Below are 255483 nucleotides of genomic sequence, written 5' to 3'. Positions count from 1 at the left end.
GGCACATCCCACCGCGGGCGGGACTCCTCTCTACGTGCTGCACGACTCGAGGGGGCTGTTCGCCCGGGGCAAACGGGACGCGACCCTGTGTGGGGCAGCGCTTCCATGACCCGTTCCAGTCCCCGAACCCACTGGCTTGTGCTTCTGCCTCCGGCACTGACCGCTGCAACAACCGGCTGCAGCCGTACGGGGACAGCGTGCGAGCGAAGCACGCGCTTCCACTTGGACGCGGGCAGCCAAACGCAGGGCTGCTGAGCATCATTCCGTCAGCCTGCTGTAAACGGGGTCCCTGCGGGACAGTCCGTTTTAGGTGCACCAATTGGAAATTACTTTCTTCCAAAATGTTTTTCATGCTCCCTGCAGCATCCAGCAGCCAAATTAATTCGGCTTATTTGCAATTGGTCTCTAATTTGGTTACAGTTAAAATTGAATGTCGTTTCAGTTAGATTTCTCGTCCTTGGACTTAGGATTATACACATGTGAGTAATTATTTCCACTCACATATCTGCTGCTTACTGGAGAGAACTGAAGAAATGTGCACTGAAGGGAAACAAAGAGGTTCCAGTGGTGTAAGATTACGTGAAATTTGATTTCATTGTGTATTTTACGTCTCTGATTACACACAGACACATAAACGCTTCCAAGCTTTCCACACACACACACACACACACTGCACCAATGGAATAATTACTCCAATCTTTCTTTACATTTATTAGATGCTTTTCCCCAAACCGACTTACAATGAGCACCTTGGAGCATTTCGCTGATACCCGTTCACCGAGGGTAATTTACGCTTGGTGAATAATGTGTGGGCTGGTAACACCGCATAGAGTTCACTGGAAGTCGCTTCGGGGAAAAGCGTCTGATAAATAAATAAACGTAAACTATCTGCACACGCCTCTTCTCGCTGTGCGGACTATGAGGGATTAGATGCTGAATGATCTGCTAAATACATTATTGTGCCTTTATGATATGAATCCAGAAGAATGATTCCTAACCATCCCTTTTCAACTACTCCATAATCCTACCATAGTAGTTAGTGTAAAATTGTGTTTAGCGCTTGTTTCACAAATTATTTCCTTCAGGTGATAGTTCTCACCGTCACACCAGGTGATTCTTCCATAAAAACAGTGTACATTCCAGATTGCACACATTTTTCCACATCATTGTCTTGTTTTTAATAAAAATACCTAGGAATGGACGTCCCTACTTGCAAGAGGGACAGTTGGTGGAGTAGAGGATACAGCTGTTGCATTTGGCTCCAGTGGTTACAGGTTCAAATCCCACCTCTGGCTGTAGTACCCTTGAACAAGGTACTTACCCTAAACTAGTGCAGTAAAAATTACCCAGCTCTAGGAATGGGTCAAGAATGCTTCTGTAAGCTGCTTTGGAGAAAAGCATCAGATAAATGTAAACTGGGACAGTTTCTATATGAAGTTTAAAGGGGAAAATGGAGACAAGAAGTAGAAACCCTGTGAACCTGACATTGCAGTATGTGACAAAGCTGATCTTCTGTAACTTTCTCCCAACTTGTAGAGGAGCAGGGGCTCAATTGCCCGGCGCAGGGTGATGCAGGAAGGAAATGAACCAAGTCAACGCAGTGGTGATGTCACGAGCAAGAGCAAGAGAGGTGGAATGAGCATCCCCTCAGCTCTTTAACGTCCTCGCAGGAAGCCGAGAGGGGAAGCTCGCCAAATTATGAAAAATTATAGCTGTCAGAGATAATAAGAAGTTGTCACAGTGTAGTAGGCGAATAACCAGGTTTTTATCCTCTATTAGCGGCGTCTGCTTTGAGGGGGGATGTTCGACACCCTGTGTTCCCAAATTAGATGAGGGCATTAACTCTGAGACTGGGAGATGGGGACTTATTGATAGAAGAAGCAGATATTAAATTAATTGGCAGAGTATAAACTCTGAAAGGGCAAGCAGGATTTGGCTTTGTTCTCCGACAAAGAAGGCTGGCAGAACTCGTACCACCAACTTGGGAGGATGTCAGACTGTCACAGTCGACGATGAGGGAGTCACTTTCGGCGTCGCGCCGTTATTTTCAGCCCCGGCCATCTGCACGGTAGCACAGGTACGATGGCGCTCAACGCGCTGCACGTGTCGAAAGAGTCGAGGGAAACAGTGACCGGGTTACCGGGTTACCGCGTTACCTCCGAACGCCCCTTGGGGTTCGTGTTTCTCCCTGTTCCCTAGGAGGGAAACGTCTTCTCTGTAGTGTCTCGGTGCTACACCAGTCAATGAGAGAAGTGAGAAAGGTGAAGGAACGGACCACAGGCACATTCGAGGAGGGAGGGAGGGAGGGCGAGGAAAGGGAGGTGTCCCAGCCCAAGCCGGGAAGGGCGTGGAGGCTGGCGCTCTGTGCAGCGGAGGCAGAAGGAGAAGCCGCATTAATGTTTAACAGAAACTCTCCCTGGCAGCAGCAGCATATGTTACCAGCTAATTGTGGTGCAGTTTCCTCCCCTGCTGTTTATTCATTCGTTCATTTGTTTATTTTACGCATGCATTGTTGTGTGGTTCCAACCCCTAAACGCAGGGAGTAAAAGTAGGAAAAGTAACCAACGATGAAAGGGAAGCCATGGATGTCTAGGATGAGCCTTGTGTTTGTGCTGCAGTACAGTATAGTTTAGTACAGTACAGTGGAGTGCAGTACGGTATAGCGCAGCGTGTTCCTCCTAGCAGAAATTAGCACCACATTTCACTTGTTCAGCGTGGACCGGAAGAGCAGGCAGGAAGGGCTCAACACAGCGAGCAGCTGCATCAGTATGAAAGATCCTGACTGAAGCGAAGAGCCCTCAGATCGGAGCCGACGGGAGCGTGTAAGGAGCGCGTCACGGTCGTACGGAGGGACCGTTACGAAGGCCTCGTCCTTCCGCCGCACGCGCCCACCGAGGGGAGGCCCCATCTGTCAGGGAGCGAGGGACGGAGGAACGCGCGGAAGGAGGCCCTCGTACCGCGGCGAGGGAGGCGGCGAGGGGGCCCGTGACCCGCCGACCCCGGAGCAGGAGGCGTGGCGGAAGCCAGCGGACGCACAGCGGTCGCTCGGCGGAGGCCCCCCCCCCATTCTTATCAATAATAGATGATTCAGCGGCTCACGCAGCCAAGCCTGCTTGCCAGACACACACACGCCGGCAGATGGAAAAGTAAACGCCGTTACGAAGGAGACATATGCAGAGCCGCCATGAGCCCCACGTGCAGGACGGACGCGTCCAAATGTCTGCGCGTCGCGAAACTGCAAATCCGAACGTGTCGATGTGCGTTTGTGGTTTTTCCCGCAGCTATTCGTGCAAAACGCACAAAAAGGACATAACCATAACGGAAGCAGGTGGGAAACAACGCAAAGGAGCACTTTGAGCTCCGATTCGCCCATCGATTCATTCGAAAGAAAGACGTTTCCGACGCCACATAGGAAAGAAACTTGTACACGACACATCAACGTATCACAACCATTCAGACCGTTCTGTTCTTTCAACATAGATAGAGCGTATTTGGTGCAAACATAGCGCGTTTACTCCAAGTTTTTGAAGTTATACATATATACTTTAGTTATACTTCACTAACCTCACAGGGTAACTGAGCGATGAAGAAGAAAACTGGAACAGTACCAGTAGAACTTGAACTAGGGACTGTGACATGAAGACACTACAGAACCAGGAAAAACTAGACAAATGAAGAAATATAGGAATTTTGTTTTTCCATTTTCTTATTGCGTATAAGGAGTTTGTTTCGAGACTGGCAGGAGAAGAGGCGAATTGCGTAGAGAAGAGCTTATAAAGTGAGACGACTTCCATTGCGAGACGGTTTTCATCTCTCTTTATGTCTCTGCAAACATCAGTACATGTGGAAACTGTGGATACCTGTTGCCCACACACACACACACACACACACACACACACACACACACACACACACACACATGCAATGTGAAGCAGTCGTGTAGAGTGCGTCACGGGATCTTGTAATTAATAAGGCCGAGTTGTGTTTGCATTGGGCTTCTCACTGTGACTAATAGTTCTGCACATATACAGTGTTCATTCGTTGAATAAGTTCATGACCGTTTTAGAGGATGTTTGTGCCTTTGAGTCAATGAAAACTTTTGGAGACCACTTACTGTACCGGAGGAGCCTCCACACTCTTCTGTCTTCTACTTGTGTCCTTGAGTCCCTCCATCAGGTTACTGGTCACCATCTTCCTCCTCCAGCTTTTCCAAGAACATTTACCAAAAATGACATCACTCATTTGTTGCTTAACTTTCATCCAGTCTGAGTGACTCTATTTAACCCCTTCAGAAATTCCCTGCAGCAACTGGGCTTCAGCTGGTATCTGTACCATCTGGACCATGAGAACCAGATCTGTGAACAAGAGTCGCTGGTTAATGGCAGCGAAGAGCTGATGAAGAACGACAAACTTCAACCGCTTTATTGGGCTGTGAACTGAGCGGGTTACTTGCATTAATGACACGGATCGCAGGTGGTGCCGCTGGTGATGCCTGCTGTGATGCTGGTGAACCTCAGGGCTTTTCACCCCCCGGGTCGTCACCGTAGCCTTCAGTCCGGTCGAATTCATTTCCTCAAGTGCAACTAACCGCTGCTCCGTGTACCTTTAGGCGGCGTTTGAGCAGCTTCGTTGGACAGTAGAGTGACTGCGAATCCCTCAGCAGCATGAAAACTAAAACTAATGTGTAATTTGTTATAAAGGAATACGATCCGGAAAAGCATTTGTGTACAAGCATCGTATTGTCTAAAACAAAGTAATATTGGGAGAGTGGATGACAATAATGATGTATAAAACATATCAATTGATGACGATGTTGCCGATAATGGTTACGGCAGTAATAAGAAAGGGCAACTAGTTAGCGATTTTTATCTGTCCATCTATTAACTATTATTTTAACACCGGTCTCTATGTGACTGTTACAAACTGTGCCGAAGGATTTTTTGCAGTTTTTTACTGCTCTTTGTGAGCCAGATCACTCATTGGCCTAACTGTGGCTTTCATGCTTTCCTACTCTTTTCGTATTAAAAACGTACACATACTTTGTGGGGTGAGAAACACACCCCCACCCCACCCCACCCCACCCCCCGCCACCACTCCATTGCTCAGATCTTGTTTTTGTGAGATGTCAACTCAGAAGATCAGCACTGATCTATCTATCTATCTTCCATCTATTTATCCATCCATTTCTCAGAAGTTCTGCTCCACTCAGTGAGAAAACTAAGACCATCCATCAGTTGTCGGAGACACTGATGCGCTCTCCGGGTACTTGGGAAGGAGTGGGGCTCTGCGTTGGATAGACCCTCCTATGGGCAGGGCTCTAGTGGGTTGTGATCCCAGAGCACCTCAGAACACCTTGGCAGAACTTTGCTTCACCTGACTCCTCTTTCCCTGCTGTGCTGGAGCTGTAAGCTCTGACACAGGAAGCCCCTCAGTCTCTTCTGTTTCTTTTGGCCTGTTGAAACATCTAGTAGGTTCACGAGTTCTCTCCCTGAATTGTCCTGCTGAACATCATATCCTGGATTCTGACTGACAGAAGCTGACAGAAGAACCAGGACCTCGTCATGGCCTGCAGCCCTGCTGAAAAAGTTTGCTGGAGGAAGAGGACAGGATGTCTGGAAACATGCTCAGATTTGAAGGGAAATCTTGGAGGGAAGAGACAACATCCTGAACATCAAGAACTTGTTAACCTGTCAGTCTCAGAAGACGCTCTACCGAGACCCGTATCATTTCTTTCCATTTTCTCAATTACCTGCGTGCAAAATTGAGAACAAAAATCTCAGCGAATAGCCATGAACAGATTTCCAGTAAAATCATTGCTTTCGGATTTCGTGGAACTGGATTGTTTCCGCTGGTTTGCTCAGTGAGATCATTGTCCCATTTTCAGTGGAAAATGTGACAACAAACAACGGATGTGACGTCGACGAGGAAATTCCGTAACGTTGCCGGTAAGCGAGGAGTCCAGGCAAAGCCAGGCCATCGCCACCTGAAGTAGGAGGTGAAAGGAGGCTTTTGCCAGTACTGTCTCTCTTTTGCTCTTGGGGGAGCGACCTGTTGGGCAAGGTCACCAAGGTCGATAAGGACACCTTTACTTAGAGTCTCTAGCCATCACCTGACGCACGAACCAGAAGTCAGGGTCACGTACAGGGAGCAGGAGAGGCGGCGGTCGGCGGTGACGCCTGCAGCAAAGGTCCTGCGAAGATGATGACGTCCAAAGTGGATGGACACAAGCGTAATTCAACAGGTCGAGAGAGACGCGCAGCGGCGGCACCTGCTCTGCAGAGCTGCTGACCAGGCCTTATCGCCTGCGGACGTCTCAGTCCGTGGCTAAAAAACAGTCTCGTTTACTGAGTCGCGGTGCAAAAATAAATAAATGTGTTAATATTGCGGGAAGGCTGGCGTGTGAGTGTTCTTGCTGTTTGGTTTTGCAGTGATGATGCCATTCATCACACGGTGACAGCTGCATGCTGGGAACCAGCGACTGCTCCAGCACACATCCCGCCATATCAGCTCTTTGTGGGAATGTGCACAAGACTGGCAACTTGCAACTGTGACACACACACACACACACACACACACATATATTCAGGTTCACCTACAGCAATAGAGCGAAAGCATCACACAGGTAAGAGCGGAAAATAATGTCGGCAAAATGTTACACTTGTGCCCTTCGTTATACATCACCCCTTCCCACCTGTGTGTGTGTGTGTGTGTGTGTGTGTGTGTGTCTGTTTTCCTGCAAAAGGTGCAGTTTGTGATTTATGCTTTTGAGAGCAGCAAGATGCGACTTGACATTTTCCTGCTGTGGTGTAGCCCACTTCTTGCTCCATGCTTCATTTCATGGCATTCCCCATGCGAGGCCCGGCCCAATAAAAATAGCCCAGGCTGTTTAAAATATATAAAGTGTAAATTAACTCGCATCGGATGCCCTTTTCCAACCTCTCCAGACACAAATGCGTGTTTCAGAGAGATGTCTGGTGGCTTCCTTCACACGGGTGAAAACATTTCTCCTTGGAAACCAGTCGTTCTGCCGTGAGGCGGTCCGTGCGGCTGAGTCGGCCGGGAGCCCTCGTCCACGTCGCCGCGCTCGGGACGGTAGGCTCCCAGCGCTCTCGAAGCCTCGCCTCCGACACTACGAGAAGGCCCGAGCGTTCCCGCAACGGTACCTTCGCTTCGTCTCCCCGCCTGTCGGACTCGGCGCCGAGCTGCCGGAAAGAGTCGCTGCCGGGAACCACGGCCTTCGGAACGACCGCTACCCCGTCGGCTCCCCCGGAAGACCGGGGTCATCGTTCGCCGCAGGCGCGCCGCCGGGTTTTTGAAGAGCTGTCGTCACATTTATTGTGCTTCAAACAAATTGTGTGAAATTCTGCTCTGTCGTGATCTTCGCCACGATGACTCCAATTGTGCATCATTTACTGCGGTGCCAGTGACACGGGCGTAGTTTTCGGCATCGATAAGGTGCGCAGTACCCGTTCGATCGCGCGGCGCAACTCCTGTCGCGTCTCTGTCCTTCACCGTTTCGCAGGGCATTTGTTCAGAAAGCCGGATCGGCTGCGCGTCCGCGTTAACTCAAGACACCATCATTCGGCGCGACCGACAGAAACTCTTTCTGCGTTTGAAGAAGTGGACTTATAGCGTGGGAATATTCCATGAACAGGTGAGGAAAAGCTGAGATGCAGACGTTGATGCGTATCGCGCGAGACGCAAGTACCGTGCGGCATCCAGGAGGCCGATGACGCTCGACGATTGTCTGGGAAAGGTTACAGTTCACGTATTTTTAAAATTACTTCCGTACGTAACGATCGATCGATGCTTGGCTCGGGTGGCCTGTAGGTCACGAGCGAAAACATAAGCGCCGCTTTACCTGCTAGCTCCGTGCCGGAGGCACGGCGCCGTCCGCGCCAGGCGTCATGGCCGGCGGCGCATTACGGGCCAGCGGATGCATAGTGGCGCGCGGCGTCTCTGGTCCACGCGCGGCCTGTCGCGCCACGGGCCCCTCGGCGCCGACAGCCATCGATCGGGTCACACGGAGCAGAGTCCCTGTCATGTAGGCAAAGCTCTCCCAGGTCGACAAGATTAATGACACAAACAGGTGGCTCCTCTGGAGGAATCCGCACGAGGCGTCCGTTTGATTCTCATCGACGCGGAGATCTTTGATATCGATCGCCATTTTATTTATTTATTTCTTGCGCATCCTCCGCACGTATTACGGATAGCTATTGATTGGACAACATTCAGCATGCGCTGTGTTTCTCATACTTCTGTGTAAAAAAAATCACAGCGCAGACTGCAAACTTTTCCGGCAATCAAAGGACCGGGAGCAAGTCGCTCTTGGTTACGCCGACGGTTCGCTTCAGATTTCTGCTCTTGTCCAGTTTCCCCGGAGCCAAAGTGTCGGCGTCACCGCGAACAGCTTGGGGCGACACGACGGAGGCGAAGGGGAGCGAGAGGAGCCACCGGTTTCTCTAAGAGTCTCAAAATATAAAGAGATTCTTATGAACGGGCCAAAAATTCATACATGGCGCAGTAAAGGAAAGACCACATTTGTTTCGTGGCCTCTGTGCCGTGGTGTCCGCCTGAAGGGAGCCGCTCTAGACGGAGCGAAGAATGTGTGACGCTCACAGCGAACGCGAGAAAGAGGCGCCATTGACTTTCCGCACCGACACTCGTCACACGCGTTTCAAAAGCCGCATATTTTCAGGTTCAGCAGCAGCAGCGCGGATTTCACGGGACACGACGTTCTCTCTCATTTCATTCAGTTAACGCTAAAAGTGCGGGAGGATTTGCGTCCCGAGTCGCAAAACCGTAGTGTACAATTTGCTTAATTTTTCGAACCAAAAACAAAGATTTGGGACTCGCAGCCGGACTCCTCGTGATAAGTTCGGATACGATAATCAAACGAGTCTTTTCCCGACCGGGATCTGAAGGGACGTTAGCTAAATGAGGTGAAAAACAGTTAAAACTGACACATAACGTGCGTCTTTGGAACGAGACCGGAAGCAGCTCCTGTAACTAACAGAGCACCGCAGAGCGAAATGAGACACAAACTGCCGCCGCAACAGGAGCAGGAGCTCTAGATGGGGCTTCGGGAGACGAGCAGAGGCGGCTTTCGGAAGAGATGTTCCTCAACGGCGAGCAAGGCCACGAGCGACGCAGCCGAGCGTGAGACGCAGTTCCAGCAATACAGCGGTAGCCGGGATGTGAACCTACAACCCGTGAAGTGAGAGGCAGCAGCTGCAACCACTAAGCGGCGCGGTGCCGCCGGTCCAGCTTGGCGCTAATTATTGTGTCCCAAGTGTCGGAAGAGGTTTTCTCGTACCTTTCCAGCAGCAGTGCGACGCGCACGCACTAACCCTAACCGTAACCGTAACCGTAACCCTAGCGCTAACCGCAACCCCGACGAGCCCAAGTAGCGGCTTCGGAATTCGCTGCCTAGCAAGTTGGGAAGAGGAAATTATTAGACAGGGTTCCATCACTGTAAAACTCACATCCAGACACCCATTATTTATCATTAGGCTTCACAGAGAAATTTCCTAGAGTTTTTTTAATCATGCCTGTAGGTAGCGCACAGCGGTGCTTTTATTTTTACTACGGTACGGCAGACGCAGAGGGGGAAAATAGCTGTGGGAAGCAGTCCAAGGTCCCGGTGGACGTCTTTTTAGTGGCTACAACATTTTTAATTGGCCCATATCTTCCACTGTCTCTTTTTTAACAATATAAGCGGTGGCCCCTCTCACACGGAACCCTTTGTGTTTCCTTCTGCTTTGTTTTCCAACTTTTCCGTGGCATGTGGGAGCGTGCCGGACGCAACACAGGAAGAGCGCCGCCTCTTAGGTGTGCGAATCGCAGTCGCTCCTCTGCCGTGATTCTGTGAAACTAATTAGGGGCGAAGCTCATTTCACTTGCTTGCAAGAGTCAATCGGAGCCGGAGCCGAAGCCGAGGTCAGGAAAGCGGAGCGCCGCACGGCTCTTCCCTGGGGCTCAGGTCACGAGGCCGTGCGGCGTCACTCCGCTCACAGGGACGCACAACCGACAGCGGAGGGACAGCGGAGGGACAGCGGTTCGGAGTTCGGGCTCCGAAGGCTGGGAGATTTCGGCTCGGCGTGGAGGAAGAGCCAGACGCGGACCAGAGCGGAAACAAAAGGGAATTATGGCACAGCCTGCCGGGCTGACGTGTCAGATTAAGCATCGGCTTCCGCACGCGCCGGATGAACAGCTCGCTGCCGTGGCATTTCGCAGTTAAGCAGCTCAGAGCAGCAAGTTTCTGTGACGTCGCTTCTGTTGCACTACATTGCAAGCACAAGACTTAGCGTGAAAGCCCCTCGCCGCACCTTAATCCTCCTTCCCCTTTTGCGGTGTCGGCCTTTTTCTGGCGGCACTTCCCACCCATTTGCATGAGCGGGGCACTCCAAACCCTTCCCTGATCCATCTCCGGCTTAAGCACAACTGGCTCTCCCCCCCTAAACGCACCTCTCTCCCCAGCAGTTAGCAGAGCTAGTCGCAGCGCTTGTGGGCTCAGGCGGTGCCAGATTTGACCGAGCGCAAGCAGACGGCTCACCGCTGAGCAGTAGGAAGCCACCCTGTAAATGCTTCCCTGCGCAGAGATGTGGCTGCACCACATCAGAAGCGGAGGAAAGCAGGAGCACATTTATGACCTCCTTTTGTTGCTTTAAGACGTGCTTCGTGTCTGAAAACGGCCCTCTGCGACTTTCCGAGAGACCAGGCCACGCAGGAGCAGCGTGGCTGGAGGGGTCTCACCGATGGGCCTGCGACGCACTGCTGCTCTCCAGGTGGTGCAGCAGCGGTCGGCACGTAAAAAGGGGCCAGGAATGTAAACGGCCCCCGTCGGGCGTGACGTCGCGCGAATCGTGTTCGGGTTTCTATTGCTTTCCCACAGCCACCAAAGAGAAGGAAAGAGAACAAAGAGGAAACTCATTATGGTGTTTGGGAAAGCAGTGAGCGTCATTAGATGTTGAGAGCAGGGAAAATACACAAGTGAAATGGGACACAAAGTCACATGTTCAGAGGGGCAGGACCCTTTTTCTCTTTGTTTGCCAGCTGCCTCACAGAGAAAGGGCCATTATCTGGTGCCCAGGGGAACCTCCGAGACAGAGACGCTCAGCGATACTGGACTCAGGTGAAGAAAGGCCCGAGAGTTCAGTTCCACCCGTCTCGTCACCCAAATGACGCGAGAGAGCCAGCAAACATGACCGGCCGTCCTTTCGGGTGTTCAAACGCTTCACGCCGTCGGGAGCCGTCTCGAAGCACGAGTACAGAAGGACTTGGCGTCACGGTGCGGCAGCAGCACATTCAAGTGCAGATAAAATCCAGGCAGCTTATCAATCTCAGGTGTGTAACGACAGCCAACTGGATGAGGAAACGATGGCATAATTTGTCCTGACAGTTCCACTGCAAGGAGGTTAAATGACATTGATCTAGGTGAGCCTCATATTTCATCCAGGAGAACAATATTTTTAATTTACATTGATCCGCCATCATGGATAATATTCCGAGTGGCAAAGAGAGCGAGGGGAGACACTACACCTGGCCCACATGTCAAGGTCGCACCTTCTCATTTCATTTCTTTCTTCTCATTAGTCTTAATCACATTCAATGTTTTTTTAATGAAAATAATGCAAATCTGTGTTTTTAATTCTATTGATCAAATAGCCTTCAACGCAATCGCCTTTTCATTAAAAATAATCTATCATTAATTAAGCGGTTTGACTCTTTTACATACAGCGGCGGAGGAAAGCGGGCCGTCGGTGGCACATCAAACAGCGCCTTTCTATCTCATTGAAGCGCAGAGCTGCTCCTCCTGGTGCGTCGCAGGGAGACTCTTTGCCTCCTCCGTTTCCCTCCTCCAAAAAGACGCACGAGGAGAGAAGTTACCACACGTGAACAGTGTTACACCAGGGTGTCCGTTTCCCCCTCTTAGTGGCGAGAAAAATTCCAGTTAAAACGAGGCCCCATCATGTTACATCTTGAATGAGGCTCATAAGCCTCCAGAAAGGTGCGAGGAGCACGAAAAGCGCGAGGGACAAGTGTTCCCGAGTTCACGCACAACGTTCCCGACCTGCAGCCTGTCTGCTACCCACAGAAGACGGCAACAAAAGAGCTCTGCGTTTCAACATTTTATTACTAAAAACAAATCTACCAAGAAGTCCTGAAGATGTTTTGTGTGTCCATGTCTCATGTGCAAGGCTTTCATATGTGGTAAAATGTAATCATTTAAAACAAGATTAACATCATTGACAGCTGCCTGATTGTGATCACGATGATGATGATGATGATGATGATGAAACTGAAAAACTGTCGAAAAATATTATATTTGAATCGGCAACTTTAACCTGTAAGTGTCATTAAACCAGTGTCATATCTATTAGCATGCTTGCATCAGATGTGCATTAGGATATCTTAGTTTAATCTTTTCTCACTAAAAATGTATCCACTTTATTACGACATCAGAATAGCAGATGCTAAAGCATTTTTTACATGTCTTTATAAACAAGGGTAAAACAGAAAGGGGTTATTGTAATACTGTATTTTTAGCAAGAACATTTCAACAAAGATTTTCAAACTGAATACAGTACAACAGAGAAACCATTACTAGGGGTCTATATGATACCGTCAACATTTCATCCTTCACCTCCAGACTGAGCTTTGATTAAAATACACAGAAAACAAACAAACCAAATAGACATCCTAATGAGCCGCTCCACAGCGATGTACAAGAAAGGAGGGCACATTATCGTGTCAGTCAACTAACGGTAGGATAACGTCTTTTTTTCTACATCACTATTTTCCAAAAATGTGAAAAGAGAAGAAAACAGGACATAAACCCTTTCCTCAGGAATTCTTCAACTTTAGTCCCTTTACTTACTGAAGAAAGAACTAGAATAGACACCGGTCTAAAGAAAAGCACATTTCCTTTTTGTTTTGCTGTTTCTGCCTTTTTTTTCTTTCTTTTTTTGTTACACTGTCCATTTCTGTTCTCCTCTGGGACGTGAGGCCTTCAGGCTGTACGAAGACACAGTGCCATGTAAGCCTTGCAGATCTATTGTGCTGTTCAGAAACAGTTGGAGTGTTTTCAGAAAAAAGAAATGGACAGAAAAACAGCAATAATAATAATAATAATAATAACAATAATAATAATAATTAATAACAACAATAATGATAACAAAAATAAACAACGGAAAAACACTTGAGCTCACTGAGAAGGAGGAGAACGAGAGAGGAGTAGGATTCTGTATGTGCTTCACAGGGAATTCAGAGAAATCCAGAGAACTTCCGTTCATTTTTAAAAGGTCCTTTTTTGACAAACAAACAATTAAGAAAAAAACAAGTTAAAAGAAATTAAGTCAAACATCTTTACAAGTTGTCATAGCAACATGATGGAGTACCAGTGAGGGACACTAGGTGTATGCTCTCCGGTGGAGTGAGCGTTTCCCCCGTCCTCCCCCTGAAGGTGGGTTCTAGGTGAAGGCATTGCGAACCGTCACCCCCCTCCAGCTCCCAGCCGGGGAGCCTGTTAGCAGGGCGAGACCACCGTCCGGCCCTGGACACCCCGCTGTCCAGCTTGCAAGAGGGCTGGAGGACATGAGAACCCCCTTCAGTACATTATGGGTGGCTTGATGTAGGGTCTGTTTTCTGTGGAGGAAACACAAACACACATACACACACACACACACACACACACACACACACACACAAGGCAAAGGGGGCGTTAATGCAACATTATACTACAGACACCCATATCCCTCAGCCCTGCCCTGTGTGGGTATGTAATACAGCACATTTTCATGAGCAATGTGTCACAGGGCACCATAGAGCACTTTATGCAGACAAAAAAGAGGAAACATTGAGGATCACATGAGGAAGGGAGAAAGGAAAATGAATCCATGACCCCTTGTCTCGAGAAGCTGCTGATATATGCATGCACATGTAAATGTATGTGTGTGTGGGTCTGTGAACAGAACACGTTAACACTTTTCCTTGCAATGCAGTGGTCAGACAAGCACTAGTGCTGTGAACATAATTCATAATCCATATAGTGCAGCAGTGCTGTTGGCAAGGTCGTGTCACTAGAAGCACGATGTCTCATAACAGCTACAGTCCAGGTCTTGAAACGACCTGCATAATGAAAACAGGTAAATCACAAAGTACTTAAAGCACTGCTTTCAACTCACTTTCAGGTCTAAAAAAACAACACATAAATTTCTTAACAATGCTGAGGGTGGTTCCGTTCCCCGAGACGTAAAACTCAACTCCTGACATATCAAAAATATTTCTCTTCATAATACATGTATCGCAACTACACAGACAAGCACCGGATTCTGCGACTATTTTAATGAAATTTGCATCGGACATAATATGGGTGATTTATCATTTAGTATTAGCTGTCACCAAATGGGGAGAGATAAAAGCAAAACAGCTGGAGACCAAAGTAAAGGGGAGCTGCAGTAGAATGTTAATCCGAACACTGTGTGCTCACTTCATTAGGAACAGGAAACAGCTAATTAGGAAGTAAGTGTTTTGTATTTTTGATAGGTTTGTGTTTGAGTTCTGAACAGATGAGCTAATATGTATTCAGGATGTAAACAAGTATAGCAATCAGAGAGAAAGAGAGCAGGGAGTCCAGGGTCCCCAGAGGAATGCAGCCTGAGCCTGGGAACTGCGCGCGCGCGTGTGCGTGTGTGTGCGTGTGTGTGCGTGTGTGTGTGTAAAAAATGAACATGGGGAAGCTTGCATTCATTTTAGAGGGTAATTACACGCTTCTCTATGTGTGTGTGCGCAAGTGACAGTATGTGTAGTAAAACTATGTCCAAATATGGACACGGTCCTGCTTGTTCGCCCAGATCTCCCATCATCCTGATAAACGGCACACACAGGTTTTGTCAGCTGCACACCCAGCAGCCTCCCCCCCACCTCCGCCCAGTGCTCTCAGTGTTGTGAGGAGCGCTGTCACTGCTGGGAAATGACAGTGTACCGCTGTTGTGCACAGCAGGGAGTCTTCTTGCATCTCTGGGGCACTTTGGAAGCAGCAGAGAAATATATGGCCATAAATTGCTTTGCGGACGGCGTGCTCTCCAATCTGGACCATCTCACAGTCCCTAAATCCGTGTAATACACACACCGGGCCTAATCTGACACTTAAGCAAATTGTTGGCCTTCATTCGGGGACGGGTCACAGTCACGGTGAAGGATGAATGGGCGTCGCACCAGTATGGGCTGATAAGGAGCGAAGGGGGCCCAACGCTGCGCATTCCTTTCCAAGCCTTTTAAGACTCGTACCGTTACCGAACAATCCACCTTATCCTCCTGCGAAGGTTCAGAACTCGAGGTGATTTCCGCCTCACACTCGTACAAATGACATGACGTGAAAGTGACACAGCAAGGAAGCTGGAAAGACCTGCGAACTCACGATGGAACGGAGCAGGGAGAAGACCCCGCCCGGGTGGCTCTCGTACCGTGGGCCTGAGTCTGAGACGAGGAGGAGCACTCGCGTTCGGACAGGCGGTCCGTGTCGAGAATTCTCCATAAGCATGAGTAATAATTCATCGGCAATAAGTGAGGACGGGCAAAGTGTTTGTGTAGCAGTTTGACTCAGACGTTCGCTGATCTGCTAGGGATTACAGAAGGAATATGATACGATGGGACCGGTAACGGAGAGCCTGCTGACACACTCTCCTTGGGGGCAAATGTTCACACAGCAAGACACACAGGAGCGGTGAGAAAGAGGCAACTGATGCAGGGGGTCCAGGAGAACCGAAGCACCGCGGGCAAAACAGACCCACCATGTTTGTAAAGGCAAAGCCAAAGCCTTGCAGGAGACACGAGCACATATTTTAGTGCCTGGAGTCGAGCTGTGGGGGCATGTGCTGCACCCTGAACATGGAGGATTATTTACCCGTGTTGGTGTCGCCGTGTCTCACTGTGGTCCTGAAACTTTATATAAGTCTATATGTCTACGGAGAGCTGCTCTTTTGACGGCACTCTGAGCGTCCCATCCAAACAGGCTGCTTGTACAGAATATTTACGGAAAGACAATAAAAGACAATAATTAGCAGTACTTATCAAATATTTAGCACATTCCACAAAGGGCTGTGTCACAAGGGAGGAGCTGCCAGCCCTGCTCTTCCTCCACAGTGACTCCGAGCTCGAGAGCATCATGGCTCAGAGCTCATTCCTCGCCATCCCGGCCGGTTTCATCCCTGAGACGTGCACACAGGGCGTGCGAGCCAGAGCCCCGATGAGGCCGAGACGAAACACGCAAAGAGCCTGCGAGTGGTTAAGGGACGCTGAGGCGAACGCTGTCAAGACGGCAGGCTGTTTCGGCTCTTTCCCCCGCTGGAGGAGGCAGCCCAACACCGGCATTATCCATATTTAATATGATTCTGGCCCTCTGGCCCCATTATTTCCTGCATATACTGCAAACTGTTAAGTTACAAGAGACCTGGGACCACTGTAAACCTTCACCTTGCTTCTCAACACTTGCGGTTTATATTTTGTGACCAATTAGTGAGCTACAAACTTTTGGAAATTAATGGCACCCCAGAGTCTCATTTTGTGCGTGAGAGTGTGTGTACAGTGTGTGTTTGGTGCTAAGGTGGGTCATATGGGTTTTTGCCTGCTTTGCGAGTGCATAATTAGCTCCGGCAACAGTTCCAGCAGTGCTGCGGTACGAGCGGCACCAGACCACAGCAGAATCCTGACAGTAAATATACAAGCGCGCGGAGCGCAGTAAACGTATGAAAAGGTTCGTTTATCAAATATTCTCACGCAGCCCTTGAGCACACTTAACACCCCACCCCCCAGCCCACCATTTCTCCAACGCGCCGTGTCTCCTCGCGCACCTCTCGATCGCCCCCATCTCCTCTTCCCTCAGTCCCTTTCCCCCTTCTCTCCATCCGCTTCTAAAATCATGTCATCTTCCTTTGTATTCAGCAGTTTCTGTTGCCTCCACTCATCTTGATTAATTAAAATAAAACACGGGTCGGCGTAATGGGCGAGCAGGGGGAACCTGAGAAAGCGTAAAAAGCTTTTACCTCCGCCAGCAGAGTCACGGCGTGCCCCGGCAAGGGCAATCAAACCTAATGAAATCAGTTGTCAGTGCTAAGCTTGCAAAACTGTGAAGTCCGACTTGGGAGTAAAGAGAGGTGTAATTAGATTTCTCTTAGTGTAACAGATAACTGCAGTGGGCCCAGAAAAGCGCTCTCCGTGTCCAGCTGCGCTGCACGTCCACTTGTAGGCGCTCCGGCTGGCCCAGCTCACCGGCACCCATCACCGAGGTCTTCGGCGCGTTCAGTGTGAGCAGACGGTTAAAGCACTGGGCAGCAGGCTGTCCCATCGAGACACCGGCCTGTCATCTCGGCCCTTGTGGAACGGAGCTCTTTGGACACATACTGCTTACAGGTGATGTAATGAAAGGTAATACTGCATGAGAAGTGAGCAAGGATGGCCAAAGTCAGACAGGAGAATCTCAGTGCTTGAAAAATCACTTTATCCTGATGATTTATCAAAAAATGACGAATGTGCTAATTTATGGGGTGCGGTGGCGCAGTGGCACAGTGGGTTGGACCACAGTCCTGCTCTCCGGTGGGTCTGGGGGTTCGAGTCCCGCTTGGGGTGCCTTGTGATGGTCTGGCGTCCCGTCCTGGGTGTGTCCCCTTCCCCCTCCGGCCTTGCGCCCTGTGTTACCGGGTAGGCTCCGGTCCCCCGCGACCCCGTATGGGACAAGCGGTTCTGAAAATGTGTGTGTGTGTGCTAATTTATCACTAAATATTTTGCTAAAAACATGACGCCGAACATTTCCAGTGAGGCTCAAATCCTGCTCAGTCACTATGTTTTTTTTTTTCTTTCTTTCTTTTTTCTACCCTCGTATTACCCTAAACCGCTGTAGTTAGTTTCATGGTAACCGCTGTTTATTCATATGAACTTTGAGCGGCGGGCGGTGCTTTGCCAGAGCCTCACTTTCTGTGGCTATATCTGTGCGACTGCACGCTGCAACAACACCATGTAACGAAAGCATGGAAAAAGGTGAGGCGTCACCCCGAAAGGTCAAAGGCGCTCTCGCAGCGCTGCATGTACACGGCCATTACCCAAGTGTCCCGTGAAGAACACCGGCAATCAGCTGTGAGAGAAGCACAAAGGGCAGGGAAGCTGAGGATCTCACAGAGCCAAAACGGCCAACAAGGGAAGAAGAGAGAGCAGAGGGGCTTCATGTCTGCTGCGTGTCCTTCTACTTCATGTGGGCTTCATGTTGACCTTCTTTTTATTGCAATAAGATGTAATAGAAAATTTAATGCAACACACCCAAAAGCTTAAGGAGTGACATTGAACAACCAAACTGAGAATGAAAACGCCTAAGTCAGACAGTAGTACGAAAGGCTGAGTGATGGGAGCAAACCATGGTAAAAAAAATGAAGTGTGTCTCAATGCTTGGGTTATGGGTTGTGTGGATGAGCTAAAATGAGCTAAAATGAAGTAAAATAAACTGAATATTCCCACCCACATGTAACACTTGGTAACCCATGCTTGAGCACAGACTCAGGAAAAACAGACATTTACTCTTCTGCTTGATCACAGTGGAATAAGATCTACTGTGGAGTGACTCTAATTCCAGTTTTCAATGCATTAGTAATAGCTGCCATTTATCAAACCGCCTCTTTCCTTTTCGCTGTGGTGCCAAACACGGCTCCAAAAGAGCAACGGCGAGAAGGACCCAAGCACTATGAGGCGGCAATCTAGTTTCGTGGCTGGAGCTCTTCCACGTGAGGCGAAGGCGGAGCAGAGCTGTCTGGAGGAAACCTCTCTGGTGAACTTCAGCACTGATCTCATGGGACTCTGCTGGAGGGCACAGTATTTGGGCTGCTGTGACAGGACTGCTGTTCTCACCCACGTGGGCAACATATGCGTGACCCTTGTTCCGTTCACGGCACTCTCGCTCCAGCCCCAGCCACTAAGCTTCCCTGTTGTCCTCACACAACTCTGACAACACTCCTAAGGAGCCCAAAAAAAAGGATGAAAGGCAAAAGGGAAAGTGGCAAAACATGTAGGAGCTCATTGTAGACATACATTGTCTCCACAAACACCTGTTTGATGACGAGAGCTAATGTTTACCAAAAATGTGCAACATCTTCATTATGTTAGAAGTTTTTGAAAAGAGACATATCTTCGAAAAATTCATAACTAACATTTGTAAAACGAGGAGCCGGTGCACTTGTAGTGAAAATGCTGATGGATTCCTGGAGTGACAGGGGTTCAGTCAAAAATAACCCGGAATGTACACAACCATTAATATCATCACTCCAGTCTTTACAAAGAAGGAGCTACAGGGGTGCGGTTTGAAACAGCAACACTGACACTGCGGGGCTACACTAGCTGCCAGTCGGGAGCAGTCTGTGTCTTTTGAACAGTCTGTTAAAGAGCAATAAACCACCAAATGCAATAAGAATGTGCACACACAGCTTAACACAGACTGCATAACACACGCTATGTCACATTAACTACGATGGTGTCCGTTTCCAGCATCCTCAGTCTGTACACACAGCGTTTTGTGTGTTCATTTCTTGGGCTGGGATACACAACGGGGCAGATTGCCCTTGGGGTTTGTACTGTCCACGATGTTTTACCAGTCCGAATGTGGAGCACTTGTGCACAGAAAACTCGGGACACAGAATCCTTGTACTGTACTGTGGGACCACTTCTTGAAGTCAACATAATGGAATGATAATTGATAACTAAATGTCCGTCTGAACAGTGTCTGTACAACAAGGGATATATTAAGTATACTGTGTGCTTTCTGGCCTTTTCAAATGTTTACCTTATATTGTGAATTTGTTTTAAAAAAGATTCAGACAAATATTTCTCATCTATGAGAAAATATAACTGCGGCTCAAAAGTAGCAACCAAGGCCGTGTAGGAACCCTTGCTGTTGCTACTTCAGGTGGAAGAGCAACAGACTACAGCAGGTGACTCAGAGAGGAGAGAGCTGGGCCTGAGAAGCTGGGCAAGCGCAGAGGGTGTCGGGGAGTTGGGGGTTGAGGTACCACAGAGATCAGTGGAGGTGCCTGAGAAATGAGGGCCTAGCTCACCTTGTACAGCTGAGTTCTCCTGCTGGTTTCCATTGTGTTCTGCTTCCACCTCTGGTATCACAGCCTCTGCAGGTGAGCAAACAGAGCTGTGAATAAAGTCACTGGACGACAGCATAATGTAAACTGGCACCAAGACACCTGAGAAAGGGTTAAAATGCGTGAAACGCATAGACTGAAGCATGCTGACTAGTACCATGGTACATCACTGGAGTGTCACTCATGGTGTGATAGAGTAGCTTGTGTCAGATCGCTGAACAGCCTAATGGGAAAACACGATCGTTCGATACGTTTCATTTCGATAAGCGTGTTTTAACACTTAGATGTATTAATGACTGGTTGCTGGGTACATATTAAAGCTTTATACATGACGTTAAAGTACAGCGTGCACTGTAATGATATTTTACGGAACAGCAGTTAGTTATGTCTCTGTGAACTGTAATGGGATTTGTCTGCCTTCTCATGTAGAAACGTCTCAGCAATTCACATGGCAATCTATTAGCAGACTTTATTGGTTCATCAGCAGTACTGCAGTAACGTTACATGAAAGGAAACAAAACGTATTTCCTCAATACATTCCTGTCTAATCAGCCTTGGAAATAATTGCCCACCCTCCACAAATGGTTGCAGATGTGCTCTGTGCTCTTGATATGCTTTATGGTTTTTTTTTTTTTTTTTTTAAAACTTACGTTGGAATATTCAAAAACAAAGGGAGAACTGAGCTGCTATTAAAATTATTTGTGACTTTAATGGCTGCATTTACAAAGCAGTCTGATGAGTATCTGTGTGTATTTCCTGTTGGCGACTCGTGTAAATGTTCCAGCTGCTGGAACAGTACCGGCAGCAACAAAAAGAGCCACAACACCAAAAACGACGTGAGGGACAAGAAGGTGGAAGAGCAAAAAAAGAGGGGTGGGAGCAGGGAGTGGGGAGCTGACAGAGAGCAAGAGGAGGACTGCCCACCATTGAGGCTCATTCGGAGGTTCTCTGGGGAAGTGGCCTGTTTGAGCGCCTGCTCCACCTGCTCCCGCCGCTTGGACTCGAACTCCAGCGCCTCTTGCAGTTTTCTCTTGGCCTTCTTCTCCTTCTTCAGCCGCTTCTGGATGGTGGCTGCATGAGCGGGGTGAGAAAAGACGGTCCTGCTCAGGGTCTCCATCACCTCCTCTGAAGTCCTATGTGATCTTGGAGCTCCTCATCAGCAGTGTTCGCAGGAGGCTCTGCGCACCCCTGGCTCATCTGCTAATCGATGATCAAACCCATGGTGGGGGTGGGGGTGGGGGTGGGGGGTTGGGGCGGTGACAGAAGGGAGTCCTCACACGGCTTCCCCACCCCCCGGCTGCTGTTCCAGCTCCCGCTAAAGCCCCCCCAGCCGGTAGCTGTGTGGCGCGCGCCACAGCACACAGTTCACAGCAATTAGCAGCCGCGCGTCCCGCCGAAGAGGAACCGCTGCATCCGCGGCGGCACTTAGCTCCACGTCGCTCCCCCATCGCCCAGCACGCACACATAACATCTCTAATTACAAGCGTTTTATTCGCTAAATTATTACTTTCCTCCCTCTTTATTAAAAATAAATTTGAATAACATGCAATGCGATAACAGGCATGGCTAATAAATTATTAAAGTGGCTGTACATATTGTCGAAGTTGCTACTGAGGCGGCTAATTGCCTTAATTTCTTGGCTTGGGATAAAGAAGCAGACTTAATTTTAAAAACCGACACTGATGTAGCCCAGCCAAGAAGCAATGAGATTTTTGTGCACGATTTATTTGCTTATTTATTTATTTACTGCAACGTTTGCTACCCCGAGTGCAGTGAATAATGAGAGGCGCATGCTGATGAATGTAATGCGAGAGGAAACGGCTGTTTGCCACATCAGGTCTGTGAGCCGGCAGCCCGCCGGCCATGCTCTCTGTCTGCGGCTGAGCTTACGTTCTCCTGCTGCCGAAGTCAGGACCGCGTTGGTCTACTGGTCTGGGGAGGAGCACAGACACACACGCGCATGTACGCACACGGACACGCACACACTGGCCTTACCTCGGCTGTGAAGCTCAGAGGTCAGCTGCCGCTCCAGGCTCTCTCTCATCTCTCTCTCTCTGTACAGCTCCATCTTGAGCTCCTTCTTCTCCTGCTGCACTTGCTTCTCCTGCACTCGGGCATTATCCACAGCCACCTTCAGCAGGCCCTGCGGGCCCCAGGGGTGGACAGATACCCCCAGTATTTACTTCACTGCCAGCCGGAAGCTCTCCATAAGGGCTTCGAGAGGAGCAGCTGTTCTGACTCCGCACACTACATGGGAAACGTTTCTTCGGCTCCGAGTCACTATGACTTTGGGATGCGGCTCCTGATTACAGGAGAGCATCTGGCTACAGGCGGCTTCATGAGCACCTTTTCTTTGGAAGGTACATGGCTCTGGCAGGCGGGGTTACCTGGATGTTGGTAAGCAGCGTCTCCACAGAGGAAAGACCATCAGCGAAGAGGAAGGGGGCAGGGAAGCCAGGGGGCAGGGCCTGTCCCCCCAGGGGCAGTTTGTCAAATCCTGGCTTCATCACGGGGAGGGTCAGCTGGGCCTCATCTGCAGGAGACAGGGGGGAGAAGAAGCCTGGGGTTAGCCCTGCTTTCAGACTGCTACTGCATCATCTAGTTCCAGGGCTCAGTTTCTTGCAGTTTATTTCCCTCCATTTTTGGAGCAGCCTACAAAATGTGCTGCATCGATAGAAAAACATGGCATGGCTGCCCAGGTGGAAAAGTCAAAGCCATAAGTCTAGCCCCCACATAAAACACACCTGGAAAACTGGATCAACTCCATGCAGGGGAGAGCTGAAGATAAATGGGAGAAAACGAAAGCGCGTGTTTACGCCTTTGTGTAACGTGGGTCCTGATGACGGTTGGCCCGTCGCTAACCCGCACAATGCGGTTCGTTGCATTCGAACACGGCATAACAGAACAGGGCACACCGGTGGAGTGAAGCATCAAATGAGGAAGAGCATCATATTTTACCCTCCCACGGCCAACCTCCCCCTCGCCGTGCACTGCCCCCCCCTACCCACAGAGCACAGACAGGCCCCAGTCCCGGGGAAAATAGATAGAAGTGAAAGACTGGTGCAGGCCATGATTCATCGGGATAATCTGGCCTGTGAGATGACACCAGCCATCCCAGCTTCCCGGGGCAAGACAAATAGGACAGCCAGGGTGGGAATTGTGATGACAGTGTATCACAGGTCACATCGATTTCCCGCTGCACTCGCGGGCCGGCCAGATAACCCCGCACTCCATTCGGCCCATTGTTCATATTCCACCTGTCCCACAAGCAATAAATTTTCCCCTGTACTGGAAAGGGCATTAAAGTAAAGAGAGGAGAAGGAAAAAAAGAAGAATTCCACCCCACCCCCTCAACGCCTGACAGTCTGTGATTAAGTTTTTCGTACCGACTGAAAGTGGTTCGCAGATCAAGGTCACACAGATATAGTGTAAAGTGGAGAGAGCGGGGAGTGGAGGTAAGGAACAAAGAAAGCGACGGAGGGGAGAGGTGTGAGGTGAACGTGTCGGATTTACACGTACAAATGAAGGGAAGGAGCCGCAGAGCATAAACAGTCTGGAATTAGCGCGAGCGTGTTTATCGGCGGCGACACACCACCTGTTTATCTACGGAGGCGGGAGCGCGAGGCAGCCCCGGCCCCACCCTGCCCTCTGTCCCCCCCGTCCGCCTTGTGCCGGCAGCGCCCCAATGACTGATTAACACTTCACCTGCACATCCGCCCTGCGCCCGACGAAGGACAGTGCGGCTCTCGAAGGGGGGCGGGGGTCGGCCTTAAAAGCCTCGGTACGCGCCCCGCCTCCTGCTACCCTCTCTTCACCTAATTGCTACTCCCTTTTAAACGACAGATTTATCTTGCTGCTGCTGGTGATAGCACACAGTTCAATTCATTTTCTCTCTCAGCCAAAGAGGGGGGAAAAATGGCCTATGACATTTACAAAGTGCCCTGGTTCTGTCTCGCTCGGGGTAATGTGCGCAAGTAATGATACACGTTGCGCGAAGCGTCTGTGTCTGTCGGCCGACGGGCCGTGCAGAACACACACGACCACTGTGCGTAACACCGATGCTAAAGACTCTGAGACACACTAGCTACGAACCCCTCACACACAGCACTTCTCAATACACACTCCACAGACATTAATTTGACTGCCAAGCATGTGTGGTCTCTTATACGAAGGGTTTCTCACCTCTCCAGCTAAACTCATAAAGAGTTCAGCATATGTTTCCTTCATGGGTCCTCTGAGTGCCTACATGACCAAGAGGCTTAAAAGTGCCCCCCTCAACACCCCCCAACCGTCCACCTAGTACACAAAGAGAGCAAACAGATAAATAAATAAACAAACAAATGAAGGGGAAGTGCTGTTTCCTTTTAACCCGGCGCATGACTCAATAAATTATTCAGCCATCAGACCTTTTATTTTCTTCTCCTAAAAATAAAGACAATAAAATGTTTCTGCAAAAAAAGTTGTGTGTTTCAACAAAAGGAAAGCTATTTTAGAGGGGTATTAAATCCATCAACTCCCCGAGCAAAGTTCTCAGCTACAAGAAGAAAAGGGAGAAGAGAAAGAGAAGAGGGACAATGTGGACACACAAAGGAGACCCTCTCTGCTATCTGGGAGTGAAATAATTGCCTGGGAACTTCGTCTGGGATTCTTTGTCCCTCACGGAGCAGAAATGCCCAATATGTGCAGCCACAGGTGTGGGAAACATCCCTCCTCCAAGCACGCACGCACGCACGCACGCACGCCTTTTTCACGTGAGTGTCCCCCAGGATTTGTTTCCCTGACCAATGAAGCTCTGGTCTGGTCCCTCCGATCCCCCTCTGTCTCCTTCCCATGATGACTCCCGGCTATTCCTGCCTCTGGCCCCATTTTCCTTCACCGGGGGGTCCGAGAACAGTGCCGCCTCCCCATGTGTACGTGGGGCCTCGTGACAACTCAGTGGAAACGAAGAGTGTGAAGAGCGGGCTGTCAGCACACACACACAGCCTGTTGTCCAAACCAGGGAAGACCAACGTTGGTCCTTGAGGAGCCTCAACTGCTGACCTCCACTGACATGACTACTTGGAGGGTAAGGCACCTCACCTGATACTTCAGCAGGTGTAAGACACACATTGTTTGATGGACTGTAGCCCCCCTGCCAGCCCCGCTGGGTCACTTCAGTTTGTTCTTCCTTCACAGAGGCAGGAGTGGCACTCAGTATTCTACCAGCATGTGCTGTTCTCATTTGAAAGTACTCTTCACGGGTCCAGCTTTAACTGGAGGTGGATCTTCATGGGCCCATATGGGCGAACAGATGCTGAAGTAAAAAGCCGGTGGAAAAACAACATCTACAGAGCATCTCCGGCAATAACCGTGCTATTTACTCCAGCAGATTTTATAGCACCTTTTCCCCAATGGTTTTTTCTCTTGCCTGTTATTTTTTGCATGTGTTGAGGGGATGTCTGCTGAATATTCAAAGCCATCTAATTAGGGGGTGATTTACTGCAGTCTAGGCGATGCCGTGCTGCTGTCAGGGTTGTGGCAATGGAGGCGCTGAGCTCTGCTGGGGAGATGCCGTGTGCTACACTGACTTATGATCAAGGTAATAAAATAATTATAATGATGACCATAATAAACATGAAAACAACAACAAACTTATTCATTAGGGTCCACATTTTTCAGTGTAATGAGTCATACATGGAACTTTTAGGCATAGTGTCATGTAATATAAGGCTCTGATACCGAGCGCAAAGCTGCAAGGATGAAAACGTCTGTGTTGTGGTTGTTCCACTGATAAACCGTGACCCTTATGCTGTCGCTCGCTTTCTCTCTCTCTCTCTCTCACACACACACACACACACACACACACACACACACACACACACACACACACACACAGAATGCCTCATTCACCCTGCTGTATTCCCCATTGCACATGTGGATAGGAGTCTCTCCAGCTCCTGCTGAGCACGCAGCCGCCTTCGGCGGACTGATCACCGCGCTGTCTCCGGCAATCAGTGCCCCCCCCAGCGGCGCTTACATGTGTCAGTAACCCAGAATAAGTCACCTGCTGCACAAGAAGACATATCTGTGGCCTCACAGCGATATCTCAACAGCAGCACCTCTTCTAAGGGGAGGAGGGGTGTGTGGGTGTGTGTGTGTGTGTGTGTGTGTGTGTGTGTGTGTGTGTGTGTAAAAGGTGGGGGGCCACATCCCTTCCCTGCCAGCTATCTATTTATTCCCAATAAGACAGCAAGTTTTGACAACAGGCACCCTGGGAACTGCAAAGCTTTGGGAACTAAATATCTGCCTGATATTTATAGTACTCTCAGAAAAATAATAATGTTAAAGAGGACTACGAAAGTGACTATGGGTCCTCCAGGGGAGCCTCTGACAGACACCTGCTCCTGTCTACTAGATCTCCTTGGCGCCGACTGGAAAAGCATACATCACTATGAAGCACACGTACAGTAGCTGGATACAGACCAGTCCCTTTGGCTCTTGAGCTCTGTGGCTGGGCTGGAGCGCGTCCCAGCTCTGCAGGTGTACGAGAGTGTATCCCCTCTCGGAGTGACTCCACAGCCCTACCTGCTCCTCCAAGCAACGTGGACATCCGGGATGCTCTGTACGTTTGAAGAAAAGCTGTCCATACAGCCCACGAGAAGAGCTCTCAGCGTCAGCTCTCAAACCGTCTCATTTCTGAGCGACTTCTTCCGGAATCTGTTCTCTGTGCAAATTTGGCCACTTGGAACCTTTGGAAGCTCATTTGCTTTACTGTTATCAGCCCCTTCTTTCCTTCCCTGACTGCATACTGTGACTCCTTTCGGTTTCAAACGCTGTAGCGAGCAGTGAGGAGAACAGCCCAGGAACGTCATATATCGTTGTCACCATCAATACAGGTGAAGACTTAATCTAGGCTCCTTTTTATAGGAGAAAGGATTTGAAGGGATTAGATGAAATGGCAAACCTAAACAAATGTAAAAACACACTGGATTTTTAATAGAATAAATCAGCATATTTGAAGGGCACCTGAGTTACCATAAGAAAGAGAACATGCTAACTAGAGGTGACAAAAACGGCAGCATGCTCATAGTTTCCTTCAATGGTCGGGATGTTTTAACAAAGCAACACTTTTATACCCTCAGGAGGAACAAACACAAGCAGAAGTGCCTCTCCTGCCAGATGCAAAGAAACGGGCCAGGTCTGTTACCACCTCCTCCACAAATCCATATCCCTTTACTTCCACGCATTCTCTTCCAGATATAGTGCTGATGAATGAATCTACCACACTATTTTAATTCCTGAGGTCAATGTTCATTTCCTGAGACAGATTTCAAAGCTGGATCCCACCACACCACGACTGGCTGTGCAGACAGATATAACTGTGGGCTGAACAAGGTGCCCTTCGGCACCCCACACCTCAATAAAGAGCACACACGGAGCTCCAGGTGCCCCAGGCCAACCTATTAATTTGCTCCACTACTTCAAATGGGGTTGAATGCTGCACATTAGTTGGGCCCCAAAGAAGGCCTCGCACAACTGGGCCGGATTCAAGGCAGACTGGACATACATTAAAACCAGGTTCAGAGCTTAAAAATGTGGCGTTAACTTAATGAGTATAACCATCTCAAGCACAAATCACAAATGGTAGTTATTTTCAGAAGATGAAAGAATGACAATAAAAGTAAAACCAAAATCAGAGGAGGAAAGGAGAGGCAGGGTTCCATTTATTATATTTAACTGCTATATGTGGAAGTGCTTAAATATGAAATTGCTCAAGCATTTAAGGTAGAAAATTGAAAACAATTTAAAGGGGCACTAAGTCCTGTCTGTCTATCTGTGTGTGTGTGTGTGTGTGTGTGTGTGTCTATGACGGCAGGTGGGGTACAATCGTTGTGATTTGCAGTGTAAATAGAGAAAACATGCAGCCGCTGCGCAGAGCGCTGAGAGGACGTGCCGAGAGCTGCCTTAATGCCGAAGCAGCAGAACGGTGCAGCGGACACAAATACCTGCGACAGACAGGGCACCGCTGCAGAAGCAGGTGGAACAGCAACTTGGGACTGGAACTAACAAGCACAGAAAATGACAGAAATTTGGAAGAGCATACAGTGGAGAAAATCCCAGAGAAAATACTGAAAAAAGGGCAGCATAAATCTTTTCCCTTCTTAGCATACAGTAAACTTAATGCATCAGTATGTTAAAAAATGGAACACGTCAGAATGAAATGGATGCGTTTCAATATAACCAATATAAACCACTGAAATGTAAATATTTATGAGGCCAATGAAGGACAATGAAGTGGACTGACTGTCCCTTCAGTTCTGACAGGTTACACTTTGCCTTCAGGTTAATGTGTGAGACATCCTTCGCATAACTGCTACATAACACCGGTAAAAAGTGTAACTGCACCTGCTGGAAACAAGTGATTTTTTTTATATCCAACAATAAATAAAGAGGTTTGAGCAGGAAATCAGCCTCTATGTCTTTCTTGCTCTTCTACAGTCACACCGAGAGATGCAGAACATTTGCTTTCAGTCCAGTTCATCCCATAGAAGTACTGAGCAGGAGCACTCAAAGTTTCCATGGGTAAAAGAAGCGAAGAGAGAGACAAATACATGACATTTATTCACTGAGCTGATGCTTTTCTCCAAAGCAACTGACAACTATTTACCCATTTGTACAGCTGGGTAATTTTACTGCAGCAATTTAGGGTAAGTACCTTGCTCAAGGGCACCACAGCTGGAGGGGGATTCAAACCTGAAGCCTTTGGGTCCAAAGGCAGCAGCTACATTACCAGCTGTACACAGACAGACAGACAGAGAGACAGACAGATACTGTATATATACACACAGTACATACATGCCCCTCGATTTACAATTTCTCGACTTAACAATGGTGCGTTAGCGATAGACGATCGGTACAAACCGTACTTCGAATTCTGAAATTTTTCCTGGGCAAGCGATATGTGGTACGATACTCTCTTGTGATGTTGGGCAGCCGGGCAGCGACAGCGATCCGCATCTCCCAGCCTGCCACGCGGCGGCTAGCGTATACAACCGATAATCTACAGTGTTCTGTGTTTCTAGCATTTTTTTGGATACCCCCTGTATCTACGTTGTGTTTTGTGCATCCATCATGTCTATGAAACGCCCAGATGTGTCTCCTGCTACTGGTGAGAAGAAGAAGAGAAAGGCAATTACTCTTGAGAGAAACTCTAATTAGTATGTTTATACCTATAGTATTTATTATTATATTGTAATATCTTCTGTTTTTTACTTTGTTTATTGTTTCTTGTTTAGTAATTACTGTACTGTCTTGTGCCGTTTTGCACACGTCTTGCACACGTGCACTTCATGTAGTCCTGTGTAAGTAGCTTTGTGTTGTTTTATGTAGCACCATGGTCCTGGAGGAACATTCTTTCCTTTCACTGTATACTGTACCAGCTATATATGGCTAAAATGACAATAAAGCCACTTTGACAAAGGTGACAAGCCCGTAATGGCCACTGCATGTGAACTTGGACTTTCACAATCGGCCATCATAAGGATGACAACCAACGATGTTCGGTAGGTTAGGTGTGTTAAATGCATTTTTGATTTACGATATTTTCAACTTACGATGGGTTTATCGGAATGTAACTCCATCATAAGTCGGGGACCACCTGTACAAACAAATATACATACAAACAACATTGATTGTTGAAGAAAAAGCGACAGCCTCAGTGACGGAAACACACAACAAGTAGCGACAGACACAACACTGGAATAACAGGAAGAACAAATAAAAGCATTCAGTGACAGTAGGTACTTGTGGACTTTTCTCTAACTCCATGTGGTTCCAGTTAAGATGGGTGAGGTCTATATTAATTAATAACTGATGAAATAAATGAATAAATAAAAAAAGAAGAGAGGCAACAAAGCATGTTTTTTAATTAGAGTCAATTTCAGCATGTTGCTTTGCCTGCTTGACACCCCAACCTCTGAAGCTGATGAATATTCGGGGAGATGAAATGAACTTTAATGAGTTTTTCCCCAATTAGCCTTTGAACAGTGATATGTAGAATATTAAGTATGCGCTTTACTAGGTCAGAACTTTCCCACTTAACCTGAGTGGAGGCATGGTGCAGAGCCCCAGGTAGCATCTCCTGCTCCACTGGCTCATGGCTCGGCCCACTACACTGCCTAAAGAACATACTCCATTTGCTTAGCAGACTGTCATCTATTTACACACCAGAGTCCCTTCTAAGAATACAAAAAATTTCTGTTCGAACCTGGACCTGCCATCTTTTAATTTTTTCAATACATGTACAATTTGATCATTTGTCTCGCTGAATTTCAGAGCTTTTACCATTACCTACAACACTCTTCACGTTTGTCTGGTTTCGGATCACTGCTGAGAATATCCTATTTTCCATTTGCCCAAGACACCATTTCCACGCTCAGCATAAAATATATACATGTCATTATGCTTCATAACAAGGGGTAAAATGAAGGTTCTACCAAGTGGAGGTTCTTCTGCTACTCTGCTGCAGCAGTGTGTTTTACTGCCAATGGGTGCCGTCAGCCAGCCCAGCGGGCGCTGAGCTCTACTTCTTGGCACTGCCGGCCACATGTCACCATTCATGTCCTCTCTCGGCCAGGACACCAAGTGAGCCCAGTGATGGCCAGGGGCCAGTGGCAGGGGAACTGGGTGGAGAACCCATCTAGGATGAGGTCTTGAACACCATGCGAACCTATCTGTTCACTACCGCACTTCCCCTTGCAGGTGGGGTGCGGGTGGGGGTTGGGGGACGAACACCAGGCCCACTTCATCTTGACACCTGCCTTTCTGAGACAAGACGCACTACGGTTTGCTAATGACTTTGTCCTGGATTTCCCGCCGACTCCAGCCCCTTCAGTCCTCTCTCCCCGGCTGTGTCCTTCGGCTAATACGCTTTCCGATGCGGAATGCAAAGCCATAGGAACACTGCGCTGATTCTGGGTGCGGCAGACTTAGAAAGGCAAAGCGTTGTGCGAGAGCAGCGCAACCTGCCAAAAGGGCCCGGCTGCCTACGAGGGCCGCTCTAAAGCTGCAGGGCAGAGCTGAGAGCTCCAGTTTAATTAAACCATCACAAACTCGCTTAGAACAGCAATCAGTTTAATGATCAAAAAGGGCTTTCAAAGCCGTGTGGATTTGTCCTTTTCCGCGGATTCATGGGAGCATTTCTCATAAACAAACAAGCCTTGATTTGCACACGGATGGAGGATGGAGTCCTTTAAAAAAACCCAGGCTCACATCGCATATCTGCTCCTTCATTTTCTCTGTGTGCTAAGAATAACTGTGGTCCCTCGCCAAAAAAGTTAAGAAGCTATCAGTTCTGAAACCTGGCCAAGCACTTGCAGTTAAAGTACAGATTCCTGGCTTGGAACAAGAAGAAAAAAATGGGAAAGAAAAACAAACCTCTATCTTTCCTTTTTTTTCGGAAATGGCTCTTTGCATTTGTTTTGACTGATTTACCAGCTCGCTTATCTCAAAGGCCGAAGCAATGCTGCACATTTCTATCAGAAATCATTACAGACCATTTCAAATCATTTCCGCACAGCTAATTTCATAATGGCAGAAGGAAACATTGATTGTAACCAGATGCCTCATATCTGCTTTATGGAAACTGGCCACAGCAATTAGAGTAAGAAGCCTGAGTGGCTTGACTTTCCGCATTTCACTGAGACTCCCTTCTTGCGCCCGGGAAGCCTTCTGTGCACGTGTCCAAAGCGTTGTCCATCGTCACAGGGGACAACACAGGGGCTAATAGCGATCCGTCGGGCCTGGAGCAAAGAATGCCAAGTATGTTCACTGACCCTTCGTACTGCACTGTGTTATGAGACCCACAATCCATGTAGTCTCCATCACATGTGTCAGACTTTTCAACAAATGAAAACACATACAGGATGAACTAAATAATGGCTCCAGCCAGTAACACTCTTCTTTCAGGTCCTTGCTGCTTAACAAAGTGCAGTGCTAATATCAAAGTGCTGTTGTTCCATGGACAACACTAAGGGCCAGGGCGAATAGAGCCCTACAGCAGGTAGAGTGGTAGGTGCAGTACTGTGATGTCAATGCATTATTCAGCAGAGACAGCTTGTTTCCATAACGCACATTGCGTGGAAAAAGGAGGACGGTACGCCGGCTGCACAATACTGCTGTTTACATTAACACGTGCGCAGCCCAGTCTTTATTTATCCATAACAGCTGCACTGTTGCTTCCTGTGTGCCCGCAGTGTCACCAGTCTGCTAGGGGGTGGTGCCATTCCCACTTCCAGTTGGAGGAAAGGCAAGAAACTCAGGCTGTGGCTGCCATGGCAACGTGGACCTTCAAATAACGTGGCATGTCTGGCCAAAGCAGCCTTTGAGTCTGCTTCTTTCGACCATCGATCTTCTGTGCCAAAGTCACAATCTTACCTGTTTATACAGTCTTCCATTTTACTTGAAGCAACAGAGCTGAAATGTTTTGCTAAGGGGTACAATGGTGGTGCTTCTCCATCATGTGAGCTGTCAACCATCTGCTGCCCTGCTTGTCAACAACCACAGCTCAGACTTCCTGCTGGGGAATCATGTAGTCCACAGGTTCCCATCTATGGGAACAAGCCCAGTCATTTTTCACATGGATGCCACCACCATCCAGCACTTCCTTCTGAGCTTATCCTGCCAATGAGTTACTCTGCCTCAATGAGGTACACTCTGCTTCTTCACTGAGTTACTCTACCTAACTAAGACAATGCACCTCTTTGAGCTATTCTTCTTTAATAAGGGACTTTACCTCAGTGTGTTCCCCCCGTTGTACCCCAGTAAGGTACTCTCCCTTGCTGGGGTGCTCCACCTCAAACTCCAGCTCAAGATGATACTCAGCCTCAATCAGCTACTCCACTGTATGTCAAAGAGTAACTCTACTCAACCTCACTGAACCACCGTACCCAAGCAAAAAAAACAGTGTGGTCCGACTGCTAGAAAACCCTGCTGCCATCCCTCTCTGAAGAAGAGCCATGTTCAGGACAGTGATCTCCAATGTATGTATTTGGGCAGCGGAGGTGGGGAACGGGAGCATCCTTGAGAATCTGAGAGAGTCTCTTGCACAAAGCTGAAGAGACGTGGAATGAGGCTCAAACGAGACTTTGCTTGAAACCACAAAAAGGACAAGAAGTATGAAAGAAACAGAAATCATGTCCTGCAGTTAGCTCACAAGAGGGCATTCTTTACCAGCTTGTCTAATACCATGACACACAATATCATTTCCTTGAGTACAAAGGACACAGAGAGAGCAGATCGAGGAACAGAGCTGAAATACTTTTATTTTACATTAGGTGCCTGTTTGGTAACATGAATATTTCATTATCTCATAAAACCTTTTCTTTTTCCAAGCACTATCTCAAATGACTGCCCCTCTGTGGAAATACAGCCCTTCTGTGCACAATTGGCGGAATTAACAGAAGATGTGCAACTCAGCCCTTCAGCGTGGAATTGATAGGAAGCTTTGTGCTGATACCTTTCTGCGAGGAGGTTTTGTTTCCCGTTGCGCTGCCTGGAAAGGGGGCCGTCAGCCGGAGAGCCAGAGAGTCAGTGAGTGCTCTCCCAAATGGTTCACATATGAGTGAACCTGAAACCATCCGGAGCGAGGAGATTAAAGGCGCGGGTCCCCCTTCCCCCGCAGGCCCCCCATCGCCAGGATCCAGTGCGCATGGGCCACAGTGGAAAGGGGGGACCTTGCCTCCAGCAACGTACCGCGCACCACTTACTGACCAGCAGGCTGTGATTTATAGACTGGGAAAGTTGGGTTCATTCAATGGACTCCTGCACAAAAGGTGCTCCTTGCCAGAGGGGGCCCATTCATCACTATGTACCGATGTGTCACATTGTTTATCATACAGACTCAGTCTTCCGTGCACTCTCAGACCTGTCCCAGTAAACAAACCAGGCGCAATCATTATTAAAAGATTGAACCCTTTGTTTCAGCAAAGTCCAGGTAGCTTTTGGCTCTGCTGTGCAGATAGTCAAATTGATTGATTTCATTGTAGATGTATTATTTATTTTTATGAAGAGAAATTTCATTAGCAATAGCTTAGGGTTGTAGTGCAAGTCTTGGGAAGCTCCGGGTAGGTGGGGGAGTCAATAAGGGCTGCGTCCGTGTCGCTTTGATTCAGACAACAGATCTATTGGGACCTTTTGCAGTGGAGGCGACTGAGTCAAAGTGGACCGATGGAAAACAGACATGGCACACACCAAGAGCAGAAGCTCTGTCCTCCAGCGCACACAACACATCCAGCTCAGGTACGCAAACCTCATCAGCCAAGCGCTGCACCCACAGCTCCCGCAATCTGCTTACCTAATTGTCTTTCTGGGGACTCCAGAATCTAGGTCATTAAATGATCGGTGGGCATCGCTGGCATCATTAGGGAGAGTGCGCCTTACATGCCGTCGAGGGGTGTGCATTCATGTGCCATGCGCTCGCTCTCTCTCCCCCTTGTCTTTCTTGTCCGGTTTGCCCCGCTAATGTGCGTCCGGAGTGTGGGTATGCCATGAATGCCAAGGTGCGTGCTTACGTGTGTGGATGTCCGTGTCAGCCCATGCTTGTGTGTGTTTATACAAAGAGAGCCAGTGTGCAAAGAGCAAGCAAGCAAGATTGCGAGAGCGAGTTTGAATACGTCCCCCCCCTCCCGCCTGTCCGGCTTTCTTTTCAGAGCCCCACTGTCAGTGACCTACATCCACAGCTATTTGATGAAGCCAGCCTTTCTTTCTGCGCCCTTTGGAAAAACCAGAGTCCTGCTTTCCCCTAAATAAGAACAACAGAATGCTGCAGAAAAGGGGGTGGGGGAGTGGGAGTCTTGCAGTGGATTATTTTCCCCACGCATTAATAAAATATGGTAGCAGACCAGGTGCACATTGAATCTCTTTAAAAGTGCCTGGGGGCATCTTTGCTTTGCCTTGTCCCGACAGCGTGTGCTGTACATTAACCCGCCGCCTGCCTCCTCCTTGGCCTGCAGTGGCAGAGCCGACATTCCCGTGAAGAAAGAGCTCAATAAAGAGGCATTTTCATTAGAGAAACACACAACCGCTGACAGACAGTGCATACGGTGCACACGGTGCACACAGCGCACAGAGCGCACAGAGCGCACAGAGCGCACACAGCGCATACGGTACCCTTGCTGATTGGAGCACAGCAGAGTAGCTCAGGGACAACAGCTGGAGCCGCACAGAGCTGGAGGCAACAATGTCCATCCAGGGAGGGATTTAGAGAGGCAGAGATACACAGAAACAGAGGAGCGCAGAGACAGGGATGTGGAGACAGAAAGGCTCAGATGCAGGGTGACAGAGACTCGCACACCACAGTAGAGGAAAAGAGGCAAGACGATCCAGAGATAGAGGCAGGAGGCGAGGAAGACGCCAAAGAAGAGTGGCACAGAGGCAGGGAGACGGGGAGGCCATGTCAGTGGGGGGGGCACAGACACTGTCCTGCAGCTGAGAGCGGTCTTTGCCTCACTGCAAGCTTCATAAATAAGCACTTCATAGATGTTCAATTAAGTCACTAATTAAGTCATTAATTAAGATGGACCGTCCGTGACGCTGACGGAGAGTCAATGAGGATGCAGTCTAATGAGACGAATTAGGGGTGTAAATTTCCATAATGAGCAGTTTTGGATTTTGCGGGGAAACATCCTATCGATTATGTATCGCATTTCCTCTAGAATGCAATGGCACATTAATGGTATCGCTCATTTAGTTGATATCGGCTCTCCTCGAGATACATTTCCGCGGTCTCCTCGAACACATGCACACTGAACATCGTCAGCACACATTTGGCCTCTACATGTGCACACGCGTCAAAAACCTCACACAAGGAATTTCTCTGTGTCAGACGCACCCAGACACCAGCTGGTCCTTCTCCAAAACTTTCGCTCTCACACAGCACAGCACAGCACATGTAAGTGTGGGCCGGCAAACTCCCGATCCCGCAGGAGAAGGAGTTGAGTCCAGATCACAGCGCACCTCCCCCCTCGCCTCCTGCTGCCCACCTGGGCCGCTCTCCAGCCTAATTCTCCCCGACAGTGATGGATGGGCAAGGGTTACTGCGTCGCGCTCCCTAATAATGGGAACTTGTTGCATAAAAAGGAGCGCAGAGTCGAGGGCCACTGGTAAACACTCTGATTCAGATTAATGGTGTGGCTCTGAAGACACTTCTCCACATTACAGCAATGACTGTGACCGCTGTCAGTGGCATGCTGCTGGTGAGGGACTGCTGTGGCGGGCAGGGCGTTCCACACCCTGAGGGCAGCATGTCTTTAACCACCTTCTTAAGCCCACACTTGCTTCCTTCTCTCCCGTGTGCAGCTTGACCCTCACTTTGACCCAAATAGGACTCCCCACTTTGTGTTAGCTGTAACTGGTACAACTTCAAGGCTCAGTTTGTACTGTCATGTTTGAGTGTGAGCACCATTTTGCCCTTGGTCTCATTTTCTATGGTTTTGTGGTAGGGTTAATGCCCATCGTAACAGCAGCAGCAGCACATGAAGATTTTTCGCTTAACCTTCTGTGCGCCCTCACTCGTTCAGCTTAACAAGCTCTCCCAGCACAAGAGAGCCATGGGCTTAGTGCGAGCGCCTAGGTGGGCAAAATGTGTAACAGTGTGCCATTCGTACTGGTCCAAATGCGTTGCATCATTTACACACTATGGTTTACTGAAACCGGTAATGTGCTCCAGTGGAAGTTTATAAGACCACAAGTGAACTCTGACCTCCTGTAATTCTCCCTTGTTCATTATTTTTGCACCGAACAATGCTACTCTCACAAACCTCGGTGACACACTCAGTGTGTATGTCGTGTATGTCATTGTATTATGGCATACTGTCATATGGCACTGGTGGCGTTCCACCCAAAACCAGGACGCATACAATTAAAGATGGCAATGTCCCAGTGAAATACCTTTTTCCTTCAACATCTTCTTCATGTTGAGTCCAGCCTCTCGATCCCCAAGCTCTCCATCAGGAGGGTTCAGAACTGCAGAGACAAAGAGCTGAATCAAGCAACGGGTCCAAGGGACACACAGGCAAACTGTTAGCGCACCACACAGCCAAAGAGAAACATTCTAATGAGTAACTTCAATGTACATAGGCACTCTTATTGCTCTTCTTTGCACGAGTAATTTGCGAGTCACCAAACAAAGCGTAGAATTACGGCCAGGGGAAGGATGAGGGCAAAGATGATAGGATACAGATGCCTCGAGGGGGAAGAAGGGCATCATCTCACCCAGGCGGTCTGGGGTTTGTTGATGTGGTGCTGGTGAGCTTGAGGCGCTGCTGCTGGGGTGCGAGGAGGGCTGGGACCCAGGGCGTGGGGGCTCCTCCAAGGATGGTGCAGGGGAGGGGCTATCCTGGACACACTCCTGAGAAGGTGGGGAGACCCAGAGAACCATCAGCCTACATAATACTATGCCAAAAGCCTGAAATCAGGGCACATAGCTCATATTTGACTCATAACTGGCTCTGCTCCGTTTTTCTGTCCACGACTCATTCACATGTTCTGAAACTGCTGCAAATCGGTACGTGTGGATTAGGTAACAAAAAGGGAAAATGAATTCGGACAATAAATACACACAAATGTGCTGAATGATGCTCTAACAGTGTTATTTCCTTAATTTGGAAAAAAGAGTCCCAGAAATAGCCATGGCAGCCCCAGAGTCCTAAAGAATTGTTCTGTAGGCCCGGGTGAGACAAGTCAAGGTGGTGCCGGCCCTGCTGACACGGTGGTGCCCCCCCCCTTCCCACCCCACTGCTGCTTTCTGCTCGGATGTCTTTGCAGGGTAGAGCAAACAGGACAAGGCAGGAGGAAGGGAGAGGGAGATGCTGGGAGTGTACACAGTACCAGACGCTGCACCCCCTCTGCCATCTGCGGACCGGGTGTCACTGTTTAAATAGAGCAGATCTGTGCCACGCAGCCCAGTGCGCTCGCTAAAAATACCCCCCCCAACATTCATGCGCGATCTCTAAAAATACCCCGACATTTGTCAAAGCTGCGCAGGGGTTGTGCAGACAATCAGGTGCTGGACTTGAACGCAGGCTGATTCAAGGTAAACGCCTTTGCTAGGGTGGGGCAGCAGGGCAGCAGTGGAGCAGTGGCTGTGAAAACTGAAGCAGTAATGCAAATCAGAGAGGGAAGTGGCGGGCAAAGCAGCGTATTTGTCACGCTGTATTGAGCGGAATGCTGCTCCGCTTCCCTGAGATAGCTCGTTGCGAGCCGGCAGTCAATCATCAACCCCCCCCCACAGAACCCCCACCCCACGAATGTGAATGGGAAGTGAGAGCGAGCACACTGCTTGTGGATTCCGCCCCAGGCACACACTCATGTGCATTGTGCACTAAGCTGCTCCCTGTAACGTACACCTCCCATCTCAATCTGCCTGCACTCCCTTCGTGAAGTTTACCCAGAATTCTCTTGCTGGGAGCCAATTGGGAAGAATTAAGGAACATCAGTGAAGAAATATTTGGCGGGAGAGACGTGGCTCTTCATGTCATCGCGGTTGCGTGTCCCTACAGAAATTCCACGCGGACGGTGTACTAATGTAGAAATAAGCCCTCTGGAGTAATAGCTGGGTACACATTGAAAGAACCCCTGAGTGCTTCACACTCCACGAAGGAGGCAGCAATCAGACATGATTTCTGCTAATGACAAAGCTCTCTGCAAAGTGTGTGCTCAACAGCAGCTGGTTTCCAGAGGTAGGGAACACACAGTGTAGATACAGGCCTGCACCAGTACAAAAAAGAAATAAGGCCTTTTGTGTACAGTCATGCGCTTCGGTTGCCTCTCTGGAACAGGAAGAAGGTCCTGGATAACAAGCTGTTTGCTGGTTAGCACACAGCAGACAATGGCTACAGTGTGTGGTGCTGTCTGGCGGCAAGCCCGCTGTCTTACCTTGATGACGGAGGCTCCAGCTCGGGACAGGGGGCTGTGCATCTGAGCAGCAGCGGCCATGTTTGCAATCGTGTTCAGGTGGTTCATCTGGTTCATTGCCATGGCAACTGATGCAGGAGGGAGACTAACAGGAAGGAGGGGGTGGGGCATCATCATAAATGGGAGGTCCAGCCCTGCAGAGAGATTCCAGCTGGCTTTTAATGTTCCATTTCATTGCCACTAACATGTAAACATCATATATCACTTTACATACTGGAAGACTGTACACATCGCTGGAAAGAGGTGGACTATATCTGAGATGAACCTGCTGGTGCTGACACCCTCAATGCCCCTGCCCCGAAACACTGGCTCTGGCTCTTCCTTTCCTGGGAGGGGCAGTGTCACTGGTGGCTGCAGCTACTGACTCTGCTACGGTTCTTCTCGTACCCTGAACTCCTAGTCCCGCCTTACCCACAAACTACGAGGATCTACTAGGGATGGGGCAAATGTCACCATGAGACGACCAAGGAATGGAGATGGTCAGCGGGGGGCAGATGATGACTGGGTAAGGGAGCAGGGCAGTGCGTGGGGGTGCAGTGCTTTGGCGCTGAGTGAGGAGGAGCTCACTGGACTCACGGCTGGCCAGCAGGTGGTTCTGCTGCAGCGAGCTCAGGTGGGCACCGGACAAGCCGTGCTGGCCCGACAGGCCGCCGTGGCTCAAGCCGTGCTGGGCGGTGCCGGAGGGGGGGGACTGCAGCTTCTCCTTATCCCAGGAGGATTCGCTGCCACCTAGGGACACAGGGAGACACAGAGGCTCGTGTTGGCTGAGAGAGAGACAGAGAGCACGGGGCATTGCGGGAGGGCGGCTCTGCCCCACAGCCCATCAGAAATGCCGCAGTGCCAAGCAAGGGCAGCGCGTGGCAGCGCTACAGTGATGGTGCCAAGGGAGGCCGAGAGAGCGGTGCAGGGCAGCTCTGTAAGGCGCAGTGCCAAGCAAAGGCAACACAAGGCCGCACAGGTTAGCGTGGGAGGAGAACTCCACCCCATAGCATATCTGAATGCTACAGCGCTGGTTGACCGCAGCACAGGGCAGAACAGGGCAGCCCTACAGGGTGCAGTGCCCACCCACAGTGGCACAGCAGGCTGCCGCAGTTACCACCAGCCAGCCTGTGTCAGCAGCACAGCACTACAGCAATATGCGGCAGCCAGTCCGCCGAGCTGGGAATGCATGGGTTAATCTCTAAGCCCATTTCAGTCAATAAGGCTCAGGGTTGAGTGTCTCATACATAAATAAATCAATAAAATGAAATGCAATGAAAGCCCTGTTGTGAGGGGCCATAAAAAGAGTTAAGCAGAATCGCAAGGAAAAAACAGAGGAATCAAAATCATTGTATAATTCTGCTTAATAAGCAACTGAAGTCCTTTGAGTGAAATAACAGATGGTGTTTTTGCAACAGATTGCTGTGAGTGATTCTTTTAATAATAATGTGAATTAAATTCTTCCTCTGTAGGATCCCACCATTACATCGGGGAGCAATTTCAATGAGACAAAAAAACAGAGTTAAACTAATGGCTGAATGGAACACCTGAGGCCTGCCTGCGCTGCTGCGTGCACCATGCGACAGAACGGGTCGGGGTTCGAGGCTGCTGAGAGCCAGATCTGGGCCTGGGTCGGGGGGGGGGGACACAGAGCTCTGAGATGCTTCCGAGTTTAAGTCATCGAGAGTTATGATCGGAACACATCAGGAGTCGCCGCACAAGCTCCAGGGTGACATGAGGAAGGGAAGAAAATGAGAGCGAGGAGTGAAGACACTCTGACACGAACATGTGGGCCTCTCTGTCGCTGAGCGCTGCAACACCACTGTGTAGTTACTCAGAGTCTACTGCAGGCTGGGGGTGGAGGTTCCACCATAATGTCACTGCGCCAACCCCCCCCGCTCCAGAGCGAACGCCACTGTTTGAGGGGTAACTTGGGCTAAATGGGAGCCCTGAGCAAACAGTACAGCTAAACCTGTAAAATACCATGATCTGTGTGTGCGCTCTCATGCTAAAGTGCACTTTATGAGTGTCATTTTGCGACGCGAATGCAAAGCTCAAAGCTGCAAACTTATTTTAGGGTTTCCTTCCACTGAAGGTGAACAGAAGAGAACAGAAATGAGCTCATTATTTATGCTCTTAGTCCACGTTCAGCTGAGACGTGATTTCATTTCCTCTTTGCATTTCTACACTTACGGTACAAACTCTCTGGCATTCCCTCCCAGGTGGCGAGAGAACACCCTACTCCTTACCCCCAGGTAAAAGGTGTCAACGGGAGTGAGGCACGCAACCTGGCCTGGGCAGGAGGGTGGACACTCGTGGTGTGAGGTCAGCGCTCAGCTCTCAGCTGCAGGTCGGGTCACTTTGTTTTTATGGAGCTGCCGTCACTCCGCCGGTTTCGCCGCAGGAAGCGACATCGCAGCGACTGGGAGAGCGACAAAGCCAGCACGGGAGGAGAGCTGCAAACTGAATAGAGTCTCGGTGGTCTTTTCTCGGGGTGCAAAAAGAGGTACTGAAGTACAAAACTGGAGGTAAAGCGAGGAGGCACGCGGCGGTAGGAAGAAAGGAGCCATGAACGCTGGGCACGAGGGCCGGCAGAAAGGCACTCCCGGCCCTGGCGCTACAGCGTTACTTGCCCAGCTGCTTCTGAGCTCTTCTTAAAGCAGCATTTAAGAGTGTGTGAAGTGGCCCGCAAAAAAGAAAGAAGCATCTTTTCAGGGTTTTAATACACCGACAGTCCAATAATTCAACTGTTTGACCTCCGTCGCCGGATCCCGTGCGTGCAGCAGCAGTAAATCAGGGGGAGTGGAGTGTTAAAAACTCCAGCGCCGGTGCTGATGGCCCATTTGGGTCTTTTCCAGCAGCTCCGCCAGCGCCCGCTGCCAACGTAATTAGCCCGCGACTCCGCCAGTGTGGAGAGAGTGAGCTGCCATTAATACAGCGATTCCCCGACCTGTCCATCCGTCAGTCATGCTTTCAAAATGTGTCCATCACGGCTCCCCCCCTTAACCACACACTGACAGACCTGGTTAACAAGCTTCTTTAAAGACCCAGACCTAATTACAGCACAGACTCGAGTCCATGTCACAGGCCCCGCCATGCGCCCACCCACCCGTCCCCCCGCTCCCCCACGCTCCGTACACCTCACTTTCATCTCAGGCGACCTTTTTCTAGTGGAGGGAGCAGCTGAGTGCTAACAATCTGGGGTATTAATCCAAATGTACTTACATAAGACAAGGTTGGGCTGCAAACCCGTAATTGTGCCCCAAAGATACGTTTGTGCGTCTTCGTTATTGCGGCACTGAACGCAAGCGCATCTGTGAAAGCTCACTGTAGCAGCAACAGCAATGCTGGGACTGGTGCTTCTCAAAGCAATAACTTAGTAACGCACATGTCACGTGAGGAAGCAGAAGATGAAGCAGCGTTAAGTGCGCCTCCGGAAGAACCTCGGTGCATCGCGTGCTGTTCCCCTTCTGAAGGCCACCTTCCACAGCACGGATCCCCGGGTCGCGTCCCACAAAAAATGCTCGTCACAGTTCGAGTCCACGAAAGCGCACCGTCGCTCCCAGTGACATTTGCCGAGCCGCTGCCCTATAAGGACAACCAACGCAGATGCGCTACAGTAACGCACACACTCCTCCGGACTGACAGGGGGTTATTGATAAGGGTCCTTTCAACGAACTAACGCGCTCCATGCTGATGATCGGTGTGGCTCCGTTCGCTCCACCGCATATTTCATTGTGATCGATAGCCAGCTGTTCATCCGTCCCCCATCTATAGCACCCTGACCAGCTCTGCCGCACCCCCAGCCTCACCCCTCAATGGCCTAGGCCTTGTATGCTATTGATTTGTATCTACAGAGACATCAGGGGTAGGAGGTCAACATTTACCTGTCAATACTGCAAAACCACCAAATAAGTATGGATGATGCCAGTAAGCCAAAGGCAACAAGTGGGACGGTAAATTTTAGCACTGGAAATTTTGTTCTTATGACTGCTGGTGAAGGTGAGCTAATATAATTTCTTCTTCTTATTATTATTATTATTATTATTATTATTATTATTATTATTAGCAGCAGTAGTATTACTGCTGTATTATTATTGCTGTAAACACTATTGCTTCTGCTGTTGCTCAGCAGGTGCCACATGAGCTATTACTACAGCAACTAAAACCATGCCAAATATTTAAAGTTCCCCCCACTTAGAAAGGCAGACATTTTACATAAGTAATGTAGAATAATTATTATTACTTTATTTAGCTAATGCTGTTGCCCAAGGTGAATCTTTAGAACATCAGATAAGTGCCTTTATAATGATTTACCCATTTATACAGCAGGGTATTTTTACTGCATCAATCCAGGGTATTTAGCTCGATCAAGGGTACTAGAACAGAAAAGGATTCCTTCAGATTACAAAGGAAAAGCACTAACAGCTGCACCACCAGCCGAATAACTGACTTGTACAAAGGTTAAACAGCAAGGATCCTCACGGAGCTTGAATGAGTAACCTTCTGGATACAAGATGAGGACCTTAAACGCAGTACAGTTACTTGACAAGACAAGAGGAAGAATTTCATCAGAGGCAATATGTAGTACAGCAGTTAAGGCTCTCGGCTGGCGAGCCTGAGGTCCGGGGTTCAATTGTACTACTGCTGTGGTACTCGGTGGAAACAGTACGAAGACCGGGTCGTACCAACGGTATGTTTTAGCACCTCATTGCTATAATTTCCTAACAGTGTAAAAAAGGTGTAAGTTGAAGAAGAAAAGTCACGTCATCGAATGTGTGCTGCCTTAAAAAGGGAAAATGGATCTTCATGACCTAAAGTGTCTCTCATGTTCCTCTGCAGTTGGACAGAGTTTGGAGGATCCCGCTGAACACACTGTCTGGGACCACAAGGGAATGCTGTTGTACGGCTCTGCTACGCACACACTCGCACAGATTAAAGTCCTCCTGAGTCATAAGCGCAGGTGATCATGGCTGAGCTCACATTAGCGTGTGGGGAAATAGTCCTAAACTGTTTAGTTGCACTTGTTTACGGAAAGGGGCGCACCGAGCGCAGACAGACAGGATGCTACCCACGCATGTTCAGTTCGAGAGCAACAAGGCCGTGTCAGTGCTGCACTCTGAAGACCTCAGCATTCGCTCATTCAAAAGTCTTTCCAATTGTATTTGCGGTCGGCTTGCACTCTGAGTGAGTAGGGTGATGAAGCACAGATATGGAGAGTGGACAGCGATCCTTCTCCTTTGAACTGGAGAGACACGTCACCTTCCTTATTTAAAGTGCCGTCAGAGCAACACAGATACAGACTGTTCTGGCAGCAGCAGTGCACATGAGCCGTTCATTGCAAAGCGGTACTCCTCACGAAGCTCGCAGCCGTTCTGTGTATGCAGGCGCTACGTGCGTGTGTGTGCGTGTGTGTGTGTGTGTGTGTGTGTGTGTGTGTGTGTTTCTTGTACTTGGAGCCATTAGTGTGACACAGGCTTTGAGGATGACCATCCATGCCCCTGGTTTTATCACAACACATTTGCGATGGAAACATTTGAAAGGGAGCCCACAGTGAAAGACACGCACACATACAGTACAAGTGTGCGCACACGCACACGCGCACGCACGCGCACACACACACACACACACACACACACACACACACACACCAAGGTATCGGGGAGCGTGCTGACAGCTTGTGGCGGGCGGCGGGCGGCACACTGGCGCTGTGTTTGTCATATTTCTTGTGGGCCTCGCCATCTGCCAGGGTGGCATTTTCATGGCTGTTTACCCTGACTCCCGCCAAGGAATCATCTGCCACCGCATAATGCCGCCCGCAAAAAAACGGGGATTAAGTTGGTAATGCAACTGAGACTATTGCTAATTTGGTGTAATTGGGAAGAAATGAAGATAAATGAGGGCGAGGAAGGCGAGGCAATCAGTGCAGCAGGCAGTACAGCTGTGCTTTTGGCCAAACTCCCCGCGGCCCCTGCGCTCAACAAGGTACATGCAAATTCACACTAATGACAAATATGGTAGCCACAGTTTCCCGTGTCAGCCTCGTACACTCTTACTTTTTTCTGTTTATTTAACCTCCATTACCTGGCCTCTAAGAAAAAAAAAGACAAAATATGAGATGAAAATAAAAAAGACCACACTGCCTTGCTGGTGTCTGAAAAGCCAACCCTTCATCACAGACATAAGTGAGTTCGTACGATTAACGCTACGGACCTCTCTGGGACGCTGTTCACGCTTCCTCGTGGATCACCGTGCCATGCCACGGTAAGGGTTTGTGCGGACGAGGTGCGCCGCTATTCTCTCGGACGGCCGACATCTGTTCCCGGGCGCTCCTCTCCTTGCTGAAGGTTAGCCGATGATGGAGGGTGACTGCGAATGGCAGCGTCTTTTTAGGCTTCTGCGGGGCGTCTCCCATGCCCCCGTGTCCTCCCGAGCTGTGCCAGACACCCCTCCGGCCCCCGGCTCCCCGTCTGCCAACTCCACGCAGATGTACCCCCTCCCCCACCTCCATCCCCACCAAACCCCCCAAGGAGGCTGCTCTCTGGAGCTTCTGCACAACTGCTATTTATCAGCCCGAGTCTCCTTGGTGACAAGACATCTGGATGTGTCTTCATGTGCTGCTGGCCACTGACTTGGGGCAGCTCCGCTTCGATACATGTACATCGTCCGTCAAACAAATTGATTGGAGGAGGAGGAAGGTTGCGCGAAGAAAGCAAACACTCGTTTTGGGTGCCTCTTTGTCTTTGTGTGAGGAGCAGCAGCAGAACGCAGCAGTTATCCATAATTAACACTGTCTCCGTGAGCTCAGCTGGCGAAGGGGGTGGGGTGGGCTCCAAAACGCACCGCTTCGGCCCTCAAACCGGCGTTTACCTACAGAATTCATCGTAATCCTTAACAAGCATTCGTGTCCAGCTGAAGAGGTTTATTCTCAGCAGCGCTAAATCGCATTAGGTTCAGCGTGCAGCGGAACTCCGTCTCTCTGGGAGGAGAAGCAACCGTGAGCAGGGAGAAAACATGGAGACATATGTCTTTACATATTTATGAAACGACCTCGGATTAAAAAGAAGGAGGGAGCGGGGGGATCGTGGAAAACTCCATTTACATGCAATAATAAAAAGTAATGAAAAATATAAATGGTCAGTCATTAATTCGCTCCCAGAACAATGCGAGTACAATCCACGAGAGGCACTTGCAAAGGTGTTTGAATTGAAAGAGAAAACGATTAAAGAGATCTCTTAATGAAGTGTTAATTGCTGTGAGTAAATAGATGAAAGTTGGAGGTAGGAAAGCCCCTGACAGAGCGAGAATTAATCTCTCGGAGAAGACGCTGTTCTCCGGCGCAAATATCAGAATAAATGTACGGCTGTAAACACGCCTTCTCCAAAAAGTGCAGCTGCTGCCGGAGGCAGAGTGGAGCACGCAGCTTGTACGCCGTCCTGCAGTTGGGCCCGGACCAGGACACGCATTGTGGGATTGGGATTGTACCGTGGCGTTGTGGGATTGTGGCACTGTGGCAATGCTCAAGCTCTTCCTACATCTCGTCCACCAGCACACGCCTACTTTGCATCTAATATGAAAATAAAAACGTAGATATGTAAAGTGTACCTCAAAGTACTTTTTACCATGTTTGTCCAAATGAAAGCTCATTAAGAAGCTTCTCGGAGACGAGGTCAAAAGATGCAGTTTAATTGTGGAACAATTTTGTTCATAAATGTCTAGACAACTAGAGGAAAACACAAGTTAATTTTTTCTATGAAGTGCACTTGTTCCTTCTTCATTTTCTCCCCCGCCACTTGTCTCTCTTCTCACCCTGGACTCTTTTACAGTTACATCCTTACTTCTGTATTTTCCTGTTAGTTTTTCTTTAGTTTTTTATTTAGCACTCTCACTCAAAACTGGGGTATCAATTACACAGATTTGCAATTTATAGAATGCAAACAGCGAGGGAAAATACAGCTGAGTTACTGCGCAGTGGGCTTTACTCTGAGGAGCCCTAGGTGTCCGACAGCACGGCCTTTGTCCACTCGCGTCTCTCTTACATTTGCATAAACCTAACCCACTTGTCCTGTGTAGTTTCTTAGTGCTGCACATCACATGTAAATATTTTCAGTATTATTTAAAATGCCTGTGCATATTCTGTATATTCTGTAATTGTGTATATATTATATATTGCCAGACTCTGAGCTGTGTGCTGCACTGTCCTGTGTCTGCACTTGTTGTGTACCAGATGTCCTGTGTGGCACGGAGGTCCGAAAATAAGTGACATTTCGTTCCCCTGTACCTATGTGTATTTCAATGGCCAAGAGGAATGACAGTAAAGTTGACTTTAAAGTTTGACCCTTCTTTGAGAGGAGAGCAGAAGAAGAGAGACGCAGAGATGAGATCCTGGAGATGAAGGTCGTGTCGCATGCTGCGGGGCTACAGTGCAAATCGCAAATCATCACTCGGCTCTTAGGTCGTCATAATGTGTCTGAGCACTCAGAGCTGAGCCAAGGAGCTTCTCCTGGACATAAGGACGCGCAACGGTTAAGGACACAGATGTTACCCAAAAACCGTTGGCTCAAGTCCCGGGACGAGCTGCAGTGCCTTTGAACAATGCATTTAATTTGAATCGCTTCAATAAAAACATCAAGCTGGATAAATGTGTGAAATGTTATGTTGTTTTCTGGCGAGAAAAGTAAACAACTGATGTTGACCCATCGAAATGCAGCTTTGGAAATATATATATCAATTCCAAAAAGAAAATGTGCTATTGCCCTGAACTGTGTTTTTAATCTGCCTCATAAGTGGAAACTGTTTTTTTATCGATCGTATCAGACGAGCTGGAGACACAGGGGGCGTCTGCTGTGGGACAGAGAGAGAGACTCGCAGGGACAGGGCTATGAAAGAGCACTCGTTCCACATATGCAGAGCCACACTGCGCCGCACCGCACCAGACTGCAGCGAGGGCCAACACACAGCGACTTCCCCAGGCCTCGTGACACACGACAGAAGGGCCCGGGGGGCAGAGGCCTCCCGTTAGCCGGGGGCAAATAAAGGCTGATGTTGACCTGCGCAGATTTGCGGGACCTGAGGAAGGCGGCATGGTTAAACACGGCGTTCAACGAGCCCAGTCTCAGCCTCAGCCGCCACGTGTAAACAAGGAGCACTACAAGGCAGAGGGTCACAGGGGCACAGGGGCACAGGGGCACAGGGGCACAGGGCCACGGGGTAGAGGGCGGGCTGCACCACCGAGCCACTCAGAGCAAAGAAAGTAACACTGAGCATACAGGTCACATGATGCCCAGCTCTCTCACCATGGACAGTGGAACTATGTGCTACACTAATTTTAATCAGAAATTAAAATGAATTATTTTTCCCCCAGCAACTGGTACCTGTTTGAGAGCACACTGGTTGATGTACATCACACCTTCAATTCTTTCTATCAGCTGTGTTGTTGTTGTTCCTATAACACAACAAGCTCTCTCAGTTAACAGACTGTTTCAGGCATCTGACATCCTTATGTAAGTGACCGAAGTTTGGAAAATATCAATTTAAATACCACGAGCTGACGCATGCTATCTGTAGAAAAACTAGAGTATTGCATTCATTTATGTGCACCATGTTGACGAAAGAGCACAGAAGTATTACATTAACATGATAATTAAATGCCTGAATACATTAACAACAATAACAACAACAATGGTAATAATGCCCAAAAGGGTATTCGGGTAATCATTTCCAATGGGAATTTTATTTAATGTACATTTACATAACATCATCTCTCACTGTTAACTACAGTGCGCAGTATGTCAAAAAGGGCTTAACTGCATTGTGGAATAAATGGAAATTAAAATATAGTATAATATAAAACAAGACAACTGACAGGCTCTTAGATCATTTTGTGCTATTTTTAATAACAATTACATTTACTGTTGAAAAAAGTAAAGGCGGTAAGTAAGTGAAAGAAATAAAACCAGTGTAGTAGACACAAATACAATTAATTTTCTCTGACAGCGTAGCTTATTGCTAGTAAGTATACACACAAAATGAGGGTAACGCTCATTAAGTGGCGCCTCAAAAGAAGCAGTTACCAAGTGGCCTGAGGATCACAATGACACCATGGTAACGCGTGTTTGTCGCCCTTCAGGGCACCGAACCGTAGAAAATGCAATTACCAATAGTCAATAATTCAGACATGTCTATTCAGTCAAAGTTAAGGGAGTGGGAACAAGGCCACCTGAGAGGGTAAGTTGGCCTTTATTGTTGCATTGGAACCGCACCCCTGAACCCCCGAGGAGTGCTGGGGTAACACTCAGAAAAGGTAGGAAGGCACACAGCCTCATCATAAGGAGCGACACGTTCCGAGCGACAGGAAGAATCCGAATTTGTCTGACATGCGTTTTACTAGGAATCTCTGCCGAGAGACGTGATGTCAGACAGCGGGAGCTGAGCGACAGGGGAGATGAGAGGCGCCGCGAACGTGCATATTTACACACTTCAGACAAAACACTCCTGAAAGATTTGCTTCAAAGGAGCATGTGAAAGCTGATCCTCTTGCTCGGCCTCCCTCGGCTCCGCCGCTCGCACCCGCCTCCTCCAGCCTTTCCGTGGCCAGGAGACGGTGCCGGTGCCACGCGTCTCACCAGCGCCCGGCCCCGAGTGCGTCCGGCTGGCTGCCCCGCGCAACGCCTCCTCCCACGACCCACGGCCGCTCACCCATGCCTTTCACCTCAGCACAGACATGCAGCATACATCAGAGCGCTCGCTTCCTTTTGAGCGGCTCACGATGGGCGCGCCTTTGATAGCCACTAGTATTAAGAGAGAAGAACGAGGGGAGAAATAAGTCTCTTTGATTACCCCCCCGTGTTTACATATCAATGAAGTTGAGCAAATACAGGAGCCCAACAATTCTCGATTAGTCTCTCACAAGTGAATAAAGCCCTGTTTCTGTACATAACACGGATGTGCAGACGAGCAAAGAAACACACATAAACACACACACATGCATTAACATTCTTGCTGGCGCTAATAATCCCTACTAAGTACACTGAACCCCGGGTGCTTGGTTGAGGCCGCCGTCAGGGTTCGCTATGCATTGAGTGTTTATCCTCTGCTGGCTGGCTAATTTGGTATTTAGAAATGAAAGTGTCTTTACAGGTTTTCATTAGACATCATTTTGAGGCTCATTTAAAATCAATCCCCCCTCTGCCGCTCTCGCGCACCCGCTTGTCAGACGGATGAAAAATGACGGGGAGCGCGGGGCCTCCGATGGCCCTCGTCCGTTGCACTACCCTGATCTGTTCATACAGTATCATCTGGTACAAAGTGTGGGCAATTCCCACATCTAATTACAAACAGGAATTCGGGGTCATTAAACAAAATACATTTCCATTAGCTGGACTGCAGGCTCAAACTAAATACCAGGGCCTCTCACTTTTTGTACTCCCTGTGTCCCCACTGCTCTGCTCAGCCGTTCCCACAAGCTGCTCACAGACAAGATCTCTCTTGCTGTCTCCCTAACACACACACACACACACACACACACACAGACACACACACACACAGACACATAGGAGAAGAACAGCATTAGATTAATTACCCCGTCGTCCTGCTATGTTTGAAGATGCGTGATAAGGTATTCAGGGAGGCGGTTTCCACATTGACCCGGTGCCGCTGCAAGGACCCGCCGCTTCAATACCGACACGTTCTGCTCAAGGTCGGCACACGGCACCCTGCGAGCTGAGAGCACTTTGGAAGGGTGCGGTCTCCTTGACCCCGGAGAGGCAGCAAGGTGCAGTACGAAGAAAGGAACCTAAGATGCAGCGACAAACACTTCTCTCCCGTTCCTCAGTTCCATGTGACCACAGAGAGGACAAATAATGAGTTAAAAACTGCAGGATCGACATTTAGATGTCACAGAGAGGGCAAGTTCACTGTCCCTGTCCTCCCTCGTACCCTTATTCACTCACTGCCAGTGAGGTCCACAAGCACACAGAGCCCGTAATGATCATTTCCGGTGTGAACGGCCCCCTGGGGCTCTGTGTTCTCCACACAAAGTGACCCGGCCTTCTCTGTTTACTTCCTTGAATGATTAATGCACAATGTGCCGCATATTTGGCTGATATCTTTCCTTCCGACTTTCCCTAAACACATTAATGGCAAGCGAAGGTTTCGGCCTTGGCTGCAGGAAATTCGAGTTTTGCCACGCCACTGAGAGCTGACGTCAAAGAGTGGAAAAGACGTGGAGAGGTGAGGAAGCTCACCTTGTGGCGGGGTGCTCATTTGAGCTTGAACCCTAAGCACAGCCCTTGCTTCTTGTGAAGGAAGAGCTGCTCCTTTCAGTTAGTGGCCTCCTTCCGACGCCAGTACATAAACCAGGGTTTCACTCGCAGAGCTCCCTGAGAGTCAAGTCACAGCTCAGGATCTTAGTACCCGACATACATTGTGGTCAAAGCCTTTCAGACAATGTCTGCATCTGTGTGTAGCTTTGCATTTGTGTGTGTGACGCGTGTACGTGTGTATGTGTGTCAGGCTGCTTTGATATGAGTAGTCACCACACAGCACCTGTCCCCTGGATATTTATGATTTATGGTTCATTAACTCTTGATGCCTGAAAGTCAGGAAATGCTTCAATGGGAAGACCAAGCAATGAAGAAACATCTGAGATGTGAGGACATGGAGGAGACTGGAAGAGACAGTGCTGAGGGGACGCATCTCCCACAACCTGGATGTTAGTCTCACCTGGCTGTTCCATGGGTCTCCACATGGGGTGCTACTGAGCCCACATCTAGATCCTGAGGTACAGAGTGCAGAGCGCAGACACCAAGGTGATGTAAGGAAGGCTGTGGCCTCAAAGCACAGACCTATGCACATGCACACATGCTCAAGGGTACCATCTTTTGTTCAATCCCAAAACAGTTAAAGCCTTAAGGCTGTGGACACCCCACAAAAATACTTTACTTGTCAGAACTGTTTACACCTCCCAGGTTCTCTAGGACTCTTCACTTGACTACACTCAGTCCTCGTATAAATATAACAGTATAAAGGGATCCCGCACAACAAAAATGGCCAAATATGTGTCTTTTTCCATTCAACTAACGTGTCATTCACTGCACACTTATCTGTTCCTTTTATTTCTGCAACAAGTATTTCACTCATTGCCAACTATGTCTTTCAGTGTACAAAGCACACGGACACGACGGTTCCTCCACAACAAAACCATCTATTAAATATATTTCCCTGCTTCCTATTACACCCTTGTGCACTGGGGACATTGTGGCATGGCAGGTAAAACTGGTGCCTCACAGCTCCTAAGCTGCTGGGTGGGTGTGGGGTTTGAGTCCAGCCCAGGGTGTGGGGAGTTTGGACTGCCTCCGACAACCTTCCAAGTGGTTGCTTCAAGTTGGACTTGATGGCCTATCCATCCACCATCACCTTACAGTCTCATTCAACCACATCCCCTGACTATGGAAAACAAAGAACACTTTCAATACTACTATTATTAAATCATTTATCTGACACTTTTTCCAAAGCAAGTAATAATGTTTAGTTGACAAGTGCAATAATTTACCCATGCATACAGCAAAGCAACTTTCGCTGTCTGGATTCCTGGTCGCTTCCTTGCACAAAGGTAACACAGCAGGAGTGGTGATGAAACGTACCTCAGTAACGCTACACAGCGCCTTTAAGGGGACAGTAAGTAATCTTGTTTATTTCTTTATTTGATAAACATATAAGAAGCAAACTGTCATGTCTCATGGTTCCTGGATAGATTCTGGGTCTCTGTGACCCAGCAGTAGACAGGCAGTTACTGATAAACACACACATTTTCAGAACCGCTTGTCCCATATGGGGTCACGGGGAACCGGAGGCCTACCCGGTGACACAGGGCGTAAGGCCGGAGGGGGAGGGGACATACCCAGGACGGGACGCCAGTCCATCGCAAGGCACCCCAAGCAGGACTCGAACCCCAGACCCACCGGAAAGCAGGACTGTGGCCCAACCCACTGCGCCACTGCACCCCCCCTGCAGTTACTGATAATGAATTAATAAAATTAACATTAAAACACCAGCTAAAAATAATATTTTTTCTTAGAAATGGTGGTGTTATTGCCATGTGTAGAAATACCTTTTATTTTGGTATGTGAAAATATATTGTAATGTAAATGTAATGGTATGTTAATTTACAGTGACATATTTTCAGTGCAGGAACTGATTATTTTTTTCCATAAGAAACAAAGGTAATTTGACCCCTCAGAATGGCAATTCTTCTACCAGGGTTATTTCACAGAACACGTTAACACTGTGATGTAAGAAACAGATGTACAGTAACCCTTTCACTGCAGAATGCTCACACATACATAGCGCCCCAGTTCTGAATTGGCTTCTAATGAATATCATTTGCATGTGGCACAGTGGCACAACAGGTAGTGCGGCTGCCTCACAGTTTGAGGGCCGTGATTTCAGACGGAGCCTCGAATCCTGCCAAGGTGTTGTGGTCCTACACTGGATGAGTGGTTGATGAAAATGAGGAAACATATAGTGGAATTTTTATCTGAGATCAGAAATGACCCCTTTACTTCTTGTAATACAATATTGTCCTAATTTGAGTCACTGTAAGAGAAACAGTTCTCAGCACGTACCAGAGTTGTTTAAGTGTTTCGAAGCATCAGTGGTTCATAGTGCAGCAGCCAGCACATTTGACGGATTAGTGACAGAAGTAGAACGGGACTGTACAAAGAGCATCTTCCGACCCTCAGCTGACTAACAGGTGCAGAGCAGTGACAGCGAAAGCCGATACCACCGCCAGCCCACAGGCCACTACAGGGCCTACCTCACACGCAACAGTGTCAATATTTTGCAAAAACACAGTGCTTCTTGGTATCGGGTGGCTGGCACCTATTGGTCAGGGGTGGTGGTTGCTGTGGAGAGGGCCACTGTCTCCTGTTTCAGAGACAGTGGAGAAGGGGGGGGGCTGTGCAAGCAGAATGGGATGGGCATGGATCTGTTACACCTTTCATTGTGTGCGGCATGGCAGCAGGTGGGACTCAGCCTCTCGCTGACTCAGGCACTGAGGCAGAAAGCTATAGAGCCCCAAAGGCATTGTGGGTAAACCTGGTCACCCACAAACTACAACAGCCTCGCCTATCCTGTCCACGACAACATTAAACACAACTTAACAGGCAGAGGCAGCTTGTGGCGTAGTGCTTAGAGCTGCTGCCTTTGGACCTGAAGGTCACAGGTGTGAATCCCAACTCCAGCTGTAGCTCCCTTGAGCAAGGTACTTAGCCTAAATTGCTCCAGTAAAATTACCCAGCTGTATCAATGGGTAAATATTTGTAAGTCACTATGGAGAAAAATGTCAGCTACATGAAAAAATGTGAGTTTCACGGCTCTGCGTGTAAATATATTTATTCATTTTTCAGACGCTTTTCTGCAAAGCTTGGGGGACGCGGGTGCCTTGTGACGGACTGGCGTCCCGTGCTGGGTGTGTCCCCTCCCCCTCCAGCCCTACGCACTGTGCTGCCGGGTTGGGCTCCGGCTCACCATGATCCCACTTGGGACAAGTGGCTTCAGACAGTGTGTGTGTGTGCTTTCTCTCCAAAGCAACGAACATCTCAGAGAAATACAATGAGTTTGTTACATTAGGAGAAAGAGGCATAGTTGCACACGCGTGATTCTTTAGTAAACCTAATTTGTTTCTTTCCTCTTTATGCACCGATATTCATCGCACGACTAGCTGCATAAAACTCAGGATAGACGAATCCTGATCACCTTCCGACATTTGTTTTTATTTTAAAGGTACACAAATATTTACATACAATACAGGGGTACTGGCTGTGTAAAGGTTTATCTAGGCACAATCATAAAGTTATGGTGCATGAACATTTACACCTTAGATGAGCTTGAGAGATGATGAGCAAAGTGAGTCTGGAAAAGGTGAGTTTTCAGACCCTTCTTGAATGTGGACAGAGTTTCAGCAGTTCTGAGTGAGAGGGGGAGGTCGTTCCACCACACCACAGCCAGAACTGAGAACCTCCGCGCTTTACCTTTCATGCATGAGACCACCAAGTGGGCAGATGTGGAAGAGCGTAGCAGTCTGGTTGGGGTGTAGCAGTTGATCAAGTCTGGTATATAGCTAGGAGCAGTCCTATCAATGCTTTTGTAGGCAATAACCAGGGTCTTAAATTTGATCCAGGCAGCTATAGGAGGCCAAATACTGTCACAAAACAATAATGTTTCTGTCTTAAAATTCCTTCTTTGTTATATAAAGGCTGTATATTTTTTCTGTAATCCCAAATCACAATTAATGGCAAGGTAAACAAGGAAAAAAATTTACTGGTTACTAGAGATGTGTTTTGTAATTTCGTGGTTCAGCACACAAGCGCTTAGCCAGTAGGTTCACTGTGTCCACTTATCACGGCGTCAAACAATGACAGAAGGTGCTTGTAAAACGAGACGTGTGCTACTGCAGGACTGGACTTTCACTTGCTGTCCTTTTAATTCCTTCCACAGGCTGGTGTTGTGCTAAACTGCAAAGTCAATCATCAGTGAAAGGCCTGTGTGGGAAAAGACTGCAATTCAAACGTGTTTTTGGATGGAGAGGGGCAGCCAAGCAATGCCTACGGGAACATGTGAGAAAGCAAAAAAACATGCAATTACACACATCCACATACTAATACATTATGTCCCATGTATGTTTGTGTAGAGAGCTCCTGGGCACAGTGGAAAGCCCTGCTGAACACTGAATCTGTGGGGAGGGTTAGCCAGTTAGGCCTAGCCTGTTAGGACTTTAACAACTCAGTGTCAGGAGACAGCTCAGCGATAGACCTTCGGCGCACAGCCTGGTAATTCCCATCATTCCCGGCTCTCTGAACCAGGGCTCTTCGCGTGGCGGCCTATTAGTGAGCCATTAGGGCCTGCTAGCCCCCGTGTCAGGGAGGATTTGTCTTCCACTAAAGACGCGGCTTAGCAAGCAGTGTGTGCGGAACACAACGCCTCGGCAAGCGGGAGCAAGGCCATTGTGGAGGGGTATGGAAGGGTGCTCAGTGGTATTGCTTTCTCTTGCTCACGGTAAGGTGAACCCAGCAAACTATGGATACGCAGCAGCTGCCCTAATGTAGAAAATTTACACTAAATAAGAGTGGCACCTGTCCTCTGACGGGAACAGCTCCGGTGGTGGGGGGGTGGGGGGTGGGGGCAGAAAAGTGCTGAGCGTGTGGTAGTCAGGGATCGGCAGTGGGCGCCTGCACCAGGGAAAAAAAAAAAAGAGGTTACACAACAGAGCGGTGAGCCCACGCTCTCCAGCAGCACCTGTTTCTGCTAACTCGGCAATCACAGGCCTGACAGATTCCTGAGTCTCTTTAAATAATGCATGGAATTTCTCTTTTAACTTGTCAGTGGAAAAGAGAAATATATCAGTTCTTCTCTGATGTCATTTGTGACGGTGATTTTCCCTGACAGTACTCCATTAGAGCAATGAGCTTTTTTCGCTTGGCTATTCTTCTATTGCCACTTGTACAAAAAACACATGCTCCCAGCTTTTTCCTGTTAACGTGGTTTCGGAAGCATTTATATTTAAAGGCATCGTTTGAGCGGGAGCTCTGCACCTCACCTGCATCCGCTTCTTTTTCCCTCCCGTTTCGGAAGGCCGACCAATCGAGCGCGAAGGTTCGTTCAAAGGACGTGGCACGCAGAGACGCCATGGAACTTGAGCGCTGTACTTTGCGAGACTTTGGCAACTAAAAACGGGATAAGCCAAATTGCCTGGTGGCCGATTGTGGGGCAACAGCTAAAATGATCAAGCACTTGTCAGCTCTCTGTAATGAGCCTCCAAAGCACCGGCTAGAGATGCTTTCGAAGTGTGTGAAGTTCCCTGGAAGGGGGCGGGGACACTGTTTGAGGAAGAATGGAAAAAGGGAGATTGAAATCAAGCCTATCTCTGCCGACTGTTCTCTGCAGATAGCTGCGGGTTTGAGCCCGATCCGCACGGAGGGGGAAAACGCAGATTAGATGCCCTTTGATGTTTTCCAAAGCAGCTTGCCATCAGAGAGGGAGGGACCAACAAACCGCCCCGGGAGCCTCAAAGAGAAAGGGAAAGAACAGAAGAAGAAAAGAGAACAGGAGAGGGAAGGAGACAAGCAGAAGTTGGGCTTTGCAGCTGTCGTCTGGGGATCAGTGTCTTGGCTGCGGAAGAGAGGGAGCAAGGGTTAAAGTTGGCGCGGAAATCTTCTGAGGCCGTTTGATTAACTTAGAGAGGACTCGGTAGATTGCGTTCCAGGACCTTCCCCCAATAAAGCCTGGAAGGCCCACTAAAAGCCTGTTCCTTTCTTGTCTTTGAGCAGTTGGAAGTCTTAAGCAAGTGGCCGTTTCTGAGATGAAGAAGCGTGCGCTTGCACCGTGCACACGATCACAACGCCACGCGCTCATGGTTCTCCGCAGTCCCCGTTCTTCGAGGGCCTTGAAGAACATTCTGGGCGAGAATGCCCTGAAACATAATTTTTTTAAAAAAAGTGTTTTTTCTGCTTGTTACAAGGCTTTGGCCAACCACTGCAGAGACAGTGCCATCCCTGCTCTGTCCAAGAACATAACTTCTGCAGCATAAATCGGCACACCATTAAAACTGTGCCATAGGCTCATGGAACACAATGAGCAACAACACTTAATTCCCTCTTCCATAATGCTGTGGAAGAGGGAATTAAGTTGGTCTGGTTTTACCACCAACTCAATCTCTGCACTGCTGGTTTAATGCTACATCCACCAGGACCTTCAGCCTCAGTCTTAGCAGGACACCCCCGCTACTCAGCTTATTGGCCCCATCCGATGAAGACGGTTCGGGCATTTCCAACAGATACTTATATTCGCTCCAACTCTCTCTGAACCATGGGGCTGTTGCTCCAAACATACCGTTCCGACAATCAATACATAGTTGATAATGTCAATGAAGAGGAAGCACAGAAATCTGATATGGAAAATATGGAGCAGAAAGAAAAGACAGGGAATTGGTACACTAATGCTTGGGACCTGAGCCTAAATGGGGGAGGGACAAATTTGTGTTCGCTCGTGAATTATGACACTCCATGCTCTCTGTCCACTGATCAACTCAAAAAGCTCTGAAAATAGCATCTCCCTCATCATCATTACCTTTATAACGGTCATTATCATTAGTCTTATTAAAGCAAATTCCTACTGAGTGTCTCAGTGTCAGCAACAGTACATTAGAAGCTCGCTAATAGAGTACGAGACCCTGCTACCTCATCCAAGTGCACATCCTTACATTCTCTCTCCTTCTCATTGCCTTCTGCTGTGCCTTTCCACACCCCCCATCTATCACCTTGCACTGTTAGAAAGGATTAACTCATTTTTCTATCAACACCACGATGCCCAGCGGACTCAGTATTTAACATATCTGTTACACCAAGGCTCGCTCTCCAAGATCTCTGCAAGAAGTCAACTGGTTTCCCCTAAAGGAGAGATCTGCCTTAACACCACTTGTCTGTATGTTAACATATGCCCAGCTAGGTACACATCTCCTCTACTGCCTGTCCATCAATCCTTTTTACGCATCGTCTTTGTTTCCCTTTCATTCCAAATTACACAGACTGTTAAATATTCAGTGTCACGCGGCCCTGGGAGTGGCCCGCTGTTTTTCACAAGGACAGTTAAAGAGCAGGGGCCACGTTTGTGGCATGGCCCTGCTCTCCCAGCACCCAGCGTCATGCACTTCCTCACATCGCAATCTAAATGCACAGTCAGGCTGCAGCCATTAAGGATGCTATTAGCCCCAATAAAACATATCTGAAGCAAAGGGACACACGGCCAGAACCAATTACCTGGGCTCACTGTGTGTGCTCGGTGATGGAGGGAGACAAGGCCCCCGTGATTTATAAGCAAGCAATCCCCTGTTCCTAAATAAACTTCCCCCTGATTTGTGGTTCTGTGAGCAGCACTTCCCCAACAGAAGGGCCACGCACCATGTGCTTGACACCGGGCAAAGCTGCACCTGAAGTTTACAGAGAACACAGTGGAGATGCACCTGCTCTTCTGCTGGCAATTCCATCTGGATCCCACAACTAAATAATGCAACATGAAATGAGCTCATTTCAGTGTTTCTATATGAATCAGCATGGGAATGGGAGCCACTGATATTTAAAGCGCAAAGGATGGTCGGACTGATACTTTGGCTTCTGTATATAAATATAGTAGGTATCGAAACTAAACACAATGACAGTGTTTGTGTTTTCAGTTGAGTTTTGGACTAGGATTAAACGGACAGTAGGGGTCATCATGTGGGACTGAGTCCACCACCAAAAGACTGGTTCTAAAAAGAGCTAAATAAATAGGGAAAAATTCAATGAGAAAAAAAAAGTTTCTGCATAGTAAGGATGTCTGCTTAACAAGTGAACTAAGCAAGGGCAGAATAAGGAATTCCGTTAAGTAAGCATATACATCTGTAATCCTGTGAAAAATGTGTAAAGCTCCTTTTGTTTCATTATGTTTAGCGTGTTAACTATAGAAAATAAGTGGCTCCAGTTTACAGCTCTTCACTAAGCAGAAACGTATCGAATATCTGTAAAAATATAGGCTGATATGAGAATGTCATGTTGTAGTTCTGTAAGTCTCAGTATACAGTGCTACCTTAAGTAGATGGCAGTTGCAGCAGTGTGTAGCAGTAATTTAAGTGTACAGTGCTGTATCTGCGTGCCCGTTGTGTGTGTTTGTGTGTGTCTGTGTAGCGCTGACCTGCGTTGGAGTTGAGGTCCTCGTTCTCAGATTCTGTGCCATTCTGGCTGCCTGTGCCATGAAGATTGTTCATGGCCATCAGCTTCATCTTCTGCAGCTTCATAGCTTCTGCCATTGCCGCAGCGGTGAGCCCTGGAGAGGAAACGGACACATTAGGATGTGAACACATACAGATATTTCCGCACATACATGCATGCGTATGTGTAAACGCACTATTCTGCTAATATTAAATATATTGTGTAAGAATTCTTCCTTTTCTATCCAGGAGAAAGAAGGGTTCAACTCCACTTTCAGAAAAAAAAAAGCTGATTTAGAGCAACAGCCAGAAATCCAAGTCAGCCACATCCTCTTCTTTTTTGGTTACAACAGCTGAGCTGTACTGCAGAACAGGAGCTGCGGACCACTCACGTAGCGTCATTACAAAAGCATTTCTAGTAGCGGCGGCCGCTAAGAACCAAGTAATGTTCTCCTCCAACACAAAGTTGGCCTTCTTCTCATCAGAGACCTTTTCCAGCACTTGTTCTTTAGAGAGGACACAGGGGACAGGAAAAAGTGGATGATGGGTCGAGTCACGGAAACCCTCCTTCTTGAGCGATCAAACTGGCATGACCTCCCCGCCCCCCCGCGGCCCAATCTCTGAAGCAAAGGGGGTTGCTGTTGCCATGTAGGTACTTAGCACAACAATGTCAGGGGCTCTCCCAGGAGGACCGCGCCTCACAGGCTCCCGTTGTACCTTCAGCTCTTTGAGCGCCCCAGAGCCGGAAGCCATCATCACTCCGCCCAATTAAGCCAATAATTAATTCAATTAAACAGCAGAGAGCTACATTAAGTAATTCATTAAGTGGCGGTGGCTGCGCCTCAACGTGCTACTCTGGAATGTAGTGATCTAAATTTTTAGCAAATCGGGACAAAAAGGCATCATTTACTGATGTCCCTGGTTGAGTTGTGCTGTTTCACCTGTGCTGTTCTAACGTAGGATGGAAATGACCTCCAGTGGAATTTACAATTTGGAGCAAAAAACAAGACTTCCTTCATCCTATTTATTGGTAAAAATGTAAGGGCACAACAGTTGTTAAGGCTTACTTCTGTGTTTTATGACATTTACGTCTACTTGCCTGTGAAAACCAACACCAAAGGCAGAGACGTAAGAAGAGTGTCATACTCACAGCTCATTTTCTCCATGACAGAAGACAAAGCAAAGCACATAAACCTGCAAATTATTCTAACTTCAGAAAATAAAGAGTGAGCACGAGGAGGCGAAAGGGGTGGCAAGGACACGGCTGGGGAGGGAAACAATTGAAATACCCAACCCCCCCACGCCCCCGGCCCCAACAAAACAGCATCCTTCTATTTTCACGCATCCAAGACCCTTCGACTGAGCGTGCCCGAGGAAACAGGCAAAATGTTTTCAATAGCTACATTTAAACAAAACGTCACAATGATTGATTCATTTTATTATGAGTTAATTTTGTAGCCTAATCCCACAGACTGTCAAGAGCACAGCTGTTGCTGCTTTGAGGGAAACACAAGCCTCTTATTGAACAGCGAATTAGCTGTCGACGTGCGGCCAAAGAAAAGGGGGGAACAAAAACATGTACAATAACGTCAGCACAACTGCCAAGAAGATTTTGCAAATCTATTTGTACAAGAAGACTGTCTGGGGGATCTTTTATGAGGACTGGGGTTTGAAATTCATTTGATGAGGACATCTGAAGTTTTGCAACACATCTTACATGTACATTTGTGCACAAAGTGATCTAAACTAAAAACTGAAGGAGGTGGAACAAATCATACACAACGCTGATAACTGAGTAAATCGTAACTTTCAAAACGATAAATCACTGTAGTTTTACACTATGATTTTGTGTCAAGAAATATTTATCAATAATGACAAGAAATATTTAAGACCTTTCCATGTTGCCAGACCTTAAGTACATGGTTTTAATAAAGAAATGTTTTAAAAATAAAAAAGGAAGAGTTTCTGCCTTAGAAAGAAAGGAAAACATAGGGACAGATAATATTTTCCCAACCCTGCCTTGCCCTTACTGTACATTTTTGGTGGATAAACAGAGGATTGAGCTCCAAAGCTCTGGTGCAACAAAATCATAAATAGAGGATTGGGGTCAAATCTCTGGTGAAAGAAAAACTGTTCTTTTTATAAAGTTACTAAACATTACCAACTCAAACCCATTAGTCACCACGGCTATTTTAGAACTAGGTTAGGTCCTATCAGAAACATATCGGATTAAACGCAGTGCTGCTTTCTCCCGTTCACATGGACTTTCTCTGTACACTCATCCCCATATCGGGGAGTGTGAGCGCATTCGGGAAAAGCCAACGCTATGTGTCAACGAGGAAGGTTCTTGGAGGCACGGAGCTCTTGTTCTTCCACAACGCAATCATTGGCCACATTCCTGCCACTGAGATCTGCACCTCTGAGCCAGAGAGCCCAGTGAGACAGCGCCAGATTCCTGAGTCCAGTGGACCAGCAACCGGGCTTAGCGGTCAGCGACTGACTCCGGCCTCAACAGGAATGGACAGTCCGAAAAGTTAAAAAAAAAAAAAACACAGAGCACCACAATGGAGGCATTGTTTATACGGCAATTTTTTTCCCCCCTTTTTGTAATATTAAAGGTGCTCTCTCCAAAAACGGGGGGCAAGATCAAAAAAGTAACAGTAATTGATGTTTGACTAAAGTCGTGACCCAGGGAAATGGGAAGGAGCACATGAAAGAGACGGCGTTTTTTCAGGAGCGGACAAATAGATTGCTTATTGTTTGCCTTTCATATAACACGTCAGATGTGGAGAACTCACGGGAGGAGTTTGGGGGGAGCCGCTTTATGGCTCAACGCTCAGAGGCGAAGACAGAGCAGCCCGGCAGCTCTGCAAAGAAGAGCCATTCGTGGCAATTTTACCACCCATTTTGACTGAAACAAGGGAATCTCGGCGCCAATTCCTACCCTGCCGGACAGAAGGCGGCGAACACAGCGACCATTGCTCCAAATTCCTCCACCGCTCCACTGTTCCCAATACGCCCAGTGCTCTTTCTCATATCCTGCTTGACCCAACATCCATTTTATTAAAAAAAAGGACACATTGTGACACTAATTTTAAAACAAACTAAAACAGGATCCTGTTTCTTTTGATCTTTTTTCATATTCCGTGGCTTATTTTGATTCACCAATTTATTGATTTTAATTAAAATACCAACTGCAACAACAAGGCAGATGGACAACGTCCAACACAAGATCACAAGTGCAGAGAACGTGACTATTATATAATGTATCTTCAGATTGTTTTCATTGCCACGGAGTTTCAGGCTCCTGCTTTTTTGGCTTCAAACGAAACAACATATGAGGGCTTTTTATGCCGAGAAAAGGAGATAACTGTGTGACACGTTTGTTTCCCCAATGGTGAATTTACACTGCAGCAGCACAAACAAACACACTCTCGTTCTGGGTGAACAATTCCTGTTTTAAAAGTATTCCTACCAGCGCAGTTCCCACTCAGGATGGAGCCTCTACTTGCAAATGTGACTTCAAAGCAAAACTATCAAAAGTGTCCATAAGTTCTTCAGCACTGTATTTACCTAAAGTGCACGTGTAAACATTTAGCTTTTCGGAAACACGGTACATTCAAAGTTCTGACAGTACAGGTTACCTACAGATAGAGCAAAGAAATAAGTGAAACTGTAAATTGTCCACAGAGCCTCTGTCAGTGGCAGTGACACACCTAGTGCTCCTGTTTTGGAAACGGAACAGGCTGTTGAGACAGACAGACACACCAGACCCTCACCAGCAAAATGCTTTTGTCTGCTTTTGCCCACAATTTGAAATACTGCGTTTAAAAATCAGTAAATACATAAACACTCAGACCAAAAAGCAGCTAAGCCAAGGCCTCTGTGTCTTGGCTGCGGTCCTGTGGGCCATGTGAGCTCTCATTCCTCACACTTCACACATTTACACTCTCCAAAGCCCTCACTGCAAGCATGTCTATTGTCCTCACTGGTGTCCATTAAATTTTCTTTTCCTAAACAAACCAGTGCGCACAGAAGCTCGTCGGATGTGTTTGCAAGTACGGAAAATGGGTTACGTGTGAGAACAAGCCTGGCAAGATCATGTTTTCAAAAAAAGGATCACCCATGCAATTTTCAGTTCTCTACCGGATGCATTATCATATTTTACATTTCTCCCTTTCTGGAGACAGAACAACTCCTTTTCTTCACATAGACAGAGTGTCCTAGCAAAGTATCACATTTGTACGTCAAAGTGGGGACGAGAAGAAGAAATATTACTTTCCTATTCTACATTTTCAAGTAAACTGAGATTGCGGGAAAGACAAAAAAGGAGGCGAGGGCTTGGGGGGGCAACACTGTATTCGATTCGCCTTTGGAATTTCCGAACAGCAGAAAGAGGACGAAATGAGCGGACAACAAAGCGAGATAGCTGCGAGGTGTAATCAAATCTCTGGCACTCACAGCGGCACAGAGAAATGGAGAAATAGGACAAGATGGTAGTGACTAATAAAGTGGGAAGTGTGGTGGCTCACTGGTTCGCGCAGCAATTAGGAACGACGCAACGTGACACAGTTCTCGCAACACAACCTTGTAAGGCCTCATGCCGAGAGAGTTAGGCCAAGACCGTTGCTCTTCCTCGAAGGCGCAGTGTCTGTGCCGACTGCCCTGGAAAGACCCTGCAAAACAGGCAGGAATGAAGTGAAAAGCACAGAGCCGTCCGGAGTTACATGCCACTAAGGGATGATCCAATGGCATTTTAAGCTTCATTTACCTTGAGACAGCGCGCTGTATTTCATAATGACCAATTTAGCATGGATTAAGTGTTAACTGGTGCTCTATATACTGGGTGATAAAAAGATGGTGGCGTTAATCCTGAGTCTGTGCAACTTCTGCACAAATAAAAAAAATATACCCAAATCTGTTGCACCTTTTTGAACAAATTCACTGCTTCTGCAAGAATTTCGGTCTGCCTTCTGGAAGCCATGCCGCCTTAAACAAGGCTGTGAAGGCTCTAATTAGTCTTAATTAAGTCAGATATTAATTTCAAAGTATGTCCTTATTAGAGCACAGAGAGCAGAGGAAGGCGGTAGGAAGGCGGTGGAAACGTGGCATTCCGGTGAAGGCGGGCCGTGCACAGGGACCAGAGGCATGGACCTCACCCATCTGGAGGTGGCTCTGGCAACGTGCTTAGACTTCAGCTACACAAATGTAGGCACACAATAAACTGAAAGTGGGACAGGAAACAGAATAATAAAGATGAAGGAACGCTATGAGAACTCTAGGGGACACAACAACGTTGTGGAGTAGGCCCTGGGTTCAAAACTCGGGCCTCGTGTTCTGGGGATTCACATTCCTAAAGACATCAGGGACCTGCTGTGCTGTCACTCTGCAATGAGAGGTTTCCTTTTGCAGCTCAAAAAATATACTGTAACACTTGCAGTTCATAAGCAGTTGAGCCAAGGCTCTCCCCCCGACCGAAGCTCAGACAAATAACTCGTCTAGCCGTTTCATTGGACTTGATTTCTTTCTCATAATAAATTTAAGGAGCAATTTCAATTAATCATATTCCTCAGTTTTACACCAAATATTACTCAAAGTGGAACACTTATTAATCTAACCACCTGTAATACTATAACTGTGAGTCCATAATCTCTGATTGTTTTATCAATGCAATTAGCAGGAGGATCGATCCATCGCCAGGAGAGACATCGACATGGGACTTTTTACAGTTTGCTGAACCCTAGATGCGACTTGGCAATGTGACGGTGTGAAAAGGCCCACAATCCGCCTATCTGGTTGAATAAAGGAGGCTTTCCTCTCTAAGGAGGCTGACAAATAGGGCCCGCTGGCTGCGAAGTCATGGTTTTTCCTTTCTCTACTACAGAAGTGGGGAGGGGAGCCACCACAAGTGTGGCGTCTCCAGAGATGGGCGCTAAAGTTTCGTTTTAGCACCCACGACCGGGCTCTGTCACCACAACATGCTCAGCAGCCACCCTTAAATAATTCACCCGATTATGTGCCTGTCTGCTGCAGTCTGATTCGAGGAAGCCTTGGATTCCACTCCACAGAAAGGGAGCGTTTTACCAGACCGGATACAGTGGCATCAGCAAGGCAGAGGAGGCAAAGCTTCCCTCCAAAAGTAGCCTTACCGGGATACACAATAACGGAGCTTTACAGCCGACAGGTCAACCATTGAAACTCTCTTTACTGTCTGCGTTCAGCCCCGACAGTTATGGATCGCACCAAATGCGTCGTCAAGAGAGGCTGTGGGACGCGTCCCATAATTAGCAGACGCAGCAGTAGCTTGTGGTTTTATATTACATTGAGGTAAAATTACACCGCAATGAGAGGAGATTACTTTTATCAAACAGGGAATAAGCTGTTAATTAACTTCCTGCAGCAGCAGTTGCATTCTGTTTTTTTTTTTTTTTTTCCTTTTTCTGTAGCCCACAACAGCTATTACTCCCCTGCTCTGGCCACAACTGTATGTCAAGTGTTTCAATGCGAACAACACTGCTTCCATGCATTTTGCTCTTATTGAGGAGAGGGTGACATGACGGGTTAAGGAAAGAGCAACTCAGCAAAGGGCTCCACACTGATTCCATCACAGAGAGATTTTTCATTTTCCATTTGGTCCTGTTTACTCCTATCCGTGTGAGACTTTAATTAGCGTGTGGGTGTTGTGATCTGGACATATCACCAGCGGTCGCCCTGGCGGAGCAGTGGAGTGGGTGGCAGAGATGGATCAGATTAATAGCCTCCTGTGGAAAGCCCAAGCAATGAAGCTCCAACTTGAGGGCATGAGAATGTGGGAGAAATGGAAAGGGAACGCACCAAAAGTAAAGGGGGTGGTCACAGGGGCAGTGAGAAAAGAATACTTGTTTGAAGTCACTGCGACCATGTAGATGAGAGACGCTCCACACAGGTCTTACACATCTTCAGGAGTGATGTGAGAGCACATGTGCAGAAAGAGCATGAGTGGAGTGCAGCCCACTTCCCCCAAAGAGTGAAACCACACAGCTATACTAGTGTGCATCAAAGCCCCCAAGTGACTAGGTCGCCCAGCCTCCCTCTGCGGACGCCGCGCAGCATCTGACCTACGAGCAGCACTGATTTCAAGGCATCTCTTTAACCCCAAGAACTTGTTAATGTTTCATGGAGGGAGTCACTGGAGCCTGGGCTCGTTGAGTCAGAATATCCTCGACTTAGCAGAAATAAATGGGCCAAGTGTTCAAAGTGTAACAAGGGTATGTTCAGTGGGCAGAAAGTGAGTGGAGTGCACTTTTTCCTCTTGTTCCCCCGCACCACCCGCCCTCGTCCCTTTGTCTCTTTCTTGGTCCCTTGTTGTTTTTTAATTAACTCAGCGACATTTTTTGCCCTGTAACTCAAAGTTTTAGCTGCAGGGCATGGGTACATTACAGCATAACAAAAGAAGTACAACAAACATAAAGATATTAGTGGATGACACTTTTTTTTTTACAGAACTGCTACAGAATAAGTGTTAATCAGTAGAGCTGTGTAGTAAATTCTCAACATCGATGAAAAATAAAAATATGTATGAAACTCAGTTTTTTTGTTTTGTGAAATGCCTTTATGAAGCTAAATCTGCATTTCCTTTTCAATGTAGGATGTACGCGGGGTGCGGTGGCGCAGTGGGTTGGACCGCAGTCCTGCTCTCCCGTGGGTCTGGGGTTCGAGTCCCGCTTGGGGTGCCTTGCGACGGACTGGCGTCCCGTCCTGGGTGTGTCCCCTCCCCCTCCGGCCTTACGCCCTGTGTTACCGGGTAGGCTCCGGTTCCCCGTGACCCCGTATGGGACAAGCGGTTCTGAAAATGTGTGTGTGTGTGTGTGTGTGTAGGATGTACTGTATTTACATCCTTCCTAAAGAAAAATCCTTTACTTGTTAAAACTCAAAAATGTAAAAATTATATATATATATATATATATATATATATTCTGACACGTCAGAGCCCTTCAGCAGACCGGATACTCGCATTACATCATTTCAGGGTCAGTCACTAGCTTCATTGTTATGGCCAAAGGGAATGTGAGGTATACATAGGTGTTGTACTGTTTTGGTGAGCATTTCAAGGGCAACACACTCTCAGTAACAAAGGCATTTAATTTTTTTGTCTCTGCTCCACTTACAAGAGGAAGCCATGCATGAACATGGGTCCCAAAAGAGCTTGAGGTCTCCTCTTGTCTATAGTGTGCCTCCCAGTGTGTCTTCTCACCTGGGTTACTTTACAAAGCACCGGGCTGCTGGAAACAGGGGTCATGTGACAGTCAGATTAACCTTTGAGGGGTAATGTATGGGGAGAGAGGTGTTTCACTTTCTGCCGTTAACGTATTCCCACCTACAGCCCGTCCATGCTCTGGCGGTGTCAGATATTTATAGAAAGGACTATTGAATCCATTTTCCAAAGAATCCCTTGCAAGAAGGAAGATCCCCGGGGTGGCAGGAAAAGAGGGAGCAGCGGGAGGAGGAGGCGGAAGGGGGCGGGAGCACAGTGTCACGGCGGCGGAGATTTATCGGTGGGTAAAACGTGTCATTTACACGAGGAGTCACAGGAGAAGGGCACGAGTGGGCTAATAACACAGTGGCATGCCATGATTACCCTCTTCATGAGCACCGTTTGTTGAGAGGAGTTGGCCCAATACTTGTCAGGATGCTCAAATCCTGACTGGGGTGATGAGGGAGTGATTGGTGGTGTGTGTGTGTGTGTGTGTGTGTGTGTGTGTGTGTGTGTGTGTGTGTGTGTGTGTGTGTGTGTGTGTGGGCAGCAGGGCTCAGTGCCCGTGTAAAAGCACCTGTGGGACTACATAAGTTGGATAAAGGGAATATGCTCAACCCTGCCAAGCATCTTAATGCTATCTTACTTTCAGTCTGCTCCCTTGTTTTCTCTACAGCATTTTAGTTTTTCCCTCTCATCCAGTTTTTTTCCAAGACAAACATGAAAAAGAGAAGTGTTTTTTCCTTGAATTCGAGGAAGTTGTTCTGTTATTACTGAGCAAATAATACCTATTAAAAATGCATTACATTGACAAACAATTAAGTAATGAAGTTTTTAAAAAGCGCTAAGCTGTTACGGATTCTCGGGCATTGTTTTTCTTTCATCATGCTACTGTTTGTATCCCTTAAATAAAGCGAACTCTTAGCCAGAGCTGAATTTAGCTGGCATCTTGCTCCCCAGGCTCACTGTAATCGACCCTTCTTATTAATGCCATTAATTACAGGAGAACAAAGGTTTTTTACCTCCTTGCTGCTTCAAAGGCCATCCATGGTGCGCGGATCATTAAAATGGACCACCCAATACTCCGCCGGGACTCCCGGTGTTTACTCCAGCTAGACCACAAGCAACGAACCCAACTTTATTGTTAACCTTGAGCTTTGTCTCTGATTTGCATTCCACTGAGCTTCACCCTTTCATTCGACCTTCTTTTTTACCGACTTGCTTCCACTGGGTGAGAAAATAAAGGGGAGGGCTGCTTTGTTTTCTTAGGCCCATCGGAGGGCTTTCCAGAAGGTTCTGTACCTGAGGCTAACTGGCTGAAAACCACACAGGCTACGAGATGACAAAAGGCAGAAAACAAGGAGCCCCGGTATTTGTGTAATACTCTGCATTTTTACATAGTGCACTGAGTGTTCATTATTAATTTTGAGTTCATTAATTAAAAGCCTAATTCTGGGTGTTGTGCAACACCTGTGAGAAAGGCAAATGCAAACATTCTCAAACTCTTTTTCTCATGCAGAAAATTAAGATAAAAATTAATTCATACCAATTCAGTTCTTCAGTTGGTTTGTACTTTCAGTGGCTCACACGCAATACACAGATAAAATACCAAAATATTTATTTATTTGTACACAGAGAAACACCCTTGTGGAAAAAGAAAGTATGTAAGTGCTTTTCCCGTTTAGACTCAAAGTAAGCCACCTGATACCAGGCTAGTCTGTCCAAATGGTTTTACCATGATTGATGAGCACAGCAGCTAGACCCTCAACCCTGCCAGTCGCTCTTCCCCCTGAAAATTCACATCTACAGAGGATACAGAGTGAAGAGGTGGGGGTTTTGGGGGGGCAGAAGCATTCTCTGTAAAAACAGAGGCACGCAGGAGCCGAAGCAATAGTGACAGGCGCACTGGCTGCAACTTGCTGCCCGGATTAGCTCCAATAGCCATAATAAATGAAACAGAGAATAAAATAAAAACAATTTTACACTGACTGAAGGCTTGACTTATAGGAAGTGGCAGCTCTGCTGGCCCCAGGCACCGAATTAGTTTTGCCACTCGATAATTTGACTGATTCACTTGAGTGGCCCGAAGAGGACATTTTCTGCCTGATTTCAATGTAATCAAGTCACCTGCTCTGTGATTGCTGGGCCAAGATAGCCGTGGAGATTCGGAGAGCAGCACAGGGATGGGAAGGATGGTGCAGCTCAGTGGCATGGCCACGGAGGACTCGCCCAGCTGCGCACTTCAACAGTTCGCCCTGTTAACTCTTCACACGCGCCCCTGCTAGAAATCTAAGACTGACCTTTAGATTTTACTTCATGCTTTACATTACGCATAGTACTGCAAAGCATAAGTAAAGCCTAGGAGGAGCTGCTGAGACACTGACGTGGTCAGTCATGCCCACTCCTTCAACCAGCACTGCAGTTGTGTGGGCTTCTACGTCTGCACACTAGGTACACTCTCTGCACTGTTTCTTTGTACAACATGGCTCTGCGGATCATTGTTCTGCTTTTGTGAAAGTGAGACACATCCAGAGTAACTGACTGCTCCCCACTAAAATCACACGTATGCACACAGAAACACACACACAAACACACAAAATGAATTATATTTTTATATTATAAAGAGAAGGGGGGGGTACGGTGGCGCAGTGGCGCAGTGGCACAGTGGGTTGGACCAGGTCCTCCTCTCTGGTGGGTCTGGGGTTCGAGTCTCGCTTGGGGTGCCTTACGGCGGACTGTCGTCCCGTCCTGGGTGTGTCCCCTCCGGCCTTACGCCCTGTGTTGCCGGGTAGGCTCCGGTTCCCCGCGACCCCGTATGGGACAGGCGGTTCAGAAAATGTGTGTGTGTGTGTGTGTGTGTATTATAAAGAGAGAGAGATAACAGATGGTATGTTTAAGCCCATGAACTTGTAACCTGGAGGTTGCAGCTTCAAGCCACTCTCCTTGTTATTGCTGTAGCACTCTTGAGCAAGGTACTTGCACTTAACTGTTCTTGTAAAATGTAAAGATGTGTAACTGTCAAACACTGCAAGTCTTTTTAGATAAAAATGTCAGTTTAGTAACAAATTAATAATGTTTTGCATTTGTGTATTTCTAACTAGGTTCCTCCTACTGAGCAGCCTACAAACAAACCAACATTGCATGGCTTTACCCCGATGTGATGGAGGACAATGTGGTTTCCTCTACTGCAGGGATGGGGTTGGACAGGAGAGGAGGGTGGATCTTCCGCTGAGCCAGGCCAGGAATCTGTCATAGCCACTGAAGAAGGGGGGACAGGGTGTGGACAAGGGCTGCTGATGTCTGCGTACTGCAGCTGAAGGGTAACCTTTGCTTAACCTTTCGCATGTTGAAAGCGCATTTCTACACAGGCTTATTAATTTGGACAAGGTCACCTTTTTTCATTTTAATACCAGATTAGCAGAGCTGGATCGTGAACTTTGATGTAGAAAATGTGCAGATGAGGGCAACTCTCCAGAATGCCTTGTAAAAATTAGCAAGACTTTTATTGATGTGCTATTGACATTTTTTTGCAGGAGGAGAAATGTCAACGTGTGCTGTGCAGGGTAACCAGCAGAGTAAGCATTAAAATCCCAATTTACATATTGTACTGTCGAAATTAATAACAGACATTGCAAGATACACAAATCTTTTTTCCCCCTTGGATTAAAGTCAACAGCTAGTGGAACAGAGTGAAGTTGTGCACTCCAGTAAAACAGGCCCTGCCTGTACCACAAATCAGTTATATCCTTCCCTCAGACACATCACTCTTGTCCCTTCAAATGGACTCAGTCTTCATTTGTGGTCAATACATGGCTAAACCACAACTGGGGTGTTTATCCAAAGTGTGCCATCAACTGCACCCTGAATGGTCCACCCTGTAGGATCAACGTTAGTCACGGACTGGAGGCTGCCTCTGCCTGGCTCCCACTCCCCAGGCTGCAGCTTTCTGCTTTCTGCGTCAGTGATGCTGAATGGGGTCCATCTCGCTTGTTGTGTACGACAAGGCCTAATCCGCCCGGTGACAGGGAATGTTCCTTAATCCCAGGCCCCTGGAGGCCGGCACAGGGCCCGAGACACCGGAGTGGGGGGCATGGGAGGGTGGATTTAGCAGCATTAATCCCGCCCCCACGCCCGCGATACACAGCACGGATGCCCTGATTTAGAAAGTGTTTTAGAAGGCGTTTCCTTTAAGAGGTTTTGCACACTTTTGCGGCTTCAATATGTCGCCTGCAGGGGTACTCACGCTTTCCTGAACGTGAGTCACTGACTTCAAACTGTCACTCATTTCCCATCTCTAATTAAGTCGCTAATTATAGTATTAATACTGCCAACCAAAGAGCTGTGATAAAGAGGACACGTCCACAACAGACAGACAAACAGACCAATGGCTAGATAATATCGAATAGCACACACCAGAATCCTTTAAAGCAGATGTCATACAAGCTCACAAGACCAACTCCATGTGGTGAGACAACACAAGGCCAGGCCTGTTACGCTGTTTGAGGTGGATAACTTATCACCTGCCAGCCCTGTCACTGTGGTCTGCATTCACCACATCCTTCCAGAAGAATAGAGTATCGCAGTTCACTCAGGCCACACTGGCTATTCACTACAACAGGTCCCTGTCTTAACCACGTTCTTCCTCCAAATGAACACAAATAGACCAGTTTGCAATATGGTGCATGCATGGTATGTAGAGAAGGCAATGAGTCATAGAAGAATTAAGAAACAATTTCTAGAACATGTTTTGCATCACTTCTTGGAGCAAAAAGTTATCGTTAGCACTGTGGTTCAGGAGGAAAGCAAGTAACGGCTCTTACAAGTTATGGGTTTGTAATCTGAAACCTCAAACAAAAGGAGGAGCTCTGCTCTAGGTCTCTGGGGTCAGTTTATAATTTGAGTTGTTGACGTTAAAGTCAGGTGTCTAAATGCTGGGCCCAAGCCAGGATACAAAAGGAGGCGTGCTGGGTGTAGGGTTAGCACCCTCACCCCAAAAAACTCATCTTGCTACAGATATACCAGCAAAAGGAATACCAAAGACCTCAAACCCGTACACAAGATAAAAGTTTTTGACAAACTACTGTTGGTGGCCTATACCCTAACCAGGGAGACAGGCAGTTGGCTATTAATGTGCAAAACTGGACATGCTGTCAGTTTAACAACTATACAAAAATGTCTCAGCTGATCTGACAGAGTACAGATACAAAAAAAAAAACAATGTTTGATTCTTCATATTTCACCTGCTCATCTTCTCTGCCCTGATGATGAACATTGGACAAGTGAAAGCACAGCGGAGGGAAATAAGAACTTCCTGTTGCTTGGCTTGCAGCACTTTCCACAACAGGGCTCTTATTACTGTAATGTCTTTGTTTTACAGTTTCAGACCCATTAATGAAGCCCATTCTCCTAGCTCCTGAGAGTGCGTTTGAAGACAGGCATACCGCTTGTAAGACAAATTAAAAGCCCCCCCACCCCCCTTTTCCAGTCCTTCATTAAATGTGGATTGGGGGCCACCCACCTGCATGCGCGTGTTTAATTTAGGGCTCTGCTGGCGTGACTGCGCATCCCAGCACCGAGCTCTTTATCAGGACGATTTACAGCCAGCCGCCTACTGAATACAGCCGACGCCCGAGACCCAAAACCAGGGTTACTCCCGGTCCCATGGGCTGCTGGAGCCTTGGGATATGGATCTCTAGGTGACTCAGTACACTGGTCTAAAAATAGCATCGTCTTAATTTTCATGACGACACTGACGGTGTGCTTTGAGCTACATTTGGTGATATTTCCAAAAATTACTGCTTCATTACAGCTTTCTCCCCTAAAATTAATATTTTAATTACAACAACTGTGGTGTCACTTCATAGAATTGTTCTATTTTATTAATTCCCAGGAACAAACATGTTTGTTTTATAGCTACTCTAATGAAATGTTCAGCAATAATGTCAACCAATAATTTATTCAACTTTATTGCACATGCCACTTCCCCCTCCTCTGCATCAGCAGGACCATGAAGGCAAAAAAAATCTACTCCCATCATTCCCAGCACCCCACTCAAGTGGACCCTAGCTACCCCTCAGAAGCTGAATTGTAGTTTTTGCAGAGAAAAAAACTGATGATCTCTGACAGGGACCTCTATTATTAGTTACAATTCACAGTATACTTCCACAAACCGCAACTGAATAATAATAATAATAATAATAATAATAATAATAATAATAATAATAATAATTTATTATTATCACTGTCATCATCATCATCACACAATTTCCCCTTTAGCTCTATCTGACAAATGATCTTGAACTTAAATTTGTGTATTCTGGAAATGCAGAGAAATGCCAACCATGTAGAAACTTCACAGAAATGCATCTTCCATATCACAGATCTAGAAAACACTTGGTGCCAAGCAGGCTGCTGGAGTCGAGATGGATAGAACTGAAATTTGTCAAATAATCTTTCCTTCTCATGTGGGAATGTATTTTATCAACATCAAAAAAAGAAGCAAACATATGCATTTTGTTTATAATCAGGTTAATACCTGATTATACATAATAAAACACTAAATAAATAATAAAACATTAACATGTTGTTTTAGATAACATGTTAAACAGACTTTAAAATACACATAAAGCAAAATTGCAACTTTTTAACTTCAGTTTCTTAGGATTTTATTATTCTGTATTCAGATTTTTTTAATTGTTATAATTAAGTTTATAAATGTTATAAAATAAATTACTTCATAAGCTTTAAGTTGGACAAATGCGATTCCAAAGCTATCACAGGTTTACACAAATTTTTTTTTTTTTTTACCTCTTTCTCTTGATATCTATATTCTTGGCAGCACTTAGTTCTGCTGCTCTCTCCATAATGCCGTCCTTCATTAGCATGCAGGACAGCTATGCTGGCCCATATGTCACTAAACAGATCCCCATGTTTTATTTATTCAAAGTTATTTTACCCAACAACCCCTCCCCTTCAGATAAGCATGTGAGTCAGGAACAGAGACAGGGCATGGAGTGTGGCAGAGTCACATACAAGCTTCTGTCCTGGGAAATTTCACATGGGTAATATACATGAGTGCTGAAGGATTCCTAAAGGCAGAAAAAAGAAAGGAATGGATTTTAGTGTAAAATATTTAAGACAACGTGTTTAGCCCATAGGATGCTGTTCACTAATACAGGCCATTCCTACTGGCTCCATCTCGTTATTGACTTCTTCAGCTGACAGTTCTCCTACAGGTTTTCATCTAGCCTATTTTCCATCTCCTAAGCAAATTCAAAAGAAAGGCTCCTTTTTGCATTAACAACATGAAGCGACTTGCCAAAAAAAGCCATCAAGGAGGCGCCCATGAGCTTCCGGGGAATGGCAGTCGGAGGCAGAAGGCAAGCAGAAACAGCAGTTAAAAACAATTTGTCAGAGCGAATCGTGGTGGACAGGGGTGGGACACTCCTTCTGGGTGTGCGAGGTGTGGGGGGAGAGGGATGGGGGGCTGTGAGCAGATGGAGCACTGCTCCCATTGGGACATGTCATTCATCAAAGTCACCAGGAAGAGCCCAGCTTGTATTCTCCAGCAGAGAGCAAGAGAGAGAGAGAGAGAGAGAGAGAGAGAGAGAGAGAGAGAGAGAGAGAGAGAGAGAGAGAGAGAGAGAGAAGCACAAGTGTGTAAAAGAGATGGCTCGATGGATGCAAGGCATGGTAGGAGCAGTAGCATGTCGGTTCAGTTTGGCAACACCAAGCACATCTCATTAGCCTCATCATGCTAATGCAGAAGATACTATGCAGTCACTCAGGAAAAGTCAGGGCCAAAAAAAGAAGGAGAAAACAACCTCTCTGACTGGTTAGAAGCAGAGGTCCTGTCATGTGGCCCCTAGTGATCAATCCATTACTGGCAGGTTTCAGACTACTGCAGCAAATGGGGATCCCAGTCTATCCAAAACTCTGAAGGCTCAAAGAAAGGCGAAGAAGTTGAAAGACAAAAAAAAAAGGATAACACACAGCTTTCCAGATGGCACACACATTTTTTGTGAAGAAATGCACAAGCACATATCCTTCTGAGGACAGCACAGTTTCAGCCTTGACTCACTCTGCCGAGACTAAAGGAAGTCCTACAGGTTAAGGTTAAGGTCAGAGGTCATCCGAGTAAAGCATGGCCTGCATCCCTGGGCCCCCCAATTCCTCCTTTCCTGAATCTCTTTGTCTCTTGCTCTAACTCTCTGGCTCTCGCTCCCTCACACTGTGACCTAGATTGATTCACATTACTGTACCCCTTCCACTGACAGCGAGCAAGGAGGAAGAGTGAACCACTGTTCTACACGACAACAGAGTAGGAGCCGAATTCTAATTCCAACAGTTTAGCTCCCTCCCTGCAGCGCGGCAGCTTATGATGTTTCCTGTCAACAGCGATCCAGTAGACAAAAGGCCAAAACAAAACAGACAACAAGTTAAGTTTGGCTTTTTGCTTTGCTTGTTTTCTTCCTTGTTATGCTCTGCCTCCGAACATGAGAGCAGAGACATTGACAAGAAAACAATTCCCCTGTGAATTCTGTGCACTTCTTCAAGAGAAGATCACGATGCACTGTAAAACGAACATCCACCTGAGGTTTGGAGGACTGTTGCTCTATACAAACAAACCATTACCACATTTTTCGGACACCGTTTACATGATCCCAAAGGCTTTGGTTAACAATGTAAAAAAAGATGAAGTGCAACAAAACCTTAATTGTAGTGAGACTTACTGTGCATCTTGGATGAAATGTACCTTGATAATGAACCCGTCATTCTAAGAAAGACTGCAGAAATATCCTTTGATACCCAACATGTATGGCAGAATTAAACAAATGTGTATTTTCTACCAACAAAAAATGCAATTATAAAATCACCCTCAATGTTTTAAAGTGTACATTCCAAATTATATTTTGAGACAGCAAAATTTCTTCTATGATCACATTTTGAGTGTTCCCCTTTCCTCCCAGATGCTTCAGCTGAACTGGTGACCAACTTGTCCTTAGTGTGCATATGCGAGTGAATGAGTATGTGTGATTACCCTATGATGGACAGGGTCTCCTGTCTAGGATGTACCCAGTCTGAAACCTATGCTTCTGGGATAGGCTCCAAATGCCATGAGACTCTCCATTAAGGCAAGCAATTATTGATGGTAAATGAATGTATTAACCATGATCAGCTTTATCCTAATTTTACACACAGACTTTTTTATTCATACATTTTACTTGCAATGCTCTTCTTCAAATCGTGTTCTACTTTCAACTTGTTTCTAAATGTGCTCCTTACTGGATAGCTTTCCAGCCCTGGGCAAGATGCACTGATTTGTACTAATTGGTGCTTTTTATTTTCTCCAAGCATTTCTGTTTCATATGGACTGTAACTTTGTATAATCAGCCACTCCAGATAACAACAATCTACTAGGACCATAGAACATTTCACTCAAGTATAGAAGTAAAGAGCAAACTTAGCTGTAGGAGGCTCAAAGCCTGGACATTACAGCTATTGTAATTATAAAGGTTTTACCTCCAGAAATGAATCACTGATCTTTTCTTACCTCTACTGAGATACATGCGTGATACACAAAGCTCCTGAATCAAGAGACAAATACCTCTCACAGAGAGAGTGACATAGTGAACTCAAGATAGGTGAAACCCAGCAACTATATTTATTTAGCATCTGATGTAGCACAGTGTTTGATCCCTGATAAAGATTCACCAACTCATCACAAAAACAGAAAATCTATTTACAATTTGCCAACGTCAGTGCTTACTCCTGACTTTCAAATATGCAACAATTCAAATGTGTTTCTATTACAAAAAACCTGACATGATTCTAATAGCCTTCTAAGCAGCAGAATAATGCATTACAAAACTGCTGACTAAAAAAATTACTGTTACTTTTATTACATTTCTTTTATTGCATTCATGATTAAAACCACTGATATTTTTTGATATTTTTTGCAGTTGATATTATCATAAATACAACTATGGACAAGTGCAGAAAGATGTTCAGGATGAGTACACCACATAATCTTAAATGGACAGTTGGAACAATTAACAGTGAATGTAAAGAATGAAATGAACGCTTAAAAAAAGATACACTAAGCATTAGGCCATAGAAATAAAATTAAGTTATCTGAAATCTGATCAGTGCTAACATTAACTTGTGGCTCAGGCTACACATCTGCAAAAATCAATTTCGTTTATCAGCGAGCATGAGGACAAAATTGCTTCAACCTTTGTCAATTTCAAAGGAAAAATAAGTAAATAAAAACATAAAAATATGTTTCACAAGACAATACCTCCAGTAATGGCAGACTCAAAGACATGAAATGTTTCAGTCTGCCTGCGTCTGACACCCCCCTCCTCCCTACCCCACACACACACACACACACACACACACACACACACACACAAAATCTAAGTGCCGTAACAAGAGCTCAGTATCATTCGTGAAAGCTTGGTTCCCCACCACAGAATACTGGACCTTCAGACAGGTAAATGCATGTTGTGATTATAAGGGAGATAAAACAAAGTATGTGTGCGTGAGGCAAAAAGTGCGTATCGGAAAGAGAGCCACAGAAATTCAATAGTGTAACCTCTGTCTAAGGAGCGGGAGCGGCTGCTGAAGGACAAGCTGAGCCAAATCAATAGCCGATCTGCAGAAGGCAGAGGAAGCAGAGCGGGGCAGGGGTTGGGGGACAGAAGGCTGGGGGGAACAGAGGGACACGCAGAGGGAAAATACCGGATGGTGGACAGGCTCACCTCCGAAGAGTATAAAATATAGCAACGGGGGGCAGGCCTGTGAGTTTATAAAATATTTATATGTAATGCCGCCAGGTTGTTCAGCTGTAGGGGGATCATTACTGGTGTGTCTGTTCGGATGGTCACAGCACACAATGACAAGGCTTGAGGGTGTGAGCACTCACCAGGAGTGGGGGCTTACCTGTAGGGGACAGCAGGCCTGGAGACAGCAGGCCATGCACACTGTGGGGCAGAAGGCGAGAGCTCTCCTGCATAGCCACGCCCAGGGAACGCTTCGGAGGACGGCCTGGCCTAGAGCTTCAAAGAAAGAAGGAAGGGGGGAGAGAGAGAAACCATCAGACCTCTGTACCCCATTTAAATGCCACCATTATTAATCCCACTAACCACAATAATAATAACAGTATTATACTTACACAAGGCTACAAGAGAAATTCAGTCATCACTTTAAGACAGACAGAGATTCACAGGGAAGAATTTGCACAAAGTCACTACACCAGGTTCACTACGGTCCCACCACAGACTTAAACCCCGAGGGCTCCTGAACAGCCCACTGATCCCATTTCAGTATGGCACCTCCTCCTTCTCTACCTCCCTCAGCCAAAGAGAGCGGCTGTCGTGGTCAGTGCGGTGTCCCTGTGTGTATGTGCGGTGCATATTTAAATTGCCTTTACCAATGAGGAGTGCACCTCAAAAAAGAAAAAAAGAGACATTTTAATTATGAAAAATACACTTTTAGCAGGTATATCAGTTAATGCAAGAACCTATTAATACTGTCTCCAATGGGTGGATGGCTGTGTAAAATGTCATATACTGTAAATGCTTAAAGAGGTGACATGTGGACTTCACTGCTCATCTTCCTCCAAGGGAGGGGGCCAAGCTCACTGCGACAGACTCACAGACAATAACTGTTCAAATAAGAGCGAAAGCTCATCTCTCTGTACTGTACTCACGCACTGGGTTTGATAGCGATCAAGCCAAGACATAGTCTGGAGCGTGCACACGTCTTACTTCTACAGGTCATCTCTGATAAAACCCAGTGACACGCAGGCATATTGTACATAATGCTATTTAATCCAACTGAAAAATTCCTCCCTGGTGAACAGGAAGCCAGAGAAAAGCATTCAACTTAGTTCAAGATAGTGAAAACCCTCCACCCACTTCACATCACCTCCAGCAAGGCCCCCCACCACCAGCCTGCCAAGGCAATCCCCTTACCAAGGGCAGAGAGATGGGAACCTTTCCTCACAGAACACAGAGACGAACATATGACAGGTTGAATTAAACAGACCGGACGAAAGGGCCAGGGAGAGGAAGAAAGAAAGTGCTTGAGTAGGAAAATGCTAATTTCACCACTGTATATCATTAGACCAAGTCCAGGGCCACTAACTAGAGAAGCAATGTTTTTTTCCATTAATGTTGCAATGACAACAAACAAAAAAACAAGACCGCAGTAAAGAAAAGAAAAAAAAAAAAAAGGAAGCCTACAAATAAATGAGGGGGGAAACGTATATGTAGGAACAAAACATCTCGGTCTTCAAAAATGTAGTTGGACGTGACATAAAAAAGAGCCATCGAATGCTCGGGGCGGGGGGGGTGGGGGTACTTGGCTGGCCTCAGCCTTTATTTTCCTGGATAAAAAGACACACAGCGGAACTGAACAGAGAACAGAGTGAGCACGAGGAAAAAAATAAAAACCTGGCCGGACAAATGGGACACTCTTATCTGTGTTCCAAACAGAATGTTGCCATCAGAACAAAGCTGATTTTGCTGTATAACCTCGCTCTGACACACACACACACACACACACACACACACACACACACACACACAAGTGCCTGCAACAGGAGAAACAAACACCAAAGTAAAGCAGTTGATCTTGATTTTACTTTTTTCCTTTATTCACTCTGGTCTCCTGCCAGCCTATTCTTCTGTTATTATGGCTCACCTGCACTGTAAGCCACAGTAGCCGTGGACTATGTTTTGCTCAATGTTTTGCACACTAGAGATTATGCACAAACAAAATTGACTGATCACAGCTTCAATAAAGGAAAAAATCTTTTTTCTTAAAATCTTGCTTCTTCTTTGAAACCCCTTCCAATTAATTTACCCAACCCTTTGTCTACCTGAACATGCTATCTAAAATACACACGTTTTGACGCTGATGCTGTGAAAGTACGTTTTATAGCATGGCTTTATTTCAGCTAAACTGTGAAAATTATTCTCATTCTGTTGCTGTTCTTTTACGCACCCCGATTCTGTCCGAAGCCGATAGTGGATTCTTTCTTCTGCTTGGGAGTTTCAATCCACTTTCATTTCACCTTTCTAGCTCGCATTCCTACATCCTTTGCAAACCCTACCAAGGGCACTGAGGCGGGAACCTTCCCTCTCAGGACGGAGACAAACCTGTGACCTGTGGATGAATGAAACAGGCCGTATGAAAGGGCCACGGGGGGAAGGGGGGCTTCTTCAGAACGTGTCAAAAAGAATTGTTTAAAATCTTATTTCTACATATTTATGAACTGGAGTGGAGGCATATCGGATTGGGATGAATCTCACAAAAAAAAAAAAAAAGAGAGAAAAATTGGTAACTAAGCGATATGAAGGCATTATCACACTTACAGAAGAGTGAAGAGCAAGTCTAGTTTCGTTATTTTTGTACTTTAGTACATTTCAAAACGTCAGATGATGTTGCTTAAAATATCAATTAGTAATTTCATACATTTAATTTTTGTTAAAAAAAGTACACAGTAATAATGTACACACACTGACTGAGTGATAAAAATCAACATCGGTTAAGACGGAACTCGAAACTTTTATTTGCTTTAAAATCCTAAGAGAGTAAGTTTCAATTATATAACACGTATAATAATAAGTAGATATTTTACCCGTCGTGTCTTTTCGACGTTAACCGACCGTTTTTCGGTTAGTTCTTCTCTCGCACTCACAGGCGGCGCGCGACAAGCGGGTAATTACCAGAAAGTTCCGACCGCTAAGCGTTCGTTTCCGGGAGAAACGGCGCCTCATAAAGGCGGGCGGCGAGTGGCGAGTGGCGGGAACAGGGAGCAGGGAGCAGGGAGCAGTGGTGGGGAGAAAGAGGAATCTCGGGGGCCGCAGGGAAGGCGCAGCCTCCCTGGAAGGAAAGAGCCTCGGGCGGGAGCTGAATGACTCAATGAGGCGGACGGAGGGGACCTCCTCTGTAGCCTTAACCAGACATTTCCTCAGCCGACACGACGGACGAAGGGAGGGAGGAGGGGAAGAGTGTATTTTCCTCTCAACTGTGCTGTTGCAACTTACTGGGCTTTTTGCTTTCCGGGAACGAAGCACCGACGCGAGTCCCTGTCCCCTCGTCCCCTTGTCCCCTTTCCCAACCGCGAGAGTCCCCGGGAGCGCGAGAGGGGGGAGTCGCGCGGGCCGCTCGAGCTCCGACCTTTCTTCCCGCCACGAGGTGATTGTGCGCGAGCCCATCGGTGTCCTCCCCGCGGAGTCATAAACGTGTTTTCTTGTTCTTTTGTTCCACTCGGCCCGCCATTGTTGGGGCCCCAAGGAGCCTTTTCCTCGCTCGCGACAGGTGCTTCCCTTCTGCTTCATTTCCAGGGAAAAAGAGCCAAAAAAAAGGAGAAAAATACCGCAGACTGCGAGCAAACGGCGAAGCCGCAGCCCGGGATCGAAACAATTCTCGAAATGTAATTGTTACACGATTGTTGGGCTGCGCGCGGTCTGAAACTGGGCGACTGACACTGACTGACAGAGCAGGACTCAACTCGGTTCGTCACCGTCACTCTCTCATTTCAGCTCGCTTCGCTGTTCCGTTAGACGATGGATGTCTGAAATTTTGAGGTAATTTTATAATTAAAAAAAAAGCGTTTCTTTCCGCGAGATTGATTCCTGCTCTTATTGTAGTTCCTCTTAAACCGAACTGAGTTTTTAGCGAAAGAAATGAACAATAAATGTAAAAAGCGAGCAATGAATCCAATTGTGAGCCTAGGCTTAGACTAACTAGTTGTCCGAAAAGCGGAAGAGCAGTGAAGCGTTTTTTTTTATCGATAAGTAGTCCTGTAATTACTTTACCGCACTTGTAACAAATGTGCGTTCATTAATAATTTAACGACTTGGCAAAACTCATTACCATCAAAAAGAAGCATCTAGATTAATTTCCAATCAGATGCCGACACTCGTATTAAAATTCGTATTATTTCCCAAATCCCACATACAGTGAGTGAGTTGCATTACCATTATTCTGCTCTCGCTCTTAAGATTCATGTATTGTATTTACTGTATTTGTGCCGTGCTCCAGCCTAGGAGGACTTTTCCGCATGTCACCCAGCTGATGATGGGCACGACGCCCCTCGCTGAGCTCTGTTTACATAGATGTCCAGGCCCACATGCTAAGCTCTTCCATGACCAGCTCATAATAGCAATGACAGAAAGGGGAGGGGTCCGCGTGCCCCCTTCGTCTGCCTCGGCATCCCCATGGGCGCAGCGAACAGATGGTCGCGTAAAGTCATTCACACGTTTCCTCACGTTCCGCTCAACAGAAAGAAAAACCTTGTCAATGCACACGTCCACACTAATCGCTCCCCCAAGTCCCTGGTGGGGCCGCACTTTCTGCTGCAGACAACTTAAACTGGGTTACTAAGCACTTTCTATTCCCTATGAATTTCATAAATGTGCCCTTGTCATTTTTCAAAGAGTCATACGAAACGCTCGTTCCGAGGCAGCACCCGGCGATCCTGCCGGAACGAGGCTCCGCCCCCGAGTTCCGAGTGCTCCGCCCCGCTCCGTCAGCGGCAGCGGAGGGTCCGAGCAAACCCCTCTCTGGCGTCTCGCTAACTTTCTTCCTCCTACGCACGAGAACCACGGGAAGAGTTGCGGTGCCCGGAAGGTTCGCTGAAGTTTTCACCGGGGTCGAGAGGGGTGGTGCATCGAGGCAGCAAAAATCTGATCTAAAAAATTTTAATGGGAAATTGTTTAAACAACAACAAAGACGATAGCAGCCAAAAAAAAAAACTGTACAAGTCAGGGTGCCTTTGAAGATATTTAATTAAAATCTAATCCTGCATTCTTAAAGGCTCACATAAATTAAGCTGTCATTCAGGAGATTTATGCATTCACATTTGCATATTGCATACAATTCATCAATTACTCATGTTTGAAAGGCTTGCGTTTCCCAGGGAGTGCGGCTGCCAGTGTGCCAGCAGAGAGGGAAAGAAGGAGGGAGACAGACTGAGAGAGAGAGAAGGAGAGGGTGAGAGAGAGAGAGCAGAGCGAGAGAGAGGGTTCGCATTTGCCACCGATGCCCAGGAGAAGCCAGTCTCCATATGTCCACGCTCACAGCCCAACCCAGTTCCATTCTCCATGGACACTGACACTCACGATTTCCAGCATCTCCGACTGCAGTCTGCATCACGCTGTTTTTAAAAAAAAAAAAAAAAAAACCCACACGGCCCCCGCCGCACTCCGCAGCCGCACTCCGGGCCATCTACAGGCCCGTACTTCTGAGGCAGGTGGTTTCAGATGGCACGCCACCAGCAGGGCGATGAAGAGGGAGCAGCATTGGGAACGGGTGCGAGGACTGGGTGCTACATAAACAAGCCTCTCTTGACTTGTGAGCCCAGAGAAGTGAAGCGCACAGAACGGGACACACGCACCCTGCTTTTTCCCACGTGCATCATTTGTACCGCGCTGGATGAGACAAATGACCAGACGGCTAATGTTTCACTGAGCTCGGGATCACCGAAGGCCACCCGACAAGGGGGACGCACGGTTCGGAAGGGAATATCGCCGACTTAAGGCCGACAGACGGCAAGAGGTTTGGCCTTTGAGCGGCAGTTACACACTGACTCAAAGCAAAGGAGGAAAAAAAACAAGATCCCACCACAGGCTAGGAGGAATCTATTGACTATTTGCAGAGTGCAGTCGGATAATAAAAGGTTTGTAAACATGTTTATTTGTCTGATTAGTTAGGCTCGCACTCAAAGCCCTCCCCGATGTGAAGCTGATGGGTTTGGGGCTGTGTGCTGCCACACACACACACACACACACAGACGTACGCAGAGTTAGCCTTAGGACGCTGTATCGATCACCCCCAGGGGGGACTGCGCACACATGAAGAAATCGGGCTGCAATCCTGACTCGTGGGGCGACTCGACGCTGCTTATTTTCATTACTTTTATTTGGCTCCTCCACACAGGGGGTGGGGTGGGGGGGCCGCTGAGTGGGGCGCCGCACACCCGCGTCCATAAAAGCTTGTAATTGCCATTTTCTACGCAAATCAATACCTACAATGTAAGGATTTGAAGGAAGTGAGCTACTAATAAAGGCTCAATTGAGGAAAAGTAATTGGGAACACTGGGTGAGAAAATGAACGGAGAGCGTCACACGAGCCGGGGGGGTGAGGACAGACTGCCGCAAAACAATCTCTCCGCTTTATAAGCTATTAAAGGCAGAATATTAGACAGTGCGCCGCACGGGTGGCACTGCAAGCGGCTCTTCAAACATGTGCGGCTGTGCGATGCGTCCTTTCATGAATAAATCACATCGACCTTGGCCAACGTGGCCGCCCTCCCTCTCGCTCCCTCCTTCTTAGAGCCTCCAAGAAGTAAAAAAAACCGAGAGCAAAGTAAAACAAAGTAAGTTAAGCAAATTCAGAAGTGGCATGTCAGTTCGATGCGTTTCCCTTCCGCTGGTGGGACAGAGAGCTGCTGTAAATGAAGCAGGAATGGGGGGGGCACAGGAAACAGGCCCAGCAACTTACCTTTTACCGCAGGGGGGCCTGTACCTTATTATTATTATAAATGTTTATTCATTTTGCTTTGCTGTGACAACTGAGCCAGTTCCTGTGTCAAAGGGGTAACTCAGAACTCCAACACTGTGCTTCTTTTTACCCAGGAGGCTGTCTGGGACATGTACGGGGCGGGGTGGGCTGGGCTCTCACGGCAGAAACCAGGTGGAACAGCAGCTGAAGACCAAATTTTTCTTTTCTACTGCTGTACCATCCAACAAGGTACGGTAAGGGACAGGGTTAGGACCATCGAGCTACAGGGTTAGGACCATCGAGCTGAAGTGAACTTTTGGTGGCCACACGAGCAGTTTTCACGGTGGTGGTAGGGGTGGTAGGTTTGCATCTTATCCTGGTGCGCGTGTGGGGGTCCAACAGTTGTTCCCCACACGCGCACCAGGATAAGATGCAAACTCCACACACGCAAAGCCAGAGCTGCTGAGCAGCAGCACTACCCGCTGCGCCACTGTACTGCAGTCCAATCAAAAGCTACTTTCCTTGCTGTTGGGTAAAAAACACACAATGGTGCTAAGAAGGTAAGTAACACTAACGTGGCGATGGAGTGGATGGAGTTCCCTCCTGCAGCCACGCTCTTTCACGATCTCTATTCATTAGAACATGTTTTCGGGCACTTATGTCAAGTGGCGAGGAGGCAGGAACGGACAGGTCTGCGGAGGAGTAACGTAAGCAAAGAGCGTAATGAAGAAAAGGTCCACCTATTAGCGGCCGTGGGATGCGGGAAGAAGCGGGGTGCCCGGCGCTCCGACGTCCGCTCCACGACACGGCTGTCGGACTACGGGAGTTGCTCTGCTCCTCCGCGTTCCACTGGTCAAGGCCACAAAGGTGAAGGTGAGAACCGCCCAGGGATTAGCTGTGTTTAAGCCCCGTCCCTTCGACTACTGCTCCTGCTCCGCATGTTAAAAGCAATTAAATATCACAAGGATTACGCAGCCCCCCCCCTCCTGCCCCCTCCTCGCGCCAGTCCGACACTTTCAAAATTGGAAGGTGCTGAAAAGTAGCGTGTCGCCGTACCACCACGGTACGTGGCTACTATACCAAACCCCCCCCAGTGGCCCTGCCTACTGTACAGGGCCAGTGGCGTGAGAACCGAGACGAAAAGTGGGCCACCGGCCGACACGTCGTCCCCAAACGTGCAGGCGGGACCGCCTCACCCCCCCGCGCCAGCTCACACTGTGCCCTGCGATTACTCACAAGCTCTGCTCCTCTCATCAGTATTTATCATGTGGATGGGAGGAGAATGAGATATCATTTCTTACATATATTTATTTATTCCACACACCGATCACTCCTCCTCCTTCCTCCTCCTCCTCCTCCTCACTCCAGCGGCAGACATTAGCACCGCATCTCCTCTCCTCCAGCCACTGATGAAGTGTGTGTCTGCGGCAGGGCTCAGGCGGTCCGCAGTGAGCCATTTCCCCACGATGGCACCGGAGAGAAAGAGTGTTTACAGTAACAGAAACTCATCAGCGCTGCTTCGCCTCCCCTTCGAAGGCTCACAAGAGCGCAGCACAATGCGGCCCATATAACGCGCTCCCCTTTACAACGGCTGTTTTGTTCCCTTTTATTAACAGAAAGAATCCCGAATCCCTATTTGGTTTTATTAAAAAGGGGGGTGGGGTGGGGTGGGTGAGGGCAGGGGGAGGAGTATCCATATTACAAAAAAAAAAAAAAAAAAAAAAAAACATCTATTGCTGGGACCAGAGGTGGGAGGAGAGGAGCAACTTTCTTATTTTTCTGAGCGCCCCTCGCAAGTGCGATCGACTCGCGTGCCCCCCCCGACACACACACACACACACACACACAGCCTCACTTTTAGTCTAAGTAGCCCTCACACTCATCGTTTTCCTGCAGCTCCGCAATGGCACTTCGGAGCCTCTGACGGTATTGAATAAATGTCACAAGTCCTTCCCCCGGCGGTCCGGTCGGCCGGCGACTAGGGGTGGTGCTGGGGGTGTGTGATGCGGGGGCTGCTCCCCCATCCCCGTTTGCTGGATTTGTTTGTGGCCCATTATCTTTTTCCATTAATCAGGCCTGTGGCCTGGGATTCATTTTCAGATTACACACATTTTCCTTTTGATCCGTTCACAACCTTGTTGAGAAAACCGCACGAGGGGGTGAGAGACGGGGGTGAGAGACGGGGGGGGGGGGGGGGGGGGGGGCAGGGGGCGCTACCGCAGGAAGACCTTGTTCCTGCCCAGATGCCCAGACACCTGACACACAGGGCTCAGCATTGATTTAATGTAGAAAATGCCCAATTCTGCATTTGGGGAACGCAAAGGGAACTGTGCACAGTGACCACAAGATCAAGTGGGAGGGCCAGTGTGTGTGTGTGTGTGTGTGTGTGTGTGGGTGAGAACCATCCCCCCCATCCATTATCAGCTAACAATCATTTACATTTCCAGATGTTTTACTGGATCGGTGCAGTGTTACAGGTGAAACGATGTGTTTTTAATGAGCGTCCCTGTGTTGTCGCCCCCCCCACCACCGCTCTCTTCTCACACTGAACTTTATCACACATCTTCCACGGATCACCAGGCTGCCGCAGCGTCACAGGATGCCAGAACCCGTCAGATATGGTCCTCCATGGTTATTGTATATAATAAATAGAGAGCCTGATAACGGCGTCTGTTTTTGGCTTCGCTGGGAACGGGGAGGGCTGGCTGGCTTTTCGGCACGGTCCCCAGCCCCCCCGCCCACCGCGGGCCTCGGACCCAGCTGAGCCGGACCTCCGCCTGGCCATCTGTCCGCTCCGCGCTACCCGCGTTGCGGCGCCACAGGGTGGGCCGAAGGGTCTCCGGCGCGACGCGTATCGGGACACCCGGCCCTGGAAGCAGGGGGCGGGGCTTCATTCGTGAGCGGCTATAAAGCAACGGGAGAGTTTTCCAGAAAAGCCGGCAGCACGCACCTGTACACAGAACTAAGGGCCTTTCCTTAGGAAAACGCACCGTGGCGTCGGACGCAAGAGCGCAACGCGTTTGGCGCGGGAACGGTCCAGGCTCGCCGCGTCATCCGTGTTTAAGAGGAACGGGAAAGGAGCAAAGGGGAGCGGCTCGAGCTTTCGCAACAGCCCGAAACGTCCCCGGTCGCATTCTCCCCTCCGACTCCCCATTGCCCAAGTCCCCGTCGTACACCGCTTTTCGCCCCATCGCCGCGTTCACAGCAGCAGGCGACTCGGCCGACGGCCGCGAGAGAGAGGAGCAAGGACTTCGGTCAAGGGGGGGTTCCGCTCGGGCCCAGAGAAAAGGCCAAAAGGGGCCAAAGCCGCCGCTGTCCAGCAAGAGACGCGCTCTTCCCGCATCGTCTTCCTTCCAGCAGCCGTCGCCTTTGTGTTCCACTTAACGAATCCCCGACATAAATGCATTATTTAACGGCGTTCTCGGTGCCATATGGTGCCCAGACTCCGTCTCTTTCCTGACTCTGCCATAGCCGGTGCGACACAGGCACACGCGCGCGCACGCACACACACGCACAGAGTTTTACTGCACTTTCTGCTGCCACATATGTGATGTTTGACATTAAGAAAAAAAATGCAGCTTTAAATGAAGCCTTTAAACCGCTGTCTTATCAAAATACAGGCTTCCCGAGGGGCGCCGAGCCTCATTTTAGAACGAGCGTAGCTCTGATGTTTTGCTTCTCGGAATGAAACAGCTCACTTTGCCAGCGACGCCGCCAGCGACCACATTCTCCTACTCGCGATGTATCGCCCCGCGCCGTCCGAGCGCCCCGCTGCCGCATCTCTTGCGGATGCGCCTACGACACGCTCGGCTGCCGAGTGCCGGCGGCGCACAAACGGCCTCGGGCTCGAACGTTGCCGGTGCAAAAACACGGGCGGACCGCGCGCCCCGGCCTTTCCTCGGGCTCTCCGCGCCCGGGAGGCGGAGCGACGAAGCGCGGCGATCGGGGCGCCGGGGCGCTTCCAGCCAACTGGCTTCTTCTTGAGCCGAGCGGAAACGCGCCGAACGCGCCTCGCGCCGCGGAGACGCGTCAGGGTACGCGCCGGCTCTTCGCTTCCCTCCCCTCCCCGGCGTATCTCTCCGCGTTGTACGCTTCGCACCCCCAGCCCCAGCCCCAGCCCCAGCCCCCCCCGTCCCGCTCAGGGCAGCGCGGCCCTCCGCGTTCAGCGCAGCCGCATCCGGCGCAGCCCGGGCAGGCGAGGCGTCCAGGTGTCTCCGCGCAAGGCCTCTCCGGCGCTGCGGCTAAATCGCGGCCCGCCCGACTCCCTCGACGTCTCCCGACCGCCTCCGACCCCATCTCCTCCCGAGGCTCCCGCTTTAGATCCCTCTCAATTAAATTAGATCTGCTTCCCAGAAGCCTGCCACTCAGGGAGCAAAGCTGACAGCAATCCGCTTTCTCCCCTCCTTCTCCTCGCCCGCACGTCCCCTCCTCCTCCGCCTTTGTTGGGGCCGCGCTTCAAGTGGAAGGGGATTCTATGTGACACGCAAGATTGCGAGTTCGCCTTCAGACAATGGCGAGAGCTGGCACGCAGCTGTGGGATTAAATTCCCTGACATTATCAACCTGTCTGACTAACTGTTCAGAAGGCGGCGGAACAGGATTCTACTAATGGCAACAAACCCCGGTTCTCAGCATCTCCGAGAGGATTACTGTCACTCGGCACCGGGGGGACGACTTTCTTTTATTTATTTCATATTCTCTGCCGTAATCTGTTTAAAAACAGAATCGGAGGGAAAATGTCATGGGAACATATAAACACGGAAGACCAGCAGCTCTTGTACCTACAAACAGCCTCCGACTTAAAGGCAGTATTTTTCTTAGAGCCCGGCTGCGTCCGAACCGCCGGGTCTCTTCGTTCTGTTTTGTTTTGCTCTCATTTTTTTCCGATTTTCTTTTTTCTAACATGGGATTATAATAAATAAGAGGAGTCTCGAGTTCCCATGAGAAAATATTTCCGGACCTCTTAGTGCGTTTGCTGGAAAAATTTCACAGTTCTTGGATGAGCTGCTCATTTTAAGAGCCATTAAGCAACTGAGGAAAAGGGGGGGAAGGACCCCGCAAAAAAAACGGCATAGACCCCCTCCCACTCCCCCCCCCCACCGCGATGAAGGAAAGAAACAGCAGCTCGAGATCGCGCTACATTTGCGGAGCCCCCAAGGTGACAGTTTGTAAAAGATCACGAGAGAGCTTTGATCTTCGGAGCGGAGCGGGGCGGGGCGGGACGGGGCGGGGGCGGCTCAGCCGTCTTACGCCTCACCTACGAAACCTCGGGGCTCGGCGTCCAGCCCCCCCCCCACCGTCGACACGACAGGAGGCAGAGAGTAAAGGAGTCGGCGCAAACAGGAAACGTTCCCCCGTCGAGGGGCTTTTCCTTCGGCTCCCGGCTTCCCATCGGGGCGACGAAGCCGTAATGAATTCACCAGATTACCACGGGATTATGGGAGGGATATGCGATGCGGCGCAGCGCGCTGGGCCTCCAGGTGGCTCCGCGGGGCAGGATTAGAGCTGTTTACAAGGCCGGGGTCGAAGGTCAAGACGGAGCCGCTCCGCCGACACGTCGACGTCCGCGATCGTCACGCTAAATATTCCCGCGCCGCCGCGTCGGCCCTCGTGCCACAAACGGCGCGCCGTTAAGCGATGGCTAAATAACAGAATTAATCCCCCACCTTGTGGTTGGAATTTAAATGCTTTTCGGAGGTTCCAGGGTCACACTGAGCCGATACCGTTTCAAACAAATTGCAGTGGCCATGAATTGATTAAATGCTTTTGATTCCTCTAACAGCTTCCATGCGTCCACTGGAGAAGCAGTGCTGGGGGGGGGGACTCGTGTCAAAGGGCCGACTACCCCCCCCCCAGGTAGCGGTCGTCCTCTGTGGAGGTCGTCGAAACAGCGTTTTGCATTGAAAGGAATCCGAAAGGCCAATCAATAATGTCTCGAGCAGAAAACGCGGGGAACGAAACCTTTGTCACGTCTTACGTGAGCACATGGGGTTGGGGGGGGCGGGATGCCCAGCGCCGGTGGCGGAAATTGGGGGGCCAGAGGGCAGGGGGCAGAGAGCTTGGCGCAGCCCGCAGAGGACAGTGGCTTATGCTGATCTGATCCCAGTGTCCCGCCCCCCCTCCCCACCGGGACGCCAACACAAACAGCAGCCCCACACCCCCACACCCCCACACCCCCCACGGGCCCCTTCCATTTCACGAGGGTAACCAAGGAGGGCCGACATGGCGGGTCGTCACGGAAAACGCTCATGAATTCATAATGCGGACACCGTTCAGCGCTGCGGTGCGACGCCACATCGCTGGGAGGCCACGGTCCGGCGAGGGACCGCTAGGCTCGGGGCAGCCAGGGAGGGGATTTGCGTCCCCGAGATCTGTCCCTAACCCCAACCCCAACCCCAACCCCACCCACCCAACTGCTAATTTTGACTTTGTTTTCCTTCTATTGCTCATTTGCTACGACGATGGTGCGAAACACAAAACGCGCTTCAGACGCCCCTCGTGGCCACAGTGCCCGAACACGGCACCACCACACCGCGCTCACCTACAGGGTCAGGCACCCCGATGCCCCGTGTGACTGCGCTGTGCCCCCCCCCCCCGCCAATATTCCCTCCACAATTATAATGATCATGTACAAGGGACACACGCTGTGGTGACCTCACATTCATTCATCCAGCTGACACTTCTCTCCAAAGCAGCTTACAGTGATTTACCCTTTTACACAGCTGGGTAGTTTCTGCTGGACCAGTTTAGGGAGGGGACTTTGCCCAAGAGCCCTTTAGCAGTAAGTGGGATTCGAACCGGTGACCTTCAGCGCTAAAGACAGTAGCAGTAGCACCAACGCTACCAGCTGGGCTTTGCCACCATATCTGGAGACAGATGGCACCGTGGTAAATGTTGAGTCATTCTCACAGCTGTTTGGCGAAAGGGTTCGAAGGTTCAAAAGGTTCAAAAGGTTCTCTGGGCACAAGCGACACTCTTAATGGCAACGTGTAACACTCACCGAGAGTCACTTTCACACTGCCACCCCGAGGCAACCGCCGCTCTTAATCGGAACCACTGACTCAGCGGAGTGAAGGAGAGGAGCCCTCCCCACCCCGGAGACCTCACACACACAGAAACACTTCCAGCACCTGGCCCTTCGGTGCCCCCAGCCCACTCCGAGAGTGCAGACGGACTCCCTCGCTGAGGGTAGGAGCTTTAGTGTACCATGGGTGCGAGGACTGTGACACACACACACACACACACACACACACACACTGCATGTGCGTGCTTCATGAGTGTCATGTGACAGCGCTGGCGTGATGTCATGGCCTGATCCGAGGGGAATACCCCCAGCGATTGATTTTGTTCCTCTTGAATGCTGGGAAAAGGCAGCGTGTTTGGGCACCGCAAACACAGAGGGAAATATGATGATTAAACGAAACGATAAAATCATCACTGTTCGCCGCGCAGCAGTCGGAGCCTCACGGTAGAATCACCCCGATAAACGAGAGGCTCCCTTTCACACTCGGAGCATCAGTTCACGTCCACATGAATATTTCATTTCCTTGTCCAGGTGGAAACAATGACCGAACCCCGCGGCACCCCCCCAAACCTCCCCCCCCCCCCCCCGGACGGATACTGTGCAGAGAGCACAAAAAGAACAGTAACGCAAAACAACACAAAGCGCGCCAGTTGAGCACAAGTCCAATGAAAAAAATACTCTGATTAACATCATTTCTGGGGTCTGTGTGTGTGTGTGTGTGTGTGTGTGTGTGTGTGTGTTTCTTCAGCACAATCACGCTGGGAGGCTGTGAGAGAACAAGCCAGTTTGCTTTGATGGTGAATTCGCAGACCTTCCTGCTGAGCCGTACTTATTGATCCACTGTACGTGCTCCCCCCCCCCCACCCCCCACACACACACAAACACACACACACAACTGAGTGGCTTCGGAAGGCAAGGGTTGGGGGGGGGGGGGTCATACACACTTGGAGATACAGTCATCCTTTGCGCTGATGAAGGTCACTGAGCTGAGTGGCCTCTTCATCCCCAGAGACGTACAGATGAGAACCTTCAGTCAGCAACGGTGCAGGACGGCTTCTCACACACACACACACACAAAGCACCATGAGTCGTAACCCTTCCTCCTCTCCCACCTCAGACCCCTTCTCTAATTTGGCAAATGGGGGGGTGTGAGAATGTAGCACCGTTTCATACAGAGGCGTTCCCAGTTCGCTCCAGGGTGTGTCCAATCACACACACACACACACACACACACACACACACACACACACACACACACAGAACCAGGGGGTCCTGTGAGGGTCTGGGGGAGTCAGTCACTGGGGCTGCGACCCGACACAGGGGGTCGGTAAAGATGTGGGTGCTCAATTAATAGCTTTGTGTCACAGTTATGAAATCATAACTCGCACCTGTGCTGGACGCTGTACACTCACACACTCACACACACACACACACACACACAGTTATTTGCACGTGTCGGGAGTGTGAGAAAGGAGCTGGAGGGGGGGGCAGGTGTGGCAGCGGGAGCAGCTGCAGGATTGGGGGTCCCTGGGGGACGAGGCTTCGGCTTTCGCAGACAGCAAACACTTGCAGGTGCAATAACCCCCCCCCCCCCCCACACACACACACACACACACACACACACACACACACACACACACACACACACACACACACACACACGCGCACAGGAAACGCCCCTCGGCTCCTCATCGCTGTCAGCTGCCGGTCAGACAGCCGTCGAGGTTAAACATGTGGGGTCACGCTGCCACCGCCCCCCCACCCCCGTAGAAATCACACAGAGACAGAGGATCCGAGATCACGGAGGGGGGGAGAGGGACCCGAGATCCCCCAGCCCTGAACCGCACCGCACCGCACCGCACCGCACCGCACCGCACCGCACCCTCGCGCGCGACTCCACAGCCTCTTCTAAAGCAACAGGTGCTGTTTGGGAGCCTCGACGAAAGCAGTGAATTTTTTAATGGCTCCATTAAATATTAAAGCGGACGACGCCGGGGGGGGGGGGTTGGGGTGCAGGGTTAACAGGGGTGACGTTGGCAACGCCGATGCCGTGTTTTTCCACACACACCACAGCGAACGCGCCGGGAGTTCCGGCGTTCGTTCCCCTGCGTCGCCGAGCGGAGCCTCAAACGCAGACGTGTTCCGGGGGGAATTGCTCCGAGGTCCTCGACGTCTCGCAGCATCGTGGCGCTCGGGGAAAAATGGAGTAACAGGGTGGAAACAAAGTAACAGAGTAAAGGGCGAAACGCGGAAAACCACGGTGCACTTTACTTTTCGTTAGTAATAAAAAGGAACGAAGGGCCGTAAACCGCATGTCTGCACACTTCTATATATTAAGGGCTCTGAATTTTATGCACTTCACAAGTAAAAAATTAATTTGACAACTGCCTTTCCCTGCGTCGGCTCCCCCAGAGCGCGCACGCACACACACGCGCGCACGCACACACACACTCCCATATTTAGAGAGCAGCCCACATGGTGAGAAGAGGCCTATTTTTACACAGGCACCAGAGGCCTCTTTAATCACAGCGCCATTGTTACCCCGGGCTCAGCGGGGGCCACGGGGGCCCCCAGCCGCGGTGATCCCGCCAGGAAGACCCACAGCTCTGATCCGTGTGTGCCGCGCAGACAGGAATGCCGACAGCTAGAGCCACCCCGGCAAACAGGCGGAAATGGAGCGTTAACCGCTTCCCCTATCATTGCAAGATCATCGCTTCCGTCGTCATCATTTTATCTTCGTGATCATTTTCCTTTAGAACTTCGTTCGGAATCAGTTTACGGAGAGAAAACAATAAATAATGCATAAACACATTTTGTAATTTCCCCCTGAAAGTGCAACTTCCTTTGGGAAGAATGAAGTTTTCACTTTGTCAGGGTACACCTGCGGAGCCCCTCGTGGGACTGGAACCAACAACCGCCTGGAATCAAGTGCCTGGTTTCTCGCATCCACACTGCCGTCGCCCCCCCCAGGAAGGTACAGTAGGGTGAAGACGCAGCGCACCGTTACGTGTGTGTGTGTGGGGAGGGGGGGGGGGCGGTACCAAAAATCCCCCCGACACAAAGTGCTTATTTAACAAAATGTATTTCATTAATAAATAAATCAAACGCACAAAAGGCGCCTGACACATCCATGCAGCCTTCGAGTCATTAATATTCCAGATAGTGCTAATGTTGGCTTTAAAAATCATTAATAAATCTTTTTCATTTGCAAAGCAACAGATCTTGTTAGCCCCCCCCCCGCCCCCACCACCCCCTCGCCTGTCTGTCAAGGGCTTCCTTTAATGTCCGTCCGAGCTGTCAGGAAGCGAGAGGCAGCGCGCAGCAGGCAAGGGTCCATTTCAAGAGGAACAAAAGGGGGAGAGTCAGCGAGGGGGGGGCACCCAAGGTCAGGACTCCGGGAGAGGAGCCGCACCCGGGTCCGCGGCGCCGGCCTGCGAGCGAGGTGGCGAAACCTCTCGACCTTCTCCGCGTTTCCTTAACGAAACTTAAACATGACGGCATGCTCACGCGCTGCTTAAGGGTGTGCGTCCTCTCAGCGCCCATCAGTGTGTGTGCAGGTGGCAGGTTCTCCCCGCATCAGCGTGGGTTTTCCCTGGGAGCTCTGGTTTCCTCCCGCAGTCCACAGCCATGCAGTTCGGGTGAACTGGTGACGCTAAATTGCCCAAGCTGCGGGAACAGGTGAGTGCGAGTGTGTGTGGAGGGGGGCTACCCTGTGATGGACTGGGTAGTGTTTGCACCCAATGTTTCCGGGAAAGGCTCTGGCTCACCGTGACCCTGGTCAGGAAAAGCAGTTGTCCACACTGGATGTATGGACAGGTGAGTCTATCGATCCAACACCAATAACTGATCATCTTGTCCGTTGGGGTCCAAAGGCACCCCTGACGCAAAGGGTGTGAAGTTAAGGTACATCCTACGTGGACATCGGTGTGTCGCAGGACAATCGCACACATGCACTCACACACTACGGGCAATTAAGAGCCGCCAGGTCAGCTGAGGCACGTGTCTTTGGGGTGTGGGGGGAAACAGGAGCAACTGGAGGGAACCCTCATGAACATAGGGACAGCATGTTTTAATTTCTGGACGCCACTGCCTTGGACCAGTGCACTCCCGTGGTCTGAGCGTGCGCTGAGGACGGGATGGGCACCTGTGCGTCCACACCCCCCCCACCCCCTCCATTTGCTGTGTCTTTTGTATTTGAGCCCTGCTCCGAGTCAATAAACGCACCTCACTGAAAGCCCTGTTATCTCTGCACATATTGATCTGGTTTCCTGATGGCATTATTGAAATATTCTGTCCATGGGGCTGCGCCGCGTCCCGGAATCCTTGAACCGCAAAGTGCGCCGCGCGTGCAGCTCAAACGTGCTTTTCGTTCCCCTTTCCAAGGTGGCTTTTCCATCACATAAACACATCTGTGCTTCTTTTAAAACACGTACATTATTCTGCTCGGGCGGCACGGCAGCCTGGGTGGTAGGGGAAGATGTGGGCTCGATCCCTGCTCTGTGTGTGTGTGGGTTTTCTTTGGGTGCTCTGGTTTCCTCCCACAGTCCAGGCACATGCTGTTCAGGTTCCCCCATAGTGTGTGAGTGACAGAGAGAGTGTGTGTGTGTTCCACTGATGTGTGGATGAGTGACCCAGTGTAAGTAGTGTATCTAGAAGTGTAAGTCACCGCGGTGAATGAGGGGTGTGGGCTCATAGTAACACTACACAGAGTTCACTGGAAGTCGCTTTGGAGAAAAGCGTCTGATAAATAAATAAATGTAAAAAGGTTCTGCTGGGGAGGAGATGTAGCCAACCGGTGTGACCGGAACCCTCCTGCTCCTTGGCTCCGCGGCTTTACCCCGGTATTGGGCCCATGGAGCTCGACACGCCGCATGGAAACATTTCTTGTCTCGCCGTACAGGCTGTGCTAACAGCCCCCTGAGGCCGCTTTACCAGCCTGTCACCCCACCCCAGCACAGGAGCCGCACCCCCCCACCGCCGCCGCCGCCACCTCCCCTTTCCTCGCGCCGGCAGCCCAATCGATGGCGAGATCTGTAGTTAACGCTGCACTGTGATGCAAATGATGCGGAATTGATCGGCGTAAGCTGCTGCTGTCACAGCAAGGGCACTCCCGCATTGCCGAGCTCCCCCTTCCTCTCTTTCCTTTCCTTTCCTTTCCTTTCCTTTCCGCTCCTCTATCTCTATTCCTACTTCCTCTCCTCTATTTCTTCTCCTTTCCCCTCTATTTCCTCTATTTCTATTTCCTCTACTCTATTTCCTCTGCTTTTTCCCCTCATCTACTTCCTCTCCTCTATTTCTAATTTGTCTCCTCTCTTTCCTCTCCTGCTCTTATTTCCTCTCCTGCTCACCACACAGAGGAGACTGGGAATCCAATCAATGGCCCGACAACTTGGGGGGGGGGGTGGAGGACAGGGAAAATTGCAGGTTCAGCATAATGGGGCCTCTGTGGCGCGGACACCGAACGCCCCCCCCCCCGCCGAGGCGCAGGGACGGAGCAGGGAAGTGAGGCGTCGCCCGATCCCCGGATTCCCGACTCATTAGGACACGCAGAGTCGCCGCGACCGTGCAGTTTCGCAGCAATTAGCGCGCTCCATCTCGTCCTTCTCCGCCAACGAAGGCAGATGAGCGAGGGACCGACGTCCGTCCGCAGAGACGCCGCTCGCCGCTGCTCAGGACAGGTTCCCGAAAATCCGCGTTTGCGTTCAAAGACCTTCGAAAGTTTGAAACTCGGGCCGCAAAGTCCCTCCGCATCTTTCCGCCGGCAGGGAAACGTTCGCGTCCTTCTCCGCTCCTCACCTCTGGGTTCGCGACCCATTTGGCCCAACGAGAACGATCGATGGGGGGAAACTGGGGGAAGTCGGGACGAGGGAGCTCCTTGTGCCTCGGTGGACTCGTGTCTGATGGTGAGTGGCCAGCGCGCGCGCGCACGCGCACACACACACACACACACACACACACACACACACACACACACACACACACACACACACACACACGCCACCCCCTCCTCACCCCTGTGGAAAACAAACATGACCCACAGCGGCACTGGAAGTCAAACCATAAAACTCTACCGCCTGTTTCCGTTTACAGTTTTCGTCACCATTTTACCCCGTTTGTGTGAAATATTTACTCCGCTGCCACATTTACAGTGTAGTTTCATTGCCATAAAGCTGTTCCATAGTAAAGTGCACCCCCACCCCCAACCTCCACCCTCTCCTTACTCTCACACTCCGACCAGGAAGCGATTTGCAGCTTTTAAATACAATTTTGGTTTTTTCCCTTTTTTAAAGTCTTTTTTGGTGGTGGGGGAGGTGGGGGGGTTCTCTGGAACAGTAAGACCCAAGATGCCCTTTTCTCTCCAAACATGTTCTGCTCCTGACCCCCCACCCCCTGGTCACCTGCGACGGAGGAGGCCCAAGCAATTCAATTACCATTCGTCACATAAACGGGCGAATTTTACCGTTGCGACGGTTTATGGTAATGAGCTCTTTCCCGCGACAGGCCGCACTGACACTTACCGGGGTGTAATGTCACCCCACTTAAAGTCTATGTAAACAACATTATCGCCAGCGCTCTGAGCAAGCTGCAAGGTCGGGGTGGGCACACACTTGAGGGGGGGTAGGCGAGACAGCCGGCATGCGGGGGGTTAGGGTGCCTGGGATGTGACGAGTTCCCGGCCCGTTCTACGCGTTCTTCGCTTTGTTTGGTCCGCACGTGCGAGCGTGCGTATATCCAGGGCTAGGCAACCCGTCTCCCACGTTCCTCTTCCGACTTTTACGTTTATTTATTGAGCAGATTGGGTTAAACTACCGTTATTTGCCAAAAAGTACCACTGTATGTAATCCAGTCGTTTACCCTTTTATGGAGCAGGTCATTTTTACTGGTGTAACTCATGTGGTTACAGCTGCTGCTTTTGAACTCGAAGGACACAGGTCCCGCTTTAGCAGCCGTGATCAAAGTACTTACCCTGATTTGATACGGTAAAATAAAGTCCCGAGTGGTAAAAAGGGCAAACCACTAAGTACCTTCACACTGTGAGCGAACGAGTGTGAGACGCAAAGAGAGCAGCTTTGAGCACCAGGCCACCTGACATCAGCAGCCCCCCCGGCCCCATGTCACTACTGACTCCGAGGACATTGTGCAACTCGGTGGCGCTCAGCATTTCCCCGAAAAACCGTTTCCTGCGTCTCCAGAAGCTCCCGTGCGACACAATGACAGCGTGTGAGGAAGCGGCCTCAGCCTCGGTGCTCGGGACGGGGAGCGGCACAACGCGCCTCCCATTAAACGTCACTAATTTAACAAATCCTTCGAAGTCGTTGACGGGAGGTACGACAAGCGCGGCGCTTCATTGTGTCGTTATGGCAGAGGCGGCGGCGGCGGCAGGAGACGGAGCGATTCGGACGGGAAGGGCGATGGAGGCCCCGGGACGGGTGACGAAAGGCAGACGGAAGCAAGACGAGAACGACGTCGGGCGAAGAAGCGCTCGTCTCGCACGGCGGCCCACTGTTGGGGTGCGACGTGCTCCAAGGGGAAAGGAGGGAGCGCGTGGCAGACCTGCTTTTCCTCGCCAAACGGGGGTCCCACCACGCGGCGGGAGGTGAATGCTGGAGGACCGAATGCCGGATCAAATCCCCCCCCAGGATCCACCGCATTACTGCGTTCGTCACTCTCTTACTATATTATAGGCGGCGCTCCAAGAGTTAAGTCCCTTCCTCTGGGGCGCTAAGGCAGCGGTGGGACTCGAACCAACAACCTGTAGCTTGCAAGTCCGCGCGCTCGGCCTCGCGGCAGGTCGAGAACTTTCGAACCCTTTTGTTTCGGCATCTTTCCCCAGGCAGGCCGGGTTCCCCCCCCCCCCCCCACCCACACCAACCACAGCAGCTTGAGAAGACCTCCCCTGCAGGGCCCCGGGGCTTGGGGACGAGCGCGGACACACGCGCACACACCAGTCCTCCGCTGCGCCCAGACCAAACACGGAGGCGGCACGTGGAGAAAGGCTCCTGGGGGCCCCGGTCCCACCTTCCCCGGGCGTCGTGCGCCGGCCGCTCCTCGCCGGACTCTCGTTCCGCTGCAGGAAACGCAAGGGGGGGGTCGGGGTCTGGGGGCGCGGGGGCTACCGAAGGAGTGCGGCGCCGAGGGAAAACAATCGATATATGAAAAGAAAACAAAGCGTAGGAGAGGGATTGTGTCACACACTGTTGTGCTTTTGCATAAAGCAATTAAAACAGTGTGTTTTTGTTGAACAAAAAAAAAGAAATAGAAGAAACGGGGGTGGGGGGGACATGCGATGGCTGCACAATCCAAACATTGATCGGCTCCGTGTTTTTCTTGCAAATCCTGCTTTCGGGGAGATTTCACTTTAATTGATTCCCTTTTAAACAAATACCGCGCTGGAATGCCAGTAATGAAGAGGTCGCACCGGGGTCACGGGCGCCTCCCGCACTTCGGGACCGCGACCGAGGACGGGACCCTCTGCTCCCGGGACGGGCTGGCAGGGGGGGCTCCCTCCGCCGGCGCTTCCCTTCGCTCTTCACGCGTCCATCACGCGTCCATCACGCACACGCGCGCCGCATCCGCTCTCGTGCCGCGACTTTTTACTGCGGTGCGACATATCTTGCCTGCGCGGTTCATCCCCTCTGGCCCTGCCAGCGCCCTCAGCAGACATCCTTTTTTCCTTTATTAAACTCATATAGCGTCTCCATTTCCTTCGCACCCCCACCCTGCACCCCAGGTCTCACCCTTTATTAGCGGCTCTTTAACCGTCACTCGTGTTTTTATCACCGCACCGTGTTTTACACGTGGGGGCCGAGTAAAGTCAGCAGCCGGGGTGAGTTCGCCGCAGTGCCTCTACGTCCCCCTGCTCTGCCCTGCCCTCTTCCTCCGTGTGTGTGTGTGTGTGTGTGTGTGTGTGTGTGAGACATATGGGTGTAAGTGCGCGCGCACACAGAATATCATGGCAGGGCTCTGATTTACACATAGATAGCCAGTCATCTCTGATCTCCGCACATGTTGGAGAGGGGGTGTGGGGGTGTGCAGGGGGCATCTCGCTTCACACCCACTCCTTTCAGCCCCTCGTCGAACGCAAAGCAGAGTCCCTGGCTTGGACGCGTGGAGCAGGACAGCAGGGCACTGACCCCGTCGCAGCGCCACCCACCCCCCGGGCTAGAAGTTGTCGGCGGAGGGACGCGGGGCGGGGCGGAGCGGGGCGGGGTGGGGCGGGGGGAGATGGTCGAGCAGGAGGGAGAGGAGGAGGAGCCCCCCGAGGCCAGGGAGGCCTGTGAGATCATCGTGCGTGTGACGCAGCGGCGGGAGGCGGAGGGGAGGGGAGGGGAGGGGAGGGACAAGCGGGAGGCGGGCAGGTTAACAGGGACAAAACGGTGTTTGTGTACAGGGCATCTCTTCAATAATTCAGGGCAGCAGGGCGTTCGTTCGTTCGCCGCCTCTTCGCCGTCCGCAGATAGACGCTTCACGCCACTCATTCATCATCTCGGGCGCGACCCTCTCATTGAGCCTCCCGTTAACAAGCGCCTTCATTTGCCCATATTTACTCAGCGCTCCTCGGCCAGGCGATGAAAAGCTCTTTGATTGTGCCGACGCCCCCCCCCCACCCCAACCCGACCCGCTCGCGTTCTGTGTGGGCGAGCTCCCCGCCCCCGAAAGCGATACGCCGCCGTTTATTATTCATGTTTGTGCTGCAGAGCCACGCCGGCACCTCCGCGGACAGGATGACCGCACGCAAGAAGCTCTCGGTTATTCCCTCCTCCCCCTGGACTGTGTTCCAGCGAAGGGACACGCGGTCAGCGGTCGCACAGTGCCGGTAACGGGGAACCGCCGCCATTAATACATTTGCGTTCATTTATTCATTTACTCCGACTTACAGAGTTAACGTACCAATAAAGACTGACCCCTTCGTACGGTAACTTTTACTGGAGCAATTCGGGCTGAGTACCTTACTCGAGGGCACTACAGCAGGGGACGGGATACAAATGCGGGTCCTTCCGCTGGAAGGCCGCAGCACCGACCGCTACGCCACCTGCTGCCCCTGTGCTGCAGGTACAGAAGTTTGGAACAGGAATGTGGCACCGCACGAGGCCTTGCGGTTCAGTCTGCGGAACCCTTGAGCGAGGGACTTAACCCGAACCGCTCCGGTGAAATAACGGCAGGCAAAAGACTGAAGTGCCAGGTGATGGAATTGTAACAATATTATTCATATATAGTAACAATAATTAATATTGTTGTTGTTCCTGAACCCTTGGTGTTTTATCACAGCTCCCCCTGACGTCAGCGAGGGGTCGCCGCATCGCCCTCAATCGTGCCGTACAGGAAGGGGTGGGGGTACGCCGATGCCCTGGCGCTCCCTACACCTCCCCCTGTGAGGGGCACGTTGGCCCGGCTGCCCACTACTGAGTGCTTGCGTACGTGAGACGAGATGGAGAGAAACAGGAGCCTTGTTGGGGGGGGGGAACCAAAAAAGAGACACAAGAGTCCCTTTCATTAGCCCACCTCATTGCATTAACCAGATGGTTACAGCACCCTGGAAGGAGAAAGACTAAATAAATAAATAAATAAATAAATAAATAAATAAATAAATAAATGAAAGAGAAGTAACACTGTTTTGAAAAGTTGGCCAGAGGGGTTTGAAAAATGGACGAACAAAAGAGCACAACAGCTGGAGCATGAAATGCGAACGGGGGAGTGGGAAGGAGAGGAGAGAGAAGAGAGGGCTTCCCTGCTCATTGTCTTCATTGTCTGAGTCCGGGGAGCGCGGCGCGGGAGGGAGGGAGGGAGGGAGGGACGGACGGACGGAGGGAGCGACGGGGACAGAGGCGTTTCGCACCGAGGCGCGTGATGCCGGCCAAGGGTTCGATTACAGGTATCCGACCGTCTGGAGGTAAACGGTCGACGCCTGGGGCGGGATGGGGGCCAGGGGTCTCGACACCACTAGCTGAGCTCCGCCTGTCCTTCCGGTTCCGTCGTGCCCCCCCGCAAGCCCGGCCCTCGCTGCTCGACTGATTCGGAGCCGGATTCGTGGCCTGGGAAGCGTGAGCCGGCGCTCCGGCCACGACTCGGCGAGCGAGTGACCGCGGAGGTCAACGTCGGCGGGGCAGGACGGGGACGACTTCCTCCCGAGGTCACGTCACGGAGGAGCCGGTCGCGTTCGCGTGCGGACAGGGACGCCGGGAGCGTCGGACACGTCCCTCTTGGATGGACCTCGGCGCTCCGGCCGGACGACGTTCTCGGGAACATCTTTTCGGAGCAAAAATCGCCGTTTTAATTTATGGATCTTCGCGTGACAAGTAGAGAACTTCTCAAAAAGAGTCCTGATTTTTCAGTAGCCGGAGGGACTATAAACATGAAAAGTGAATTATTAAATTTTACAGCTCATTACTCAAACAAAAGGAAATATATACTGGTGGGAACAGGATTAGCGGCGAAATGAATCCAATGATATATTGTGCCGGAATTATCTGGCCAGTTTATCTGGATGGTGTGATAAGTAAATACCATCACTGGAGAAGCCCCGGGGAGGTGGAATCAAAATCTCAGCCTGATTAGCATAATCTCCCGTCTCTTCGAGAACCGCCTCCTCTCTTGGAGTGTTCCGGAACAAAGTGGGCGAGCGAGCGAAAGCCGTGCCACAAACACGGGGAGACGTCAAACAGCACCTTTAAGCAGGGCGCGAAGCCTGCCCGTGACCCTCGGAAGGAAGTGCCAAGTGAGCGTTTGAGGGAAAACGCGGCAAACGCGTGACGGCAGGACTTTGGCGAGAGGGGAAAGTGCTGAAGGCCTCGTGCTGCGAACCCCCCGCATCAGCGCCGACCGCTGCGTGGAAAGTAGCGGAAAGGCCCGGAAAGGACACGAAACACGTCCCTCGGTACTTGCGTGCGTTTCTCTAAAAGCCCCTTTTTCCGTTCACCGTTTTTTTTCACCGGCGAACGCAGAGCTGCCGCTTGACTCTTTTTCCTGGATGTCAGAATTTAACGCGAAGCTGAATGGAGCGAAACGGACGAAACGGGAATAGAAACAACAGCTATTAACGTTCGTATTTGTGGTTTCGTTCACTCGTTCTTCCGTCAATTTCCCAGGCCGCTCTGCGGAGGATGCGGTTCACCGGGAGCGTTTTTTCTTCAGAAACAGGTTTATACGCGAGCTCGGAGCGTGACGACGCCAGCGACGCGGCACGATGGGAAACCGGACGGGTCCGGAGCCGAGTCAAAGGCCGGGCTGCTGGACAAGCGGAACGAACGACGCTCCTGCGCTCGTTCCTCCTTCGGAAGGGAAGCGTCGAGGAGAGGTCCGGAAGGGTCCGGAAGGGTCCGGAAAGGCCCGGAAAGGCCCGGAAAGGCCCGGAAAGGTTCGCGCTCACTTTAGCCGGGGGAAGAGAACGAGTCATAAAGGTACGGAGAGAAAAGAGGGCAGAGGCAAGAGAAAAAGAGCGTGAATTTCCGGAGCCGGACTCAATCAGAGCAGAGAGACAGATTAGCGAATCGATTCGGGCGCCTTGTTTACCCAAGAACGGTGAAATTTCCCTTCTCCAGCTCCACTCGCTTATCTCTATTATTCCAGTTTGTTTTTAACAAACAACGGACTCGTAATAAGCGCCGCGCTCTGCTTACTTAACGTTTTCGAATAAACGCCCATAAAACATTTAATTTCAGACTTTTTAACTGTGCGTAATAAATATTTTCAGATAATAACCGAAGGTGAAGTTGCCTTTATGGCGCCATAAATTAGCTCCCGGTTTTATCAGCATATTCGCAAGCTGTTTAACTAGCACACAGATGTCATAATAACGTCCTGAAGAATAACCTTGTTGTTCCAGCCATCGCCGTGAACTTGTATCGCCAAGGGAGCCTTTAACCGTTTCGCGAGCGTCCGCCTCTCGGACGGGGCCGATTTCTCGAGGCCTAACCTCCGCCGTCACACCGCTCCGGCCGAACGACCGCACGCCACACCGGAGAGGTTTTCGGAGAAGGGCGAAGAGCGCGGATTGTTCCGGCCGCCGTCCGTCGGAGAAAAGCTTAATAAAGAGTTAAAGGGTCCATTATTATTGGCAAGATCCGCAATAGGGGCGCGGGGGGGAGGGGGGGCTGAAAGCCCTTGCTTTTTGAGGACTTCATTTGTGTAGAAGCAGTCCTGTCATAATTAAAGATAAATCCTACATTTGAATGGAGTGCACTTAGAGTAATCCCCTGGAAAGAGTACAAATGGCGCCGTGTTCTTGGCCGCCTTTGTGTCGCTCGCGGTGCCCGGGGGCCGCGGCTTCGCGCTCCATTGTGAGCGCCGGCCGCCTCAAAGGAAGCGGGCCGTGTTTGCGGGGGCAGCGGAGTCCCGTGCTTTTCGCTTCTCTCCGAGATTCCATCCCGCACCCCCCAGCCGCCGCCTCTAAACAGCCCCCGTAAACACGCTATTTATAAACCGCCCCAAAGGTAGCGTCCCTCGGCAACTTCCCGAATGTCTCAGCTACCGGGAGCATCGAAGGCGCTTGTGTTAGGCGGCGTGTCGCCGACACTTGACACTTTGTGCCGTTCGTATTTCGAACAGCGTTTTAGTCACGGCTTCACGCAGCGTATTTAACGCCGTCGATGCCGGGGAGTTCGCAACGCCGAGCGGAGCCTCGCATCACGGCACGGCACGGCACGCACGAGCTCGGACGGGGAAGACGCGGGTTCCTCTGGGCTCAAAGTGGCCACGAAGCGCACCGCTGCAGCGGGAGAAGCGGCGCGCAAACGGAAGGAGCCGAGTTTGTCTCGGACGAGCGAACGAGAGACCCTGGGCGCAGCGGCCGCCCTTCCGGAACCTGCCGGCTCGGGTCGGGGACGAGACGCGAAAGCGAAACGGCAGCAGCGAGAAGGGGTAGCTGCAAAGACGCCAAGGATCGGCGCCCAGAGAAAACGTGAAAATCTCTCGGCTTCTGCGAGCGGAGCGCACAAGTAACGGGTGGAACGGGGGAACGGAAGGGGTGGGAAATATTTCGTCGGTTTGCTGAGGACGACGCGGTTGGGGGGACGGAACGGCAGGGCTTCGCGGCGGAGGCGGTCGGCCGAGGCCCCTCGCAGGCCGTCGCTCGGCTTCGACTCCCCGGGTCTCTTCCCGGACACCTGCCTCCGCGACCGAAAGCCCGGCCGTAAAAAGGGGCCCCTCCCGCAGCGCTGCCGACGGGACCCCGCTGGAGCACGAGCTCCCGGGACAAATTTTATTGCGCAGAGGAGATGCGGCGTGACGGAGGCTGTCGACACGTCGAGGAGAAGACGCGCGCGCACTAGCGAGCCCTACAAGGTGTTCCTCGGCTCGAACGGAAGCCAGTGGCGAAATTCGCTTTGGTCGCAAAGCTGAAACGTGATCAGATCGACGCCCCCGCCGAATTCGGCTCCAATTTATTAGCGCAGATAGAGGCAGCGCTCTCCCCCCCGTCCGGCCCTCGCCGGGGCGGCCGCGGCAAAGCCCAACAGGTCTGCCGCTCTGAATAAACTCCTCTCCGGCGCGTAGGCAAGGTCAACATTTTTTGAACATTATTTGATTAATGCTGAGAGCTGCAGTGTGTTTAGACAGGGTCGCGACCCCTGGGCATCCATTTAATCAAATCTCTCCCCTGTCGCTCCCAGAGGATCCGCGGTGAGGGAAGAAAGACGAATACAAAAAGGCCCACCCCCGCCCCCCCCGGTCCCCCGGTCCCGGTACCACCAGAACCGCCAGCGCCACCTCTCCCTCCTCCTCGGTGGGCTCGGCTCAGGGACGGCGCTGCGAGTCTTCATATCTCTCGTTGTTTACACACTGTTAAGTAATTATTTCGCAGCGCGACCCCCCCCGCACGCCCCCGCAGCCCGGCTGCCAGGGGACGAATGACCTCCTCGGAGACCAGAAGCCCTTATTCAGCTGGATATAATTTAGTCCCTTTTCCTCCCCCCCCTCCCCTTCACCGCTGCAAAACTGACGCTTCAGCTTAAAGATTTTTTTCCACCTCTTTGTGAATATTTAAGTGCGAAGGGAACACATGCTAATGATGCCTGTTAATGATATGCTTATTTTTCATAGGTGCGGTGTCCGGACTTTTTTTCAGCTCCTCTTGTTTTTTTTTCTTTTAGCCCCAGACTGCCGATGTCATCATGTTTTAAAGAAACTGTGCAATATCAACATTTTCCCCCTTCTTTCTCCCGTTAGTCGTTGTGGTTTTTTTTTTTCTCACTCCTAGAACAAGCCAATTACCCCGTTGGCCCAAACCAATTACTCTGTATTTGTTCAGGAGTTTTCAATAACAGCAACCCCCCTCCCCCCGGCGATGGCGGGAGTCCCGGTCGGGGGGGGGGGGTGGGGGTGGGCAGCCGTGGTTCCGGGGAGTAGAGGAAGGTTAAAAACTGTAACAGCTTCCAACAGCTTCACATATCCAATGGCTTGAAGGGAGTCTCTCTCACCGCTGAACCCCCCCCCCCCCCCCAGCCCAACATCCCAAAAACGAAATGGTCAGAGATGAAACATCATTCAGGTATGAGGGCAGCAGGGGTGTGAGGCCACGCCTCTCTGGGGTACGTTGCACCTGCAGTGCACGGGGCTGCCTGTGCTCTCTGGCCCGAATCCCCAGCAGGGAACGATGGGCTCCGGGTTACGATTCATTCGGCGGAGCAGTTATTTAGGACGGTTTCCCCGGCGCCGCGCGCTTCGCAGACACCACAGAAGCCAGCTAACGTTACGTGACATGCGTAGCAGGGAATGCGAGCGTGGAAGGAGCGACGCCGAGCAGCGCGCTACGGTTCTGGTCGCAATCCGGCCGCATTTCCCGTCGGGTGGCGAACGTTAATCATTTTTTCCAAGAGATGGCGCGTCGGCACGGCCTCCACAGAAAGACAGGATGGGACGTTTAATTAAGTTTTAAAACACGTTGAGGAAAAACAGGATGTTTTCGAACGCGGCATTGTTAGGGGAAAGAAAGAGCATTGTTTTCGCGCCGATTGTCCGCCCCGAGCGCCCGACACGCGGCCGAGGTGCACTTCAAACTCGCCCGAAGAGCGACGTCCCTCTTTCCCGCGATCGATCCGGAGCGGGTCCACGAGAGGATCCCCGCCGTCCTCGCTCGCGCCGTCCTCGCGCCGCACTCGCCGGTCGCCGCGTACGCTTCGTCGTGTCACTTATCGCATACGGGGACGGCCCTGCGTTCGCAATTAAGGGGGACCGCCGTGCGGCAACGCGGGTTCTCCGGCTTCCTCGTGCGTCTTTCCTCACGACACCTCCCACGATCCCGTTTGCCGTTCAGCCGTTCTGAGCGAAGCGCGGAAGGACCGACTTCGGAAAGTCTGGGCATTTAGCACTTTTTGTCCACCAAAGTCCCAAGGGGGATGAAGAGGAGCGAGTGGCCCTTTCGACCTGCATTCCGTGGCTCCCGGGTCACACGGTGGGGGTGGGGGGTCTCAGAGACAACACAAGTAAGAGCAGCAGCCAGTTGAAGAGAAATATATAAATGACACATTCGGTGATTAACAAGGTCAACGTTACAACTCGGAAATGGCGTTTCTCTTACAGCGTTTTCTCGCTTTCCTTTTTCTTCTTTCTCTTTTCAACGAAGCGCTCGTCGAAGCTGCAGACAGACGCCAGCGATGTCGCGGCGCCGCTTCATTTCGTTGAGTGTAATTAATTTAGCTCGGTTGTAGACAGACAGACAGCGCCGTCTATCCGACCTCCATCATCACGTGCCAATAGGGGAGCGAAAAGCCAAATAAATCACTGGTGTCAGGTCCTCCCACTTACTTTAATTAAAAGCACACTGCGCCGCCGAAACACCATCGCTGTGTAAACTGTGACAAATTCTTTAGGGTATTTCAAGCTGAGCATCGCGGAGGACAGTGGTGCGGTGTGTGTGTGTCAGTGTGTGTGTGGGGACCCTAATGCAGGGTGGCTGAGCTAACACTACACACGCTGTAAGAGAGAGGCAAGAAACTCATCTTTAGAGCACAGAACACCCCCACATCCCCCCTTGGCCTGCGTTTCGGGGGAGAAAGTGCTGTTCTCTCAACTCGGTGCGTGTGACTGTGACAGGAAGGGCGACCACGCTAAGCGCATCAGGGACACGCTCCCTAGGCGGCTTCACCCAAACGCCCATCTGTCTAAAGGCAAGAGAGAAGACCGACGGCTCGAGCGGTTGAGTCCGACGGTTCGCCGGTCGCCGCCGAGCTTGGTGTTTTCGGCGGGCGCCGCGTGTACCTTTCGACGTGACGGTTTCAACCTGAGTTTCTGGGACCTCGTTTCTTTGGACGGGGTCAAGCAGCCAGAATAGGGATGTGGATGCGGATGCCGCCTACTAGCCGACGTAGCGCAACGGAGCTTTAGCGGGGCCTGTGGATCCAACGCAACCAGAGCCTCAAAAAGGTCAACGGGTCAAAGCCAAGGTCAGGCGCAAACTAAGCAAAAAAAAAAAAAAAAAAATCACAAATGTCTGTCATTTAGGTGACGGTAAAAAACGTACTTTATATTTATCCTCTCGCTACGTGCCGGCGATGTTACCGTGACGGGTGACGATACGTTCACGGCAAAAATGCAAAGTGAGCCATGAACTGAACACGACTGCAGTTTCCCTCTACTCATTACAGCCAAAGAGAAAGGCCGTATGTCGAAGCGCTGGGGTTCGACCCAAAGGACTAATAGAGTAAAAGTGTAGCACGGGTTATATCGCATTCATTCGATAAAGGGACACGGAAATATAACCCCAAATAACGGCAATATAGGGGAGGATTCCCAGTGGCCGGGACCACGCTGGGGCCACTGAGTCGGCGCCGTCGGACCCGCACGGGAAACGGTGACGCGGCCACTTACCTGGAGGGAGCAGCGAGCGACACGCAGCAAGGAAAAGAGGGATCCGCACATGAAAGAGACCAGAAAGAGAGCAAAGTGTTAAAAGCGCCCAAAGTGCTTCTTCCCACTGGCGTCTTTCAAGTCCGCTTTCGCAAAACACGAGGCAGGACGCATCCTGCGCAGGAGCCACGGACCGAGGGCGCTCCTTCACGCTACCACGCGGCACAGACTATTACCGGTCGAGCGAGCGGTTCGCCAAATGGCGCATCTCTGGACCGCAGGAGGAAACGTCAGATGCGGAAACGTGACGAAGACGCGGGGAAAGAGAGAGCCGGGGCCAGGAACGACGAGGGCCACGCAGCACGTGCTCCGCCGCCTCATCACCTCACCGTAGAACCCAGGGCTACCGAATAATGCGGCGGAACACGAGAGGGAGCTCGCGGCGCGGCGCTCCGGACCGCAGCGATACCATCAGCACCAGATCAATGAAACTGTTCGGCACCCGCCGCGTCCTTGACCGTACTTGTTCGCCTCTTCCGTTAACTCCGCTCTAGAGCGCATCTGGGAACGCGCGCTGCTCGAACGCTGCGAGTCGCGACCGCGGCCGCGACGCGGCTCCTCGCCCCGACGACACGGTGAGAGGAGCGCGGTCGCCGCGGTCCGGGTGAGAGGCGGCCGAGAGACGGGCTAACGGCCCGGACGGAGAGAACGCCGAGCGGGAGCGTCGGGAGTACAGCAGGAGGGCGGGTCAGCGCGGCGCAGATCTAGTCATCCGGAGGGTCCCCAAGCGCCACGGTTCGCCTCCCCGCTCCCTGTCTGCGCCCCCCCCCCGGGCAGCCCCCAAACCTGCGCCGCGTTCTCCCGCCTCCTCGGTCTCCCGCTCTCCCGGAAGCCCCTCCGCACGCGGCTAAAACCCCTCATTACAGCAGCGGGTGGTGTCAAGTCACACAACAAACCCTTCGCCGAGGCCCCGGAGCGGCTCCGAACGGGTCTGGGGAGCCGCCGCGTTTCCCGCGTTTCCAGCGCTCTGCGCGAAATGAATATCATAACTTTTCCAGAGTTGTGACAATCCTGTTGCCTAACAACAAGGTTTAAACAGACACCATCCAATTATGTGTCAGAATTAGAGAAAAATAATAGCACTCATCAGTTTGAAGCGACTGTGGACGGAAGGAGCAGAATAATGATAAAACGAAGTAAAAACAACGTCTGTCGTGAAAGACGCTTGACAAGAAAGGCGGGAAGCCGCTCGAGCTGTCAGTGGGCCGTGGCGGTTATTTTGCCGCGTTATTCTAATTTAGCGTTCAGGGGAACAATGCGGAGACGGCTGAGGTGTCATTACCGAGTAAACCCACACTCTCCGACTGTGGTCCCGCGGAAGGGGGCGGAGCCACGAGCTGCCACTCACCCGCAGCACACACTCATGACTGCATTATGTTATAATTAAACAGTCTGACAAACTTTAAAAACATGCTGACAGCCACTCTCCCATTGTGACTGACAAGATGGTCAGTGCGCATGTTTCCCTCCCTCCATGTTCCATGATTTTTGAAAGCTGTGATTAAGGCTGAAGTGACAAAATAACTAAGACGCACAAAAAAGATTTTGTCTTAAAGCTGGTTCTTGCTATCTCATGCGTAGTTGATGATTCCTTTGTTCAAAGCAAGTATTGTGCTGTTCCGAATTTTTTCCTTTAATAAAAAAGCTGTATTAACCTGCGACTGAGATTTAAAAGCATACTAATAATAATAATAATAATAATAATAATCATAATAGTACAGCACTGAGTGGCATATTTGCACTAAATGGACCGTGATTTGAGTTTGCCAGCACACAGCATTCCATCCCTCATCCGTGAACTTCTGTTGACGCGAAACAAAACGTTGATATTCAATAATACTAACAACAGGAAAGAAACACGCTGTCCAGCAGCTCCGAACTCCCGAAATAAAAGTTCTAAAAATACCGCCTAATTACTTTTCCACATGATGGGATGTACAATAGAAAACGGTCCCAACTCCGGCAGAAGTGGGGCGGAATTCGACGGAGATTTTCAAGGCAAATATCACCTCTGTGACGAGGAGCAGGAGCCGAGCTCTTCGCTTTGCTCCACGTTCTCTTCATTTCATTAGTTAATTCATCGGTTCATCTCGACTTTCCGGCCTCGCTCTTTACGCCGAGTTCCGGAGCTATTCGTCCGGACTCGGACAGACCCCGTACGTTTCCGAGGCCTCCGTCCTCGTAGCCCCTCCGGCCCCCTCCCCTTTCACCCTCCCCCGACCCATCTGCGGCCCGTGGCCCCGGGGCCCGTCGCCCGTCGCTCGGCCGACCCCTCGCACGGGTCCCGGAGCGGCGCCGAGGAGGGCAAGACTCCATTACAGCTGACAAAAGACCCAGAGCTCTACCTCCGGATTCGCTCCATTATTTATCCCGCTTAATCACTGCACTCTGATCCGGGCGGCAGGATAACGGACGACGGAACACTAGAATATTCACAGCGCCTTAAGATGCTGCCTTCATTTAGCGGTCGGCCCGTGCGAGAGCCTGGCGCCGCTCCTCTGCGCTCGTCACGCTCGTTTTGGTGTTCGCTCGCTCTTTTTCCGCCTTTCTTGGCTCGGCCGTAAGTTGGCCGACTACCCGGACTTCGCCCGTCACGATGGCGAACCCCTCCGCGACATCGGGGAAACGTCTGCTTTCCGCTGCCGCCGCGGTGGCGACGTCACGAGCGGCGACAGAGCCGTACGGGGCGAAAGACACAAGTAAATGAACGGGTTCGCACCGATGAGGAGCGTATTTAAGAGCGGAGCGGGTGGTCGGCCCGGCGCTCCCTTTGCGGGGATTATTGCTTCGTCTCGTGCTGCGGCTCAAGCTGGCGGCCAGGGAGGTGTGCGTGGAAGGGGTGGCCGGCGCCGGCCTCCGCTCAAGGAAGAAAGGAAGAAAGGAAGGTAGGAAGGAAGGAAATGTGCCCGCGAAGGAGGAGCAGCATCAGAGAACAAGTGGCACCTTTTCCCTCCTTCCATCCCTCCTTCGCTTTTCCCACCCAGACGCACCGGGTTAGTGGAGCAGCGGCGCCAATTACCTGCACCTGAATTAGAAATGAGGGAAGTGCGGGAAGAGAGAGATAAATGTTGGAGAAGATGGAGCGGCGGGGAGGGAGAGAGAGGGAGAGAGTGAAAAACAGGGGGAGATGGAGAGAGATGGGAGACAGAGAAAGAGAGATGGAGGGAGGGAGAGAGAGATGGAGAGAGAGAGATGGAGAGAGAGAGATGGAGAGAGAGAGAGAGTTAGTGCTGCTTTCCCAAAGGTGAACTCTATCTATATGGAGAAAGGAGGGAGGACGGCAGTAATAAAGAACGCAGGGCTGACAGGGAAGGTCTGGGCGCAGGTGTTAAATCAGGCGGGGCGGAGGGCCGCCGTATGCAGCTGCTGATTTATGGCACTCTCGAACCCGTGTGTTTTAAACCTGACCTTGCGTACACACTAACCCTGACCCCCCGCCCCCCCCCACCCACCCAACCACCAGGCCATTTGAATACCTGCTTCTCATGATTCTCATGAGAGGAAGGACCCCCGTCCTCCTCCTCTATGGCGACGATGGTTTCATTTTAGCCAAGAGTTGCACTTGGAAACAGTGAGTCGCGGGCGTCTGAAACTTTGACGAAACCGAAGTTCCTCCTGGCCACGGGTCACGGTGGCCGGCGTGGCGTCTCCCCCGCGGCCACAGTACAGCCTGAGGCCTGCAGATATGTGTGGGTGCAAATCGGCTCAGACACGCCGCCCACCTTTGCCACGGGCCCTGTTGCTTCAGCCACCCTTGCGTAAGCATGAGGGCAACCGGCCCCGGACCCCACCCCCACTCGGAGCTGTCACTCGCTTGGCGCTGCTCTGCGCGATCGAAGCAGCGCGTGTGACTCGGGTACAAGTGTGAGGAAGCACAGCGCTCCTATAAAGCACCCGCCTGAAAAGCGTGGGACCCTCAGGGTGGTCCGCACGAACGGGCGCTGTGTGCTGCGGGTACCTCGCGGGGGAGGGGGGCTTCGTCGATGCAAATCCTCCGGCAATGAGTCGTACCCGCGACGGGGGTGTCGCCGTGCCCAGGCTGCGTTAAAACTCCGGCTTCCACGTGAGCAGGGACCAAGGTGAGGGCATCATCAACTGAGTAGCTCATGATTAACCAGAAGACGGGCTCTTTTCCTGAAGAGTCCATCACATCGGCGTTTAAAGAGTTACTGAGGCGTTGTGGGCTCCGACGGAATCGGAATTCGCAAGTGTTATTTTCCCTCTTTGATATTCTCTGCCTTTCCATCAAACTGCTTGGGCGCCCAAGATTAATTGGTTGCCATCCTTCAAGTCACATGCCAAGCGGGGGCTTGTGGGAGGACGCCGAGCGGCGGCGGAGGTATGTCACGATGTCACGAAACTGTAAATCTGTCCACCGGGGCTCCCCCGGAAGTCCTCTTCGGACACCAGTTTCGTCAGCGTCCCAAAATCCAACTTGGGAACTTATTTTTCGAGCGCTTGACGAAAGAGAGAAGTCGTGGTACGAGGAGCGTTACCGATGAGGGCCATCGGGGGCCTGGTGCCCGTCGCCCGGGGGACACTTCCGTCTCGGGTTGGACTCTCGAACATTTGTCAGACGATGACGACGACGGGTTTGTCGACGAGAGTCTAGCGTGGCGCCCGGCGCATCGACACACGTTTGCCTGTACAAAGTGTAGCAACGAGGGAAGTTTCCCTTGAGCGCCAACGGGAATATCGTGAATTCATGAACTCGATCTCATTTGTTTAACTCCTCCAAAAGTCAGCGCTGTCTGCTTTATTTCAATCTACTCGTCCGTCCTCGGCATCTTCATCCCATACGAGTCACCGCACGTCAGCCCATGTGTTTGCTGGACGCTCGCACAAAATTACACGTTTGTGCGTTAATTTAGCATCATTAGCACGTTAGCTTCATCGGTAGGAGTCGCGTTCAGGCGTCAAAGCGCCGCAAAAAGTGTCAAAGTGTCACAGAGGCCTGAACTGCGAGCGAATAAGGATGCCGTGATAAATAAAGTAAATTATTAACCGGTTCATCGGTTAAGCGGGAGGCTGAAAGCGCCATCGCAAGCCTTAATGTCCGCGTGGACGGATGGCGGGGACGTGGGGGCTAACGGCCCCCATTACCTTGCTCTCCTTCCTCCCAGTGCCTCCATCAGTCCTTGTCACCGAACCGGCGGTCACTGTCGCCGCTCACACGCGCGTCTCTTTTTTTTTACCACGCTTAATTCAGGCGGCGGCCGAGCGGCAACAGCTGTGTCGCCCTAATGATGCCGTCGGAGCGCAACTTTACTGCCTAATAAGTAAAGCGCATTATTTACCTCCCGCAGGACGAGTGGCGGCGCTGCACCTTCCCTCGTCCGCGCGCACACACACACACGCGCGCACACACACACACACACACACACACACACACACACTCCACCCCCCACTCCCACCCCCTTCCTCGCTCCCACTCCTTCCCCTCTCCCTATTTTCATTTGGTTTCCGAGCAGTGACATATTGATGTCACCAATAATAAATCATTCCAATTTGTTCCTTCTCTGCCAACAAGGGCTTTAATCTTCATTTACGACTTACAAAAGTCCGTTTGGCGGAAGTGTCTGATAAAATACTCAATTACCATTTTTTTTCTCCCCGGCTGCACAATCCAATTGTTGTCCTGATAAAAACGCTCCAGCATCCCAAGATAAAGTGTGAATAATTCCCCAGGAACAAATGTCAAAGAGGTGTGCTGTGAGTGGGGATCTGGCCTCGTGCGAGCAGTCATTACTCTGTAAGGGGACAGTGACGGAGAGACTGCGGACCCCCAGCCCGACGCGCGCGCACGTGCAACTTTATTCCGGATTGTGCCGTGCGACGGCGTCAACGAGCTCTGGAGATGCGGACGCAAAGGGCCGCGGGCGGGTTCGAGAGCAGTCTGGGACCAGGAAGCTGACTTACGCCGCACGGCCAACGCAGGACTTTGGACGGGACGCCGGTTGAGGACCGAGAGGTTTGGAGAAGGCCCGGTCGCGCGACGCCGTGCCTGGACTCGCCGTGCAGACGCGCACCGAGGACACGCGCGAGATGATCGTTGAGCGACCGCCGACGTGTCCACGTGAGACAGCCGCAAAAAGTGTCAAAGAGTCGCAGAGGCCTGAACTGCGAGTGACGTTCGCAGGGTTCCAGAGCGCCCTCGGCGGCGTCTACGCCCCCGAACGATAGATGCGCACCTGGCCTCCCCCTCGGCCTGCGCTCTACAGCATAACGAAGAACGAGGATGCGCTCGCATGAGCTACACGTGTTAACAGTCCAGGCGCCATGGAAGCCCTCCTGTAGCTCCGCCGCTACTGGCGCTAATTAACATTTTCACCAATAGCGCTTCATGTCGTGACGCCGCCTTTTCGTAATTAGCCTCAAAGTCACTTCCGCGTGTCCTCTTTATGCACTTATTTCCTGGAGCGACGAGGCGACGTGCACGCATGCGCCGGCACCGTTAGCGCTCGCACCGCCGCCATTAGCGCTTCCTCGTTTTTCTGGGCCCCGTCGCCCGGAGCCGCCGAGCGCCCGCCGATATAGGACCCGAGGCGGCCGGAAGGACGGGATCCCGCACGGCGGAGCGCCCGGAGAAGCGCTGCTCGGCGAGCTCGTGTCGGGGCCCGGGTGCCGCACTGAAAAATTAAACCAATTAGGGGCGCCGTTCGGAGCCGTTCGCCTCAAATTCCTCTCCAATTGAGCGCACCGCTAGGAAAGGGAGAAAGACAGAGGAGAGAGAGATGAAACAGACAGGAGGGAGGGAGGGAGGGAGGGAGAGAGAGAGAGGGAGGGAGGGATGGGGGAGAGAGAGTGCTTCAGTAAACTACTTCATTCTGTCATGCTTGGTGAAGAGGAGAAGAAAAAAGGAGGGAAAAACAGTGCGCCTGAGAGGGGGATTAAAAGCAATCTATATCCACATAAATCATTGATTAAATGAATCATGAAATTAATATGTAAATTGTGTGTTTAACCTCTATTTATACACCACTGTCTGTCATCGTAGCGTAAATCTCAAACTAATTGCAATTTCTCCGCGCGCCGCAAAACTACCCCGAGACGCGAGGAGCGAGGGGAGCAGTGGATGCCGAAGGAGGGGGTGGGGGGGGGAAAGTGTGGTAAAACTCTTGACATATTTATTAACTAAATGTTCAACTACATCAACTCAGTCATTAACAGCCATTGTAGGGAGAGCAGAGGGAAAGTGATAGCGACGTGCCGTTTCAGCAGTTTTAATGCAACAGGGAGATAAGAGCCTCGTGCGTGCGCGTGTGTGTGTGTGTGTGTGTGTGTGTGTGTGTGCGTGCGCGTGCGTGCGTGCGGAGAAGGTTCTGCACCACAGGTCGGCCTGCTCGGGCCCACACGCACGCGCACATACACGCGGCGGTTAAGGGACCCGGCCTGTTTCCCATTAACCTGAGAGGGGATGGAGCCCAGCACACTGAAAGAATTAGCGCGCTTCCTTAATCCGGCGCTTTCCGAGGGTCGCGTCGCTCCATTTCGTTAAAAGCTGGCACCGCGCGGACTCCCGGACGCGGGCTCGAGGGTCCGCTGCCGGGACTCCCTCTCGGAGCGCTGCCTTTATCCTCCGTCAGCCCAACTGCGTCTGACTTGACGCTCGTCAAGTGTTTCTCAAAAGCTTTCGAGCGCGACCCTTCAGAGACAGTCAAAAGCAGGACGCGAATTCCTCCCTGAGAGCATCGCCCCCACTTTGACCTTTTGCCCGTGGACACATTCCTGTCCTCTGGCGAATCACACGAGAAGCGGCGAGAATTTCACCGTCGCGTGAGTCCCACGGCATTTTAATTGGCTGCTGCTGCTGCCGCTGCTGCTGCTGCTGCACCTGTGCTTCATGCGAGGCTTTTCGGAATATTTGCCGCAGCCCAAACGTCTTCATTGTGTCGCCGGGCTCACCGAACGCCTTCCTCGACAACAATGCGAGGGAAAGAGGGAAGGACACAGATAAGAGGAATGGCTCCGGGAGGAGGAGACGAGGGCTCCGTGTGCGTGGGCTGCTGCAGGAGCCAATATGAGGGACATAAAGCTGGCTGTCCCTGGCGTGGCAGGCTTTGATTAGGGCACGGAGGGAGAAAGGCAGAGGCTCCGCTCTCCAGCCCCGGATGACATAAACCGCGGGCCGGGCGGCAGAGAGGGCCTGATTTACGGCCCAGTGAAAAGCCTTCGCAGCCGGAGTGATCTTTCAATAAAAACAGGCCCATCCATTACCCAGCAGCCCCGCGCTCGGGGCCGCGGTGAGGCCAAGCCGGACATCTGTCAGGAGCCTCCGCCGTCCCCTCCCGCTCGCCAGCATCCCCCCACCCCCACCCGCTGCAATCCGGGACCGCCATGGCAGCTGCCGGGCGGAGCTTCGACACCGAGTCGCAATCCCAGCGCGGGTTTGCTTACGCAGCCCAAACGGCCTCCGTAGCCCAACTTTCCCAGCGCTGCTGCAGGGCGACATGCACCGCGCCGGTCGCCGGTGCTGCAGAACCGAGCCTCCGAGGTGCCGTATGCAAGGCCGTGCAAAAGAGGACACGGGATGCACGGTGCCACGAAAGTTTCCAAGACTCGTCGCTGTGTACAACGTCTCATGACCGCAAATGGACTCTCGCTCACATGAGGGAGTTTTACCGCACCGCACAGCGCGGCCCAGCTACTGACACATGAACGTACAGTGTCTCCTTCTCACCGTATCTGCCGTCTACTGCAGTACAGCATCTGCAGAGCACATTCAAGGTTACCGATGAACCTAGAGATAAACATGCACGTATCGCAACACACACACACACACACACACACACACACCACACACACACACACACACACACAAGTTGTACAGTAAGTCAAAGAGAGAATGAAAAGAAGGTAATAAGGACAAAACAATGGGTTCAATGAATAAATACTTCAATAAGAAACAGAGTCATCGACAAGAAATTGCCATTTTGGAGCCGCTAAGAGACTGAGCTCCAGCTCCTTTATAAAGGAGTTTTCATGGCTGGAAGAGCAGCGCGGTGCTGAGAGCCGCTGCCTTGCAAACCAAAGGTTCCCCGTTGAAATGGCCCTCCTGCCGCTGCAGCCCTGATCGAGGTGCGAACACTTCCTGAGCTCGAGCTGCTGCCTTTGCATCCAAAGGTTGCTGCTTTGAATCCCACCTCCAGCTGTAGTGCCCTTGAGCATGGTACTTACTCTAAATTACTCCAGTAAAATTACATGGGTAAATAATCGTAGGTACTGTAGCACTGCAAGATAAATAAAAGAGCTCAAACAGCATGTTGTATCCTTCACAGCACACAGGGTGCTCCATGGGGGTACTCAACTTTACCCTGTTGCCATCACCTTAGAGGAAGCGGAACTTTATGACCCCACAAGCAAACACACGCGCACACACACACAAATTCATGTTCAACAGGTCGGAAATAAGACTGGAAAGCAGAAGAGACCCAGGAACACAGGAGAACATTGTGTGCCCCCCACCCACCGCCTACCCTCTGTGATATGGTATCTGAGGCAGAATCGTAGCTGAAGGAGATTATTGTCGTCGTCGCTTCAAAGGAAAGCAATAAAGCGTTCTGCATGCTCTCCTTCTTGTTTCCCTAATTCACTTCATTTCATTTTAACTACCCGGAACAATTTGGTGAGACATTACCCTGTAATGAAACCTCACGGAGCCTGATTGTTTTCATAAGAGGGAGACAGGCCCCCCTTTCCCCTTCCCCCGACCTCTCAGCCGAACCCACAACCCCCCACCCCACCCCAAAAAAACCCTTCAGTGAGATAAAAGAAACAGGCTGCTCCGGTTACAGTGAAAGCCCTGCGTCGTGGACGAGAGCGGCCTTTCTGAGTGGGGGGGTGAGGGGGTGGGGGTGCCCACCACAAACATGGGACCCGCCCCCTGCCCTCGCACCGCACTCACAGCTGGCACACTGAAGCGGTCACATAACGGCAAATCGGTGGGACGGATGCGTGCCCCCCCCCCCGACCCCGCACTCCAACAACACGGCCCATAATGGACGCAAAGTGCTCCGTCACAGCCAAGTGGGCTCTGTTAAGTGAACTCGGGAGAGAGTTCAAGCAACTCTGAGTGGAGTTCCTTCGAACGCACCGAGCCAGTGCAGCTACCTTGACCAGGAACACAATAAAAACCTCTCGTCCAAACACGCTACTCCCCGGCGAACAGCTCCAAATTGTGCCACATGTACAGTGGGAACAGCACAAGACAGTTTTCTCCACACCTGAGGCTCCTCTCTGTTTTCTCCATCGGCGGCGACAGCGGGAAGCGTCTGTCAACTACAAGCGCCTTTTTCTCACAGCGCCCTGCTTTCTGGAATCATACACACCCTGTGGACGCCGCATATGGACAGCAGGTGGCGCACCGGCTAGAGCTGCTGCCTTTTGCACCGAAAGCACCCAGGTTCATACCCCACCTCTTACTCTGAATGGATACAGAAAAAAGTAGAGAGCTCTATCACTGGGTAAACTCCTGAAGGCGGCTCAATGCTGTCATTCTACAGCCACACTTTCCAAACCTGGCTTGGTGTTGGTCAGACTCATCGGGAGTGTGAGACTCCGCATGAGCAGGATTATGGAGCTTTTGGGTGCGTGCGCATGTATGTTCCACGTTTTGTGTGTGCGTGTGGAATGCGTGAGCGTCAGGAACATGCACACATGCCTACATCAAAGTTTGCGGAATGTGGAATGCGAGTGAGGTATGAGTTTGTGCAGACGCCGCACGCTCGTAAACTGCACGGCAGCTTCTCTTGGGGGTTGTTCTGGGAGTGCCAGAATGCTGCCCTCCGATTGGCCACAACCCAGACTGCCAGTCCCCCGACCCAACACCAGCACCCACTCCTACGCCATCCTCCAGTTCACCGAAACAAGACCCGGGCTATGGCCATATATTCAAATGCAGGCAATAAAAGCGGAAGGTTACCTACCACCTGTTCTGAATGTAATGGCCACATTTCCATTATACCTGCATTTACATCCAAGAGGAGGGAAACGGCCAAACGGCGAGAGGCATTAATTCGCTGCGTTTATTCATTTAGCAGATGCTTTTCTGCAAAGTGATGAACAATAATTATTAAGTAGAATTCAGCTGACGTCTTTGTTCAAGGTAACTCAGCAGTTAACATCCTAAAGTCACTCTCCCACCTACAGAACAACACAACAGAGTATAACACACACACACACTAACAGCAATTTAGAGTCACCGGTTCACCTGAAACACGTCTTTGCAGCGAGGGAGGACACTAAAGTGAATTCGGGGAGAACACACAAAGTCAGTGGGGACTGAACCCATGTCCAAACGCATGGCGCAGATAGGAAAACACTCCCAAGCGGACAGAGAAATGAAACAATACGTACGACCTATCAATCGGTTAGCTTTGCATTGTGACAAAGACACTCTCCCTTCTTGTGCGTTTGTGTGTGTGGGGCACGGCAGTGCTGGGGACGTGAGAGCAGGGGCAAAACATAAAACAGAACTGAAAACGTATCCCGGCGCTCCGCGCGCAAAGCGAGGTCCGCAAAGCCGACAAAAGACTCTTGTGTTAAGCAGCGCCGTCTGCGTCCGACTGATCAGTCGTGGTGAAGTGGAGCGGTAAATCACCTCATTCCCAACCTGATCAGAAATCATCCCCACCCCCAACCAAAAAAAGAAAGAACATGAAAGAAAGAGGCTGCTGTGCGATGCAGCCCTGCAGGTCCCCCATCTGCGGCCTTCTATGATTTCTGAAGTCAGTCTCGGGCGCCGCACATATTATTTGTGTCCTTGGATTCACGCAGATTTATCTCCCTGATAAGTCTTTACAGCAGCTCTCCGTGATCCCGCTGACGGGCCGGCGTCCCGCTCTCTCCGTCCACATTCGCCCCGCTTCGTTCGCCCGGCGCCTGCCTTTTGTACTTTGGGCTGCGCACAAGCGGGCGATTCCGCTGCACAAGCTGCACAAGGATCAGCAGAACCTTTCAGCGGTATTAATTTTAATAAACAACTACCTCCTCCTTAAAAAGATTTGCATTTTTTTGTCACAGTGCTGACTTGTTTTCTTTTTTAATTAGACAGAAATAACTTGCTTGAAAGTACAACATCATCATCGTCGTCATCATCATCATCATCATCATCATCTTCCAAATTCTGGCCATAAATCCGGGGCCCGGGGCGCTCATGATGGCAAACAACGCAGCGGCGGCTCCACTGCAGCACAACGAGGCTGCGAGCACAAGAGAAACAGTAAATGTGGTGCAAGCGGCCAGGAGCGGAAGCAGGGAGACGAGAGGCTGCCGCCTCGCCGCCAAACACAGGCCTGTTCCTCGAAAGGAGCTCTTAGCACGCTGTTAGACGGGCTTCGCGCGCCGCTCTCTAAAAGGCACCGCAAATCTCACGGGTCCCGTATTACTGCGGCACGTGGCCTCAAATGAGGCACGCCAAAATGAAATGTTGAGTTCGAGCCCCCGCCCCCGATTTGGCCCAGTCTGTGAGGGTGCGCTGGGGAGGGAAGGCTGCTCTTTAACGCTTCGATTAAATAACAGAGGTCTTCGGGGTGTCGAGCGGCGTGTTACGGTACGCCTTCCGCGGGGGGGTGAGTGAGGTGAGAAGGGAGACGTCTCAGCCTGATGGTGCACGGAGTCATCTGGTGTGTGGTAGACAGGTGTGTGTATGTCAGACGAGCGCGCACAAACACGCACGCACACACGCACACATCGCACATGCATTGAACGCATACCTCACCTTCACAAAAAATGTGTGCAAACAAAACTTGTAAACACGCGCTGGCAGGCACACAACAAACCCCCCACGAGAGCCAAACAAGCGGCATCTCACGCACACGCAGGCGCGCGCTCGCACGCACAGCACACTGCGAAAGCCCTCCGTATGTTGGCTGTCTGTGCGATCCCCCGCTCTCCCTGTCCGAGGCACTCGCCTGTGTGTTACGGAGCAATTAGCTGTATCACAGGCTCGGATGGCTGTGGTTCCTGGCGTTACACCAAAGGGTTCAAAGGGTGCGAGTGCTCTGCAGACCTGGGGCACGACTGCACTTAAACGCGCCGCGGTGCCACGTAAACGCAAAGACGCACCTACACACGCGGCCACGCGGAGGGACCCAGCGGCAGAAAAGAAACACACAGATGGGAGATGGAGCGACCAGGCCAAGGTCACCTGTGCGAGCCTCGCGAGGGGAACTTAGAAGGGCAGTGACACCCCAGGCCACGCTAAATCACTGGTCGGTACAAATAAATTCCCGGGCAGTAATTAAAAGCAGGCTGGCCTGGACCCGTGTTATCAACTCATCAAGTTCATTGCTCATCTAGAATAACAGGTCCACATCTGCAGTCATTACAGGCAGCTGGATAAATCAATCCGGAGCGCAAGGCTTCGAGCCTCCTCTTCGCCGGCTGCCGTTTAAAAAGCCGCCCGACGTATTTATTTCCCAGTGGCACCTCTGACATTCTATTTACTGTAGGCAAATGGAAACTCACACACTACCTTGTAATGGCCTCACTGAACAGGGAGTGGGGGGGAGGAGCACATTGTGAGATAGTCCTTTAAGACGGATGTTCCCAGTAAAAAGCGAGCGTTATGACCCTCCTATAAGCCGGCCATTTTTCTCCCCTAAACACTGCTTTAAATAAGATTGGAATGAATAAAAAATGAATTGGAGCCAACGTGACGTCGCTCCGTATTGGATGCCAAGGGGTCCCTGATGAGAAGTGGTGCATGGTCTGTGCTGTGTCGGGTTCGAGGACGTGGAGCTGTGGAATAAAGCAGAAGCGGGAGGGAGCAACATGCATTGGCTCATTCACAGACACTGACACCTTCAGACCGGTCCGAGGAACCCAGGTGCAAAGCTTCCGAAAGAGGCCGCAGGACTGGGTCACCGTAACACCAGTCCACCTTGGCCAGGAGATTTATATTTATTCATTTAGCTGATGCTTTTCTCAAAAGCAGCTTACAATGTTAAGGTTACAATTATTTACCCATTTATTCAGCTGGGTAATTTTACTGGAGCAATTGAGAGTAAGTACCTTGCTCAAGGGTAATACTGCCAAAGGTGAAGCTCCAACCTGTGACCTTTGGGTCCAAGGGCAGTTGCTCTAACCACTACGATACCAGCTGTCCCTGAGATAAAGTCTGAAAGGAAACAAGGATCACTGCTCAACTCTTTTTTTATGGTGATTGAAAAGGCAGGATTTGGACAGTCTTGTTCACCCTTTCTCTTAGCTTTCGCTTTGATATTATCACTGATTAACTTAAACATTTCACTGATTAACCAAAACGTTTATAAGAAAATTAAGAGAGCTCATGAGCTGGGTACAGATTGAGGAGCTGGCCTGTACCAGGGTACACCGTGTTAGCGGTGACGTCCCCACCAATTGCCCTGTCACAAACAGAGCAAAACGAATGGTTTAAACGCACGCGTCAGCGAGACCTCAGGCAGCGCAAACAGCCCCGGTGGCAGGGCTCCGCTTTGAAACGTGCTTCCGGAACCCTGGGCATGTTTCCACTCAGGCCGTGCAGCGGGGTAATTGGGCCCAGCTTCCCGGGAAGAGCGAGTAATCCCTCAAACATCCCGTCAAGAAGCCGGGGCCGACCATGATGTCATAGGACGAAGAGGCCGACCGCCCCCACCCGCCTCCAGCCGCCCCCCGTTATCCAACCCAGATCCAGAGAGGTGCGTGCGGGCTCTGCGGGCGAGAACCGCGCCGATGCCGACCGGCCACCTGTAGCCCCGCGGCGTCGGGCCCGGAGCGGCACGCTGCCGAAACGCGGAGGGAGCCGCATCGCGGACGCCTGTTTGTTTGTGGTGTAAGCAGCAGCGGCCCGCGAAAAACAAACATCCAACGTGAGCGTCACACAGAAAGGGCAGGAGAGGTGACACAGCTGACGGGCAGCAGTGTGAGGCGTCGCCATGGAAAAAGCAGGTGTTTGGGGAGAAAAGAGCACAGGGGAGCAAGTGTGCCGCCTCTGTTTTCGGCAAATTCCTTCCCTCTCACACACACACAAGTACCTTCCAACCCCCCTTCCCCTCCAACCCTTTTCCCTTAAGGTCAGGCGTCACCATCACTGTCACAATCCTTCATCGTCACCCAGCGCTGTTGCTGTTTTTAACCTGCAAACAAAGTGAAGCACAGTGACACCTCGTTAGAGCGAAACGGAAGAAAATGCGGCGTCTCGAGCGCCGTTTACGTTGAGGCGGGTATCTGGCGCGAGGTGACAACTCCTTCTTGTCCTCGAGCCGCTCTCGCGGGCTATAGTTACCGCGCGCCCGGCGCCTCGCGCCGCCCCCGTCGCTCGCGCTGATCAAAATCGCTGCGGATGAAAGCGCGAGATCGGCGGCGACGATCTGAAGGTGATGCGGTCGCCCGAGACCCGGGTAGCAGAGTATGGGAGGTAAAATCGTGGTGGTTGGGGGGGGGGGGGGGGGGGGGGGAGATTATTGGTTCCAGATGTCAGAGATTCACGAGACAACTGTAAATACTGATCCTCCGAGAGAGAGGAGGAGCGCGTCGCTTCTTCTTGCATCTCGTCTGGATCCTTTCTTTTTTTCTTCCTTTTTTTTTTACCTCACTGACTGAATTCCAAGACTTTTCGTCGTTCCTCTCGTGCGATTCTAGCCGCCAGTTGTTGTTTTAACCCCTCGCCAACAGTCCAGTGACACAGCGCCGATGCGTGGGCTGCCACCGGCGTGGGGGGGTTGCGCCCACTTGCTAAACGCATCATAAAATATTAAGGGAAAAAAACTGAGGCGAAGCCAGTTAGCGCTTCCTCGCTCGCGCGCTTCGAGTGTTTCGCCCTCATCGCGTCCGACACCTCCGTGTCAGGCAGATATTTTGAGCCATAAATGCAATTTGTCAAAACTGGAAAATTAAAGATTAAGGGTCTCATTTAACAAGCTTGTGAAACGCTAAACAAAATTATATTAATGATCTTTTAGGCTAATCTCACTACAAACGCCGCGCGCGCGCACAAAGGGGGGAGAAACACCAGCTCTTCCGGTACAAACTACTTTGGCGATTTTAATGTCACTTTCAATTTTCTGCTCCCTGCTTCCCACATACCCCCATCCAAAAACAACCATTTAAAACATCACTCCTAATTAGATGATTAGTGCTTGGAAGGGCAGGAGATAAGTAATTTGCATAATTCAATCATAAAAGTTAGAGATACATATTTCTATGTTCGTTTGTACAATTATCTCGGCTGTCCTGGGGGCTGTGATATTAATGTGATTAAACAATACTTCTGCACAGAGCCCAGTGTCCTCTATTAAAGCAGTGCTAGAGGCAAACCAAAAATTAATTTTAGGAGACAATCAATTTTATTCTACATGACTGTAATAAATATAGCCCGGCTGCAGATGTGTCATTAAGCTGAGGGAGAAGATTTTCCCAAAGTCAAAATGACACCAGTGGCTCTGGTTTTTTTTTTTTTTCCTTTCTTACTTTAGGTGGAAAAGGTGGGGGGAGGAGGGAGGTAATTTTTTATCTTTTTGAAATGCTTGACAGGTTTCCTCCATCTGGCAGATCCACCCCATGCCCCCCCCCCCGTTCCCAACACACTCAACATGCATGCACACAAACACACACACATACACACATTTTTCCTGTCCCTTGTTTATACACTCTCATACAAACTGATGGGACACACTTTTCTTCCTTATCTGGGCCCAAGCAGACTCTGTGCCATTAGCTCTCCTTATATGCACAGATGCCCGCATTATGCACCATTTTTATATGTTGCCTTTACTTTGAAGCTTAGAGTCACGTCAAAGGCCAAAAAAAATCATGGCAACTTCTGCTGGAAAGTGTGGGCAGACGGGACTCGTCCGCAGGGCCCCGTGTCTCGACTGTCGCACATTTCCATCTCTAATTGACTACATGTGTCTTTGTTTTGCCTCTAATTCATCGGTTACGCATGGGGCCAGTTATTAAAAAGGCTGTGGCTCAGAGCAGACCGGAGATTAATGAGAGATCGCACGGTCACAGGTTGTTTCATAAGACCTCGGCCCCAGTAAACACACACATACACTCGTTCACACAAAAAGACACAAACACACACACACACACACACACACACACACACACACACACACACACACACACAGAGGCAAACAAGCCACATTTCAGAGCTCACTATCCCCAGCAAGCTATAAAAATATCAAAGTATTGCAACCTTTGCTTCTGCAGTGGAACACCATAAATCTGCAAGGGGCAGAGGTCACTAATGTAGGAATGTTCACTCAATCAACTTAAAAACAAATGGCAAAATCTTCGTTCGATTCATTCCAGTCGGCCAGTTAAATGTTTTCAAATCAGGCGACATTCAATACTATTAAAAAAAAAACTAAATGTAAAAATAAGCCTGTTTCCACATATACTGGCACATCAGTACTACTCAGTCGTTATGCAAATGTGACAGTGAATTATCTGTCAATTATTTGTCACCTACATCTTTCAATCAATTATTTACTTCATAAAATGTCTCTTTTACGTTCTTCAAAGGAACACCTCAGTGCAGTACACTTAATAATTTAATACTTAGCTATTTCACATTGGTGTCTATGGTAATTATATTTACATTGTAATTCCATTATAATAGCGCATACTTGGCATTTCCTTAATGTTCATGGTAAAAACAACTTTTGTGTCTTTTTCAATAAATAATATTCAAATATAAAGCGATGTAAATAATTTTAAATGCTTTGGATCAGCTATAATTCATTTTACTAGATTGATCTGTTGGGTGTATTCACCAGGTCACAGCCTTCCTTCTTCAAGTTCTGCAGTGGGAGGAGGCTGTCCCTTTGCTTCGAACCCCTGACAGAAGCATCACCTCGTGTGGTTTTTGGAGCAAACCCAGCATCCAACAGCGGTCTGGTCTGCAGCAGGTGGGCAGACCCCCTCGTGTTAAAGGAACTCTGCACGTACATGCAGACAGCTGTGCACACCCTTTCTGAAATGTCATCTAAACGACATAGACAAAAAAACACACACTTTTACGTATTTAATGAGACTGGAGGCAAAGGGGTGCAAAGTACCCGGAACCTGACCGCAGCCCAGTGCTGAGGGCTTCCAGCCCTTGAGTGGCCCTGCAATTAATTTATTATTTAGAACCAAAAACAGGTGGAGGAGAGCGTCTGCGCAGACGCGAGCTCGCAACACCTACAATAATACACATGCATTATTCATCCTTGACATTAAAGAGCGGTGGCTGTACGTTACTGGTGAGGCAAAGGCAGCGGAAGAGGCCACGATGCGTCCCTCCTCCCGGGAGAAGGCGCCCCGGGCAAAGCCACAGGCATCGAACCGTCCATATGGGCTGGATCGAGTGGTCGGCGACACACGTGCACGTGCATTTCACGCACACGCTGAGGAGGCGGCACGCAGCCTTGTGCCTGAATGTCCTTGCTGGGGATGGCAGGAGCCCCTTTCTGCCTACCCTTTACTGAAGCACCTCTGCCTTAGAGCCCAGTTTCTGCCCCCATGTCCATCCCCACTCTTTATCCCCTTCCTGGGTCGGTGCCGTTTGGAGCTCGTGCTTAAGAGACCCCCGGCAGGGGCCGTGCTTGGCTGTCGGTGTGGGAACCACAGCAACGCATTAGAGCTCAGCCTACATCTCATGCTGGGTTGAGTCCTGCTTCAAAACAAAGTGATATAAAGCCAACTGAAATTATTCATGGTGACGTGATGTTTTTCAATAATTAATACTTTGTAAATGCTATTCATGTTATCATCAGCAAACTTGAAAACACTGCATGCACTGCAGCATTTTGTCTTATTTTAGTAAAAACATGTCAAGAAACCTGGAAGGTCAAAACAGTGTACAGGCCCAAAAGAACACGGAAATGTTATTATCATGTTATCATGTTAAGTTTTGGCCATAACTTTCATAAGCAAACGTCAGAACATCCAGAATGACATTAAGATAAACAGGTTTCTTGTGTTTTAAAGATTTTGCTCAATTAAATAAACCCCCCCCCCCCCCCCCCAAAAAAAAAGGCATTAAAATGAAGCGGTGTAGAAATATGCAGTTTGGACACCTAATCTCTTAAATGCAGACTTTCTCTCCAAATGCTCATTATAGGAGGTTAGTTCGCTGCTCCGGGCAATGAACGGAATTATGCCACACTGTTTAAATTAATGACTAAAAAAAGCAAAAGTAGTAAAAAAGAAAAGTCTAATTTCTCCTGGCTTTCTAATAAGTAATAGGTTTACATTAGTTAATGATTAAGGTTCATTTTTCTTCAACCAAGAAACTAACACCCGTGGATGAAAAGCTTCTCAGTTTAAGTACTGGCGTAACAACAGTGTGCCTTTCGTCTGAAATAAAACGGACCCCCTCCTGTTATTGATCCATATTAGTTGAAATATAAAAAGCCCTGTTGGCAAAGCCTCGATAACAAGTACCGCCCCGTGTCTCCTGCGTTGTTCACTTGGAGCAAAAATAGTTAAAACTGCTAATCCAATACACCTTTGAAAAAAAGAAAGAAACACAGGCCCATAAACACAGGAGTGGAAAAACAGCACAGATGTTCATCTCTAATGCAATTTCCATTCAATTTCCTAAGTGCAGTCCCCAAGTGCAAACTAGTTTAACGTTATGTTTAGCTTGCAAATTCTTTTAATAAATAATGAATGCAATAAAAACCCGGAGATCAATTGCGAGCTGAGAAATCATAAAAGGAGCCCTTTGTGCCGGCTCTGTTTGCTGATTCGGACACTTTCCCCCTCATTCAAATTGCTCGTGTCAGTTTTAAAGATTATGTTGAAATGTTTTGATGACTTTCCTGATATCTCCTGCTGCCGGTGACTTTATCCCGCTCCAGCGGCCGGCCCTAATAAAGGCAAATGCATTCGGTTTCCTTCCCTCCCCTCTCGCTCTCTTCACCAAATTAAAGGGGGGCTGGGGGGGTGCCTGTTCACACACATTAGTTATAACCATCTGGTGGTGGGGCGGCGGGTGATGTTTTAAATCGGACTATAAAGCAGCGGACTGACGGGAACATGGGCAGGTTAGCTGTAAAGCACAGAGGCCGAGGAGCAAATTCAATTCTCCCTGTAGCCCCCGTCGCCACGGCGATTTAATGACTCGGCTGTTGTTCCAATCTTTCCGAAGTTAACCGTACAGTAAAACCTTCCACAGTTCAGGTCCATTATTAACCGTTTAGCTTCTCATCCGAAATAAGGCACTGAAAGAATGGCGCCCCGGTGCCTCGCAGTCTCTTCCTCTTTCCCTCACTCGTTTCCCTATGAGAGCACATGACTGTGACAGATTGATTCAGCACAACATGAGACACCGATTTTTGCAACCTGGGATTCTGCAGGTGAAGGTGTGTGTATGAGGTGGGAAGAGGAGGAGGAAGTAGTGGTGGTGGTGGTGGTGTTTGGGAGGGAGCGGTGAGTGGGTGGATGGGGGGGTGCTCTAAAAGGTTAATTACTGAATCCTGCCCAAACTGGCCATCTGGACCTAAGCAAACACAAGCAGTGTCTCCATCTCTCTTTCTCAGACTCCTCCGCTTCCTTCCCTCACCCTGGCTGCCCACGGCACTCCTCCACGCCCAGCCACCTCACCGTGGCACAATGAAGAAGATCCTCTCCAACTGGGCTTGACCCACAGGCTGTCCACATCTGTACATGTGTGCACGTATCACTTATGGCCGTTGATCTGAGAATGACAAGATGCCACGGACACAGGCATGCAGGCTCATTTAGGATGACCTTGCAAGAGGCACGTCTGGATTTCTGTGCAACGCCAGTGGTTTGCAGAGCTCACAGCACATGTCCAAAATGTGTCCATAGTGTCTCACACCGCAAAACTGTGTCACCGACACACTGAACACACACCCAGGCAGGAAAACAAGAGTCACCTTATCTTGGTTACATTAACCTCACATACATGTCTCAGATAGGATTCAGTGGTGCCAAATAATTTGTTTCTGCTAGCATTTGCGTTTTTATTTGAAAATTCTCACTGGAGTACAAATATGTCAGAGACTAAAATTAATATGAATCTAAATTGGTTAAAATAACCTTTCTGTATTTGAGGCAATTAATTGTGATGAGGAATGTATTTACTGTAGGATCTTCAATATACAGTAGAATAATAGTAAATGTAGGAAATAATGAAAAAGAATCATTGAGAATAAATGTGCACTTTTCCTGTTTAACATGAACTGTTCAGCATTAAGTAATACTAAAATGTCTTTAAATGACTTAAAATGTCTTAAAGTAATGCATCCGTTACCAACACTGCTAAGCACCTCAAGTGTCGTGTTGAACAAAATTAATAAGATAAGAACTTGATATAATCGGTTTCCACAATTACATGGCACATTGAGCATGCATTTTAAATGGAAAAAAACAAAGCGAGACGTTTAGATCTTTATATCACACATACTGCTGTAGAATAAGAAAATATGTCGCTTCAGGGTAATTTCAATACATATTGTTCCTCTTAGAAACACAGGCAAAGGCATCAGTCATGTCCCTTTACATAAACTGCGATTACATTTGTACCTGGTAGTCTTCAAAGCAACTGAATGCACTTTTAAAGTTATTTTTGTAATGCTTTGTGAATTGTTCAGTCCTGTGTTTGTAGTCTCTTTCCAAGTCTGTGACTGCTGTTAACACTGAGACTTGGTTTCACACTCTTTTTGGCTATAATTGTAATATACTCGACCTGCAGCGGTGACAAAATGCAGCAAACTGCTTCATGTAGCTGTCTCTGGATTCTTGAGGAGTTTACATACATTTCTGCAAGCAATGTACCTCTGCTAAACACAGTTTTCATTAAGAGTGCCATCAAACACTTAAATAAAAAATAACTAACTAATAATCGGATTCGAATGCATAGTTGAATAAGAGCAACGTTTACGGCAGTTCTGCTGTTAACTTTAAAAATAATATCCTGCATCTAAGGTGTTTCACTTTACTGTTGCCGTACGGTTGTTCAGGGGTGACGACGACGACGACGACGATAATGACGACGAAGATGATGACAATAATCATGACGATTATCCCTACAGGCTTTGCTTTGGATCGGGAAGCTGCTGCGGCTCCCGCGGCCCCTCAAATGTGTCCCAAAAAGTGCACATTTTATTGTTGCCGATGCCGGGACCTTTTCTTTATTGTCGTCTTCCTTTGGAGCGCATTGAATCATTGTCACGGTGGGACAATTGAGCACCAACTGCAGAGCCCGAGGCAGCCGAGGGGTCCGGGGCCTCTTTAGGTCCCCCGTCCCATTGACAGGGCCGGCGGAGCGCGCGACAAGCGGCGCATCTGTCACGATAACAAGCCAAGAATAACACGGAGACATCAGAACGGAGGAAAAAAAACAAAAAAAAAACAAAAAAACAAGGGGATCCGTCCGGAATGATTCATTCAGATGTGTCTCGTGGATTTATTAAAGGCGCGCCAACATCTGCGGGCGCGCGGGGCCGCGGCGCGAGAGCCTCATGCAAGATCAATTCTAATTGGAGAAGAAGAGAAGGAAGCAAAGGAAGAAAAGTGGAGCGAGATGAATCAAAACAGGAATTTGCATGCGGACACCCAGGTCGGCTGTGTTTGCTGAAAACGTGCCCTTTTCCGACGGGCTCCGCACGCTGCACTTTTAAAGAAAACGTGAGTGCGGCTCCAAAGTTTCTCAAAACAAAACAACGGGAATTGAAAGAGCGAGCGCGCGCGCCGAAAAATACCTTGACCTTACAGCCTTTTCCACACGCTGTCCGTTGTGTGACACAGACGTTATTATAATATGTGACGCATCATATTAATAATAGTCTGTTTAAAGCCCGACACCGGGCAACAAGGCCGGCGAGACACAGACAGACAGACAGACAGAGTCAGACAGCACGAAACTTTCTTCAAGAACCTTCTTTCATTTCTGCGCTGCGAATAGAATAAGGCCGAAAACGTGTCGCGGCAATTGCAAGAGACAGGCATTACAAAAATGTCAATTTAATTTCATTGTGTGCGGCGCGCACGTTGCGGGACAATGGGCCCCCCCGCAGACTTCCTACGGACGCACCTCACTGTTCTTAATTACATGTGAGAGGGGGCCGCTGCGCTCGTTCCCACTCAGATCCGCACCGAAGTGTGACACACACACACACACACACACACACACACACTCTCGAAGAGCACTTTCCCAACCACCTTTTTTAACTAAAAACCGGCTTATACGTAACACTTTTGGTAGCGCCTGCGCGTCTGTTTTGTTTATACATGACAATAAATTTAATTAAATCAACATTTCATTTTTTAGGAGTCACAAGTATATCGCCAACAACACTGATTGAACTGAAACTGTAAATACGCTGAAATATAAATGTGTAAGGAACATGCTTTTGCACGTTTAATCTTTCTAGAAACATACATGTGAGAGTAAAGTGTAAACATCTTGTTGATTTTACAGTGATAACCTACTGGGTGTTAATAATATCATATCAATTCATGACAATTATCTGAAATGCCTGGTGAAAAAATTACAGACATCATGTTATTATTAATGACCCGGACCGATTATGTAAAAGAGCACTAGTAGGTAATTGATACAAGATTAACATTATTCAGTAAATACAGGGTTTAACAATAATTTAAAGCCGTTACACTTTGCTCCGAGCTCCTGGACGTGGTTTATTTATAATTATACTGATCCTTAAATTATGTATCCTTTCTGCAGTTACAGAACGACACAAAAACATTTAAAAAAAATATAGCCTCCGAAACACACCGACTGTGCGAAGGAAGGCATCATCAAATGAGGGTAAAAATAAAGAAAAGGAGCGGAGGAAAAGTTTTGTCGAGGAGGAGAAGTGACTGTGGGGTCAGTGCGGTTCACAGCTGTGTTCCTTGTGCTCCGAAATGCCGCAAATGTGCGCGATTTGCGCTCTTCTCTTAGCTGCAGAAATTAAATGTATAAGGACTCGTGAGGGGACCGTTAAGATCCGGCTGTGTAACGCATTAATAATTAAACTGCACACACACACACAGTGACACACAGACTCAGACACACACACACACACACACACACACACAAACGCGTGGGCTGAAGGTTCGCAATGACAAAAGTTAGTTAGTTGGGAAAGTTTCGCGCGCGGTCACAGCCGCCTATGTGACCGGACGGCCGCCGTTTGGGACCTTTGTTTTGTTACCCCGCGGCGCAGGAGACACGGCCACGCGTGACAAGGGGGACAAAGAGGGGCGAAGCGCTGGGCTCGTGCCAGCGCCGAACAAGTGTGTGTGCGTGCGTGTGTGTGTGTGTGCGCGTGTGCGTGTGCGTGTGTCCGCGCGCGCGAGCGAGCCTCTAACCTGGCGTTGGTGCAGTCGTTGTAAAGCGCCTCGAAGTCCTTGCGGGTGATGAGCTTGCAGCGGTTCACGCCGGGCTGGATGGCCCCGAGCCCCCGCAGGATCCGGACCTGCTCCACGGTGCACACCACCGGAGATATATCCAGGCGCTTCAGCTTGGTGTACACGGTGTGCAGCCCCCCCACCAGGTGCTTGAGGAAGAGATCGAAGACCTGCGGCAGGCAGATGAGCTCCTGTCCGTCCACGTTGAACGAGGCCACCTTGACCCCGTGCACCTCCACCATCTTGCACTCGTTATTGACGCCGGTGCCGGTGCCGTTGCCGTTGCCGTTGCCCCCGCCGCCTCCGCCGCTGCTGATGAACGTGTTCATCATGCTGCTGGTGAGCCTCGGGGACTCGGCGGGGCTCGTGTACAGGGGATCGGAGCGAAAGAGCCCCCCGGACCCCGGAGTGGAGGTAGGGGAGAGCACCGGGGGAGTTGCTGATACGGCCATAGTCACTTTAGTTTTTTTTTTTTTTTTTTCTTTCTTTCTTTCTTTTTTTCTGTTTGTTTGTTTGCTTGTTTTTTCCCTTTCTCCTTTCCTTCCTCTACTTCGCTCTCTCTCTCCCGGTTGCGCCGTTCACTCTCTCCTCTCTCCTCTCTCCTCTTTCACTCTCTCCTGCTTTTTCTCATGCAGCCGCGCTCGCGCCGAGTAGTAGGCAATGGGCTACTACCGCACTCGCAAGTGTGGTGGCGAAACTGAGAAGCGCTGCATTCAGCGGCTCCGTCGGCCAGCCCACGCCGAGCACGAGTGGCACCTCTTCCACCCAATGAGCGACGCCGTGACGCCAAGCCTGGCACCCTATTGGAGGCGCGGGGGAAGCAGATGGGTTTCCTAGTGGTGGAGGGCGGGCCTTAGCGCTGACAGCTGGACGTCTCACTGAGCGAGAACTTTGAGGACTTTAAACGCGTAATCGTTTTCAGAGCGGCTCCTCTATACCTTTGTCTGCATTTCCAAGGCCATACGCATGTTTGATCTTTTTAGATGCCCTTATTTTCAAGTAAGAAACAGCACTGCTGACAAGAATTGTACAGATATAGTGAAAAAGAAATTCATTTACGGGAAAAATATCATTAGCGAGTGCATTTCGTGTTTACTGTATAAACTGCCTTTATTCGGGGTTAAAGTCATAAATCTTTTCATTGTGTGTGTTTGGCCATGCTTAAAACTACACAGCGCGAAGTCCGCTATTCACTTGTCCCCGTTTGATTAACGAGTCTTTTTTTCTCTCTCCGGCTTTTTCTCTTCACCTCCGTCACACTGAAACTCGTGGGCACTTTGGATCGCAGAGTCTGTATGTGTGTGTGTGTGTGTGTGCGCGCGATACCTTCGTGCGGCAGGACTGCGCGACGGTGTCGCCGAAATGCAGCTCCGCGCCTCCCTTTTATTCCTCTTTACTTGTGTTTTTGTAACGCCGCGCGGGAGATCAAATAAAAGAATAAACCAAAACAATAAAACACACACGTGATCAGTGATTCTCTCAGTCTCACGGGCTTTTCAGAACAACAACTTCCAAAGCGGGGAAACACACATAAAAGTCGTCTTTCTGCCACAGTGAAAATCTCATCTAATTTGATGGTATAACACAATGTTACATTTATTGACATTTATTCCCATTTACATTTCTTTGAAGTCCAGAGCCCGATTTTCCACTACTGTATTAGTTGGAAGCGAAAGGCCAGTGGGCCCTGATTCCATGACCCTGGCCAGCGTTTGCTCTGGACCAACATCAGCAGCAAATGACGAGAGATGTGTTTCTTCTCTACATTCTTAGTCAATTGTGCGATTTCACACAGTTTTGTTTCCTGAGAAATGATAACATGCTCCAAGTAATCACTGAATAATAAGCAAATATATTTTCAGAAAGGCTTTCGTCATTAAAAGTTGAGGCCAAAGCTCGGCTGTATGACATCGGAGAAAAGCGAGCGGCCAGATGGACCTACAGCAGCCGCATTTCTCCTGTCACCATAGTAAAGGGATGCTGCTCCTTGTAGATTTTCAGAATATCTGCGCTTGTCACATGAAACACAGCACTCGCTGATGTTTTATTCAGGCCGCACAAAGGTTGACGGTGAATCGGCTCTCGTGTGCATCATGTAACAGATTTGATGTAAATAAACAGCATACATTTTGTGTTGTGGCACTTAAAAGTCACACCAAGCTTTAAAAAAAAGCTAAAGTTTCCAGTTCTGTTTGGTTTATTTCCAAGTCCGCAAGAATCGGACACTCAAAACATCATATAAGACATATTAAGAGAAGGCTTTTTCCTCCTTAACATTGCATTATTATTATTATTATTATTATTTGAAGGACACGGGGGGGGGAGGAGGGCTAACACACAGGGCAGTATATTACAGTGCAGCTCACATATGTGAAGGTATTGTGTAAACACACAGCAGCTGTGAAAGCTGGCAGCCTTCAGTCATGTACTCGGCACTTACAGCGCAAACAACAATACAGCGGTAATAAACTGTAAGAACTGGGAGAAAAAGACGTACGCAACCAGGTTCCTGCTACTGACTGTTGCTCTTTCCCCTCCTCCCCCCCCCCTTCTGTCGCCAAGTGCTGCTGTGCTGTGAAGAAGACATCATGTCCATTGACAAGTGGTACATTTTTAATGTCTGCACATCGCAGCACTTGGCTGCCGGGCCGGTACGTAAGGAGGGATGTTCTCGGAAATGTCTTCCCAGAGACCTGGAGGGACGGGAGAGCGGTGTGTGTTTGTGCTGTTTATGTATCCCGAGTGTGTGTGGCAGAGATCTGCAATTTCACAGCACCCCCGCCGCCCCAAACCAAAGCTGATTCTTGGCACAGCGAACCTGCCGTCGCTCCTCGCTTAATTCCGCGTGTATGGAGAAGTAACGTGCATCGCGTTCGCTGCGGCCTCGCGGGGCCCTGCTGTGAGGAAGGCACCTCGCAGGCGCTCCCCTGGTGGCAGGAGGCCTCCACCGCAAACTCGTTCGGCCGCATTGTGCTGAACGGGAGCTTGAGCGCGAATTCATCCATGATGAAAATGTGAGGCACGTTGGAGAGCGAGCGCCTGACCAAATTCTCCTGCTGCCTAAGTTTGTCTTACATGGGCGCTGTTGCACCAGCGACCGTGGCAGTGCTTTGAAGTGTGTTGAGTCAGCAAAATGTCAAGTAGCAGCGTGTCCTCCGATGTTGTATTTCAAAATGCGTTTCTCTTCTTTCCTTCGCCCACTCTTGGCTAAATGTGACCGCTGCCATTGAAAACACTTCAGGTTGCCTAAAAAAGGCATAAAACATTGATGTGGGAATAACAGTTAACCTTTGAGCTCTATCTTTTTAGGGCAGATTAATATTGTAATGAGCGCTTAAATGCCATGCAAATTTCTGCTAGTTGCCCGACTAAATTAAAAGGTTGGTGGCAGTCTGAAAATTAGATACATATTTTACCGCGCTTTCAATTGTGCCTGCTCCATGATTCTGCACACTGTTGCCCCTTCATCTTTTATTTAATCGTAACGATGGCCTGCTTAGCATACCTTGCCTGCCAGCGCACCGCCACCCCCCGCCACCCCCCGCCACCCCTACCCCATCAGCAGCAAGACAGCGCTCTTTCCATATGAGAGCCGACAACCCATTCCTCACGGACTAAATGCAGATAACGACGCTCTGCTGTCTCCTTCGCGGTGCGCGGTACAGGAACACATGCACTCTGGCGCTTGGGCACGCGGGCATCCGTTTCCTCCGCTGCACAAACGGTGTGAACCCCTAGACCGAGAGAACGAGTCCCGTTCCGCTGGTCGTGTTTCCGAGCTCAAAAAGGCTCGCAGGAAAAATGAACAAGTCTGATCTCTTTCCCGTACCCGTTTCAGCTCTGCGGACGTGAAACACTTTTTCGTTCACTTTGCTCGGGCAAAAGGTCCCGCATCGCTTGAAGACGTGGTTAAGGAACCGGACAGAAGCCTGATGGCTGATGGTCCCCGAAGGGGTCTTGCTGTAAATTTCTTGAGCGCAGAGCTCCACTGAACATTTCCAGCTGTTTAAAGTTGTCACTTTGGATAAAAGCATTGCCTCCACAACATAGTAACCTGCAAATATCCTAAAGCTGGGCAACTAAATGCTGAGTGACGGAAATCTGTTTTGTTTTGTTTTTCTTAATGGGGATCTACCAAGAATGTCAATTTTTGCTTTTCATCCACATGATGGGATCTTTAAATAAGTGAAATAAAAAGCACAAAGCATCCACTGCAGTCATCTTCCAGTGGAACGATATCAGAGGAAACCCGGAAGGTTGTTAGACTTCTGCGATGCACACGCCGCACGTGCGTGACAGTAGTGAAATGAGCAGCCGGCAGAAACAGAGCGCAGTAAAGAGAGCAGCGTTACATGCGTTCGGAGAGGAGTAAGTTTTGAAAGCTCAGGGACAACATAAACTCCGAACTGATTTAACGCTATTGATTTTAATGAGCTGCTTGTCACATTACCCTATGTGGCAAAAATAATATGGGTTCGTTTCCCAAAACTGTCATAAGTTCCCTCACTTCCTAATGCGCTGCAATCATTGTAGTGCTACAGTTTGTTGGGAAAACGGACCCCAGAATTGTTTCTTGTACAGAAGAAGTATGCAGAGTTTATTACGATCGCATATTTCACTCTGACAGTAAGACCTGAAATCTTTCTTTGTGTTTTTGTGTTTCCATGTGTGTCCAGAAGGCTTGTGGTGAAATATTCTGTATTCCAAAGGCTCTTGTTTTGTGCTACAGAAAAAAAATGTAGAATGTTATTTCTTCTGACAAAAATGATAAAAATAATTGTGTCATTAAAAGCCTGTTTAGCCTTTATTCTCTAGAGGAATATTTGAAGAGAAAAATATTTTTCTTGCTTTGGAAAGATGATTCTGTTAAACACTGGTGTGTGTGTGCGTGTGTGTGTGTGTGTGTGTGTGAGAGAGAGAGAGAGAGAGAGAGAGAGAGAGAGAGAGAGAATGAGAGAGTGTTTTGACAAGGTGAATCAATATTATTCAATGACCACAATGGCTGACCACCCAGTTTCAAATTATCCAGCTGCAAATCTCAGTGCAGGTCAGGTCACCTCTATGAAAAGTCACTTGCATTTAGTTACAACTAATGTTTTCTGAGCATTTGTAAGTTAAAATTGATGCTAATAACACTGTTATATATTGTACACACGTGTATGCAATAAATCAAGTGCAAACTGGTTTCCCGTTCCCCAAGTGCAAGCAGAAAGATGTTTTTATGTTTTGTGCAGAAACTTTGATCAGCTTTGTGAAATATTTAAAACGTACAATATTTCTTCACGGAGTCCCTGACACTCACAGTTTTAACAGAAGGGAACAGAAGTAAATGGTGTCTGGAAACTACAGCATCTCTCATCACACGAGGTTTGACTGTGACTCTTCAATAAAAGGCCAGTCTTAATTTCCGAGATACAAGAATTTAGCTGCAGGAATCTGACAATCGTTCAATCAATCGTTTCATTAACACCGGTTCTGGAGCTGTCGTTCCCAGTAAGTAGCAGTTTGCCATCATCGGAGATCTGGGCGTGCAGCAGTGTGGCGCTTTTGCACGCGGCGCTCCTGCAGCAGGCAAAGTCACACAAATAAAGGCGCTTAGATGCTCTCGGTCACAGACGGGGGCTCCTCTCCTGTCCGTTGCAATGGCTCAGTCTTGATATCCTAATAGCGCGGTGACCTGCAACGGGCCGGCGTGTGGCACCGCTCCGCTCATGCCTTAATCACACTTGAATGGAGCTCCGCTTGAACGTGGATGAAGACGTACTTTGAACGGTAGGAACAAGGCTCTGTCCTTCCCTCCGTATTGCAGTCTGGTTAATAAGATTCAATGAAGTGCAACGAGAGAGAGAGAGAGAGAGAGAGAGAGAAGGAGAGAGGGAGAGAGAAGGAGAGAACGAGACAGTCTCATCTCCATTTTGCATTATTAGTTCTTCTCTTCAGAGTAATTGTAATGTAAAATATTGCAGTAAGGCCAGATGCAAAATACCTTCTCCCCTCCATGTAATGAAATCTTTTTATTAATGTGTGCATAACACAAATCAATAACAATAATAAATTACCGGTGATTGTAATTGAATGTTTTCCTAATTTTATTGTCAGTCATGATAAATATTCATTCCCATTACAGGGTTTTAAATTAATTACGGTCCACCATCTTTTGCAAGATGAAATGTTACATATATATCAGGAGTGAAGTAATGCATTTGGGCCTGCCGTGTGCCAAAAAGGTGATGGACTCTCGGTTAAAGTAAAATATCTCCCCTAAATTGTACTTAAAAGAAGGGCAAGCTTCTCGTTTCAGTGTGTGCGCAGTGCTTAAGTCTTAAGAAGGTCCACCTCGCTGATTTAATGCTGCATTTTAATGAGGGCTGCTGCCAAAGACGGGTCCGTGGCACCGCTGAAATGAGCGGCAATCTCTCCAGGAAAACCTGGAGCAGGCGAAGCAGACTACATGTGTTACTCTGAAGCTGGAGGGAGGGCAAGGGCCTCCGGGGTGTTAAAGGTACACAAGATGCACTCTGCTGATTTATTAATTGCTCATCGCTGCTTTACAGTCCCTCCCAAACATTCCTGCCACGAGACAAAGGCGGAGAACTGAGCAGTGAGTCTCCGGTACCGGCTGCAAAGGGTGGTGGGGAGAGACAAGCAGTGAGGCATTCCCTCAAAATGAAATCCTCCGTAGGTCCCGCAAGTTGCAAAGCACCCCGAGACCCAAAGTATCTGGTGCGTCCCGGGTTCCGCAGTCCTTCGGAACGCAGAAGCCTGAAAGGCCAGACAAAAACACAAACTCCAGTCTGCACTTATATGAGACTTTCACATGTGCGATTTAACAAAACTCCACTGATGGCACAAAGAGTCAGAAATATCCAAAGCGCAGCTCCGTTTCCTCCTCCAAAGGGTCCACTTGTCCAGCTGGTAGTTATTCAGTGATGGTGCTTAACAAGTCCAGGAAAATAATTATCATCTTCAGCGAATCGGTTCAGCTACAATTGCCAGTTCAGAGAGCCACGGAGATCTGAGAGTCGAGCTCCCACACTTTACTCCCTACACTGAATGGGTGTTTGGTGGAAACTTGCAGATCGCTGATTAACTTCATCTGCTGCAACATCTCTTGGAGAAGAAGAAGAAGAAGAAGAAGAAGAGGAGAAGAGGGAGAACAGGAGGAAGAATGGCCTCAAATCCTCTTTGCTTTTCCCAGCGGAGCACGGGCACAATGCGGTAAACAGCGATTCTCTCTGAAGAACACAGGGCCACGAGTGAAGGCTATGTCTCCACCGCGCTCCTCAGAAGCAAAGATCAAAGGCAGCTGCTTTACAGAGGAGCGCGGTAAAGGTATAGGTACTTGGAAGATAAAGAATACTTGATATTTTCAGACGGAAACGCAGAACTCGGGCGCCAGTGCTCTTTATACGAGAGCCAGGAAAGGACTTCAGAACGTTTCAGGCAGTGGCACAGGATGAATGTGAACACGATTTGAATCTCCACTGTTTTTTCCTTAATTTTCCTTGGATTAAAAAAAAAATGTGTCCTCTGGAGAATAAGACAGCGACTCTGCGTCACCTCTTCTTCTGCAGAGCTTTAGACACTCTCTCGTGATAAAAGCTGAATTGCTCTAGGTATGGGTTTGGGGGGGAGAAAAAAAAACACTTGTTATTAACCATCTGTTCCTTTCGCTGTTGTTTAAAGTGCACGCGAGATTGAAGTTGTTTTATTTGAAACCGATTCTTTGCTCAAATGAATAAACACCTGTCCGTTGAGTTTCCTGCCGTCTTTCGTGACAGGGTTACCGCAGAGGTAACTGTCAGTGTAAATTCAACAGTCCTTGAGTTGTTTACCGTGCTTTTCAAACTGTCTTGTGCTGAGTGCTCTGGCGCGATCGTTTGGTTTGGCGAGCAGCGCTTTCTGTGCCAGGATTCACAAACGGCGAAACATTCACAGAGCACGTGAACGGGAGCAAACGAGAACGCAGTAACCGAAGGAAATGAGCGCAAGTAAATGTAAACGAGAGCGACATCACGAGGGCCAGCGAGCGCCGGGCGCCTTCGTCACATCAGCCGAGCTTCTCTCCTCTTCTTCCTCGCCCGCGCCGCTCTCTTGGCCTGCGTGCGTATATGCCGTGTCATTACCCGCTCGTCTGTTTGCCTCTGTTTGACAGTGGCTCCGCGAGCCGGACACTCAAGCGCAGTAGGCACGGCATCTGTCCGCTACCGTGAAATATTGTCATTTAAAAAAAGAAGAAAAAAGGCACTTCCATGCACCATGTCAGGGTTAATAAATAGATCCCGCACCTACAGCAATCAGCCTAACAAAATGCCTTGTACCGGGCTTCTGAGGTCATCACAGTGATCTCTCGAGTAGCTCCTACAGCCTTAGGGCCAAGTGCGTCGAAAGAGACAATTCACTCCGGGGATGCACTTTTTTTTCTTTTATTATGACATGATGTAAATAGGTCTGCAAAACGGTCACGGGGAGCTATTACTTAATGTGTTCTTACTTTGCATTAAGCAGAACTCTGCTGTATTCAGCACCCGTCAAATCACTGCGAATTTAGAGCAAACATGCGCAGAATGTGCCTCGATAGCAGTTCCCCCTTTAATTATGTTAAGCAACATTTCTTATTCCAGCGGCTTTCATGTTTAAACAAGGCGGGGGCACAAACAATTTAAACCGCGGCCCACGGGGGGGGGGGGGGGGGGGGGGGGGGGGGACGCGGACAGGACGAAGAGGCGACTCTTGAATAGCAGGAGGCCGAGCGGCGCCTTTCAAAAGCCTGCTGCCCTTGAGCGGCTCGAGCTGCACTCGAGAGCGCGCGCGCCATTCACGTGCCACTTGTGGCTTGAAAGGGCCGCCCTCGCCAACAATGCGGCGCTGCGATCAAAATACGCCGCGCGCTCCCGGCCGCCGCCCCTCGCGCTCTCAGCGCGTAACCACGCGCGCAATTAGCGGAGCGCGCGCGAGCCGAGGAACGGCGCTCGAGCGCTCGGTGGGGAACGAGGGAAAAAGCGCACTTTTTTTTTTTTTCCACGAGAACCGAGAGCTGCAGGTTTCGAAGCAGGTCGCGCTCGCCTCGCGCTCGCTGGAAAAAAAAAATGTTCGTCATCGGGGTAAAAGCGGGCGTTTCGGACCGCAGTCGGAGCGGCTTCGTTCAAAGGCTACTGGCACTTTTAGTGTCACCATGTAACATGTTACCATGTTTCCACTTTTCCTTCGTCACTAATTCCTTGTTTCTCGGACCACATCAATGATGTCCACGCGCCTGGTGACTCGCGGACGAAAATGTTCAGTAAAGAGGACGATCATGATTTATGACTCTCGGTGCAATAAAACAACTCTTCAGGAAGAATTACTGAAGTACAACAAGAAAGTGACCACACTAGGCGGTGTCATTTATTTTTTAAAAAGCTTCATTCAGATTCTTGGCCTCCGAAGGAAATGAACGGCGGGCGACTATAATTCCTACATGTAGCCACTGTTATACATACATACTGTATATTTTTCTACAAAGTGCGCTCTTCGAAATACATGATCTTGAGCTGCTCCCTCCTCATAAATTACATTGCTTTTGGAAAATAGCTTTGCTAATGAGCGAAGAGGGACAACAGAAGAAACGTTTTGCAACCTAAATTAAAATGTGTCATTTAATGTATAAGGAAATCCGTTGTTTCCACTATATTACAAATTTCCAGTATCTGAGTGCAGAAGGTTCACACCAAGGCCAACGCTACTGTTGTAAATCCATGATTTTTCTCTCATTCTTTCTTTGAGATGCAGGCGACTAAAATCTTCCCACAACACACAGCAATACACAATGAAGAGCAGAGTAAAATACATGTCATATAAGAACCCAATATGGTCATTGTGTGGACCGCCATTTAAATCTGGAAATTAAAAGTAGTCAGTTTAATTATAATTATGCATACTCCTGTATGTGTTTCCAATCTCTTTATCCATATGTTTCACTTAAAATCAAATACATCACTAAAAGTATTACAATACTCTTAGCCCCCTTACCTTGGGACTAGTTGGACAGGGATGATATTGAAGCATAATAAATCATGGATGTGATCCATGAAACAGATTTTCAAAATAAAGCAAAGAAAAAGTTATCCCAGTAATTAAAATTCCCTACTGCTTCCCATGTGTGCTGCTTCTACTATACAGCATATGGCTACATATTCAGCATATCTGCATAAAAATAATCCTCTAAATATCCCTTCAAATATACCTTCCTAAAGGCATTTTAATAAATGTGTCTGACAGTTATTCATCTACCCATGAACGCATAACCTTCCTTACGGATGCAGCTATAGTGGGATGTTAGTAATTGCAGCTCAAATAACACGTCAGCTGTATAAACCCCGAAACGACTCCTGCGCTCTTCGGTTTGTATGAAAAATGCAGAAGGACTTTTTCAACGAGACACTTCGCAGTTCTAAGTGCGAGAGTCTGCGGGCCGAAGCCTCGGTGCCACCAGCCGGACACGCGTGCGCTCCTGACCGCCGACAGGGGGCGCTGCTGCGCGCGTCTGTCGGCACAGGTGTGGCGCGTTTGTTTGGCCGCGCCAGAGAACGAACTTCTCTGAACGCGTCTCACTTGCGCTCTTCGTTTCGCAGCCTCTCCTTGTATTTTATTGTTCTGCCCGCGTACGAGCACTTCATACAGCTGGAGACACCACTTGCCTCCTGTCAGCCTGTACTTCTTTCGTTCCTTTGGCAGCGAGAATTAAAATATTGTACATTTTTGAAAATAATGACAACGCCAGTTTCATTTTTGTTTTTCATATTTGCATAAAATCAAATGTTACGCTTAAGCACAAGTAATAGGAAAAGTATGTGTTAGCATAAATATAAACACAATGCGCAATAGTTCTGGTATTGTGTATGTCATAGAATAAAAGTATTTATTGCCAGCCAACTTACTTAATATAACTATGACTGTTACATTACTCTCTTCATCTTGGTCATTTTCATCTCCAGTAATGTGCATTTTGTCATGCTGTAATGAGTGTCCTTCACTGGAACATTGTTCACTGCTTTGCGTCACCCTTCTGAGAAATAAATTGAATTTTGACATTCAAGGCGTGATCACAAGAGAACAACTTGCAATTGGATATAACAATTAATTTATACATGTAATAAGTATACGAACATTGTAGACATATTAAATATGTTTTTCAAAATAATTCCTTTTATAATGCTGCAGACATATCTTCTTTGTCACAGAGAACTCCCCTGAGGGAGACTGCAGCTTGAGCGAGTGATGGAAAGAGATATTACTGGAGTTACAAAAGTAATTTGACCTCCTTGGCTAAGAGTCTGGGAGTGACAATTGACTCAAGTCTATCTTTTTCTCAGCACATCGAAGCCACAACCCCGACCTGCAGATACATCCTGCATAACATCCGCAGGATCCGTCCTTACCTCACTACTGACTCCGCCCAACTACTTGTCCAGGACATGGTGACATCCCTTCTGGATACTGCAGCTCTCTCCTGTCTGGCCTTCCCGCTACTGCCATCAAACCTCTGCAGCTTCTACAAAATGCTGCTGCACGAGTTGTGTTTGATTTGCCAAAGTGTTCCCATGTATCTCCTCTTCTCATTTCTCTGTACTGGCTTCCTATAGCTGCCCGAATCAAATTCAGGACCCTGGTTATTGTCTACAAATGCATCAATAGAATTGCTCCTAGCTATTTACAGGACTTGATCAACCGCTACACCCCAGCCAGGCCCCTTCGCTCGTCTACTTCTGCTCGCTTGGTGGTACCTCGCACGAAAAGTAAAGCACGCAGGTTCTCGGTTCTGGCTCCTTTGTGGTGGAACGACCTTCCCCTGTCACTCAGAACTGCGGAAACTCTGTCTGTTTTCAAGAAGGGTCTGAAAACTCACCTTTTCCAACCCACTTCGCCCAAGATCTCTCCAGCTCACGTACGGTGCAAATGTTCATGCACCGTAACTTCATGAGCACCCCCAGATAAAGCCTTTATTCAGCCACTACTCCAGCATTGTATTTGCTTGCTTGTGCATCTTATAATATTAAAAAAAAATGGTAGGCGGGCATCAGGATTTGTCTATTCTGTGTCTTATGCACCTACTTGAACGATGAACCTCGGTGCAGCAAGTGGTAGGGAACAAACTAGGTTTACTTGAGACTTACATGTCTGCAGCCATGTCTCTTTCTCTAAATGTAATGCATAAATTGTACTTTTGCTGAGATGTATGTCGCTGTGGACAAAAGTGTCTGCTAAAAGAATAAATGTAAATGTAAATGTAAGCATGTGGTCCACATTCCTCAAAATCCTAATGTGAAGGCATCAGGTGTGGTTTGTGGGAACACTGGTACAAAGCAGCTGCACTTCTGAGCACCGCAAAGGTGTTCTGTGCTCTAACAGACGGTTCTTTCTCAGCTCCTTTATGAACATATATGTTCATCTGCACTCTTTAGAATGCCTCGTTCCAGCAGGATCCCCATTGCAAGGTACATGTTTCTTTGTTACATTTAATGGGTTTAGCGATATGCTAAGATCCTTTGTGATTTTATCACTCCTTTCACTCTGTACTAATTCCCTGTTATACAGCTGAATTGTCACAGGGGGGTTTTACAGTGAGCACAAAGGTGACCATCCTCTGTGGGCTTCCCAGTCACAAGACCTGACTAACACCAACCCCAATTAATATTACATTTACGTATTAAATATTCAAACATAACATTCAAAGAGAAAAGACAAACATAAAACGCGGTTCTCGTTTCAGTAATGACTAGAAAAGGACTCACCGCTTGTAATACTCTGCAGCTGAACACATCATAGAACAATATCAGACATTTGTTTTCAAAGACATCCCTTCAACAGCACTTTGTCATTCCTGTATGAATATAGATGCATTGTCTCTCCAGCCAATAGTGTGATCAGCTACATAGATTTTCCTGTTTGGCAAATTAAGCGCTGGTGACAGGTGCCAGAGTGACATAGATGGAGAGTTCTATTTGCAGGTAAGGAGAAAGCAGCACTGCTGTGACTTAGTTTCCAGTGTATTTCTTCAGCAGCAACTGTGTTCTCGACAATAAGGCAAGACTAACATTTAGCATTGGAAACTATGTGCTTGCAACCTTGGCAAAAAATGCTCTTATTCACAGCAAATAGCACCATTAGGGAAAAACGGTGCTGCTTGAAAGAATGTGAACCCCTTGTGTCCCTTAGTTTTACCAAAAAATGGTTATTCAATGAGAATCAGTGTTTCTCACGTGACATAATATGTGTGTAATGACCAATTCCATATGTTGCTTTAGAGGAAATTGTGTGTGTAGTAGAAATATGCAAGTAGTGCAGATGTAAAAATGTGTTAAAGCAGGTAGATAATAGAACTGCATTTGGTAATCATAGTGATTTATTCATTTTATAAGTTTATTTTAATGGTTTAAACAAGAGTAACGACACTCTCTACATGGCTCACATACTTTCAAGCAGCACTGTACATAGAAAGGGCTTCAAGTTTTTAATGTTATTTTTATTGCCGCGGGGGCGTGGTGGCACAGCGGGCTTAGCTGGCACCTGCTTTATGGTGGATCTGAGGTTCGAGTCCTGCTTGGGGTGCCTTGCGGCGGACTGGCATCCCATCCTGGGTGTGTCCCCTTCCCCCTTGCGCCCTGTGTTGCCAGGTTGGGCTCTGGCTTGCCGCGACCCTGCTCGGGACAAGCAGTTGTAGACTTTGTGTGTGTGTGTATTATTGCAGCTAACCTTTCATTTGAATCTATGTAGGAAAATAAGTTGCTGAAGGTCAAGGGTTTTGCAGTAGGACCTGGACTCTCAACTAACAACTTTGAGGTCAGAAATCTATGCCCTTAACCACTATGATAGTCCCTCTTCCCTTTATTTAATATGTACCCAATTAATTTCTAAATGGGTTTCCTCCAGTTGCTCCAGTTTGCTCCAACATTGCAAAGACATCCATTTCAGGTAAACTGCCCATAGTGAGTGAGTGTGTGTGTATGTGTGGTGTGTGGTGTGTGTGTGTGTGTGTGTGTGTGTGTGTGATTGCCCCACAATGGACCAATGTCCCATCCAGGATATACTGTGGCTCACACACACCGTATGCTACTGGAGTGGTCTCCGCACCACCGTGACCACGGCACTGGACAAGCAGGCGTTGATGATGGATGGATGGATGGATGTTTATAGAAGAAATATTATAGTTGCATTTTTTTTTTAGCTTCTCAAGCAAATTCAGTGCTGTTGCTTATAAGTTACTAAGGTAGCTCACGTGTTATGGGACAGAAAGTAAGCAGTTGTGACAGTATCATTCACAAAATAGAGAGTTTTTACCACAGGCCGCAACTTTCATATTTATGGATGGTTGTGTCAACTGAGAAATGGGTTTCTTAAAAAAAAAGAAACACATGTAAACAGATGTAAATTATTTACATCTAGTAGTAGTAGTCTAGAGTAGTGGCACAACAGCGTATTTCCATGTAAATTTCAAGCAGCATAGTAGTTAGTGGTTAAAAACATGATGGTCCAAGCTCAAAGTCTTTAGTGCCGCTGCAGGCAGTAGTACTGTTGAGTGAGAAATACTGTACTTACCCTGAATTGTTCCGCTAAAATAGTGACACGACCAGAGCTAAACAGCCTACAGGCCGGCGTTAGTCTGTAGGACGGCTATAATAAATAGTAACGGGGAAATAAATGAATAAAATAGCTACTAACTAAGGATAATGAATAAGAAACAAATGAATTAATAATAGAAAAAAGTTTTGACTATTACAGCATTGACATTAAGCAAAAACATATATTATATCTGCTGTACTGAACATCTGTATCGGGTACAAAAGACAGCAAAAGTAGAAAATGTAGCAACGTTCGCTTTGCACTCGTCTACGCAGAGCGACGTCTCGAGCGCAGCGCAGTCCTCCAATGAGCGCCGTGCTCACGCGCGTCGCCTGGTTACGGTCACGTGACGCCACTTAGATTCCAAGATGGCTGCCGACAACCTACCCACCGAGTTCGATGTTGTGATACTGGGGACAGGTAAGAAAACTCTAACAATGCTGATAAAAAGCGCGCGTTAGCCTAGGTACAGTTCGGTGCTTTTCAAGAGCCTCTTACAGCCCCGGCAAGCGAGCGCGACGGACGGACGGAGGGAGAGAGGTCTCCAGCTTTACTACACAGACTGAGGCGTTTCCTTCCACACTTGAAAAAATGTTGAAGCTGCTGCGTCTCGTCGTGGAAGAACTACTAGTGACTGCAGTGTGAGGGAACCGTTTTTACCGTGGTATTCACGGTATTCACAGTGTGTCACAGCAGCATGCATCTACACTACAGCTCGCTGCTAAACCCAGGCTGTCCGCCGTGTGACAGACACTCACAGTGCTAACTAGGCTAGCGGCTAGCTAATCTAATGGCTCTTCTTTGCCTTCTTCTTCTCCTTCTTCTCCTCCTCACACTCAGAGGCGAGGAGGTCTGAGGCGCTGCTCCTCTTCTTACTGCCTCAGTTTTGTTCGCCTTGGCCCAGGAAACTCTGGCGCACACATGATTGGCTCTAAAGCGTGTCTGTGACACACTAGACTAGACTAGTCGGACTAGTCTAGATGAAGCAGAGTGTTGTGAGCGCACACACACACGCAGCCAGCTGCCATGCTGTCCATTCATTGTGTCCATACTGTCCATTGTGTCCATAGTAGCCATTGAGACTAGTCTAGACACAGGAGAGGAGTGTCGGTGCCCGAGTCACTCCGTGACCCACCCACGCACAGCCGTGGTGGCGTGGCCCCGAGGGCCAAGGCCGTGTCCTGCACGGAGACGCCGGCCCTTGACAGCGCAGCACCTTCTCCACGAAATATACAGGACGAATTGCAACGGTGCTCCGAGTTTCCCCCAAGTTCTGCGCTTGGCCTTTCCTGCAGTGTTTTGCATTTGCTTTCATCCCAGACTTGTCTCAGAGCAACGGAAACTCAAGTTTTATACCTGCTTTTGCCTGTCATAATTTAATTGCACTTGTCCTTATTCTGTCTCTAGTTTGGGTCTTGTTTTTACCCTGGGATCTGGTAGCACCTCTTGTCCCCTTTCATCCTGGGATCAATAACCCTCTTGTCAATCATTCAGTCACATGCTGTCAAGTGTTTTGCAAGGCGGGCTCAATGTGTCAGAATATCTGATGAGCAATCTGTTATCGTCAGGATTAACGATGAACAACATTTGTCATGAGTCGGTACTAAAGAAACGCATCGCGAAGGTGTGGTTCATCAACCAAGTGTTAGAATTATGATGCAACATTGAAGTATAAAGGGTATTTTTCATCTGTAAGCACAAAATGTCGGTTTTTCTGTATTCCCTTTTTAGACATGTACACAAGTTATGCGGCAAGAGCCTGAAGTTGCTCTGAGAGGCCACTCTCTCAAGGTACCTGCAGTAATTCTGTGTCGTGTACAGAGTAAATACAGTGACCTTGTATAGATTTAATCGTGATAGTAATTTGGAATAATTTAAGAATCCTGTTGATTTTATGTTCACCTCACATATGGTGCATCTGCAGTAGTATCTCATCTGAATTAGAGTGGTGAACAAAGTCCACCTAAAACAGCTTGCACACACACACACACACACACACACACACACACACATTGACTGAAACCGCTTGTCCCTAGTGGGGTCACAGCAAACCAGAGCCTAACCCAGCAACACAGGGCTCAAGGCTGGAGGGGGAGGGGACACACCCAGGATGGGATTCCAGTCCATCACAAGGCACCCCAAGCGGGACTCGAACCCCACTGTGCCACCGCACCCCCCATAAAACAGCTTGCTTTAAAATCTTTTCTCTTCTTTTTTAAAGCAAGTTTTTCCAGTGTCAGAAAGCTTTTACCAGTAACGCCTTCTTCAACATGTTTTTGCTGAAGGGCAAAATAATTACTCTGAAAGTCAACAGGAAACAATAAAACTGATCACGCAAGCAGCTTTCCCCCATTGGACACGTTGAGATGCTGTATAGTAAGCGCTACAACTTGCTCTTCATCTGAAAAAGGCGTTGATTTTTTTTTTTTTTCTTTTTTTTTTCCCCATACACACTGCAGATTAATTAAAAAAGGTTTCACATTATGGAAATGAAAATGAACCGTGGAGGGTTTGCCCATGCCAAATTTTTTAGCAGATGATGATGCTGTGGCATGTGGAAGCAGCAGTTCTGGGAGAGCTTTGGGTTCAAGGTGACTATAATCTGGCCTGGTTCTTAGCAGAGGAAAGGAGGCCAGCTGGAGATGGGCCTTCTCCCCAGTGCTGTGCTTCACTCTTCAAAAGGATAGGGGCAGGGTGGGCTGTGTGCGAGTTGGGGGGTGGTGGTGGTGGTTACGTTATTGCCTTTGCTATAAGGGACGTTTCCCATTGTGATTGATAGCGCACAAAAGAGCAGGTCTGTGTGCCACTTCTGCTTCCTCTCATGCAAAAGCTCTATTATCAGCTGGTCCCCCGGCTGTGGGTGACACGCCTGCATGGGCCGCCTGCTTTATTTCTGTCCAGGCCTCTATTTCTATGTCAAGGTTTGTCAAACATGAGTGCATCGCAGGTTCCCAGCCTTCTCCTGTATGCCAGGCTATACGTGCAAAAGGAATTGCAGACAGGGAACAGTTGTTTATGAATATTGTGAGCCTTAATGGCATCTTCCTTCCATCTGTTGGGCCGTGACCTGTGTTAGGGAGGAGGGGGCAGGATGGTCGCGCCCTGTCAAACCCCATCCGGACACCCCTGGACGCTCACCGGGGGGTGGGTGGCGAGGGTGTCTGCTGTGGGACCTCGGATCCATATGACTAATTTTGATGGCATCTGTAGGTGGTCAGGCGCAGAGATATTTGAAAGTTATTTAAAGGGCTCCGTCAACCATTTGGATGATGCCTCTGATGTTACTAAGTACGACTAATATCCTTTGCTTTATTACGGATGCCATTTATTCAGCAGAGTGACAAAGGTCCAAATAAAAGGGAACAGTCAGTCTGTTACTTGAAGTTTGTGTGTGGTGTGAAAATGCAGAATGTTAATGCCTTTCCCATCACTATTGTTTGTAAAAGGAAAACAGGGCTAGATAGCTTATGAAACAAAATAGCGATTAAAAAAGCTCTTTCTTTGAAATATGGTTAACCTTTCTTGTGTTCATGCTCAATAGTTTGATCTCAATAAACTATGATTTTGTTAAAATTTTACTGATAGCATTTCTTCATTTCAGTCATTATGTTGTCAAATAAGTATTTTTCCCTCTGTGTTCCCTAACTATTTTAATAACTGAACATGAAAATCCCTTTCCACTGACTTTGGTAAATGAGCCGATATTTTTAGGAACTAGTTTCAAGATGACTGAATGTGTCAGGTTTGAGTATTTGTGCATGATTGGAAACTTGAGTCCCAAAATCAGTAGTACTGCACAGAGATGCACTCTCCATCATGTACAAAGCTGGCATCTATCATTACCCCAGTGATTGTCAGATCACTAATAGAAGCATTACGGGCGTTCAGCTGGCAAAGTGTCAGCCCTGTCAGAGGAGTTGGGGAAAACAGCCTTGTGTCAAATCTCATTTTTCTCTTCATCTGGGACAATGCTGTGAAGAAGTGAGCACAGGGAAATTGACAGACTGCATTTTGACTATGATTCACTGCACACACACAGCATATTTTCTTGTGCTAATAAAGGCAGTGATATTCGGGCTTTGAATGACTTGGACTAATTGTGCAATTCATTCAGAACATATTGTGCGTGGTTTATTAGTTACATTGGTCCTGCAATCATGGTTATCAGGCACTTTTTTTTCGAGGCTGTTTGCTCAGGTGAGAGGCTTACACCAGACCCACTTACCACTGGATCTTGCACTGACAATTCAGGTTAGGTACCTTTCCTGAGGGCACAACGGCACAACCACGCTTTTTTCTAATTATGCATATCTTACTAAGGCACTGCTGGGTAACATCTGTCCTATGTTTTTATGTTCCATTATTTTCAATGAGTAGGAAATGTTTGCCTATCTCAGTATTGATTTCTATTTGCATGTGAAGATCATGAATTGTGGAAAAAAGTTTGGTATTGTCAAAATGTCGTCACCTATGTTTTTGGGGAACTGTACGTTACCGTGAAGACAGGTACACGATCCAGCATGAAGTACTGAAGGTGAGGCAGTGTTCTGCAGGAATAGGGTGTTTTGCCCTCATGAAGGATTCCACCAACTCCTGCTTGTTATATAGAAGCCAAAGACTCTACGGAGAGTGTTCTGTTGCAACAAGTTCTGACCACTGGGAAGACACAAGATTGGCAGATTTTCCTGCCTGCTCCTCTGACACACCCTGAAACATTCTGAAACACCCTGCCATATTGTGAGATGATGGAACAGAAAGGAAAGGCTGCATCACTAAGGATGGAAGCATATTGCTGTGCACTAAGGTTGCCTATTACTGGAGCTGAGCTGACCCATGTCAGGAAGATGTGCACCAGCTTATTACTGAACCACAAGAATCTTTTACAGTTGGAACTACGACATGTTTCTTATGTTCAGCTGATGTGCAAAATCAGGTACTTATTATGGGACATTGACAGGTAGCAACACAGCTTTCTGAAAGCGTCTCTTCTCTCCAAGTATGAAGCAACACCTCTGTTTGCTCCTACCTAACAGGACCTTCTGTTAAGATATTAGCTTGGGGAAGGGAGGGGAGATGCTAAAAGTGTGAGATTCTCTTGTGTGACATGAGAGGTGTCACTAAAGTACCTGTCAAACACACACCTGTAGTTACCTCTTTAAAGCCACAGAGGTTACATTTCAGAGTTATTCTTGCTTTCAATGGACTCAGTGCACCGGCTGCTATTATATACTCAGTGAGAGATTGGAGGAGCATATTTGCATATTTAACACATGAATTGCATGTGTGTGGCAGCACTGCACTCTGTATACATCTTGTATGGCTCGTGTCCCTGGAGGTTTCGGTGCCTAGTGTCCATGTACAGCTCTGCGTGCTCCTGGTGGCACATGGACAAGCAGGAAATGCTGCACACAGGTTGATCGTACGCAGGGCACAACTGCCCAGCTTTATGGCCCCTGGGCCATAGCAAGTGAGTCCTCTATTGCTTTTGCCCTGGAGACATTTGCCCCTGCAGCCTCAGCTGGTTAAGCGCTGGTGTTGGGGGAGCTCCTCAGAGCAACTGTGGGGGAGTCAAGGCTTCTCCTACTGTCACTGGAAATCAATTGGCCTTCTGACCCGGCCTCCAGGAAGGCTCGTCAGGGACACACCCGAATGGAATAATAATATAGGGGGACATGGCTGAAGTGACAGGTTATCCGCTCAGTGCTGTGTGTTTTATTAAGACTTCCTTTAATGCTGCTTTATGGGACCCTGGCATGCTAAATCTGCCCGCAATCCTGTATTTATGGGAGCGCCTTTGATTTATGACCCACTTTTAATTACCTATTGAAATGCATCCCTCCAGCTCTGGTGGTGCACCATGCTAATACGACAGGAAAGGAGCATCCCTTTGGAAGGGCCCAGGGACACAGCGGGTATGAGCACACCATCCCTCACCGCACATGCCTCTGGTGTTCATGGCTGGCCAGCGCTATGCGCTCGCTCGCTCGCTCCCCCTCTTCACTTGCTACGGCCCATAGTGTGACGAGAGATCAGCGTGGTGTCTTGCACCCAGGCCAGGATTCGTTCAGCCAGGCAACGTCAGATGGGACACCTCAGACCGTAGTTTATGGCGAGTACAGCTGAGGCATGGGTCACCGCTGCCGACAAACAGGACTTTCAGGAGCGTCCTTGTAGAGATGAGCGGCTGGTTTCGAAGGCTGTGCCGTGCTTATCTGTAGGGTAGTGTGGCCCACAGTCGAGGGAAGGCGGTTCTGTGTCTCTCCCACAAGAAGCTGGATGAGTAGTGGATCCGGAGCTCTTTTCTGGGTCCCCTGCTCGTACTCACGGGGGTAACTGTAGTCCAAGTGCTGACGTGTGACCAGCAGCTGTACTGACACTCAGTCGTGATATTGTGGGAAGCCCCGCTCATCACCCCATGAAGGATTTGTTAAGTGTCCTTGCTCTGTGAGTACGTCAGCTCCGTCAGTCTGTACTCTCCATGGTGGTTTTGTTGACAAAAGGTTCGATAGACTGTTTCTTTTCTTCTACCAGAGAGATATCAAACGGTAAACGGCTACAATCAGGTGTCCTGGCCTTCGTTCTGTGTGAAATGAGGACCGTTTGTGTTTTATCGGGATGCTTGTTTCGGCATAGCGAGCGAATTCATTACCAAGGGGCCACCTAAGCGTTAAATCGACGGGGACGAATGATGAGTTGCAATCGGTGCATTTTCAACGGGGTAAAGACTACAATGTTATGCCTCTGTCACCCTGCAGGCATTACCGTGCTGATGATGTGAGATGCGATACTAGCGCCGGGGGGAAATGACAGCCATTATCGGAGAATTACCGCAACGAGCACTGTGTCCTAACGCGAGCTGTGACGGTTGAGGTGGAGAGTGGGAAGAGGGTGGCAGTGGTTGGCGGAGGAGGTGGGTGATAGGGGCGGAATTGATGCGGTCCCAGGACAGTGGTGACTGAGATGTCCAATTAGCCCACCTCATCCCAGCTCTGTACCTCACTGGCTTTAAAAGTGCAGCAATAAAAGCCATGACATCTTACAGGGCTGTTTCTGCTATTGTGTTAATGCAACTATCCATCTCCAGGGCTGTTGGATTAAATGGATTCCATTAGCAATTATTGGATTATGGAGCACCGTCGATGGCCCTCTTGGTTCACGGTTCTGGTATCAGTGCAGGAGCAGATGCACTGAGCAGCTCCTCAGCTATGGACCATGGACCATGGCTGGAACCCTTTTCCTGCTAATTAAATCTCAGTATTTGCATAAATTTTAATGACTCTGTGACCTCTGTCACTGAATTTCATTGTATTTGTGTGTTTCTGTGCGCAAAAACATTTTATCTCCCTCTGTGCCCTGGTTCCTGGTCCCTCTGCAAGCTAAACATCCTCTCTCTCGGACTGCTATGTGATGAGGTCATCGCTTTGATAAAGAGAGGAGATTGCAGTCCTTTATGTGTCCTTCAGTGTAGAACAACAACCATCCGCTGTGAGGAATCCATGGCGGCACTTTTGGAAAAGCAGCTAAAGAGAGCCGGAGAGCGGCAAGCAGGTTAGCGAGAAGTAGCTGTACTCTCTGAAGGCAAGGGACACGTTCCTGTTCCTCGGATGGTTCAGTGTCAAGTCTGCGTGCCTTTTTAGACTCCATGTACTCTTGGGGTTTCTCTTAGTTCTCCCCTCAGTCATGAGCCCTGTTGAAATAAAGGGTAGCTTCACGGCTCTACGTTGGGCATATGCCCCGTGACCGACCAGCCACCAATGACTGTTGACCTAAGGAAGGGCTACATGTGTGGCACTGGAGTGTCTTGCCTTGCCCTGTCTGTGCCCTGCTGAAGCCCTCTGTGTGTGTGTGTGTATATGTGTGTGTTTTTTCCCTTTCATGCCGTCCAAGCGCTACTGGCTTGGCTATAAATAACGTGCAAAATGACTTTCAAGGTAGAGAGATAGAATCCATTTTGGAATGCTCTCTGAAATGAAGAGTGATTTATGATTTCATACAATTCCTGCTGAAAGCATTTTGGGCTTTGCTCGGTCATCAAAGTCCTGCCTGCCCAATCTATTATTTATCGCGGAGCATGTCTGTTCGGCACCAGAGCTTTATGGCAGGTAATGTTTGTCTTTAGCAAACATGATGTGGAAAAATCAATACCAGATACGATAAATGGCATTAAAAGATGGCGGGCGGGGGTTATTTACCCTTTTTAAAAACATCTTCAGAATTGTCCGGGAAGAGAAATACAACCGACCGTTGTTTCCACTGGGGAATGGATTGAGACGGAGCTGAGTTGCAGGCGGTCAATTATTAATTAAAGTTTTTCCAGCATCGTCCCAAAGCTGGGAGGTGAAAGCGGGTTCTGTCAGCAGCTTGTGTTTCCACCCAGCGGCGCCGCTCGTGACCACTCGGCCCTCGGTGGTCTTGGCTCGCAGGCTGGCGCATGTCAAAGCGTTGGCATCTCTGCTACTGAATGGCTCCTCCCACTGAACCGTGAGCGCGCTCAGTTGCTCTCTCTTTAACATTATTGTCGTCATTGCATGTACGTCATTTAGTTTTCAGACCTTTTTATTCACAGCAGCTTTCTGTGCTCCTGGTTTTTATTCCGAACCTGTTTGTTGGAGCTGAATATTTTACTGCATTCCGACTACTACCTTTGCCAAGGGTGCACTGCCAGAGCCCCTTGACTCGAACCTGCGACCTTTTAGCCCCAGATCAGGCTGCTACAGTACTACACTTGCCTACGTACAGCAGGGGATTGCCTTGCTTACCTTGGGAGATGTCATGCCTTTAATGGCAGGAGGAGGATGAAGCTGTGACACCTGTGTGGGAATAAATCACTTTTCCATTGTGCATCTGAGATGGGACTCTGCAAGGCCGGGAGAAGAGGAAGAGGGATGGAGACAGACACTGGGACTTAATGGTGTTGTTTTCAATGCCACCTCTGTTACAGAGCCATTCAATCTCTCTCTCTCACCAGCGCACGCGCACGCACGCGCACACACACACACACGCACACTCACACATTCACGTGCGCTCCCAAACACACACACACAGGCACACACAGCTGGTTTGTGTCCTCCTTTCTGTGTTAGATATGTAAATTGAGCTGGATCTCAGTGCCCAGCACTGCTGATATTCTGCTTCACCTTGGCTATGGTTTCTACTGCAAGTCCCAACTCTAAGATTTCAGCATTTTTATTTAAAGTTCAGGTGGAGGAGAAGGAGAGGCGAAATGGAAGGATCAAGGCAGATGAAATAACATTTCTATCTCCTGCGCATCAGCTTGTGAAGCAGCTATTGATTCCCTCCTTCTGCCGGTTCCTGCCTATTCAACTGCCAGCTCCGATCTCCCTCCACAAAAGCCTAAGTGTTTTCTTTCCGGACGTTTCACTCCCAGCTTTAATGAAAGGAGCAATTTAAGTCCCAAAGAAATCATTGCCATCTGATTGTGCAAACGTAATAAAAAGAGCAGGAGATTGCAGGAGACGGGGGGCACTGGTCACAAATCAAACGCAAAGCATTTTTCAAATTGAATTTGCCGTCTCATTCAGACGAGCGCCGACCCGGGAACGCTCTCAATGGCTTCCCCTCCTGCACTGACAATGGCTCCTGTCTCTGTCCATCGCAGGCCTCTCCGAGTCTGTCATTGCCGCTGCCTGCGCCCGCGTGGGACAGAGGGTCCTGCATGTTGACAGGTATGAGCCAGCAGGCGTAGGAGACGAGTCCAGCGTGTGGCACTCTGAGCCTCAGCTCTTCGCAGGTGGTCCAGAAAGTACCTGTACCTATAATTGCTGTGTCGTCTTTGCAGTATTTGAGTACTTTTCTGATTATATAGTTAACTTTTTCCTATCAGGATCCGTCAGTTAATTCTGTTTTTCTAATCATAAGCACATCAGTAAAATGTAAGATCTGTTTATGACCTGTGATTGCGCAGAAATGAAATTTTAGACTCACTTGGATTCTATGGTGGGTCTAGAAAATTCCCGGGCAGCCCGGATTATTCATCGAAAAGAGTGCCAGAGGCGAAGCTCCTATCAATAGAAGGCAACAGCTGATGATTAGAACAAGCCTGTTGTTCCTGCAGGAGAAGCTACTATGCAGCAAATTGGGCCAGTTTCACGTTCAATGGGCTCCTGTCCTGGATTGACGATAACAAAGTATGTACTTACTTTACCTTACTTTTTATTACACCTGTAAACTCATTCAGTTCCTATAGATGAAACTGGTCAGCCTTTAGAATGATAACCTGTACTGTGCATGAAAGTGTGTTTCCTCCAATCCATCAGTGTTTCCAGCCACATGTGTAAATCGTGTCTACACAAAAGCAGGGAGGTCAGAGCCCCGAGGAGGTGCTGGACTGGAGCGGGAAGGTGGAGAGTGGAGAGGACATCCTGCCGCTGAGCACTATGGACACATCCATTTCCAACCTCGAGGTGTTCTGCTACACCAGGTAATGAAGTGGTTAAGGCTCAGCTGGCAGAGGGTGACAAAATCTGGATGGACAGCTACATGCACCTCTTACAACTGGATAAATCTGATAAATTTACTTCAGGTGTTCTTTAGGCATAGGTAACAGGTATCATTTCTTGGTATAATTATATTTAAGGTCATACTCATGAATTAAATTTGACTTTTCTCTCTAAATCATTTGTTCTAAGCAAAATTGAATTCATAGTGAAGTCATTTTATTGTTAACAGCTAGCTTCTTTGTGTTTTTTCCCTGTTAGTTGAAATGCCTTTAATTGCTATTTGTCTCATTATTCAAATTCAGTCGACTGCTGTGAACAAGATTTGAGACAGTTATCCAGACACTCACTGAACCGTGTCACAGCTGTGTTTCCACTAAGCAAGAGCCTTTGCTTCGAGAGAATGTCCTCTCAGCATTCTCCTTTGGTTAATTGAAACAGTGCTTTAGTAAGGCTTAGTACAATACATAGAAGAATGCTGTGTTAAATTAGCGTTTTGGTCAGGAACAAGTGATACACATCAAAGACAGATTCATTCATTCATTCATTCATTTATTTAACAATCTGTTTATTTAGGTATTTACATTTTTCTGTGTTTACATCCTTCAAAAATGTCTCTGATATATCAAGCCATTAGGTGTGTCTCCAGTCGGCGCTGGCACTTTGCACGCTTTTCCGCTTGTGTTCACAGGGCGTGTGCAAAACAGGAAGTGAACATACAACCATTTGTGGTTTTGAAGAACAAGCTGTTTCTATCTCTGCAGTTCACATCAGACACTGAATATACTTTCAGACTTTTTTGGATGTCACCTTGAACATGTTTTTGCACATCTGTAGGACTGTTTAAGCTCCAAAATGATCCCCAAAAAGAAGCATGGATTTGTGTGCGGTGGGGTGAGGGACTTTGGGGTCCAGACCAGAAGACCGTGCTGATCTGCTTTCCATGTGCACACCTCTGTCCCCTATCCTCTCTCCTCTCCTTTCCTGCTCTTGTAGGTGACGACTCAGCTGACAATAGAGCTGTCAGTGTGATTGATGCTCTTGCTCCAGTCCAAAAAAAAAAATTAAATTAAGTAGAAAATTTTGCTGTAAGCAGCTCCATATTGTAAATCATAAATTATGCTCAGAGCTGTAATTAAAAAAGAGAGGATACAACCCCTCCCCCTCCCCTGGAAAAAGACACATGTGAGGAGGAGTTGAGAATTTTTTACCCTAAAACTTTGTTGGATTGTTGAATTTAACTTTTTTCTGTTATATTTAGTGCATCAGGTGACTAATATTCAAACACATCGGTTAAATTAGTCTTACTATGGCAACGTCATTGCATACTGGTCAACAGAAAGCTCACTTTTTTGGCGCAGATGTGGGGAGTTGCTCCAGAAAGCAGATCCCTGTTTTTTCCAGTTTCCACTTTGTCCAGTTTACTCTGTAACCTAGCACCTGAATGCAGTACAGATGTGCACACCCATTTGAAGATTTAATTTGATTGATAGCGTGTTGGAACACTGCCGTTTCCCAGAGTGCTAATCTCCTTTCCTCTGCTTGGCAGTGAGGAGCCAGAGGAAGATGAGGAAGAGAAGAAGGAAGATGCAACTCCCATTTCCACACTGAGCCCAGCTCCGCAATCTGAGGGTGAAGAGGGGAACCAGGCCACCAGCCCCACGGACAACCGGAGAAATCACGAGGGAGAAACCACTTTGGACATACTCTCAGAGAGTCCCCCAGAGCAGCAGGACCAAGAAGAATGTGCCCCACTTGCAGAGGATCAGCAGATACTAAGCAGTGATGGAGAGCCTCAGGGTGAAGAGCAGCTCTCCGGCTCGGCCCCCACGCAGGCCAAGAAGAAGAAGATCAGCTATACGAAGATTGTGAAGGAAGGTCGCAGGTTCAATATTGACCTAGTGTCCAAGGTAGGTTGCCTGAGTTGACCTTACAGCTGCAGGGCATAGTGTTGTTCTTCAAAAGCTAAGATCCTCTGGGGACACAGTAGGTACATGGATCATAGACCATTCCAACATGTCGAAAACAGCTCTCTGAGTCAGGAGTGGTTGAAGCTACATCAGATGCAAAGTAGTTCTCTCTTATCCCTCTCCCCATGCCAGCTCATGTACTCCCGCGGCTTGTTGGTGGACCTGCTCATCAAATCCAACGTCAGCAGATACGCGGAGTTCAAGAACGTTAGCCGCATCCTCACCTACCGCCAAGGCAAGGTGGAGCAGGTACAGCCCGGATGTTACTCCGCTGCTCTCGGACCTGACGCTGACCACCCGCTCGCTGTCCGTTTCCAAACATCCTGCTCCACATCTCAGCCCACTCTTTGCACCAGTCACCTGCACAACTGTCTCACTCTGCTTTTCACTAATGGACGGTGATCAGAGGACACCGACGACATGTTGCTAGGGAGCCTTTTACCTTTAACACTAATTTCCAGCAAAATGCTTATTATTAAATGCATGCAACTGTAAACCCAGAAGTCCGTTTATGAGTGAAGCTCCTAGTAAATTACAGTCAACATTTATAACTCCATCAAGATCCAAATATTACAGCTTTAAAACAGCAGCAGCCATTACTCCAATAGTGCTTGCATATTACTATAGTGAAACCCTGATGTTACCTGGTACGTTCCAGCGTTACAGAGACTCAGCCTTCCGGCCAGCAGAGCTGCAAGAACATAGCCTTCATCTGTGAAGTAGATTGCTTTAAATCTGAAACATGTGTAATGTAGATTCCAGACTCTTCAAACAGAATTTTTAGTCTGTCATTAAGATAATGGATAAGAAGGGAATTACAGGCACTGAGCAGTAATAAACAGATTAACATTTTTTTCATACACAAATTGAGAGATTTAGCTTTTCTACTTCCAAATGGGTGTGATTACTTGGGTAACGCAAAATATTGCTTTCATTTTTTCCTGCCCCCGAACGAAATAACCACAGACTCAGAGATACTTACTGTTATTCACTGCCTTCACGTGCTTTCCTGAAATGATAATCTGTTCCCGCAGCTCATTTCTATGAGCATGGTTCAGGTGAGGCTCTTTGGTAAAGAGCGCAGTGGCATGGGGCGACCCATGTGATTTCAGTGTGGCATCTACTCCAGGCCATTTCGACGGAAGTTTCTGCTGCGCTGGTCACGGCTTGTCGTGCACCTCCGCTTCTGCTCGAGTGGATAATTGGAAAATGGCCGCTGGCCTAATGCTGTGAAATTGTAGGCTTTTTCTCGGCCGCTCCTCTGTTGTTTTTCGGCCAGCGGTCCGACAGTAAGCCGCTCTGAAGTGTGGCCGCTGGGTGTCCATCGAGTGCCGGAGGATGGCCTGACCCAAAACAGCCTGCTGAAGAGTGACCCAGACACCAGTGATCTAAGACTTCCCACTTAATCCACTTTGTGTCAGTTTTGACTAATGGGAGCCATCCATCGTGGTGAATCCATTACTAGGGTCTGTGACCTCCAGATGGTTTTGGTGACCACAACACAAATCCTCCCTTACCTATTCTCCAGGTGCCTTGCTCTCGAGCTGATGTCTTTGGTAGTAAGGAGCTGACAGTGGTGGAGAAGAGGATGCTGATGAAATTCCTCACCTTCTGCCTGGACTACGAACAGCATCCAGAGGAGTATCAGGGTGCGGGGTTCTTGTCACTAACAAGTTTTGTAGGTGTTTCTTTCCTAAGTAGGTATAACCTTTTTCCCCACTAAATGCGTTCCTCCTGTAGATAAATGTCCAGGTTTTGTCTTGATGGTTACATTTGTATAATTCTTATTGATATTCTGTATTGATCTTTTCCTTCAGATTTCACTGAAAGGTCATTCTGGGAGTTCTTGCAGAACAACATGCTGACAGAGAACCTCCAGCACTTTGTCTTGCACTCCATTGCCATGGTACCTCGAGAGACGCACACGGAGGAGGGTCTAAGGTCCACACAGCATTTCCTGCGGTCACTCGGGCGCTACGGCAATACACCATTCCTCTTCCCCATCTACGGCCTGGGAGAAATCCCACAGTGCTTCTGCAGGTAAGATCCAGGCCTGCCCTCCCATTGTGCTCCGTCGTTCTAGTCCTTGTGTTTCTTCAGGCTGCTCTTCATTTCTACTGATTCTACTAATACAGCGATCCTGTCCTCTTTTGTATGCTGCGTCGTTTCTCATTTTCTCCAGAAATGTGAATCGCTAAACCACTGCGAAAGGGTGAATGGTGGGAAAATGAGCCCGTAGTGCCTGACTCTCTTGGTGTGTTGTTGTTGAAGCTGGTGAGAGTTGGGAGGATGTTGGCTGCTGCAGCAGTGGTTGTGCGCTTGCCATCAGAGCAAAACTCCCCGGGTATCGAGTAGCAGCTTTTATCACCGCTGGCCTTGGGGACTTCTCCTGTGAAACTGCAGCACTTAGAGCTGTGTGCGCTGCGGAGGTTGCGAGATGCCCCGCGACAGCCTCCTGTGAGCCGGCAGCCGACGCTGGGCCCCCAGTGCGGTGAGGGAGGGGGTCAACGAAACTTGGCTGCCGGAGATTCAAGTGCAAGTTGGGCCTCAAGGACACAGTGAGAGAGATTGGGTGCAAACATGGGGACTTTAACATTATGTTCCCTTTCAGTGCTTTTGGTGTTTCGTTTTAGCCTAATTTATTTAACTTTCGTGCGGTACACGAGCAGTTAGTTATTGTGAACATATCTCGCTACTGTTTTCTGTAATTGCAGAGCGCTGCTGTATCTTACATTGCACAAGGAGGGAAAAAATGTATTTTTCCACTTAGCTGTTCAACACCACTGACTCAGTAGAAGGGGTATAAGGTAAGTGTGTTAAGGGGACAGCAGGTGGCGTAGTGGTTAGATCTACTACCTTGCAATTGCAAGACCCAAGTTCGAATCCCCGCTCCTGCTGTAGTACATTTGAGCAAGGCATTCACCATAAATTGCTCCAGTAAAAATTTCTGGTAAGTACTAAACAGTACAAGTTGTCTTGGACACCAACAGGGCTGCAGGCCCGGCACAGAAGGAGCTGCCACTGGGTGAACGTGGCAGCATTCGCATTATATACAGTCACTTCTGGCCGGTCATCAGAGGGTGTTCTTTGTGTTTTAAATCTAGTTCTTCACTTCCTTTATGCTGGAGAGGCTTTCGGCAGGAGTCTCTCTTACTGACATTGTACAGCTCTTTGTTTCTCTAGTGCTCTATGGGTCAACCAAATTGTTTTATGGGGAGGCTGGAGCATCTCACCTGGGATTCAAAGCCCTGACCCAAATGGTCACAGGTCTGGTTCAGTAACTGTCACACACCCCCCCGGGGGGCGTTACGGGGAGATGCAGAAGGTACAAAGTCAAAACGGGGGCAGAGTGGCAGCAGTAAGCAAGGAGGCCGCTATTTATTTTGCTGGCCGGTTTGTTGTTCACTCTCCCGGGAAGCGGACGAGCCGAGTGAGGAGGAAAAAGATGGCGGAAGGCGGGACCATCCATCACTCTGATACCTGCTCGCAGGTGATGGATGGATAGATGGCCATGCAAACTCAATAATCCTCATTCTTTCGGGTTATTCACAGATCAACGAGCAGTGCCGCTAATAAAGCTATGGAATGCTTCTGTGTCCTTGCCCGTATTATTCCTCAAGTTTTGACAGGAAAAGACTTTTTAATTTGTAAATAACCTTTGGGCGCGTTGCCTTTCGCCTCCTCTGTCTCTTTGACACATGTGGCCTGGCCTGCATGTGGCACCCGCACTCGGGGAAGGGGGGGCGAGATAATTCATTCCATGAGAAGAAAGCATTTAGCCATGACACAGCTTTGATTTTCTTGCTGGATTATGATGTTCCAATCAGACAACAGTCAGAATGAAACGGATTGCGAGGATGGGGAAATGCATTCATTAGTGCACATGATGTTTTTTTTTTTTTTTTTTTCCTTGTCTTGCACACCCAGTCACAGATCATATTTCCTGTGCAGCTTTTTGTGAGGGGTAATAAACGTCTAATATATTTGGATCAAACTGGATTTAATTTTCTCTGAACGGCTCGCCAGGCGGAACGGAGTTTTGTTTTCGTTTAATTATTGGCCGACCATTAGCCCCCCGCTCTGCCGCCCTGCTCCTGAGATTAGAGCTGTGTGAGTCAGGTAATGAACTTGACAGGTAGTGGCTGTTTATACGCTGTAATTTTGTTTGTTTAGCGTTTCCTGGACGTGGCGGGATTTATCGCCTGCGCCCGCAAACGCTTGTAAACCACTTGGCCATAGGAACCCTCTCAGGACCTTTAAATCTTTGGCCTTCGATTGGATTCAGAAATATGAATGTTCGCCGCATGTAAACAATCAGCAGCTCTGTTGAAACACGCTCCTGTTTACACACAGGCCTGGACGTGGGCCGCAACTTCTGGCTTTGTTCTACATGGACTACCGGGAAGTCGCAGGGGACCTAATAAAGATCATTTAGATTAATGGACTTAATTGCACGCCATAATCGACTGCTAGGCTGGAAAATGCCAGGAAATACTTGGTTATTGTAGGTTAGGAGCGATCAATGCTAAACTCACAATTAAAGAGAGCAGCTGTGCTTAAAATCGTACCGACATCAGCTTTTTTCACGAGAGGGTGAAGGAAAGTAATAAAGCCCAGAGCCATCTCCTATTGGAATGTACCAGCAAGTGTAGCGTTTGATGTGGATGTCACGGAGCCTCATGCCTGAGCAGTAACAGGGAGGCTAATTTACGAGCGCTCACCTGAGAGCCCTGTGTTTTTATTTAGTGCCTACATGCCGTCCTGTTGGCCTCGCAGAGACGCAGGCTGGTGGAATGCTGCCGAGGCCCGAAGGAGAAACCCGTTCGGCCCCCGTCGAGGCGCTCGCAGCCAACGGCGTTGCCGGGAGCCAGGAAAGATCCGTCCCGTCGGTTCGGAACGGGAGCGTCTCTCTCCAAGAAATGCTGGTGGATGCTGGCGGATGGTTTTCAGGTGCCAGTCCAGCTGCCGAGTTGCAGCTTGCGCCTGGGAAACTGTGTTCCTTTCACAAGGTCTGGCTCTGGAATGGCATCCCGTACCTGCAGAGGTGGATCTGAGCGCAGGACTCAGCCTTCGCATGGCTGAAAAGCTTCTGGCGTGGAGAGCACCACTCCCCCCCCACCCCCTGCGCCACTCAGTTTATTTTAGCCTTCGCCAAGGTGTCACTGCTGGAGCCTCCAGCTTATTTTTGCTTCTTGTTACATTACCTTTTTAATTACAGAAATAACTAGTTGGAGGCAATTGTTTTGTGCGGGGGTTAATGCCGGGCGGGAGCGGAGATTTATTTTGGATGTGACCTTCTCCACATTAGCTGCGGCCGTAATCAGTGGAATTAATAGAATAATCAAATTATACACAAACTCATAAATCATCGCCGAGCGCGCTGTCACAAGTTCAGCTATTAATGGCTTCTATTGTTTTGCCACCGTATTAAAAAATCACATCCCTGATTCCCGCCCTGATAGGAACTGAAATGGCATTTAGAGGCTATAAAGAGCGGGGGCTCGGAGGCCTGGGATTTTCACAACTGTTAATTTAGCGGTAATGCGGAGTGATGTCGCGGGGGACAGGGGTGAGCCAGGACCGCAGCCTCGGCCGGGACTTTCAGCTGGGGGGCTGCATCATTGCTGGGGACAGCGGCCGGTTAATTAGAGTAATATCAGTTTAAACGTCTGTCAGTTAGGGTTAATGGCATCAAAAGGGGCTCCCCGACGTCTGAATGGAGCCTTTGTTAAGGACATTAGATGGGCTCCATGATTGCCAGTGATTTTTATCCTCGGCACTTTATTAAGATGTCATGTCTCATAATTAATATAGAGGGGCCCAAGCAGGTACAGTGGGGCACAGTGGGTTGGGGGGAGTGATGACGGGGCGTGGCCAGCCCCTACCTCCCCATTTTATGTCTCTCTTTTTGTGTTCAGGCTCAGCTGTGTTCCTAATTCCCCTGCCGCTCCCCACATGTGGTTCACCTCCTCGGTGCCCCTGTCTGCTGCCCATCTTCACGGAGAAAGCGGCCGCTCACATATGGGTCGTGCATTCCGGAGTCTGCTAGCTAGCCTTGGCCCAGAGGGTGGGGTTGTTAACGTGGGCAGGACTCCCACCCTAAGAAGCGTCACATCATCTCCTCTCGGAGTCTTGTTTGAATGGAAGAGGGGCACATGAGTTTAGCCGTGTACATCTGAACGAAATAGTTTTCTGCCGTCGAGGTTGGGGCTCGGTAAACACGGTGGAAGTGTGTTTTTGGCCAAAATGCATAGATTCTTTATGTCACGGTTGATAAACGAATGAAATTCAGTGAGGGAGCGCTCCCCTTACATCATGCCCTGTTGTGTCGCTCAATCTAGCTCTTACTCTGTCTCTGTGTGTCCTCCTGCCAGGATGTGCGCTGTCTTTGGGGGGATCTACTGCCTTCGCCACTCTGTGCAGTGCCTGGTCTTGGACAAGGAGTCTGGTCGGTGAGTACACCTGGGGGTCCCTGCGTGGAAGGAGGTGGAGAAAGAACAGGTGAGGCGGAGGAGCGCTGCGGACCAGCAGAGACACCTCCACCCACAGTTCGAACGCTCCTCAACTCCTTTGTTCTCGTCTTACAATCAGGGATCAACCTTGATTAGAAGTAATTTGTGTACAGGTCCTCCAAACAAGAAAAGTGGGCTCAGAATATAGATACGAAATTAATTTTCTGGGAGATGGGACTCCAGCCCCTGATCAGCGAAGCTCGGAAGACAAATCATCGGGGCTGCCACTGGGCGGGCGATGAGTGATGTAGGTTTTCCTTGTGGCCTTACCTCCACTAATTGATTTTCATCTGAAGACAAAAAAGCCCTCTGTTACTACTTTTTAAAAAATGAAGTTCATCTAAAGTCTCCGCTGATTAATCTGTGCTGATAATACTCGTCAGTCCTAACAGAAAGCCCTTTAATGAGTTTCAAAGGTAGATTGTTGTCATAAACTAGGTTAGATGAGTTTTTTTTCGGGCTCGATATGGAGGTTCTTTCATCTTTGCAGTGGGTGACCTGGGGCTAGAATTCTTCTGCTGGGCCGTCGTGCGGGGGAAATGTTTGCACGGCCGCGTGGGCCTGAGAGGCTCCCTCCAACGCTGCGCCCCCCCCCCCCCCCCCAACTGGGACGCAACGCTCACGAACCTTCAGAGCACAGGATGAAGTCGCTTCGATCTGTTTCAAGGACTGCTCTTCTCTGATCGGGAAAATGCAAACAGTCAAACACTCAGCAATCCTTGTCCTTGCCTCCTGTCCTCATTAATGCAGTGGAATTTTACGTGGTTCCAAACCATTTCATTGATTTAGTCCTGAACCAGAGCCAGCAGAAAGAATATTCAAGAAATGCACACCGTCCGTGTTTCTTCTGTACCGCAATCGTGGTTTTTTTGTGCGGTAACCGCACTTTGCTTCTCCTTTTGTCTCCTTCTCCTCTGCTCAGCTTGGATACGTTGCAGTCCTGCTTCATTCCGGTGTTTGGTGTGGGAAAATGGCATCGATAAGTCAGAGAGGACGCAGTTAGAATTCAGGGCAGGATTTCTCTGTTTCGTGTGTGCATAATCTAGTCGATGTCGGCAGGCAGATAATGGGGACAAGTGCCGTCGCAAGGTGGAGAGTGACTTGACTGTCTTAGTCGGATGAGCCCTGGCACTCTCGGCCTCGGCTCTCCCAGAAGGTCTGCCGTTCGGGAAGAAACTTCTTACTTTCCAGCAGTTGGGGCTCCACAGAAGACCTGCTGAACAGGTCGAAATGGTACGCTTTAACAGGTAAATCCTCAAAAACAAAAATGAAAAATGGAAAAAAAAAAAATGCTTCCTCTTGGAGCAGTATCAGGCTGGAGGTTTGTTGTGTGGAAGTTGAGTGAGGCGCCAGGGAGAGGCCTGTGTGACACCGTGGTGTGGTGGGAGACGACCCCACTGCCGCAAGATCCGCTACCTCTCTCGCTCCCCTTCTCTCTCTTTCTCTCTGTCCCCCCAACACTCATGTAATACATCATCACAGAAAAGACCAGAGAGGAGGCGGAAGGGGAGGGGAAAGAAAAAGAAGTTTAACGAAGGTGAAGAAGCTCGGCAAGGTGTCTGCTGGGCTGAACAATGATTTTAATTCCCCTGCCGTCATAAATTATCTCTGCACGTCTCCTCTTATTATGTACATAAAGTAGAAAAGGGCAGAGGGAAAGAAACGGGGCGGCAGTGGATCACGGGGGTTGGGGGGGCTGGATTCGGCCTGAGCAGCATGCAGCTGTCCGGTTGTCGGCGCGGGATGTATGGCTGATCACACTGCAGCTATGTGGGGGAACTGGCAGGGAGGCGAGTGCTCGTGGCATTAAAAAGCGGGGCGGCCCCAAACGGCTCCTCACTCCTGCTCCTCATCCTGTTTACCCTGCATTACAGGCTTTGCATCGCGCAATATATTTTATAACTGCAGGCAAGCACATCGTGGTGTGGTGTCGCCTTGAGGGGGCACCGCCGTTAGGGAGGTGGAAACGACGCATCGTTGAGCGCAAGGTTTGCCCGCAATCGGGGGGAGAGTGTGCCATGGTAAAGGGTTATGGATAGCTTTTATGAAGAGCAGTATTGCCTATAAAGCCTGCCTGTGCCCTTGATGTCAAGATGGCCCTGTCCATTTGCATTGGCGTCGTGTCGCTGTAATCAGTTGACAAACTAGAGCTGTCCATATGCAAGTACGCAGCTTCTTTTCTGAAGGCTGTGTGTGCTGATGACTGCTGCTGGTCTTCCTTTGTGTTTTGCACTCTGATTCCTGGTATTGAGCAAGTGTGTGTGGCTCAGCCTGGGCCTTATGATTGCAAACAGCATCTCAATCCAGAGACCTGGTGCTATATTTGGTTGTGCATGATAACTGTTTGACATGTGAGATGTTTGTCTGTCTGATGAACACAGTCAAGTAAGAAGATCTCACTGTCTCGTTGAACTGAAATGCACCTGTACTTGACTGTGATTTTCTCTTTGGAACAATTTAAAATAAAGAGAAGAGTACCCTTTCCCTGTTTATTGACCCAGCACAGCATATTGTGGGTTCCGAAGCTGTTTCCTTTCGTGTTTCCTAGTTTTCTGTATTTCAGACCCCAGACAGTAAGTTTTTGTGCTGCCAGGTGTATCCGTTTGAGGACACATTTATAAGAAATGCTTTTTTCGCCCGTGACAGTGCGCTTGTAAGGGCCGAATGCGGGAGTCAGGCGTGTCCCACCCCGTTGAGCCGCGATTGATTAGAGACGTCAGCTTCCGCTGCCTGGCCCCCCTATAGTAAATAAATCTTCATTTACATAAACAGTCAATCCTGTAGTCAATCTTGCAGGGTAAGTATTATTCGGGGGCTGTGGTGGCCCGCCTGCTTCTTCTTTATTGTGTTGTGAAAGTCCATTTCAAGGATGTCACCCCTAGCCCATTAGTTTGGATAATGAGCCCTATAAAGCACATTTATAACTCTTGACATAACAAGCAGACAGATCCCACCGTTCACCCTTTCCATCTGAGGCACTTTGCGGGGAAGGTCAGGCTCCTGCTCTGGGGCTCCGCTGGGGACTTTGGAGAAGTCTGAGTGCACCGCATCAGGGAGGCCTGTGCATCCCGCTCCCGGTCGTCGTTACAGCAGCTGCTTTTGCTGCCCATGCTGTATTGATGAGCTGCTGTCACCTTTGTTTTCGTGCCGCTTTCCTGCGAGGTGGGGGGGGGGGGGGGGGGGGGGGGGGTGGCTATTCTGGGAAGCATCATTCTTGTTGGAGCACAGCTGTTTGGTTGCCTGCTCCTGGTGTTCCGAGTGTCCCAGAGTCACGTGACTTAGCCAGACCGTCTGCCTTGGAGCGGGGCACGGAGCCTTTATGGTCTTACGGAATTTCAAGGCCCCCCCCCTTGGCCGTAATCTGGCTTCTGCAGGGATATGGACTTGTGTGGTCATTGTGCTTGTAACTTGGTAAATGCACCATTTAGTAGTGTGATTCTTGTTGTTAACATGCAAAAGAGTTAAATGCCAACAATAGTAATGATAGCCTTAAAATAGACTGCAAAAGTGAACAAATTTTCTAGCATGTCATTTGTTTAAGGTTTGGATACACATTAAATCCAGCACTTAAAAAACATTAATATGTTGAGAACTTACTGTAAAAGCAAACTGGTTTAAATTTAAGCTGTTGCATTTGAATCTTTGTCGTCCATACCAGGGTACCTTTCTTTTCGCTCAGATACGCTAAATATCTTTATTTAGCTGGTAACGCATTGGTTAGAGCTGCTGCATTTGGACCCAAAGGTAACAGGTTCAGTTCCCACTTCCAGCTGTAATACCCATGAACAAGGTACTTACCCTGGGTGGTACGGTGGCACAGCGAGTAGCGCTGCTGTCTCCCAGCGCCTGGGTGGTGTGAGAGGACATGGGTTCGATCCCCGCTCGGTCTGTGTGGAGTTTGCCTGTTCTCAACCGTGTCTGTGTGGGTTTCTTTTGGGTGCTCTGGTTTCCTCCCACAGTCCAAAGACTTGCTGTTCAGGCTCACCCATAGTGTGAGAGTAACACAGAGACAGTGTGTTCCACTGATGTATGGATGAGTGACCCAGTGTAAGCAGTGCATCTAGCAGTGTAAGTCACTGCGGTGAATAAGGTGTGTGGTCTCATAACACTACATATCTGTATCTGTTGGAAGTTGCTTTGGAGAAAAGCGTCTGCTAAATAAATAAATGTAAATATCCTACACGCTAACGCTGCAGAAAGTTCCCAAAATATAATTAACAGGGACTAGGGGTGTGGGAGATTATTAATGAGACAGAAGTTCATTTCCACATGTTTACATTTTTCCCACAACTGTCTCTCTTTCAGGTGTAAAGCAGTGATTGACACATGTGGACAGCGAATCAGCTGCAGTCACTTTGTGGTTGAGGACGGCTACATCAGGGAGGAGCAGCGTAAGGGCGTCGAGCACAAGTAAGGTTCTGCTCCCCTGGCCCAACTGAGGGTGGTACTGCAGGCAGCTGCTGGCCGAAGCAAACGTCAAAAGGGTGGATTAACCCTCACTAGTGGTCTCAGCTCCGGCTCTTTACGTGCCTTCTCCGGTAGCTGGACGTGTGCGCAAACAATCCAGGTGGCTACTGGATGGGAGCAATATTCCAGTCCCTAGGAATTGCCACTTGTTAAACCAGAGTTAGCGTGTGTTTCCTCTGCACACCAGCCTTCTGGCAGCACTTTCACAGTTGCCACCACTGCCTTCTACCTCTAAAAACCTTGACATTTATATGGGTGCCCTGGTTAGGGCATATTCCCAGTTAATAATGCAGGGGCCCGAAAGGGGCGAGACGAAAGCAGATCCTGGCTAAGTGTGTTTGAGCCGAAGCGGGGCGACCAGGAGCTGCTTTCAGAGACCCTGCTCTGCTCTGACCCCACGGGCTGTGATGTCTGCCTTAAGTGGCATCCCCTGCAGCTCCAGGAGTGCCGCGTTTAGACAGATCTGCTGGGAAAAGTCAATGCGTTCCCTTACCGCGTCACCTTAGGAACGGACTAACCAGGTAGATCTTTTTCCAAAGGACGTCACACTCTTTCCTGCTTAGATCAAGGAATAATGCATGGACCTGTAAGGTGCCACTCGAAATTGCACACAGTTCCTATTTGTTCATTTTTCCGGGACTGAGGCGGTTTTGTGAGTGCCATTTTGTAATTAGTGCTCCCGTTGCTCTGGCCCTCAGAGAGCTCTGCTGTCGTTTCATCTCCATCCATAGGCACATCTCGCGAGCGGTGCTCATCACAGACGGGTTGCTGCTGCAGTCTGAGTCGGAGCAGCAGGTAGGTCTCTCCGGCTGCCTGCACTGCTTGTGTGCAGAGAGACACACACACACACACACACACACACACACACACACACACACACACACACACACGCACGCAAGCACACATAAGCGCACATAGTGGGGCGGACAGAAAGTAATCAAAGCCCCTCTGCAGGGCCCCTGTAGGGTTCCGTTTACGCAGTCTGCTTACGAAGTGAAATACCTTGCAGGCCTGCAGGACGACTCTATATGATTCCTGTCAGAGCTGCACTTTTATTCAGATTGGTTCGCATTACGGTTTTATGCTGTCCATTATAGTCGTATGGATCCTTGGGTTGCCTCCAAGTCTCCTGGAAGTAACAACAAAACATCAAAACCAATTTGGAGGAGTGTGTCCCGGGCGGCAGAGTCATACGTACGCCCGCTCTCTTCTGCTTTAACGTCAGATAAATAAAAAAGTAAGGGCCAATTCAGTGGAACTCATGTAATGCTGTTTGTGCAACTGGTTTGAAATTTGATAAATGAACATTACAAGCAGCACAATAGGAGCTGACGTGCTGTTTCCTGACGCACTAATGTGAGTGCTGCCGCTTCGCTCTGGACGAGGTAAAACCACGGAAGAAACGCGAGGAACTACACGTGACGTCGAATCATACTCTTAAACCGCAGGACTATCGTACCACGGTACCCCGGTGTGTTTACACCAAATGAACATGTTGGGTAAATTCTTCCGTTCCGGCGTGTCGCGTGGCAACTGCGGCCTCAGCCGTGACCGATTTTTAAGTGCTTTGCACAAAGGGGAGAGAGCTCATTTTAATTCGCGCTTATTGGCGGGGTGGAAAAAGGAAAAGCCGAAATTAATTTCTGTGTCTTGACACAGTGTGGAAATGGAATATTACATGACTGTGTGTCAAAACATAATTAAATATTCAGTCTATTTTTAATTAGCTGCTCGTCCTCTGGAATGACAGTGTGGACACTCTCAGATGGGAGCAGGAGATTGGCTCTCCCTGGCGGCTCCTCCGTCCCCGCGCCATTCCACGGAGGCGCCGACTTTGCTTCCTCAAATTTGTCTACGTGATTAAAAGGAGCAATTTAACTTTAGCTCGATTGCAAAGGACATTACAGAAACACCCTTTGGATTCGTATAAAAGGATTACAAGGATTCCATTACACAGACCTGGAATTTATTAATCAAGTCGAGGGTTGTCTTGTGTGTGCTTTGTGTGTTATGTCTGCAGCAAGGTCCTGCGTGCCTGTGCGTGCATTGTGTGTGTCACCAGTAGTCGACTGCAAGTTTCGAACGGACACGTGGGACCGGATTTGGAAAACGAGAGAAAAGAGACACTCGGCTGTGATTGTTACGCGAATGTGAGGCGCATGAGTAGTCAATAGAAATAGATTGTAAAAAGCCTTCCCGTATTGACCACGGCGGGATGACGAAACTAAGATCCTGAGTTACACAGCTTCTGCATACAATTGCACTTTAACAAAGAAGTGAGAAGATTTAGGTGATGAGACTTTGGCAATGCTTCTGCTAAGTTGTCAATGTGAATGATGATCTGCTAGCCTTCTGATGTCCGTTATATTGGCAGCTATTAAATTGTCTTTATTTAGACACCAGGTGTGGTTTTTTTTTTTTTTTAGTGAAACTCACTGTATGTGAATTTCAGAGTGGCTCTGTGGTCAGGTGTGAAGCAGGACTTGAGTACCACAAGCAATGTGTACAGGGTGTGTGTGTGTGTGTGTGTGAGAGAGAGAGAACATGCATGCAGTTTGAGGCAGTGTGTGTGTACTTCTGCCCCTTACAGATCTCTCTGGTCACTGTACCCCCCCTGGAGCCCGGCGCACCGGCGGTCCGACTTGTGGAGCTGTGCTCATCCACCATGACCTGCATGCCTGGCACCTGTGAGTCCTCAGGGGACGGGTGGGTGACAGTTGTTCAGGGTGGGAGGGTTAGGCCTGACCCTGAACCTGATCCTGAACCTGCACTTAAACTCTTAAGTCATAGCATGAAGTACGCAATGTGAATACTCCATGATTTTTAATACCCCACATCATTACAGTCCTTCCTGGCGAAGCCTGTGCCAGGTCACTGTGCTCTGTTCTCAGATCAGTGCACCGCTCCTCCTGATCTCTGGGCCACATTCCAAATCCGGCCTGCTGTAGCGATGTCTGGTTTTCCTCTGCGACATGAACGACCCAGTGACTCCATTGCTAACGTATCGTTAATAGTTATTGTAGCCGTTCCTGGCAGCAGGTCTCTTTATAGCCACCTACTGCGCATCTTAACTGGGGTCCAGGCCCAGCCCTTTGCGTCCTGGGGTATCGGGGGTCGGAGCTGAAGGGTGGCGGGATGGGAGGCAGTGAGCAGAGCTCCGCTCCCTCTCCACGCTGGAGAATTGAGTCCAGGATGATGGACGTGCAGAGTGCAGCGGCCCCCTGGCTGGAGATGGATAGCTGGGCCTCCTCTAAGTAATGCAGTTCTACCCGAGTGGATCACATGCAATCACACAGGGATGATGAGCCTGAGTGACACACACAGCAGCCCAGCACCACAAAGACAATGATGCCATCTTTTATTACTGATGCGCAAATGAAATAAGAGCTCGGGCGGCTGATGGATCCCAGAGATTGGCGGCGGTGGGGCTGGGGGACAGCTGGGGGACGGCTGGGGAGTGATTTCACAGTAAGAGCACCCTCCCTCTTCACCGCACCCCGCCCTTCCCACGTCATTACACTTTTTATGGGGTTGTGTCATTCTGTCATTCGCCCCTCCGATCTGGACCGTGATGTTGGGTGATGGTGTTTTATCAGTACCTTGATGCTGCAGGTCACCGCACTGATCCAGTCGTAGGCCAAATTCACGGTTGCTGTCCTTCATTAACAGTGCAAAAACGGCACTAGATGTTCCTCTGAAATCCAAAGGTTTCCCTCCTGTGCCTTGTTAAAAGGCCGATAGTGTTTGAGCCACTGTACCTTTACCCTTTCCAGTACATCTTGTTGTTCGACAGTTGTCTGGGACACATTTTGACTGTACAGTTAAAGAAATGAACGCAGCTCTCATGGAAGGGAGTTAATTGATTACGTGTATTCATTTGTCTCGACGCTTTTCTCCAATGTGACTTACAATTATTTACCCATTTATACAGCTGGGTAATTTTACTGGAGCAACTTAGGGTAACTGCAGCTGGAGGTGAGATTCGAACCTGCGTTCTTTGGTTCCAAAGGTGGCAGCTCCAACCATTGAGGTAAAAGCTGTCCCACATGTAATCAGGGTGTAAAACAAATTCCATTTTGGGGGGGGATCGAATTACAGTTGTATCTTCTGTGGGCGCAATTGTTTCCTAGAAAAAATATGATTTCTAACATGCCTTTTAATGTCATCTGTTGTTCGTGTACTTTCTCTGCCTTTGGAACATAGTCTTGTGCACTTTCTTTTTGACCTTTCTAGGAGACATTCGGACAATTTGGTTCACGGGTGATTACGATCTTAAGAAATATAAGTTCGCAGGATTACTGCTTGTGTCTTCCATCCCTTCATTCAAAGCATACGGACACTGTGCTGTTAGAGGCGCTGTGTACCACTGTTAACACAAGTTTGACGGTAGACGATCTTGATTTGATCGTGAGATTAAGGCTTTACGTACATTAGCAGTCCTCCTTCCCAAGGTAATTTATGGGATAATACAGTAGATTTAGCCAGACTGACAACACTGAGCAACAAAAATCTTTTGGGTTTGAGACACCAAGTGTTTCTCTCTGTTCCAAAACACCTGTTCCAAGCAACGATGCCATTCTAACGTAACTGTAGTAAGAGTAAAATGATGGGATGGTGGGCAAAATGCTGTTGTATGAAAAGGGATATTTATTTTCAGCAGCATTGTGCTGGTTTTTCTGTACGGGACCCCATTATGTAAGGGCTAACTATATGTTCCCATTCTCCTGGGACCATGTTTTTTAAGAGGGAAATCACAGACTGACCTGTGAATTTCAAGTGTTTTCCATGTCAGTTTAGTTAAAACATCAAGGGAAATGTTTGCTGCCTCCTGTACGATAGTCGGCTAATTATTTGCAATGCATTTAGTAGAGAACAGAGCTGGGGTGGAACGCTACCTCTGCTTGCAACTGTTGTCAGAAAACTGTCAGCTATGAAAGCAAATAACCCTGTAAACCTGATACCTGAGAAGCTCCATGCTCAGATGACAGAGACAGTTTGTAGTGTGTGTGTGTTGCATGAGCAGAGCACAGCTTTTGAAATCCACAAAATCCAGCAGACGGGCTCTAGTGCATTTCTCCAGAGGCCCTCTTTCTAATTGATCGACTCGGTCAATTTCTCAATCACCCTAATTAGACTGATGCTGCAACAATGGCAATTGTGCCACCTTTTGGGAATAGCATTGATTCAAACCTGCCGTAAATAATTTGTGGGAACGAGATGGGGGCTGGGAATGGGTTTGGGGAGAGGAGGTGTGTGTGAAAAGCAAGGTTAAAGCAAAGCCTCTCGCTCGTGGAGGAATTCATTTTACTATTTATTTAGCGTTTGCTGCATTTACTTAGATTGCCTGGAGAGATCCATCATTTGGACTTCAATTACAGGACAAAAGATTCTTTCTTCATTCAGTTTAAAGGAACATACTGTGTGTGTTTTCTGTTTCACATTTACACAAATGCACTTTGTCCTGGCAAAATGTAATCCTTTTACAGCCAATTTGATGACACTTCACTGTGTTTATAAATACTAAATATGCCTAACGCTAACCTTATGAAGTAAATGACACAGCAGCTCAGAGATGCATACAATTATGAAACAGGAAGGGACATGGCTTCACACTTTCACGTGAAAGCAATTGCTGTTAAGCTACAATTAGCAAAGTTACGTAATGAGATTTGAGGATGAAAAGGTTAGAAAGCATAGGAAAGAGGGTGTACCTTCTTGTCATACTGTGTCACGGTGATGTTTGTGCATAATATTTGTTAAAACACTTTTAACCTCTATCCTTTTAGTTCTTGGTCTTTTCGTCTTGCTCATAAGCTGCTCTTCTGGATTTATGGTCTGGTGGTGTAAAGAGTCTGCGAGCACAATTGACAGAACGTGACCGTGTGTTTTGTCTCTGCGTCGACTGGACGACGTTGCCTTTTTGAAGCGGCGTGGCAGCGTCGGGGATGTTCTGCTTCAGTCGCTGTTCTCCAAGGGTTCCCCGGGGGCTGTCAGAGCCTGACGCACGACTGAACCCTCTCTCCTTGCTGCGGGTTAAACGCGGTGCTGTCCGGGCCCATCTGTCCCCCTCTGCACGACCTGAGCAGGAACGTGTCTTTTCCTCGCCTGGCCTGTGCAGATGTTGGTGATCGGCGTCCACGCTCGGAGCTGAGGGGGGGTGGCAGTACCTGGAGTCCCCAGTGCCGTGTAGCACGTAGTCCGCTGCGTGCGGCTTAGAGCCGAGCTGACTCCCCGAAGCCGTGATGTCCCGAGTCCCTGGAGCCCCGCTTAAATGTGCACTCATAAGGCCCGGTGCTGGAGGTGTTCTCTTTGAACCACCTCCATTCCCCCATCCCCTGGCCCTACAAAAAGAATGAGACAAAGGAGATGTGGAACCTCGCGGTTGTGTCTGAGCTCCTGGGATTTCCCAGGACCAAACTCCCCTCTCCCACTGCTGCCACCGGTGAGCTTCATCGACACTCCTGCTGCCACAGTCCTGCCCTGCAGGCTCTGGGGCCTTGCTGCTTTGAAGATGCCGTCCCCTCGTGTGTTCGACGAAATCCGGGGCCGCTTTCATAGGCTCCGCTTTCTCTGTGCTTCTATCAAGCGGAGGACTTCGTGTCGTGTCCCGTAACGGCTTCATCGCAGTGCTTCCCTTCCCCTCACTGTCCGCAGACTTGGTGCACCTCACCTGTCCCTCATCTGGATCAGCCCGGGAGGACCTGCAGCCCGTTGTGTCCAGATTGTTCACGAAACCTGCCAGCGCTGGAGAAGAAGGTACGCTACTGTTCAGAGTTTCCAGCACTTAGGGCGCTCTTTTCCAACGCCTCACAGTCAAACAGCAGGCATCTCTACAGCTCCTCTCATCAACATCAGCACCGCCATCCTTTTGACTTGGGTGCGAATGCAGAAATACCAAGCAATCATTTAATTTCCCAGGAGAATTTGACAGAACCAGCCAGATGGGTCATAAGTAGATGAAACAATTCTCTTAAAGAAGACAAATACGGCTGCTGTGTAGCTGGATGAAGCTCTGCTGACATTCTTTGGGTTTGCAGGGAAAACAACATCAGTAATAAGTGTGATTGATATTGATGGGAGGGTGCCAGTGTACACTTAGGCACTTGTCCCATTGATTCCCATTACTTTCTGTCAGAGTCTGTTTGGTTCCTGGGTAATAAATTAGAGCACAACCTCAAATTTGACCTCAAATTATGTTAAATTACAAAAATAGTGTCTTTACATATCTCTGAAGGGATGTTATTTCTGGTGGGACTCAAGACCCACTTAGCTGTTGTGTTTTTACAAACTGAAATAAAGGCTCCGATCTGGACCGTCGCTTTTTTGTGTATTTCGAACAAAAGATTCCCGAAGTGAAAGGAGGCGGCAGGTGCGCGGAGAGAGCGGGCGTTAGGGTCTCTCGACCGTCCGCACGGTGTCGGAAAATGCGAAGCCCTGTCGGTGTTCAACAAAGACCTGCCCCTCTGCTGTTGAGGGACGGTCATGAAGCCGCTCACCTATGATGGAGAGTCATTTCCTTCCACATGATCTTCCTGTCAGCCCTCTTTCTTCCAGCTGCTCCCATCTTTTCTCTTCCCGTCCGTCTCTATCTCCAGGCACGCAAGTGCGTATGGGAGGTGCTCAGGTGCCGCGCCGCTGCAGCGTGGAGCTCGATATCCACTGCTGCGCGACGCCTCCTTTTTATCATGGGAATGAGGTAGTAGTATTTTAATTAAAATGTCAGAACAAATACTGTGAGAGTTATTGAGGATGAATCACCAGATAAGGGGAGCAGTGGGCCAGAACAGGTCAAGGAGCCAAAGTCACCTGGATGGCGGCGGCGTGAGGTGAGGCGTTGTTGGGGGGGGGTGAGGTGGGGTGGACGATGCAGGACGCGGGGTGCCAAGCAAGGAGCCCAGCTCAGAGGAAGGATGGAGAGAAGATGAGCCACTCGTTTGTTACTTATTAGAACATGGTCACAATGAGGTGGCCGCATGAGAAGGGGGTGGGGGGGCGTTGGACAAATTGGAGACGATGTGTGGAAGTCATGCACGCTGTCATATTAGCGAGCGAGAAGCGCAACGTGGAACAGGCCCAGAAAGCCTTTTTGTCAGGTTGCGTCCCTGCCAATGTGGGGCCACGCAAACGTGTGAATGGGTGTTGGCTGGGGGGCTGCGGGGCGCTCGCTTCTCTATGGTAATCTGACATTTCCCCACAGCTGCTCGTGTGACAGGACCTCCCTCCCCCTCGAGTCCCACCGCTCTGCTCCCCGCACGCATCCCGGCCGCGCGGAGCGTCAGGTCCACGCGTCCGCCGTGTAGTTAAGAGACGGAGATGCGGAGGGCGGTGTGTAGAAAACCTTTAAAAATACAAGGTCCGCAGTTCTCGAGGAGGCGTGTGTGTTGGGGTCATCTCTGCGTGCGAGGCATCAGTGGGGAGGGAGGTAACGGTTCTCTTGTACACACACACACAAGGTAAGGACAAAGAGTACAAACTGGTCCAGCTACACCTCTGCTCTTTCCAAATTAACAAAATCACTGTGCAACCCAAGGCAGGAAAAGTAACACATATTATAATTGTGTGACATTTTGATAATGACCGTTCTGACATTTTAGACTGACACCTTTTTTTCCCCCCTTCTTTTTTTGGCCCTTTTTTTGGTCTCTTGCATTTTAAAGGGTAACGATACAGAATGACAGCTTTACGGTTTCAAACCTGCGGCCTGTTCACAGCTTCAAATCTTTCCGTCTCATTTTATGGAAGCCCGCTTGAAATCCAGTTCATATCCTGGTCAAGGAGCGGATGAAAAAATGTCTAAATTCTGGCTCTGCAAGCCAAATGTCACCCCATCAAGGGAAATCATGTTACCTTGTGGATAAGCTTTGCTGAGAGAAGCCCTGTTGAGCCCTTTCACTGCGCTGTAAAGACTGATGAGCGGTTTTCGGGATGAACCCAGCACACTTGTGGACTTCCGCTTACCAATTTTGCTTTGTCAACCAGGTGGCAAAGGCCCCACAATGAAGACGACACATCCGTCTGCCTGTCTCGCATTTTTAGAAGCGGCGGCTTACTCGTGTTATGCGATGCATTCTTCACGTGTTGCCAGGTGACGGAAGCGACGAGAGGCCGGCTGTGCTGTGGGCCGTGTATTTTAACATGAGGGACTCGACGGCGGCGGACCGCAGCGGCTACGACCTGCCCGGCAACGTGCACGTGTGTTCGGGGCCGGACGCCGCGCTCGGCAGCGACCACTCCATCAGACTGGTGAGGGGATGGGGAATCGGGCCCCCGTGGAGCGGGACTCCTCCGGCGATCTCCGTCGGCACCTCTTAACTGTTCGCCGTAGAGAAGTAGCCCAGCTGCTTCCCCGCGTCACTCAGCTCCCGATTCAGCGTTCACTGTGACTTGGACCGCGATGCGGCCGTAGAGCTCAGCCACCTTTATTGTGGATGATGCATTTGTTTCCACGTTCAGTGTACTGTTTTCATTCTCCTCTTTTAAATGTTTCCATTAGTGACATTTTCCTCACAGGCAGCTTTGCAGGTCTGCGGTAAATGAGTTTTGAGCGGCTCCCGCCGTCTGCGTCTCTTACCTCGTCTCTGTCGCGGGGGGGGGTCGCCGACAGGCGCAGGAGGTGTTCCGCCAGCTCGCCCCACACGAGGAGTTCTGCCCCCCGGCCCCGAACCCGGAAGACATCGTGTATGATGGGGACGGTGGGCAGGGAGAGGGGGCCGGATTCAGCGAGGCGGCCCAAGCCGAGGAGGGTGCGGCAGAGGAGGCGGAAGAGTCGAAAGAAAAGGAGGCATCGCAGGAGTCCTCCCCTGTGGAGGTGGGCGAAATGCCCGATCCTCCTCCTGCTCCCCTCGCCGAGGAGTAGCTGGTGGGGTTCTGCTCCACGGCATCTTCCCCGTTATGTACGGCAGCCAGTCGAAGGGTCCCGGGTTCCGGCAACATCGCAAAAACCACTCTGAGCATCTTAAGTACCCAGCCCAGATTTTTGCACGTTTCTTTCTACATCTGCAACATGTATGTCCAGATATATAAAATATGCATTTTCCCAGGCGCTGCAACGACAATATAGCAAATATATATTCGTTATTTTGCAGATTAGTCGGTGTATGTTCTTTCATCGCTTGGCAAAATAATGCCAGGTCTCATATGTTTTTAACAGTGGCTGCTTCGTAAAAAGGCTGCAAGGAATAACACAGCTGTTGTCTTTGCATATCCCTTGTTTTCCACATTCATGATTCTTTTGTGTGGCTTTTACTACATTCCCGCTCTTTTTTCTGACTTTAATCCGTTTCTCTTTCTGTCTCTTGGCCTCTATCGTTGTTCCTCGGGTATACCGGTGGGAGAAGCCATCAGCTGGATGATGTTGGACACATATTTTTCCTCCTCATTCCATCGTCGAAGTGTTTCCTGGGCTCATTTCACTTTCCATTCTTTTCCATGCAGCGGGGGCGATGGAATCCCTGACCCGTGTTTCTGGCCGCCTCGCCTGCGCTACGTACATGCGGCACCGAGTCGCGCTGCACACTTAACACACGCTTTCTTGTACACGGTTGTCCAGCGCCCACATGCGTTCGCCCGCGGACTTCCTCAACGTGTGCTGATGCTCATCTGTTGGGAGGGCAGACGGTGAACGATGAGCGTTTACTACTGGAGACGTTTTGCAGCTGCGCTCTCATGCTGGTCGGCGGCTTGCCGACGGAGCGAGAGATGTGACCCGGTTCCCGGCTGGGGCAGGTCCTCCCCCAAGGTCGGCCTGCCCGTCTCTCGCCGCGTTGTCCAGCGCTGCGCTCGTAGAAGTTGACCGAGGCGATTGCATGGATCCCTGGAAAATGCGAAAGCCTCACCCAGGTCCCGAGGGCTCGTCGCAAAGCCTTAAGAGACGTGCCTGCTGGAGGGAGAGCAGCTCTGCACCCACAGGACCTTCTTCCTTCCTCATAAATCTTGCAGCCAAGTGCCACTGAATAGAGCAGTGGACCCCAACCCCAACCCCCTTTTTGCCTAAGAATATGCTTCTTTATTTATATTATCCATGGATCATGCTTCCTATATTTATCATTTTTATTGTTTTTGGTACATGTTCAAAGTGGCTGACATTAAATATCTAAAGAAAAAACTTGAGTTGTCAACCATTTCTGGTGTAAACAAAATTACATTTGTGCAGTCGGGTAGTCTGAGGGGGGACATTTTACAGTCGATGCTGGACATAATCAGAAAGTAGCTCTAAAAATATCTAGTGCGGGTAAAATGCACCTCCGCTCGTACACATCCTGACGCGCGCGAGCCGGACGACTCGCGGGTGATGGACTGGTCTGTATGAGGGACACGTGTCTTGGACTTCTGCTGTATTTTACTCCAGCGGGAAGCTCCTGGCCTTGTATGGTATCGCGTAATCGATATGATGGTGTTGATACGTGCCGCTAATTTGTGAAAAGGCGCTTTGCTTTTTAAAGCGGAACAGTAGAGCGCCGGTGCTTTCGTAAGGCAAACGGTTCTTCTTCCCACTTGCACTGAACTACTGTAAGACGAGCTTCTTGCGCAGCGATGCTGGCCTTTTCATTTTGTAAACTTTGCCATGTGCTTCTACTTGTTAATCCAACATCCCAGGTGTCATTTCAGACTTTATAGCTACACACAGATACTGTATAATATTCTGTTAGCAGGGCTAATTGGCGGTGTTGTAATTGCCGTTTATCATGTTATAGTTCTGCTGAGAGCAGTGAAAGACCATGTACACCTTTCAAATGAGTGCAGGTAAAGACTATTACATGTATTGATTAAAAAAATGAAAATGTGCGTCTCAAAAGGTACGTTTCGGCTAATTTACAGTAATTTACAGTTTACAGCTTGTTGCCCTGATTATATGAATGTACAGTACTGCTTCCTATTAAGAGAATAATGTTTAACAACAAGTTATCTATTGGACAATTTCCCTAATATTTGCCCATTATAAGATACACACGGAAAAGCATTTGCTTGCCCATTATCGGGACGACTAATATACCCGCGTATGGCTCGTAAATGCGAGCCGGATCAGCGGGGCCACATTCGATTGTGCGTTTTTTCCTGCGCGCGCGTACAGAAGAGCCGGAGCGTTCGCTGGCCTCCGGAGACGGAGTAAACCGAGGTGCGCACGGGATGCTGACCGATGGCAGAAAACGGCATCGTCTGCTTTGGGTTACTGCCAAGTCGGTAACAAAGTCCAAAGGCACCACTTAAGAAACACGTTCAAGGTTCAAGTAGGAGCGTAAAAAGCGGCTCCGTCTTACAAAGGACACCAGTGTCAACGGGGAAAGAGAATATCCAGCTCAACATCTTCGCGTTCACCTTCCTACAGGGTTTCCGTGTCTCATTTTGAAGGAGGAAATTCTTGAACGCTTCGTGACATCATTTGCGAAGTGCGATTTACATTTGAAGAAACTAATTTTACAAGGTTCCATGGAAGACCAGAAATTAACTGCATTTCATGTTAATTTAGTTCTAGTTTCTTTACATGCAGTTCATTACATTTTTAGCAGATACTTTCATTCGAAGTATAAACACTCACACACATCATCAGCTCCTTTATCTGGTTACTTACCGCATTGTCAGGTGAAGTACCACGTTTGTGGACACAACGAGGCTTCGGGGTGCGAACCCGCAATGTTTTGGTGACAAGTCCATCGCGTCACAGTGGATCGTGCAGCCAATCGAAACGCTGTCCGATATTTCAGGGACTCTTTCATTTGGCACGTAGAAAGCGGGACGAGAACGTACAAATGCGGGCGGAAACCGTGAGCCGTTTCGGCTCATCCTTCCGTTCCGGTTCTGGATCTCTGGAACATTCGAGAAAAAACAAAGCATCAATAATCAGGATAGGCAATTTGTTTTTCAGAAGTACAACGTACAGTATAATTCAAGCGCAAACTAAAGGTGTCATTCATTGTCACAAAATATACTTTCAGTTAAACAATTAGTATTACTTTCCTACGTTTTAAATTTAAAATCTTTTTCCTGCACATATTTACCGTTGTGGATAATAAACATAATAGAGTTTGGAGTGACCACCATGGGAGAACATTAACGATTATTAACACGTGTTCATTAAATGTTACGAAGGTCACGACGCTGTCTAATTTTAAAAGGGATTTAATACGTTTCATGTTTGTGTTGGCTTGTGCTCTAGTTCTTTGATTTATTACTCACTACTCAGCTTCAGCAGTGATGTACTTGTTCGGCCCCATAGTTCCCTCCACTCAGGGAGACCTAAACAGTTTACACTTCTAGCCCGTTTTTACTGCAGTGTGTTTACCGAAGTGAGTTAGGATAAGTACTTTGTACAGCGGCGTATTACTTGGGTCGTTCTGGCTGCGAGTTCAGCTTTTAAGAAAATCCTTCCCTGGGTATCTGGGTGGCTGTGAGCGTTTGTCTGCAGGGGGTTGTATTTATGCGTGCGCGTCCGTGCGTGCGTGCGTGCGTGCGTATCCAGTGCTGACTCCCCCTACTCTGTCCTCCACTCCCAGGGCCTCCCTGCTGATAAATGCCGGAAAGTTCTTTCCCTGACATGAGTTGCGAGCGCACTGCGGAATCCAAAAGGACGGTTCGGGGAAAAGAAGAAGAACAAGATGAAGGAGGGGAAAAAGAGCAAAAAAATCAAGTGCTAATGATGAGCCCTTGAATAGGCTGTGGAAAAACGTGCTCCGACAGGTGCAAACAATTTTCCATGCGGAAAATCAAATACAACTGTAATGATATGTGATGGAGCAGCAGCTGTTCCACAGACCAAGGTGCCGCTTAACATTACCGAGCTATTCCCAGTTTCAAAACAAGAGTGTGTGGCTTACCTGCTACGAAAGGGACGGGGGGGTTGGGGGGGGGGGGTGTAGAAAAAAGCCCTCCCTTGAAGACAAAGGGGAGCCGGAGAGCGGAACGCTAAGTGACATTTGGTTGCCGGAGTCGTGACGGAACATATGGTTCGTTACGGCAGTGAAGGCGCGGCCCTCCCTGGCTGCACTCGGAGCTCCTCGCCGCCGCCTTCTTTCGGTAATTTAATGCCGGTCCACTGGGCCCGGTTCACCCACGGCACACAGATGGGTTGCTGGAAAATGCATGACGCCGGTTATTAATACGTTATTAATGTTTCTGTTTGGACACATCGTGTCATTGGAGTGCGGGATCGTGAGCCGAATGGTCGGGGGAAAAAGTTCGAATATAATAACGAGAACAATAATCGCATTATTTTTCCAAAGGAGATCAGGTAAGAGCAAGTGAAGGCAGCGCCCAGGAGACGGGAGACTCTTCCGCGACGGTTTCCACGCCCTGCGGTTTGCGCGACGTCGCGCTCGGAACGCTCCGCGGGCCTCGGCCGTCACGCTCGCGCACTACACGCAGCTGCAGCGCGGTATCCTCGATGCTCCCCGGCACCCCCGCAGCCGGCCTCTTCACGCTCCGCTCGGAGATGCGCGCTTCCAGCCAGCCCCTCTCACCCCATTATTTCCACGGCCTTCCGCCGGCTCGCCTCGCGCCTCTCTCGGCTCCGTCGAAACTCCCAAAGTCCTGTTTTCGTTTCTTCTCTCATGTCGAGCGACCCCGCTGCTCAATGGTATCAGCGAGAATCAATTTTCTGCATGGCAAGCCTTGACATTAAAATGCAAAGGGTAAAGAGAGCCACCGGCAAGACACCAATCGGAGGCTGACTTTATTCACTCTGCAGGGAGCTGGACAGGGAGCGACCGTAGAGAATTTCTGCTCGGATATTTGAATATATGTCACACGTGTCGGTGGCTGCACGTCTTCACGCTGCTCAGCCACAGGGTCCACATCACAGGTGTTCCCCGGCGTCTACAAAGAGCGAAGACGAGGCGCGCGCCTCAGGAACGGATCGCCGAGAGAAGCACGGCGTCCCGCTTCCCGAGTCAACGGGACGGGCGTCATGAGGGCACCTCGCAGGACCATCTTCCCAGCTTTGTTTTGCTTAATGGGCTCCGCAAAGGCACCCATATATCACTGGTAATTGAAACGCAGCAAAGATGGCATATGGTAGAGCGATCCCGAAGCACCGGCGAGACGCCTGTCCCTCCGAGCAAAACGGTTAGCGTGTTGCGCTTGGCGTCAAAGATGGGGACCGGAGCGACGGCTCACGGGAAAGGCCGAGCGGCTCCGGCGAGCCCTTTAACCGTCGCTAGATGGCCGCCGGTTCAAGGTGGCACGTGGCCTCTTGGCTGGGTCACGCTTTTTGTGCCGGATGTCCTTCCTCTCAGAACCGTCCAGCAATGACCGCAAACCACACTCAGGTGCAGAAGGAGCAGCAGCGAGGGCCACACATGAAGTAATAAACAAAAAATTCACGGTGGTTTCTTTGTGAAATTAAGTCTGTGTTAATTTTTACAGGTAAAATATTGGGCCACAGACTGCTACGGAAAGAAGGAAGGAGGGAGGCAAGGAAGAAAGAAAGGAAGGAAGGAGGGAATGAAAGAAGGAAGGAAGGAAGGAGGAAAGGAAGGAAGACTTTGCTTTATCTTACACTTTTACACAGTAGATCTTCATTTAACGCGCACTTGGCGCCACCTGGCGGAGCGGCCTCGTCACTACAAGTGAAGTACATCCGACAACAAGAGGTGAAAAAATGTAAGCAGCGAATATTATTCAGCGAAACAATGTTTATGAACAACAAAGAAGCTGTAACTCGGCGGTGAAACGCGTCTTTATTTCGACCTTGTTATTCGGACTCCTAACGAACCGTTTTCCTCGGAGACACAGCTTCTCTCCGGCGGTCTTTCCTTCCTCCTTTCCCTTCGACTCGAGTCGCACATCGTGATTTTTTACACATTTACTTACTTACTTACTTTGATTTTCTCTTTCTGAACTCGGACACGTTTTTCATTTCCTGCACAAACGGACCCCCGAGTTACTACTGCAGCAACACACCGTCAGCGGGGTAAAACCCACTTGCCCTGGCTGTCTCGCGACGCCGCCGCTCCGCAGTGTCGGCAGAACTGTGTTTTACCCGCCTTTCACACGGTCACCACCATTATAGACTCCATTTTACACCCATTTTTACCACACACACGTGCCAGGCTTTCCTTACCGTGTCGGTTCGGCGGCGGTGGGACTCGAACCTGACACGTTCTGGTGCGTAGAGCCCGGCGTTGTCCACAGGATCTGCGTTTTTTAACCGGGAAAAACGCAAATAAGCGCGCCCTACTTTTCCATTTAAAAGGAACTTTTGGACGTTTTCAAAGGGGTTTTGCAGAAAGCGCCGCCGGGCCGCGAGGCGACACGTTTCCCGCCGTTAAGGAAAAGCCGCAAAAGAAAAGGTACATTTTTTGTGCGCGAATAAAAGTAAGACACGCGAGTGCAGCTGGAGGGAAAAGGAGCAGTAATGAGACACGTCGTGTCGAGTGAAACAATAAAAACGATGTAAATAGAGAGTAAAGGGAACGTGTCCCACACATACCCTTCCACAACACAAATACCACGTTTTTTTTCTGATTACCAGTGTAATACGGAGCGCTATGAAATCGCGAAACGTCGTTCAAAAACTCTTTTTATTCGCAGCTCGGTACAATCATATTTGAGACGTTTTTCTTATTTCTGACAGGAAAGAGAGCCTCGTGCCGCATCCGCTCGCTGTCGCACACATTTCCAGGTGCGCGTGAGCGCGTCGCGAGTGTGTCGCGTGTGTGTCGCGTGTTCGCTCGGAACACCAAAGTCCACCTTCCGGGCCCCACAGTGTGACAAAGAGCCCGAAATGATCATTTCCCCGTTTCACACAGGTCACAAATAGACGAGATTACTATTATTATTATTATTATTATTATTATTATTATTACTGTTGTTGTTGTTCTATGGCCACAACGAAGCCCCTCCTCGCGAGGGATCGCAGCCCATCCTTATGGCGGCTGTGCGGCCCCTCTGCCCCCCTCGGACAGCGGGGGGGGTCGAGAACCAACGCACTGCTGAACGCAGAGCTCAAGACGCCGATGTGGGATTTGTGTCCTGTCTGCGATGTGACTTCGGAAAAGAAAGGAAACACAGGTAATAATTCATTTATTAACTTTAATTGTGCGTCAAAACTGACCAATAAACGTAAATCCTTTCGAGGGAAAATGCTTCATCATCGGAGCGCGCAAGTAATATATTCTACTGAAATAATAATAATAAACCGTCACTTTAGAAACATGATGTGAGGAAAAGTGAGATGAGAAATTTTGCACGATTTTGCTAAACGTTCCGATCTCGAGCTGCTTTTTTTCTGCTGCTGGTGCTGCGTCTTCAGCGAAATACGGTACAGCACAGTACAGCATTAACGTTTCATAAGTGTAACTATAATAATTAAACTGATGTCGTTTTTGCATAAATCAAAATTTGCAAATGACGCTTTTTAAAGCCCGCACATATATGAACCCTGATTTACCACGATTTCATTCGTATCGCTCATGTAAACTGAAGGACCACCAGCAGCGTTCATGGGACACTTTGGCAGGGGGGGGGGGTTACCTACCCATAGGGGTCGGAGTCTCAGTCGCCCGCCGTTCCCACGCAGCTCTGAGTCGGACTCGTCGTGGAGCTGAGGCGCGTCTCCGCCGCAGGTTGTTGGGTCGAGTCCCGCCGAGGATGGCCGACAGCAGGGGCCGCTTCGAGCTCCTCAGAACGTCGGAAAAACTCGTCTCGGCGCGAAAGGCGTCGAAAGAGAGCAGTGTGAGGATCCGGGTGCTTTTCCTGGACGACAGCGAGCACACGTTCGAAGCCGAGGTAAACTTTTACTGCTATATTTACCACGTGTCCGCCGAGCCTTACTGCTCAGCTCAAGTGCGACTGCACTCCATGGTTTTACACTGATGAGGGACACCTTTACACCGTTCACACATGACAAGTGACGGAACACCTTGGAAACGTACTCGTGTAAAACAGGGTACGCTTTGCGTGCTGCTCTCTGTTCCCCATGATGATGCGAGGCTCTCGTGGACTCGGCGATCCGCAGAGCATCGCAAAGCCGGGGGGCTTATGGGCCTCGGTGGGGGGTTGGGTCTGAGCAGAGAGGAGAGCAGAGCCGCCGGACACAGGCACAGGAGAGACAAGAGAGGCTGCATGGTAAGGGGGTGGGGGGCTTTGCGGCGTCTCACAAAGTGCCCCGGTGCGGACGGCTGGCCCACTTCCCCGCACTGGTGCTGCGGGCGCTGGCAGCTCTTTCCCTTTCTTACCTCCTTTGTACATCCTGTGCTCAGACTGGCCATGCACACATTCACAGGCTTTTCTTATTTTAAGGAAAAAGAAAGAAAAAGAAGGGAGTCTTCGGAGGAAACGCTGCGAAACGGTCTGTACGGTCCATGTGGTCCATAGTGCTCCACGTTCACCGGGCCCAACAGCTCCCCGTCACATCTGACGTAAAAGACGGGACAGCCGGGAGCATAATGGTTAGGGCTTCTGCCTTTGGACCCAGAAGGTTGCAGGCTCAAGCCCCACCTCTGGCTGTATTACCCTTGAGCAAGGTATTTACCCTAAAATTGCTCCAGTGAAATCACCCAGCTGTATAAATGGGCAAATGACTGTAGGCAGATTAACCTTTAAGTCGCTTTGGAGAAAAGCATCACGTAAATGTAAACATGTTGGAAAATGTCGGGAAGGACGAGCGCCCGAGAGCCTCTTCGGGGACGTGGCTCAGCAGCACCGAGGCTCGCCGGGTAACGCGCTCGGGCCCCGAAGGACTCGAGGGTCCATTTGGACGCCGAAGCACAAGGAGGTGAACTCGGGTCGCCCCGCTTCGCACGCGAGGCCGTCTCGCTCGCGCCCATTTTACCCTCCGGGAGGCAGGTGTCCCACGCTCCGTCGCTCACGCGGGTTCTGCTCCGGAACGTGTGCTGCCGAGGAACCGCGGGAGTCTCTCGGAAACGCTTCTCCTCGGCGCTCCCGACCGAACGCGGTGTGACAGGCTAATAGGGTAGCTGTCCCTCGGGCGCTCGTAAACACAGGGCTGCCGTTTCTGCGTCTCCCGTCACACAGTGTCAGCGGGAGCTGCCCCCCATCCCACCGAGACCACCCTCCCAATTAGGGCACGAGTCACAGTGAGCCTTTGCGTCAGTCTCAGAGCTGCAGAGCCGAGACACACCGGTGGGTCACGGCGACGCAGATTCGCGACATGGTCACATCCTCAAATTGCCTCCCCTGTTCATCGCCCGACTCCATCCGGTGAGGAGCGTCATTCCTGCACCGCTTCCTCGTGTCCAGTTTCTCTAAAGGAAACTTCAGCGAGGTACTTCTAGCGTCTCCCTCCTTTCCCCGAGCGCGCAGGTGTAAGCGTCACCGTGCAAATCATAACTCCTCGTTCGTTCCAGCCGAGGATTCTGGGAAATGACTTCTATAACAAAGTGTGCGGACACCTGAAGCTGCTGGAGAAGGAGTATTTCGGCCTGGAATTCCGGCACCGCAGCGGAAGCTACGTGAGTGACGGGGGAGCGGGGAGGGGGCTGTCGCACGCCTTCCGCGCACACATTTCGGTCCCTTAGCGAACGGCTCCGAGGCCGAGTTCTCAGCGTCTCTCTCCGTTTCAGGTGTGGTTGGAACTGCTGAAGCCCCTTGCAAAGCAAGTTAAAAGTAAGTTTCAGGTAGTTCATGCAGTTTGGGACCAACAGTAATCAATGTGTCACCAGTCGATCCATAATCATTCATTGCTCAGCTCACATTTTGATCGTTTGGCACCGTCAAGGTGACTGTACGGCGTCCTCCCAGAATGTTCCCTCCTTGTACCTCAACTCAGTTTATACAGCTGAATTTTATAACAGGGAAAACGACAGGACGCTTTCTTCTTTAACGGGTGAAGTACCGGTGAAGCACCGTGTTTGACAGTACAGTACTACAGCTGGATCCCTTTCGGAACCTCAGGCGACAGCGTCCGGATTGCAAGTATGTGTCCTTAACCACTTGACCCTTCCGGCGTCCACACGCAGAAGCCCCTCAACCGGTGGCGCCAGCGGGACTCCTTCAGCGACCAAATTGCAGAACCGAGCAGCTGATGGAAACGCGAGATGCCTCGCATTCCTGCTGATATTTTTCCGCTGCACGCGTGAACATGTGTGCAGTTGGCGTGTTAGTAGGAATGGAGTAGATAGGTAGGTCGCTGTACTCGTTCTCATCCTTGTCCATTTTACATTTTCGAACAGACACCAAGGATGTGAATTTCCGCTTCATTGTCAAGTTCTTCCCCCCGGATCCAAGTCAGCTGCAGAAAGAGTTGACCAGGTGCGTGCGCCGCCGCCGCCCCCCCTCCCCCCGTTACTTACCCGCTGCAGCGCTGCTCTTTCCAGGGCGGCCTCGGCGCTCATTTACCTCGTGTTTCCCACAGGTACCTCTTTGCATTGCAGCTTAAGCAGGATCTGTGCAACGGGAGCCTCACGTGCAACGACAACAGCGCCGCCCTGCTGGTCTCCCATATACTGCAGTGTAAGCGGAACGAGACAAGTTTCACATAAGTCAACACGTGAACATTTGGGATTCATTTATGATGGTGAATCAGTGCAACTGAGTGTGTGTGTTGAAGGACACGAGTGTAGTAAGGCAGCGTGCGTGTGGACTTGCTGTTCTTACTTGCAGCTGAGCTCGGCGACTATGACAAGGAGATGGATGCGCAACATCTGGAGAGCAACCAGTACCTCCCCAACCAGGGCTACCTGCAAAACAAAATCATGCGTTTCCATAAAAGACACAGGTAGCTGTGGCTACGGGATCTTGGTGTCCTCTCGCAGTTTAAAGGAAGTTGACTTTTGCAAAGCTGAGAAATCGCGCGGCTGTGGACGTGGACGTGATGACATTTTGGCCGCTGCCGCGTTTCAGAGGCCGGACCCCCGAGGACTCGGACACGCAGCTTCTGGAAGTGGCCCGGAAGCTGGACATGTACGGGATCCGGCCGCACCCCGCGAGCGACGGAGAGGGCACGAGGATCAGCCTGGCCGTCACGCACATGGGCGTGCTCGTGTTCCAGGTACCGCGCGGCGTGCGTCGGCTCGCAAGACGGAGCGTTGCTCCCAGGTACCGTGCCGGTGAGAAGTTCTCGCCACGCGGGGCTCCGGTCTCCCGGGCAGCCGGCAGCCGGCAGTCGCTGGGGGTTGCGTGCGGCTCCAGCCGACCAAGTCGGGAGTACGGAAGCGCTACTTAACCCGGTGTAGCGGACCCACGCCCTTGCTTTTACTCCCGCTTACAGAACACCGCCCGCGTTCACACGTCTCCTGACGCTCTCCGCTCTGGGGAGCTCTGGGTGCCCCGTACTCAACCGCTTTGAGGTTCTCCCCTGTAAACCAAGTAAAGCGACTCCTAAAGACGAGTTCTGTAGCCTCCAGGGGGACCTTTTCTGCTCACCAGAGGCAGCCTGATGTAAACGTAAAGAATGTCATTCCTACCCTTTCTTATACATGTTCAAGTGTTTCATGTGCGCATTTTGTTCGTTTTTCTTCGACAGGGAAACACAAAGATAAACACCTTCAGTTGGGGCAAAATCCGCAAGCTGAGCTTTAAGAGGAAACACTTTTTAATCAAACTTTACGAACAAATCGAGGTGAGTGTTTCGTACCGTGCGCCGGAGAGGGCAGGGGGATCGAGGCGGACGCGTCGGAAAGCGCAGAGGAGTCAGGAAAGTACGGGGTCGTCCGGCTCTCAGCTCATCTTCGCTTATGTTTTTTTCCAAAACCTCGTTTCGTACTTTGAGGAGAGAGCGGTCTGGGCTGCCGTCGGTCACGGTGAGAATATTTCTTTTGGGGGGGGGGGAGAGAAAAAAAAGACACAATGAATAAATAAACAAACAGGAAAGCAGAAAAAAAAACAGAAAATAAAATGGGAAAAAAAAAAACAATGCACACGCATGTTAGAATCTGTTAAGAAAAAAAGAAAAAAAAAAGGTAACATTTGAGAGCAGGGTTCCTGGGTAATCCACGTGTTGGAGATATTCTGCTCCCCGGGAGCACAACTAGGAGCGCGTTCCTAATCCCAGCGTTTGCGTTGGCAAGTTTCCCCTTTGTTCGCTGCCCAACATTTGCGCATATTTATTGACAGACGTCCAAATAAATGTACAAAGGAGTAGCGAACACGTGCGACGCGAGGCACCTAACGTGAGGACAGCACCCTGTCATTGTAAGGAAACGCGGTGAGATACGAGAGCCCACCTTTGCTCGTTCGCGTCGCCAGCCCTCTCGCAAGGACACCGTGGAGCTGACCATGGCCGGCCGGGACACGTGCAAGGCCTTCTGGAAGATGTGCGTGGAGCATCACGCCTTCTTTCGCCTCTCCGAGGAGCCCGAGTCCCGGCAGAAGTCCCTCCTCTGCAGCAAAGGTTCCCGCTTCAGATACAGGTGGGGCTTCGGTCTGCGTTTTACACGTCCGCTTGTTACTCGGTGAGGGATCTTGACGGGGTTCGAGGCTACCGGCCGAGCGTCCGAGGACACGCGGGGAACCCGGGCTTTTCCTCTATGGGAGGAACTCGAGAGAAAAGCGTCCTCCGGCTCTGAGCTGTGCTCTCACACTTCCTACCGGCACCACGCGTTTCATACACCAGGCGACCGCCGGCGTCCCCCGGCGACCGGCGCCAGCGGCTACTGCAGCAGGTAGCCGTACTTGAGGCGACGGACAGTAAATGGCAGCGGGTGCGGCTGGTGGACGTGCCGATGGGCTGCGAACCTCCGAGGCTCAGAGAACAACCAGAGCTTGGAGACAGTAGTAGGAGTAGTTTGGTCAAAACTCGCCATGTTGCCTGTAGCGCACGGGCGTTTTAAAGCCCGCATTTCAGAGCCTTCGTGCCTATGGTCACAGGGCAGAGAAAATAGCGCTGCAAGAAATAGGTGGATAATGTGAAGGTCCGCCGGAGTTCCGGGTACCAGGAAGGATGTTCTCTGTGTTCTGTGACGGAGGAGCGGAAAAATTTCCGTGCCGCTATTTAACGGAGACTCGAACCCTCTCTTCTCTCCGCACCCGTCCAGCGGGAGAACACAAAAACAGTTGCTGGACTGTGTGGGGAGGGGTGAGAAGAAGAACTTGCCCTTCCAGAGGTGAGCAAACATTCATCTGGGTAACAGCAGCACATTATATTTACATTTGTTCATTTCTCACACACTTTTCTCCAAAGCCACCTACAGTATTAAGATACTTACAATTATTGACGCATATATACAGCTGGCTAATTTTACTGGAGTAATTTAGGGTAAGTACCTTGCTCAAGGGCACTACAGCTTGAGGTGGGATTCTAACCTGTGATCTTTGGGTCCAAAGGCAGTAGCTCTAACCACTATGCTGCCAGCTACCAGTACAGTATTTCACAAGTGCAGTAGGACTTGCAGTGACAGTATTCAATACTCAGTACTCATACTAGCGTAATGTGTGTTGAAGGGTTTCGCCTTTGGTGCATTTTGCAGGAAGTACTGCAAGGCCTACTATGACACGAGGCAATGCAGGTCGTCGCCCGACCTCCTCACCGATGTCTCCAAGCAGGTAACAGCTTTACACTTTACCATTTGGCCTAGAAGAACCCGTGTTGCCGTGGGCATGGGCGTCAGCCTCGCAAACAATGTAATCAAGATATCAATGTACCACGTTTGTAGCCTGTACTGATATGTTCAATTGTAATGTATCCATCCCCCATCACCAAGGACAGCTTGTCCAGCACATATCCTGGAAGCACAGGGTGCGAGGAAGTCCAAAAATACATTAATAAATGAAATTGGTTCATTGCACTCAAAGTTTTGCCTTCAAACAGAACTATGGCATTGATAGTAACAGCACAGTAACGTAGTAGTTTATGTTTCAAACTCTTAGGAATAATGCGGGCTGTCTAAGACAACCCTGTGCTTCATGGACCCCCCAGGGGACCACAGACTACAGTTTAAGAACTCCTGGTTTAAACTTTAAAGAAAAAAATGTGCATAGTCAACGGTGAAGGACTTTCTTCTTTGTACGTTTCCATCGGCGACGGGAGCACAGCAGCTCTCGGATGGTTACACGTTTCCGCGGTGCCTGGTCCAGAGGCGCTTGGACCTCGGTTCTCCCACTTCTCTCGTCCGCTGCGTGACCACGGTGTGTCCGGTCTCCTCCTCGCAGGCCTACGAGCAGAACCGCGCGTTCCCTCTCCCCGGCTGCGGCCAGCGCTGTGCCGAGCGCTGCACGAGCCTCCTGGCGCTGGAGGGGAAGCGAAGCCAGTCTGCCGTGGAGGTGCTGTACGCCATGGAGCTGGAGCCCCGCAGACCCGGGGCCTTGGACCCGAATGCCTACAGCCACTCGCGCTCCTCCTCCTTCTCGGGGGTGGAGCCAGCAGGGCTGGGGAGGCGGAGCCTTGGCACTCTGTTCAGGCAGTGGCTGCCGTTGGCTGAGGTGCCAGGGAGCCGCTTGCTGGGAAACGCACAGCAGCTAGTGCTCCTCTACCCTGGGCCTCATCTCCAGCTGCACCCTGTGCTCCCTGCCATCCCGCTCACAGCCCAGGCCTACGTTTCGGGCAGCGCCTCCTTCTCCCTGGAGTCACCGCTGCAGCTGCATCGCCACGCAGCCCGGTGGGCCCACCGTGCTGGCCTCTCGGACGAGGTCATCCGCTCCTCCAGCTTCTCCAGTCCCTCCTCGCTGCCCCCAGTTCGGCGCAAACGCCAGCGATACAACGGCCTGGGGTTCGTGCCAGGACTGTGCGCTGCCGGCGTCACCATCGACAGCGGCGACTCCGGCAGGGAGGAGGCGGGTCACTTCAGCGACGACTCCAGCTACCAGGCGGGTCTGCCCAAGCGCTCCTGGAGTCAGTCCGACGTGAAGTTCCTGCACCCGCGACCGACCGTGCACGCCGCCGACTTCCGCCCGCTCGGCCACTACCCTCACCTCTCCCGCCGCCAACCCCCCCAGACGAGGCCAAGCCACCTCCCCCTCAGTTCCTCACCCGTTCCGGATTGCCCCGCCTCCCTCTGTGTGCTTGGTGCGGGGAGCACCGCGGAGTTCGGCTTCAGCGACTCTGAGCCGGACGTCTTTTACCCCTACTACTGCCCCGCACTGGGCAAGATACTACACGCCGCGCCGCTGGCTCGAATGCGCATCTCATCGGGCAGCTTGCAGTTGGACGAAGGGGACGAGGACTCGTTGCTCGCCACACACTCGCCCGTTGCTGCGGCCGCAACGAAGCCCTGAGACGAAGAGCAGCGCGTGTGCAGTGAACTCGATGACCTTTCTGGAGATGTGACCCAATGGCAGTAAAGGTCAGCTGACTGCGGACCAGGACCATCCAGGGCCCCCCATACTGCACTTTTCACTGTCGGACAGCGTTTCTGGTGAGAAACAGAAGAACAGGACGGAACGTTCCTGTAGGAAGATGCTTTATGTGAAATTACCCATCTTGCATGTTACAGTAGGGGACCCAAGCTCTCCATCCTGGAGGTTCGACTTCTAATCAGATGGCAGAAAATGGCCCAATTCAACAAAGTCATTTCCTGAGCGCTCTATGGTGTATGGAGCTGGAAAACACTTACAGTAGAGAGCGTTTACAGAGAATATAAACAGATGAAATTGTTTCTTCTAGCTGAAAGTAAGGACCTTATGTAATGAATAGATTAAAAAAAAAAAAAAAAAAGGCACAAACCATAAAAAAAAAGCAAATTTAAGTTCCAATGATGTACATTTTTTGAACTAAGGAATTTGGACACATTTTCTGAATAAAGAGCTTTCTGGGTATCGTCAAAATCAAAATACACGTCAAAGGTCAATGGAGAATTTTATCTATATTGACAATAGAAGTAATTTTGTAAGGACAGTTTGTCTTCAAATATACCTCTGTGTATTAAAATGTTAATTTGTGATGCACAGAACCACCAACGCTGAGTAAAACACACAATTTGAACTTTTATTTATCACCCAAACCAACATTAGTTTTAAAACAGATTCAAAATTAGTGACTCTACAAGATATGTTTTACAGTTCTCTGCAATAAAACCAAATTACCTTTATAAAGCTTAGATTAAGGATATTTACAAAATCTTTTTGCAACCGCTTGTTGTACAGAAATATAAAAATATCTTCTATTCAAACATTATTGCTTTCAAAAATTCTGTCTGGCAGCAACTTACTACAGGTTTTTAAAGCATTTAAAGATAGTATGACTATTACACCAAAACAGAGAACTTTAGAACAATTCTTTAGTTTCAGGCACCATTGGATGTCAAGTTGGCATAAATCCTCCCTGCTACTAAAGGGCAGCATCTCCACCAAGCCATGATACATTCTTAGGGAACTGGCCTTGAGTTCAGCTGAGGCCTTGGCAGATCAATTTCTCTTAAAAAAATGAATACAGAAATGCTGCATAAAAAGAAAGACTACTTCCCATAAACTGTCCAGTTAAACTACTATTTCAAAAAAAATCTAAACATTTCAGAGGAACAGTTTACATTAAAACCTGGGAGGATAAGAGTCTAAAATTGACTACTGGCCAGAACTCTTCCTCTTAAGAGGCACTGCAAGTATTGGGGGAAACAAAACAAAAAGAAATATAAAAGGTAAGAACACCAGTCACCTCATGTGAAGGACAAAGCTTAAAGTGCGCGCTCTTCTCAGATTTCTCAGAAATTTCAAATGACGCAGTAGTTGAACAAGACAGATCCAAAGGGACTGGAGTAATTTGAGGTGGATTTAAGAACTCCCCCAAAGACCAGAATGGGAGAGAGACACACACACACACACACACACACACACACACACACACACACACACACACACAGAGAGGAAGGGAAAGAAGGGGGGGGGGAGAAATCTGCCTCCCAGTCGGATCTCACCTGGAGCCCAGAGGAAGCGGATGAGCAGTGAACGAGTCAGAGGAAGATAGTCATTCGCTAGTCTCTCACTTTTTAGTACTGAATTGTTTGACTGAATTGTGAGGTATTTCATGTCAATTAATAAAGTAAATGTGAAGGTTCCATTCAGCAGGGTGTATAATCCTACGTCGGTACGTCCGTGGGGGAAAGGTGCGCCGACACCTAACGCACAGGTGCGCAACTTGACCAAGTGTCACAATTCTACATTTAAATATATCCTATAGCACTAAAATAAGATAGCTATAAAATACAATTTATGTCTGAACAAATATGTCTTATGCTCAGCAAAAGATCGACGTTTTAACCTCTATACATTAATCTCCCAACTAAATAGCTACATGACTAATTAAAAAAAATATATATAACAGACTAACAAATTGCATTCACCACAAGCATCTCATCAGAGTGCACTCAACCTCAGACATTAACTCCAAACTTTTATTAAGAAAAAGGAGCAACAATAATCTTGTTCCTTTTTAATATATAATTAACATTTCTCACTCCCTTGTTCTGTATTATTTACTAAAAATGTGATTCTATTCCTATTCGGTCAGATATTCACAAATGTACATAGGTGAGTGGCCCCTTGGCCTACCCCAGACTATCTGCAGGCCTCATACAAGTCGGCAGAGGGGGTCTGGGGGACAGTGCTGAGGTGATCGGAGGGCTCTTGGCTCCTGGCCTGCAAATTCACTCCATTAACTTGCAGAAAATCTGATGAAAGAAAGCAACAAAAAAATCAATTTCCAAGTCAAGCAGATGCATATTCCGTTGAGGTTTCTGTAAAAGCCTTAAATACGCACTCACTTTTGAAACTTCTCGATGATCCGGTTCACCATCTTGTCCGTGATGCCGGGACAGACATCTTCCACCATGCGGATGCTCTTCTCAAGTTCCTCGATGGCACCCTTCTTCTCACTCTCTCTGTGCTGCTGCTTCAGCTACGCAGGGACATGTGGACGACCCATAGATGTTTAGTCCATCATACCAAAATGCAAAGCCTCAAAGAAACCTTCTTAGAATGTTGGTTGTCTTTACCTCCAGGAACACAGGAGTAATCACTGTGGACAGGCTGATAGATTTCTTCAGGAGCTCCTGGTCCTGCAGGCAAATGGAACAGAGGAGAAACCACTGCGTATAAATTCATTCACACGGCAAGATGTGGAAATGTGTGAAAAGCACTCTTCCAACGTGCTACTTCTGCACTAGACTAAGAACCTTTTTAAAACCTACTACACACTGCATGTTCCTGACCTCACCTTAAGTCCAAAAAGGTACAATATCTGAAGACTCTCACCCTTCATTACCTCTCTAATTTCTAACAGTTCAGAAATTCAACAGCAAGCGATTTCCTCACTAACACTAAAATTTCAACATGGGATGTCCTGCACATAGCATAGCAACCAGTTGTAAACAACTCCCAGGATGTGGGTGCCTCTTGAGCCAGTTGAGACCATTAAAATACCTGTATAATTATTCACATAGCTGCCCTGTGCTTCTGTGACGGCATCGTGGAGGAGTGATTGCTCACATGGCTGTTGAGCAACTGAGGACTCTGCAAGTCATCAGTAGTTCATGTCCCTTAGGCCAACATATATTCCCTAAAAGATTAACTCGTGTTTATTACCAGTTAGTTACAATGTGATAAGAATCAGTTGTGTAACCTACAGCTTCAATATAACAAGCAATTTATCATCTTGTGGCTGCTCTAAGGGATTCAAATTTGAAATAAAAACTATGCATGTTGATAAATGCTTTACAAAAAAACCTCCTGTAGGATCAGAACCACCAAGTGCTCAGACTCCATGCAGTAAAATGGGTCTTTTTCACCTTAGCTACAAAAATTTCATATGCAAGTCTCTAAAATGTAATGTGACAAACTAGTACTACAGCAATAACATAAGAGACATGAACTCAGTCCTAACAAGCAAGCAGTCCTCAATCAAAGAGAAGAGGCCCTTGGGTAGACTGAACCCTCTCTCCCCTTTCTTCCACACTCACCGTCCCGTTGGACACCTTCTTCGTGTCCGGTTTCTTCTTGCGAACCGTGGTGAAAGACCACTCTGGCTGGGACAGATCGTTCTCCTTGTTGCTGGACTCACTAAAAGCAGTGCAAACAGCAGAGTATGGCATGAGACTAGTGAACTCTCATCTCAGCCCAGAAAAGAGGTCCAGAAGTTCAAAACTTGGCACTGGACGTACTACCGAACTGACCGTACTACCCATCTATTGGGAAAAGCCACCGTTTCTGTGCACTAAATGAAGCTCTGGTGTCACACCTGCACCACCACACTTTCACTCACGAGTCGGAGTCGTCTGAGCTGGATTCTTCATCGCTGTGACCTTCAGCCTTCCAGCGTTTCAATCGGTCGATGAGCTCCGTCAAGTAAGAGGTCTTCTTGGCATTCTTCACAATGAACTTGTGTTTCAGAAGCTCCTTTGCCGTAGGTCTCTGAGGTGGAAAAGGCAATGTCAGTAGTGGAGCCCTTTGCCAAAAATCTACAATGTCCTCTAAGGGCCCTTTGCAAGAATTAAAGGGAGAGAAGAACTTGCTTACAGTACAGAGACCTTGCTTGACAAGACCGACAGTGAGAAAAGATGTTTGAAATAAGCCTAAAAAAGAAGTCATCCCATAACATACGCAGTAGAACCACGATATTACCCTTTTAAGGAAAAGAAGCAAAAATGGACATATTTGGAAAACTGTGGTAAGCAATTTAAAGCAGTCTGATGTTATCACTGCTTACAAAAATCTCCCTTACTTGATATTCATTTTAAAATAACTTATTTGGATTGGATGCATGACACAGCAATTTCCACTGATAAAATCAAGAAAACTATGAAGCCTTCAAAACTGTACTGAATGCCTCGTAACACACAAAGCTGATTCTGGGGCACCAGCTCAATCCATCTTTTGCCCACAAGGAGTCGAGTTCCTCCACTACTCACAAAAGCTGGATCTTTGTTCAGGCAGGAGTCCACAAACTCCTTGAAGGATTTTGAGAAGTCACCATTGAGGCTGGGTGGGTTGTTCTTGGGAATGAGGAAGAGGACACGCATGGGGTGCATGTCCGAATTTGGGGGCTCTCCCTTGGCCAATTCGATGGCTGTGATGCCCAGAGACCAGATATCGGCCTGCGGAAAAAGATCAAAGCAAAGCACCGTTTCTGGAGTCTATTCTCCCAGGGAGCAGGACGACCCTGAATTAAAGGCCTTTCCGAGGAGCAGTCAGAAATGCAGAGTCAGTGGTGCCTTTGCACAACTTCCAAGCATTATGGTGTGAGGGTGTAAGACAGCAGCTACCAGCATTAACACATGGAACCGGTAAAGAGAGGAAGGAGGCAGATGCACAGTTGGGAGGAAACGCTAGCTTCTGTTTTAAGTAAATAGTTATAAGTTACATAACCATGTCATTTAAATATCTAACAACAACAACAACAAAAAAAAACTTCCAAAAATTCCCTGCAATTTTTAATTTAAAATAATCATTCATTTATTGCTGTCAGAGCTATAGAAGCTGACCTAGATGAAGGACACCATGCAGACTCTGCTTTTTCACAATGTCAGCATTATCAAGTCCACAGCTGTTAGTATCTAATTATGCGGCTGTCGGTCCCACTGCACAGGACCCACAGGTTACTGCACAGGAAGAGCTGATGTGACACAGAAGTAGAAGGACACGCGTCGCCAAGCACAGACCCACCTTAGAATCGTAAGCGGACTGCTGTATGACCTCAGGCGCCATCCAGAACGGGGTGCCCACAAAGGTCTCTCTCTTGATCTGGGTGTCGGTCAACTGACCCGCAACGCCAAAGTCTGCCAGTTTCACCTCCCCTGACTCTGAGAGGAGCACGTTTGCCGCTGTGTGGAGAGGCAAAGATGTCCTTAGTGATTCAAATAAAGGTACGTTCAGAACATCAAAATACATTTATGCTGAAGTAAAAGTACAGGAATCATAATCAGAGACCAGCCCCGTCACTGAACACAATTATAAAAACCACATTTTCCCACACTACATTCAGAAAGTAAATTATATATAAACAAAATTCTTAAATTCTGAACTAATAAAGTCAAGCAAAAATCCACTGAGGCCAAAATTTCCTGTCCTACTATACATTTCTGGCCATTACTCACAATACAAGAGTCGACGTACCAAAGAAACGGCACATTTTGACATGTTTTAGGAGATTAAACAACAGCAACACCAGGTTCAAGTCCATCAATTCTCCCTGCTGTCAATCCTCCATACTGACTGTGTGTCCATCAGCTTACAGGTAGAGAGCAGCCTGACCAACACACACACCTTTGATGTCCCTGTGGATCTTCTTCTCTGAGTGCAGGTAGTCGAGCCCCCTGAGTATCTCCTTGAGCATGGTGGCAATCTGGAACTCGTCGAAAGGACCTGCCCGCAGCTGTACACAAACAACTTTGTAGTTATGAATCAAGCACTCGACAGCCTTTATGTGCCTTTTGGACAAAATCTGCCATTATGTGGCGGTTTTCTCTTACCAGGTCGAGAGCTGAGCCACCACCAAGATACTCCATTATGATCCACAGTTTGGTGCCCTGAACAGGAAACGCGGGGAGAAAAAACATTATCGTCCGAAAAAAAGCCACTTCACACAGGTCCAAGACCATAGGATAGTTTTTTTTTTTTTGTTTGTAAGCAAAACACGAGGGTGAAATTTTGTTAATACTAGACATTTGTCATGCTTAGTGTATGAACAACATTGGAGCTGCATCAAAAGCATCAGCTAAATTATTATTAACAATAATAATCATTTGCACGGTAAGGAGAAGTACTTGAGGTAATGTTGGAGTTAAGTGCTTTTACGCAAGAATAATTTAGTTGGAAACTTTCAGTCAAGTTTCAACAAAGGTTACAATAAATCAGTGAGATGTGTCCCCGCTTGAGAAGAGCATCAGTGGCTTTCCCCCAAGAAGCAGCAAGTTACACGAGCAGTCCTTTCATTCTCAGCGGCGTCCTTTCCGTATTGGGGAGGACTGTGGACAGGACACAGTTAACCACAGATACCGCAGTTAAAGCCAACATATGACGATCACAGGGTAGCCCACCGCAGCAGGGCTGCAGCCTAACACCACTGCAAAGCTCTCATTGGGTGAACTTCCTTCAGCACATCCCCTGGGGCATCCAAGAGAACGTGCTCTCTAGAGTGGGTCACATCGCTAACGTGACTGAAGTTCCAACTTTATCGGCATGTTTGGTATGAACACACAGGCTCCTCTGTGGCGGCAGGACAGGGCAGTTCTGCGTTGAGCTCAGCATCCCGCAGGAGGGAGCCAGCGAGAGGCTTCCTGCCACCAGGGCTGTGAGAATCAGTCAGCCCTCTATAACCACAGCGAAGCAAATCGCAAAGGAGAGCTGGACCACAAACGCTGCGTTTGAAAAGATTCATTTTTAATTCCACCCACTCACAGGTTCAAATCTGGCTCACTGTGTGTTTGTTTGCATTTATTCCCTCCAGGAACTTTGTTTTCCTCCCAGAGACCAAAGACAAGTGACTCTAAATTTCCTGAAGTGTGTGTACGTGTAACTTAAAGAGTGTGTGGGTACACGCAAATGGACCGGGCGTCCCATCTGGAGTGTACCCCGACTAGCCTAGCACGCTATGCTACTGGGATAGGCACTGGACCACAGCTACCCTGCACTGGACCGATAGCTATTGGCAGTTAGTGACTCTGAGAATTCCATCCATGTAAAATTCTACAAAAATTTAAATACATAACTGCAGAAATGTAAACATGTTAAAAAGAATAATGTGTACACATTTAATAGCTGACACCTGAATATAATCAGGTAACAAACATTATTAACACTGAAGTCTCAAACAAGTCCAGTACTTATTGGTACATTTTGTGCTGTTCTGGAACACCCCGTCAGTCAATGATAGAGATATAATATATATATTATATATATATATAAATAAATAATCCAGGGGCCTGGACAAGATGCTTATTTATTTATTGATGCAGTCACACCTCTAGCAAACACACCCCAGACACAGAGACACAAAGAGACGGGAGCTGCAGTGTCTCTCCATCCCCAACATGCCACACGCAACATTTTCGATAGGCGGCAGCACCCTGTCCCCCGTGAGTCTGGTGACACAGGGCATCAAGAGTGTGTCACAAACCATGGTCTGTGTGAACACACTTTTCTAGAGCTTACCAGCCTGTTATTAGACAGTAACTTCTCTACAGTTCCTGTTTATATATTTATCCTAACGGGCAATTTGTCTTGGCAACACACAGCATGCGTGTTGTAAATGATGATGGAAGATATGATGCACCCATATAAAGGATGACTCAACAGCCAGCCGCACCGTGCTTGGTATCAATATGCAATATGACCCTCCCTTATACTGAAGGGAAACCAATGTGCCGTCCAACAAACTCCACAAACAAGGACTTACCCTATTTTACTTTGTACAAAATATTTTCATCTCCATCACAAAACTGTACACATGACAGCAGATTACACGGCTGCAAAGAGTTTGGATGAAAATTTCTTTCTATAATGAAAAGTTACATAAAACGTACAAACTAATAGTGATTAAACAACTCACAGATTATAAAGTAGACAGCCTGTTTATCGAAGGAGCTTTACGTCAGGTGAGGAAAAGAGCAGTAACTACGGACTTCCAGGAAATGTGGCATACAGACAGAGCGCAGTAATAACAGCGTAAACAGGAGGGTGATGGTTTATGTCACCGTTACATGTGTAATGTACAGTACACTACTTATACCTGGGAAATAAACACTTGGCAGTCAGAAAACTAAACTGATCCAGGGAAATCTAGACAATATAAAATAAAGCCAAAGTGACTAGTGAGAAACAAAATTATGGAGCTGTTCAAAAGTGTTTGTGGACAGGGACAGTCCCCTGTCTGGGGAATACTTCACCATAAAGGACTTTCAACACTTGGTGTAATTATTAATGGAAAAATTAGGTTAAACGTTAATGTGGAATTTTAAAATGCATATGAAGTCAAAAAGGAACGCAGTATTTACTTTTTGATTCAATAATGTTCCTCGTACGAGGCTCAATCTGTTAATGCCTTTATGGATAAATTGCTCAGCATCATCTGAAAGTTGCGGACAGCAAGACACACTGATTAAAAAAAAAAAAAAAAAAAAAAAAAAACATTAGTACTTGCTGTTCAATGTGTACTTCACCCAAGTACCGTTCCTGGAGAAGAGGCACACAGGTGAAAAAGTGAAACCGAAAGACAACGGGAAGCGTGCTGGTTAAAGCACAGTCCTTCAACCTGAAGGTCATCGGCTCAAGTCCGAGTAGGGAACTAGAGAAAACACCCAGATGTACTAAGATATGCTTGTTAAAGTTTCTGCTAGGCACACAGTGACACAATGTCTTGTTTACATACACAATGGTCGCTAAGCACTGAAGTTATAAAGGTAAATAATGACCAAAGTTGCTCTCCTTCCAGATAAATCTTGTTCAAGTCTAACAGGAAACATGTCACACCAAGGACCTCCATATTACACATCAACAGCAGAGCAAAAATATTTATACAAATATCAAATAAAACATATCTTCTAGTGTTGCTCTCACATTTAAAATAAGCAGAAATTTTATCATACTTAAGGAACTACTCCATTTGAATGGCGAGCTGATCATTTCTAATAAATTTATTCAAATGTTATGTCCATCAAATGTAAATGAGCAAACTTTTTAATGCCTCTGATCTGAAGAAAATGCAGCAATCAATGCAAATGTTTGAACAAGCAGAGAGGAGCACAACTGTGGGGAAGCCACTTGATCCTAAGTGGCACATTACTGTTGCCTCGAGCTTCGGCCACAATCTGAGCCGAGGAGCTGAGCCACTGCCATCGCTGCCGAGGGGCCCTTTGCATGGAGCTCGGCACATTTGCATGCACTGATCCTGCTCGCGAGCCCAAAGGGTTCGATGAAAGGGTGCAGCACAACAACACAGACGCCACAACCCACATCGAAACCCTTAGGGAGGGTGGCCTTGTGGAAAACGCCGAACTGCTCGCTTGGGCAGCTGGAAACATCTGGAGAGGGCTTTTCCTGCGTCAGTGGGTCCCTGTCTGACCACAGTTTTCCGCAGACAGAGAGTTGCCAGTGGGTAGAGACTGTGACCCCACCCAGGGAGTCATGCAGGCATGTGTACACACACACACACACACACACACACACACACACACACACACACACACACACAGAGAGAGAGGTGACACCTTGGACATCAACGCGCTTGCTGTGCCAGGTTGAGTAAACACGGGCCAAGCGGTGCACAGAGGGGCCCCTGAATCTCAGAAACCGCGTAATCCATTAACTCACCACCGCTACACACACCCACACAAACTATGTTAACCAAACTCTGAGACAGACCTGCCCTTCAACGGAACACAAGCAACACTGTCCTCAACCAAGGCGAGTGTCTCACACATACATAATGTCTCTCACACACACACACACACACACACGGGAGCTCGGAGGGGCGCAATTCAAAATGAGTTGGACAGGCCTGAGGAGACCTGACAGTGACTCTACAGGAAGTTCCAGTCAGCAAACATTTCGCCACCAGTGAAAACTTCAGCGAGGTAAATGAGGTCTCACTTGAGTCTAGAAATACAGGAATTGTCACATTGCGATGTGCTGAAAAGGGCTGCGCGACACCTACACTATGGCAGGGTGTCATCAGGGAGCCTCTTTACTTTGTATGTGGCGCTTACAGCATTTTTAATAAAGACATATCCGTGTTTGCCACGGCTCGAGTAACACACGTTGTGTAGGTGTCATGAGGCAGTTCAACGCAGGACCTATACAGGTAGAGGAGCTTTCAGCCTTAGGTTGAGCACAGCAGTATAAAAACATCTCCCAATTACAGTCAAAGGTGGCAGGGTGACCTCAAGAAAAGCTAATGATAATATAAAGGCCGCTATGCTGTCTGTTCACTCCACATGGCCTAGAAAGATCTCTGCGCTCCTCCTGGCTGCTTGGTGGACCCACTCAAAGGTCCAAAGCCTGAAGTCTTTCTCACATTTGGCTCCAAAATTGTGGAACGAACATAGTCTCTCCCTCAGAGCTGCTGTGTCGCCTTCAGAATTTAGGAACGACCTCAAAACAGCTCCAGAACTTTGCACCGCACCATCTGTCACCATCATCTTCGGATGTCCTACCTGACTCGGTTCTGAGAGCATTACCTGTGTAATGTGTGCCGCAAAAACTGAGTATAGGACAAAGCATGTGGTAACAATCTGGACCCTCTGCGTGTGTCTAAAGCTACGTGTCCGTTGTGAAATGGCCTTTGTTTACTCTGAGTTAGGCCACTTTGGAGAAAGGCGTCTGCTAAATGAACGAATGTAAAGCGAAGCACTTCTAGGTGTGTGCACGTGACGTAAGGTTCCAGTTCTGCAAACACGTTTTTATAAATGCGTAAACACACACTCCACCCAGACACCAGTTAGCCGTTTATGAATTCATCATTTACAGTTATACCGCAGAGGTATTTCATGAACTCCAGGTTTGCCATTACAGTGACTAACTTCGGAGTGTTTTCATGGATGTAAACATGATGGCTTTAGCCAGTGAACTTTATGCATCAATTTAAAGTCGTGTATCTGTCATGTCATCCATTTACAACATGAAGGCCTTTATTTGTATTGTGAAAACACATTTTGCTTGGATAATTATACATATGTTTCCAAGGAAAAGCACTTGCTAAAACCTTCACTGCTCTCACCTTGGTACTGGTGGCTTTGACAGCCCGGACTACAGTGCACATCTGCTTCTGGTTTGTATAGATTACGGTGTTCATTTCCATGCACTCAGAGGACAGCATTACATTTCATCACTTTCCTGTCATCTGAGGCTGAAAAAAGTTACAACATGAGATCCAAATTTACATCTCATACTCAATACACATTAACTCACCCAATAAGCAACACTACTGCCTGTGCATGGTGTAAACTTTTCAAATATAAAGCCATTTTTCACTAAGAATTTTTCAATACATTTACACAGTAAAGTAACTCATGATTATGCTTTAAAAATACACTTATGACTTGATCAACTGAGGGTTGCCATTTATCTTTGTGGTCAAACACACATGGCTTTTTTGGGGATTGTTCTGACGCAGGAAGTAACCATTTGCTAGAGGTATGGGTTACACCCATTCACACATCTATATACAAGACAAGTGGAGAAGAACTTGACTTTTCATCAACAGGAAGAATGTTCTCACCATCAAGCATAACTTTGTGCCATCACTCCTAAATTCAAAGTGTTTTTTTTCTTTTTTTTTTTCCCCCAAATATTACCTCCTTGGGTCACTGTATGTTTAACTGCACCATTAAAGGCACCCTGCTCTCTGTGTGAGAGGGAGAGACTCTCTGATGATTCATGGTCCCCCCCAGCTCCAGATTGGCCGCTCACCTTCAAGTAGGAGCCGTAGTACTTTGTGACATAGGGGCTGTCACACTGGCTTAGCACGGTGATCTCTTGTTGGATGTCCTCGATCTCATCTTCTGCCTCCTCCAGATCAATAATCTTGATGGCCACCACATTCTGGGTGCGGTTGTCAATGCCCTTGAAGACCTCTCCAAAGGAACCCTTGCCGATGCGCTCCAGTTTGGTAAAGAGCTCCTCAGGATCCACCCGAATGTTCTAAAGCAGGCGGACAGACAGACAGGGTGGTTAGGCAAGCACACTAGACAACAGAAAGTACAAGTCTCACACATAAAGGACTGCAGTGTAAACAAAAATTGCATTTGTCTACCATTAGAAACCACAAAGTTTACATCAGTAACTAGTTAGAGTTGGTCTTGCAGAAGAAACCTTGGAAACCTTACACGTGTTACATTCAATTCGTTTAACTATCCTATCCTTAACTATTCTTTCTGTAAGCAGCCTTAAGTGGCCATTAGGTCAGCTGCAGAGGTCACAGTGGAGCCTGGTGAGGTGGCAGCCCTCACGCTCTCAGGGGAATGTTTCCACCCCAGTGCTCACAAGTAGCAGATGTGAAGCTGGCCGCCAGAGCCTCTGATCCCCTGGCACCACGCTCCAATGAGTAGGGCACAGCTGGTATAGTGCTCCCAGCTCGCACGATGGATATAAATACCACAGGCACACTTCCAGCACCCAGCGACACCAGAGCTTCCTCAAGATGCAGCTAGCGCTCCAACAATGACAGTTGGATAAGAAGCTGAGTGAACTGTGGCAGCAGGGCCCCACCAATCATCTTGTGTTTGACATCTGATCCAAACTTTGCACATTTCACCGGTAATAAACCTCCTGCCTTTAATTTTTCCTAATGGACAGTCTGTATAACTGTGAACCAGCCCTAATAACAGGCAGGGTCCAGCACAGCTTGTGACTGGTGTGAGAAGGTGTGAACCACACACTGCCCCAACACTAAGAGGAACCTGGCGATGAGTCCACAAAAGCTCTTTAACATAAGAACCACACAAACATACTGGAGAGAAGGGCAAAGTTTTACCTGAACCACAGCTGGAGACTGACTGGACCACCTGCGGAAAGGCAACATCACCTGTTCAAGGAACCCCCAAATGTGCTTCTTGCTGCCAAACTCCACAAACCAAACCCTTCACCACGAAAACAACAGGATGTTGAGCAGCATGTGGCAATGCTAGCTGCTGCAACACTGCCGAGATGTCACGTTAGTGTCATACTACTCACGTAACCCAACCGTGATCAAAACAAAGGCTGTTGTAGCTATTTCCACCAGTGAAATATCTAATCGGCTCAGGACAGTGCAAATTATCTCCCGAAACAGCTCACTAACCCTGGAGACAGTAGTAGTGATGTTCCAATCTGAACCAAAGTGTCATCTTCAGGAGGCCTCTTGTATGAAAGGACAAGTATTTTACTCTCAACAATAATAGAGTTCAGAGTTCCTTGACACCTCCCCCTCCCCACCCCCTTATTTCAGCACATTGTTTCTTCCAGTATGGTGTCTTAGGCGAACTGAGCTTTTCAAAGCTTCTGAAACCCCAGCAGTTTAAATGACAAAGAAGCAGCAGGACAGGTTTTTTTTCTTTCCATACACCATTTTGATGTTTCATTAACAGGGCCAGGCCAGTTTGAAGCCCTCAAAGACTGGCTGGCACTGAAAACACGCACCCTCCGCGCACTCTCAACGTCTGGAAATGCAACAGGTTCAGATCTATTCTACATTCAAATTCTACAGTCTGAAACTAAGATTGTTTTAAAATTGCACGTCTGCAAGTGATGAGAACAAGGCATCAAAATGAGTTTTTCCAGGATAGTTTTTTCCACACTCAGCTGATAACCACTGCTGCAGAAAGTATCTTGGCAAACTGACAATCTGCAACTCATAAATAAGTCATGTTTAAGCATTTACAGTAGTCACATTGATAAGACTGATTCTAAAAGGATCTAAAAGTAAATCTATCCTGTACATGTGATAAATGCTGTTCTGTCAAGACTTCGCTTACCCTGGTCATCCATTATCTCCCAGAAATATTATCAGCAGATGTCAGTTACGCATACAATGGGACATGTTAGATCTCCGGGACGTCGTTTTGTTCTGGCCTCCCCACAGGGAGCATCTGTAGTGTGTATTATTTTATCAAAGGAAACTTGTGTTCTTGATCATCACACTATAGGTCATTTACATTCAACCGCTACACCCCAACCAGGCCGCTTTGCTCGTCTGCTGCTTGCTTGGTGATCCCGTGCATGAAAGGTAAAGTGTGGAGGTTCTCAGTTCTGGCTCCACTTCGCCCAAGATCTGTCAAGCTCATGTAAGGTGTAAGTGTTCATGCACCTTAACTTTATGATCGTGCTCAGATAAGCTGTTACAGTCGCTACTCCTGTATTGTATGTAAATGTTTGTGTTAAAAAAATTGTAGGAAGGTGATCAGGATTCATCTATTCTGCCCTTTATGCACCTACTCGAGCAATGAACATCGGTGCATAAAGTGGAAAGAAACAAGGTTTACTTATGAATCACACGCCTGCAACTATGTCCTTCTCCTAACGTAATGCACACATTGTATTTTCTCAGATGTACATCGCTTTGGAGAAAAGTGTGTGCTAAATGAATGTAAATTTAAGAAGTGTCCCTTTCTTGGCAATGAACAGCGTTTTAGGGCCAGTACAAAACCTATCAAGACCAATGGTGAAGACCTTTAAAATCAAGATACCAAAAATACCTTGGAGGAAGTTACCACAAACTGAACATGCTATTAAAGAGCCCAGAGTACATCACACAACATGAGTGCTGACTGCATGCTTTTTGCCATTAATATCTATGTTGCTTATGAGGACACTAGTCAAGCCAATCCCACGCTGCTTCTCGGCACTGGCACACATCAACCACACAGTAAATCTGGCTGAAGGATCAAATCTGCCCCAGCTTCCCCCCAACCACAGGACACGACAAGCCACAAAAGAGACTGCGATTAAAAAGTTCAAGCTCACAAATCCTTTAACTGCTGCAAACAAACATATGTGGATGGAAGGAGATCACAGATCATAACTTACAAGTGCAGCCATTATACAAATATTTCTATGACAGACGTTTCAATGATACAATATGCAGAAGAAAGTCTAAATTAGAATATTTCACATCTGCACCGTGTTATGAATATTTCACACAGGCAGGAAGCAGAGCTGTGGTATAGTCTGGGGCCACACTTGACCGACAGTTCCCTCCCTAATGCCAGCCTGGTGCCACTTCTCATAATGACAAACAGCTGCTGCTAATGAGACAATTTAGGTTTTTATATAAGGGCAGCTGGGTTGACACTGCAGGAGACAGCGAGAGAATAGGAGAGTGAGCCTATAGCTCCCTGTTCATGTTAACAGGTGCAGTTCGGTGGACACCATTTCTGGTTTGTTTGCCTGGGTTTTGTTGACTTGCCTTTTAAAGGGACACATCCAAATTTCCTCTTTGATTTTTAGCTTAGTAAAAGCCTGCTTTTTGTTTGAACACCTGCCACCCTGCCCTTTCATCCTGCCCACGTGAATGACCAAAATCTAGTGAGACCAATGACATATATGCAGAGAGAAAGCCTGGTGCATTCATAACATAACCCCTTGCTGAACAGTCACAAAATGCAGTGAATCTACATCACAAAGGAACAGTCATATTTAACATTACTGAAATTTAACTGTAAAACACCCATCTTTCACAACCCCTTTTCATCTCAGCAGTACCAGACTGAAAATGTAGAAGCGTGTCTCAGATAAGAAACCTCTCAGTCGGTGTCTGTTGTCAGGTTAAGAGCTGAGACCATCAACAACAGCTGCTGCTGCTAGCGGTGACATGGGTTTGCGTCAGAGCAAAGACGAAGCCACAGGCAAAGTAAATCCCCTGTCACAGACTGGCGCAATGCCATGTGCAGAGGGTAACCAAACACCCCAATCCCCTGGATCACAACTCTTTCCAAACCCTCCACTCAGTTGGTATAAACAGAAACATTAACTGACAATCCACCATACAATGGTTATATCGCTTAACAATATTATATTGTTAAAGGGCCTATTTTAGGAATGTTTGCAGCATTCGGTGAGGATACTTTCAGCCAAGAATACCATGCATGGAGTAAGCAAAAAGGGTAACTTGCCAGCTACAATATATTGCATAACATATCACATACATGCATTTACGTGGAATTCTTTGAAACCCCACTCACAACCCTAGACACCATTTTGAACAATTAAATCAAGTAATGAAGAATAAAGACTACTTTATATGACTTACAGCAAAGCAGGCTCAGTCATACAATTGAGGCCAATCAAAGCAAAGATGTTAGATTGCTTATTTATGAACAGGACCAACCCTAACCATGTACAAGTACTCATACTGAGGGTAAAAATAGTTCTTGTGTAAACAGGTGACCGAATCCCCGGAAGCCAAAAAAGAAAAAAAAATCATCATGCATGATTGGCCAGTGATCCAGACTTCCTTCAGTTGAGCGCACAGGTTAGACATTAGTGCAGCACTAGATTACCTCATCGACTTTGGACTCTGGGTCAACAGAATCGTGTCCAGGAAGGAGGAGGAAATAAAAACTATAAAACAATGAACGAACAGGCTGAAGTGACAGACGTGGCAGCTCCCCAGGGTTCATAAGGTTCAGCGAAGAGGAGAATCGCTTCTCTTTCTACCTGAGAGAAGAGAACAGAGCGAAGCGGGAGTGGCTGGGGAAATGCCGATGGTTGGCAATGCAGTGCCTGGATGTAAAACAAGCTCAGTGGGGAAAAAGATGCAGAGTCACACCACTCACTTCCTGGATGGACCCTATCAGCTCTGCACTCTGCCTATGTGCTCCTGGTGGGAAGGGGGGGAGAGAGCGAGAGACCACTGGTGTAGCTCTGAATATCCAGGAAAATTTCCCACAATCAAAGAGAATGCTGGTTTTAAGCCCCACAGAACCAAAATTACACACAGCCTTTTCAGGCAGTTAAAAAAAGAAAGTCAGTTGGCACTTGCCTTGCTCAACCACAGAGACTAGCTGGAGTGCTCCTCTTGTGAAACTGCCTCTCCCTCCATCAAAGCACAAAGCTCATGAGGAAACTTAACCAAAGTGAGCTGACTTTCCTAACTTTCTTTTACCATTTGCTCTCAGAACACAGAAAAACACTGAAGGAAAAGGCACTCACGTGACCAGTCTCAAAAAGTTTTGTAGCCCAGTGCATAAGAGCAAAGTGTACGATGAGAGACATTTCACTCCACCCCCCCACATCAGTATGTAAGGGGCTTAGTGTGTGCCAGAATGACCGGAAACATCCGTGAAAGAGCTCTCTAATTGTGCTTGTAAAACCACAGCATCAGTTCAAATGCAAAGCGTGTGGGAGTCACCGAATTACGTGACCCTTGCCGACATGTAGCGGCAACACAACTATTTTACGAATGTACTCGTTAGCAAAAAGGGGCAAAACTGATCTGTCCACACAACGCAAGCAGCAACACCTGACCCTAAGGCGTCCGGACTTGCTCAGATGTATGGAATCGGAGCCCTGCGGCAAGAGATCCTTCATAATTGCCTTTATCCAGGCAAAGAAACTGGGTTGCCGCCCGTTCAGACCGGCGAAAGCATGTCCGAAGACACCAGTCGGCACAAAGAGCGGTGGTTAGGGCAAGACCTACTCAGCAAGCACAGCAGACACTGTTACCATGAAGGGAGATGCAATGGATAGCAAAGCCAGGATGAGCAGAGGTGCCTGAGCCTTAAAGACTCCCCAAGGAGTCGGTGACCTCCCACTGCAGAGGTGTCCCCTGTTGTTGGAGAACCAAGAGCGCACAGCGCTCTCCGGCAAGCCTCTGGCACAGACACTGCAGGCCTTGCATGTTTACACAGCAGCCATGGCAACACACACACATCGCTGGGATCTAGGAGCACATGCAATTACCTCAAAACCCTTCCAAAGTTTCAAGTACCAATTTGCTAAGATCTGTCCCCTCCAAATTGCCTCCATGTGTCCAACAGGTTGTTAGTGCTGCGGCGACGCTACCCGACTGGCCCGTGATTGCCCATATCCAGGGCTCACTTGAGATCACTGCCTCGAGTCTCTTCTCAAACACGTCTGGTAGTGTCTATGGTTTGGGGGGGGGGGGGGGGGGGGTGATGTGTAAAACACCAGATTTCAGTCAAAGTTTGGAATTAAATATTGTTGCTCACCGTTCACACAAGTGTGTTTACAAGCAGCAAAGTGAAGAGAGCAAGGAGCTGAAATCAAACATCTGGTATTCAAAGAGGCCATTACAACAGAGTTTTTTTTTTTGTTAAGACGGCACCCGTGTCCACACCGGAAGCTCCGAAGGACACGGAAATGACGCAACGACCCACGTTCCCCCCGCATCAATCATAGCTATGGTTACGGAGTCGGTGCAGCCGAAGTCACGGGAATCAGAGAGAGCCAGGAAGAGCGTGTATTTAAGTGCCTCGTATTTATAGGCAAAAACTCAGAAACGGCGCGACGAAACACTGCGCGCTGACGGCTGGACAGGGGTTCAGGTACCTTTCAGTGAAGCAGCCCACTGCGGCGAGATGGTAGGACGTGACCTGCGGGAGGAAGGCTGAGGACGGCGACCAGCACCTTCGGCTGCAACACCATCAGCTGTGGATTCACGAACCCGCTGGTGACCGAGCGGGGACAAGAAGTGGCGTAGCGGTAAGAGCTGCTGCCCCGCACTCGAAGGAACCGGGTTTGAAACCTGAAGCGCTGCAGTAAAAATGACCCCTTGATACAACAGTTAAATACTTGTGACTTAAGTGAGACCAGCAAGTAAACTGTACACAGCACCAGCCCCCACACCTGTCAGTCCTCAGTTACAGTCAGCAGCTCTGCCAGCGAAGGAGGGAGCGCACTGTTTGCTGCCAGCTGTCAGTCATCGCAGCTCATCGCGACCAGAGCAGAGCTGCAGCTGCAGCCTGGCGGGGAAACGTCGACTCGCGCTGCGCTCGCGCTCCTCCTCCTCCCCCCGTGATCGACACGACGACGTATCTCGGCCGAAAGACGGGAGGGCGCGTAGAAGAAGTAACTTGACCGTACGCGTCCCTGAGGCAAACTGAGACACTAAGTTCGCGCGTGTTGTGGAGAAGAAAAGCCCGCGGCGTGTGCGGTCCCACTGGCGGCCAACGGCTGTCAGTCTTCTTCTTCTTCTTCTTCTTCTTCTTGTCGCTCTTCACCAACCATTCGTTCCGATGGATGATGATCATCATCATGGGATCCTCTCCGTCAGAGACACACACACAAACACACCTCACCCGCCTGCCCTCAATTAGTTACCCGCATTTAAAACTCCGAGCGGGCGACAAGTTCCCCCTTCAGCGCGGCAACTCGCCTGGTGCTCCAGCCAGGCCTCTCTCTCTCTCTCTCTCTCTCTTCTTTGCTCACCTGCATCCCGGGAACGTGCACCGCCACCGGGGACTGGGCCATCTTCTTCAAGTTCTTCTTCTCCACGGCCGCCGCCGGCGGACAGCTCTTCTACAGCCGGGCGGGCGACGCTTCCTTCTCCCTCCCGGTCCAATCGTCCGACCGCTGCCTGGGTTTCGCCAGCCGTTCGTTCGCAGCGTGGCGGTTACAGACAGAGAGTCGGCCGGGAAAGAAAAGCCTTAGTTAAGGGGGACGTGAGTGGCTGCGGCCGGAACACCAGCAGAAGTTCTTACTCGGCGCCTGCTGCTGAAAAGTTTCCTCGACGCGCTCCGTACTTACACAGCGAACGGACGACGGGCTCCACTCGTCTCGGAGAGATAGATAGATACCACCGTCACCACTACTACTAGCTTAGCTACACTTCTTCCCGTGACAAACTCACTCAGTCTCTTACATTTACATTACACCGCCATGCCCGCAGCGGGACTTAACCAACGCTCTCTCCCTGTGTCCCAGTGCTTCTAACTACAGCCTGCGTGATAATCCCCCGAGACTTCTCATCATGTTGTTCCCCCCCTTTCCAAAGCAGCCGATGTTCGGCTCACGGCAGCGTCGCCAGCGCCATGTTCGCTTGTGCTCGAAGCGGCTCGCTGCCTGAGCGGGGCGCTTGCGGTGCAGGGCGGGGCGAGGGAGGGCGGGGCCGGGAGGAGGAGGAGGAGGAGGAGGAGGAGGAGGAGGAGGGCGGGACCACGCCGGAGAGACGTTCCGATCGCTGACGTCACGGCTCTTGCTCGCGCTCGCCGAAACCCGGGTGCGAGGCGCCACCCGCCGTGCACCTGTCGGACGAAATTTCACAGCGAAAGAAACCCTCCTTTGGGCGTCTAGAGCGGTGAGCCTTGGTGCTTTATGGGGCCAAACATGTTTGCAGCCACGGTTTTCATTGGCTCTGTGAAAGGTATGTGACATTTGTTTAGGATCATATAATATGCCGAGTGTAAAACATTTAATTTTGGATGTGGGGACACTGGGAGACCGTTCACTCGTGATGCTTATGTGTGTATGATGAGTCTTTTCTCCCCTCGGGGTTTGCTATAGGCTGGACTCTGTATACATGCGCACTGGAGTGCATCAGCAAGTCTTCTTGTAAGTTATACACGTGGCATCAAATAAAGATTTCGAAGGTGTTGGAAACCAACCCGGACGGACGGGCAGCGTTTGTTATTTTCTGGAGCCCTAAGTGTCCAAGCGGACCCGACAAGAACGCTCGGTTACACGACGAGGTGTCGCTGTATCTTCTCAGCCTTCAGTTTTAGTGTTTTTTTCCTCGCTCTTCTCCTCAGTGAGTCAGTCAGTGCTCTGTGGAAACGAATTTAGTGTGTATTTTTAAAAATTACTTTAAACTAGCCGTTACTAAAGGATACAAAGAATGTTTCATTTCTACAGGAATAATCGGCGCGTACAACTAAATACACATTGATTGTCTGAACCGCTTGTCCCATACGGGGTCGCGCGGAGCCGGAGCCTAACCCGGCAACACAGGGCGAGAGGACACACCCAGGACGGGACGCCAGTCCATCGCAAGGCACCCGAAGCGGGACTCGAACCCCAGACCCACTGGAGAGCAGGACCCGGTCCAACCCACTGCGCCACCGCACCCCCCTCAGTAATTACAAAAACCCCAAAAGTGACAACCTGACAACTTTGAGCGGTACAGAAAACGAGACTTTGGCGCCCCCTGCTGTTACAGTTTCCGGTGCAACGAATGTGCGGGGTACAGTAATAAATGTCCACTAATTAATGTACAGTAATACATGAGTAATACATGTACAGTACCGTACTCATTGTGCTGAACAGCTAAATTTACCACTAAATTTACAGAATGTCAGAAACTACAGTTTGACTTACAACAGCCTCATCCACCTTTTCTGTCATGATCTATATTTACATCTGTATTTATAAAATGCCACATTGTTTCAAAACACGAAAGCTGTGCATTATTTAATAATTAGCAACCCAGTATTCTGAAAAAGTGTTCCAATTGATTCGAAACGTACATTGAGATGAAATAACATTGGTGGGACTGCTGGACGCAGTGTGTGGGCATGCAGAACCGTGGCGATCCGATGGGAATGGCACTGGCCCGCTTTTCACTGCTCTTCGTATGAATTTCGACAGAACATCAGCTGTCTGTGACTGTCGAGTGTTTTCCTCACGTTTAACTCCAGTGTTTGTTTCCAGCACTGCTGTCGATACAAAATACTGTCAAGTGGAGTACGGCTATGTAGAAATATCAGAGTAACTGTCCCAAGGTTTACTGGACTGTTTTCTTCCCTGTGTCTCCATTGAAATGAAATATTTGAAGGATAATTTTAGTGCAGGAGGCTGTTAATGATGTATTTGCAACACCCCCCATGGGCTCTTGTTCTTATTGTACTTGCTGTACTGTACGATGAGCATGAGCCACAACCCCTTCCTTAACTCCTTTCTTTCCTATCAGACGTGATGCATCACAAGGTAAAATATCATAAATGGGCCACGTAGGCATAATAATTACATTTCTGCTATATGACAGCACGAAACAGCTTTTCAACATTAACCAAGGTCAGAAGCTCAGACTGCCCAAGCAATCGCATTACACATCAGGCTCTTTCCTTCTATAAAGCAGTATTTTATATTTGATGCTCTATAAAAGTTTTTGCGTTCCCATAGTTCCATTTATTTCTTTGGTCAACTAATGAGTACATTTCTTATACGTGGTTTTCATGGTATGGTAAAGTCTTGAAGGTCAAGGCCAAACGGACTTTTTCACAGCATTTCTGCATCCAGCCCTTGAAAAATGAAAGCTGCGACAAGGAGGGTCACTCGCAACTGAATGCTGTACAAACACTACTTTTCCTGGAAGTCAGCGAGCACGACATATCGTTTCCAATCAATTGTGAACAAATGTGTGACTTTTAAAAAAAAAATGCAAAACACTGGGTGGTTCTCCATAGAGCAGCTTCTGTGTTTGGATCATAATTTTCCTGAAAACACGTTTGCTTCATATTGGTGGGAGGGACAGCGCTGGGGGCACCGAGCAGCTGTTTTCCTACATTCCCCTCCCAGATCCTACGACTGAAGGAAATCTTTGAAAGCAGGTGGACGCTGAGGACGAAACGTTGGCCCTGCAGCTGTAGTGGTGTAAAGTACCGTAGTTGGCAGGCTGGTGGAGGCACAATCAAGTATCCAGGGGAGGGGAAAGAGAGCTGGGAGTGTGGCCGAGTATGAAAAACTGAGAATTTAGACGGCTATTTTGGAAGAAACAAAATAAATGTGCCACGAACTGGACCAGGACAAGTGGCCAAAACTGACTGACTGCCTGCCTGTCTGAAAATTAACTGCTTTTGGGAGATAAACTTAATTTTAAAAAAAAGAGTTGGTCTTTCCCACCTCTCACCATCAAGGTCAATCACTGACTCCTTTCTGGACTGCAGCTGCAGTGAATTTGTTCATTTAGCTTTTCTCATCAGTGAATTACACTTTTTTACACATCGGAGCAATTTTAGGGAAAGTTTCTTGCTCAGAGGGGGTGCGGTGGTGCAGTGGGTTGAACTGCAGTCCTGCTCTCCGGTGGGTCTGGGGTTCGAGTCCCGCTTGGGGTGCCTTGCGATGGACTGGCGTCCCGTCCTGGGTGTGTCCCCTCCCCCTCCGGCCTTACGCCCTGTGTTACCGGGTAGGCTCCGGTTCCCCGTGACCCCGTATGGGACAAGCGGTTCTGAAAATGTGTGTGTGTATGTGTGTGTGTTTCTTGCTCAGAGGTACTTCAGCCAGGGGTGGGATTTGAACCTCTAACCACCACGCTACCAACCATCCTTGTAGCTGCACCACCTTTTTTCAGTCTCTATGTGATGCATGGAACATTAACCTACGTGCACCCCCGTGTTGTCGAATGGTCCGTAACTCACCCTGACTCTTGACCCGAGGCTCAAACCCATAAGTGTAAAGTGCCACCATTTCTGAGACGAGCTGAGCAAGTCTGGCACATGTGGGCAATGGTGATTTTTTTTTTCACTCAATTCTACAGCAGCGCATTTGACGCTGTGGCTGATGCTCTTCAACCAGCGGTACTGTAAATGATGGTAAAATGCAGTTCCGCAGCAGCAGCCTCTGTTTCCCCTTCAGGCTCAGACTGCATCAAATGAGCTTCAAGCAACTTGAACCCAAAGAGATGTGAAAAAAGCGCCGGCGACCCTCTTATTGGACGGCTCTGGGTTTCAACGTGCGGCAGCAGCGAGCTGCTCTCAGGACCTCACAAAAAACACAAATACACGTCGTTTCTTTTTTTTAATGGTATCTCCCCTGTAAAGGCTCCGATTGGTTTCCCGCCTTTGTTTTTAATTGCCAGGGGTCCTGGGGCACAGTTTGTGTCGGCCGTGCAGGAGGTACACTACATGTATCCAGCTGTGAGCGAAACGGAGGAACCGAGCCTTCGTACGCACGTGGACTTGGAAAAACTGGAGCAGCGCTGCACAAACGCCCGTTTTGTCATGCAAATGTCCTTCCATTGAGGTCACCGAGAGAGCGCTTGGACCGGAGCGACTCGCCGAGGCTCGGCCAGCATAGACGCGGGGGTCCGGGGCACCGAGAGCCAGCGGGATACTGTTTACCACTTCAGTGGAGACTTACACTGAAAATATAAGAAGCACCGATAGTGGAAACTGCTAGAAGGAGCAGGAGTAGCAGGGGGGCAAACTTAACCCTGTGCAGACACACTGTGAAAAACCATAAAAGTGTGTGTGTGTGTGTGTGTGTGTGTGTGTGTGTGAGAGAGAGAATCCTTATGGAAAAAGTGTCTGCAAAGAATCTCGAAGCATCCTTCCTAAGAAGGAACGTTATGCGTGTTCATTCGTCGGACTCTTTTCTCCGAAGCAACTTGCAACGTTTAGTTGTTCATGTATTTGTACGGCTGGGTAATTTTACTGGGGCACTTTAGGGTAAGCACATTGCTCAAGGGTACAACAGCCAGAGGAGAGATTTAAACTGGCAACCTTCAGACAACACCTATAACCCCTACACTACCAGCTACCCCCTCTTTTTTCAGAACTGTCTCAGCAGACACTTTCACCCATTGGAGCTGCTGCTCTCCATGCCGAAAACAAGTACGAAAACAAAAGACATAATTGCCTTCATATTCTACATACACGAATATACTGTTAAATACTCGCAGACTACATACTGTACATCTGCGTAGCAAAACCATGTAGCGGTCTTCACGGAGATCCACGGCAGTTGTGTAACGGCGCTCTGTCTGCAGCTGTTCCCAGCTGTGCGAGAAGGAAAGCGGCGGGCCGCCGCGTCCAAGATGCTCGGCTCTCTCGGTTATTCGCGGGCTGACGGCGTGACGTTGAAACGGTCTCCGTGGGGATGGATGAGCAGGACGAACGCAGAAATCGCCTCCCGGTGTTTGCGTGCATCCTTCGGGGGGTTGAAGGAGCGGCTCTGAGGACGAGCACGCCATCGGGTTCCGGTGCTTTGCGTACCTTCCGCAATAATGTGCAAACGCCTCGCGCCACAAGTGCCAGTCTCTCTGCAGACTGTGTGACTGTCAGGCAAACAAGTGGATGAATAAGTAAATGTGTCTTTAGACAGAGTGAAGTGCATATTTGAATGGAATGAGCTGAATGATAAATGAGAAGCTTACGGGGGCGGTTATGATTAGCAGGAGGGAACAGGAAAGACCGTCCCCTCCAACGGGGAATAAAACGACAAATAAACATCGTCTCATATATCAGATGCATATTCATTTTTTCACAGCCTTGCATCAACACTGAACAGTCCCACATTATATAATGACAATTGTACGAGAAGAATAACTCTTCATTTTTCTTTACATACAGTAAATATCAAATAAATTACAAAGAGTTTTAATGGCTCATGTCCACATTATTGAGCTACCATTATTATCATTACCGCTGCCATCAAATTATGAATTTCCTGCCCGGGATTTGGATTAAAAATTATTGCGAGCTGCACAGACGACAGGCTGGTGATCATAAGCCTCATCTGCCATTCGTAAGCGCTCGTGGACTTTTTCGTTTATTCCCACCTCTGAACCGGTACAGTCCTTGCTTTAAAACCTGCTCTTGTTTTTAATGCAGTGATTATGTAGAAAAGTAAAGAATCATTATCACCTAAAGCGTGCTCGTGAAAAGTTGTAAGTTTAGAGAAGTCACACATATTTAGGACAATGTGCTCTTACAGCCTCCTTATAACCATATTTTACCTTATTAATAAACCATCTCATTTTTGAGCTGTTTTTCAGGTTTATGAATTTGTGTACAGGATATTTCCCCAAATTAACTGCCCAAGTGCAAGATTTAAAATAATGTTATTTTCAAAAGGTGGACCTTTGTTCAATAGCACCTAATAGTTTCATTGCGGTTCCTCGCACGTCTCAGAAAGACACACAGGTGTACAGGTGAGGAGCGGATGCGCCCCAGCAAGTGAGTCCCGCTCGCGTCCAGACGTCAAAGCGCCGCGAGCGCTGGCTATTGCTGTCAGAAGGTCCTCCGGCAAAGACGGAGCTTCACCATCCCATCCTGCACCGCAGCCAAGGTCACGGGCACCTGGCAGACAGACCCCCCCCCCCCCGTCTTAGCCCCGCACCGCAGCACAAAGATAAGGCGCCGGTCCTCGAGCGACCTCCGCGACGTGCGCCCACGGACCAGCCTGAGCAACGGCGACGTCCCCTTCGCCGGGCCGCGCGCTTTTCCATCCCGGACCGTAAACGTGTACTTTGCTTAGTGCCGTGCCCCCCGTTAAGTGCCGCTCTTCCAAATGTCTAAGGATCAGAAAGCGAGCCACGAGTCCGTCTCTCTGCCAGCAGGACACGTCCCTGCCGCAATTGTCCATGGCTTGGAGTGATGAATCTTTGAATGCTTTGGCAGTGTTGCTCGCTACTGGACGGTTCAGGCTGACCAGTAGTGTGCGCTCTGAGAATCGGTGCCCCCTCCCCCAAATCCCTCCTAGCAGCTGCTCTCGTGGCCCGTCAGTATGTACAGGTTACTGGAGGCGGAAGGGTTCCCCGTAGGTGTGCTCTGCAGAATGATGTCCCTGGGACGTACGAAACACAGACACGATTCAGTCGGCGGACCTCAACAGCTTTAGCCACACGCTTTTCAAATTCTTCATATTACCTACTGTCATTTCCATGCTAGGATATTTTGTAAAAGAACATTTAAAGAGGGTGTGACACCAAGCTGGAGCTAAAAGTACAAGAACAGCACTCGTGTTCAAATCTCAACTGAACACCATTCCATTCCCTTTGCAATTATTTCTGCAATTATGTTTACATTTTTTACAGCATCATTATATTGCGATATATTCGTTGTAATATATTGTTTCCTTTCACTGTATACCGTACCAGCTGCATATGGTTGAAATGACAATAACGCCACTTTGACTTTGAAATAATGCACGTGTATCCGTGTCGGTTACTGAGCCGGCTACGGACGCCAAGGGTTATCGTTCGAGTGTCATTCAGACGAGGGACGTGCCTGTTTGTCCCCAGGACCCGGAAGGCACGGCTTTCGTCCGTGATCTCCTGGGTAATCTGCGGACGGAGCGTAAAATTAACAAAGTTCGGCGAGCGACTATGTACAGGTTCTCTCCGTGACAGGGCGTCCCTGCAGGTCTCACCTCATTGCTATGGAGACTCCTTCCTTGAAGTCCATGCTTCCAAAAAGCCAGCACGCTGTCCTGTAAACAGACTGCACAGAAACACACGCATCCTGACATCACACCTTTCAGGGGGTCTGTGGCACCAATGAGCTACTGTGTTAAAGAAGATTCAAAGACAGCAATCCTGCGTAACTAGTGTCAAGAGTCACTGCCATTTCAAGCATATTTGATCATTTCATATATTACGTAACAGTAAAACACTTCCTTCAATGAGGCAGCTGAAAGCACTGGCACGCGTGGAATTATTACACATTAAATATCTCTATAGATATTTAGGACTTATCTATGATATCTTTAGATATTTTTCATATAGACATAGATAAGCTAGACTCTGTGGACTAGACCACACTTTGAGCCATTTTTTTTAAGAAAAATAAGTAGAAAATGCATATTAACAGCATCATTCTATTCAATAAGGGGTTGTATTTTAATAGAAAAAAAAAACAGGTGAAGAAAGAGGTTTAACACTTTTCAAAAATTTTTTTCCAGTTTTCAACAAACCTCAATGTTAAAAATTACACTTGAAGAAAAACAAATGTATAAAAGATTAAATATGATTATAATTCTAGAGGACAAAGTGCCCTTGGGCAAAGAGAGCGAAGCAGGCAGCAATGCCAAAACGGAATAATGCCAAATTTGTGTTAATGTTAATCAACCTGCACTAGTGACAACACGCATTTGAATATTGGCGATATAAACAGAGCATAAATAGAATATGAGCAGCAGCTCTTTTCTTACTTAATGTCTCGATGGCGAAATTAAAGGTGAGCTCCGAGGTGAATTCCCGGCTTGGACAACCCCGCAGGTCCACAATTTTCACAGTCTCTGAGGAAGAAGGAAACGAGGGCATTTCAGCCGAGAACTCAATTATAGCACCTACTGTACCTCCCTCCCATCATGTTTTTTTTGAAGAATTAGGTTAATTAGGTATTTTTAATAAGACATCAACTGAAAGCAGAGCACGGAAATTTAGCTTTTTTTTTTTTTTTAATCATTTTCACCCCGGATTAATTAATTGTCTTCATTTACTTACAGGGGCAGCTGCGTTTGAACCCAAAGATTGTAGGTTTGAATCCCACATCCAGCTGTAGTACCCTTGAGCAAGGAACATACCTTAAATTGCTCCAGTAAAACTGCCAAGCTGGATAAATGGGTAAATAATTGTATGCAATCTAACAATGTTAAGTTGCTTTGGAGGAAAGCGTCACCTTTAACTTCCTGCTACAACTGGCCGTGTCCCCGGACGGGATGTCGGGACTTGTTATGGTGCTACGGTGAAAGCCACTGTCATAGCAGCGCTGCCTGATGCCCTGATACTATATAAAGGCTGAGCACTATTTCAACTTATGCATTAGTGTAAGAGCCCGGGTTCAAATCCCTGCTCCCGCTCCAGCACAACTGGATCCAAGCGCTTAGCCCGAATTTATACAGCAGAAATTGCCCAGCTGTAGCGATAAGTAAATCGTTTAAATTAGTGGTGAAACACGACACAACAATAATGATGATAAACGGCAACAAGAACACACGTAACGAGTCAGGCGGTGGCGCGCGTAGCCGGAACCACCATCCACAGGAGCGCGTCCCGCGAGAGGTGCGTCTCAAAGCATCTTACAAAGCGCTGCGTCCGAGTGACACGGTCAAGGCGGCGGACTCACTCTCCAGCGCAATGAGGACAGAGTCCCGGTCCAGCTGCGTCACCTGCACGGCCCCGAGAGGGACGCTGTCTGCGAAAACACACGCGCGCAGGTGAGTGTCGTAAAGAGAACCGCCCACCTGTCCCAATGCGTCCCCTTACCTGGCTGAGCGCTGCCCGCGTTGCTCAAGCGCACGATGTCAAACTGCAGCCGCTTGCCGCCGGGCGAGGGCGAGGGCGTGGGAGGGGCCCCACCCCCCCGGACACACTCCCTCAGGCCCACGCACACTTGCGGGAGCTCGTCGCTCTCCTGAACCAGAAGCTCAAAGACGGGCAGAGACTCCGGGAGAGACACGGCAAAGTGCTGGGATGGAGAGACGCAGAAAGAGCGAGGGCCCAGGTTACATTATAGGGACCGGTGTGACTGCGCTACAAACGCTTGTGCGTAGAGCCAAAATGCAATATTTGCAAGGTAAAGCGATTCTTTTGCGCGCGTCGATTACATTTTTTTTCTGCGCACAAACATACGAAGAAAAAATAACAGTTTGCGAAAGGTGTGTAAAGACTCAGAAACAGCCATTCGAAAACAACGCATTCGGAACGGAAACACTGAAATCGCGGTAATAAACGAAGAGAGCGAGAAAGGACCTGCCTTGAGCTGCATGAACTTCTGCAGAGGTTCATACCACAGCAGCAGGACCAGTCCGGACGGCAGCGCCCCACACAGGAACGTGCTATCCGTGTAGGGGTTGCGCGCTGGGGGGGAGGTTGATACGACTGCGGAGTTACTTCCAGTTTACTGCAAACAAACTGCAAAGCTCACTGTGTCCAAGCACAACAAGAGGTCTTACCCACACCGCACCGCCGACAGCCTTTGGTGTCCGGGATCTTCGCGGAGATGGCAAACTTCCTGTCAACGAACAATTCACATGTTCCGCAAACTGTCCACCTAGTGGACTTTCACAGGGTCACGTAGGGATGTACAGCACTCTACCAACAGCCTGCACATTGTTTAATGCATTGTTGCGCAAGACATTTTCTTGGAACAATTCCGGTGAAGCAGAGAACAGCCAATGCTGACGGCGGGAACAGCAGAGCCGCGCGGGTTTTTAACTGACGGCTGTTGGACCCGAAGTCCGTGTAGTCGGTCGCTTAGCATCCCACCGGCTGCCCTTTACATGGTTATCGCTTAGCTGACGGAGAGACAAATACAAGGACGCGCATCCCGGGCGAAACCTCGCACCTTGGGTTGATCCGCTGAGACAGGCGATTGGTGCTGATGGCCAGGTGGCCCTGCCTCTTCTGCAAGTTCGCCCGGTTCTCGAACAGCGCCGTCAGGTTGTGGGAGTACAGCTGCGAGGACTTCCCTAGTGTCAGACGGAGAAACGGAGAAACCGCCAGCGCTGCTGTGACGGAGCTCTGCCCCGCGCGTCCCGGAAAAAGAGTGCGCGCGCGACACAGCGCCGTCGGGTGGGGTGAAGGGTGGGGTTTTATTAATTATGGAGAGCGGCCCTACCTGAGACAGACATCAACACGTTGTTCATCACATACAGCCAAGTGCACCTCTGTGGAAGCAACTGCAAGCAGAAGCAGAAGAAATAAGGGCAAACAGCAAAAACACGGACATAAACACCCAGAAACTACTTTGCATATATGACTATATACTGATGTTGTATATAATATTTTGACAGGGTGGTGTGATGGCGCAGCGGGTTGGACCGAGTCCTGCTCTCTGTTGGGTTTGGGGTTCGAGTCCCGCTGGGGGTGCCTTGTGATGGACTGGTGTCCCGTCCTGGGTGTGTCCCCTCCCTCCCTCGCCAGCCCTGTGCCCTGTGTTGCAGGGTTAGGCTCTGGCTCACCACGACCCCACTTGGGACAAGCGGTTTCAGACTGCGTGTGTGTGTGTGTTTTAACATATATGTGTGTGTATACACATACAATATATTATATATATACACACAAACACATATACTGTATGTAACTATGTATGCATGTACATAGAAACATATAGATTTATACATACACACATACATATTTCTACTCATATGGACAGGATGTATGTTTATACAAAATACAGCGCAAATATGTGTACAATGATTCTGAAACCTCTCCCTTCATTAATTTTACACATGAAATCAGTGCACTGTGTTCCAGTGAGTATAAATATATGAAACTGGTAAAACTTGTCTGTTTCCTTGCACCTTCTCCATGGTGTCCTCATGCAGCTCGTTGAGATTGAGGGTGTAGACCCCCTCATCTGCACCCAAAATGAGATACTGATCTGCAAGAGATCGATGATGACATTGAGACGGTCGCCGTGTTGGAGAGTGGTCTTAATCATCTCTTTGTGTCTTTCAGCCATGGAGAGTCATTCTGCCCTTACCCCTGGTCTTTGGTAGAACCCAGGTGACGGCGCAGTGCATTCTGAGGGGGCAGCCATTGAACACTTTGGAGAAACAGGCTCCCATCTAGAAGACATGGGTTGCTGGAATGAGTCACCCGAGCAGGATATTACGCCGCTAAACACTTTCAAATCGAAAAGACTACAGTCAGTGTGCGCCACACCTTAGCTCCGCTTGTACTTACGTGCACCTGAGGAGTTGGCGGCAGCCCGTGGCACTCAGCTCGCTGAAATGAAAGAAACACCCTTGCTACGAACCTTGCGTTTCTCCAAAGCCTGCAACCATTTAAGTAAACGGAGTGTTCCTCACAGATTCTTCCGTCTTCCTTCTTAGTGTGCTCCACTCCGGAGAAAGGGCCCGCGGGGTAGGGGAAGGACTCCTCCTGGGCCTCTGCTCCTCACACTTTGCGCCCCCTGCTGGGCAAGATGTACAACGGCATCGTAAAGAGGCCCCACCGACCCAAAAATATCTACATTTATACATTTATTTATCTGACCCTTTTCTCCAAAGCAACTTAGAATGGTGTACTACCTACAGTTATTCACCCATTTATACCACCGGGTAATCCTTTTCTTACCAGAGCATTTTAGGGTAAATATCTTGCTTAATGTAACTAAAACAGGGAGTCTGATTCAAACCTGTAACCTGTCAGTCCAAAAAGCAAGGGCTCTAACCACTACACTACCCCAGGTAGAAAAACAACTGTTACAATATTTAGAAAATACAATATTTTAAGCTTACGATGGCTTATAGTTTCACGTTCATATTTATTTTGCTCAATTTTATTGAATTTACACAGGAGATATTTAAGCACTACTTAGAATAAGTTCCCAGCCAAAGGATACAAAAGTCTTCTCTTAAAGGCGTTAAACAAGATCCCCCAGTTGTCCCTCCTCACCAGTACAAGTAATAATGACAATTTCACTGCAAAACGAGCTCTTAAAGGGCTTATTTGACTAGAGCAGGGGGTCCTCACATCTGTCCTGAATGTGGCGCCATGGTTGGTACCTGTGGTGGGGCTGGAGAGGGGGGCGGTGTTCAGACAAAGGGTGGAGTTTGGACTGAAGCTGAGGTCCATGTCCTCCAGGCTGGGGCACAGGGAGTTTAGGGAAGCCAGGAGAGAGGAGCTGGACTCCGAAGGAGTTACCGCACCACACCTCCGAACTGTCGCACATTTATCCTCCTCCTCTGCGGGACATTGCTGCAATGAGAGGGCAAAATAGGGCGACAAAGCCATAGTGTTTTTGCAGGAAGAAGACCGGGCAGGGTGGGAACCACGCGGTGACGGGGTATCGACAGTCGGCACATATCGATTTTATCTAGCATTTCAGAACGATCTATTCAGCCAGAAAAGGCCACGCGTTTCGCTAGTTTTCACTCCTAATACAATTATGTGTATTATCATCTATTGTGAAAATGTGTTGCTGCTTCTAGTGTTCCTCTTACACATTATAGTGCTTACCTCAGCAGAAGGCACTCTCTTTATAGTTAGACTCCTGCAAGAAAGGGCCCAACAAATTATATTAGTATCCTCCTGAAACTCAGCAAAACACAGACAGACAGGCAGACAGGCAGACAGGCAGACCGCTCGTCCCGAGATGGGTGGCGGCGAGCCGGAGCCTAATCCGGCAACACAGGGAGCAAGGCTGGAGGGAGAGGGGACGCACCTAGGACAGGATGCCAGTCGGTCACAAGGCACCCCAAGTAGGATTCGAACCCCGCACCTGCCAGAGAACAGGACCCGGCCAAACCCGCTGCACCACCGCGCCCCCCATCTCAGCAAAACATATGTTAAAAAAAAAAGTTTTTGGGACTATTTCGAGGAATTCTTGGGACCTGTCTAATACCCACCCCCCAAACATGTGCTAAATGATGTAAAAAATCACAGAATGTTCTGTATAAGGTGCATTAGGAGTTGCCACCGTAACACGTAAATTCTGGGAGATCTTCTTAAAAACAAATGTCCTCCACAGTGGACAAAAAAATAGGTCTCCCGATACTACTTTGACACTGGGCGTAAATGTGAGGGGGGTGGGGAGTTCAGCGTAAACCTCAAAGTAATAGAAGGATGCTGCTAGACTTAATGCATTACTTTTAATACATACAATAATTCCATAGATTAATACACTGAGTCTCACCTCTCCAGCAGCGCCTCCTCTACACATTCCAGGAGGCTCCTATGAGAGAAAACGACCGATGTAAATCAAGGACTCTCGGTATTTACTCAGCGAGAGGATTAAATGAATTACCGCAAATCATTTTAATGTCAGCAAGCGGAATATGACTCACAAAGAGGAGCACCGAACTATCAGCGAAGAATGTTTTCAAGTTCTCAATTTTTGCTCTTAGCTATGTTACACTTCACAACAGAATGTGAGTAGTTTCCATCCCATGAACAGCCACAGTCGCATGTTATTCATTACATTAGTTACAGACATATGGTACGTATCTGAAAACACGTGGAAACTTTGAAATTGCTGCACAATGTCAGGCGCTAATTAGTAAAACTCTAATATGAATGACAGCAACATAAAAACATTTACAATCATCAAACTGTGCAGAGAATTGTCTTACGGGGAGTTCTTTTCATCTCCCGCGATGCTCCAATCGTCATAACAACCCTGAGAAATGGGAAGCAGATCTCACATTATTTTCATTAGCACAGTAACAGTAAATGGAAAGTCTTTCCTTTGATAACAAAACTAATAACAGCTGTTATTTCTGACTCTCGTCTTAATATTTTTCATTGCGCCTGCTGATGGGGGTATTGAAGCACAGCTCCAAGTACATCTCAGTTGTAAAGTGCACATTTAAATGTGAATATAGTGATTCTGGAACGGGGAAATGAGACATACGGCATCCTAAAGAGTAAACGTTATTATGGTACGCAGGTACAGCTGTAACTAGACTTCATGTATAAATGTGAGAGAAACGGGAAAAGCAGCACCGCCCACACATGTATGTATGTATGTTTACTTGAGAGTCACATGTCTGCAGCCATGTCTCTTTCTCTTAATGTAATGCGTAAATTGTACTTTTGCTGAGATGTACGTCGCTTTGGAATAAAGGTTAATATTTAGCAGAGGCTTTTCTCCAAAGCGACTTCCAAGGGTTAGGGTTATTAGGCCACACACCTTATTCACCACGGTAACTTACGCTGCTAGATACACTGCTTACACTGGGTCACTCATCCATACATCAGTGGAACACACTGTCTCTGTGTTACTCTCACACTATGGGTGAGCCTGAACAGCAAGTCTTTGGAGTGTGGGAGGAAACCAGAGCACCCAAAGACTTACACTGCTAGAGACACTACTTACAAAGGGTCACTCACCCATACATCAGTGGAACACACACACACACACCCACGCTGTGGGTGAACATACAAATACAATAACATGCAAGCTCCACACAAACTGAGCAGGGATCAAACCCATGTCCTCTCGCACCACCCAGGCACTTGCTGTGCCACTCTGTGTGTGTGTGTGTCTCACCAGCTCGGGGTACGGCTCCGTCTCTTTCCTCATGGGGGGCCCAAACTTGACCTGCTCAACTGAAACACACGCCAGGGACATGATGAGGTAAACAGTCTTACTGATCCATTGTTCACAGGTAACAGTTAGTTACTGTGTAGCGTTCAGACACCTTTGCTTCAGGTGACTTAGAGTGTTAGACACACAGACACACACACACACACAGATTCAGCGCACTCAACTCCGTGACGTCACGTCACACACCGACACCCGGGGCCTGTGCACAAGGCGACTCGGAGCTCCTCACCTTTCTCCACTTTTCTTTATGTCGAAGGTCACCTCGCCCCCCACCCCGCGTGAGGACAAAGCGGAAAGAGGACTTTTCTCGCACGCATTTTTTCGCCGCAGTCTCGTCAGACCGCGCGGCTCCTTCGCTGCGGTCACGCGCTCTGCAAACGTTCTGGGGGAACTTCGTGGACGGGGACGGACGCGTCCACACGCTCAAACTGCCACTTTTCTCACATCCGCCGAATATTAATTTAGTGTTTAAGGAGTCTGCTGCCGTGCAAAACGCACAACATTTCTCACATCGCCATTCATTTTTGGGAGTATTTTTTAAATCGCGCTGCACAAAACGACTTATTTCATTGAAGAAGTAACAGACTGGCCTGTGGGGATCGAACCCACAACCTTACAGCTATGACCCCGACGCGCTAACCAAGCGAGCTAACCAAGTCAATTTGAGCCACAAAGCAATAAGAAAGCAGTTTAAAGCTGCCATTTGTTGTTGTGACACAATTAAAAGTTTAATTTGATGGGTTTGCCAGGCTTTTACCGCGGTGCCTCCTCGAAAACGCGTGACGCTGCGAGTCCTTTCATTCCGCAAACACTCGATTCGCTCACTGACACACTGTGACAGGTGCTCGCATGACAGCATGTAAAGTAAAGGCAGGGCTCTGCTGCGCCCGAGGGCTCCTCACATCGCCACTCCAAGGCTGCCTTTGTGTGCACGCCAGCGGACGGGGCCGCGGGGGGATTCATGGCCCCTGCAGCCAGTGCGTGTTTGTGAGCGCTGCCACCTCGCACACTGCCGCCCTTTCATGGCCTCAAAGAGCTCCCATTGTCGAGGGCCAAAAGCCTCCCCTCGACCCTGGCCCTCGCCCCCGATGCTCTAATCTGCCTGTAATCTCTCCGACATGAGCCCCGAACAATAGGCCTTCACAAGTCGCCACTTTGCCGCTAACGCCCCCTGGCATTTCCCTGCCACCACCAGGTTAAGGAGGAATAAGAGAGAGCGTGACGTTAAAACTGACCGTTTCTTTATGCCTTTGCTCCGTCTTTTACAACCCTAGGTGGCAAGTCGGTTACAAATAGCGTTTGCAGAAGCTGGGTGTTTCACTTTAACAAAAACATACATTTGTGGAATTTTTACTTATCATTTTTGTTTATGAGAACATATTTGAAAACGTTTCTTAAAATTTTATGCAGTTCATCAGTTTCTTATATGGTGTTTTCAAACACTAAATGGTGCTACTGCAGTTTAGATGTCACCGCTTTCTCACTTGGGTTTCATCAGCAGTGGAAACACTGTAATTTTATCACTACATCCGCCACTCATTGTATAACACTACCTAGGGATCCAGAGAAGGCAATATGGCAGTATGCTTCTAAGAAAGTCATTCGGCACACTGTATGCATGCACAGCTATGAATGTGTGCTGTATGTGCTCTTGTGTACGTTTCTAATGCAATAACCCTCATGTATCGTCCTGTGACTACAGCAAAGTAGAACCGCAAAACCTGCATCAACTGTCATAACTGTACTCATGGATGCCCATCAAACTTGATGAAATTACCGCAAACCAAAACCCACTGTGACATTAAAGCACCTCGGTCGCCAGCTTGATGGCATTTTATCTGTTATTCCTTTAAAAGGCATGAAACTCTACACATTCTATAAGAAAGGCAGTATCTTTCAGACACAGAAATCTTAATATTTAGTAAGAGCTCAGAGCTTGACGAAATCCTTTGAAAACCGCTTTTCAGAAGAAGAAAAGGCAAGCAGTAATGAAGATGGATATCCGTGCTGTAGAAAACTGCGTTAACACTTACACTGCTCTTCGGAGAGAGTCCTCTGTACCACCAGATGCTTACTTAAGGATTGTATTTTGTCGGGGAAGGCATCGCATGTCTGCAAAACACAAGTATATGGAAACTGACTAAAACAAAAGATTATGTCAAACATTGAGGAGCACGCTGAGAGATCCTGTTAGTGTTCTACACCTGACATTGCTAGGGAAATTATTCTGAAGCCAGTATTCATGACATCACCATGCCATTTTCAGACATGCTGAGCCAAGCTCCAAGAGCCGTGGAGGGATTTTCACTTAACAGGCCCGGTACGGTCGCACTGTGCTGGGCAGCTAGGAGTGTACGCTTGCGGGAGGACCACTACCTCTAGGTCACTCTCGTCCAAAGTGTGCGTAGAGTTGAGGTCTGGGTTGCTGGCCATGTCCAGGAGCTCAATGACCAGGGTGCGAGTCAGCAGCTGCGTCATGAACGGGTGCTAAAGAAAGAGCACAAAGCAGCCAGTGGACTTGCGTTACTTACCCTACAGCTCTCAGACTGCAAAAGCATCTTTAAGATGTATTAAGCCCTCTTAGGCTCAATCATCTTACATTCACTAACACCAACAAGATGATCAACGCATCACAACAGCAGCACTGGGAACACCCATTTCTCTCATCTCAGCGCCTAAGAGACTATTAAACATCGTTTGTCAGAACAACTGTTATTTCACCGCAGATTTAGCAGAACATGCTACATTATGACCCAAACACAGATTGCTCCGGTTTCTCTTTCAGTTCCGCAAAAAAAGCAAAGGTGGCATTCAGACAAAAGGAAGGTGTTTGACTTATGGTTTCTGTAGAAAGTTTGGGGAGGTGTACATGGATTTTAATCCTTTTTTTTCTAAACATTTTCTTAAGGAATTCAGGACTCGTCTTGAGAAAATCAGCCTTTTTAGCTCAAACATGGTGAAAAAAAACAAGAGTAAGAAAAGCAAACCTCTATCGAGATGTTCCGCTTTTGTAATGTGATAAAACCCTTAAACAGAGCAAATGCGGAGCTTTAGCCGAAACTGTCTTTTGGAGGAACAAGGAACGCGGTTGGGGGGGGGGCTTCTGCAGCATCTCTCCAGGCAAAGGAGTGAACGTACCTGCAGGAGCTTCTCTGCCGTGGGTCTCTTACGAGGGTTTTTCGTGAGGGATGTTTTAATGAAGCTGTGGAAGTCTGCCGACCTGGAGAGAGGACAGACCTCGCGTTAAAAGCTGTGGAAATGTACGGCCGTCGGTGAGCGTTCACCTGTCTTCTCCATGCCGACATCATCCTCGGCTCTTACCACTTGGCCTTGTCTTTCAGTTTGGGAGGCTGGAAGCTGCTTTTTGACATCACCATCAAGGCCCTGCAACAGCATTTAGCAGCTATTTTAGAAAGAGAGTAGGTGGGACTGTGCTGTTGAAAAAGGTCCGGCAGACGCCAGGGCGATCTCCACCGCACGCCGGAGACCTCACCTCATCGGGTGCAAGTCGAACATGGGTGGCTGGAGCTCGGCGAATTCAATTGCAGTGATGCCCACGGACCAGATGTCGCACAGCTGGTTATACCCACCTTTCTTCTCCACAGCGGCCACTTCCGGCGCCATCCTGTCGGCACGATTGACCAACCATTAAAGAGATTAATAACTGAGGTACCTTTTCAAACATCCAGCCATTCTTACTAACTGCTAGTTGAGTGCAGCCAATGCAGCGTCACAGTGATCCAGAGCCTGTCCTGGATGCACAGAGCGTGAGGCTGAGTACACCCTGGGCAGGACACCAGTCCGTCGCAGGACAACGTCACACAGGAAGTCGGTCACACATACCCACTACGGGCAATTTAGACTCTCCATTTCCGGCTGAAACATCTTTGCACTGTGGGAGGAAACTGGAGCAACTGGAGGAAAGCCACATGCAAACCATATACATACGGAGCAAGATTCGAACCCACAGTTATTGAAAAGGTCTTTGTGGTACAGTTTTGAATAATCTAACAGCACGTTCAAGAAGTGGCATGTCAGAATTATTCATACTGAGTAATCTGAAAAAGATGTGTAAAGAAATTCATATATGCAAAGAACAGGAGCAGCCGTGCAAATATTATATCGGTACTATGGTGAGTGATGTAGGCCGGCTAATAAATGTACCGAGGGCCAGGACAGCTTACCAGTAAGGCGTTCCAATAAAAGACTTCCTCTTGGCCACAGAGGCATTAATTTCGGCTGCTACCCCAAAGTCAGCTGGACAGAAAAGCAGTAGGATGAAAGGGTGGGATGTCGGTCAAGCAATCGTTTGGATTTCTCATAGGCGGTAATTAATGCCCTTTTACGCGAACGTGAGCCAAACCACTGCTTTATGTAACTCATTTTCGCGATTTAAAATTCAGCAGATGTCTTCCTTTATTTTCATTTTTGAAGAAATACAAGTGAGAGTGAAATTATACGCTTTTTAACAAATGTTCCCATTGCTGCATGGTGCGTATAGTATGAAGTAAAAGACACGAAGAGTCTCACTGACCCAGTTTGACATCTCCCCGCTCTGTCAGGAGGATGTTGGCTCCCTGTAGGCGACACACAGCGACATAATGAGATCACAAACAGGGGAAGCCGTGCTGGGCTCGTACCCGCGCCGCACCTCGGTATCAGACCTGCGGTTACCACAACATGCTTAGGCAATAAGGTAGTAAAAACCCCAGCGACTAACTGTGTCCAAAGCGCTATGGCAATGCCAAAGCAGCAGTACAGGGTTTAATCTGTGTCATGTTTTGCACATAGTGGCACAACCGAAAGACAAAAATGAACACCTTGCTGTGAATTTGTAACACCAGTAAATTACTTCTCACAGCTATACCTTGATGTCTCTGTGCATTTTTCCAGCTTCGTGCAGGTGATGCAGACCCTGTGAGAACAGACATGTCAGCGAGAGGAAAAAACGAAAAGCTCTCGGGGTGCGAGAGGGACCGGCGCCGTCAACTTCGGCGTCATCGCACGTTTTTTTCAACGGTTTCAACTGCTCAAAGGCATCCGTACGGACGTGGTAGTGATTTTAAAGAACCGCAGTATCTCCGAGTAAACGGGAGGAAAACACTACAGACGAGTTAGTCACTTCGGTACGCGTGAACGTTGGACTCATGTGGACCGCCGACCAAATTCCGACAAACACCGGGTGGATTCCGTCTGCTTCTCACATTCCTTCGGTGACGGAAGAGAGCGCTCAACGAAATGTTGCACGAAGCGCAACGATAACGTGAACAGCAGTACCGCCCTCGCGCTACATTTGTGCTCCATTTTTCATTACAAACACAAAATGACGGAGTGAAATAAACATTTTTCCCGGCCCCTATGAATAAATTACTCTGCCCCCCCCACTGGACCTACCTGGAGCGTTTCCCTGCACACGTAGGCTATCTGTCTCTCCTTCAGCGGGCCCGTAACTGTGGGAAAATTCTGATTTACCAAACCAGCCCGGCAAGCTTAGAAGAGCCATGTAACCAAAGTTGTCAGTTCAGGCAATCGTAAAAATGTTCCGGCTCTTTCTGCCTGCGATCTTCTCCATTTGCTACAGTTGTGTAAAACCAGGATAAACTGTAGTAAGTCATAGATTCATAGGCAACACAGAATGTTTGCTGAAAATGTTTTCTTGCCATGCAGGCGGTTCATTCGGTATCGGAGAATTAAAGGGCATTACAGCACCAAACTCACACAATTAATGCACAGCAGATGAAAAGTGAATCTTTGTGAGATGGTCAAAAATGGTCTCACTTACTGTGGTAGATGTCTTGAAGGGAGCCCCCTCCGCAGTACTCCATACATATCCACAGCTTGTTATTTCTGAGAAGTAAGCCCACACAAAAAGGTTCACAGAAAGCTTCCACCATTTGGCCTTGTCTATTTGTTTGTTTGGCTTTCTGTCCCACTTCTCACACCACAACAAACCTGAGGTAGCTGCCAAAATATGCCACAATGTTTTTGTGTGAACACTCTTTGATCATGGTGATCTCCTGCTGGATGGATGAGATGTCATCGCCTGAAATGGGAAGAGTAGAAGTTTGACGCAGCTTTTTCCAAAAATCACTGCCACTCATTTTTACCCTGCAACGTACAAAACATTACAGGCAGGCAGCTTTATGTTAGAAGGATGTTAGAAGGACATGTGACATATAAACACACCCAAATAAAGGTCTTGATCACTTACCTGGATCAAGTTTTACAATTTTCACAGCTGCAATGACTGATGTCTTTATGTTACGGGCCTTAAAGAAAAGGAAAATATCTTATTACCCGACCGAAGCATAACACAGAAATGTTGTATGGATGTGTAACTATGTGACGTCACACGTATGTGATGCACATCTGCTAGGATGGAAGATCTCGGCTTGGAAGACCTGATAAAATAACAACTAAATGCAACAACTGCTTACTACATAGCTGTAAAGTTCACCATAATCATCCTTACAAGTGTTCAGGGGTTGCTCCTTAAACTCTCATTTACAGCCTTTAATTAAGAGAGAAAAGTCTGTCCTAACAGCCTTATATTTACATTTATCTGACACTTTACAGTAATTTACCCATTTATACAGTGGGCAATTTTCTTACCGGAGCAATTCGGGGTAAGTACCTGGCTCAACGGTACCACAGCGGGAGGTGGGGTTGGAATCTGGGACTTATGGGCCAAAGGCAGCAGCACCGACCACTACGCTACTAACTGCCCCCATCCTGAGAAACCTTCAAGTACCACCTTCCAGCTGCCTTGCCAGGCCAGGATGTACCAGAACCTCTGGCACTCAGTCATCTCAGTCATGTCAGTCATGTCAGTCACTTCCTGGTGTCCCGCTCGCACCAGTGTGATTTTGCCCTGGTCGAACCGTTCGTCCTTTGGCCCGATCTGGGTCTGCACTCCTCTATCTTCAGGTTGTCAGCAGATTCCAACACTGCTATTTTAAACTTTGGGTGGAGACCAAAGCCACCTGCATATGTGTTTTCATAAAGGAAATAACCAAAAGTATTTTCTCTTTTCTGGCGGCGCTTTTACTTCGGTCGGTGGCTGTGCCCCCCACAGAGAGAGGAAGCGAGATGCTTTTATGCGGAACAGAACGTCACTTTGTAGTACAACGAGTGCATATCAAACTTCTTCTAGGTTTCTGAACATCCCAAGGTCACATACGTAAGGGCCAAAGTTGTGTCATGACTGCGCTTACATTGCTGAGTGTATATTTAGGAGCTAAGCCTTACTGGTTACATGACGAGAGAAGTGAAAAACATTACTGTGACATGACATGGTAAAAATAGCATGTTGAACTCATTAGTCTTAAAGTTAGATGTCAATCCACAAGTGAAGTCTCTGAGCATTCGTCTTCTTCTCAGCACATTTTTAATTACGCAGTATGTTCTGTTCATCTCAGCGTAACTACAATTTCAGTCTTTAGGACTGAACTTTGATTAACCTGGAATCAATCAATCTATCTATCTATCGCACAGGTCGGTCAGTGGAAGTTCTCACGTTGTATCACCAGTGCATATAAATTGGTAATTATTCCTAATGTAAAAAAAAAAAAATGCTTTGAGAGCAGCGTGCGTAAAGGTAACGAGCCACAATGTATGGGTGCAGTAGGAACCCCCAGGAACAGTCCCATTTCTTTGCCGTCATTTCGTTGGATATGTTTCACAGCCCATAAACAGCTGCATTACAGAAATGTAAGAAGCTGCAGCTTAAGCAGCCTGCACAAGTAAATCCCCAGTGATCTCAAACCCAACAGTGCTTTTTGTAAACCAGCCTAAGAAGGGAAAATATCTCTGGAGTGTACTGTGAGTGTACTGTGGCACAGACCAAAAGCTGCTACTAAGCCATAAGCCATTCTCCAGTTGCCATGGTGATAGGTGTAGCCAATAGCATAACATCTTCAGGAAAAAAAAGAGAAAGATGAAACACTGAAATCTAACTGTGCTCACTTCCTGTTTTCTTTCCTGTTTGGCCAAGAGATGTAACCCTTTCTCAAATGAACAAGTAATGGGTACCCTTTCAAGATAGCATTTTACTAGGGTAAACATAGCAAAATATGTAACGGCTGAAGAAATATTCAAAGCCTTCGTGAGAATGCTAAAAATGCCTTTGCGTTATGGTCTACATAAGAAGTACTGAGGAGACCACGGTCACGTGGTAATAACAGGCACCTCTTCCTCCGTCTGCCGTTTCTCTGCTTTTCCTGTTACAGAGCCGTACCCTAAAAATGCCATGAGAAAACGGAAAAGAGCAATCTTCGTGCATACTTCGGTCAGTGTCACGAACACACAGAGGGGCTTTAATTTCACTCGACACCGGAGCTGTGTGTACTTCTGTGAAGACCTCAGAAAGACTGACTTCGTAATCTGTCCTTAATAATTATTGACAGCAGTTTCAGTCATTCTCAGTAACTGCTGAACATTTTGAGACTGAAACTGCCAGCGAAGTCAATGACGCTATAAGCAAGGACAGTTAAGGAGGCCTGGAGTTAGGAAAAAGATGTCTGGAATTTTTTTGCGAGACGTGGGCAGCCACAGGTACATAGCACTCACAGCAGAGTAGAGAAAGGTGTGGAGAAGAAGCTCAGCTTCCAGGTTGCGGCACCAGAAAGGTTCACGAAGGAAAAGACGAAAAGAGGACACTTTAAAAGAGTGCACTAGTACCCGACTCTGGAGGAAGGCCTAGTTCTCTAGGTGCAGGAGGAAGATCCTGCGGTAACTTCAGTCACATGGGGCACGTCGTTCGCTGCTTTTTTTACTTGTGAAACCGCAGTTGTAGTAACTACTGCGCAAGTAAAGAACTAAAGAACTCGGGAAGTAGCGCTATAATTTCGTCGTATTGCACAGCGGTATGACAGTAAAGTCTTCAATTCGGTTCAGTTCAATTCAACCGAAGAGCTTCGCTACGCTAACCGGAAAGTCGGTCATCTAGAAACCATTTGTGCATCACAGTTCGATTAGCAGCCCGACAGTTGTCTTGGCAGAAACAACAAGTCACTTTGTTCCAGAGTCCAGACCCAGTAAAAATGCAGATCCTGGACTTATTTCCACCTCTGCACGTTTGTGAAGGCAGGAGCACAAATGTCCACCCCAGCTGTCCTGTTCCACACCTTGAAACGTGGGGACACAATGTAATCAATGAAGAGACATTTCTGAACACGAGGACGACTCCCGGTGACACAAAACTCATTCGAATGATTCGTTCCTTTAGGCCGTGATTTGTTCAAGAGCGCAATTTGCTCCAGAATTTGGAAGAAGCGAGGACTCTTGACTGTGCTGCTGATGAAATATAAATCAGGAAATGTCCACCATAGGATTTAGTGTCTAACTTCAGAGACAAATAATACATTATTATGTCGTTGAACTGTAACGCTGCTGGCAGAAGTAATTTGTAAAGAACGAACGCGAGTTATTTTAAATGAGAGAGAATCACCAGTGATGTGCGGTTCACTACATGATTACATTGTATCTATTGCGGACACTTCACTCCTCGCCCTCTTTCATGTCCCCGACCGCGATGTTTGTGCCACTGTACGAAACAGAGCCCGGCATAAACACTCCGATTCATCATGATCATGTCCTCAATCATAACTGCGCGCGCGCTCTTTCAACTTCACCGTCGTCGGGAGGCGACGGACAGTAGGTCATGCGATCGAATGGTTTGCACTCGCCACGCGGGTCCGGACCGAGGGCTACAAAATAATTGAAATTCCCACGAGCACACAGCTAAAGGAAAAGAAAGGAAAGGAAAGGAAGGCGCGCGGAAGGTGGGCGCATGCAAAACAAAGGGCATCGATCCACCTGGGGGGTGGGGGGGTTACCTTAAAAACATCTCCGTAGGTGCCGCTCCCAATTCGGTGGATGAGCTCGTAGTCATCGAGCGGGTTCAGCAGGGAGACCCCGATCGCCTCCCCGATAGTGTCCATGCCTGGCAGCGCGGCGCGCGCGCGCGCGCGGCTCACGGGGACGCGCTCATGTCAGCCGGGGATGGATGCTCGTCCGCCTTCGCCGCACAGCAAAAGGAAAGTCAGTGCCCGCGAAAGATGGCAGCTACCGACGCTCCTCTATCATCATGTCAGTTTCCCGTAGAGAGAGAGAGAGAGAGAGAGAGAGAGAGCGAGACACACACACACACACACACACACACACACCGTCATGCTTCCTTTCGCGTTAATACGAGCTTCTTCTCCGCCGTCTCTTCTTCGCGCTGTCCGGTCCGCGGCGGCGGGGACGCGGAGGTGCGACGGCTGGCTCACATCCACCGGGGAGCGACAGCACGGACTGGGCCGGAAGAGCTGCGAGTGGTTAAGGAACACACACTACTCGTCGTCATCATGTCGCTAGAACAGGAAACACAGCAGCTGTGCAGATAATAAGATCGACATCGAAGTGCTTCGCGCTCAGATCTCGTCTGTCTGTGTGACGAAGGAAGGGCTCTTTTCTCTTGTGTGTGTGTGTGTGTGTGTGCGCGCGCGCGCTTCTGTGGGGCAGCAGGGGGCGCAGTGGTTAGGGATGCTGCGCCCAAATACGCTCCGGCTGTAGTACCCTTGAGCAAGGTACTTACCCTAAATGACTCCAGTACAATCACACATCTGTATAAATGGCTCAATGATTGTAAGTCGCTTCGGAGAAAAGCTTAAATGTGAGTCATGACGTGTACTGCATGAAACAAAGCATGTTTTGTCCAGTGTACGCGGTGCTTTAACTGCGCTGCTAACAGTAACTTTAGTGTTAAATCACTGCAAAAAGTTGTGTAAATGTTTTCCGGTGTAAATTTACGTTCATGACCAAGACAAACGCTGCGCTGTTTCCAAATCTTGATTAATAAGTGGCTGTGTGCGCAACTGAACACTTTTTTTTCCCAGAAATGTCCTGGACCTGAAAGAAAACATAATAAAAATGCCAAGTATGTTACAAATTTTACCTGCTGGGGAGGAGGGAGTACAGTGACCTTCCTCTGTTTTAAGCTGAACCACTTTGTCGCTCATGGTTTACTTAAAATGTGCCCATTTACATTATTTTTGCAACTGCTAGGAGTCTTAAGCAAGACACGTTAGTCTCAATATGCAACATGTTGTGCAACTGTGTTGGATATAAAAATATGCAACAGTGTAAAGAGGCGGGTCTGGGCACTAAAGGTATGGGATAAATAAAAGACGGCTCTTAAATTCACAATAAATGTGTCTTTTATTTACAAGGCTCATTTTTCATAGACAATCAATGTACATCTCACGTTACAAGCAGGCACGTGACTCGAGGAAATTACACTACAGTACAGTCCTGTGTACCACTGAGGGCTCTTATAAAGAAGCTGTTAAAAGCTCACATACTACTGGGCCCTACGGGACTCAAACCCGCGACACCTTGGCGGTATTAGCACCAGCCTCTAACCAACTGAGCAAACCAGCCCTAGGAGCCCACGTATATTTGTGGTATTATCATGTTTTACCACGTTGTGACTCGTGTCACTACCAAGGTGCATGATTATAAACGCCACTGAGCCACAGAAGAAACGTTAGGGTATGGGATCGAACTCGATCATTTCTAGTCACGACTTAGTCAGTGTTGACAGGCCACAGGGCAGCTCACAAATAACCAATTTATTCACTTATATTATGATTGAGAAGAAAAGGCAAAAAATCTGAACAATAAAAGTTAAGCCGCATTATTATTTCACTACTTAGAAGATGGGTCCTTTTCTGGAAATGACACACCGTTTCATAATCAATATTCTGTAATATATCACTGTTTCCTAGGCAACCGAGGCCCTCGCGGACAAAATCATCCTACCGACTTTGACATGATCAAAGTGTCAAAGTGCGCGACGTGTAAACGATGCAGCGATTAACCGTTTCGAGTGCGGTTCCTTGCGAAAGTGACTCTGAAGGGAGGGAAAGAAGGAGGGAAACGTCCGTTTTGTGTCCTTATTAACTTCAGCAGAACATTTAAAAAGAAGCCCTTCTCTTGTACCTTTAAATGCAGATGAGCGACGCGACCTTTAACCCGAGAGCTGAAAGGCAGCGCGGAGCGCACCCCCCTCCTCCCCCGACCCCACCCTGTGTGTCCCCGCCCCTCCCGCGCTCGGCCCGGTCTCCCCGCCGCACCGCCACCACCCGTGAGCGCACGCGCGCATAACACGCACGCACCGTCCCGCTCGGACCTGCGAGGAGACAAACAGGGTGGAAAAAGCGCTCGAGCTCTTGAGTTGAAGCCGAACTCGGACACGATCGGATGATGATGATGGCAGATTCGGCGAACCAGTCCGCGCACATCTCCTCGTCGCAGGGGTTCGACACCCCGGGCCCGGGCGGACGGGACTCGACCCCTCCGCCGGCCAGGGACTCCGGTAGGACGTGCGCTCGCTCGCTCGCACTCACCTGCTGCCGCCGCTACCCTTTTGTTCTTCTCACCAGTGAGTGTAATGAGAGTAAATTTCACCGTGAAGTCAAGAGCGCGACGCGGCTCGAGCGACTGATGATGTCGATGTTCGCGTTTCGACGCCTGACGCGCCGTTGCTGCTACAATTTTATCATGGCGTGTTTACACTCTCTGTCTGTGTTACACTGACTGTCTAGTGTCACACGAGTGTTTACTCTCACCGCCAGTGTTCACGTTTACACTCTTTACCCTGATCTCTCTGCACGACCGCCGATTGTCCGGTTTTCTCGCTCTTTTTTTCCCTACTTTGCTGTGTCATCGACCGACCGAGGCGCCACTTAACGAACGAACGAGTAGCGCCTCGGTCACAGACTGAGCCCGGCGAACATGACATGTTCTGTTCTCTTTTATTTAATAATAGTTGCTCGTCGTTCTTGTTGTTATTATTAGAATAATTATTATTATTATTATTTGAAACAAGCGCGCGGCCGCGTTTTAGCCCAGTTTGTCGGTCCCGATGGAGACCTGGCGTGGAGTCCTCTCGTCCCCTTGGTCGGACACACAGCAGCAGGCCGCTAATTGACAGAAAACGGCCCTGTTGTTGTTGCTGAGGTGCGCAGCTGGGGACGAAAACAGGGCTCAGAAGATGCGAAAAAGGGATTAAAAAAAAAAAAAAAATCTGTGTGAGTGTGTAAGAGACACACAGGATGTGTTTGAATGAGTGTTTCCGCAGTGGAGCAGAAGGTGTTCAGCTTGGACTCCTTGTGGAACAACCAAACGAGGTGTGATTTGGAAAAGGATGAAATGAACACTGATGGTTACTGTCAACATTCGCTACTTTGCATCCTGCTTAGAAAGGTGGGCTCGTCGGACAGTAAGTTGTGATTTGAGGTGCAGTGCGTTAACCGCAGAGCCTTGGCCTTGCTGCCTGTGTTGCTGACTCAAGTCCTTGTTGTCATCCATCAAGTCCTTCTCCCCTCCATCTCTCGCTTTGACTGCTCCCGTCCTTATAGAACCAGCCGGGAGCTCTCCGGATGATGGACGGCACAGCGGTGCAGCGGGTAGCACAGGTGCCTCGCGGTTCTCGGGCTGCGGATTTCGACGCGGACTGGAACCCGGCTCAACGTGTGTGGAGTTTATCCCTTCTCTTTGCGTTCACGTGGGTTTCCGCCAGGTGCTCCTGTTTCCTCCCGCAATCCAAGGATGTGCTCCAGCTGAACTGGTGACTTCAGGCTTGCCCTTTGTGTGTGAAAGTGGAAGTGTGTGTGTTTGTGTTGCATTGTTCTGTTTTGTGGATGGGTGCATATGTGTCTGACACTGAAATCCACTCTGGACAACGGCGTCGGCTAAATATGAATTATTAACACGCAGTGATATTAATGGCAGCCCTGTCACTGTAAAGACAAACGGCGCGAAGCGAGCGTCTCTTCTCTACCTTACACTGTTGCAGCATCGCTGTGCGGACGTGGAAGGACCGTTTCCTCGAGTTAATGAGTACCACGTTTGGCAGGGAAAGTTGTTCTTTCGGCTCGTGGGAACGTGAATATTTGCCAGAGCTGCGGATTACGGAAAGGACCCTTTCAGAAAGCTGCCTTGTCCGCTGCCGAAATCGTTACGAATAAGTCCGGTGACGTACGAGGGACAAGCCGCACATTGTTTCTCTTCTGGTGAAAAGTGCGCGCTCGGAGCGAAGGTGCGCAACGATGTTGCGTCTGTGCTGCACGTGCGGCGCAGCAGTGACCGCGTGTACGGTTTTACCAAAGTGAACGTTGACTGTGAAATCGGAGAATAAAATCCCAACGTGGTTTAGTAACGAAACGTGAGGAACTCGGGTGCGTCAGAACGGCACTCGAAATGTTGAGTTTTGCTTGCGAGCTCTTTGTCAACTTGGTATGTGATTCCGTACGATTGAGCAGACGTCCGTAAGGTCGCCTGGTACGAGGCCGTATGTATGCGTACTGTACATGTATGTTTTTGCTTTAATGGTCCACAGAAGAAAGACAAACCCTGAAATTGTTCCTCAAAAGTTCAAACACGTGATGCCGGTGCAAGTTAGATGCTTTAGCACAGGTATAATGATATGTACTGTGAAATACTGCGTTTTGCGTTCGTTCGAGTGGCGTGCTGCACACGATACGTGAAACGCGTACCCTTTGTACCCATAAGGTGAGCGACACCCCCCCCACCACCCACCCATCCTGGGATGTCCTTCCTCATTCGTCTTAATCTCTCACTCCTCTGATGTCGTTGAAACTTTAATGGAGTTGGACTCGGTCCATCAATCATATGTGTCCAGTCGGATATTTTCAGCCGGGACTCATCTGTTGTGAGTCTGAATGCGTGAAGCGAGTGTTTGTAACAACGTCCGCATACGCTTTATTTTGGAACCCGTCCGTGCTCCTTCGCCAGGTGCGTTTCTGCCCTCCTGCTGGGGTACGAGTGTTTGCGGTCGTGTTGACCTGGTCGTTAAATAGAGGGATGCTTTGTGCGGGGAGCAGTCTCTCTCTCTGACACACAGAGTGTACGGTATGTTTGGATTGTCCCGCAGTGAAAGTAGACTCTGCCCCCGGTCTGTACCCCCCCCTCCCACTCAGCCCGTCCAGAATTCCTCAAGCTGCTGAAGTGGCTGAATCGGCATTTCTCGACGTGCTCGTGTGTCCCGGCCCTCGTCCCCGGCACCTGGACGTAAATGGGCAGCGTTACAGAGGCGCCTGTCGGGGGTTCAGAGAAGGTCACCCTGCAGCGAGCTGGAGCCCAGAACCACGCGGTGAGGAGAGGGAGCCGTCAAGCGGATTGTCCCCGTGGCCAGCGTGGGCCACGTGATGTGCGATGGAGGAAAATGAGGTGCAGCGGAATCTGCCGGATTTCCACGGCATCGATGTAGCGCTATAATTTTAAGATACATTTGAACTGTTTTAGTCACGTCATTTCATAGCTGACGTTTTTGTTCAAAGTAACTGTTTCCAGCAGGGTGGCAAACGGGAGCGTTTCGAGGTGCGAACCCAACTCGGGAGCTCTGCACCAGGGCCGCTGTGGCTGGGAGCAGCGACCTTCCGGTTAAAGGTTTTCGTCACTCGAGTCTGCTGTGGCGTTACCGTTTAGTGTGTGTGTGTGTGTGTGTGTGTGTGTGTGTGTGTGTGGTGTGGGGGGGGGGGGTGTAACGTGCTATGTACATACGTCCCGCGACGAAGGGCTCGGGCCGCTTGCTTTTTCCACCTTGTACGTTGTCGTGTCGAGGGGTGTGTCGTTTGGGCGTCGTGCTCAGGTATGCGAAGCTTGTCCCGTGTGACACGCGTGAATAAAGGACGGGATTCCACAGGTGCGTCGCCCACGTTCGTTGATCTCCCGAAAAAACCGACGAGCCGGACCAGCCTGTCTGCCGGGGACTCGGGGTGTTGTCGCCTCGCCCGTGAAACCGGGACCTTGGAACGACTGGCTTGACTAATTTGTACCGAATGCAGGGCTCGTCGTGAACGTGATCCTATCGTTAATTTGTGTTTGATGGGTCCGGCTCGGTTTAAAAAGTGACACGTGCTGTAATGGAAAGATTTTCTTTTTTTTTTTTTAATGTTTTATGATCTCTCGTTCAGTGCATTGATGTGGTATAAAGCAATAGATTTTTTTTTTTTTTTTTTACAAAGCAGCTGAAATGTGAGTGAATAAGTAATTTCTAATCGTAATAAATAATTTGTTGTCGTCACAATGTCTTAATCGGCTCCTGTATCGAAACGTCCCGACGTTACCCTGTGCCGGGTGAAGGTTTCCTCCGAACGTCACTGCGGTGTTAAAAAAAGATTTTGCGCAGAACTGAGAGCATCGTGTTGCTCAACAGCAGCCTTGTCGTGGACGGTTTCCGTTAAACCCCATGTGTCCAACTCGGTCGCATGAACAAGTGGTGCTGAGCTTTCTGGATGCGCGCACACACCTTGCAATGAAAGTCAGGAGGTGTCTGGGGAAGAAGCTGTTTTCCGTGTGTGTGTGAGAATTGTCCTGTATCGCCTGCCAGACGATGGATGTGCAGGGTGAGTGGAGTCCCTCGTCATTTTGGAGGCTCCGCTCCTACATCTGGACGGATCGACGTCCTCGACGGCCGGGAGTTGCGTGTCGGTGATGTTTTGAGCTGTTCTCGTGACCCGTTGCAGAGGTTTCTGTTCTTCTCTTGTGCAACTGGCGTACCATGCTGTGATACAGTACTAAACTCCCAAACTTAAAATATGGTTTATCCCCCCCCCCAATGGTGAAGAAACTCCCTCTTTACTTTTCATGTGCAGGGACATAAACGCCGCGCCTTCCTTTACTTATGGCTCCTCAAAGTGGTGTTTATGGAGCTCGGAAACGTTCCTCCGTTCACCACGGTACGCGCGGCTCGGCGTCGCCCGTTGACCGCGTCCCGCCGAAATAGCGGAAGCGAAGGAAAGAATTTCGACTTCCTGTTTCGTTGCAGGTTCCGGTCGTTTCGCTTTGACTCCGGTGGTTCCTCCAGCTTCAACCCCAGCGAACTGCTCGCGTAGTTCAGCGGCAAAATGAGGCGTTGACCTTTTTTCCCCATTTTCTTTTATTTCACGCTCGGTTCGCCTCCTTCGCTGCTCAAGTGTCATTTCTCAGCGGAGCGTTCGGCGTTTGTAAACGGCGCCGACAACGAACACCTTTTCGGTTCCAGTCTAAGCTGCAAACGGCCTTTTCGTCAAAGTGTCGCTTCCTACTTTCGCAGCCCGTTTACGCCGCGGTGCGGCGCTCGGCCGTTTGCATCACTTCCCGTCATCTTACGTTCTTCCCTTCCAGTCCTGTCCTCAACGACACTGCGCTGTCCCCGCGGTCGCCTTTCAGCGGCTGTCCGTGTCCTCCGTCGATCTCTTCGCACTCTCTCTCTCTCTCTCTCTCTCTCAATGCTTTTAGTCCACGGAGGTATTTGAACGGGTTCAAGCGCTGCATCTTTTCTTAGATCAGTCTATATAAACGTGTCTCTACGGGTTATAAAATAACTTTTTTCTTATTAAAACTCAGAATTTCACATTCAATGGCCAAGTGCGTACAGGGAGAAGCCAACCGAGTTTCAAGTTTTCGTGTGACAAATAAAAGAAATCTCTGTACGGAGTTGCTGTGGATGCGTAGCCTGCGAAGAAAAGGAAATGAAAGCAAACGGAGAGGCCCAGGACAGCGATAGGGAGGGTTACGGTTAGATGGGTTCCTGTAGGAGCGGCAGGGCATTCTGGGACAGCGGAGATCGCTGGCACTTTTCTCCGAAGCGACTTACACCGTTTGCCGCTTAGTTACTTGCGCAACTGGCTACTTGCTACTGGAGCAATTTCAGGGTAAGTAAATAGTTCAAAGGTACCGCAGCTGGATGTGGGATTCGAACCCGAGACCTTCGGGTCCGAAGGCAGCGGCTGTAACCAGTACGCCTCCCGCAGAGCTTTGTGTAGAAGTGCAGCTGCGTGTAAATCTTGACTTGTCGGTAATAATCTGGAAACAATGGAAACCTTTCTTGAGTTCAGGTGCCTCGTTCAGCTTTGTTGGCTTTTCGGACACGTTTTAAAGCCTCGGCAGCTTGTGGAGCTCAGGGTACCTGCTCTAGTACGTGGTTCACATTTCTCTGAATGGGGATATTTCTTCTATAAGCCTCATGTAGAAGTTTCTAGGTGTTTATGGAGGCGTGACTGCAGCAGCTCCAGCGGTTGTCTGGATCGAGACTCTCCATGTAAGGAAACACACACACACACCGCATGAAAGCTCATGTGTTTTGAACATATAGTTTATGAAAAGGGTCACCAAACTGAAAAGAGCCCATTTACACTCCATAGATGGTGCGATGTAGTCTCTCTCTCACTCACACACACACACATCTACCACCTGTGTGTCGTGTTAAGAAAGGAGTTAAACGTCGTTCACTTGTTCTACATCCCTGTAAACAGTTTTTCCCCAAGTCCCGCTAGATGAACTGTCCACTTATCGACTGCTTGAGAATCTCTCACGATCTCTTCGTTTTCCTGATGCCTGTTGAAGGTACAACAGCGGCGCCTCTCGTGGGACCGGAACCTACTGCGTGCCGCGTGCAGGGCTTCCGGCGCGGCCGCTTAGAGCTTCTGTTGGCTGTGCCCGTATTGACCGTGTTTGACGCTAAGGTCCTACTCGTGTCAGTAAATGTGTGTTTTGCCGCCTCTCTCTCTCCTGCCGCCCGCTCTTCCTAAGTGAGAGACCTGGTCTACTGGCGGGAGCCCAAGAAGTCGGGTGTGGTCTTCGGGGTCTCTCTCCTGGTCCTCCTGTCCCTGGCCACCTTCAGCGTCATCAGCGTGGTGTCCTACCTGCTGCTGGCCCTGCTCTGCGTGACCATCGCCTTCCGCACCTACAAGTCCGTCGTCCAAGCCGTGCAGAAGTCCGACGAGGGACACCCCTTTAAGTAAGCGGGGCGGGGGCGCGGCGATCTCTTCGCTCGGCGGCGCTTCCGTCGCCGTGCGCGGAACGCGTACGATGTGTTGGGTGTTTGTTTTAGAGAGCCGCTTTTTAACTCTCTTCTTGGTATCTTATATTGGCTCTCGCGGGGACAGGCAGCGCGTTCCTCCGCGGTACGTTTACTTGAACGCGGGTCGCGCTGCCACAGCTGCACGCGTGACCCGTCGTGCCTTCTTGTCGACTCGCAGGGCCCTCTTGGACAAGGACATCGGCATTCCCACGGAGACCTTCCGCAAGCACACGGACGTCTGTCTCTCCCGTGTGAACCGCGCGCTCAAGCAGATGAGACGCCTCTTCCTGGTGGAGGACCTCGTGGATTCCCTCAAGGTTTGTCGGCGGTCGGGCCCGGAAGGCGTCGCCGAGACTCCCGTTGGGAAGCGGGCTTTAGGTGGCTCCGGGGTCTCGGTGCGAGCGCGCGCGCCGTGTTTCTCCGTGCGCGTTCGCTCCACCCAGTCTCCGGAGCAGCGCAGCTCCGTGCGTGAGGGAAAGGGTGCCAAGTGGCTCCCGAGGCCCTCTTGCGACTGCGAGAGAGCGACTCGTGCCTTGAACGTCGCCATCGCCGAGTCAAAGGAGGCTTTTAGTCCCGATCGTGTGAGAATGTTGAGGATGGAGCACGAGAGGGAGGCCAGGGGTCTCCGGTGGCAACGCCCCGCTCCGCTCCGCCCGCACCGTTTCGGCCGATAATCCAGAAAACGCTGCAAACGTTACACGTGCGAGACGGCAGGTGGCGTGTTGGTGACAGGCATCGCCCTCCGCTCTGAATGGCCCCTCCTTCACACGATGTCATCTTATTTTCACCTCCGTCCACGCGCGGCGTCGGTGTGCGTCGGATGATTTCGTCGGTCTGCGGACGCCGTCGCGTTCGCCGACCGCGGCGACCGCCCTTCGCTGTCCGTGCGTGAGCTGTGCTGCTCGGTGACGGTCACCCCTCTTTGCTCTTTAGCTCGCGGTTGCGATGTGGCTGCTGACCTACGTGGGCGCGATCTTCAATGGCATCACCCTCCTCATCCTGGGTAAGACGCGTCTGAGTCCGCAGTGCGATGTCCATCCGTAACGCGCACACGGCACGGATTCACGAGCACCAGTGGAACTGAACTGTACTTGTGCTCTTTGCCAAGGTCTAATAGGACAATGGATGTGTTAATAACGTGATGTTATTCTTATGACACATTTGTTAATTTTAAGAGGGAAAATCAGTGGATTTCACATTGTTATCAATAGAAACCTAATGGAAAAGCATGAGTTTGCTTAATTGTACCTGGACACAATGCCAACGCCTTTCTCAATTGTGAATTGCAGCGGACATTCTGGTGTTCACCCTTCCCCTGGTGTATGAAAAAAACAAGGTGAGAACTTGAGATTGAAATTTTCTTCTGAACTCGTAGGTCATTTTTCAGCAGGTTCTTAAAGTGCCTTTTTTCGCCGGGTGTTGAGTTGTGGCCCCTGGAATGTTTCTTAGGTTCAGCTAAAACCACCAATTCCGTTTGATTCATCACATTAAGGGTTGAGCTCACTTATCACTGCATCAGTATTTCACGTCATACACTGAAAATTTTGGCCCTTTATGGAGTTGTACTTTCCAGAATGACCTTTTGGGGTTTTTTAACGAGGGTCTGTTACCGTACATGTAGAAGTGCCACAAACTGTACATGTTACTGTGTGGAGTGAACGGCATCGTTCTGGATGTGGTACGATGCTGCTGTAGCTCATGTCTTCTCCGCGGATGGAAGTGTGTTTGTTCTGCTTTGTCACTCAAAGGAACGTTTTTTTTTTTTTCTTTTTTCTTTTTTTTCCCAGACCCAGATTGACCAGCATGTGAATCGCGTGCGCACCCAAGTCGACAGCACTCTTGCCAAGTGAGCAGTTACTGCGTCTTCCTTTCTCAGCGAGTCGTAAGCGTTCCCCTCATCTGAACACCCGTCTTGGACTCCCGCTCCTTTCGAAATTAGCAGTTAGGTGGCTTTTCTGCAACGGGGCTGTGGTGCCTCAGCGGGCTTGGCCCGGTCCTGCTTTCCGGCGGGTCTGGGGTTCGAGTCCCGCTTGGCGTGCCTTGCGACGGACTGGCGTCCCGTCCTGGGTGCGTCCCCTCCCCCTGCAGCCTTGTGCCCTGTGTTGCCGGGTTAGGCTCCGGCTCCCCGCGACCCCGTATGGGACAAGCGGTTTCAGGTGTGTGTGTGTGTGTGTGTGTGTGTGTGTGTGTGTGTGTGTGTGTGTGTGTGTGAGTGAGAGAGAGAGAGATAGAGATCAGCGCAAGAGGATATGGTTCGTGTTCCTGCCGCACATTTTGAAACATGAAAGTAGAGTCGTTACACCAGTGTAACTTTCTGTTTTTGTTGTCGTTGCTCAACCAGGTTGCAGGAGAAGCTCCCTGGAGCAGTGAAGCGCACCAAGGCAGAATAACCATCTCGCCAGTGGAGCAGCCCCACACACACACACACACACACACACACCACTGAGACTCTGACCACTTGTCCCTTCCCTTCCCTCCCTTTACACACAAGCAGCTGCAAAGTGAAAAAGCTACCCAGCGCTGAGAAGCACCACAAAACTCATGTACACTGGAACCGTGATGCAACACCACACACACACTCACTCACTCACTCACACACACTCTCTCTCACTCACTCACCTGGAGCCACTAATGTACGACGCTCTGCGGCAGGGACGGTACAGGCAGCGAGAGCCCAACCGGGGGTGTCTCAAGGAGGGTTGATGTTGAGGGGTGGGGGTGAGGGCTGTGTTTGGACCTGCTGAGCGCCGTCACACTCAAGCGAATGTCTGTCTGCATCTGTCGTGCTTCATGAGACTCGAGATGTGCAAATATAATGGCCGTGTGCGTATCTGTCATTGGCGTCGTCGCGTCCTGCCCCCCCCCGTCACGTTACCGTCGTCGTCGCCGCCGCTACCGTTTCCAAAGGCTTCCTGTCGCGGCGCAGAACAGACGGTTGCGTTCGCGTGGCCGTTTCATCCGTCGCCGAGACGCGTGACCCGCGGAGGACGCGGGCCGAGCAACGCTAATGGAAACGAGCCGAACCGTTGCCGATCATTTCTTGCTTGCTCCTTCATTTTGCTTCGTCTTCTACACGTCCGCGAATGTGTGACCGCAAAAGGGGAGGAGCAACTACAGCATTCTCGTATTTGACGTGCTGTCGTACTCGCGTGGGTTCAAACCGAGTTTTTACACCGAATTCCCGGTTACGTCGACGGTTTCGTCATTTTTCGGCTCGCTGCTCTCTGTTGGCCGCACGGGTCCTTCCTCGACTTGGAAGGATTTCGCTCGGTTTCGGTCTCTTCATATTTGCTCGTCTTTGTCACTTCCGGCAGTAGAAAGTCCCTGGTGCGTTAGGGCCGTTCCAGGCGTGACGACCTGTTATCGAAGAGCGTGCTTATGATTTCTGTTATCGATATTGTATTCTATTATCTAAATATCTATTTATAATGTAGTCGTACTACTGACCCCTTGCCTTGTTTAAAAAAAATAAATAAATATTAAATTGTCAACATTCCTAGTGTGTATGTGAACTTGCAGGGAAGGTTAGTCAGCTGAGAATGCCTTCCAGTGATGTTCAGCATCATCTGGTTGTGTGTGTGTGTGTGTGTGTGTGTGTGTGTGTGTTTTACACAACATTTGACACTTAACCTACACACCTGAAGCTGAATCTTGCCGTTTAACAATTGCTCTCGTCCCTTCCGGTCTTTGTTTCAGTGGATCTCTTGTGAAAACGTGACTGGTATTATTATGGTAATTTTTTTTTTTTTTTTTTTTGGAATAAATACCCCCCCCCCCCAAGTTGGCACTTCTACAGTCTTTGTGTATAACACTTGTATTTGATGTTCTCTAACCAAGGAAAGCATTTTAGAAATGACAAGAATGAAGTACCTTTGAAGGCTTTGCTGCCCCCCCCCCCCCACCCCACCCCACAG

At 49.0% G+C, this 255483-nt stretch overlaps 6 protein-coding genes across 17 annotated transcripts; 3 read left to right on the top strand and 3 right to left on the bottom strand.

The window, feature by feature from the left end:
* Positions 1–13156: 13156 nt before the first annotated feature.
* dacha (dachshund a) lies at positions 13157–135269 on the bottom strand. Of its 3 annotated transcripts, none has more exons than XM_018751995.2 (12): positions 134711–135269; positions 78977–79092; positions 59784–59915; positions 39648–39809; positions 39042–39214; positions 37380–37515; positions 37056–37130; positions 22517–22662; positions 22125–22272; positions 21054–21200; positions 20094–20159; positions 13157–13647 (listed from the first exon to the last, which is right to left on the bottom strand). In XM_018751995.2, exons 1-12 carry the CDS (start codon positions 135199–135201, stop codon positions 13610–13612), a joined length of 1830 nt encoding a protein of 609 aa, XP_018607511.1. In that variant the 5' UTR covers positions 135202–135269; the 3' UTR covers positions 13157–13609. The 3 variants fall into 3 exon arrangements, with proteins under 3 accessions (XP_018607511.1, XP_018607512.1, XP_018607513.1); XM_018751996.2 differs by having other exon boundaries at positions 39657–39809; XM_018751997.2 differs by lacking the exon at positions 39648–39809.
* Positions 135270–149711: 14442 nt separating this feature from the next.
* Positions 149712–183831, top strand: chm (CHM Rab escort protein). The gene is made up of 15 exons (XM_018752303.1): positions 149712–149770; positions 158970–159036; positions 159426–159498; positions 159667–159791; positions 161357–161717; positions 161910–162026; positions 163306–163426; positions 163595–163817; positions 168152–168229; positions 172595–172699; positions 173488–173551; positions 175347–175443; positions 179411–179512; positions 181842–181999; positions 182361–183831. The coding sequence occupies exons 1-15, from the start codon at positions 149719–149721 to the stop codon at positions 182610–182612; spliced, it is 1995 nt and encodes a 664-aa protein (XP_018607819.1). The 5' UTR covers positions 149712–149718; the 3' UTR covers positions 182613–183831.
* A 4638-nt stretch (positions 183832–188469) lies between these two features.
* On the top strand, positions 188470–198314 carry LOC108934347 (FERM domain-containing protein 7-like). 5 transcript variants are annotated; one of them, XM_029250897.1, is made up of 14 exons: positions 188971–189039; positions 189586–189760; positions 190315–190477; positions 192058–192162; positions 192274–192316; positions 192883–192961; positions 193065–193162; positions 193313–193427; positions 193553–193700; positions 194175–194270; positions 194897–195060; positions 195685–195753; positions 196117–196192; positions 196799–198314. In XM_029250897.1, exons 2-14 carry the CDS (start codon positions 189618–189620, stop codon positions 197858–197860), a joined length of 2361 nt encoding a protein of 786 aa, XP_029106730.1. In that variant the 5' UTR covers positions 188971–189039; positions 189586–189617; the 3' UTR covers positions 197861–198314. The 5 variants fall into 5 exon arrangements, with proteins under 5 accessions (XP_018607519.1, XP_029106728.1, XP_029106730.1 ...); XM_029250895.1 differs by having other exon boundaries at positions 188472–189760; XM_029250896.1 differs by lacking the exon at positions 188971–189039 and having other exon boundaries at positions 189698–189760; positions 190233–190477.
* A 392-nt stretch (positions 198315–198706) lies between these two features.
* LOC108934346 (serine/threonine protein kinase 26) lies at positions 198707–218078 on the bottom strand. 3 transcript variants are annotated; one of them, XM_018751998.2, is made up of 12 exons: positions 217751–218078; positions 217433–217580; positions 209978–210208; positions 204043–204099; positions 203837–203945; positions 203237–203394; positions 202483–202668; positions 201837–201985; positions 201535–201634; positions 200572–200634; positions 200341–200474; positions 198707–200247 (listed from the first exon to the last, which is right to left on the bottom strand). In XM_018751998.2, exons 2-12 carry the CDS (start codon positions 217472–217474, stop codon positions 200232–200234), a joined length of 1245 nt encoding a protein of 414 aa, XP_018607514.1. In that variant the 5' UTR covers positions 217475–217580; positions 217751–218078; the 3' UTR covers positions 198707–200231. The 3 variants fall into 3 exon arrangements, with proteins under 3 accessions (XP_018607514.1, XP_018607515.1, XP_018607517.2); XM_018751999.2 differs by having other exon boundaries at positions 217433–217576; XM_018752001.2 differs by lacking the exons at positions 217433–217580; positions 217751–218078 and adding an exon at positions 209286–209414 and having other exon boundaries at positions 209978–210052.
* A 5091-nt stretch (positions 218079–223169) lies between these two features.
* Positions 223170–247950, bottom strand: LOC108934294 (mitogen-activated protein kinase kinase kinase kinase 2-like). Of its 4 annotated transcripts, XM_029250852.1 has the most exons (34): positions 245109–247950; positions 242883–243026; positions 242553–242734; positions 238928–238985; positions 238669–238759; positions 238499–238563; positions 238111–238166; positions 237584–237631; positions 237251–237293; positions 236901–236973; positions 236210–236341; positions 236038–236100; positions 235855–235936; positions 235093–235203; positions 234750–234828; positions 232660–232718; positions 231740–231786; positions 231304–231342; positions 230628–230661; positions 230174–230366; positions 229475–229581; positions 229350–229391; positions 229147–229231; positions 228965–229044; positions 228280–228340; positions 228007–228130; positions 227615–227673; positions 227416–227519; positions 226926–227127; positions 226786–226854; positions 225869–225955; positions 225089–225159; positions 224947–225002; positions 223170–224503 (listed from the first exon to the last, which is right to left on the bottom strand). In XM_029250852.1, exons 3-34 carry the CDS (start codon positions 242655–242657, stop codon positions 224416–224418), a joined length of 2613 nt encoding a protein of 870 aa, XP_029106685.1. In that variant the 5' UTR covers positions 242658–242734; positions 242883–243026; positions 245109–247950; the 3' UTR covers positions 223170–224415. The 4 variants fall into 4 exon arrangements, with proteins under 4 accessions (XP_029106685.1, XP_018607397.1, XP_018607398.1 ...); XM_018751881.2 differs by lacking the exon at positions 245109–247950 and having other exon boundaries at positions 242883–243190; XM_018751882.2 differs by lacking the exon at positions 245109–247950 and having other exon boundaries at positions 229475–229578; positions 242883–243189.
* Positions 244792–255038, top strand: LOC108934295 (reticulon-3-B). The gene is made up of 7 exons (XM_018751884.2): positions 244792–245077; positions 251299–251506; positions 251748–251886; positions 252503–252572; positions 252859–252905; positions 253357–253415; positions 253911–255038. Exons 1-7 carry the CDS (start codon positions 244963–244965, stop codon positions 253957–253959), a joined length of 687 nt encoding a protein of 228 aa, XP_018607400.1. The 5' UTR covers positions 244792–244962; the 3' UTR covers positions 253960–255038.
* Positions 255039–255483: the final 445 nt, after the last annotated feature.

This window comes from Scleropages formosus, chromosome 4 (genome assembly GCF_900964775.1).
Source record: "Scleropages formosus chromosome 4, fSclFor1.1, whole genome shotgun sequence".
NCBI lineage: Eukaryota > Metazoa > Chordata > Actinopteri > Osteoglossiformes > Osteoglossidae > Scleropages > Scleropages formosus.
This window is presented reverse-complemented; position numbering and strand designations above follow the sequence as displayed.

Excerpts from the sequence above, each read along its gene's own strand:
- LOC108934294 (XM_029250852.1), bottom strand. The coding sequence starts at position 242,657 with ATGGACACTATCGGGGAGGCGATCGGGGTCTCCCTGCTGAACCCGCTC. Across the intron at positions 238,760-238,927 it reads AATTGTAAAACTTGATCCAG|GCGATGACATCTCATCCATC; the intron begins GTAAGTGATCAA and ends TTCCCATTTCAG. Across the intron at positions 232,719-234,749 it reads GACTCTCTCCGAAGAGCAGT|TTGAGCAGGTCAAGTTTGGG; the intron begins GTAAGTGTTAAC and ends CGTGTGTTTCAG.
- chm (XM_018752303.1), top strand. The coding sequence starts at position 149,719 with ATGGCTGCCGACAACCTACCCACCGAGTTCGATGTTGTGATACTGGGG. Across the intron at positions 161,718-161,909 it reads ATATTGACCTAGTGTCCAAG|CTCATGTACTCCCGCGGCTT; the intron begins GTAGGTTGCCTG and ends TCCCCATGCCAG. Across the intron at positions 163,818-168,151 it reads ATCCCACAGTGCTTCTGCAG|GATGTGCGCTGTCTTTGGGG; the intron begins GTAAGATCCAGG and ends TCCTCCTGCCAG.
- LOC108934347 (XM_029250895.1), top strand. The coding sequence starts at position 189,618 with ATGGCGGCTGTGCGGCCCCTCTGCCCCCCTCGGACAGCGGGGGGGGTC. Across the intron at positions 192,962-193,064 it reads CTGCAGAAAGAGTTGACCAG|GTACCTCTTTGCATTGCAGC; the intron begins GTGCGTGCGCCG and ends TGTTTCCCACAG. Across the intron at positions 193,701-194,174 it reads TGGGCGTGCTCGTGTTCCAG|GGAAACACAAAGATAAACAC; the intron begins GTACCGCGCGGC and ends TTTCTTCGACAG.
- dacha (XM_018751995.2), bottom strand. The coding sequence starts at position 135,201 with ATGGCCGTATCAGCAACTCCCCCGGTGCTCTCCCCTACCTCCACTCCG. Across the intron at positions 79,093-134,710 it reads AACGACTGCACCAACGCCAG|CTCTAGGCCAGGCCGTCCTC; the intron begins GTTAGAGGCTCG and ends CTTTCTTTGAAG. Across the intron at positions 22,663-37,055 it reads GAAGATGTTGAAGGAAAAAG|ATGAGGCCCAGCTGACCCTC; the intron begins GTATTTCACTGG and ends TGTCTCCTGCAG.
- LOC108934295 (XM_018751884.2), top strand. The coding sequence starts at position 244,963 with ATGATGATGATGGCAGATTCGGCGAACCAGTCCGCGCACATCTCCTCG. Across the intron at positions 251,887-252,502 it reads ACCTCGTGGATTCCCTCAAG|CTCGCGGTTGCGATGTGGCT; the intron begins GTTTGTCGGCGG and ends TTTGCTCTTTAG. Across the intron at positions 252,573-252,858 it reads CATCACCCTCCTCATCCTGG|CGGACATTCTGGTGTTCACC; the intron begins GTAAGACGCGTC and ends TGTGAATTGCAG.
- LOC108934346 (XM_018751998.2), bottom strand. The coding sequence starts at position 217,474 with ATGGCCCAGTCCCCGGTGGCGGTGCACGTTCCCGGGATGCAG. Across the intron at positions 210,209-217,432 it reads TGCACGTTCCCGGGATGCAG|AACATTCGGGTGGATCCTGA; the intron begins GTGAGCAAAGAA and ends CGCCTGCTTTAG. Across the intron at positions 200,635-201,534 it reads AGAAGGTGTCCAACGGGACG|GACCAGGAGCTCCTGAAGAA; the intron begins GTGAGTGTGGAA and ends ATTTGCCTGCAG.